This window comes from Vanacampus margaritifer, chromosome 9 (genome assembly GCF_051991255.1).
Source record: "Vanacampus margaritifer isolate UIUO_Vmar chromosome 9, RoL_Vmar_1.0, whole genome shotgun sequence".
NCBI lineage: Eukaryota > Metazoa > Chordata > Actinopteri > Syngnathiformes > Syngnathidae > Vanacampus > Vanacampus margaritifer.
In genome coordinates, this window is record NC_135440.1 from 4553393 (window position 1) to 4841750 (window position 288358).

At 39.4% G+C, this 288358-nt stretch overlaps 6 protein-coding genes across 22 annotated transcripts; 2 read left to right on the top strand and 4 right to left on the bottom strand.

The window, feature by feature from the left end:
- Nucleotides 1–13731: 13731 nt before the first annotated feature.
- LOC144057691 (serine/threonine-protein kinase ULK4-like) lies at nucleotides 13732–132741 on the bottom strand. Of its 13 annotated transcripts, none has more exons than XM_077575528.1 (33): nucleotides 132063–132741; nucleotides 131840–131939; nucleotides 129838–129977; nucleotides 129598–129751; nucleotides 129429–129530; nucleotides 128414–128497; nucleotides 128241–128316; nucleotides 126085–126237; nucleotides 125675–125967; nucleotides 124055–124121; nucleotides 123866–123956; nucleotides 122810–122902; nucleotides 122632–122692; nucleotides 119442–119623; nucleotides 119079–119125; nucleotides 118626–118704; nucleotides 114675–114782; nucleotides 107176–107256; nucleotides 80689–80850; nucleotides 80092–80277; nucleotides 72810–72937; nucleotides 63531–63664; nucleotides 63262–63383; nucleotides 62973–63029; nucleotides 62696–62747; nucleotides 60916–61010; nucleotides 59600–59651; nucleotides 58915–59113; nucleotides 52302–52394; nucleotides 45659–45707; nucleotides 43065–43279; nucleotides 41704–41806; nucleotides 13736–13883 (listed from the first exon to the last, which is right to left on the bottom strand). In XM_077575528.1, the coding sequence occupies exons 1-31, from the start codon at nucleotides 132198–132200 to the stop codon at nucleotides 43142–43144; spliced, it is 3516 nt and encodes a 1171-aa protein (XP_077431654.1). In that variant the 5' UTR covers nucleotides 132201–132741; the 3' UTR covers nucleotides 13736–13883; nucleotides 41704–41806; nucleotides 43065–43141. The 13 variants fall into 13 exon arrangements, with proteins under 13 accessions (XP_077431653.1, XP_077431662.1, XP_077431654.1 ...); XM_077575530.1 differs by having other exon boundaries at nucleotides 43050–43279; XM_077575527.1 differs by lacking the exons at nucleotides 41704–41806; nucleotides 43065–43279; nucleotides 45659–45707 and adding exons at nucleotides 23104–23205; nucleotides 24858–25021 and having other exon boundaries at nucleotides 13732–13883.
- A 1070-nt stretch (nucleotides 132742–133811) lies between these two features.
- On the bottom strand, nucleotides 133812–139237 carry LOC144057692 (serine/threonine-protein kinase ULK4-like). 3 transcript variants are annotated; one of them, XM_077575542.1, is made up of 9 exons: nucleotides 139133–139237; nucleotides 137065–137205; nucleotides 135509–135608; nucleotides 135140–135279; nucleotides 134859–135021; nucleotides 134445–134546; nucleotides 134258–134341; nucleotides 134068–134143; nucleotides 133812–133979 (listed from the first exon to the last, which is right to left on the bottom strand). In XM_077575542.1, the coding sequence occupies exons 2-9, from the start codon at nucleotides 137200–137202 to the stop codon at nucleotides 133922–133924; spliced, it is 861 nt and encodes a 286-aa protein (XP_077431668.1). In that variant the 5' UTR covers nucleotides 137203–137205; nucleotides 139133–139237; the 3' UTR covers nucleotides 133812–133921. The 3 variants fall into 3 exon arrangements, 2 of the variants coding, with proteins under 2 accessions (XP_077431668.1, XP_077431669.1); XM_077575543.1 differs by having other exon boundaries at nucleotides 137065–137202; nucleotides 139133–139205; XR_013295307.1 differs by lacking the exons at nucleotides 137065–137205; nucleotides 139133–139237 and adding an exon at nucleotides 136483–136766.
- Nucleotides 139238–140898: 1661 nt separating this feature from the next.
- Nucleotides 140899–185287, top strand: LOC144058412 (trafficking kinesin-binding protein 1-like). Its single transcript, XM_077576855.1, is given in 19 exon segments — nucleotides 140899–141172; nucleotides 151407–151780; nucleotides 158961–159155; nucleotides 168452–168528; nucleotides 168959–169075; nucleotides 169301–169401; nucleotides 170286–170394; nucleotides 170697–170775; nucleotides 170888–171018; nucleotides 171090–171164; nucleotides 172583–172720; nucleotides 172876–172952; nucleotides 173041–173280; nucleotides 175299–175618; nucleotides 177250–177678; nucleotides 179262–179355; nucleotides 181513–182328; nucleotides 182330–182391; nucleotides 182394–185287. Coding segments are annotated over 18 exon segments (3153 nt in total). The 5' UTR covers nucleotides 140899–141172; nucleotides 151407–151746; the 3' UTR covers nucleotides 182453–185287.
- Nucleotides 185288–217986: 32699 nt separating this feature from the next.
- LOC144058413 (cholecystokinin-like) lies at nucleotides 217987–225761 on the top strand. Its single transcript, XM_077576856.1, has 4 exons — nucleotides 217987–218776; nucleotides 220173–220252; nucleotides 221269–221455; nucleotides 224967–225761. Exons 1-4 carry the CDS (start codon nucleotides 218701–218703, stop codon nucleotides 225101–225103), a joined length of 480 nt encoding a protein of 159 aa, XP_077432982.1. The 5' UTR covers nucleotides 217987–218700; the 3' UTR covers nucleotides 225104–225761.
- A 2235-nt stretch (nucleotides 225762–227996) lies between these two features.
- mroh1 (maestro heat-like repeat family member 1) lies at nucleotides 227997–262491 on the bottom strand. Of its 3 annotated transcripts, XM_077576852.1 has the most exons (45): nucleotides 262327–262491; nucleotides 261886–261956; nucleotides 261508–261653; nucleotides 259671–259802; nucleotides 259428–259590; nucleotides 258424–258522; nucleotides 257561–257712; nucleotides 257241–257381; nucleotides 256937–257029; nucleotides 254957–255035; nucleotides 254533–254646; nucleotides 254241–254314; nucleotides 254048–254170; nucleotides 252004–252111; nucleotides 251769–251913; nucleotides 251420–251460; nucleotides 251087–251228; nucleotides 250875–250927; nucleotides 250340–250447; nucleotides 250141–250260; nucleotides 249553–249675; nucleotides 249324–249470; nucleotides 248950–248976; nucleotides 247657–247779; nucleotides 247066–247145; nucleotides 246675–246819; nucleotides 246469–246564; nucleotides 244868–244972; nucleotides 244510–244645; nucleotides 243986–244098; nucleotides 243703–243855; nucleotides 243533–243589; nucleotides 241342–241439; nucleotides 241039–241204; nucleotides 240786–240955; nucleotides 240577–240714; nucleotides 233670–233784; nucleotides 233430–233576; nucleotides 233287–233353; nucleotides 230181–230302; nucleotides 229963–230112; nucleotides 229740–229874; nucleotides 228771–228873; nucleotides 228613–228678; nucleotides 227997–228502 (listed from the first exon to the last, which is right to left on the bottom strand). In XM_077576852.1, exons 2-45 carry the CDS (start codon nucleotides 261905–261907, stop codon nucleotides 228426–228428), a joined length of 4914 nt encoding a protein of 1637 aa, XP_077432978.1. In that variant the 5' UTR covers nucleotides 261908–261956; nucleotides 262327–262491; the 3' UTR covers nucleotides 227997–228425. The 3 variants fall into 3 exon arrangements, with proteins under 3 accessions (XP_077432978.1, XP_077432979.1, XP_077432980.1); XM_077576853.1 differs by lacking the exon at nucleotides 248950–248976; XM_077576854.1 differs by lacking the exons at nucleotides 259428–259590; nucleotides 259671–259802; nucleotides 261886–261956; nucleotides 262327–262491.
- A 1835-nt stretch (nucleotides 262492–264326) lies between these two features.
- ncam3 (neural cell adhesion molecule 3) lies at nucleotides 264327–273462 on the bottom strand. The gene is made up of 16 exons (XM_077576896.1): nucleotides 273316–273462; nucleotides 272946–273017; nucleotides 272672–272866; nucleotides 271691–271825; nucleotides 271447–271587; nucleotides 271174–271291; nucleotides 270856–271010; nucleotides 270612–270745; nucleotides 268945–269080; nucleotides 268466–268633; nucleotides 268278–268397; nucleotides 267466–267593; nucleotides 266404–266572; nucleotides 266145–266337; nucleotides 265892–266023; nucleotides 264327–265435 (listed from the first exon to the last, which is right to left on the bottom strand). The coding sequence occupies exons 1-16, from the start codon at nucleotides 273383–273385 to the stop codon at nucleotides 265393–265395; spliced, it is 2109 nt and encodes a 702-aa protein (XP_077433022.1). The 5' UTR covers nucleotides 273386–273462; the 3' UTR covers nucleotides 264327–265392.
- Nucleotides 273463–288358: the final 14896 nt, after the last annotated feature.

The following is a 288358-nucleotide window of genomic DNA, read 5'->3' on the forward strand; positions in this document are numbered from 1 at the left end:
TTTTTATCTGGTAAAGATGTTTATGCTTTACCCCCCCAGACGAGAAGAGAGACGACATTTTCATCCGTCGTCTCGATTGTTCAAAACAAACGTGCAAAGATGCCGCATCGTACAATCAGCTGAAAGTATTGTACAGAATGTCCTAAACGGATCTGCGAGTGAAGTCCCATTATTAACTAACTCGAGGGAGTTTTTCACATTATCAATCTGGGACTTCACTCGGCAGTCTGTTTTAATTCATAAACATTTATTGAACAGAGATAAATAACACAAAGATCAGACAATCCAATTGACATGTTTTACAAAGAATATGCAACAAAGAAGTAATAGTAAATTATATAAAGAATTAAAATAAGTGGGGAAAAAACTATTGCATTCCAAATTTGTCCATGGGTTATTTTGGCTGATGATACCTCAGAAGATGAATTGTAAGCTCAATGTGACCTTCAAAATTGAGGCTGATTTCATCTGTTGAGAGGTCAAACTTCCTAATCATGTAGAGGATTCAAATCTATCATACCTTTGATTGGAATTGACTTTCCAGTGATCTTTGAACAATTCTTAAAAATTCTAAGTCAATACTTTTTCCTAAGGTATACTGGTTGCTCTGGACATTTGAAAGATGCAAGTACCAAACTTTAAACCCATCCATCCATTTTTCTGAACTGCTTATTCCATTGTTCTCAAAACTAAGGATTTCAACCTGCCAACATTACAATTGCTGTAACTTTTTACACCGCCTTTTTAAACTGTCCATTTTTGAGGTACGTCCATGTATTATACAGTATATAATTTTAAAGGGAATTAAGTATAGAACTAGAATGTATAAATATCTCAATTTTGATTTCATTTTGACATGAGGACTCTTTTTGCCCTGAGCTGGTCACATTTATGAATATGATTTTTTTCTAACAAGACATACAGGTTAACAATAGTCCACAATTTTATGTTCTTAGACCCAAAAAAGTTGTTTTTTAAATTATTATTATTATTACCATCTTACACAATCTTGTGTTATCAATCCAATTTCGTGAATGTAGTGATTTATTATTTTTAAGAATGCATTAATTGTTTCAAAAAGTTTTGGAGATAGAGATAGATGTGGAGAAAAATTATGAGTGTCACATTTTCCATGCCAACAAAGATTGATAAAATGTTGACAACAGGTAGCTTTGAGATACTATACTTGCACAGTGTCAAAAATTGAAGACCTCCTAAATTACTGAATATATTATAAGGCCGAATTTCACATTTTCCTGTATTTAGTTTTTAACACACAAGCAGATGAAAAGTCATCGACTAATGAGATTGCATCCTCAATTTGCTATTTTTCTCTAAGGAACAATGCTGTATCATCAGCCAATTGCGTCAGCCTTAGGTCCTTATTAAAAATTGATAAACCTTTATTAACCGGACGGACTATTCAGGATATATAATGAAAGCAGTTCCACCACAATTAAAAATTTAAAAAATTGGACAACCTTGATTGACAGGACCGGAAATCTACTGGTAGACTTTATAACACATGACACATCTATTGAGACCTTTATAAATGATTAATACAAAATTTGGATCAAAACCAAATGTGTTTAAAGCTTCTCTTTCTCTCTCTCAAGCATTGAGGATCGAACTCATGAACTTCAGGTTGGGAGACAACCACTGTACCACCTGAGCTATGCCAACCTTGTTTGTTTCTGTACTGCATTGCTGGACTGTCCAAAATGAGGCCAACATACTTTGAGGTACGAGGATTCCACCTGACAATAGCAATATACTAACACACACAGCAGGAACGGCATAGTCTCAGGTGGTACACTGGATGTCCACCAACCTGAAGGTTGTGGATTTGTACCTCACTCTTAAAGTAGCCTCTTTTTTTTTTTTTAAATCAACTGGTAAAATGTACTCCAAACTCTCCTTGTAAAATTTACTTCGAATTTCTGAGTGAATACTGAATCATGGCTAAAGTCTTTTTATTTATTTATTTTTATCAGTGCACTATGGGACTGAGTTAAGAGGCATTTGTCTGCAGAAGAACTTTTGTGTGTGAAAATTTAGAATACAGTACAAATATAAATGTAGCAGCACAATATACTCTCTGTATATTAATTTTGTTCCTGCCGTTGTAACCCACCCTGGTGGGAGGACCTCACGTCCCATTGATTCACTTTTGGAAATTGGGGAGTTGACCTATTTCTTTTTGTGGCTCAGGAGGTAGAGCTGGAGGTAAAGCTGTATATCCAGTAACCAGAAGGTCTGCTATTCAATTCCCACTCTCTCCAAGTTGAGTCATTGGTCAAGACATTTTACTGGTACACACATTGCCTCCAGTGCCACTTACACTCGTGTACCGATGGTGTGAATGTTTGCTGGTGGTTGTATTGCCCAGGGGAAAAGCTGGATTTTAGTGTGTGCAGGACCTGGGAGCTGGCTGCCAGGTTGGTTGCCCTGTGAGAGTTGAATGATGGCTTTGCTACCGAATATACACTCAGCCCTCTTCAAAACAGGTGTGACATATCAGTGGTGATTACTACTATTCACATGTGAATTTGTATTACAAGATGGATTGAAGTGAAACCTCAAGCTATCAGAAAACTCAAATTATTAAGGTAAGTAAAATCTACTATTTTATTTCAGCAAGTGTGACTCAGGGACCCTTATGAAAAATCGAAGAATCTGGGGACTCTGAGGTGTGCTCTCCGATCTCTGGGTTCAACGTCACTGAGGTGGTGGAAAGCTACTTGGTGACAAGGCCCCGGGGGTGGATGAGAATCGCCCGGAATTTCTAAAAACTCTGAATGTTGTAGGGTTGTCGTGGTTGACACGCCTCGACAACAACGCGTGGACATCAGGGACACTGCCTCTGGATTGGCAGACCAGGATGGTTGTCCCCCTTTTTAAGAAGGGGGACTGGAGGTTGTGATCCAACTATAGATGGATCACACTCCTCAGCCTCCCTGGTAAGGTCTATTCAAGGGTACTGGAGAGGACGGTCCATCGGGAAGTCGAATCTGATTCAGGAGGAGCAGTGTGGCTTTCTGAGGTGTGCTCTCCGATCTCTGGGTTCAACGTCACTGAGGTGGTTGGAAAGCTACTTGGTGACAAGGCCCCGGGGGTGGATGAGATTCGCCCGGAATTCCCAAAAACTCTGGATGTTGTAGGGTTGTCGTGGTTGACACGCCTCGACAACATCGCGTGGACATCGGGGACAGTGCCTCTGGATTGGCAGACCAGGATGGTGGTCCCCCTACTGAAGGTTGTGTTCCAACTATAGAGGGATCACACTCCTCAGCCTCCCTGGTAAGGTCTATTCAAGGGTACTGGAGAGGAGGTCCATCGGGAAGTCGAATCTCTGATTCAGGAGGAGCAGTGTGGCTTTCGTCCCAGCCATGGAACAGTGAACTATACCCTCGGCTGGGTCCTCGAGGGTGCATGGGAGCCCAACCAGTACATATCTACTTTGTGGACTTGGAGAAGGCAATCAACCGTGTCAATTGAGGAGTCCTGTCGGGGGGTGCTTCGGGAGTACGGGGTACCAAGCCCCCTGATACGGGCTGTTAGGTCACTGTACGACCGGTGTCAGAGTTTGGTCCACATTGCCTGCAGTAAGTCAGATTCATTTCCAGTGTCATCAATTCTGTTCATAACTTGTATAAACAAAATTTCTAGGTGCAGCCGAGGTGTTGAGGGGGTCCGGTTTGGTAGCCTCAACATTTGCCCTGTCCAAATAAGAGGTGAATAAGAGGTGTATAAGTATCTTGGGGTCTTATTCACGAGTGAGGTCAGGATGGAGCGGGAGATTGACAGGCGGATCGGTGCACTGTCTGCAGTGATGCGGAATCTGTATCGGTCCTTTGTGGTGAAGGAGGAGTTGAATCCAAAGGCAACACTCTCAATTTACTGGTTGATACACATTTTAAAACGCTTATCACATTTTTTACTCAAGCTTGAACTCTGCTGAGCGATGTGTTGCAAACATGCAGTCTTTTTGATAGTAGTTAGCAAGCTAAGAAAGGCTTCGACGTACCACAGCAAGACGAGTTTATCCAGACACAAACGATTTAATGTGTCAACCAAAAGCAACATACCTTTGCTTCCACAACACCAAGATCGTTGTGTTGAATACAGCCAAGATTCTTCACCCTCGAGACACAAAGTAATTATAAGACGAGGCTCTTGACAGCATCAGTGTATGTGCACTCTTCTTCACAATCAAGTAATTTACACTGTTGTGATAGCTCACTTCGGAAACTAAGCATTCTGGGTAAAGTAACGTCAGTGGAAAGGGTCTATAAGGTATATCTCCAAGTGCTACTCAAAAATTTGTGTGCAAAATGTCAGAACCATGAACAATGAAATGAAAGCAAAGCCCATTAGGACAAAAAATTACTGTAAAATTTGAATCTATGTACATCACGACACATGATATTGAGATATCATAATTTTCATAATAATTATTTGAGAGGCTCTCATTACTCCATAAAGGGATCCTGATGGAAAACACACACTGATAGCAGTGTTTTCAGTGAAAAAACAAGTTGTTATTAACAGTGGCAACGTAAGATGGCTGCCCTCTGGCTTCAGCCGCGAAGGGTCAATTGTTAGCACATCATATATAAGTCCGTGTTTCGGAGCGCCCATTAACCTCCGAAAGCTTGTGTTATAAACTGTTTGATGCACTGGTGCATCGTGTTCCCAGTTGGAGTGCCACGGGAACTGTATTTCTTCCACTCTGAATAACGAAAATGCACATTTGAACAAAGGTTGTATAATTGAACCAGTGCAAAACAATTCACGCTGTTACGATACCATTACATCAAAGCATTTTAATACAATCAAACTTACTAAAACATTTCTTTTAATACATTTTGTATTCAAGACATATTAAAATAATCACTACTACTGAAAAATAAGCTACCTATTAAACATCCATTTACAGGAAAAAGAAAATGGCCTCTTGACCTCTGTCCCGGTAAATGTGTCAGCTTTCATTCTTTTGTGGCGATATCTTGGAGGATTTCAACTGCTAGTGGACCCAAATCAACATCACACCTGCAATATAGAGGAAAGAAATTGCTGTGTATATTGTTTAAGTTGACTGATACTTATGTGCTAAACAAAACAAAACAAACATTGCAAATCCACAGTACAAATAGATGCCATTGCTGCATGTTGTAATAACGTCATTTGTGTGCTGTGGTCTGGACCAGTCTGCATTTCTAATAGTTTTTGGAACTCATGGTCTGTGTCCGAATGTCCACCCTTGTCCTCTAACCCCTCATTCACTACATAGCCCTCCACTATATAGTGGCTTAATATGTAGTGCCCTCATTCTGTTTGGCGATTTGCGTTAAGTGTTTCCGTGTTTAAAACTGTTGATAGCAATAGTGCTAACATTAGCTAAAGCATTCTGGGACGTATCTCCTGCACAAAAGAGGGGTTCATGGAATTTAATCTTGAGTTGATGGTTTAATTTTTGATTCAACACAAGCATAGGCTGATCAGGTTTTGAGCTTCAAAGATTTTCTTCAGGATGGAGAACAATGCTGTCCCCCTTCACAATTGGCCAGGCTTGAGGTTTTAAGGGGAAAAGGCATTCCTCAGGTTGCCATGGTAGTCTGAATGACATCATTTGCTTGCTTCTTCTAGCTCCACTCAAGCCTGAATAAAAAGCTCTCTTGCCACTATTCCCTCCCCTTACAGCTCTCATTTGCCGCCTTTTTTGTTTTTTTGTAAGACCTGTGACCCACTCCTCCTTATGGCTGAAGCAGTCGGAGTGTGCCAGGGTCGGTCCCTTCAAACGCTACAGCTGAATTCGGCTTTCATCTGGCACAGAGGCAACAAGGGGAGAGGAACGGTGAATGGAAAAATACATAAGAAATAGGAATAAGGAAAACCGACAGCCAGAAAAGGAATGGGGGGTTGTATGAACCCCGATTCCAATGAAAATGTAAATGAAAATGGAATACAATGATTTGCAAATCCTTTTCAGTCTACATTCAATATCAAGCGTCTCCAAAGCAATGTGGAATAAATAAATGTGTCACCGTAACACTATAGTGGCGTGCTCCCAGGTTTAGGGTCCCTGCTTATTTCAGCAAGACAATGTGAAGCCAAAGAGTCGAGTCGCTGCGAGGTGTTCTGGGCATGTCCCACCAGCAGGAGGACCCAAGGATGACCTAGAACACGCCGGAGAGACTAGCCTGGGAACACCTTGGGGTCCGCCTGGAGGAGCTGGACGAGGTACCTGGGGAGAAGGAAGTCTGGGTTTCCCTGCTAAAGCTGCTGCCCCTGTGACCCAACCTCGGATAAGCGGCAGATAATGGATGGCACTGCAGTGCATTCAACTGAATATAGGTTGAAAATGGTTTGCAAATCTTAACTAGTTGTTTTTATTTACATTTTACAAAACATCTCAACTTCATTGGAACTGGGGTTTATAAATGTGGTGTGGGTAAGTGGGTGTTGAGATTTAGTAAACAATTTGAAAAAGTTACAAAGAAGAGGCAGTAAGGGGAGGAGGGGGAGGGAGAGACCTATAGCACAACAATACAACTTTTATTATAGAGTTGAGATAATATATATATATATATATATATATATATATATATATATATATATATATATATATATATCAGTGATGTGCGGTCAGGATAGGCAAGGTAGGCACTTGGAAATGAAATGAAAGTTGAAACAGTTTGGCTTTTTATTGTAATTATTTCTTTAATTTCAGAAACCTACACTACCTATAGGTTTAAAAGTGACAACATTTGGTGATTTTCATACCTCAATCAAAAATGACTCATGACTTTGTCTGGCCAGCAGGCAAAAATGCTGCAAAAATGATCCTCCTGAAGGCACACCGCTACTGTGCTTTTCCCAGCCCTGTCCGTGTAGCAATGTGTGTTCTTGCATGCGTAATCAGTTTCCCAGTAGAAAAGTCCTTTATGCAAATAGGCAGATCGCTACGCAGCCTTTTTACGGCGCTGTATTATTCCTGTGCAAACGTAAGTAAGTTCGCACAGTGCATTTGTGAATTCAAAACACACTTAGTGCACAGCAAAGCGGTAAGATGATGCTCTGGAGAATATAAAACTATTTTCACGCCTTTCTTTTGAGGGAAAACGCCATATTTTGAAGGATGGGAGACCAACGCCCTTAGCTACCGGATCTTTAGATAAGTAAGGGACAAAGAATTATTCGTACTTTTCACAAAGAATGGTACAAAAGGAAAGATTGGCTTTGTGGATGTGCTTCGATTAACTGGCTGTTTCACTTTACATGGTGTTTGGCATTGCTAATGCTAGCTTGATTTTGTGAAGAATTAGGCTGTTTTAAAGGGAGATCACTTTATTACATTCTTTCCGGGCGTCCAGGCGGGTTTTTTACATTGTCCATTTTTAGTTGTGCGGCAAATGGGAGGCAGAGTGCACTGCAACGTTTACTGTGGCTGGCAGACCGCGCACTGGCTGACGGTGGCCCAGAACATTAGCTGAGTGGCAAGTGTTAAGCTGCTGCACTGGAGGCAATGGATACGAACCCCGCTCGAAGTAAAATAAATAAATAAATAAAATAAATAAAAAAAAAAACAAGATTGCGGAGCAAAAAATGTAAGGCTTCAAAAGAGAGTAAAGTTTTTTTGTTTCATTTTCTAACCATACAGAGGAGGCATATGTTAACATCGTTTGAATGTATGGCATCTTGTATCTGAGTATCAAGTATCTCAAGGTCAGACTGAGTGTTCTCTTTTTTTTGGAAATAACAATATGGTCACCCTAGGATACGTTGTACACTCGCCTGCCGACACAAATTTCCGACTGCCTGCCTACCCAAACCTAGAGCTCACTGCACATCACTGTGTGTGTGTGTGTATGTATATATATATATATATATATATATATATATATATATATATATATATATATATATATACATATATATATATATCTTTATATATATAAATCAACAGATCTAAGGCAACATGGTAACTGCGGCAACAGGGTTGCCACACTTGAAATACATACAAAAGCCACACGATACTGATACAGAATTCTGACTTTATAGTGAGAATTCTGACTTAAATCTCAGAATTTTGATTTTAAGTCACAATTCTCTACTTTATTGTATATTCAGACTTTTACTTTAAAGTGAGAATGCTGACTTAAAAGTGAAAATTCTGAGTATAAAGGGAGAATCCTGCCAACTTTTTTCTCTCCTCTTCACTGGCCCTAATCCTTTTCCGTACATAAATCATCAGACAAATATTCCAAATTTTGCAGCAAGTTTATTGTCACTGTCGGATAAAGAGTATGCAACTGAAAACATGAGGTAAGTTTTTATCCAAAAAACAAGAAGAATGTTTTTCAGACTATTAGAAAAAAAAGGATAAATGCTTTGCAATGAAGAGGTGAGGTACATCCTTGTCTGGTTAATCGCAAGTCATTCGCAGGACATTTACACCCACATTCACACATATGAACAATTTAGACTCTTCAATTAACCTAAGAAGCATATTTTAAAGAATGTTTAACAAAGAAAAATATTCACTTTTACTCAAACATCTGATTAGAAAATTCTCAGAATAACACATGCAATGTCAAATGACTACTTCTGCATGACTATTTGGACTCTTTGTTACCTTCGTCAACTGTGTTGCCTTTTGTCAGGATTACACTAAGACGGCAGGGCCCATTATTGACTATGGAGGAAATGGAGCTGGAGCTTATTAAATCTCACAGGGAATTGTTTAACATGAGCAACAACTGCTTTTTTACATGGAGCGTCAGATTGTGAACTTCTGGGGCATGTCCAATTAGTCTTTGTGTGTATTTGTAAACTCAAAGCTTTGCACATTAAAGTGGCAGCTTCAAACTCCCCACTGCCAGCTGTCTATTTGGATTTTGTTGGACTAATGTTGATTCCAAGTCACTTGCTGTTTTTTTTTTAAGTAGTATCATAAAAACTCAACAGAAGAAGATGATTCCAGTGCAGCAGCAGCAACAACAGAAAATTCATCCATATCCACACGTTTTCAGGATTTAAGAGGATAAAATAAAATCCTTCACTAAAAGAATAAATTGTAACCGATCTGACGAGATTCGACAGACATGCAAGCATCTCACAAAATTGGTTAAACATTACTTCATTGCTCCTGCCCTAAATTATATGTGGCCTTAAAGTAATTATGACTTCAACTACTGTTTTCGTGATCTAGTTGAGGGTGTGTTCTGACTCACATAAACACATCAATTTTGAACTCTTGGAGCAAAACTATTCTTAAGTCAAAGATCCCCTGTATTTTTGTTTTGTTTGCCTTCTTATACAAACAGGGTTCAAAAATAATTACTGTATATTTTTATAGAATGACATAATTAACTTGTGAATTCTCACCAGAATTTATTTGCTTGAGTACAATGCTGCACCATCCTAAAGAAGTAAAAAAGTAAAAACCATGATAACCAACCTGTGGGATGAGTTAATATCCTGCAGCTGATTCACTAGCTCCTCCCCTTCACAACACTGTAACCAATCAGATGCTTCTGTATTCTGCACCTGAAGAAAGATTGAAAAATAACCATTGGATTAGTTTTCAGGTGAGAGAAAGATCTCTCAAGCAAAGGTTCAATAGTCAGACAAAATACTCGAGGATTTTTTTCCATGTAGTCATATAAATATATGGAGTGCCCAGAGAACCAAAATTAAAGAAATAATTAAACATATATATATATATATATATACTGTATATATAAATGCCATAACATGAGATGAGATGCAAACCACTCATCATCAATCAAAAGAATCAGAAAGCCAGATTATCGGATTTTGCAGAAGTTAAGAGATGAGACACAAATTATTTGGAACGTTTTATGGACTGATGAGACCAAGATTAACCTCTACCAAAGTGATGGAAAGGCCAAAGTATGGAGAAGTGAGTATATTGGCAATATAAGTGGTATATTGAAGGATGCTGGGTTTCCAAATGCCAGGCATGAGGTCTACAAGAAGACCAAACAGGAGGTTTATGGATGTTGTTAAAAAGGACATGAGGGTAGTTGTTGTGAGAGCAGAGGATGAAGAGGACAGGGTTAGATGGAGGCAACTGATACGCTGTGGCCGAAAGGAAAAAGAAGAAAAACGAGAACATCATTATGACATATTTCATAGAACATGAACAAGTAATACTTGTTATACACAGTACAGTATTTGATGTCATTCATACAAATGCATATCTCTGGCGTCAGGCCGAAACCTCCTAAATCAGAATTATGCAAATTTCATATTTTTTCACAAAGCTATGCTATTGGTCAGTGCACAAGTGTGGGTGTTATTTTATTTTTTACAAATAATTGACCAATCTAAAGTGTTGAAAATGGCTTGCTCTCTTTGATGATGCAAACTTGTCATTTTTGGGGTACAAGTGACAATTTTGGAGGTGCAAGTTTTCGGCCTGACGCCAGGGATATACAGGTAAGAAGTGTCATATAGTCTCAGTGTAGAGACAGCTCATATATTGTCACCTAAATGACAAGACACCAGTAACAGAACAAATTTAAGTTAAGATGGAGAGAATGAAATGTGAACTAAACTATTTTTTAGTCCAATTAAATGCTTGTTTTTATCCATCAACCTTTTCCTTTATTAATTGGTATTCTTTTCACTCCTTTTAAAGTTGTGACCAAAAAAAGGCTGAGATGGAAATTGCAGTAATTCAACATGATTCACCCCCTCCAACTAACTACCCCCACACTCCCCCACCCTTTTTTTGCAACCATTAGCGGGATCTTTGATTTAGATTAACAGAAGCCTGAAATCAATGAAAGATAATTAAAAAGCCTTTGTTGAAGGGCAAGCATTTCTCTGAGTGTGCAGGTGTGTGTTGGACAGAGGATGTCAATGTGTGTGTCATTGGGACTAATTCAATGCACATGCATATGCTGTGGATAATGAATGTCTATTGTGCACCAATTGATTGATAATCAGATTAGAGAAAACACAGCCTTTGGTCAAAACGGAATACAACAATTACTCTTTTTTGTCCAAAACGTGTAATTGATAATTAAAAATGCTTTGTAAAACTTTTGCCTCTGATTCATTTTGGAGAGAACTGTGCTGATGTGATGTGCACGATGCATGTCTGGCACACACAAGCTACAACATTATGACCACCTGCATAATGTACTGAGATCCAAGACAACACATACAGACAAACATTCACACTCACATTCCATTCACATCATAGGCAACTTAGAGCAGGGGTGTTCAAACTATGACCCGCAGGCCATTTGTGGCCCATTGTCCATTTCTTTCAGCCCGTGGCATGAACTAACAACAACATTTAACATGGCCTGCAACCCTAATTCTCCGCCTTGATTTACTACCATGTCCAACACATACATGCTTCATTTCCTCTTCTCTTGCCACCAGACTGGATGACAATGTACATGGGTCTAACCACTTGGGTGCGGGTGCATTTATCTAAAGTTGAATGAGCGGAGTGAATCCACTTGTCTGTTTCAGTTTACTCTGTCTCTGACCAACAAACAAACTGGACGGTTGAGCATTACCCCGCTCATAGGGAACTTTTATTTAACCGCTGCCTCAACACGGCAAACACATTCACCACACTCTACTTCACCTATAACTGTCCAGGTAGGGGACAAAACAAAAGCAATCCCTATTGCTACATTGACTACGTTCACATGCATTCAATATTCGGGTTAAGGTCAGAATTCCGGTTTCTGCAACATTCGAGACAACCCATTTACATGCGTGGAGGACAAAGTTACTCCCGTATGCTCGAAGGCAAATTTGTCTTAGTTGGTCTTAGACTAGTGGTACGGAACCCTGGTCTTCAAGAGCCGCTGTCCTGCCTGTTTTCCATGTCTTCCTCCATCAACGCACCTGATTGATGAACAAGATCGTTATCAGGATTCTACAGAGCTTGCTGATTAGCTGATCAGTTGAGTCAGCTGTGTTTGAGGAGAGAGACATGGAAAACAGGCAGGACAGTGGCTCTCGAGGACCAGGGGTTCCCTATCCCTGTCCTAGACTGTGGAATCCTGTAGTAAGCTTAAATGAGAATGATGCTCATGAAAACCTGAAATGTAATTCAGGACAGCTTTGATGGAGGAAATTCTGGCCCTGAAACATGGCTGGAAAAAAAAGAAACACGTTCAACAAACCATAAAGAGTATACAAAAAAACCATCTACAGAAACAAGTTGTGGGAAACCATGCTGTAATTGAAAGTAAACGTCGTACTGTTGCTATTGAAGATAAGAGGAGTGCTTGGGCTGATATTTGCAATGAATTCAATGCAAATAACTGCAGGTCAGACATGTCTGTTATGATCTCACAAACGCCATAAAATGTCGTGACATTGTTTACTTACATTGAATGATATACCCTGTAGAAGAAACAAGATAATGAACATTTGGACAGTGGACAAGAAAAACTGAACCCAAATTACTTGCCGCTTGTAAATACAGATTATTCCACTGTCTGTGTCTGCCATTATTTTTATTTCATTCTAAGAATGTTTTTCTAACACTGATGTTTTCCCAGAGGAAATGACTCTAAACCTTGTGAAGGAGCCATTGCACAAAAACTGTGAATCCTCCACATCTGGAAGAAGATGCTGCCTTCCAGCAGAGACCAAGAAGGATGTCCATGCATGAAAAGATAGCCTTGGAATTCCGTGTGCAGAAAATAAAATATATGAAAGACATGAAAATGAGAATTATACATGTTGAATAAGGATATGAAATTAGAAGAGATGTTCAAAGGAAGATGTATGAGAAAACTGTGTAATGAAATACACTGTTAAAATATTTTTTTCCCCACTTGAGAGTATTTTGGCCACCACAAAAGCCTTGATTTTGTTTTGTCATTTAATTTTTCAGCATGTTATTTATAAGTGCTGCAACTTGAAAGGAGCTCTGAGTGTAAGTCCTGTTTTTTTTTCTGCCACCATGATGGGAACACCTGGATCATTCTTTTCTTCCGTCAGGACAGTTTTGCTGCTTCAGGAAGCTGTGCAGCACAGATGCAGCAATGATCACGTCACCTTTGGATATACGAAAGCAATCTCATCTCTTATTTCATCTTATTGATGCAAATGATTTCTCCAATCCACAAGTATTTGCCTGGCTGGCCTTTGGCCTTCTCCTCTTAATGTTGTTGTTCCTTTAGATATTCTAAGTAATCCATGCTCCTAAACTATCTGTGCTCCCTTTCACTAACAGTACTAAACTGAAGTTAAACCTGACTCCTTGCAGGACTAATTTAATCTTCAATTTAGTCCAAGTGTAGCTCTAATCCGCACTGTTGCAATTGGCTTTGCTTAAACCAGAATAGGCAAATTCTATGACTATTTTAAGATACATCTGTGCAATTGACTTAAAATTAAGACAGCTCAAACAGCATATTAAGTGAGACTAGTCCTAAAACTTTCCTGTGAAACCGGGTCAAAAAGCAATTTGATTAGACTGGATTAAGTTAAACCAGATTCGGAACTGTGCCCAAATGTTTAACAAACATAAATCCTACATGCAAAATAATTGTGACTAATGAGAGAAAATGTGTTGTTGTTATCCATGTAACACAAACAAATACAGTAGGAGGTATTTTGGTAATTTGCTTTTGTTGCTCATGCTTCAATTTTATGTGTGCGTGCGTGTCCATCATGCTCACCAGTCGTTTGATTATCTTTAGTATTGTGCGTTGACTTTGGGGAGTCCTGCTAAACAAGTTGATGCATAGAACATGGGTGAATGACCGCAAACAGGAAGGTGACAGGCAGTCAGGACTTCCTCCATACAGCTGAACCAGCAAAGACAGGCACTGAATAGACTCCTCCCACACGTCCTGGCTCTCAATGGACAGCTAAACAGAGCAAAACATATAGTATGTATCAGTTCAACATTTGACATGTCTGAATAGAAGACGTGTCTGTCAGTGAAGATTATCTTCCCCTTATTTATTCTAACCTTTGTCAAGAAATTGCACCTTCAACTGTTCATTTGCTCTTGGGGTGTGAAAAAAACTTCAATAAGTCAACCACAAAAATAGGTCAACACCAAGCTTTGCCGGCACCATATTACGGCATCCAGACAGACATCTGAACGAGAGTTACGGTTCTATGAATTCCGATTAACCGCTAGAATGTAGCTCAGCATCCTCATGTTCACTTAATATGCATTTGACAATTGATGTGAACAGTATGTGATTCTGCGCTTCCAAATGTGCTTGAATCATCAGACAGACAAAAACATAACATTATGTGCTAATGCTGGCATCTTCAAATCATAAAATAAAATAAAAATATAACTTTTTGAGCTCGAACAACAGTGCAAGTAGACACGTTAGAAAATTGTGGTGGTAGTATGCAGACTTATTCGTCAATGATGTACGTGAACAGTGGTTAACAATGCGTGAATGACAACATTGAGTGATCAAAACATTACATTATTTGCATTACAATATTAGAGTACATGATTACACAAAAGGCATTTCAAAACTCATTTTTACTCTAAATCCCGACTTGCTACCTCCGTTGGTGGGACGTGCTCTCTCATGTAAACAAGCGTCCTCGTGACAAAACTTCCTTTAAGTGCATAATTAAATTCGTTAAATTAAAAGTAGAAATAGGCTTGTTAAACAAAGAGATGCTGGAACTGACGATTAACTATATTTGTATTATTTGGAGCACATGATAATCTGCTATAAAGTCAGAAAGTGCACGTACAGTCGTACATCTTGTTATTCAACACGGCTGTACGTGCGTCTGTCTTCTGTTTGATTTTGTGCTGAGGGACACATTATGGTATTTGCCACTTTTATTGGTTGTTATGTCCATTGATATAGTCAGTTGTGAATGACGTTAGAAGCGATCACCAGTTTGTTTTGGAACAGTTGCCCGAAACGCAGCGCTTGCTAGAAGCTCGACTCAAAACACGCCCTGATTACGACATATATTGTCTACAAATTCACTTATTTTTTATTAAGTTTTATTAACTTGTACCAAAATTTCAACTTTTGTCCTTCTGGCAAATGAAAATAGAGGCCTTAAGGGGATTATTTTTGGAGAAATGTCAAAATTGACATTTTTGTCCAAACAATGTATTTTTGCTATTTATTCAAAACTAATCTCACCTGATTTTGTGAAAACATATCACATACATTACTTTTGAATGAGCATAGTGTTACTTTACATAAACTTTAGCAAAAGTTAAGTGTTATTTACAATGGTGTGCAAACTGCAAAGGTGTGTTGCTGTCCGTCCAGATTGATAGACTCTGTGGAAAACATTCATCGACACAAATCCATATGATTTGGATATTCCATTATTTATTAGAATAATCAATAGGATAACCGTTTCTAACACAATTTTATCGTGACAGCCCTAATTTGCTCACTGGTTCATTTCTAAAAAAAAAAAAAGTCTAGTAATATGCCATAATATATGAACATTGGTGTATAAAACTTGAGGTTGGTATTACTCAAGGGGTGCCAATCTGAATGAAATTAATATACACCACCTTCCAATAATTATAAGAATAAAACAGCACTGCTTAAATAATTAAAAAGGTAAAATTTGTTTGAAACCAATTAAATGTTGGAATTTTATGAGCGCAAATATATTCAACCCTTTTCACCTCTCCAAACATCAGTTCAATTAGCCACAGATTATATAGTACATTTTTTTCTCCCAAAACAACCTCATTAGTCAAATTGGTTTAACGAAGTGCACAGAAATGTAGTCATTCTGGGTGAATCAATACAAGATACTATACACCTCTTATAAGATGAAGCCTGAGGCACATTTAGAAGGCAATCACAAGGGGGGAGAAAAGTGAGGGCCCCTGACAGACAGGGACCTAAACAGTATTTTCAATCTGCATCACTTAAGTGATGGTGAACCCCCCACCACCTTTGTGTTTTTTTACAAGGCCACAAATTTCTGGGCAATAAATTGTGCTTTCACTATTGACTTTGCTAACCATGTGAGTGCTAAGTCTATTACTGACAAGTATCTAAGGACAATATTCTTTTGTGTGCTTAAGTAAGAAAGAAAAGGTAATCGCTTAACAAAAAAGGCTTTTTAGCAACATTTTCCCCCCGCCAAATTTGAAGAGCACCAGGTTATGTGTTGATTCTTTTGACATTTAATGTTATAAGGACGTCTTCAACATTTTTTGATCCACTGCACACGCTCATCCTCCTCTTTTTCTAATCTGTTAATTAATTGCATAATTTAAAATGGAAATAAAATGACCCCAGTATTTTGACATGAACAAATATTCTAAATGTGATACGCAAACATTAATTAAATGCTTTATTTTAATGCATGTAATTATGTTTATTGCTCAAACACAACCTGTGCTACTTTAGCCATCTGCTGTCACGCTAAAGGATAATCTATGGTCAAAATTAATAGTGTGATTAATCTGCGTTAATTCATGATTAATGAAATAATTCTTGTGATTAATTAATCAGTTAACGCTTTAACTTTGACAGCACTACAGTTACAGGGAAAAAAATGTAATCAGATTCTAGGTACATTTATTAAAAATGGGGATTACTTCGAAGGATTACAATTTCAACGATGAGAGTGCGAAAGAGGGCGAGAAAGAGAGACACAGCGAGAGAAAGAGAGAGAGAGAGAGAGAGAGAGAAGGACAGAGCGGGAGAGAGTGAGAGAGAGAGCGTGCGTGCGTGCACGCCCGCGCGAGTGGGACCGTTGCTACATGTTGGGAAGGTGGGGACGAACGAACTGACTAGTCATGTTCTCCACACGTGGGCTGTTTGAAAAAGCTTCACGGACGGGAGGAGGTAATGGCGACCGGTATTCACTGGAACTTACTTGGTGCAAAAGTTTGAGCTGAGAATCCAGCGGCCTACGCACTGTAGCTTCTTGCTAGCTAGCCCGCTAGCCTACAACCATAATTTGTTACACCTTCCAAACAAACCTTCCTCCCACCAATTCACTATTTAAACATCATACACAACATATATATGGCTAAACTTGTGACTGGGATAAAAGTAAATTTTGTCACACATCGTCATCCTCATTGGATGACTATCTATCTATCTAACTATGAGGTGTGGTTGCTTTCAGTGACAGTTCGAAAACAGCATATGGCCTTCAATCAATCAATCAATAGCCTACATGCTTTTTTATTACACAAGGATTTTTGCTATTTGTAGGCTGCCCGGGTCCCTATCACAAGCAAATAGCAGGGGCACATTGTATAGAATATATATTGTGGTGATATTTATTTTTATTTTGTCTTCATGATCATACTCAATATTGGAGTAATCCAAAAGTAATCCAGTTAGATTACTTTAATAGTATGGTACTTGGATTACATTACTAACTACATTTTTTATCAGGTAACTTGTAACCGTAATGGATTACATTTTAAAAGTAACCCCCCCAACCCTGTATATATACATATACATATACACACACACACACACACGCACGCACACAAAACACGACCTTGGGGATACAAAAGGCACACAAGTGCCAAAGTGATTTTGTGATTATGTCTGTGGAATTGTAAATAGAGGTGAATCAATCCATACTATAAAGGCCAAATCTAGCATGACAAAGCAGAACAACACAGTGTTACTCCATTCATAAATATTAGCCACTAAAATACTGGCCACTGTCATTAACTCGTTAAAACCCTAAAACGTGTAAATAGGTTTCTCAATACTTTGTCCCTCACTCCCAAAAACGTATTTACAAATTTTTAAAGTTTTTTAATGCAAGAGCATACAGAAGGCTTTGATGCAGCTTTTGTCATGTAAAAGTGGCTTGAAGCAATGGTAGTTATTACAAAAACAGCCAGAAGTTGGCAGCAGAGTATAAGAGATCAGCCAGGGCCATGTTGCAACAAGCTCTTTTTCACAGTGTTTTAAACAAGTTTGTGATTAATGATGAAACTTAGCTATATTTAAATTAGGGCTGGGACAAAATATCATTTGGCAATATATCGCGATACTTGTTCACACGATCTGCAGTATCGATCCATTAAGTGGTATTGCGGAACTTAATTGATACCATACATTGCCATACAGCGCATCCGCTGTTACAAGGAGCCAGCCATATGTATTTGCTAATCCCAGAGGGGGAGCAACATTGCGCCACCAAAGTTTAGAGGCAATTCAAAAAAAGAGATGAACAAGAGTGTAGCCTACTAGCTATTAGCTAATATGTTTGCCTTAGACTGGGAACAACCAAAGACGAACAGCGCCTTCGCTCTTCACTCGCTGCTACCGGCGCGACTGGTTAGTTTATTTTCCTTTCCTCTTAGTAATGTGCTTAAATTCATCATTCATTTGGTCGGCAGTGTGAGGGATCTGCCGCCGCCCCGTCCAGGTTTCATTTTATTTCATTTTTTTTCTTTTTTTCTGGAGAGCTCAGTATTGTTCATTCGGTAACTTTACCGATTTGACATGTCATCATCATTGCTCTCCTTTTTTTTAAATTTTCATATATATATATATATATATATATATATTTTTTGTATTTTATAATTTTTTTGTAAGTGGGTGAATATGTGTATGTGCGTGTGTGCATGCGTGCATTCATTAGTTCACCTAAAACCTATAAAAAAAAAAATCCCATACCGTTTCACTAAACCGAACATTTCCAGCCGTGAGGCCGTCAGGAAACCCGAGAAAGGACCAAAGAAAAGAAAGGAAAGTGAAATCCAGCACCGACCAGACACCACCCACCAGGCCACCAACCTTTACCAGTCCTTCACCAACCCCAGAGACATCTAAATTTCAACAAATCAGGGAGACCTCAAGAGATCAAAGGAGAGACTGAGGAAAGGAAGGAAGGACAGACGAAGTGGAGTGAGATCCACAGACACCAGCCTCCAGCGATTCAATGACCTGAGGAAGATTGTGTCTGAGTTTCGATAGATGCTGGTGCGGTGGATCTGGCGAGCATGAAAATCTCCACCAAAGAGGGGAGCCGTCGACCCCCGCCAGGACAGAGCAAGCGCAACACCTCAGGGCCTCCCAGGCCGCGGCAGCGCCAAAGGACGACCCCCAGGCCCCGCAGGGGCCACTGGCCGGAGAGCAAACCCCGGAGCAGGAGCGCCCACCCCAACGCGGCCCGCGCCCCCAACCCAACGCAGCAGGACGGGGCACTGCAGGCCCGCCAGGAACCCCACCGGCCCACAGCCCCCGCTCCCCCCAGAGTGCAGTGAGTTAAGAGGAGCGACCAGCGCCACCCCCCACCACAACCGGGCGGGGGCTGGAGGCGCAACCACCAACCAAACCCCCATCCACCCCACCGGGACCCCGGCGGGCATATGGGACCAGCCCGGCAGGGCGATAGGGCTCGCCCCCGCATACTGGGCCCGCCCTAGGTGCCAGGAGGTCCACCGGAGCGGGGCGGGCACAACACCAACCCACCCGCCCTCCCGGCCCCCGGAGCGCCGAGACCCGTCCAGGTTTCAAAGTGGCCCCCTCGGCCAAGCCCGGGGGCCGCATGGTGCCCCGCTTTGGAGTTTGGAGAGGTTGTTGGCGCGCTGGAGAGGCTTCGAGGTGGCCATAGCCGCAACACTGGCTGCACGTGGGAGAACAGGTCCTTCTCCACCGGCAACTGCGAGCTTCCCCTGCGGGCGTGCTGGCCAGGCCAGCACTCGTTCTGTGCTTGGAGGAACAGAAGTCGAAGCTTTGACTGCCAGACGTTTTCAGAAACGGGTTGTCGCCAGTGCCAGCCGATTTAAGCATTTTGACTGATCTTTCAAGGTCCACAGAAAATGTTGTGTTGGGGACTATGGAAACACACATACTACCAAATGAAAGATTGAACTCTCATCTTTCATCAGAAAAAAAAAGTTTGTTTCTACCTTATTCCGTTCTTCAGTAATCAACAATAGAACAACAATAGAAAATGGTTACTTTCACCGAAAATTTTTTTGAAACAAAAAGCGGAGAAAAAGAGCTTTTTGTGAAACAATGTTATTTCATGCACTCTAGTGAATTGTACACTTCTTTTTGTCCATGAATGATGCTACAAACACCTAAATAGTGCTTTACTTCTGTAAAACGCTTTCACGAACAATGAAAAAGTGTTTTTAGTTTGCAAAATACGTTTATTTCCATTCAACAGTGTAACAATTTGACAAAACAATTCCGCAAACTATTTACAAATGTGTGCAACTGTGGTACTACTTACAATTATGTGGATGTTTCAAATACAGTTTCTCTTTTTGTAACGCTCTCCTGCGTGCAAGGAGACGCCGCTGGACTCGCACAACAGTTTACTTTCACTTTCGCATTTGTCCGTTTCGCGTGCAAACGTTACACTTTCTTGACGGCCTTTTTTTCCGGGGAATAAATAGCAAGTAGCAGACTGTACACACTCCTCCGATGAATATGCATTGGACTCGGGGCACTCTTTTTTGTCCGATTGAACATCCGCCTGAGCGTTGTGCTCCGTGTTTTCCGGTGTCAGCATCGCTCGCCCGTGAACCTTTATAACGTCGTCATAGCCGCCGCGTCAGCGCTTCCAACTTCGGCGTCAACCTCGGAGTCACCATCATCATCATCGATGATGATCATCGTCGTCATCAATGTGCTCTTTATCGTTGGTCGATGTCTTTGAAAAAAACAGCTCGACCGTGAGCTGCTTGCAAGCGGCCGCCATTATGGCTCCTTCAGCCAATGTCCCCTCAACACTCTAGCCCCGCCTCACGTCTTCTACTGACGCCCACCCAATCTTGTCAAAAGAGAGTCATCGCTGCCCTCTAGGGGCCAAAAATAGTCATTAGGAACAACAGACTTGATGGAAACTTTCACCACAGATGCGGAAGGGTTCCCTCTACCCGTTTCAAAAAACAAACAAAAAAAAAAACGGGTGGACGTCTTTTAACGTCTTTGGCGCTCCTCCGTAGGTTTTTGCAGAACGTCATTTAACGTCTTTGGCAGTAAAAGAGTTGATGTATAAGTACTAAAAAAAAAAAAACTTTTAAAAAAAGTATCGCAATACATATCGGATTGCCACAATGGTATCGGGATCCAGATTTGAACATTAGACAGCTCGTCGCCTTAGTGGGTGCATTCGGAAATATGCTTCTAGCACACTACCTGTACTTCCCCCAGGCTGTTTGAAAACTCAGACTGTTGTTCAAATGTGCCGTTCAGTTATTCAGAGTGCCCCAAAAAACGGAGTACCGGAGCCCACTGTCAGGCAGTACGAGGAAAGTAAACAGTTGAGGCACGAGCTGTTGATTATAGACTGTGTTCAGAAATTATTGTGAAAGGAACGCAATCTGCCTCCCGCAGCACACGAGGACGATGAAAATGTGTCGCATTGTAGGTAAAGGTCCAATCCTGGTGGGTCAATGCGCTTTTGGTGCAGAAATCCCTTGTGGAAACCGAAAAATAGTTCCCATAACTACTGTTCTTCTTCTTCTAAATGGAAGATAAAGAAAAAGAACTTCCACTGGAAGTACAAGGATTTTTTTTCTTCATTTTGCATTTGTAAAAAAATAAATAAATGCAATCTCTATTTTGTGGAAATTCACCTTTCGCAAAGGATCATGCAACGTATCACTCACAAAAAGTGAGGGAACACTGTATTGAGCAAAATCGCCAGTGTGAGAGTGTTAAACCTAACACTAGAAACGTGTTTATATGTGTCCACACCAGTGAGTGTAATCTGACACTTTTGAAAGTGTTACTTTTTTCACACTTAACCAGTGTTACTCAACACTGCATATTGTCAAAAATCTACACTGGTAAAAACTGAGTAGTGTTGAAAGTACTCTACACTAGTGTCAGTGTTAAACATTTATTTCTGCCCAACTACAGTCAACTCAAAACAAAGTCTTAAGAGTGTACTGTATTGCCACGCTACTCCAACAACAATGGATGGCTGGATGTATTGCTTTTTTTTCTTTTTTTCTGGATATATTGCTATTGAAATGTTGACAGCATGCGGAAAATTGGAAAGTTTGTCCTTAGTTTATCTTTATCTTGGATTTCAAAGTGTGTTTACAGTTCTTTTATCCTTGTGGGAAGCAAGATAAACCTTGCCGAAGTCCATTACATGTGGCGGCACCCTGTTAGCCCGTGAGCTAGCAGCTAGCGCCTCCCGTCGTGGCATGGAAAAGCTTTGTAAGGACTTGGTGTGGTATATTCCATTCATCCAAGGCTTTATGCAAACACATTTTTGCGGCTCGAACACTTAAAGCTGCTCTATGGAAAAATTTGCCCAAACATACCTTTACAATACCTTTTTTATTTGAGCATTTATAACTGAAACATCTTTTAATTAGTAGATTATCACCTTAGCAGTTCACAATGGGTACTCCTGCAAGCCTCTGACCAATAGTTGTCAGACTGGATTCAGGTTTGAATTTCCCGCCCTCTGTCTGTGGCTGTTGTGACGTCATGTGCACATTGTGTATGTGAAGAAGGGTCTGTGGCAGAGTGCAGTAAAAAAAATTTGGCCACAGGTTGCAGTAGTCATTCGAAACTGGACTTCATGCAGTAGCTTTAAGGAAGCGTAGGCATATGCTAGACATACAAATGTATTTCATTGACAAGTAGAGGTTTAGTGAAGCACACATTCCACAGTGTTAAGCGCTAAGAGAATGTTTAGATTTTTCACCATTTCAAAGCTTGATTTCATATTCTTGGTGATTCTTTTATTGATTCAAATTTGGCAGACTTGTTAACAACGCCCTTCTCTGCGATGTGTCAAATTTAGACAACAGTTTTATTTTCACTTCATAGGGACTTGCAAGATGTTTTTGAGCAGAGATGTAAACCTTCAACCTCTCGACTGGACATGCTCAGCACTCATCCACCATGCTGCAGCTTTCAAAAAGATTGTTGTTACGTAACCATACTCAGTTTAAGAAAATAAATCTGGTTAGCATTCATGCTCTTATCATAGTAGAAAGTAGAAACAAGACTGAATGATCATGTCTTCGTGAAGTAATTTAAGCATGCTGTAGTGTGCCAAAAACTTTCATATTTACAGTACACAAGCGGCCAAAACATTAATGTATGCATGCAAAGCCTTTCCATGCACACACACAAACTTGGTGAGTGTTGGCCTTCTCACCATGTGAATGAGGTGTGTGCCGAGTTGGCTCAGGGGTCTGAAGGCAAAGAGCAGCTTCTCTGCCGCATCCGTCTCTGCCGTTGGACAAGATAGCCTCTGGCTCTACACAAGCACACACACACACACACACACACACACACACACGCACACACACGCGTTAAATGATTTATAGAGATTTGACAGTCAATAATGATGGATCCAGAGACCTGCCAAGCCACATTCTGACAAACTGACACAAATTCACACCGACTGATTGACTAACAGAACAACTTGAACAAATTGCATGTTTTTCCCCCCTTGCATGCACTTGTTTCAGTTTTAGATTTAAGACTCCTGACTTTTGAAGTTGTCATGTTCCCTTATCTTTAGTTGAATGAGTGTGGCCTGCTTCTGCATGCCTCCAGTGGCAGTTGGGGTAGATTAGCTGTAGAGCCAGGTGATGAAGTTTTCTCTATGTTGTTCAATAGTGCAGAAGTAGATGAAGGAGTATCTCTCCTTATCAGATCTTGTTACTGTGCAAATTTGTTCTGGACAAAAGTTTTCTTCTTAATGAGCCATGCATTTTTACAGCAAACATTCTATTTTTCGCTTGTGTCCCTTCTTCATTTGCTCAATCCTTCCCTCTCCCTCTTTCCTCTTCTGTCATTCTCCCCTCCACCCAAGCTTCTACCTCCCCTTTAGCCCCAACGCCTCCCTGTCCAGGCATTAATATGTATGCTTTGGGCTGGAGTGCACACTATGGGGAGATGGGGCTTGGTGTGTGTGTGTGTGTGAGCAAAAGCGAATGTGTGCAGGGAGGCAAGCTGAGGACAAAGCCAGCGGTGATAATGAGGCCGCAGGGACAGAACCAGGCAGGCCCCTCTGTGTCTGCCTGTGAGTCTGTTTGTGTGTTTCTGTATGTATGTGTGCATGTGTGTGTGTGTGTATGTGTAAGAGAGCGAGAGAGAGAGAGCGAAAGTGGAGAAAGGGGCTCATCGCCTCATCCGCTTTCCCCCGTGTCCACAACTTCGATACTGCGGTTGGTTAAACCTCCAAGCTTCCATTCCAGTGCACACCTCAATTGCCACACACACACACACACACGCACACACGCACACACACACACACACACGCACACACACACACACACACACACACACGCACACACACACACACACACACACACACACACACACACACACACACACACACACACACACACACACACAAAACACGACCTTGGGATACAAGGGCACACAACTGGCGAAGTGATTTTGTGATTATGTCTGTGGAATTGTAAATAGAGGTGAATCAATCCATACTATAAAGGCCAAATCTAGCATGACAAAGCAGAACAACACAGTGTTACTCCATTCATAAATATTAGCCACTAAAATACTCTTTCAAACCCTAAAACGTGTAAATAGGTTTTTTAATACTTTGTCCTTCACTCCCAAAAACGTATTTACATTTACATTTACATGTATTTACATACGTATTTTTTTATGCAAGAGCATACAGAAGGCTTTGATGCAGCTTCTGACATGAAAAAGTGGCTTAAAGCAACTTTTAAGCAATAGAACTCAACATTCTGTGGGATTTGCAAAATCAGTAAAAATCCAGTAAAACAGCCGGGAGCGAAGAGGGTTGCTTCAGTGAAAATGGCTGCGAGTGAATGAGTCAAACAGCTTTACAACAACATATCAACAAGTCACTGTTGCTGAGGCTTCAATTTATTAACAAGCGTATGTGATGTAGCGTGTGCGGGGTCATACCTGCAGTGCTGAGCGTACAACATTTGCTGTTTGTGTCAAGATGTTGTGGAGTACTTCCAGAAGGGCTTGCAAAACAAGATGGCTGACCTTCCTTCTGGCAGCTTCTCCATCCAGGTGGACCACTGCAGTCTCTGAGAGGGCATTCACAACAACCTCCACCAGCCCTGTATGTGTGTACGAGTGTGTGCAGGGAAAAGCTTCCATAAGAGAGGAGAAGTTGAAATACAACCAACAGAACATCTGCCAAGTCAAATCCCTACTTAAATGTTTGCGGTAAATAGAAAATGTTCCAGTATACCTCAGCCTGAATGCATGTAATTCTAATGACCACTACTTGTTGGGTTTGATTATCTATGCGGTATTCTCAGCAATCAGGCTTCTATTTATATTTAATCAGTCAGTACATGATGTTAAAATCCATTCATCATCCTTGACTTTCTTCTTCGGCTGTCTCAATGAAGTTCGTCATTACGTGGGTGGCACCCAGTGTGCAAAATGTGACACCAAAGGTTGTGTTGAACTCCAAATAAATGTGAGATACTGTACTCCTAAATATACTTGAAGCACTCACTGTTGTATCGAATGTATTTTAAAATTCCTTGCACTTGCCTTGAAAAGCTTATACAACCACATAGTTTCAACGGGACTTTTGGGGCACAATATATTTTCCTTTTATTTTATTAATGTATTTAGTTTTTAAAATACATTTTATTGTGTGCTCTACAGGCTGTCCATATAGTCTGGACACAGAGTGGAAAATAAAAATAGCTTCACACATTTCATAAATAATTTTTGACCTAGGGTTAACCCTAACCCTCTTTTATTATCACTATAGGAATCATTATTTTCTTTTATTAGTTATCATAGCCTTGTAAGGACAAGCGGTTAAGAAAATGGATGGATGGATGGATAGCTATCTTATTGGTGAATAATTTGTCAAAAATAACACACATGTGACCCCGACTAATAATATGGATTTTTAAAAAATATTAAACTGACCAAATTATGATATGTGAGGTATTGGACCAAGCCAGCGATACACAGGGACAGTGCTGGTTCTGGCAGGGCCACCACCCGAAAAAGTTTAACGTAGAACCCTGCATTATTTTCAGTTTTGTGACGATACGACTTGAAAAAATGACCATATTTTTATCATAGTCCTCATCATTTCTTATCAGGCTACCTGGAAAATTGTCGGGCTACCTCAATTTGCCATGTTAGGAGCCCGGCTGGCTTCTTAGCCTAGCTGGCTAAATCTCAGGCCTGTTTAAAACATGAATTTCATACAAATATTATTTTAAGCATTTACAATAATTATAGTAAATAGGAAAGTGTAGTAATTTATTATCATTATTATTATTTTAATTAACATTAAAAGCCTACACAGCAAATTCAGTAGAGTAAATTTGACTATTTAGAGTGGGACCAAATAGACTCAGTTTTAGAGTAAGCTATTTACAATTGGAAGAGAGTAAAATAAAGAATTTGAATTAAAATAAATAAAATAAAGTCACCCAAGGGTTCAGGAACAAACTCACAACTCTCAGTTTGGGAGACTGCTACACTACCACCTGAGCTATGCCCCTCCTACTTTTTGCTGATCAAAAAATATGTTTTTGGTCTCTTGGAGTTAGGAAGATTCCAGCTGACCTGAGCAATACACTAACACACAGCAGAAATAGACTCAGGGAGTAGATCGGCTGTCTCCCAAGCTGAAGGTTGTGAGTTTGTTCCTCAACCCTTAAGTGACTTTTATTTCTATTTTTTTCAATTGTAAATATTACTCTAAAACTGAGTCTATTTGGTCCCACTCTACAGAATTTACTGTGTACTCAGATAAAACTTTGCAATTGTTTGATATGATGGTTGAACAGAACGATCCTGCCTCATTGACAAAACACTTATATATTAATCACTGGATGTCGTCCGTCTATGTCGTGTTAAGTCTCATTACCTCCTAGTGGAAGAAAATGTATGTTAAGTCCCATTCCCAATAATATGTGATGAGAATGATGAATTCAATTCCACTTCCTGTCATTCAAATTCAATTCAACATCCTGTGGAGTGGAGTCAATTCAAATTCATCCACTGAATTGAATTCTGAAATTTGTAATTTTGCCTAGCCTCGAAAGTGAACGTGACTGTACGTTGTTGCTGAACTACCCTGCTACATTAGCAGGAAACTAAAATGAAAGTTACGACTGTAAATGCGGTACGATGAGTCACAGATGACTGCCAGATGGAGGTGCTTCAAGCACTGAATGTTTTCTTCACGCATGCGCAGTTCAAGTAATGCATACCAAATTAGTCACCTATGACCCCTGGGTGACCCTAGAATGGTATAAGTTCCAGTGTCACCCGAGGTTCGTTTCCTACAGAATCTTCTCACGTAAACACGAGGATTTCGAGTGACAGGACGCTCTGGCGGTCGTCAGGGACACAACTGCAGTTACAGTCTTAACTTTCAATCAACCCAAGAGGTGTCAACGCTCTTGGTGGAGTGACAGCCCACCCCGGCAACAGGGTGTGGCCCGACACCAGGTAGGAATGACGAATGGCATCCACGACCCAGTGAAACAAGCGCTGCTTGGAGAGAGCGAAGCCCCTAGCCGGACCACCATAACAGACAAAAAGCTGAGCAGACGTCCAAATGCCCGCCGTAACGTCGTAACGCGAGTACCGCAAGGCTCTCACAGGACACAAGAGCTCCGGCCTGTCCCTACCCTCACCTAAAGGAGGCATATACCGAGCAAACCGTAGACGCTGGTTAGAATGAAAGCCAGACAACATCTTGGGAATGAAACCAGTATTCGGCCACAGAGTGACCATTCAGGTGCCATCGCAGGCATGCAGCGCTAATCAACAATGCGTGCAGCTTGCAGACATGCTTCACTGAGGCAATGGCGAGCAAGACCGCAGTCTTGTGTGACACCCACAGGAGGTCTGCCTCCGCCAGGGGCTCAAAGGGAGGCCTGCAAAGGCCGTGCAACACCAAATGCAGATCCCACGTCGGAACCCGAGGTGTAGTGCGGGGATGAAGACGCAGAGCCCCTTTAAGGAAAAACGACACCAGCTCATGGCTACCCACCGTGCAGCCGTCGACTCTACTGTGATGAGCAGAAATCACTGCCACATACACCTTCAGTATAGATGGAGACCGGCCCTTATCCAGGAGAGACTGCAGGAAATCCAGGATGGTGGGAACCAAACACGAAACGGGGTCCGCCCCGCGGTCTCCACACCACGCCACCAACAACTTCCACCTGTTGGCATATTGCAGCCGAGTGGATGGTGCCCTTTGAGAATGGTTCGCCTGACTGGTTCTGCACAGCAGGTCAGCAGCGGTTCGGGCTTTGCAGAGGCCAAACGCACAAGCGTAGGCATTGAGGGTTGGGATGCGAAATCCGACCTCATGTTGGGACAAGAGATCCTCCCTGTTGGGGAGACGCCACGGAAGGGGGCCATGAGCAACAGCTTGTGCCCCTCCTGTAGAACCTTCTGAAGCGTCTGCCATATCAGAGGGAGCAGTGGAAAGGCATAGAGGAGGCACTCCGGCCATGGTTGGGCCAACACATCCTGACCCAAATGGCTGGTGGTTCTCCACAGGGAAAGCCAAAGGGTGCAGTGGGTCGAGTCCTCGGAGGCAAAGAGATCGACTCCCGCCTTGCCGAAGCGACTCCAAATCATGTGCACCACCACCAGGTGAAGGCGCCACTTTCCTGGAGGAGGACCCCGATGGGAGAGAGAGTCCGCGAGCTGGTTCCAATCCCCCGGCAGTTAGACGGCCCACAGACTGGCCAGGCAGGGGGTAAACCACCTGAGAAGGTCCTGGGAGACCTGCAACAGCCGGGCGGACTGGCTGCCGCCCTGGTGGTATATGTGAAACACGGTCGTGGTATTGTCCTTTTTTTTTTTTTTTCCTGGGAGATCTCAGTATTGATCATTGTTCTCCCTTTTTTTTTTTTTTTTTTTTTTGTATGTGTGTTTGTGTGTGCGTGAGAAAGAAAAAAAAAAAAAAAGAATTCCCATACCGTTCACCTAAACCGAACACTTCAAAATCCAGCCAGAGTCGTGGGGCCGCCAGGAGACCCGAAGGGGGATCAAAGAAAAGAAAGAAAAGCGAAGCCCAGCACCGACCAGACACCACCCACCGGGCCACTAACCTTCACCAACCCCAGAGACATCTAAACTCCAACAAATCAGGGAAACCTCAAGGGCCCAAAGGAGAAACTGAGGAAAGGTAGAAAGGACAGACGAAGCAGAGTGAGATCCACAGACACCAGCCTCCACTGAATCAATGACCTGAGGGAGAAACAAATTGTGTCTGAGTCTCGATAGATGCTGGTGTGGTGGATCTAGCATGCATGAAAATCTCCACCAAAGAGGGGAGCCGTCGACCCCCGCCAGGACAGAGCAAGCGCAACACCTCAGGGCCCCCCAGGCCGCGGCCGCGCCAAAGGACGACCCCCGGGCCCCGCAGGGGCCACCGGCCGGAGAGCAAACCCCGGAGCAGGAGCGCCCCCCACCCCAACGCGGCCCGCGCCCCCAACCCAACGCAGCAGGACGGGGCACTGCAGGCCCACCAGGCACCCCACCGGCCCACAACCCCCGCTCCCCCCACGACCCCCCCGCCCCCGCCACCCACCCCAACCCAGCCCCAACCGCCCCCAGGTCCCCAAATCCCCAGACACCCTCCCCACCCCAGCACCCCCCACCCCGGCACCCCCACCACCACCCCCCCACCAACCAAGCCGCCCCCGCCCCCATGGTCGTGGTATTGTCCGATCGTATGAGCACATGCCTTCCCCTCAGGTATGGCAAGAAGTGCACAAGAGCCAGGTGCACCGCACGCAGCTCCAGTACATTGAAATGGTCGATCCTGTTGCGCACAGACCAACGACCCCGAGCCATCCTGTGCTGCCAGACAGCATCCTAGCCCGCAAGGCTGGCATCCGTGGTGACCGCCTCGCGGCAGCCCGGGGCCACAGCCAGTGGGACGCCGCTTAGCAGGAATGCTCGGTCTCTCCAAGGTGCCAGGGCAAGGAGGCATCGACGTGACACCCTTAGCTTCTGGTGACGGTGCCATTTGGCGTGCAAGTGGAAGCCATTCAGCCAAATCTGTAGGGGACGCAATGACAGCAGACCCAGCAGGACCCGGCTGTCATAAACGTCAGCGTGCCCAAAAGCCGTAAGTAGGTGAAGTAAGGCAGGAGCTTGTTCTCCCAAAAGAGCGCGAATAAGCAAAGAGCATCGTCGACCCGGCGAGAAGATGGGTGGGCCCTAATAATTGTGGTATCCAAGGTCACCCCAATAAAGTCAGGCCTCTGAGAGGGCATCAGAGAGGACTTTGGCAGATTGACCCTGATGACTATTATAACCCCGAGTGAGAAGGTCATCGGTCACCCGACATTGGGGTCGAGGGCACCGCACTGACGGCCAAAGGGTCTCTTCCGGGAACACGATAAGGGACGCGACAGCTGGCTCCATGTCAGGCATCCAGTCCAAGCCGACACTGGCAGCGTCATGCATAGCTGCTAAAGCACGGCCATCAGCAGAAAGGCGGGAGAGAGCCCCAAGATCCCTCCAGCAAGCATGCAGTTACCGCAGAAAAGGCAGAGGAAGGGCGCCTGTGCCGGAATAAGGCACTCTCAGATGCCGACTGGGCCTGCGGAGGCACATCCAAGCACGGGGGCTCCAAGGCATTGTGCAGGACAGCCTGCATTGAAGCATCCCCTGCCTCGCTGGACGAGCTCCAAGCGTATGACGGAGAGCTCAGTCCCAAAATCACAGACATTGGTTCACTGTCAGCATCGTGAAAAAAAGCCGCCGAAGCCGTCGGTATGGGCATGGTAGCTGGACTTGGCACCAGGTTGACTGGAGGTTGACGGTCCTACAAAAGTGACCTCACCTCCGTTAACTCGGTCTGCAGGCGTCCCACCTCTGAAGCGAGTCGTCGCTGCGTCACCTTCTTCTTGGGGGGACCGGACACAACAGAAGACACACCAAGACGTTTTGGGGTTCTAGGTTGGGAGGATGACAGGCGACCCAGGGGACTGGGGTCCTCCACAAGAGGATTGCCGGACTGAGTCTCTCCAACGCGATTGGAAACGAGGCATCTTGGGCAGCAATCATCCAGGACATTGGAGGCCTCAAAGAGGGTGCCACAGTCCACACAGCAATGGGGGCCCTACATCGCGAATGCAAAGGAGTCCTGGTAGTGAACAGTAGCAAGCTGAGAGAAGGGGGCGCGGACGCCACTTGCACAGCAAACGTAAACCGAGCAGCCGACGCGCGGGTCGGGGCAGGCAACAAGTCGGTAAAGTAGCGATAAGCTGAGAGAAGGCACGCGGACTCCATGGGACTTTTCGGGGCCGAGCTGTTACAACGGAACCGCTTTCAGTCTGGCGCAGAGCGGGGCCGTGTTATCACTGTCATCTGATTGGCCGACAGCAACGCAGCAAGCAACGCCGTGGTGCACGCCCATTTCCTTATTTTTTGCAAGCGAGGCAAGAGGCGCCTGCTGGTCTTCGCCTAAGTCATAAAAATACAGTTTATACAATAAATATAATAATGTTTTACAACAACGCTGACCCTAACCAAAACCCTAACTCTAACCTTGGGGCAGATTGCGGACAGCGTTCTCCTGCTCTGCTTGGTGTAAAGAGTGGCCGGCAAGCTGCACGAAGGCTACTTTCGAGGGGGTAAAGCGGCCACAGACAGCAACTAGGATGGTACACCGTGTATCCGCACGCCCAGTGACTGTTCAATGACTCTTATGCGTTGTTTTGGGTTGAACATAATGTCCATCAACCTTTTGAGCAAACATCTCGGACTCTTATCACTACTGCCTTGATGAACTTTTCCTGGGATCTCCAGTGACAACAGCCCAGTGCCTGCTTTGAACATTGACCTGTGCAGCTGCTGACATCTGCTGGACAGGAATGGATATTGACTCCAGTTGTTGACTCAAAGCTCTCTGGTCATCTGAGATTTATCGCCTCAGGTCGTATTTTGGTCTGATTGTATACATTGCAATCTGTATTGTGTCAGATCGGGAGATGTGATCTATAGCAACGCAGTTTAGGAAATTGAAAATAACATATGTGAATTTGTGATAGGATATTTGGTAAAAAAAAATTCAATCTTAATTACTCTATTTTCCGTTATTTGATGCTTGTTGGATTTGGTCTACTAAATTATGCCCATTTTCTTTTTAAATCCCAGCTTCTGGATTGAAATCATGGAAGTGAAACCGACAACAGTGAGTTTGCAGGTTAATTTTTGATTTTTCTCACAGCACTGTGATTTATGAATCCCACGATGTTACTCTTTGTAATGTCTCTTTTGCTGTGTTTTACAAGCCCCACTACTCTGTAGAGGAGGTGGGGTTGATTAGCTGTCCATATGTGTTTGTAATTTTCGATGCTCTATAATGTGTTAAAAAAATAACTTTACGTCATAAGACGGCACATCATTAAAGCTGCAAATTTTTCTGGAAAAAAAATGTTTAAACCATTTTGAAAAATCTGTGTGGGTGGAGTCAAACATTTAAGTCCACCCGACATTGCGGCATGCCGCAAACTGCACTCTGCATCCAAGGCTACTTACAATACCCAGCCAATGTCAGTCCCATGCCTGGTAAAAAAACAAACAAAAAAAAAACCTAGTCTGGTCTAAGCTTATAAACATAGCTATGAACCAGTTATATTAGGTTGCATAAAAATGCTAGCTGCTCAAGTAAAGTTGCACATGGGCTGCTAAATCTTATTTAAATGCTAAGTTTAAATTTATATTTGTTAGAAATTGCCCTGTTAGAAAATGTTTCTAGACAAGAAAAGTTTGCTGCTATGTGAATTTAAAAAATATAAACTGTTAATTATATAAAAAAGTAAACTAATTGGTTGGTTATTATATAGCAAAAAAATCCATCAATCCAAATACAACGTTATTAGAATATTGAAATATTTGACAGCTTCAGCCCTACATTCAATCTCGCCATTATATTTAATATTTTTATTGTTCAATAAAAATATTATATTTAATATTTTTATTGTTCAATAAAACCCTTGCTCCAGGTCCCTGGTATTAACCTGCAAAAAATTGCTCCTCAAATGAAGTCTGAAAGAAAAAAAGTTGTTTTGAGCACTGCCTGTGATAATGTTACTACAAAGACAGTCACTCTGCTCGGCAAATAAAGGTTAGTTGTTTTTGCCTTGGAAGCTTCTCCTAAACTGTCACTCTTCCATTATTGCTCCTCACTTTAACCTCCAAATCCCCTCACCCCTTTCTTCTCACTTAAATGCATCCTTACTCCATATTTAAAAAATTTCCTCCCTGTCACCTCTGTGCAACCCTTTCTACCTCCCATTTCGTTTTCCTGGCTCAGCCGAGCTTCCCTCTCAATTCTCACAATTTTTTCAGCTCTACTCTTCTTCCACATCTTCATCCCTCTCTCTTTAGTCCCTCTGTCTTCCTTCCCCAGGGGGTATTATCTCAGTCAGAGGCAAATCTGCCCAATTATAAGCCTCATCTCTCCTCCCTACAAACACACACACACGTGCGCGCACGCGCACACACAGAAGGCTTGTCCTCGGTGCTCCTGCATCCACTGCCACACTGTTCACACATCCCCTCTTTGGCTAACACAACACAAGCACATAAACACATACCTCCCTATTTCAACCTTAAACACTGTCTATTTCATTGCTTCCCAACACACAAACACACACACACTTGCCCCCATCTCCTTCCCTCACTCTGTCACACCTTAAAAAAACCAATTATACACACTTCCTCCCTTCTCCTCGTCCCTCCTCCTAGTTCCTCTCTCCCTTCTTCTTTGCCGTCACCACATTTTGAGTAAACCCCAGCTGAAAGGAGGGAGAGGAGAGTGCAAAATTGAGAATGAGTTGAGGGTAGATGGGGCAGTGGGAAGAGGGAAATAAATTTAAAAAAAGAGTGCACAATGTAAGATGGGAGTTGAGAAGAGCAGATTTCAGAAGTGGAGTTTAGGTCAAGAGGAGAAAAAATAACAAGGATGTCAATAAGCAAATAAAGCAACGGCTATAAGCAAGGAAGACAGCAGAAAATGAGAGGACGGAAAGGGAAGGAAAGGGATATGTGAATGTAAATTACCAAGCTATGATGATGCTGGCTGCTGCTAATTATCTCACAAGGGATACCAAAGAACTCGAGGAGTTGGTGGTGATTTGGCTGGCGGTAGTGTTTTATGGTCGAATTGTGTGGTCAGAGTGTCTAATTGTGGAAAGGAAGTGTAGTATTCGTTGGTCTATATTGTTGTGTCAGGGTAGTTTAAAGGGTTAGAAAGGTTGTGTTATTATTAGTGTTGTGTCGATATAGATACCAGTATCGGGAGAGGCCCCGGTAAGACATTAAAACAGCGGTATCGGTAAATGAGAGTACTAACACGGCAATGCAATTTTCTGATGCCAATACAGTGTTCCCTTGCTATAATGTGGTTCACTTTATGCGGCCTCACTGTTTCGCGGATTTTTGTGTGCAATTTTGCATGTATTTTTTATTTTTTTTTACAGTAATGTATCTATTTTATAAAAAAAATTATGAAGGTCTGAACATTAAGTACATTTAAACAAGAGAGAAATGTGAGAAAATGTAAATGCCTCGATGAGAAAAGTGTATAAACTGTGTGGTGAGTGGTTAATTTTTTTTTATAATAAATGCAAAACATAAAGTTAACTACTTGGTGGATTTCATTTATTGCGGGTATTTTGTAGAACCTAACCACAGTGGAAAACGAGGGAACACTGTATAGAACTTTGAACGCACCATCTTGTGCCTTGCTCTCGCACGACACACAGCAAAAAGCTCAGTGATGAATTGACTCACAGAGTTGATTTCAACACTTGTTCAGAGTTTATATACCTCCACACTTTCCACAGTCAAATCAACACTTTTAACTCTTTGACTGCCAAAAACGTTTAATAACGTTTAGTAAAATCCTAAAGAGGGCTGCCAAAGACGTTAAAAGAGTTTCACTATGTTTTTTTTTTTTTTGGGGGGGGGGGGGGGACGGGTGAAGGAAAGCCTTGGCCAGCTGTGCTGAAAGTATCAAGCAGATCTAGTTAGTATAATGACTATTTTTGGGCACTAGATGGCAGCGATGACTCTCTTTGGACAAGATCGGGTAGGCGTCAGTAGAAGACGTGAGGCGGAGCTAGAGTGTTGAGGGGAGAATGGCTGAGGAAGCGAAAATGGCGACCGGTTGCAAGCAGCTCACGCTTGAGCATTTTTTTCAAAGACGAAAAGCATCGACCAATGCTAAAGCACATTGATGACGACGATGATGATGATGGTGACTCCGAGGTTGACGCCGAAGTTGGAAGCGTTGACGCGGCGGCTATGATCACGTCGTAAAGCACAACCGAGCACTTCTGCACAGGCGGACGTTCAGTCGGACGATGAAGAGTACCCCGAGTGCAATGCATATTCATCGGAGGAGTGGGTACAGTCTGATCACGGAGAAGACACTGGTTCTGGACTACGATGCCACCATGAATGGAGTGGATAAGATGGATCAGAACATCTACCACCCGGTATAGGAACTGAAGGACATGAGGAAGCCAGACGTAACACCAGGTCACCGTATCATGATCCTCAGAGTAGACTTGATGGCAACATGGCCAAACACACACTGCAATATATACCTGCTATTCCCGCATAAGCTATAAGGCCGGCAAGAAAGTGTAGCGTCTGCACGCGAAAGGACAATCGCAGTGAAACTAATCTGTTTTGCAAATCCTGCTGCGTCCCCTTGCACGCAGGGGAGTGTTACAAAAAGAAAAACTGTAGTTGAAACATCCACACAATTGTAAATAGTACCACAGTTGCACACATTTGTAAATTGTTTGTCAAATTGTTTTTTCAAATTGTTTTGTCAAATTGTTGAATGTATATAAATGTATTTTGCTATCAAAAAACACTTTTTCATTGTTGGTGGTAGTGTTTTACAGAAGTAAAGCACTGTCTAGGTGTTTGTGGCATCATTCATGGAAAAAAAAGGTCAAATTCACTAGAGTGCATGAAATAATATCGTTTCACAAAAAGCTTGATTTCTCCGTATTTTGGTCCAAAACAGAGCATTTGGGTGAAACAAATCATTTTCTATTGTTGACTACTGAAAAACGGAATAAGGTAGAAACAAACTTTTTTTTTCTGATGAAAGATGAGAGTTAAAGAGAGAATCTTTCATTTGGTAGTATGTGTGTTTCCATAGTCCAAACACAAAATTTTCTGTGGACCTTGAAAGATCAGTCAAAATGCTTAAATCAGCTGGCACCCACAGAATCCCTTTTCTGAAAATGGTTGGCAGTCAAAGAGTTAAAATAGTGAAAATACACAGCTGATATATGATCAGCTGATTAGCAAGCTCTGCATAACTCTGATAACGATCCTGTTGATTGGAATCAGCTTGTGTTGGAAAAGGGAAACATCCAAAACCTCAAGGATCGAGTTTGCCCGCGCCTGTTCTAAAGTCCCCCCTAAGTTTTAGGCCTTGTTCAGATTGCCAGCCCAAATCCGATTTTTAGCCCATTCATTTTCAAAGTAGATGGCTCTTTTGCAATCTGAACAGTCCCAAAGCACATGATATCGATTTGACTGTCCGTGACATCACTCTACGCGTGCAAAAACAAAATGCGCCCGCGCTGTCAATATCCAATGGGTTCGCTGCCTGGCTGGTTCCTCGAATGCTTGGCAGTCAAACGCCTTGACGGCTGCACTACCCTGTTGACTCCACTCATACACAGCCGGAAATACAATGACTTGCGCTGACTTTCTCGCTACCCCATCAGTTCTTCACATGTGCAACCGGAAATAGCGAATTAATGCCCGGCCGTAGCTATAGACATATGGTTGCTTTAAAAAATACAATTAAAAAATAATAAAATAAAACCGTTTAACGCGTTTGCGAGGAATGGGAAGCGGTAAACAGCGTCACAATGACATCAAACACTCCACGCGCTGGGCTCCGCCTCCGTTCGATGTCGTTGATACAGCAACCTGTCAGATGTCAATAATGTGGCTCAGTCTGAACAGAGCCAGATCGGATTTGGACACTTGCTAAAAACAACCTGGACAGTCAGCCCTAAGAATCTGTATTGAGGAGGAATCCGATTGGAGTCAGATATGGCTACAGTCTGAACGCAGCCTTAGAGGCAGGTTTTGCCAAGCGCTTCAGGCCTTAATGGGTTAAGAGGAGTGACCAGTGGGAATAGAAAAGTGAAGCACAGGCCACGTCGCGGCTGGAAAGCATCCTCGGAATGTTAGTCAACAAGACGTGCCGACCCACTAAAAAAGCATGATCAATATGACAGCAAGCGGTCACTGTGTCACCATGCCACTTTAACAAAAGCAACTAGACAGAAGAAAAAGCCCAAGGTAGGCTTAAAATCATTAAATGAAAATCGTGACTTTAATGTGTTTCGTTTTCGTGAAAATTAGTGACCAACACAATATTAGCAGTCATCTCGACTGCACCGGAATGGCAGCAACGATCATACAATAAATCTTACCTTTCTACAAAAGCTGCTTTTTTTCCGCCCAACCATCCGCTGAACCATGTTGAAATTTCACACCTGGGACGTCGTTCTCTTCCAAAATGACTTATGCATAATTAGGAAAACGTGACATCATTTGAGATCAACCCTATTGACCCACTTTGAATTTACAACGCTTCTAATGAGCTTCAAACAAGCAGTCATGAGTTCTTATGTTGAGAGAGGACAAGTCACATCTTGTGTTGATTTTATGGCGCTTTTCCACTGGACCGGTTCCACACCGAAGCGGCATTTTTTCGTTCGCGTCTCCATCTGACTTTTTCGGGGCTGAGCGGTTAAAATGGAACCTCATTTTAGAACCATCTCGCAGGTGGTTCTGCAGCGCCGGTCGTCTGGCGCCAAGCGGGGCCGTGTCGTCACTGTCATCTGATTGGTCGACAGAAACGCAGCAAGCAATGCCATGGAGCTTGCCCATTTCCTTATTTTATGCAAGTGAGGCAAGAGGCTCCTGCAGGTCTTTGCCAAAGTCATAAAAATACAGTATAAACAATAAATATAATAATGTTTTACAACAACGCTAAACTATATTTACAATTTAAAAGGTACTTGTGGATGGATTTGTAATGATTGTGGTTTTTAAAAAATCGCGAGTGCACACCGCTTGCTTGGTCGTTCGTGTGTTCCCATTCACTTGAATGAGAGCTCCAGCGGCAGTTAAATGAATGAGACTGAGCTCTCCATTCAGAAATAGCTTTGCGAGCCGGTCGTGAAATCAAGATCGCAATACTGTATTTCATGTATTGTGATTGATATGAAATTGTAAATAGAGTTAAATGTTGGCGCGACTTGCCACTCCTGAAATGTTATGGCAGAGCTTGGCTTGGACAGTTCAAATGATCCAGCCCCATTCCTGCCGCATGCCTGCTGTAATGGAAATGCAATGGAGGCCGTGTAGTGTCGATCTGTGCAGTGTGGTGTGGTGTGGTAGCTTGCCATGCGGGGTTAATGGAAAAGCGGCATTATATTATTGTTAATCAGTGTTGGGGGTAACATGTTACAAAAGGAACGCATTGCAGTAATATATTACATTTAGGCAGTAACGAGGTACATCTTGGGAAAAAGCCATAAGTTAAAACCCAATCTACTACAATAGTTACAACATGAGCAACTAATTAAAGCAGTCATCGGGTATCACACGGAACCTCACTTATGACAGCATTCCTTTCTTTTCACACGATAGTCAGCTCCGTGCATGGCTGAGAAGTCATCGTTTGTGAGACCATTTGTTGTCATGGTTTCATGAAATAAGACGCCAGACATTCAAATTACAAGCAGAAACAAAGTAAAACAAAAACTGAGTTTAGAACTGTGAAGAAGTAAGCATCATTTTGTTTTTAGATGAGATTTGAATGAATGTGCCATCACTTGTCAAGAATGATGATCATGATCATTCTGATTGGCTGTTAGTGAGCAAAATACAAATCTGTCTGTCTCTGAGCCAAGAGAAGAGCTCCAGTGGCCGATGACGTCATGCTAAAAAACTCCATTGGACAAACTACCACACACCAAAAAACAAAACAAAAAAACTACCGCACGCCACATTAAATAATTATGCTATGTTCATATTACAGGGCGTGCTGCACAATTCGGATTTAATTTTTTTTATTTATCTTATGTACTCGTTCAAATTTATTTTTACTCACACAAGCACACAAACATGGCCTCCCGGGTGGGGAAACGAAACAATGCCGCCTGCACTGAAGGCAAGTGACGGTTTACAGAAGTACATATGGTCCCCACGTGGTGTCGGGGATCACCTTATCACATGGATTCATATGTAATTCCGTGCTTTATCAATCTCGTATCGCCAGAGTAGGGAGGCAGGAGGAGATAGAATTTTTTTTTTTGGGGGGGGGGGGGTTAATGAGGCGACGTATGGAGAGTTGGAGACGTCTACATATGTTGACCTCACGTCATAATAAATGAATAATAAATGAAGCGCATGCGGGGTTTAATTTCTATTATTGCTACAAATGTCAATTTAATACTTCATGTTTCAATTTAGTTATCAATTATACTTCATCTATCACAATTATTTGTTAGACCAATGATTACGTTTACTTAAATACATCAAAAAAGTACATTGTGTTACTGTTACTGTTAAAACGAACATGGCATTTGGCAATATAAACTCATCTTTCCCTTGTGTGTAAATTAATGTTGCTCATATGTTGTGTCATGTTTAGATTCTGTTTTCCTTGTGTGTCTTCCTTGGTCTTGTTAAGTAAGATCCTGCCCTTCCTCGTGTGATCCAATCAGTGCCCTCAGCCACTTGTGTCTTGCCCAGGTGTGTCTTGTTGTGTCGTTAAGTGTCTGTGTGTTTAGACTGATTCGTCCTTCCTCATCACCAGCGGGAGCAGGTTTCTTTTTTGTGGGGAAAAAGGATGGTTCCTTACGGCCTTGGTCGGTTCATTCTGTCAGGGAGGGGGAGCTTGAGGACCCAAATGCGGGAAGACAGGGCGAGGGGGCCTAAGTGTACTGACACAACGTGGCAGTTTTAGACCATGGGCAGAAATATTCCTGGATTTTGTCACAGGACTCCCCATCTCCCGAGGTAAAACCACAGTTCTCACTGTAGTCGACAGATTTTCTAAAATGGTCAGATTCATAGCCCTGCCTAAGCTTCCCTCAGCCAAGGAAACGGCTGAGGTCATGATTAGCCACGTCTTTCGAGTTCATGGGTTCCCTAGAGACATTGTGTCGGCCCGGGGGCCCCAGTTTGTGTCTCGTTTATGGAGGGAGTTTTGCCGCTTAATCGGCGCTAAAGCCAGCCTAACCTCAGGGTACCACCCTGAGGCTAACGGCCAGTCTGAACGCCTCAACCAACAGTTAGAAACCGGTCGACGGTGCCTTGTCTCCCAGAATCCTGCAACGTGGAGCAATCACCTGGTCTGGGTTGAGCTTGCCCATAACTCCCTGCCTACCTCTGCCACAGGACTCACCCCATTCCTTTCCAGGCCAGGTGGGCGCTGTTCTTTAACTGTTTTTCCCCATGTCATGCTGCCCGTTTTTTGCCTTGTCTTTTCCCCATGTCATGCTGCTTGTTTTTCCCCCCATGTTTTGGTTCATGTTTTGGTTCTAGTTTTGGTTTATCTTTTAATTTGGAAGATCGTCTTTTGTTTGAATAGAAATTAAATCCCTCTTTTTGATTGAACCTCTGCCTCCTCACCCTGTCTTCCCGCATTTGGGTCCTCAAGCTCCCCCTCCCTGACATGTTGATCATTTCATTAATGATGTACAGCCTGGGATTATTTATTTACTGGACCAAATATCAGTTTGTCATGTTTATTTTCAGTCTTGTTTACTCCCTGTCATGTTTAGCTTGTGTTTTCCCCTTGTCTTGTCATTTCCTGTTTTAGTTTGAAAATTGACTCCTCTCGTTTCTGGTCACTTGCCCTTCCTCGTGTGGTGTGTGTGTCAACCCTGATCCCTGATTGTTTCCTCATTACCCTCATGTGTCATCCAATCAGTGCCCTCAGCCACTTGTGTCTGGTCCAGGTGTGTCTTGTTGTGTCATTAGTGTTGGTGTATTTAGTCTGCTGTCTCCCCTCTGTCTGTGTCGGTTCATTGTGATTTGTACGTTTTTCCTCATGTCATGCTGCCTGTTATTTGTTCCCTCCCAAGTCATAGTTCAAGTTCATGTTTTGTTGTTGTTGCTGTTGCCACTGTCTTAAGTCATTCGCCACGTCACGCTGACCTTTTTGCCTTATCAGGATCCATGTCATGCTGTTAGTTTTGCCTAAGTTGTTTTGCCATGTTTAGCTTCATGTTTTGTTAGTTCCGTTTATTTTGCACTTGGAAGTTAGCTTTTGATTAGAAATTAAAACCTTTTTTTTTGGACTGCACCTCTGCCTTCCCGCATCTGGGTCCTAAAGCCCCCACCTTACTGACACAGTTCAAATATCTGAAAAACACATCTTGATTACCAATATGAATCAAAGGCACTGATCTCCCACAGTATAGTAAAAAGAATTCACACTATAACCCACGCTATATAGTTAAAGGTCCTCATTTCAAGTTAACTTTTTCAGCTATGGTTGCAAAATTTGTATTTACTTCAATCATGCTTAAATAAATTAATCCCCTATTTTCAAAAAAAAGTAACTTTAAACTTGAGTAATTCATTACTTTACACAGTAATATTGTAAAGAAACATATTACTTTCAAATGCAAGTAACTAGTAATATGAAATATATTACATTTTGGAAGTAACTTGCCCAACACTGTTGTTAACAGATACAGTATATTACCTTCTTGGTGTTCGGGCTTCATGTTCAAAAACGAATCTTCACTAAGATTACACAGCAAGGCAACGGCATTCCGAACCATCCCACTGGCTATATTTCTGTCATCCTAGAAAAGGAAAGTGAGGGTTATTATGATACGAGTGTTACGTTACATCATCTTGGACATTACAGCTTTACCCATATAAATGTTTTCACATTTAGATACAGTTTTCACTGCACACTAAGACACAGACACACATGCAAAAACATTAGCTGGTTTGATAAAGTTGATGACCAGAAGTGGACGCGTCAATGAATTTTGAGTGCCCGTCAATCGGCAATCGTCAACAGTCAGGACACCCTTCTGTCATTGTCAATCCGTCAAACATTTCAAGCTGAACTGCATTGTATTTGTCATTCCTCAGAATAATGGGGGTCCGTCATTCAAAGTGGTCATCAGTCATTGATTTAGAAACAGCATGTGGCGGCATGGTCAATGGCAAGGACCCAGATGCAGAATCGTGAACAAAAGTTTATTAAACACAAACAAAAAATCACCTTCTCAGGGAAAAACTCTTCTATACATTTTGATGATTGTTTGTTCTATTAGGGGCAGCATTTGATACCGGAATGAGTTAATTACCTCCCTCATAGTTATTAACTACAGTTTGATAGCGTGTGGGAGTGGTAAAAATATTACTATTGTTAATATTGTTTTATATGACTGTTCTACAGAATATGACAGATTTTCACCAGGGTCTGAATGTATTCCTCGTGATAGAGTTCACTGTAATCAACAATCAAAGCCATCATGTAACACCTTATATTTGGTCTGAGCAATATAGCCTTAGAAAATAATCCCCAAATTATTTTCCAAAGATCTGATTTCTGATTTAACATGATTTTTCCCCCTTCAATAAAACGAAAACAGGAAATGACAATGATATGCAGGTAATTCCTAACTTGGAAGAAGTGGTCCTTCAAACACGACCACAAATACATTTCAAATGTTTGGCAATTTAACATAAATAAATTAGAAATATTACTTTGCGATTAATACGTAACAACAAAACTATCACCGAAAATGACGGGCCATATTCTCCCATGTGCATAGGAGGGAAAAGGTGCGCAGCTGTGCAGTCACCCACTCGCATTCGCCTGCCATTTACACACCTTCATGCCAGGTAAGCAGCCTGGATGGAGCAACCCACACATGTGGTCCTTCCCTGTCAAATTGATATTTTGGAGTTTTTGTAAAAAGTCAAAATGGCCCCCAAAAAACCTGATACATCAAACTGATTCCCACCCTACATTATAGTACAAGATACAAGGATTTTTGGTTCACATTATAATGTTAAGAGAAAAATTACCTCGGATTCTCCTACCTCCTTTCTTCTCAAACACTCAGTCCTGCCCTTCTCTTTCTGCTCATGCTCTCGTCTAAGATTTTCTTGTGTCCCTCCTAATTCACATCTTCTGCCCTCATTTCAGGATTTGATCCTTTGAGAGATACACCAGTCCTGCCTGCGGGGTCTGTGGGCATCAGTATGATTTGTGTATGGCCCGATAAGCCTGGCTGGTCCTTATCATGTGCAGTAGCCTGAGGCGGAAGACAATTGCATCAAGTCACACCTAAAACCGCTTGCCTGTCAGAACAACAAATGACAAAGCACATTTGTTTTGATCTTTATCGGCTAATTAGCCATGGAGGATAATCTTGAACAACATTGAAAGCAATGACTGCGAGCTTTACAGCTGAGGAACATGCGTTTGAACTTTGAAGAAACAAAAATGGACAACAAACAATAGTTTGTGTCTTCTTGAATTAATGTCTTGTCAAAAACTGTAAACCTCAACACAAAACCAAGAAGCCAGGCTTGGGGGCCACCTAACCTTGTGGGTCTCCAATACAATTACACACTAGACATAACTTTGCCGGCGTCACAATTAATCCTACTTTTACACCAAAGCAGAGGGAGCTCAGTTTGGCTGTACACCAAGGCTCTAGGCTTGAGGTCAATAACATGTCTTATGGGGTGTGAATTACCGTAGAATGTATGTATCATAAGAAATTAACACACTCAAAAAGTGTGAGCTGCAAACTGAACATCGGAGTCACAGTGGATATCAATCACATTAGCCCACTCCAAACACACTTCTGTGTCCTCGGGCACTACAAGCAACCAATTGTGAAGTTTGCTCAGCATCCTGAAGTCCTTTCATGTCTGCAGCAGAACTACTTCATCATCTGGGCAAACACAATTAGGCGACGTTCTCCATGGCTGGTGTGATCACCAGTGACAGGTACAATCAATCCAGATCAGAGTGATTCTGACAATAAAAATCAATCCAAGCAGGAGCCATAGAGCCGACACTAACAGATCTCGACATGACCAGTTCAGACAGGTAAACAATCAAGCAAGGAGTTAATCAGGCTGTTGTATAAGACTGTTTAACATTCCGAATCAGCTAGTTGGAACCAGGGCAGGCGGCCAAGCAGAACACTGATTATTTGGTGAGGATGTGGACGTGCATTTGTGTGTGAAAATATTGGCTATTGCTTCCTGGAACTGTGTATGGGTTTGGTGCAAACAGATTATTGTGTGTTTGTCGACAGGTGAAATAGACCCTACGCACGAAAGCATGAAAGGTCAGATAAAATAAACAGCTTACTTGGAAACCTCGCTGTGCTTGGCTGATGACACACAAGCTATGGGCATTGTGTGTGTAAACTCTAATAGCGGGGTACGTATTTCCACTCTATTAACCCTTCCGACTCAATATGGCTCGCTATGCCTGCCAATTACAGCAATCCTCAAAAGGGCTGATACCACTTAGACTACTTTACATAAATATAAGTATGAAGGTAATAAGGCGCAAGTAGGAGAGAAAGGAGAAGTAGGATATCTAGTGTACACTCAAATGAAGCATAACATCGAGAGCACACTGGCTTGCCACAGAAAGGTAATGAGATTCACTGCATTTTACACTGAGATGTATTCATTTACAGTAAAAATGTTTATTATTATTGGTATAGTTTGCAATTGTGTCTGCTCTTAATTCTGTTCTCGCAGAATTACTCACCGTTTCCTTGTTGAATGTTCAACAGCGAGAGGCGCTTCGTGCATTTTTATCTGGTAAAGATGTTCGTGCTTTCTTTTTTTTCCTAAGATGAGACCGAAGACGACATTTTCATCTGTTGATTGGTCAAAATAAACGTGCACAAGATGCCGCATCGTCCAATTAGCTCGAAGTATTGTACAGCATGTCCCTCCTTTCCCAAACTTATCTGCCGAGTGAAGTTCCAGATTGATAATGTGAAGAACTCCCTTGAGTGAATCACAATTATCATTCTGGCTCTTGCCAGGTTACCAGTAACCGGAAGGTTGACTGTTTGATTCCCGCTCTCTCCAAGTCAAGTCATATGTCGTTGTGTCCTTGTGCAAGACACTTCACACACATTGCCTCCAGGGCCACTTACATTGGTGTATGAATGGTGTGAATGTTTGGTGATGGTTGGAAGGGTCGTAGGTGCACACCGGCAGCCACGCTTCCTTCAGTCTACCCCAGTATTTTACCGCCACCAGAGTGTGAATGTGAGTGCATGAATAATGTATCCATTGTAAAGTGTCTTTGAGTGTCAAGAAAAGTGCTATATAAATCTGATGCATTATTATTATTATCATTATTATTATTATTAATTATTAGTTGCTGTACATTAAATATCTTGTCTTTGTAGTGTATCAAATATCAAATTAGATATTCGCTTAACATGATTTGCAAATCATTGTATTGTGTTTATGTTTAACAACATCCCAACTTCATTGGAATTGGGTTTGTATATGATATGCAATTTCATTTAGTGTTTACAAAAATGGTTGGATGAACAAAAGTGATTGACATTACAAATAAATAAAAACTGCTATTACTACTACTACTACTACTACTACTACTACTACGAAAGCTACTAATTTCTTACCATAATGAGGTGAAAGACTGTTGGAAGGACTCTACTGTTATTGATCAACCTGAGAAAGAGAAATGATATGATACATATTGAAATAAATGCTAATCATGCATGAACACACATTTCCAGTAAGGTTCAGGACTTGATTATGTTTTCTTTCTTTTGATGTTGCTCTTTTTTTAGCTAGGAGTCCATCACTCCCTAAGTTGTAGTTGTTGGCCTCATCATCAATTAGTCATATATCGTCCAATCAGCTTCTTGACTGCTTTTGGGTTTCCCATGTGTCTTTTTTTTTGTATAAGTTCCTCAGTGTCTGTTAAATGTTGTCACATCTCCTTACACAAATCAGCTTCTCTTTCCCCAAACTCAAGTTTGTTTTACTTAGAATGTAGAGTGTAACCATGTATATTAGGCTGTGAACTGTTACTTAAATTAATGAGAGCCCTCCTGCATGTCTCCAGTCAACCAGACCTACCAGTGCGCTGACAAATGATGTAGACAATGAAAGGAAGAATAACATGCTAATAAATGAGCAAAAACGTACAAAAGTTAAAACTCAAAAGACAGCGAAAAATATGGTTGGTTTTATTAAAAATGACATTGCTCTTACTGATTTACTTTGTCATTAAAAAACAATTACCCTGTGTTGTGTGTTGGATGTGTGCACCCTCATACACACACACTCATGCACAAGAAAGTGTATGACAATGAATGTTTGTGTGTTCCGTTATGATAATGAATTAAGAATTTTAACGTGTTAGGAAGGAATAATGGAAGCAATTCAGTACACCAGGCCTCTTGCCCAAAATAAGCTGGGATCAGAGATGGGACGTAACGAAGTACAAATACCTTGTTACTGTACTTGAGTAGTTTTTTCAGTACTTTCCTGAGTACTTATTTTTTACTTTTATCTGTTACATTTTAACATGATTATATGTACTTTTTACTTGATACATTTTCAAAACCATGTCATTTTGTTTTTAAATGCATGAAAACGATTAAAATACTTGGCATGGAAGAAAAAGCTGCCGTCAATGTCTCCTATCTCCACCAATCATATGAAGCATTACACACGGTCCACTAAATCCCATTTTGTGATTGGCTTTACAACACGCTCACATGACGTGCAATAGAGATTGAAGTCACGCATCCCAAAATGGGCGCAGCCATTATGGCAGCATAGAAAACACTGAAAAAAACGGCAAACGGCACACTTTAACAATGTTTGACAGCTATTGTGGACTAGGTGCCACAACGAGAAGAGGCAAAAAAAGGATCAATGCAGAGCCAATGGATCACAGAAGTCATGAAAAGGGTGAACAACAAGGATTTGGGCTCCTCCTCATTGCTTGTGTAGAGATCACTCATAACAGGTGAGTAAGTTACTGAATCAGTTAAGTCGTGCAGATGTAGCTCGATTGTATCGTTATTAAATGAAAGCAAAATACGTGATAGGGCACTTTGTACATGGTGGCTGAATCAGCAGATGCTAACATTTACCACACGCAAAATGTGGGGTAAATAATCGGTTTCGTTCGTTTGTGCTGCTATGGTTTATAACTGACCAACGCCACAAATAAGACTTTTTATGGCACAAATGACGGCGTCTGTGGCCCTATTAGTAGCTGCTAAGTTGCTAACGTACCTAAATAACACTGCAAGACTTGCGTGAAATTGCTAACTTCAATGGCATTTTGACCACACATAAAGGTGAAATAAATCAGTTTTTTGTACAAACTTGTAAAGCCTTTGTATGATCATATTTGAAAGCACTCACCGGTGTAAGAGAGGGGGTAATTCCACGTAGCAGCGTCGCCGAGTTGAAAAAAAAAAGCACTCCTTACACTTCATCGGCAATCCAGCCTGTTCACCTCGCGCATGTATATCATATCCTTTTCATCAAAGTAACTGTCAATGCTCTTGGGCAGATAAACGCTAGTTTTAGCCCTCCTTGCCATTGTAGTCCATTAACACCCCAACGCTACTTTCCTGCCACGGGAGCGTATTCAGATAAATAGTCACGTCCTGATCTCTATTGGCTACTTTAGGAGATTAACAATCCATAAATATAAGAGCAATGCATGCCACCACTACAGAGGATCATTTGAATTTGATAAGAAGATTGCTACAGACTGCTAGTCAACAATATGAAAGAAGGTTCAATCATGTCAGTGAAGAGGAGACCAGCATAACATAAGCGAGTGATACTCAACACTGTGGACTTGACGCAGGACAAGTCAGAGAGTCAACTGGCTGATGTATGCCCATTTTTTGCCCCATTAGCTAATATCTTTCAAATTGACATTAGAGGAAATGTCCGGTAAAAATACTTTTTACTTCGACTCCTCAAGTACATTTCAGAGCCTTTACTTTTTTACTTTGTACTTTTTACTTGAGTAATTATTTGAGTGAGTACTTTTACGTTTCCCAAAGTTGTTTTTTGTTTTTTACACAAGCAAACAATGACAGTACTTTTCCCATCTCTGGCTGGGAGAGGCTCCAGGTTATCTATGATTGATGGATTGAAGCAGTATGGGGGGACATACAAAATTACCAGGATAATGTATAAAACTTGAAATACCTTCAAATTTAACAGGATAGGTATTAAATTCAAGCTAATACCTTTGTCTTTTTGCTCTTTTGGACCTGGAATAATGATAGCAATTTTTTATGAACTGAATCACACTGAAAAGTTGTGTCTAGCATTTTGCTCTTCTGATGTGACTAAATTAACTATAAACAATAACCAAAACACCTCTCAGTATGATGCAGTGTCCCTTCTGCAGCGCAAAGACAGTTCTTATAGGACATTGATTGCCTTGTTGGCACTTAAAATGGAATACTTAATCATATTTGGAAATCATATTTGAAAACTGTAAAAATCCAGTTAAGCTACTGAAAACCTAGTTTAGCATTCATGCTTCTCTGTGTGGCAAGATGCTCTCACACGTGGCAGATAAGGGCATTAAATGTACACACACATACACAAGCACACACACACAGCACGTGGTTCTTTGGCTAAAGGTCATAGTAAATGTAATTGTTTGAAGGTGTGTCTGGGCTGTGATAATGCGGAGAGAGACAGCAGGCAGCCTTCCTAACGTTAATGTCCCCAATTTACCATCTAATTACCACTCGGCTGGCTTCATAGCCACACTTATCTAGCCAAGGTCCAGGCAATTTAATTTCTGATTGTATAACCATAGAGATGGAGGGAGAGTTGCAGAGAGAGGGCACGGAGAAGGAGTGATGTGTGGGCTTGTGTTAATAAATTAGAGCTGACGAGAGACAGAGAACAAGTGAGAAGGTGGAAAATGTTAAATATTGTTAATAATTTCCGACAAAAACGAGCAAGAGGAAAACAGACGCAGATGGGAGAGCGCTGACACCAATTTGCCAAGTTCACGTCACTCTACTCGTGTCAAGGAAAGAGTTGATGAGGAGAGTCGGATGAAGAGTTGGATGGAGACAAAAGTGAGTACTATTACTGATAAGAAAAGTATTTGGCATATTGAGCATGGTGGGAAAGAGGGATGGATAAGGAATGAGAGTGGGCTACTCGTGATAAGAGGTGGAACTTAAAATAAATATGTTGATACTAGTAAGCTGAGGACAAACTATAATGTTGACAATCATCGATGCCATCAATAGAGATAAAACCGACAATGAGCTGTAACATTTCCTCTATGTGAGCCCTTTTATTAGAAAGGACTTTTGATGAGAGCCATCATGAACACTTTGGATAATCATTGCGAATCCACCAGGTACAGCACAACAGCACATTTCAGAAGTGACTCTATATTCTGCTAAAAATACAAGCCCAATCTATTTTTGAGGCAGAGGCGGCAACAAGCTGCACACAACAAATTGAGACAGGCGGTAAGTCACACACAGAAACAGCAAAGCGCATCCATCCGTACCAGTGTACATCAATTCTTCAGAAAGAGTTTGTTTGTGCACTTGTTCATACAAACTTTGTCAGTTTATTCCTCAGTCTGCACATTTGTCTACATCTACAGTATTTCCGTGTGTGTTTTATATTTTTTGCAGGTGTCACTGAATCCTGATCCTTTTCCTGCATCTCTCTATTCTCTCTTATATGGCTTGGAAGAGAACAAAGTCAAATGGATCAAGACTCAGTTGCACAAAAAAATAGCCACAGCCCTCAGTAAATCAATCTTCTGGAATGTCCTGACAGACAAAAACCACTCACGTTCTAATTTGAATAGGTAGATGAAGGAAAACAGCTGCAGCTTCCAGCAAAACACATGAAAACTGTCAAGAAAGCTCCAAAACAATCTCTAGGTTGAAGCTGTTAACAACAGGAGTAAAAGCGACAGATTTAAAAGGGAGTTTTGCACTTTAGGTACTCTGATGGTTTTCACTCGGAATGGCCATACCAGGTATTGGTATCAGGCTAATACCAGGTCTTCTTTCAAGCTGCCCTCATGGGGTATTTTACAATCAGGGACTAGGAATTAGAAATCTGAAGAATAGAAAATTATTCAATAATTCATTTGTTCCCAAAAACATAAATATGTTCCATTTTAAATATTACCATGCACCCAAATACATATTTATAAATTTAAAAAAATAATGTTTTTTATGCTAGAGCATACAGAAGGCTTTGTTGCAGCCTCTGAACTGAAGAGAATGCTTGAAGCAATTGTAGTTATTACAAAAACGGCCAGCAGTTGACAGCAGACTGTAAGAGATCAACCAGAGCCATGTTGCAAAAAGCTGTTTTCCCCACTGTTTTAAACGGATTTGAGAATAATGATGAAACATAGCAATATTCTAATGCTAATTGCTACAAAACGGAAACAGATATAAAGATAGAGAATGGAATCTTTATTTTGGTAGTTTCCATCTTTTTATAGCTATAGAACATAATGGAATATACAGGCTGTCCTCTAGTTACGAACATCCGAGTTACGAACATTCGCAGATACGAACAAAGGCTGACTGCTGTACATAAAAGCTGTATTTTGCGTGCAAGTTAATATTTAAGTGTGCAACACATCATACATTATGGTACAGTTTTGTACTGTAGTGCCCCCCTTTGCCATAACCCCGCCGAGCAGCCATTTGCGCATTTCAACTACCTCACTGTTTGGCGATGAACGGCACAGCCTGGAACCACGGCCAGTGGCCACGGCGCACGCATTCTTCATGCACTCAATATTGGCTCCACACAGTGAATACATTTCAGAGGCTCCCCTGGAGGATATTCATGAAAAGCAGCCCTCAGTCGTCGTCTTTATCGTCGTAGTAGCAAAATATACAATATCTCTTCAACTTCGAAATCAATTAAATCTGACTCGGCGGTCGCTATCTTGACTCCTCATATAAACCCAATCACAATCATGTGTACTTCAGGGACAGTTGGAAAACGTAGTTTCCTGAGACCGTTACACCCAATACGTAATGCATTCCACTTCAGCTTCAAATGAACTCAACTCAATAACTCCTCCACCATGAATGTACAGTTAGCATTTTTTTTTTTTTTTATTGCATTGTACTATGTAAAAATGTAATGTACTATGAGGGAAAGTGGTTTAGATCATGGATAATGGATGGATGGAATTTAATGTATGTTTTTATTTATTTAATTTGTGTACTTTATAGAAAATATATATAAAGTATATAGTTTAATTTGTTTAATTATTATTTTTTTAAATTATTTTTATTTTATCATTTTATTAAAAAAAATATTTGGTAAAATTTAATTTGGGAACCAAATTTTATGTGATTCGATTTATAAACAAATTCGACTTACAAACAACCTCTCGGAACCCATTGTGTTTGTAAATTGAGGACTGTCTGCCTTTCTTTAAAATGACCTGTCATTGTTTTTTTGGGGGAAATGTTATGTATCACAGGCATGTATTAGTGGTATCTGTATTGGTGACTACTCAATAGTTACTCATACTGGTATCGATATAAAAAAAAGTGGTATCGATCACCCCTAGTTTTCACCATGGAACATTTTGGAGAGCAACACAAGCGCAAAATTAAGTTTGAAGTGATGGAATTTGAAGTGTTAGCGGAAGAGGCAATCAAACATATTACTGAATTACAGAAATAAAAATTGTTAAATCATTGCACATGTTAAACTAGTCAATTTGGATGTACTCCTACCTAACTATAGTCATTATGTGTGTTTGGCAGATGCAATCCTGGGTGCACCTGGTTACCATATTTTGTCATACAAGTTTTTAGGGGGACACAATGAACAGTCAAATATAAATGAGGGATCAGTACAAGCAAATGTGTATTTAATTTTCTGGGCAGTAAAAAAAAGGATAAAGTTGGTAGTCCTCTTCCATGTCCTGCCTTTCCAACATTTCCAGGAAGTCCATCTCAACAATGGCACCAAAGCTTTTATGCTCCAATACCCATTAAAAGTGCAGATATTATTTTCTACTATATTTAATTAGCTAACAGCATGCTCTTGATAACTCACAGTAACTGCCTTCAGGCATTACTTTTATTGTTATTATCATCACATGGTTGCCAAGTGGCCCCAAGCTACCTGTGAGCTCTTTGTCTTGACAAACCATTAATGTATACAAAAGTACTTGTTAAACTCTTACAATAAACACATTAACATGGTATTCCTGGTACGTGGCAAACTACACTGGTTTTACTGTACCTGCACATCAGAGAGCTGTGTTCAGTCATGGATACCAGCAGTTTGACAGCATAGAGTGAGATGGGCTCAGCTGCTCGTAGAAGAGATTCATACCTGGACAGAAAAATGCAGAATCATTTCAACTTTTAGCTTTATGTCATTCCTAACATCAATTTGTGCTTGAAAACATGCAGGACACTTGGTATATACTGTACATACAGCACAATCCCTACAACTAGAGTTTGTTACGGTTTGGTTCTCTGCCGTTAAGTGTTGTGGACACAACTGGTGATTAGACTAGTAGCATTTTTTGTTAGTCATTATCACTCCTCTCTGTTTTATCCGCCCTCCGGCGTGATTTTGTGTTTCCTTGTTTATGCCCATGACGTACATCTTTTTGTCGTCGTCGCCTGTTTTTTTTTTTACAGCAACTCCTTGTCCACGTGTTGTGCGCTTTTTGTTGCTTCCATTAAAACTGAGTAACTTCCGCCCTGACTGGGTCTGCCCCTTTTCTTTTGGGGTCCAACAAACACAACCCACACGTTGAGAGATGCACCAAAGTGAAAGTTCTTGGCCCAAACCAAAAACGAGGAAGCCAAAACCAAAAACCGAAACACCGAAAGAAATTATCATATTTATATTTATATAATAACACAACCTTAATAACCTAAAAAAATTAAAATAAAGGCACATTGCCAATTTTGTCTAATGCTATGTTACTGCATGTCAATTCAGATGTATTAATTTTTTTAGCCCAACGCCGATTGCGTTTTCAAATCCGATTCATGCCTGTTTTGTGAGTTGATATATAAATTGGATATCCGATGCGACTGCAGGGACAAATGGGTGTGTACCAGCTGGACCGTAACTGACACCGGACTTCAAATTAAATAGTCAATTGTTAATGATAATATTGTGCAGCGCTTGTACCACATTTGCCATACACTTGATTAAAATGATCAGACATTGTTTATCTTAAGACATTGGGGCCCTATTTTTGGGTGGAATTGTCTCTTTTGGTGTTCTCGTAGACAGGCACAGGTAGAAAGAGACATTGTTGAGCGTTTGTGCCATTGTGGGATGGAATGCAACGAACACCTGGCCAATCGAAGCGGCTTCCCTCATGCCCTTTAAAATCAGTGTAGTCGAGGCACACTCAGTCCTTGACACTGTGGAAGCAGAAATTGACCATGCAGAGATTGGCGCGCACAAAGTATGTTTATAAACTACAAGCTCTCCCCTTGCAGATGATGTAGTCGACCGTGCATGTGAAGTGGGCAACTGAAGACCGACTTGCACCGCCGATTGTGCGTCTTTGTGTGGACTCAACACATTATTTGAGTGGGTCTGGGGGGTTCTTTTAGAAACGATATTAAAGATGCTAACAACAACAACAAGAACAACAACAATAATAATAATAATAATAATAATAATGCATTAAATTAATTTATTTCTGAAGGATTCAGAGAGTTCACAGGGCAATCTGTTGTCACATTATGAATGAAAATTAGTTGACACACAATCTGTGCCTGTGCCTTGATCAAATCCACTAAAATTGCGTTACACCACCTGTGCCACAACTTAGACCACCATCGAGCTGATTCAAAGTCTAGTCTGATTTTTGTCACCAAATTGCCAGACAATACACCCAGCCCAAAATTGGCAGGTCCGCCGGAATGCCTGGTGAGGCGCAGCGCGGTGTATGAAATTCACAAACATGTTAAATTTGACTTAAAAAATGAAAATGTGCGCGCTTTTATGCAGAGTGCGTGTGTGCCTGTCTGCCAAAACAGGGTCCCCCTTTCACTATGTCACTAATTGTCAGGTGTGCAGACTGTGTGCAATAACAAATGCCCTCAGTCCACCGGAACATCCAGCAAGGCGCAACATGATCTGCCAAATTCAACACAAAAAACAAAAATGACGATGCGGCAGCTTTTACACCGAGCAGATGGGCGCCTGTCTGAGAAAATAGGGCCTGTGCTGTTATAGACACTCACTTTTTTTGTGTGTCTCGGAGTGCTACACGTGCCTGCCAATTTTCGTAGCTCTAGGTCAAACGTGCCGGGATTGGTTGAGATTTTTGTCCTTAAGGGGGCGCTATGGAGCCATGTCTTTATGACAACTTTATAATATAAAATGTTTCGCTAGGCCGGAAGAGTTTGCAAAGTTTGGAGAGTTTTCATAAATGTTTAGGTCCCCAAAAATGTGATCGTTTACGCAGAATAAAGAAGAAGATTTTTGATTTTGATTTTGAAAAAATACATTTATTTGCCGCTCTTATTTACATTATTTTCCTAAACACACAGGTCGGCAAAGAACAATTCAATAAATAGACAAAAAAACAAAATGCTTTCACAGCAGAACATCACTAAAACACAGCACCTCTTCATTCACATCGCACAGTGCCCCGTTAACAGTCCACATGTCACAAAAACTCTCCAGATCTCCTGCTCTCTTGTAAAAACTAAAATCAATAAAAAGTCTGGACTTTATCAACTTTTTACACAGAACCGTGGGATCAACTTCTGCCCCATCGTCAACTTTCCTTTTTCGGGACAACCACACACCCATCTTGGCCTGGCTCAAAACAAAGTTTAAAACACGGCTTTCCCTCTTGATCTGGCCCTTGTGGTTAAAACCATAAATAAAACAGTGCTTGTGAAAAGCTACTTTACATAGAGTAAAAACCCTATAGATAAAATCAAAAACATATCGTAAACGCTCGCATTGATAGAAACAGTGAAATACTGTTTCCCTGTGCCCACAGAAGGGGCAGGTATCCGCAACGGCTGGATTTATCGCGGATATATAGGAGTTCACGGCCACGATGCCGTGGAGGACCCGCCACTGAAAATCACCGTGTTTCTTGACCACTGGGGCCTTGTATAAGGTGCCCCAAGCTGGCTTCAGTTTAGCGTCTATGACTCTCCTCCATGGAGTGTCCAAGCGTCCGGTAAGTTTGTTTCTGTGTAGGGTCTTGACCATTGTTTGGTAAAATTGTTTTCCGGGCGCGGCTCCCAAAGAAACTGCTGGAATGTTCTCCAGCAGGGGGCCGCCGCAGTCACCCAAGTCTGGGAGCAGGCCGATGTGGGGGAAGCCGTCCTCTGGGTTCGGCGTTAGGGAACCACTGCCATACAGACTGAGGAGGGAGCGCTCATGTCCAGCCAGTCTTCTTTTCCAGTGGTTCAGCAGCTGTGCAACGACCCTCACTGAATGTAGCCCCAGAACGGAGGCCAGCGGAGCGGGGTCCTCGAGACTGGGACCGGTCAGCTCCACCACTCTGCCAAGCGTTGTGACCCCTGCAGCTTGAAGGGTCTTGGACAGAGTCGCTCCCCCCCAGCTAGGGTAGTCCAGCAGGGTTCCCTGGAGGACAGGTTCCTGCATGAGCCAGTACAGTGAGTCGGCCTGCTCCGCCCGCTGTTTTTTCAGGAAGTTCCAGACTTTAAAAACACTCCGATAAAAACAAGGCAGAGAAACTGTGCTCATGCGAGACAAGTCCATTAAAAACAAACTAAAATCCAGCCCACATAAACCCAACCGCTGCAGAGTGCATCGGGCTAATGGTCTCCACAGAACATCCTTGGGGCCAGTCAGGAGCCTTTGTATAAACTGGAGTCTAAAAGCAGCGCCCCTGCTGGCCAAATGCACCAAGCCCTGCCCCCCCTCTTCTATAGGGAGGAAAAGGATGCTCTGTGGAACCCAGTGCCTCCTTCCCCCCCAAAAGAAATCAATTAAAATGCGCTGTAACTCTTCTAGGAGAGAGGCTGGTGGGTCTAGGACCACTAGTTTGTGCCACAAGGAAGATGAAACCAAATTGTTGACGATGAGGGTTCTGCCCCTGTAAGACATTTTTGGCAGTAACCATTTCCACCGTTTTAGCCTCACCCTCACCGTCTCCAACACATTATCCCAGTTTTTCTTTTTGTAGGTCTCATCTCCCAAAAAGATGCCTAAATATTTAAAACCCCCAATTTTCCATTCCAGTTCGCCCGGCAATTTCAGCTTGTCCTTCAGCCCCTCTCCCACCATGAGAGCCTCGCTCTTCCCCCAGTTCACCCGCGAAGATGAAATAAAACCAAACTCTGTCACAACTTTTTTTAAAATGTCAATGTCCTCTTGTGACTTAGTTAAAACCACTACATCATCAGCATAGGCAGATAATTTGAAAGACATGCAACACTGGGGGATGTGTACACCGTTTAAAGTTTCCCTTAACTTGTGGAGCAGAGGCTCTATGGACAGAGAATAAAGCATCCCAGAGAGAGAGCAGCCCTGCCTCACTCCCCTCCGGACGTCGAACGGGGCACTCAGACCACCATTTATTTTAAGAACGCTCTCAATGTCACAATAAAACACCCGGATCATGGCTATAAAAACAGGGCTGAAACCAAAGGCTCCCATGGTTTGCCACAGGTACTGATGTTCAACCCTATCAAAAGCCTTTTCCTGGTCTATAGAAATGAGGCCAGTCCCAATATCCGAGGAATTGCAGAGTTCCAAATAATCCTGAATTAGATTTATATTATCGCTGATGAGCCTGCCCGGCACACAATAGGTCTGATCAGGGTGGATGATGGACGACATCACCCCTCGCAGCCTAAGGGCCAGCGCTTTGGACAAGATCTTGTAATCCGAGCACAGCAAGGACACAGGCCTCCAGTTCTTAATGTCCTGCAGGTCTCCCTTCTTTGGTAGCAGGGTGATGATGGCCCTCCTGCAGCTCAACGGGAGCTTCCCATTTTTGATGCTGTCGTTCATCACGGCAAGCAAGTCTGGTCCGACAATCGGCCAGAAGGACTTGTAAAAGTCCACCGAAAGGCCATCAATGCCAGGAGCCCTGCCACACTGCAGGCTCCCCAGGGCAGCTTCCAGCTGCTCGAGCTTCACCGGTGCCGCCAACTGAGGGGTTTGCTCCTGGCTCACCTGAGGGAGACCGCTTAAAAAATTGCTGTGTGCCTCTGGATTACTTGACCACTCATTCCTATAAAGGTCTCTGTAGAAACCGGCAGCATATTTCCTGATCCCAGAAGAATCTGAGACTTCGGAACGGCTACCCGTGCGTAAGCAATGAATGATCTTCCTTTGTCCATTTTTCTTCTCAAGCCCAAAGAAAAACTGAGAGGGGGCATCCATCTGCGAGATGTTCATAAAACGCGACCTGACCAGCGCCTTTAGCGTTCGCTATGCTCTTTCTGAGCCGATAAATTTCTTGGTCGGTGAGCACTTCCCCAAGCCTTCGAGAAAGACGCTTTGCGGACTTAATAAAAAGCCTGAGATCGGAAAAATGCTCGGATATGGCGGTTTGCCGTACCCCTTTTGTATCTTCAAGAAACCTCTTTATCATTTCAACAGAGTAGGGTACATCGTTGTCATCCTGTGTAAAATCACATTCACTTTCAGTCGTTTTTCTATTTTTAACCATACCTTTCACCAGAACATTAAGTTTTCTCTTTTGTGACACTTTCAGTAATGTGTCATCATCAGACATTCCCTCATCACCCACATCAGCCATGTTTTCATTCACAACAACATTCTCACACGGTCGTAAAATGATGACGTTTGCTCCCTTTTTTTCTTTTATCAATCCCTCTATTACGTTATCGGTTTGCTCCTGTCAACTCCACCGCGGCCCCACCCACCACCAGCACCGCATCAACCGAACACGGCAACCCCGCCGTCGCCGTCACCGGGGCGACCGGAGCCGACGGACCGGCCAACACCGGAGCCTCCGGCGCCGCCGAATCCGCGGGTGGGGGGGCGCTCCTGTCCGGAGCGGACGCCTTCCGCTGCGGACAGGAGCGAACTAAGTGCCCCTCCGCACCGCACCCAAAACACTTCATGTGTTCGGTTGAAACAAACACCATATACGGAAAATTTTCAACTTTAAACGTGCATGTCAAGTTCAGCTCGCCCGTCGTGTCTTTAAGCACCATGTGCACCTGTCTCCGGTGACACACAACATGCTTCAGCTGCGGTGACTTGCAGCCCAAAGACACCATTTTTATTGGTGAAACGAGTTGTCCAAATCTCGACAGCTCTTTAGCGAGCACCTCGTTTTTAATGAACGGTGGAGCATTCGAGATCGTTACCTTCCTTGCAGGGCTCACGAGTGGGAGAACAGGTGTAAAGGTGTCGCCAATCACTACACCGCTCTCAACCACCTGGCCCACCTTGTTAGTGTCATCAAGGAAGATAACGATCGCTCCATTCATTCGGGACGCAGATTTAATACTGCTATATCCCACCACCTTCCCCACGGCCATTCCTGCCTCCTCCACCGAGCAGCCCACTGCCGGCAACAGCTTAACTGCGTGCCGGCGAGTGAGACGCTCGAACTCGGCAGCGGGCGTTTCCGCCACCGGCATGTTGCCTACCACCGAAAAACAAAACACCGACACTAACCACTAAGTTTTGCACAAAAAAAACACTGCAAGATAAGGAAGAAAACTATTATACATAAATATCAAAAAGAGGTGAAAAAAACACCAAAAAACGCTCAAAAAGTTTTCGCACTTCTCCCTCTCTCTAACCCTCCCACTCCTCACAGAAGAAGAAGAAGAAGTAGAAGAAGAACAAGAAGACGAGGGACCTCACAGCGGTCGCTGCTTGGGCCCTAATAAGCCACACTAACCTTGGAAAAAGATTTTCAGTGAAAAGAGCTGAAATTTGATTGGAAGGACTTTCTTCATCTTTTGTCTCTGCTGCCTTCTCCCCATTTCTTCTTTTGGTCTCTTCTATCTTCTTTGCATTTACGTCGTAATCACCCTCGTGGACGAACAAAATCAGACTCAGTTCTGACAGGATCCTCAACACAAACGCAGACCACTCAACTAAAAACCAATAAACAAACAAACAGAATGTAAAAGAAGACATTTAAAACACTGACATGACAAACTGTATGTCCTTTCTCCACATAAACAGTTTTGATTGTACAGTGACAATAATATATGATTTTAATTAATGTAATATTTGAAAGCAAAATACAATAATGATACCAAAATGCAAAACTCCTCAGGACATCAAAGAGTTAATTAAGACCACTGAATATTAAACCACATTATGCATGCTACACCATGCATATATTTGCACACCATAACACCAAGTAGGTTATAATTAGACAATAATTGCAAATTGGGGGAAATCTGACCAACAGACGATAACACAGTGGAATTCATGAGCAAAAGACTTGTATGTTATTTTTTTTGGTCTGATATTTTGCTGTTTGGAGGGGCTTAACTCCCTGCAAGATGTTGCACTTGACTTGTTATAAGAGAGCGAGCTGTTCAGAAAAGAAAAAAACAAAACAAATCATTTACCGTTTCTGCTGAAAACCAGTGTTGTCAGAGGACGCATGATAGAACTGGCAACCTTTGGGAGGCACAAAATCACATCTGAGTGTGGGGGATGTCCTTGACTATGACATTCAGTTTACAACAAAAAATTCAAGTTCTGCTATCAAGGATCCATATTAAAAAGGTTACACACTGTCAACAAGGGACATACCATCATGACATCTACCAAAGCTTAAACATTGGTCATGGTTATAACCTACAATCTTAATAGTTAAATGCACATAAAGTTATTCTGGATACAAAGGAATAAAATGGGAGAAGAGTCGGACTGTGCTTATTGGGATTTTTCCCTGTCAGCTTGACAATGCACTGGCAAATGTGTTCAATAAATGTTCAATGTGGATCAGATACCAATCCAACATAGTTTGTTATGACAGCTCCTGACCCAGTATAAACATGCAGAAACAATAACCTGTTGTATTAGCAATTATCATTTGTAAGGAACGGACATTTTCCAAATTTTTGATTATGATTTTTTTAATTCATCGGTGAATGTAATTAAAAATACAACTTGAAGTCATGAATAAATAAAGACATCTTAACCCTCTTTTTGTTTATTTGTCATGTGGGTAAATGACTGTCACTTTGAGGTTTATCTCCTGCAGGTTTGTTGTAACATCCTCTGCTATTGGTAATTTACTTTAAATGTGTACTTACAATAATAAGATTTGTCTAAAATGAGGCTTCCAAGACCAAAATAGTGTTGCAATAGAGCTCAAGAAAAATGAAAAAAAAAGGAATAAAAAGAAAAGTGGCACAATCTGTAGACATGAAAAGCAGTAAATGTCCTTGGAGTCTAATAAAACTTTATGTGAGTTGGCTGGTAGTAATTAAAACGTCTTCCTGCGCTATTGACCATCACCATCTTTGCCTCTCTATTATTCTTCATCTCATTTCTCTCCCTCAATCCTGTCTGCTTCCTGCAGCTCTTCACTTCCATTTGTCAATAGTCATTAAACGCAATCTGATTATCCCATCACATGCACATGTACACGCAAACACACACAGAAAAGCACACACATTTCTAATGAATGCCAGTGGGTTCGATAGATGGTGTCTTGTCTAATTGCAGCTCTGTCTTCTGAGCATCAACAGACAAGTTTATCGGACAGAAAGACAAACAGTGAAACTAATACCCGGATAAGTTTGCCTGCTAAGTCCCATCAGGGGCTATGCTTATTTATAGACAATACTATGTCATAAATAAAATGTCACTCATACAAATAACTGAGTCCCTACTATAAAAGTTACAAGGCTGTATTAGTGTCATGAATACTCACAACGGTCCGATATAGACTAATGAGAACATGGTGTTGGCTCAGGACCTCCACAATGGATAGGATGGTCCTAATCCACTCATCACACATTGTTGGACCTAGCAGAACAAATAAAATATCAGTCATCTCAAGCCGTTGCCGTTTTCTATTTGTTAAGTTCCAGTGACAGGAGATACACACACCTGTACTGTAACTACTGTACACACCTGAGTTTAGTTAAAATACCGGTACCTATTATATCTTTCACGGGTTTCATCACATTAGATGCTCCAATCAGTAGTCCGAAATTAATATCTTATTTTTTGTACATTTACAGATTGATGTTTGTGTCGTAAACCAATTAATAAAAAAAAGAAGAAGGTACACAGTCACACTTTATTCTGACTTTGTAGGTTTTATTTCAAGCAGTAAACTTTCTATGTGTGTAGCAATGTCCTTACTGAAAATATTTTGATGTCTAAGTTCATTTGAAGGGAATATGCAATAAAATTAATCATTTCATACTTGAGTTAAAGACAAATCGGAACCACTGGCTTCAACTAAATGCACTTTTGATGATTGAGGGAATGCTGGAAGCACACACCCGCATATATTTTTGTGATTTTTGTGATTTTAAATCTCCACAATTTTTTTGCCGTGAAACAGCTCCTACATAATACAATTTACTTGCTTCAAAAATGCACGCCTTTCGGGGTATTTATCGTCTGATTCCACATTACTTACAGTATTTGCACAATTTAAGGTTTTAAATATCAACTTTTCCCTATTCATTTTCAATGGGACTGACATTGATTTTTTCCCCCACTTTCCACGCTCACTTCCATACATACAACCTCTCATCATTACCAGCTGTCTGATATTGCTCGATGGCGCAGTTGGTAAATTGTCTTGTCCAGTAACCAGGAGTTGGCAGGTTCAAATGCCACCTCCGACTGTACATTGCAAATATATCTATGCTAAGGGACATGTATACCAACTGACTATCATTGATCCACTTTTACATCTAAATGAATGAAGGGCACCCCATGCCTCGGTGAGTGATTTATTCATTTATTTTTTGCATTTTTCCATTTGATATTATTAGTTCCCCTTTTCCATATAAATGAATGGAGGGTACTTACAGATATAACACTTTTCCATATAAATTTCAACTTGCTTCAAAAATTCATGCCTCCCGAGTTCAAGTGTTCTTTTTATTCATTTATCTTTCAAATACAATACTTTGTAATTTTCACATAATTTGTCTTTCAATTTACTTCATAAGCATTCAGCTCATCTATTAGCATGCAACTTTCAGCATTGCCACGCAATTTCTGCAGAAATTGCACTTAGTCTAGTTCAAAGATAGAACTTTGTGTGTACTCTTTAATACAGTTCAAAAAATGCCCAAGCCATCAAAAACTTCGTTCCATCCATCCATCACTTTAAATTTTGCATGTCCCTCATTAGGGTCAAGAAACTCTTGACTGCGAGGCATACATGCTAACCTCTATCCCACCATGCTGCCCCAATAACTTTGAATTCATATATTTGCATTGTCTTCCTTTAACATTTTCAGTATGTAGAGTTTATTATTTTAATTTCAGTGCCCATTGTTTCGAGGGAACAATATTTCATTCTTGAATGTACAGGAGGACAAGAGATAATACACATTGAAAAAGGTTGAAAAGTAAAAGAGGGTAATGGAAAGTGAATGCAAAGTAAACTCTGCACTAACATACTATTATGTAAAATACGATATGACTTTGAAAGTAAATAGATTACATGTGATTTATTAACTTACCCATCTTACTGACCAAAATGGTTTGATATGACTCAATGTGGGTGATACTGTTCTGTGAAGCAAAGAGATGAAGGAATATATTATATATACAATACACTATATTATATTTACAGTTATAAAAAAAATAACATTTAGAGAATTAAGTTCATTATCATAATAGTGAATAGTATATTCATTAATATAACTCAGTTTCTACCTTTTAGGCTGTATTTTTAAATAAAAATTGCATCTGCCTTGCAGACATGAAAACAATTATCAAAACATGATACACACGTACCAGCAATGAGCCAATCTGCGTCAGAAACTTCTCTGTTACGATTTGTGATCTGAAGGTCTGTGATGGGGCAGATGGCAAAAAAAGTTGAGAAAAATTTGGTCAAAGGTGAATACATAGCAAAAGGTGACAAACAGAAAGATACATGCACCATGCTAAAACGTAGATAACTGTTTTTGCATTTTCGGAATATCGAAAATATTGAATTGGACAACTGGAATAAATACTTAGGAGAAGTAAGCACTGACTAATCAAGTATAGAATGAATTACACTGCCTTTGGTCCTTGTTACCTGTGATGAAAGAAGTGCTAGCAGTACAGATGTAGCAGGCAGAGTGTGTTTAAGTTGTTTGCTCTGAAATAGGGATGGGTGTCTCCTTCCAATGATGCCTTTCAAAGCACTCAAAATGTCCTCTGGCAGAGGAAACAAATTAAAGTGTTTAATGTTTGTTAGGATCCTAGAAATATATTGGATTTGAATATTTTACCACAGCAAGGAAAACGCATGACATGATTAATAAAATATTTCAGTTTGTGTGTGTGTGTAGGGTGTGCTTGTACCCAGAAGAAGTGGTGCAGTACTCCTCAGATAAACAGATAATAAGTCCAGACACTGAGACAGGTATTCTGATTGGCTAAGGTGCTCTCTAAGGGGTGTGGCTTTACGTAGGTCTCTCTCCAGGTACATCACAAGTCTGTCAAACACACAGTGATTATAAGCAAAAAGTAGGGTGATGATATTGAAAATTAACTAATGTACATGAATGTAAATATTTTAATTGCTGCACTATTTTAACAGTTCAGATCAAATTGGGAGTACATGGTGAATATAACAATAGAATTAACTAGCATTGCTACACGGGCTGCGGGAAAAAAAATGCATATCTCAAGAAGAGTGGCAATGAAAAAACAGACAGGCCTTTAGGTAGAACAGACCTTATTAATCTGCATTGACAGCAATCAATAATATTCTATTCACAAATTCAGGGCAGAGCAACAAGGTTAATACAAACAGACACGCATGCAGTCGCACACATGTACACACACACGAACACACACAAACACACGTGAACACATACAGTGCAGAAACATGCAAATATATTTTGAAAAGCCATATTCATATCTAAACATTGATTTTGGACAGAGATAGTCAGTGGTGCAGGGTGAGGGGATGCTTACTAGAGCGGTATCGTGTCAAACATTTGTAGGAAATAGACCAGCCATTCGGGTACTCAACTCAACTCCACTACTCAAAGCACAAAGTGCTATAATACACCCCCCAGTTTCATTAAGACCACGATCCGTCCCTTCCACTTTTGCCACATAAGGCATGGGCATGTTTTGTTGTACATTTATAAGGCGCAGAAGCGCAGGGAGCACTCAACTCTTGCGTGACAGTGATTTAAGCTCTAAATTTCAACCTTCAACATCCAGTGATTTTTATTAGCTGTTCCCCAACCCTCCCCCTCAAACCCCACCATCAACGAATCACTTCATGTCATCCATAACCCGCCTGCCACCCGCTGACAAATATTTTCCGGGCCGAATGTTGTTCCCAGCACTTGTTGTAGAATAAATTGTAATTGCATATGCATTACAGTAGGTGGCAATGGCGTTATCGCTGTCATCGAGTGTGCAAAGAGTATTAGCTACTTTGCAGAGGCGTGCTTAGAGCGATTTAATGGACAATTGATTGATGATTATTTATTTAAAACTAAATGAGAAGCTAAATAATGCTTTATGGCTTAAAGTTGTTGAGTCTAATGGTCAACTGTTCCTCAAATGTTTTGTTATTGAGGCAAGATTGCTCTGTTCTGCCATCATTTCAAACAATTTTACTTAAAAATATATATATTTTAATGATCTGTTTTAACTGACTAGGCTTTAAGTTTTAATAAAAACAATTACTACACTTAACTATATACTATAATTAAGTATTGTGTTAGTGCATATAAAGTCCTTAAAATAATATTTGTATGAAATTCATGTTGCAAATAGGCTTATAGTGTAAAGCTTCATTGTTAAATACACTTTAATTTTGCATCATGAATCATTTCGAACTTCATGGCATTTCAATTCTACTTGGGGAAATTCACATTTAAATTGCAATACTCCCTGTTTTCCGACTTTAATTGGAATTTAGGGGTTATTCTCAATTCAAGTCAGAATTTTGCCTAGCCCTGGTGGAAATAGCTACATCTTTGTTTGTATTTTAACCAATAGCTCTTTTTTTTCTTTTTTTTTTTTTTACAGCGTGTGGTTTGGGGCTTGGGTGAGGCCTAAGAAGAAACAGGTAGGAGGGCAGTGCTTGTTTTAGGTGTGAATGAAAAAACAAAACAGAAATAAGGGTGTGAATGAAAAAAAAAATCAGTTTTATTTAAAACAACCAATGTAAGTAGACTATCACATCCTATGCCAGTTGTCAAGATGCGGCAGTTCTGTTATGTTGAGTATAGTCGCAAATTCACAATAATAAAAGATCGAGAATCCATACAAATACAAAATCCCATATGCGCTCTTGCCAGGAGTTTGCAGTTTTACAGTATAGTAAATGTTATGGATCATCTGTATTTTGTTGCAGAAATCACAGAAAATTAACAAGTTATGCTTGTAACACTGATTGCTCCAAATTGTAAAAGAAAAACGAAAAAAAAGAAGTCATAGGTCAAATTACTCAAACGGCATGAAAACAAGCAAATATAGTTGCTGGGTAATTGTGATTTGTTGTGATTAGCGTTCCCTCACAGTTCAATTTTGTTTATATATGGTCGCTATACTGCCGAGGGGTTTAGTTTTCCCTCTGCTTTACAAAATGTTTCAATTTGGCACCAAGTGGAGACTCGGGAGGAGGGCTTTCCCAACTCCGGGCACACATTAGATCGGCTCGGGGAAAGCAAGACCCAAAGTGGGGTAGTCTTGCTTGGTGCCATATTATAGCATATTTCTGCAACATATGTATTAACTGTTGATTGACAATTTGTCCAGTATTTCACATTATTTCTTGCAGCTACTAGCTACCTTCTTCATCACTGCACGAGCTGCTAATCACAGTTTCTGTCAGGCCGGCTGTCGACGTCACTGGCTCAACCCAGGGCCGTAGCTAGTTATTTGGGGGCCCAATTAAAGACAACCAGCCCACCCTCCAGTTCAATTTTGACAAAAGGTGAGTTACAGTATGTAATCTAAGCCCTTTAGTCCTTACCCAAAAATATTTAAAAAGAATTTTTATCATCAACTAAAAAGTGTAAATTTGGAAGGGAAAAAATTTATAAATTTCTGTTTTAACTAAACTCCATCTTGAGGATTATAATTTAATAAGTGAACCATCTCAACACTTTGATAAACATTTAATATAGTTCACCATTTCACGTTATTTTATACTTTCTATACTTGTATTTCACACCTTGGTGTTGAAAAGCATCTCTAGCTGCGTTTCCATTACAGTTTTTCAAAAAAATACAGGCGATATTGTACTATTTCAATAAAGTACAATTTTTACTTGTCGGTGTTTCCATTGAAGAGCGTTTCCCTTCTGAGGCGAAATTCTCGTAATGTCCTGTCTCGCGGGATCTAGCAGTTCTGTAGGAGGTGCTCATGATGTTTACAGAAGACGCTCATTCCCCTCATCTGGCGGGTTCGGGCATTTGGTGTTGTGTGTGTGTGCATTTCTCATGCAACGATATGGAACATATCATGGCATATTGGCTCTATAGCTGAATCGCTTTGTGCTTAAAAAGACTTGTTATCCCCTCGGGAGGCAGCTCCGACACGAAAGCGAGTGGCTCCGTACTTCCTACTTCCTTTCCTCCGTGACAGGGCGTGGGTCTCATGACTACAGGGAATGCACAAGTGCTTCCATTACACTTTTGCAAAATACCTCTATTTCCACACGTCTCAAAAACCACCTCATGAGAGCGTAAAAACCTTTTTGCGATATTTGAGTTTTTTCAAAAATCACGTTTCCATTACCAGCTTGCTTTTGCGCAACTTGCTTTTTGCGCAAAGCTGAGGGTAAATGGAAACTCACCTACTCATGTCTTTTTCCACTTCATACTTTTCATTTTATAAAGTAACAGATATTGAAGCCATTATTTATTAATGATTTTGATTATAGCACAATGATTATGTTACAGTATGCAGGGTTCTGCATTTACATAATACGGCAAAGCCTGCCCCCATATGTTCTTGTCCTAAATTTCACAATATGGACATTCAGACATTAGCTGCTTTTCCACATACACAATATCACCATTTCGCTCAAATATTGTTCACAAACCAGTCTAAATCTTCTCCTTTGCCGAGATAATCCATACCTGTTCACAGGTGTGCCATATCAAGATACTGAGTAGACATCATGATTAGAGCACAGGTGTGCCTTAGACTGCCCACAATAAAAGGACATGTGGACATTCTGGCTATTTTTGCTCTCTATTTTTGTCTATACAGCAGCACCGTCTGATAGATGCAGTTTTGTTACATTTTCTGCTGCCCTCCACGCAATAAAACAAAACTGCACATTTCAGAGTGGCCTTTTATTGTGGGCAGTCTAAGGCACATCTGTGCACTAATCATGGTGTCTAATCAGCATCTTGATATGTTACACCTTTGAGGTGGGGTGGATTATCTCGGCAAAGGAGAAGTGCTCACAAGGAAGGAAGGAAGGAAATGTTCCTTCCATCTGAATTAAAAAGGGGTGAATTTACCAGATATGCTCCTCATCCATGCTACAGTCATTAGAAAAATAATAGCAGTTGACTCATTCTATGTATCTCTCTGACTTTGTATAAGCTTATTGGACTGTATGCCTTTTCTAACTACTGCGAAAAGCCAAACTTGCCACCTCTCTGACAGTCATTGTGGGAGTGCTCACACCAAACTGACTGGCTCGCAGTGTGTGTGCATGTGTGCTTGACTGCAAGTTTTGAAAGCCATCGCAGTCAACTCCCAGAGGCAATCTTTACACTTCCTCACCGATGCTTGTGCAAGTTTATCTAACATAGACGAAATCACGCAAACGCACACCCAATTTTTCACGCCACTGTGGAGCTAATTAAACACAACGTGCCCGGGTGAAGGCAGGACTGAGGAAACAATGTGTGTGTGTGTGTGTGTGTGTGTGTGTGTGTGTGTGTGTGTGTGTGTGTGTGTGTGTGTGTGTGCAGCTTAGTCTCACTGCGTACTCGGAGGGAGAGAGACAGGCAGGTCAACTCTGACAGCTATAAGACAGAGTAAGAAAGTAAGAAAGACGCGTGAGGAAATAAAGATAAAATGTATGTGTGTGTCTGTGTGTGATTTTAATAACCTAAAATGTCTTAAGTGCCCATTCTGATATAAAATGCAACATCTGATGTGGTAATAGCTAAAAATAGTTATATGTAGATATGTAGTAGTATTTTCCACTATACTGTATTTTTAGGCACTTAGGGCAAATGAAGATTTACTTAATACATTTACGAAGATGCTGTTTGGAAACATGTTATTACATTTCTAACATATGAGGGAATGCTTCAGCGGTCCCGCAATAACGGTTTCATATGTACCAATGGATGAAATAGTGAGCTTGCTGCATTCTGATATTCACTCATACAGGCTGTACAGCATTGGATACACTTGAAGGATTCCAATACAGGAGCTGTATTCAAAATACTGCAATCCCAATATTTAAAAAATAACAATGTCAATAATAATGGTGCTTGGTGGTTGTGGTCAGTATATTAAATAGATGAAATACAATTACAATTTTCATGTAACTCTTAACTTGTCCCATCAGAGGTTGTCACAAAAAGTCATTCATGTTCAGTCATTTTTTGGCATCGTTTTTCTACGTCAGGCATACTTCCGAATGCAAGCAAACCATTTTTGGGAGGTTATTAACTTATTCAATCCCAGCCATTTTCACTGAAGCAACCCCCTTCACTCCCGGCTGTTTTACTGGATTTTGACAGATTTTGCAAGGACCACAGAATAGTTATATTGCTATAAAAACATGGAACCTACCAAAAGAAAAATTTAGTCTCTTCTTTCATCAGGAAAAAAAAGTACATTTGTATCTGTTTCCGTTTTTCAGCAATTAGGAATATAGCTAAGTTTCATCATTATTCACATTCCTGTTGAAAACACTGGCAAAAAGAGCTTGTTGCAACATGGGCAAGGCTGATCTCTTATACTCTTCTGCCACCTGCTGGCCATTTTTTTGTAATAACTACCATTGCTTTAAGCCACCTCTTCATGTCAGAAGCTGCATCAAAGCCTTCTGTATGCTCTAGAACACTGGTTCTCAACCCCAGTCCTCAAGTACCCCTATCCAGACTGTTTACCATGTCTCCCAATGCCAACACAGCTGAGGAGAGTTTGTTGGTTAGCTAATCGTTTGAAACGTTGGCTGTGGGAGACATGGAAAACAGGCTGGATTGGGGTACTCGAGGACCGCGGTTGAGAAGCACTGCTCTTGGATAAAAAAATAAAATAAAATAAAATGTATAAATATGTTTTTGGGACCATGACAATATTTCAAATAGAACGTTTTTATACGTTTTTGGGAGAAAATTAGTTAAGTGACATGGAATTATCTTGGGCTATTTTTGAATTCCAAATTTGTTTCAAAGGCAAAAAAATAAAATAAAAAAGATAAAAATATGTTTTGTTCATATGGAATTGAAGATGTTCAGGTAATGGATGGATGGATGGATGGATGGAAGAGTTGGGTCAAAATAACGCCTTGTGTGTGTAGGTGTGTGCGTGCGAGTCAATAAAGATTTGTAAGCTATGTGATGTACAGCTACACCCAAAAAGTTTTGGCTGGGAGATTACAGGGAGAAACTGAATAGACCTTTGACCTTGCTTACCTCAGTCATGTTGCGTCAAGCAAGAGAAGAGACAGACTCTGTTAAAAAGGATCTATATGTCAATAATGTAGAGCATCTTGTTCCCGCTGAAAGACCAACTGATCCTAAATCACCAGGGGAACTGGCAGCCTATACAGTACGTGAATGCATATGCATGGAATTGTATGGGCGATGCACATTCACAGCTCCAGTGCAACTCAGCAAGGGGTGAAACGCGGGACAAGCAGCTAATGAACCATTTGAAGTGCGAGGAAAGTTACAACATACAGCAGCAAAAAATGAATGTCCAGGGTACATACATTTATATTATCATTCCCATAGCTGCTGTGCCAGTTAGCGCAAAGGTTACACAAAGTACAAGTGCCTTGCCAACAACCCCAGGCAGCATTATTCATGAAGAAAGCCTCCCTTTTAAAATCAGACTGCTTAAGATAACACAAATGTGTTGTATGGGACTAATGGAGTACTTGTGCATCAGAAAGACAATGAATGTTCTATTAAATATAATCCTGCCAAAGTAATCATGTATAGTCTGATAAATTGGCCTGATGAGACTGTAAACCTTTCATCAGTTTGACCAAACTCCTTTTTCACTGTCGGCTTTCCACATTTAGAGAGTTACAAAAAGCATCTGTCTGGGATTTTGTGAACTATTGCATGGTTTGGTTTGGTTTGTTGAAATTCTGACCTCAACTTGGGACGTTGTGAGTGATAATACTGTACACTCTATGCCTTTAAATCAGGACTAAAGATGTGTTTCAGTTTTTGTTGTAAAATTGTGTAATGGACTTGATGATGCGTAGAAGCTGTGTACCTATTTGTTGGGGTTTAATAACAAGTTAAAATGTAAAATAATTCATGCTTATAGTACCATTAATAAAATGTAAAACATTTAGGAAATACAATGTGAGTATAGTAGTTATTTGTTTTGTTTTGATGTAATTTTATGTGACTCAATGAGACGGTATAGGATGGGAAATAATAAGCTTGGAACTTCAGCCTACACAGTAAATTTTGTAGAGTAAATTTTACCCTAAAAAATACTATATTTTGTCCCAGCCTAATACATTGAAAAAATCACTCAAGGGTTGAGGAACAATTGCAGAACCTTCAGGTTGGGAGACGGCCAATCTGCCCACTGAGCCACGCTGCTTAATGTATGTCAGTATATTGCTGGTGTCAGGTGGAATCCTCGTACCTCCAAGACCATTTTTGGTCTCCATTTGGACACACGAGCAATATGTTAACAAACGGTAGGTGTACAGTAGGCCTTTTTTGGTTGATTGATTTGTTCGAAGAGATGTTTTCTTTCCTTTTTTGAGTGTGGTAACTGAAATAAACTTCCATTCATTCACAGAGCTGGGCACTTCCGCTCATCGTCAATTCCTGTCAATGATGATGTCCACCTTTCGAAGTGTGCTTCCGCATATTCTGCGAATGCTTTGACGTGAAGGTTCGCAAAAATACATGTAATGAGATTGACTGTATGTACTCACCCCGATCGACTGATGTAAACGTGCTTCAATCGGTGCTCAGTCCATGTATTTATCCAAGGCTTTGCGCCATTGTGCACTTGCCGCAAAATGGCCATCGTAAAAGACGGCAATTGACGATTACCGAAAGTGCCCAGCTCTGTTCATTCATTCATTTATTCATTCATTCAACCAAATGTCTATTCAGAGGTACGGTAGAGGAGTTGAATCTCAGATTCAGTAGCGTAGTTATTGCTCTACACCATTAGCAGAATTCTGGAGGATGCATGAGAGTTCGTCCAACAATTTTACATGTGTTGTGTGGTCTTGTAGCAGGAATTCATCCATGTCCGTTGGAGAGTCCTGTGGAGGGTATGAAATACCAGACCCCTGATACGGGCTGTTTAGTTGTTGTTCAACCAATATCAGTGTTTGGTCTACATTGTCACAGATTCTGTTTATAAAATGTATGGACATAATTCCTCACCACAGCCAAGGTTTTGAATTTGTCATTTCTCCGTTTTGCATGAACATGTTTTTGAAGACCATAATTTCCTTTTTTGCTTCAACAGTAATCGGTTTAGGCTTCCTGCTTTCTAATAACACCATTGCTGTCAAGTCTCTGCTCTCAGGCTTGTTGGTTTGTTTTCAGCCCAGCTTGATTGGCAGTGGGCGGATCCCCAAGCTACTCACCTGCAGCTCGTCTGTAATCAGGTTGCTTTAAGAGGCGGCTCAACCTGCTTGTCAGTTGTCGGACTATTCGCTTGCTCACCTCCATGTAGCAATGCTTAGTCTTGACTCTGTGGTCCTTATTATATCGCTTCGCCTTGACCTCGTATTGTTACCTTGTCTTGTCCTTGAATTTTTCTAAGTATTTTGTCTCTAGTTCCTTGCACTTTTTCCTGCAAGCATTATTTGTTAGTAATTATTTCCGGACTTTTTAGATGGTTTAAGAGGCCGCATAAAGGTAACTTGAGCAACTTGAGTTGATACACCAAAGGCGTACAAATAATATGCTATTTGAATTTGGCTATGCAAAGTGTGTGAATTACGTTAAGAGTTCTCCAACAAGCATCACACAAGTAAAACTACCTAAATTCCACATTCTTCTTTCCACCAGTGACACCTCAAAGTTTGGCTGCACACTAAGTCAACTGAGGGTTTTTGTTCTTGTTGTTTTTTTAACACTTTAATGAATTTAAATTTAATCTCCAAAATTAATGCCTTAATTTTAACAGCCCTAAAAGCTTTTGTTAGTGTCTGTGTTTGTTGGTATCCGCGCACCTCATCCATAACAACTGCGAACAGCCAGATAATGTAGAGAAAAATAACTAGAGACTTCCAATTTGTGACGCACAGACCCAATGTTTATGCGGCATGAGACAAAGCTCAACTGAGCCTTTTGACCATGCCGCCCTAGACATTTGTGCTTGAACTGAAATTGAATTTGTTTGCCTAATTGTTTATCACCCAAGTTGTGCGTAATCAGAGGGTCCACTTTATGTAATTATAGAATTATTTACCTGTGCTGACAGCAGAGTACTAGAGTATCTGTGTTGTCCTTTATCAGTATCAAAAGCAATAGAAATGTTTTGGCTCTGGTTACTGCCGATGGACTCTTTAGACAGCTCAGCACCTTCAACACACAATCCTACAAAAAAAAAAAGACATGGAGACACATGAGTTCACTTTTCATACATATTGTATGTGAACGAGTTGTATAATCATTAATGAGTTGCATTTTTAAACCTTAGTAACCCAAAATAATCTGAAATATTCCAAATAAGATTCCACTGACAAAGTTGTGTCCAGTTAATAATGCAGTGAAGAGCAGCCAACATTATGAAGTAAACACAAACATATTAAAATATAGTGATAGCTACAGTATCTATACACAGTGTAGTATATAGCACTAGTTTTTGTGTGTGTGCGTGTGTGTATACACACCGGCATATATATATACAGTGAAGTGAAAAAGTATTTGCCCCCTTCCAGATTTCTGTTTTTTTTTTTGCATATTTATCACTCACAAAGGTTTCATTTCATCAAACCAATTTTAATTTCACATAGAGACAACCCGAGGATATATAAAATGCAGTTTCTGAATGACGATTGTATTTACCAAGGGGGTGTGGGAGAGATGAATACAAACCTATGTGGGGGAAGAAAAAAAAATACCGGTATGTCTTGGAGTTAAAAGCGAAAGTGTATATTCTTGAATTTTAAATTGAATTTGAATTGAAATGTTTATTTCGAATATTTCAACATTTTCAATACATGAATAAATGTCAATAATTAACGAAAGAAAAGAAAAATCAAAAGAAAACAGGCAATAGAAAAGAAAATCAATGAATATTCGAAAAGGAGTGAGAAGGAGTAAAACTTATTTACTCCCACCCCTTCTCCTTAAGTAAATAACTTAACTTAATAACTCGAGGAAGGACGCAATGACTATCATAATCAATGTATATGACTAATGCGTATAGTAAGAATCAATGGGCACTGGTTACTAATAAGCCATGGCTTCTACCCGTCAGCCCTTCTTTCGGCTGTGTGTCTGAAAGGAAAAAATGAATAAAACAAAACTTCCGTCCTTCTCTTACATAAACACAATATGTGAATTAATACATGTAAACATACACCCATAGCCTAATACATTTGTCAAACTAACCAAAACAAGGAGAGAAAAAAGAACAAACCAAAAAGTAGTAACCCAAAAAATAAATAATACAATTATCTCAACACACCTCGTAAGTGACCACTCCTCCCTCATCCTCATATTGTTTGAAAATCTTATTTTTATACAGTATTTTTAGTCAGTCTTATATTTGTACACCGTTTCAACTCCCCACTAAATCCCTTCAGTAGCCTCACCCCGCATACTGATATTCAAAAACTCTTTCTTGTTGTACGAAACTTAGGTTCTTTAAAGTCACAATGTCTCCGTAGATCATAACACTCATTATGGTTCTTAAACAACAGTTGAATATACTGTGGTAGTAAATTATATCTTGCTTTCAACATTATTTGTGCTCTTTGATACTGTACAATGTCAGCAAACTTAAGTAATTGTGACTTTAGAAATAATGTGTTTGTGTGATCCTGATAACCAGCTTTGTGAATAATCCGTAATGCTCTTTTCTGTAGAATATTTATTGAATGTAGTTAGGTTTTGTTGTTATTGCCCCAAACTTCAGCACAGTACTGCAAATAAGGAGAGACTAGCGAACAGTATAGAGTGTGGAGTGATTTACTATCTAATACCCTCTTTGCTTTATTAATTATTGCAATGTTTCTTGAAGTTTTACTGTTTAATGTTTGATATGTGGTTTCCAGCTTATTTTATCATCAATAATTACCCCCCAAAATTGATTTTATGAACTCTCTCAATTTCTACCTCTTCTATTTTAATCTTCACCTGTTTATTCATTCTACCATTTCCAAATAACATTATTTTTGTTTTCCCTATAATTAATGATAATTTATCTCATTATTTCCTCCTGTAATTGTTATTCCCTGAGTGAAAAATATTGGTGTCATCAGGGAATAACACAGCTAATTACTATTATTATTATTGTATTATGACTTAAATTCTTATCATTAATAATATTAACAAATATTATTATTAGTAATAATAATCATTTAAATGATAATACATTCTATATGCCTCTGGTGTAAATAGAATACAGTGACAATTTATTACTGTATTCTATTTACGCCAGTGGCTTATGGGCTATATGACACGGACACTTAAGTAACTTCCAGTCGTATTTCCTCCCAATAAAATTGGTGTGTTTTCTTTTCGATACCTGCGCGATTTACCTCCCTTTTCTTTGAAGTTTGTAAGTCGGATCATTGGAGCGAAGTCCTGCACGTCATCTTCCAAGAAGGACATAAAGATTTAAACTGCCCATCTGCGGTTATATTCACAATTATGAAGGCAAGTCAGCACGCTTTTACGTAGTGTTTACAATTCGTTACTTCGGTGGCTAGCCTTATGCTGCATTCGAGGATGGTCAAAAGTCGGATTTATCTCAATTGGCTTTTCCCAATTCCGACCTGAAAAGTAAGGCGAAAGTAAACAACAAAAATAGTGATTGAAAATAGTGATAACAGTGATAAAATATTTTTTTATTTTGGTCCTCAAAAAACCTCCAGAAAGCTTCTCACACTTTTGCTTCATTTGTTGTAAGTATATATTTCATAAGCATTCCATACAGTTCAGTAGTTCACCGTATAATTTAATGCAGGGAGAAAGCGGCATACTGTCACGTACGTTGTGTTACGTGAAGCATATTTATTTTTGAATATTTATAAATGAAGACAGCTATCTAGTTTTACACTCAAGTAAATTGTGTTTTACCATTCACGGTCTTTGTTTCCAAAGGTGTCGCCATTGTATAGTGACGTCACATTGTAGTGGGTCGGTGAAGTAGGGGTCCTTTTTTCCCCCGACTTCGCAAGTGGGATTTCTGAGTACAAGGGGGCGTGTCCGTACACACTTCCAGGTTTGAAGTCGGAAAAGTCAGATTTCCTACTTTCCTCGAATGCACCATAAATGCGACCCTCTTGTCACGACTTTTTAGAGCTGCCTTGTTTGTGTTGCTTTGTCTCCCTCTGCAGGCCTTTTGCATTATTGTTTTTCTGTTGATTCTAGTCTGTGTTCCGGTGTCGATACCAGATGTGATCGGGCTGCCAGATTGTATCGGGTTCGCCTAACGATGACGTCACGCTACAGAATTGGCTGGTTGACGTCAAAATACTGGAAAGAAAATATTAAAAATGTCATTTAAATAACAAAATGTATTTACTGAAATTGTAAAAACGTAAATAAGCCTAAGAATATAAATGCAGGATAGTTTAAGATTAAAGAAAAAATCAAATAGATGACGTCAGTACAGCAGCGCTAATGAAATGAGTCACTTTTGTTTGCTTTCTTTTTTAGCTGTTCACAAATCACAACACATCACAAAAACAGTCTTAATGATAATAGGAACACATTAGCAATCTAAACTGACATTATTTGTTACATGAATTTGTGTATTTATCATTATCCAATCAATTTTATTATTTATTCAATATATCTTGTTTTTATATTCTTAGGTTTCTTTACAGTTTTACAATTTCAGTCCATACATTTTGTTATTTGAATTACATCTTGAATATTATTTTTCCCAATGTTTGACATCAACTGGATAATTTCCATCCAATCCTGTAGCGTGATGTGTTCGTTAGCCGACCCCGATACAATCTGGCAGCCCGATCACATCTGGTACCGACGGCGGTAGGCTGATTTGATCACGATACCTCCAGTTCATAGTGTGCAGTGCGCAGTGTCAGCTAAACAACACGCTATCTTATACAATTACAGCCAGTCTACAGCTACAGTAATTCTCATACTCACTTCAATTGCTGTTTGTGCCAGAGAAAGCATCGCTTGTGACTTGTATTGTGTTTTTCTTTCATGTGAGACATGCAGTTGTGTATAGCACCCAGTAGTGAAACCAGCTCAGTGGCCTAATGGTAGAGAGTCCACCCTGAGACTGGGAGGTTGTGGATTCAATCCCCGGCCAAGTCATACCAAAGACTATAAAATTGAGACCCATTTGCCTCCCTGCTTGACACTCTTTAGATCACCAAATGATCCCCAAACCCCTAGTGCTGCTAACCGCTCCCTCAGTGGATGGGTCAAATGCGGAGAGTGAATTTCACCCCACTTACATGGGCATGACAATCTTAACCTTTAACCTTTAAATTCATACATAATCCTCCGTGTTCAGTTTAGTCACACTGCTGTCAGCATGTTGTGGATCGGGGTACGCGGAGCACAACTACACGCAATTCGATGACGCTCACCCAAAGTTAGAAACAGCGTAGCGGAACCTCCATTGAATGAGCTGCTATTCACAGGTGGGCGCGTCAATAAATTTTGAGCGTGTGTCATTTGGTCGTCGTCAACAGTCAGGACACCCTTCCGTCATCGTCAATCCGTCAATATTTCAAGCCGAACAGCATTGTAATGTCAATCCGTCATTCGTCCTTCCCTCGGCAAAATGGGCGTTTTCCATGGCATCCGTCATTGACGGACAGATGGACCTTGCATCAATGTTGACGGAATGACCACTTCTTCTTTTTTTAAGTACCTAACCTTAACGTCAGGCTTAGGGTAGCGTCAGGCATTACCCACAGCAAGTTGTAGAAACAGCACATTGCATAACATGCTTCCAAAGTCATTCTTTGTGAGACAAATTACCGTCATGGTTTCATGAAATAAAATTCCAAACCAAAAATACAAGCAGGAACAGTAAAAAAAAAAAAAGAAGTAAAATGCATCAATTCATCCATCATCTACCGCTTATCCAGGGTTGGGGTCGCGGGGGCAGCAGTTTTAGTAGGGAAGTCCAGACTTCCCTCTCCCCAGCCACTTCAACCAGCTGCTCCGACGGTATCCCAAGATCCCAGGCCAGCCGAGAGACATACAGCAGTCTCTCCAGCGTGTCCTGAAGTCCCCGTGGCCTCCCGCCGGCGGGACATGCCTGGAACACCTTTCCAGGGAGGCGTCCAGAAGACATCGAAAACCAGATGCCCAAGCCACATCAACTTGTTCCTCTCAATACAGAAGAGCAGCGGCTCGACTGTGAGTCCCTTCTGGATGACTGAGCTTCTCACCCTATCTCTAAGGGAGAGCCCAGACACCCTGAGGAGGAAACTCAAGTTGGCTGCTTGTATCCGGTATATTGTTCTTTCGGTCACGACCCAGAGCTTGTCATCATAGGTGAGGGTAGGAACGTAGATCGACTGGCAAATAAACAGCTTCGCATTTAGACTCCGCTGCTCCTTCACCAAAGCGGACCGATACAGAGTCTACATCACTGCAGATGCTGCATCGATCTGCCTGTCGATCTCCCGCTCCATCCTACCCTCACGTGAACAAGACCCCAAGATACTTGAACTCCTCCACTTGGGGCAGGATCTCATCCCCGACCCGGAGAGGGCACTTCACCCTTTTCCGACTGAGGACCATGGTCTCGGGTTTTGAAGGTGTTGATTTTGATCCCAACCGCTTCACACTCGGCTGCAAATCGCTCCAGCAAGAGTTAGAGATCGCGGCTTGAAGAAGCCAACAGCACCACATCATCAGAGATGCAATGTGGAGGCCACCAAACCTGACCCCCTCAACGCCTCAGCTGCGCCTAGAAATTCTGTTTTTAAAAGGCATGAATAGAATCAGAGGCACTGTACCCGGTGTCTACGCGATGTTGTCGAGGCGTGTCAACCATGACAGCCCCACAACATCTAAAGCCTTTAGGAACTCCAGGTGGATCTTATCCACCTTTACCACTGAGGAGCTTTCCAACCACCTCAGTGATTTTGACCCAATAGATAGAAGAGCCCCCAGACTCTGGTTCTTAAAGAAAGACGTGTCGGTGGAATTGAGGAGGTCTTCAAAGTATTGTATTGTGTGTGTGTCGGCACACACATATAACACATACACGGCACACATACATTGATTTACAATTTTTGAAACATGTCAACTACAGTCCTAAAGCTTATATTATCAAAACTTGTATGCCTAGTCACTGAAGAAATCCACTCCCTCAGCATGAATCGAGGCAATAACTGCTTGGAAATAATTTTGCTGGCCAACATTATTATCACTATCGCCAACACCATGCAAGATTCGTGCGTGCGTGTGTGTGTGTGTACGTGCGCGTGTGTGTGTGTGTGCATGCAATTGTGTTTATGGTGCAAGAACCCCGAGTTAATTAATTAGAAAGCCTCGTAATGTGTGCCTTGCTGATAAGTCCCTCCCCACTACCCATAATGCTTTGCTGAGGTAGAACACTGCAGCACATCCACTCAGCCAATTAGTCCGGATAGTGACACACACTGCATATTAGTGTAGATGTGTATATACAACATGCACACACTTTCTTGCACACCACACACGCACATGCACGCACACACACATATATATATTTAAACATACATACACACACACAGACTCCATTCTGTGTAAATAAACTCATGGACTGTCTGTCTTTGTGCCAAGGGAGCGTAGAGGGGAGAGGGAAGAGTGGTGAATGCATATCAGTGTGTAATTACAGCAGAGTTGAAGTACTAAGTTTGTATTCTGGTGTTAAATTGGAAATGCTCAATGCAAATAAATTCAGTTCCGTGTCAATTACCAATGCGAGTTTCAGAGTTAAAAACCTTAAAATCAATGTCAGCCTTAGACAGTTTAATGCTTCATATACACACAGGATGGGCTGTCTCATAAAAAATTAAGTAAGTAAGTGCTGACAGACATTTAGTTTTTGCACAGTTCAGGATTGGTGCAGTTCAGCATTAGTTCATTATATGTACTGAAGACAGAATGACAATGAGGCAGGAAGAAAGAAAAGCACAATGTGAAGATGGTGTGAATTTTTTGTTTTGTTCTTTGTGTTATGTTGCTATTTAGGAATTTGATACTTGCAGACCAATAGTTCACACTGAATATACATTCAAACTAAAACATTAATGTTAATAATCAAAAGTGATTAATATGTGAGTTGAACATTGCTGGCGTCAGGCAGACCTTGCATCTCCAAAACTTTCATGCGAAGAAGAATGGTATGATTGTTTAGGTATTAACATTGAATCGTGATGGAGAGCAGGCCATTTTCAACATTTAAGTTGGGTTAATACTTTGTAAAAATAACAGCCTGTCATAGGGACTGACCAATAGTTTTGACCAAATTTGGATATGATGTTTCCGCCCAAGAGTGATGTTTGTGTGCTTGCTATTTTGAAATGACTTACACTGATCTGTGTGACATGTTGCGTTTGGATACGTGAATTGACCAATGCAGTGGCAATAGCAGTGAGCAGATGTTGCTGGACCATTGGCCCTGCTCCACTCACTGCCTCCAAAATGCCTGCAGGTCCAAAGGTTTCCATCACTGCCAAAAAGACTGCGGGGTCTCCCCGAGTAAGCCTTGAGAGTGCCTGGCCACAACAGAAAAGACGGAAAAACACAAACATAATATAATAGATGACTAATATCATTGCATTATTTGGATATCAAATAAGATAATTCAGAACTTCACTGAGAATTAGACTCACCACTCCACACAGGTACAATGTTTATTCTAAAATGTAGTTTAGCTAAATTTTCATGTATTTATGTAAAATTAACGGCAAATTGATTTGTTAGAAAAACTACAATTTGCGTGTGCACAAAGATTGATCTTGTGAGACTATTTTTTTAGTAGGATACAACTAAAATATTCATTTCCTAACTGTACTCATTGGAGTAATGTATAAATACATTAAATAAGATGAAAAGCAACATTAGGATTGAAAATTCGGTACAAATCCGTTATAATCTATTGTCTGAATGTGACTGTGTCCACTTACAGAGACAGTGGTGACTCGGATTGCCTCCACAGAGGAGTGAGTGAAAAGGTACCACAGAGCAGATCCGATCTCTGTTGTCATCAGGCAGCGTGACGGCCCAGAGACTGTTGAGCAGATGTTCTCAATGGCTTTTGCAGACATGTGATGAACAATGGAGTCATCCTGTTAGACAGACAGACATGCTAATTAAGTAAAATGATTTAAAATACAATGTAAAAAATATTGTCAACAACCCGATGTAATTTGCTTGATACTGACATATAAAGCACCACGGTCAAAAAAAGGAAAACACACTGAAGTCATTTGTATCATATTTTATGGACCATTATGGACACTGTATTGTTAGGCACAATATCAATGAACGGCTCTATTTCTAAATAATTTTCATACATAAGGTACATTATATTTGTGATGCATTGCATCAGAGATGGGAAGTAATGAAGTACAATACTTCGTTACAATTGTATACTCAAGGTGCGTGCGTGCGTGCGTACGTGTGTGTGTGTGTGAGAAAGAGAGAGAGTTATTTTGGTCAGACAATGGGGTCAGACTAATAAAATCCCAGTGGCAGAAGAAATTAGTTTTTCCAGGAGCGTCACTGCAGAGAAAGATGGGAAACAGAGGAGCAATGATTATCTGTCAGGCTATTAATGTGTTTCACTGTGTTACATCACTTAACACAACTCAGCCTATTCATGAAACACACTGTTAATTGCATTCTGTTGCAAAACTTCATTGTAAAGGTTCAAAAATATTTTTGCCAAGGAAATGTATCACTGAATTCCTGACACTTAGTGGGAAATGACAGACTGCCATTGTTATAACAATTAATTGCAAGTTTCTTGTTCCTTCTCTCCATATGACTATGGCGGGTTTTAATTTATGCATTCAAACCCCAATGGTGCTATCCATCTGTGTGTTTTAAGTCACTGTTTTGATCAACACTAACTTGACATTCTGTTCTCTTTCTAGTTATTCCCACACTCAGAAACATCTACACTGGCTGGAGCATATGGCAAAACAACATAGTGGATTATGTGGACCACAATGAAATGTTGTCATAGACAAGTAGATACACATCTAACAAAAACATGAAACACACTTGACTGTATTATGCTAAGAATTAAAGTTAACTTGCAAAAAGCTCACAATTCTAATCAATGTGTAAAAACTCATTAGGTTTATAATTTACATTTAAAAAAACATTAGGCTACTCCCAATTAATGTGCTTACACAAATCATAGCCTATATGGAGACGAGGCCTTTTTATACATGCAGCATGACTGTGTCACATTGCACAAATCAAGTCCTATAAAGGCATGCTTGGACACGTTTGGTTTGAAAAAACTTGAGAGCCCTGACCTCAAACCTCACAAAACACCTTTGGGATGACCTCAAACAAATTGAAGTTGGACCTCTCTAAAGCAATAACAATGTCAAGAAAGCATGTGTAAGCACATCTGACATTTAACAGCGCCTCTGTGGTCAGACTGTGATCCATCTTTATTTAGACACGGCACAACTGATTCAACAACCAACCTATTAAGCCAATAAAGTCCATCACATTGTATAACCAACGCCAAAGGATTACACAGCACCACAACATAATGATTCCACTGACACCCCTTTGGGAGTCAGCACAATGGTCTTTTCCAGCATTTCCTAGACCTTGCGGTCCAGTTTACTAATGAGCCCACGGGGGAGAACCCACTATATGTATGTGTTTAATAAGACTGTTTCCCTGCCTGGAACTATAAAAGAAAAAGGGAATGACACAAAGAAAACAAGTCAAAGAGAAAGAATGAAAAAAGAAAGAGAACAAAAGACGGAAATGTAGAGTACATTAGAGAGAGAACATTAGAGAGATATTACTTGAGAAAAGTAAGATGCGGCTTATGCAAGAAACTTTTATGTTGAGAAACAAGGGAATCATTCTCGTTATATCTCTCAGTATGATTTCATCAGCCATGAAACTTGGCTCATCATTTCATACTTAGAACTAACATCTCTAGAAAATTAACTTATTTAGGATGGATGGATGGATATTCACTTATTAGGCAGTGTAGTGAAGGAGCACTGTAAGCATTTCTGCCCCACAGTTCTGAGGTCGGGGGGTTGAAACTACCACGTTTCTTGTCAGACTTTACACAACCTCCACGCTTTCAAACCTTTGGGGCTTTTCTTGTCAACCACTGATCCTTGTGCTGTGTCTCCCATTATGTTTACCAAGGGAACATTCCTTTTTAGTGATGCACTGAATATTCGGCCACAGAAAATTTTCGGCGGAAAATTGATTTTGATTTTTTTATAAGAGCCCCTCAAACGCTTCCACTTTTTTACCGGCATCCCGGCGGCTATGTGCTAAATACTTTAGCTAATGCTAGCACTATTGCTATCAACAGTTTTAAACACGGAAACACTTACCGCTATCTCCGGGTAGCTACAGACCTGTACAGGACGCTGTGTGTGACTTTGCAGTCCGTTCTTGAAGCCTATTAGCTGGTGCGAACAAATGTATTTATTTATTGTTAAACATTGGGGAATATGTGAATGTGCCGATTTGAAGTGTGCCGCACCTTGTCCCACCGCACGAATCTGTCCCCGCCTGTGCGAACTACATTGACTATAAGGTGCAATCGCACCACCATAAAATGCTCAACCCTCGTTTGGTGTTTAATGTACCATTACCCAACATGTCTGCGATGTGGGCACATTTCAATTTATATTGTGCTTGGTTAAAATGCCAGTGCTAAATAAATATTTTATAATAATATAATAATTTTAATTAATTATAATGAATGCAATGATCGTAAAAATTGGCATAATTTTTTTTCTGCGTTTCGGTTTTCGGCCAAGCATTTTTCATTTTAGTTTTTTGGGTTCGGCCAACCATTTTCATTTCGGTGCATACCTACTCCTTTTCTTTAGTTTTTTCACAACTCTCCCACTGCTGAAGCGCACGGCTGCAGCAATAGGTAGCAGCTGTTGCATCTTGATGCTAATGTGCTGTGGGCTTCAACCTACCCTGACATGGTCAAAAACATCCCATACGAGTAGTTGAGCGCGGAACAACTGACATTATTATTGGTTCTCTTTCCGATTATTTGTCAAACCAGGGGAATAATGCATTTTATCAGCAAACATTCTATCAAACGTAGTTTCTATTGATATTGATACATACTGATATTGATTTATCGCCCAGTCCTACCCAACATGCATGCTTTTGAAATGTGGGAGTAGCCAGAGAAAACCTATACAGGCATGGGGAGAACATACAAACTCCATACTGGAGCAGAGGCCAGATTTGAACCCACAACCTCTGAATTGTAATGCAAATGTGCTAACCAGGTTTAAACTGTAATAGCATTAAAGTGTACCTCCGTAGTAACATTTTTAGGTATTGATGGGGTACCGGAGCATATGTTGTAAAATTTGCTAAATATCTGGTGTTCCCATTTTTGTGTCTAGTCTTGTATTTGCCAAAATAATTTGGCTTGTTAATTTTAATACTACGTGTTTGCACCAATATGTTTGTGGCGGATGTGACGTGACCTTATTGACAGGCTGTCACTATTGAGTGAGACGCCAGATTGCTTATTTATTTTATTTTATTTATTTATTTAAACAGAAAGAATATAACCTGACCCGGCTTCCACGCGACAGCACCTCCTCCTGTCTTATCTTGTTTTGTCAACAAATGGCCGTCGCCAGTCATGAGAATGACTCGTATTTGTCAAAAAATGTTGCGTTTAATCGGCGAAGTCAGTTGAGCTGAAATGGCATTCAATGAGGTGATGTTACGGCTTCGGTCCTCGCCGGTGACAGCAGCAGCTGTCATGGCATTTCGACAAATATGCTGCGGAAGCTATTACAAGCTTGCTTTAAAGGTGGGGTCTTTAGTTTTGTCCGTTTGTGTTTGTAAACACAACCGTTTGTGTTTGTAAACAACCAATTAAAAACTGACTCCTTCCATGGCTCAACCCCCACTCTTCTCGTCAACATTGCGCCTGCCTTCAGCGACACTTGAACTGCATATATTAAGTGCTGAGTCACAAGGTCAAGAGAAAGGCACTTTCAGCTTTGCTGAAGAAGAGCTAAAGCTGCCAGGAGCGTAAAAAAAAGAAGAAGACGTAAGCGCAAACGGGAGAATATAACCCTAAAGGCACACAAATAAAAACTACACATTAAGGAACTATTTACAACCTGAGCTGTGAGCAGGGCTCTTGACAAAATTTTTGCACTGGTTGGACTGCTGCACTCAATTTTTGCTGCATCACATTCAACAGATTCATTCTTACTTGAAAGACAAGCAAACTGTATTTTAGACTACAGTATGCTGTTATATGCTTAACATTGATTAAACATCTGATTCTGGTCAACAAAGTTCTTTATTTTAAGTACAATTCCACAAAACAGGTAACTTACTTTAAAGACTTTGGGCTCTAGGCGTAAAAACGGGCACATCTCAATTTTCGCGCTGGGGCAAGTCTAGTCTACCATGTTTTGAGCCGTATTGCATCACCCCAGAATGCCGACACAGCTGCCGGCCCCCTCAATTTATTAACAGGAAGTAGACTGCGCTCGGCCTAAAAACGGGTGCATTTAATTTTCGTGCTGGGACAAGTCTAGTTTAGCGTGGTTGTAAATTTGGTAGACATTGTTAACATTGTTAACATTTTTAATTCTTTATTCTATATTTTAACCATGTTAAATTTAGTTATAGATGTGTAGAGCAGGTGAAATAATGTTAAACTCAATATAACTCGACCTTAACCTATCTGTTATCTTGTTTCGTCTAAATTCCCTTTCACTTGTCCTGCTTGAGAAAGTGCTAGCTGGCATACTGAGAACCTGTTTTGTCTAAATGTGAAAGATCAACATAGCATACTGTGAGAATGTAATCAGTTTTTCGTATTTGATGGGTGGAGAAGAGGCGTTTTTCTGTACAAACTCGGATTGTAATGAAGGGCTGTGTCTCCTGGGGGGGGACACACATTCTTGGATGACACTTCATTTGGTGGTATTCAATTGTGTGACCAGAGATCTCTGTAATAAATTCTCCTTGCAAGGACCCTCTTCACAGGAATCTCATCTTTGATTTATTTGGACACGCAAAAGATTACAAAACTTAAATATAATCCTTCAACATCCTATGCCTTCCTGGACGTTCCGGAACACTGAGCTCCGCCGTCTCCAAGCGCATGTGGCAATTTAGTAACAGAAAGCCCAATTCTAGACTCGGTAAAAGCAGGTCTGAATGGTGTAGGTGGTGTAATGCGATTTTGGTGCATTTGATCAAGTTGCAAGCAGACAAATTCGGCACGCCAACGACGTGTGTGGTAGATGCCAGCGTATTTCATTCATAAATATGACAACAGTGTGGGACGGTCCCTTTAAATCATTGTAGAAATCAATTCATTAAACTAATTATCAACATTATCAACTTTAAAATATTTTAACAGCAACCCGACCATACGTTACAACTGGTGGGGGAGGAGGTTCCCACGGTTCCTTTACTTTAAAGGCAACTAGTGATTTATTTTAACCAAGTTAAGCCATTTACTATCTCTCTTTTTTTTGAGAGCTCAGTATTGTTCATTCGGTAATCCTACCGATTTGACATGTCATCATCATTGCTCTCTCTCTTTTTTTTCTCTTTTTCTTTTTTTTGTATGTGCGTGCGTGTGTGTGTGTGTGTGTGTGTGTGTGTGTGTGTGTGTGTGTGTGTGTGTGTGTGTGTGTGTGTGTGTGTGTGTGTGTGTGCGTGCGCTCATTAATTCACCTAAAACCTATTAAAAATCCCGTACCATTCACCTAAACCGAATACTTCAGAATCCAGCTAGAGTTGTGAAATTGTCAGGAGACCCGAGGAAGGATCAAAGAAAAGAAAGAGAACCAGAATCTTTCACCAACTCCAGAAACATCTAAATTTCAACAAATTAGGGAGACCTCAAAAGACCAAAGGAAAGACTGGGGAAAGGAAGGAAGGATAGATGAAGCAGAGATGCACAGACATCACCCTCCACTGATTCAAAGAGGAGGAAGAAGCAGATTGTGTTTGAATTTTGGTAGTTGCTGGTGTGGTGCATCTGGCATGCATGAAAACCTCCACCAAAGAGGGTAGCCGTCGACCCCGGCCGGGACAGAGCAAGCACAACCCCCCAGGGCCCCCCAGGCTGCGGCAGCGCCAAGGCACAACCCCCGGGCGCCGCAGGGACCACCGGCCGGAGAGCAAACCCAGGAGCAAGGAGCGCCCCACACCCAAAACACGGCCCGCGCCCCAAGCCCAACGCAGCAGATCGGGGCACGGCGGGCCCACCTGCACTTTGTTTTCATCTCTCACTTCTTTGTTTTCAAGCAACACAAATCATTTGGTAGGGCCCCACCAAAATCATGAAAAATCATTGAACTTTATGATGAATTTCACAGTTATTTTCAACAAGTTTAAAAACCTAAATACATTTGCACAGTGTAAATGAGTATTGACAAATTGTAGCCTGTAAACCAGAGGTGGGCAATCTCGGTCCTTGAGGGCCGGAGTCCTGCAGGTTTTGGAGGTTTCTCACTTCCAACACAAGTTGATTCCAATAAACAGGACCATTATCAGGCTTATGCAGAGCTTGCTGATGAGCTGATCATATATCAATTGTGTTGGAGAAGGGAGACATCCAGCCTTCGAGGACCGAGTTTGCCCATCCCTGGTTATGTCATCTTCGGTCGATAGCAAGTGGGAACCATTTTTTTTAAAGGTCTTGATTGTTAACTCTTTCACTGCCATGGACGTTAAAAGACGTCATGTAAAAACCTACGGAGGGCCGCCAATGACTTTAAAAGACGTCATCCAATTTTTTTTTTTAAACGGGTGGAGGAAAGCCTTGGCCAGCTGTGGTGACAGTTTCAAGCAGATCTAGTTAGCCTAATGACTATTTTTGGCCCCTAGATGGCAGCAATGACTCTCTTTTAACAAGATTGGGTAGGCGTCAGTAGAAGACGTGAGGCGGAGCTAGAGGGGACAATGGCTGGGGAAGGGAAGAGAACATGGCGACCGGTTGCAAGCAGCTTCACGCTCGAGCAGTTTTTTTCAAAGACGAAAAGCATCGACCAACGCTAAAGAGCACATTGATGACGACGATGATCATCATCGATGATGATGATGGTGACTCCGAGGTTGGAAGCATTGACGCGGCAGTAGAAGACGTGAGGCGGAGCTAGATGGCTGAAGAAGCGAACAATGGCGACCGGTTGCAAGCAGCTCACACTTGGGAATTTTTTTCAAAGACGAAAGGCATCGACCAACGCTAAAGAGAACATTGATGACGACGATGATCATCATCGATGATGATGATGGTGACTCCGAGGTTGACGCCGAAGTTGGAAGCGCTGACGCGGCGGCTATGATGACGTCATAAAGGTTCACGGGCTAGCGATGCTAACACCGGAAAACGCGGAGCACAACCGAGCACGCTCAGGCGGACGTTCAATCGGACGACGAAGAGTGCCCCGAGTCCAATGCATATTCATCGGAGTAGTGGGTACAGTCTGCTACTTGCTATTCCCAGGAAAAAAGGCCGTCTGCGTGTAAAGTGTAACGTCTGCACGCGAAACGGACAATCGAAGTGAAACTACTCTGTTGTGCAAATCCTGCTCCGTCTCCTTGCACACAGGGCAGTGTTACAAAAAGAAAAACTGTATTTGAAACATCCACATAATTGTAAATAGTACCACAGTTGCACACATTTGTAAATAGTTTGCAAAATTGTTTTGTCAAATTGTTACACTGTTGAATGGAAATAAACGTATTTTGCAATCTAAAAACACTTTTTCATTTTTGGTGGTGGTGTATTACAGAAGTAAAGCACTATTTAGGTGTTTGTGGCATCATTCATGGACAAAAAGAAGTGTGCAATTCACTAGAGTGCATGAAATAACATCGTTTCACAAAAAGCTCTTCTCCGTTTTTTGTTTCAAAACAGAGCATTTCGGTGAAACTAACCATTTTCTATTGTTGATTACTGAAGAACGGAAAAAGGTAGAAACAAACTTTTTTTTCTGATGAAAGATGAGAGTTCAATCTTTCATTTGGTAGTATGTGTGTTTCCATAGTCCAAACACAACATTTTCTGTGGACCTTGAAAGATCAGTCAAAATGCTTAAATCGGCTGGCACTGGCGACATCCCGTTTCTGAAAACGTCTGGCCCCGTTTCTGAAAACGTCTGGCAGTGAAAGAGTTAAGTTAACACATTAATTATAGACAAAATATTATCTTCTCACTGTTGAAAATGTCTCAATGGGTCAAGTGTTCCTTTACATCCCTTCTTTGGCTGACAATACTGTACGATACCAGCCCCCATACATCACCTCAAAGTTAACCACAACTATACCCAACGCCACGGGACAGTTTAACAACTGTAACTTCAGAACTGTTCTTCCAAAGTACTGCACTTATATACTGTAAACAGTAATTTACCAATAAAATAAATATAATGTTCTGACTTATAATCATGTCATAGAAAATCAAAAGTGTGCAAGGAACATGAAAAAAATCTGGGCATGGGTAAATTTGCGAGTGCCAAACTTTGAATGTGAGGGGGTCAACCGTTAATCAATAGCTAATAGTCAAGGTATCAGTTCAATCACACTGTAAAGAGTTAAGAAAAAAAAACTTAGAAATACTCAAACTCACACAAACATTGAAGACAGTCTGGACTTTATCTAGTGGCTGCTCAGTGGTCTAGTGGTAGAGTGTCCACCCTGACACTTGGAGGCCGTGGGTTCACTCCCTGGCCAGATCATGCCAAAGACTTTAAAAACAGGACCCATTTGCCTCCCTATTTAACACTAAGCATTAAAGTTTTGAATTGGGGGGTTAAATCATCAAATGATTCCCGGGCGCAGCCCTTGCTGCTCACCGCTCACTCAGGGGATGGGGCAAATGTGGAGTATGAATTTCACCCCACTTAGGTGGGTGTGACAATCATTGGTACTTCAATCATATATTCTTGCCACAGAACTACAATTTTTGCGAAAATTAAGTGAATAGAATTTAGATAAAATTGGTTGATAAAGTTACACTGCTTTTTAAAGTAATGTTGTCTACCAATTACAGTGCTTCCTTAATGATTCCTTGTGAAAACAAGCTTAAAAGTTTGTGACTGTCTCCTCCAGCGAGTGATGCTAAAAGATCTGTTGTAAAACCTCAGCTCAGTGTGTACAAATGTGTTAATAATTGTGCTTCTCTGAATTTGCATATCATTCATGTAAATTGGTGGAGATGATAAGAGAGGAACATGCAGGTAAGCCTTAGAACAAAAAGTGGCGTATTTTGGAGGTGTTGTGGACACTTTTAATTACCTCTCATTAATTTCAAACCTTCAGTCCAGAGTTTGAAAAATGTACACCCTAATTAATTTCCCTAACAGAACTTTACATTTGAATGTGCACAAACAAGAATACAACAAAAGTTTGTATCAGTTTCATCTACTTTCTATTTTTCTTGTTTCTTTGTTGTTGTTTTTTTAAACATATCTCACATTTTAAACACATCTATATTTAGAATGTTGTCAGCTTTCACAAGGGCAAAACAGCTTAATGGCAAATAAGTTGAACAAAAATGGTCTATATTGTCAGGGGTGACACAATTCGAACGTCTAACTAATAAAGTTGGTTTAATCAGAATGGGGACAATAAAGTGCTGTTGAAAAGACCATATTGTAGATTTACATGTTGCACCTGGCCTTGGAGTCTCAAGCGGAAGGAGACGCAGATCACAGCAAAGCCACATCACATGACTTAATGCTAGGTTTGTGTGTATGCCTGTGCATGCACAAACGTGTGTGTCTGATGTGGTTTCCCTCTGTAATTAAAGTCCTTTGGAAGTTAGTGCATCTGGTTTTGAATGGGCCTTCATGGCAGCAACACAGACACCATCTATCATCCTTAGACATCACATCTAACACACGTAATGTCCTCAAAGAAAGAGACGGGGGAAGGAAAACTCAGAGAGCAACAGGTAATGGAGCACACAGACCGATGGAGAAAATGCCACACAAAGGTACAAGACAAAGAAGTCTATGAAAGGAGAATTGAACAATATGACCCTAAAGAACAAGAACAGATCTTAACTCTTTGACTGCCAGACGTTTTCAGAAAAGGGATGCCGTGGGTGCCAGCCGATTTAAGCATTTTGACTGGTCTTTCAAGGTCCACAGAAAATTTTGTGTTTGGACTATGGAAACGCACATACTACCAAATGAAAGATTGGACTCTCATCTTTCAGAAAAAAAAGTTTGTTTCTACCTTATTCTGTTTTTCAGTAATCAACAATAGAAAATGGTTAGTTTCACCCAAATGCTCTGTTTTGAAACAAAATACGGAGAAATCAAGCTTTTTGTGAAACAATGTTATTTCATGCACTCTAGTGAATTTGACACCTTTTTTTTTCCATGAATGATGCCACAAACACCTAAACAGTGCTTTACTTCTGTAAAACACTACCACCAACAATGAAAAAGTGTTTTTTGATAGCAAAATACGTTTATTTACATTCAACAGTGTAACAATTTGACAAAACAATTTGCCAAACTATTTACAAATGTGTGCAACCGTGGTACTATTTACAATTGTGTGGATGTTTCAAATACAGTTTTTCTTTTTGTAACACTCCCCTGCGTGCAAGTGGACGCAGCAGGATTTGCACAACAGATTAGTTTCACTGCGATGGCTCCTTCGCGTGCAGACGATACACTTTCTTGCCGGCCTTTTTTTCCGGGAAATAGCAAGTATATACTGCAGTGTGTGTTTGGCCATGTTGCCATCAAGTCTACTCTCAGGATCATGATACAGTGACATTACGGTGGTGTTACGTCTGGCTTCCTCATGTCCTTCTGTTCCTATACCGGCTGGTAAGAGATGTTCTGATCCATCTTATCCGCTCCATTCATGGTGGCATCGTAGTCCATAACCAGTGTCTTCTCCGTGATCAGACTGTACCCACTCCTCCGATGAATATGCATTGGACTCGGGGCACTCTTCGTCGTCCGATTGAACGTCCGCCTGAGCTGAAGTGCTCGGTTGTGCTCCGCGTTTTCCAGCGTTAGCATCGCTAGCCGGTGAGGCTTTATGACGTGATCATAGCCGCCGCGTCAACGCTTCCAACTTCGGCGTCAACCTCGGAGTCACCATCATCATCATCGTCGTCATCAATGTGCTCTTTAGCATTGGTTGATGCTTTTCGTCTTTGAAAAAAATGCTCAAGCGTGAGCTGCTAGCAACCGGTCGCCATAATGGCTTCCTCAGCCATTGTCCCCTCAACACTTTAGCTCCGCCTCACGTCTTCTACTGACGCCTACCCAATCTTGTCCAAAGAGATTCATCGCTGCCATCTAGGGGCCCAAAATAGGCATTATACTAACTAGATCTGCTTGATACTTTCAGCACAGCTGGCCAAGGCTTTCCTCCACCCGTTTCCCCCAAAAAAAAAAAAAACAACTTGGTGAACGTCTTTTAACGTCTTTGGCGCTCCTCCGTAGGATTTTACTAAACTTTATTTAACGTTTTTGGCAGTCAGAGTTAATTAATTTGTGCCCAAAAACGTATAAATATGTTTATTTATATTAATATTTATTTCTAATATATTTTAAATGTGTTAAGTTTCCCAAAGACATATTTATACTTTCTTTTAATGTTTTTTTTTTATGCTAGAGCATACAGGAGGTTTTGATGCAGCCTCTGAACTGCAGAGAACGGGTGAAGCAATGGTAGTAATTACAAAAACAGCAGGTGGCAGCAGAGCATAAGAGCTCAACCAGGGCTGTGTTGCAAACAACCTCATTTACCCACAGTTCTAAATAGATTTGTGAATAATGATGAAACTAATTAACTAAACTAACTAAACTATATTCTAATGCAAAATGGAAACAGATTAAAAATTTACTTTTTTCCTGATGAAAGAAGAGATTTTAATCTTTCTTTTGGTAGGTTCCATGTTTTTATAGCAATAGAACACAATATTCTATGGGCCTTGCAAAATCAGTCAAAATCCAGTAAAACAGCCGGGAGTGAAGGGGCTTGCTTCGGTGAAAATGGCTGGGAGTCAATGAGTTAAGCACGATACATCATGACTTTGAAAATCTTTAAAAAAAAAAATACATTTAATTTCAGAGGCACAATAAATGTTGAAAAAAAAATCGGCATTTGTGCTTACTCAAGCCGGTGCAAAGCAAGTGAGTGTTGTGCTTGCCCACTCCTGTGCTGTGTGTGATCACATACATGTCACAAAACTGAGTCCACCGCTCATAGTTCTGCAGATACAATGAGGAAAATAAGTATTTCACCCCCTGGTGATTTTGTGAGTTTGACCCTTTACAAAGAAAGGAACGGTCTATAATTTTCATGGTAGGTTCATCTTAACAGTGAGAGACAGAATATTAAAAAAAATCCCAGGAAATCACATTATATTAATTTTAAACATTTATTTGTCTTTTATTGAGGAAAATAAGTATTTCACCCCCTAGCAAAACATGACTCAGTACTTGGTGGAGAAACCCTTGTTGGCAAGCACAGCGGTCAGACGTTTCTTGTAGTTGGTCACCAAGTTTGCGCAGATCCCAGGAGGGATTGTGGCCCACTCCTCTTTGCAGATCCTCTCCAAATCCTGAAGATTTCGAGGCTGTTGCTTGGCAACTCGAAGCTTCAGCTCCCTCCACAAGTTCTCTATAGGATTAAGGTCTGGAGACTGACTAGGCCACTCCATAACCTTAATGTGCTTCTTCTTGAGCCACTCCTTTGTTGCCTTTGCTGTATGTTTTGGGTCATTGTCATGCTGAAACACCCATCCACGACCCATTTTCAATATCCTGGCTGAGGGAAGGAGGTTCTCACCCAAGATTTCCCGGTACATGGCCCCATTCATCCTCCCCTCGATCCGGTGAAGTCGTCCTGTACCCTTAGCAGAGAAACAGCCCCAAAACATAATGTTTCCACCACCATGCTTGACGGTGGGGATGGTGTTCTTGGGGTCAAAGTCAGCTTTTTTCGCCCTCCAAACACGGCGAGTCGAGTTGATGCCAAAGAGCTCGATTTTAGTCTCATCTGACCACAGCACTTTCTCCCAAGCCTCCTCTGAATCATCCAGGTGCTCATTGGCAAACTTCAGACGGGCCTGTACATGTGCCTTCTTGAGCAGGGGGACCTTGCGGGCACTACAGGATTTCAATCCATTACGGCGTAGTGTGTTACCAATGGTCATCTTGGTGACTGTGGTCCCAGCTGCCTTGATATCATCAACAAGCTCCTGCCGTGTAGTTCTGGGTTGTTTCCTCACCTTTCTCATGATCCGGTTCACTCCACGAGGTGAGATCTTGCGTGGAGCACCAGACCGAGGGAGATTGATGGTCAATTGGTGTGTCTTCCATTTTCTAACTATCGCACCAACAGTTGACTCCTTTTCACCCAGCTGCTTGCTAATGGTCTTGTAGCCCATTCCAGCCTTGTGCAGGTCTACAATCTTGTCCCTGACGTCCTTAGACAGCTCTTTGGTCTTGCCCATTGTGGAGAGGTTGGAATCTGATGCATTGATTGATTCTGTGAACAGGTGTGTTTTTATACAGGTAACGGGAACTTAATTAGGAATACCAATTAAGTAAGAGGACTAATGTGTGTGCCTCCTGGTCACATGACCGGTCTGTGGGAGCCAGAATTCTTGCTGGTTGGTAGGGGTTGAAATACTTATTTTCCTCAATAAAAGACAAATAAATGTTAAATTAAAAAAAATTAATATAATGTGATTTCCTGGGATTTTTTTTAATATTCTGTCTCTCACTGTTAAGATGAACCTACCATGAAAATTATAGGGTCAAAACTCACAAAATCACCAGGGGGTGAAATACTTATTTTCCTCACTGTATTTAAATATCTTTCAATGAGACAATTCTGAAGAAAAGACACTTTGACACAATGAAAACTTGGCAGTGTACAGCTTATATAGCAGTGTAAAAGAAAAGCTTCCTCAAAATCACTCAAAATACAGCCAATAGCTATAAACAAAAGTGAGTACGTCCCTAAGTGAAAATGCCCAAATTGTTAATATTTTGCGTTCACCATTATTTTCCAGCACTGCCTAAACGCTCTTGGGCATGGAGTTCACCAGAGTTTCACAGGTTACCACTGGAATCCTCATTAACTGCTCCATGATGATATGATGGCATTGGCCTTATGCTCCTCCTCCTTCCGTTCGAGGATGCCCCATGGATGATCAATTGACCTTAACGTAAACCACGCCCGCATGACCTAGTAAACCAGGACGGAAGACATCATGTCTGCGTCGGCACACGTATTTTGCTGTGGACAAACAAAGCAAACCGGTGGTGCACGAAACGCTGTGGTCACGGCTTGTGTAAGAGAGATAACCGTTATCCTAATAGACTGGAAACAGGTGTCCACCAGACACTGTCCGGTTCATTCCCTTTCCTAAAACCTCAAACAACTGCGAAGAATATCTGTGCTAGATCAAACCTTGTGGAAGACCACACGACCAGTTAAAATTACCAGGAAACTACCATTGTTGTTTTTAGCCAGAGGCTAACGATAGGTCCGGGTAGCTAACCTTCCACGCGTTTGTTGACTTACTATTTACTATTAATGAAAACAAAACATTGAAACTATGAGGTAATATAAATTCATTCTTACCCTGCTTGACAGGCATAATGTCCAAAAACTACGTTTTTGCTGACAATCGGTCAAAGTGAGTAAGGCGACTCTTGTCTTTTTCCAACTTCTGCAGTAGCAGACAGCGATGTGTTTTTCCTTTGATTTTGGGCAAAATTGCATGGTGAGGGAGTGAAGATACCCTTCACTAAAAAATGTAAAGCCTTCTGCTTACTTCGAAGAGAAATATCGGTGTCCTGAAAACATCTGACCTAGAAATTACAAGGAAGATCTGACTACTTTGCCATTACTGTGAATGCACTTCTTGACTTGAATGCTCATCTTGACTGGTAAATGTCGGAGGGCGCTGTTCTTTGCATTTAGTGGGCGGAAAGGGGGGTGCCACGGTAAGGACAATTGGGTTTAGGTCTGGAGACATGCTTTGCCAGTCATTTACCCTTAGCCTCTTTAGCAAAACAGTGGTCCTAATCTTGGAAGTGTTTGGCATCATCGTCATTCTTCCCTGAGACGTAGTTTCCGGAGAGAGGGGATCGTACTCTGCTTCAGTATGTCACAGTACATGTTGCCACTCATTGTTTCCTCAAAGAACTGTAGCTCTCAGTGCAGCCCCACTACCATACTTGACTGTAGGCAAGATATGCTTGTCTTTTTATTCCTCACCTGGTTGCCGCATATGCTTGACATCATCCAAACCAAATACGTTTATCCCCTTCTCTTCAGACCGCAGGACATGGTCCCAGTAATCCATGTCCTTAGTCTGTTTTTCTTCAGCAAACTGTTTGTGGGCTTTCTTGTGCATAATCTTTAGAGGAGGCTTTCTTTAGGGACGATAGCCATGCAGACCAATTTGATGCAGTGTGCGGCATATGGTTTGAGCACTGGCAGGCTTACTCCCCGCCCCTTAACCTCTGCAGCAGAACAGAAAGTAAAAAGTGGACTTCTTCTTAAATTAAAGTGATCATCTTCCGGTCTTTGCAAACTTTCCAAGATTATTTTGAAAAAATAAAATAAAAACTTACACATCAGAAACAAGACTAAGAACACAACGCTCAATGGCTGCCTTTGAGTTGGATTTAGAAAAACATATTTGGTCTGAGGTCTATTCAAATGATTATCCCAATATCGCATTCAGTGCATTTTAGTCGACCATTATTTCTCTATACAAAATAAACATTGTCCATTAATAAAAGGCACAAGAAAATATAAAGGTATAAATAAGGCATGGATGACGAAGGGGATAGAGAATGCATGTAAAAAGAAAAGCATTTTATACAAAAGATTTATTAAATTGAAAACTATGCCTAAAATGAGACAAAATATCCCAAAAAACAAACTACCACACAATGTGGGGCTGGATTCCACGACCCTGAGATTAAGATTCTAATGCACTACCGACTGAGCTAACCAGACTTCTACTGGTTCATTACTGTTTTTAAATATGTGAACAAAGCTCTAAGAAGCAGTAAAATTGAACATTTGACTACCACCATGGACAACACAATGGCATGTTTAACCATTGAAGGACATATTAAAATGCAAGAAAATATAAAGGTCTAAATAAGGCATGGATGACGAAGGGGATAGAGAATGCATTTAAAAAGAAAAAAAATTTGTACAAAAGATTCATTAAATTGAGAACTATTACAAAGACTAGACAAAATATTCCACAAATTGAACTATTGCGCAATGTAAGGCGCGAACCGACGACCCTGAGATTAAGAGTCTAACGTTCTACCCACTGAGATAACCAGGCTTCAAATGATTCAGTACTGTTTTTAAATATGTAGACAAAGCTCTAAGAAGCAGTACAATTGAACATTTGACTTCCACCATCCATCCATCCATTTTCTTGACCGCTTTTCCTCACAAGGGTCGCGGGGGGGCTGGAGCCTATCCCAGCTGGCTTCGGGCAGTAGGCAGGGTACACCCTGAACTGGTTGCCAGCCAATCACAGGGCACACAGAGACAAACAACCATACTCACAATCACACCTATGGACAATTTGGAGTGTTCAATTAACCTGCCATGCATGTCTTTGGAATGTGGGAAGAAACCGGAGTACCCGGTGAAAACCCACGCAAGCACGGGGAGAACATGCAAACGCCACCCAGGAAGGCCGAAGCCCGGACTCGATCTCACGTCCTCAGCACTGGGAGGCGGACGTGCTAACCAGTCACCCACCGTGCTGCCTTGACTTCCACCATTGACAACATAATGGAAAGTTGAACCATTGAAGTACATATTAAAAATGCAAGAAAATATAAAGGTCTAAATAAGGCATGGATGACGAAGGGGATAGAGAATACATTTAAAAAGAAAAACATTTCATACAAAAGATTTATTAAATTGAGAACTTTTACAAAGACAAGACAAAATATCCCACAAAAAAAAACTGCCCAATGTGGGGTTTGAACCGACAACCCGGAAATTAAGAGCCTAATGCTGTGCCGACTGAGCTAATTGGGCTTCTACGGCTTCAGTGCTGTTTTTAAATATGTAGACAAAGCTATGATGAAGACTAGACAAAACATCCCACAAAAAACTATTACCCAATGTGGGGCTTGAACATACGACTCTAAGAATAAGAGTCTAATGCTCTATTGACTGAGCTAAACAGGCTTTTGCTGATTGAGTACTGTTTTTAAATATGTAGACAAAGCTCTAAGAAGCAGTAAAATTGTACATTTGACTACCACCATTGACAACATAATGGAACGTTTAACACTTGAAGTACATATTAAAAATGCAACAAAATATAAAAGTCTAATAAATAAGGCATGGATGACGAAGGTGATAGAGAATGCATGTAAAAAGAAAAACATTTTATACAAAATATTTATTAAATTGAGAACTATGACAAAGACTAGACAAAATATCCCACATAACAAACTGCCACCCAATGTGGGTCTCAAACCTACAAGTCAGAGATTAGGAGTCTCATGCTCTACCAACTGAGCTAACCAGACTCCTACCGTTTCAGTACTGTTTTTAAATATGTAGACAGAGCTCTAAGAAGCAGTAAAATTTAACATTTGACTACCACCACTGACAACATAATGGAATGCTTAACCATTGAAATACATATTAAAAATGCACCAAATGTCATTATAAATTATATGTATAGGACACCAGGATCATGTATTTACATATTTAATGAAAAACTAATGGACATTCTCAGATACACAAATGATTTAAAAAAAAAACTGACTATGATGGTCGTTGATAAGCTATATATCGATGCCAACTATTCCGGAACCCCATGATTATTAGATATATACATATACTGTATATGTGGTTATAAAACCTAAAATATGAATACTTATTATGTATAGGCTATATTACGAATATAATATTATTATATTATAATATAATACATAACTATATCTAAAATATATTTAAACAAAAAATCTCGCTTAGGTTACTATTTACTGGTGTTACGTTATATGTTTAATCCCCTGCCAATTTCCTTCTCATCCACCTCCCTCCCCGTTTTTTCAATGTTATATTCACTTACACGTCACCTCTTATTTCACACAAATCACATAAACCACCTAACCACTTTGATTCTATCCTATAACATGCCAATATTAACAAGTAGCCTATACAGATATATACACAGGACTGAGTTTATATTGTTTGTATGCATAAATTAGTTCTGGTCTCCTGGAATGTTTGTGGCGCTCGCTCGCAGGCAAAAAGAATACAAATTTTAGACCATCTCTTAAAATTAAAAGCAGATATTTGTCTCCTACAAGAAACCCACCTACAAAAATATGAAGAAAAATTACTTATTGACAAGAATTTTAGTCTTATAACAGTAGACAAAGAGGAGTCTGTATACTGTACTCATACATAAGAATTTATTCTTTACTCTAAATAATACAGTAACAGACCCAGAGGGCCGATACACATATGTTTATATCATATGCATTCTTGCTCCAAAAATACAAAATAAAAACGGACATTTTTTACATTATCTGCAAGTTAAAAGTATGATAAAGAAACAAATTCCAACACTTCGGGGTACGCTCCAACCGCCTGTTTTAGCTAAAGATATTACAAAGCTTTCTCCGACAACAAAAAAACTCTCAAAAATATATAAGTTACTTTTTTATACTGATAAAATGTATTTACCCATCTTGAAATGGGAGACAGACTTGTCTATAGCTCCGGAATTTGACTTTTGGATTCAAGTTTGTGAAAATGTATTTAAACTGACAAAACACACGCATTTACAACTTATCCAATATAAAATTATTCATAGAACATATATTACACAATATATGAAGAAAATGGGACTCTCAGACTCTGATATTTGTCTCCAGTGTTTACAAAACACTGAAGACACTTATTTTCATGCTTTATGGTTATGCACTCCGGTTATGTATTTCTGGATTAAAGTATTAGAAAAACTTTCCGCTATATTGGACTGTAGGATACCTTTACCTCCAAACTTGTGTTTGCTAGGTGACCTAACAATAACTAACTTACCATGTAAACAATTTCAATCTACACTTGTAGGCCTTACTATCGCTAAAAAAACAATTCTTAATAACTGGAAAAATAAACAAACTCTGAATATTGACCAATGATCTAACCTCCACATAAATCACATTTTAATAGAAAAAGTATGTGCCTCGAATAAAAACCCAATATCCAAATTCATACAAACATGGTCTACGTATATAGAACCTTATAATCTAAATCTGGTTACCTAATTCTGCCTGTTAGCGAGAGCCACCACATCACGATAATTTATATTGCTGTTTCTATATTTGGCAATTTGTAACTAATGGTTGTGTTTTTATAGCCAGGAACCCAGTTGCTGCCAGCATGATCGAGCAGACCACATCAAATTACACCTCAAGATTCACTTCCAATGGTCACTAAAATTAATATTTGGAATTACTGCATGCCAGTGGGCTAACTTTATAGTTGCTGTCCTCCCTGGCTGAGCGTGGGCGGCTCTGCCCCTCTGTTGGCTGCTGGGTGGCAGCTGCGTCTTGGCCGTTCCCTGGGTTTCTTGGGGGGTGCTGCATTGCGGTGCTCTCCCTGGTGTCCGGGGCGGAGTCGCCCCGGCACGATCTGTCGCTCCATGCCCGGGGATGTGGTTCGGGCCAGGTGGGCCTCCGGGGTACCCCGTACCGTGGTTCCCTCTTCCCTCCCCCTTACCGCATCTCACTCCTCGCCACTTCCCTCCCGTCCTCCGCCTCCCTGCCCCTTCTCCCTCGTCACCCTTTCTCATCCTCGCCCCTCTCTCCGCCGCCCCTTGCCCTTCTTGTTGTCCCCTCGCCCCGTCCCGTCCCCCTTCCTTTCCGCCTCCCCCTTCCCTGGGCCGGGGGCTCCATCCATGGCCCGGATCTCGGGGGCCCGGGTCTCGGGGCTCCGGGCGGGCGGGTGTAATGTGTTGTGCCTGCCCCGCTCCAGTGAGCCTCCTGGCACCTCGGGCGGGCCCCAGTATCCGTCTCGGGCCTGTGTGAACAGTGGGACGGATGGCAGGCGGCACGCTAAGCCGTTTGATGGAGGCGACGGACAGCGTATACATATACTGGGGGGGGAAGAAAAAAGGCACACTGTAAAAAAAAAAAGCATGCTGTAAAAAATTTGTGAAACAGCGAGGTGCGAAAGATGAACCCGCGAGAAATGTGGGAACACTGTACTTGCTATAAAATTACCCCACCGGCATGCAGTAATTCCAAATATTAACCCTTAGTGGCGGCTGCGTCTTGGCCGTTCCCTGGGTCTCTTGGGGGGTGCTGCGTGCGGTGCTCTCCCTGGTGTCCGGGGCGGCGCCTGTGGGCCTCCGGGGTGCCCCGTCGTTCCCTCTCCCCTCCCCCTTCCTCCCCCTTGCTGCCTCTCCCTCCTCGCCTCTCCCCGCCTGTCCTCCGCCTCCCTGTCCCTTCTCCCTCGCCACCCTTCCTCCTCCTCCTCCCCCTTCTCTCTGCTGCTCTCTGCTGCCCTGCCGCCGCCCCTCGCCCTTCTTGTCGTCTCCTTCCCCCGTCCCGTCCCGTCCCCCTCCCTTGTCTGCCTTCCTCTCCCTCCCCTGGGCCGGGAACTCCATCCATGGCCCGGGTCTCGGGGCTCCGGGAGCCGGGTGGGCGAGTGGGGGTGTTGTGCCTGCCCCGCTCCGGTGAGCCTCCTGGCACCTCGGGCGTGCCCCGATGGGTAGTAGGTGATGTCTGGCCGGTGCTGGATTTCACTTTCCTTTCTTTTCTTTGATCCTTCCTCGGGTCTCCTGACAACCTCACGACTCTAGCTGGATTCTGAAGTATTCGGTTTAGGTGGACGGTGTGGGATTTTTAATAGGTTTTCGGTGAATTAATGAGTAGACACTCACACGCATGCACACATGCACACACACTCACGCACATACTCACGCACATACAAAATCCCCCCAAAAATTTTAACAAAAAGAGAGAGCAATGATGATGACATGTCGAATCGGTAAAATTATCGAATGAACAATACTGAGATCTCTCCAAAAAATAAAATAAATCAATATTCGGCAGCCCCGGTATATACTTACGTTAATACCATGCTGGTGTGGCAAAATTTTCTTGTAGCGAACGCTTACTAAAACTGCATGTCAAAGTATTGAGTAGGCTTACACCTGTAATTGTAGCATAAACTGCATAAAAAATGTCTTTCATTTTAATAAATGCTTGATTTGACTTTATCTTAATATCCTATAATGTATAATAGATCTGATGTTTATCGTTATATAAAGATGAATTCATTCTTAGGTTTGTTGAAAATACGTTAGAAAAGGACCTTGAAAAAAAATTGTTACATATTAAATTGCAATGACAATATTGAGGAAACAAATTACATTTACATTTTCCAAAACTGTTCAAACCTAGTGGAATGTAGTAGTAAATCATAAATCCACTCGAAACTTTTATGTGAGCGTGTACAGCACACACACAAACGCACGCACACAACCTTTTCATCATAGAAAGCAGAAGCAGTATTTGAGACTCATAAACAATTTCCTGCAGCTTGAGTGTGGCCTGGAAACCTGCCTTTCACTCCCTACAACCCCCTCTCCTACCCAAGTAGAACTCTCTGTGACTCCCTGCCATCTCCTCCCCCTCTCCCAGAACACTGATCCCTCTTCCTCTACCCCTGTCACACCCTGCCATCCCCCTTTTCGCTGGTAAAACCACCATGTTCTCTTTGGACGGGTGCCCTTCGAGCATAGCAATACCTCACCCTCTCTCCAGTGCTTTATTTATAAATGAGGAAAACTCTAAACAGCAGTGGAGTGAGGCTAGGGGTGATATGGTGGGTCAAAGAATCCATCAAAACCACACTGCCTGGAGCACATTAGACAAGGCCTTGGCACTGTATCTCATTGCTGTCATGTACTAAATACTGTGTGGCACTGGCTTTGTATTCAACACATTCAATCTTTTTTCTGCATAGACATATCAACATGAGCCACTCTAAATAAGTATCCATGAAATGCACACAATGACTTCATGACTTAATTAAAAAATATATATCTTAATGAGGTTAGCATTCATACAGTACACATTAATGGGCTCCAATATTAGGCACACCATCTCTATCTAATGAGCTTCTATACAATGAGCTACAATACCGCCTTTACCAAAATATTCATGCTCAGTTTAGATTGACAGAATAAGGCAAGTACTAATTAATATTGCAATTGTAGCTTACAGTGGTGCAGAACATCATTGCACAATTATGATTGGTCTGGAATGACATCATTCAGGTACATGGGAAGCGGACATATTTGAAACAAACCATTAAAAGTTGCAGTCTAACTGTGTGCATGGGTGGTTTAACTGGTGTTTACTGTCTTTTGGTACTTACGCAGATGAGCGCGGGCAGAAAGGGGTGTTGTGGGAGCTCTACCCATTCATTTTAAATTCTGCACAGTAGAGGAGCACACACAGTATTTGACATTGTGGAAGCAGAAGTAGACTTGCTGGAGTCTATGCAGAAGATTGAAGCGTGCAAAAAACGTTTATAAGGACCTGCCAGAAGACCTCCACACGATAATTTGTGACCCACCCCCCGACACACACACACCCTGTGTGTTTTTAAAAATATAATAATGATGATGATAATAACAATGAATTGATTTCCACAAGGAATCCGATGGTTCAATGCATGCTGTTGTCATATTTGTGAATGAAATAAGATGACTTCCACCACACATATCAGCGGAGCGCAGACTCTGCCTGCATCTGCTGCGACCCACTAAATTTGTGGTACACCATCTGCACCACAACTTATTCGTGTTAATTTTTCACCGGACTAAACTAGACTAGAACCCTCATTAATAAACAATAACTGAGACTAAATCAATATCTATTTTCGTCGACTAATGAAGACGAGGGGAAACTGTACTACACTTGATAAAACTGGACTAAAATCTATGGACATTTTAGTTCATGAACAAAAACAAGACGAATATTATGATATTGTCTATCATGTCTGTAACACTGTCATGTGACACACGGTGGCACACCCCCTTTTAAATCTGCAGCTAGAAAGTGCACCATGCACAAACACATGGAACAGACAGGAGGTAGCTACACGGTGAAGGTAAAAAAAAAGAAAGAAATTACAATTATAATTTAACATTAATCCAATAATATTAATGCGACCACTAACTAATGCTGGCTAACCTACTAGCTCATAGCATGGAACCATAGTAGCACTGTAATTGTGTGAAGTTGGTTTTCACCAAAAAGATGAGAGAAAATTTTGTGCAGACAAAAATAAATAAATTATATATATATATATATATATATATATATATATATATATATATATATATATATATATATATATATATAAATAATATACTGTATATAATATATATATATATATATATAAATGGGTAAAATGATTGTCCTGACTAAAATGCTAGATTTATAGTCAACTAAAAATTTACAAAATAAAAGCGGGATGAGGTTGACTAACTGTGATAAAACCTAACAAGCGCGACTGAAATTGGACTAAAACTGAGACTAAATAAAAAAATGATTTGAGTTACGGATGGAATTATTTTTCGGCTCAGCAAAAAAAAAAAGATAAATAGTACTTTGTCTTCATTTATTTTATAAAACACTTTTGCCCATTAAAAGAGAAAAACATTTAACTCAAAATGTCAAATTTAGCTGTTTAGATCATAGGAACACAACTTTAAGCCATTAATATCTTGTTATTTTACACATGAACCATGTAAAAATAAGAATGATTCAGCCTCATATTGCACTTAAAGTTCTGTTCCTAAATCCTAAACGGCTGTATTAACATTTTTAATATATTTTTTTAATGGGAAAAAGCATTTTACAAAATAAATGAAGACACTAAATCCTAAACGGCTATATTAGACGTTTTGATTTTTTTTTTTTATTTAATGGAAAAAGCATTTTACAAAATAAATGAAGACAAAGTACTATTTATCTTCTTTTTTTTTTGCTGATCCGAAAAATAATTTGATCCGTAACTCAAATCTGTGATCCGAGCCGAACCGTAACTGTTGTGATTTGTTGCACTATTACTGCCCGGCAAACTTTGTTGGAGTCACTAGCAGAAGTGTCCTATCTTCCTGATTACTGCTGCCGGTTCCTAAGACGCTCCAAGGCGCCAACTCATCCCCACATTATCTAACGCTCTCCGTCGAGTTTGCTTATCCAGTCACTTAGCCTATACAGAACTAATGAAATACTTTTGAGTATTTTCTTAACCTGTCATCACTCCTTGTCTCAAGCTCATTCATTGCCTTCGCATCCTGCAACCTGCTTGTCTCCTGCTGTCAAACTTGACTCACACCCTGTGAATCTGTTCCTCTCCAGCTACCCAAAAACCCAGACTCAGCTCATGGGTCCCTTTTGCTCACCAGCAATCATCTACCTCAGATCAAGCAATTGTACAATAAACCTGCATCTGGGACCTGCCAACTTCCGCAGCCCTGATAATAGGTGCGAATGCTTGTTTGTCATGCAGTATGTGCCCTGCGATTGGCTGGTAAACCAGTCCAGTCTGCTGGGATAGGTTTCAACTTACTGCAAAACTGAACAGGATAAGCAGTAGGAAAAAAAACTGACTGAATGAATGAATGAATGAATGAATGAATGAATGAATGTACATTCATGGGAAAACTAGCACACCGTTGAGGGAGAAAGAAATGTGATGGAAGGAGAGGTGAACATGCTCAGAGGGAAAGAAAGAGAAGGACAAGTTGGGTCTGAGGATGAGGGTCGGACCCCTTCAATTGTGTGTGCCAGTGTGTGTGTGTGTGTCCTCGGCATACTCTCACAGCTCAATAATGATAAATAAGTCAACCTTCCTTGTGCTTTCTTCAACCTGTCTCTCTGCTCCTGCCACCCCTCCTCATCTACCTCACCCCGTCCCAGTGGTAATGAAGCAACAGTAGAAACAAGCTGACAACGGTGCCGACCAGAGTTTCATCTATATTCATTCTGCTGTGGTGGACCACCCCAGTAAGACGCCTTTTACCTTTGAGACACAGAACAATATCAGTGCCTCTTCCTCACTCCTCACAGTCGACAAGTATGCATCGAAAAAAAATAATAGTCATTTGAATGCATCGTCAACCATCTTTATTGATGTCTATCTGTCCATTTGTCCATCCATTATCCATCCATCTACTGCAGTGGTGTCCAAACTATGGTCCGGGGGCAATTTGTGGCTTGTTATCCCCAAAAAAATCAGCTACTAATAATTTGTTATAGATAGATAGATAGATAGATAGATAGATAGATAGATAGATAGATAGATAGATAGATAGATAGATAGATAGTAAAGTTTTTCCAAATATGAAAATATGCAAATGAACTTAAAAATGGTCATCTTATGACAGATTGCTCCTCTTTAAACTTAATAGTGTTTATAGTGTTAATAGTGTCCCTGATACAAATAAATCAAATCAAATATTTTGGTTCTGAGTGTAAAAATGGGATTTGGCTGCTCGGGATGATATTTTCTGGTGGGTTACAGGGTCTCGAATACACCAAAACCTTAAAAAAAAAAAAATAATAATGATAATTAAAAATAAATAATGTATTCGCCTTATAGAAAGCTGTTCAGGTAGCAGTTTTCCGAAAAAAATGATTTTGATGTGCTTGATAAATTAAAGTTTAAAAAAAAGAAAATAAATCTAAAGTTGCTCTTGCATCCTTTGATTTTTCTGTATGTAGCCCTTGGAGGAAAAAGTTTGGACACCTTTGATCTACTGTATCTCAAATGCAGTCACCGATGCCACCCAAACAGTACTGTTTTCGATGTATATAGCATACTACAATATTTTTGTGGTCTAGGTCATTTTTGTTTTGTTGCATCAACAAGACTCAATTTAGCTGGATTAATTTTAATGTCAAAGATAGTGTACAATCAAATAATATAATAAAGTGAGCTAGAGAGCAAAAAAGGAAAGTAAACGGAGGCCAAAAATGAAATAAATCTAAATAATTTTTGTCGATGCCATCTATTGTGTATGTGTCTAAGAGCCTTATTGCTCCTGAGGTCAGGCCACTAAGCAATACAGTCTGAGTTTGATGCAGGTAAGTGCGTGTGTGTTTGCGTGCCTGCGTGCATGCATGCGTGCGTGTGTACGTGTGTGCGTGTGACTGCTCTGTATGCCCTTGACTTGCAGCTGGCAAACAACGCTCTAGGCCCCTACAGCTGCCTCATCATTACTGTTCATAGGGATCCCCTGCCCCCATGCACGCATACACAGACACACACACAGACACTGAGACTTAGTCACAGCTACACAGAGACAAAAACAGACACACTGAGACGTACACAGAGACACTCACCCCTTCCCGCAGGCTCCTCATTAAGCCAGTGTAGGCGGCAGCGGGAACGAACCACAGGCCCTCTGGGGAGCCTCTCTTCTCCTGGTAAAGAGTCATAGGAAGACATGGAGCATTGGTGAAAAGAGTGTGGGGAGGGGGTGATTGGTGGTGAAGTTGCCGGGGCATTTAAGGAGCAGAGTGGAAGTGAGAGGAAGGCAACACGATGATGGGGTGGAAATGTAAGTGCAGACAAGTAAAAAAAATAAAAAATATGGCAAGACAGGGTCAAGTCAGGAAAGGGAAAAAGATGACATCTTGATTACTTGTGCCTGAGTACATAAAACTGCTCCAATAATACCCATAGGAATAACTGGGAAAAAAAAACTATAATGCTCTGTTATATTAAGGATCTGATACATAAAAGTTTAATCATGTTTTATTCAATGTGCCTCGTTTGACACTATGAGATAAACAATCACTTAATTGATTATTGAAACGTGTTGAATTCAGACATTTATGTCATCTTGAAGAAATATGGACACAAATGGAGCGCAGTACTAGGCTGCAACTAGCAGTTGTAAATGCATACACTGCAGTGGCATTTTTGGAGGGCACAGGTAAACTGTGAATTTTCATTGCCCCTCACTTTCTCTGTTCTTGCCTAAAAGACATTTCTATGCTGTGTGTGATTGCTCTTTATCAATTCATAATCATATGACATAGATTCACTATGAAAATTACCCTCAATGTGTTTTGTAATTGTTTGATGAAGTTGAATCCCACATCATACAGAACATAATTGCATACAAGATAGACCGTACACTCGGGCTGGACGATAATGGGGAAAAAAATCATCACAGTTATTTTGACTAAGATTGAAATCACGATTAATAAAACAATTATTCATTTTTTTAACATAACCTTGTAAATATCATATGGAATTCAAGTCTCTCATTCTTCATTTTCAAACTTAAGCATTACATTACCCTCTTATCATATTCATTTTATCTTATGTTATTTTCACAAGTCTGGGGGCTTAGAGAGCTAACCTGACCTCAGGGATTGTATTTTGTCACGTGGAAATGTGTGTTGGTATGACCACAACAAAAAAGTCCTTGGATATTTGTATCCTTGAATTTTGAGGAACAGAAATTTCTGTGAATTCAGCTTTAAATATGATTGAAAATGACAGTGAGAAATTGAATTAGTAAAGAGTAAAACAAAAATACTCCAATTGCACAGCAAATACTGTACTGAGTGTTCCTGCACGTTTTGGCCTCTTAGTGGAAGTGTTTCGCCATACATCTATGGTGTATACACTTTCAATAAGAACAGAGAAGTTGTGATAGAATTTTATTGAAATAACTTGTTTTTCTCAAATCGGGAAGAATTTGTGCCTTTGAGTAGGCAATGTGTGTGAATGTGTTTCCACAACGTCTGTGTGTGAATATTTTGTTTTTTTTTCCTCTTTTTTTTCCATCCAGACACACATCCACAAACAAACGTGGTTTCCAGGGAGGAAGCAAACCCGCACCGCCTGCACCGAGGGTAAGCGATAGCACCACCTGACCATCCAGAGCCCTGAACATTTGTTATTTGAAGGACTATTACTCCCGAAGTCAATGCTTAGGGACGGCAGAATCACATCGAATCGCAAATCACGAAAATGATAAATGTGGCTATAAGAAAATAAAAAGAGCAGCTTAACTTACCTTGAGCAGATCAGCATGATCACTTTTTCTGAGATTGCACATATGGGAGAGCCTAGAGAGGTGCAGCCTATGTATACCACACGCAGGATAGACTAGATTTCCACATATGCGTCGAAACGTAAACTTTCCAGTCCAAAAAATAACAATAAATTACAAATTCGTATATATATTTTTCATTAACTAAAAAAATAAAAACACACAAAAATGCATAGTTTTATTTAAGGTTTAAAAATTATGTTATAGCGTATATAATTTTTTTTGTGCTCATGTACAAAGTACAAACAAGGTGCGTATGGGACGTCATATCAACGTCCATATTAAAGCCATGGTTAGACGTCATATGTCAACCTATTTTGGTGGTCATATGGACATAGAAATACGGTCTACGACCGGCTGACACGATACGGGCATGATCTGGATGGAGGTCCAATGGACGTTGGGTGTTTAGTGGGTAGGGAACTTGTGAACATACCGCGGTGTTCTGCACATTTATCATTTTTCTTCTATTATCACGTTTTAAAGAATGAGAGAAGCCAAAAGTTTCGATTAATCGTCCAGCCCTACTGTACACTCCCAGTCCAATGGTTATTCTAAAGGGATGTAACAGTTTATGTTAGGCGGCAGTAATGCACCTAAATCAGTTTGTCAACTGTCAGTAAACAAAAACCACGAAGATAAAATTTCATGGCGTTCAATGAAAACAAATGGACACTGTAGGTTTTTTTTCACACATGATAAATGGTCTTCGGCATGCATGTTTGTTTACATGTCATAAACATTCACTCTCACTGCTTCTTGCCTCTTCTGTCTGTAAAATAGTTGGCAATAGTTGGTTGTAGTCGGCACTCACAAGTGTGCGCACGCACACACACACACACACACACACGCTAGGAGTGGAGCGGCTTTTGACAAACGGTTTGGTTCCACTGTTCCAGTTTGGATCAGATGTCTTACTCAACTCATTTTTTAGTGAGGCGCAACAGTGTTCAGTAGCCATAAACATAGTTTTTTTTCTTTGGGTTGAATGGATGGTTATCCGCTATCGGTATCACCAGGAACTTAGGCAGGCACCAGACACCTGTTTTCAGCCAGACCAGCGTTTTGAGTCACTCAAGATCCCTTGTGCAGCCACATTGACGGAGTTTACAGCTCGTGCGTCATATAAGGTTTACTCAATAACCAGCTTTTATTTAGTAGAATATTGATTAGGTCACTAGTACTGTAAAAATAAAAAAAAGACTGTTCAACATACAAGTATTTGTCAAAAAGTCACCATGATGCACTAAGTTCTTTGCATACACCAATGTATGTTTAATCAAGTGAAGCAACAAAGTTAAAATTGCACATTACTTATAAATATACTGTAACTTGTTCCAACAAAAGAGTATGAGTTCTGGCCACTCAGGTAGCTGTTCCACCGGCAATTAGCGGCAGATAGCAGATTGATATGTTCTTCTGCCAAATCGCCACCACCTTTGTCCGGATTAAGGTTCCTCAGTAGCCTTTTTTAATTTATAGGATGGTAGATGGTTAATAACAAATATTGATTTACTCCACCACTCCATCTGTATATCGTCACACTCTTAAAATAATTGCCTGTGTCATTTTTAATTTTTTTTTGCAAAAATAATTGTTATGCCTAAATCATCTGAAGATGCAAATGATTAAATTTTTTGGTGTTTCCTGAAAAATCTGAAAAAATGACTTGTTTGATTATTTTAAGAAGGCGTTGATATAACAAGCGTAACTTTCAGGCATAATATGTGTGGCCTATTAATAAAGCTTTGCGGCTACAAGATTTAAATGTATGCTTCTTTTAAATTTAGCACATTAAGTCAAATTCACAGATTAAAATTCTACCTATTGTTAGTTATTCACCTTTGAACATATGTACATACGTTAACAATTGAAAACATGTATTGATGTGTTGAAAGGTATTATGCACTTAAATTACAATAACATAATGGCTGAAAGATTGTTTTACAGTGTGGAAAACAACCTTTGTTGAGCGCAGGTACCTGTTTTACATTAGAGAATCTCAAACAAAAATACATAAAAAAAATAAAAGTAGGAAAAAATATAAAAGTAGGAATATTGAAACAGTGATCTTGTCCAATGCAGTCCCAATATGTATTTAGTGTGAAATCTGAGCATGTTTATGAAGAAGATACTTCTGATGACTAAAATATATTTAAAGGGATTACATCACGGTATCTTAAGCCTTTCCACAGTTAACTACAGGCATATAATGATTAAATCTGACCTTTGACACCATGGTGATGTAATATTTTATGAAATATTACGTGTTTTGCTGGTTGTTTTCTAATGCAGAAGTAAAACGCCCGGTTCTCTGCGTTTGAGCACGCAAGCCATCAAATCTTTAATAAACAAAACGGCTCCTTGTTGCAAGAAATCGTGGTGGAGGAGGGGAGGAGAAGGGAGGAGAAGGGAGGAGAGAGGAAAGAAGAAGGGCAAGCTAACCACTACACCACTCAGTTAGGTTAAGCAGTGCAAAAGTTCTACTTGTAGTTTACACAAGTGTGAGCCAGAACCTTTAATGGGATTTTAAGATGGCCAATTGTCATTGCACTTTGGCATTACAAATGTGAAGGATAATTAATTGCTTTGAATTAATTTGGACAGAATGTTTATTGATAAAGGCTACTTTTGTCACTATCCCATGGAGGTCTCGGAGAAAGTGGGCATGCATATAGCATATGATTACTTGCTGACGCTGCCAAGGTTATACACCTGCATTGATAACATGTATTGCTGTTCCTGTAAGAATGTAAACATTGCCTGGCTGTATTTCTGTTTGGACATTTGTTGCAACATGCAACGCTGTCGTGATAAGGTTGTATTGTGGCTGCAATGTATCTGCTGTAAATAGTTACAATGGGGTTGGTGAACATGGTTCCGGGATGCGCTCAGGAGTGTGCGAACGCGGCGCTCCAGAGTTTTGTGGGCTCAGGCTAGGACGAGAGGGGCGCGGGGAGAGGCGGGGTTTTACTAAACCGGGAGTCTTACTTCCGGGTTAGAAAAATAGCCACCAAAATAACTCATATTTCATAAGAAATTACATCGCCATAGTGTCAAAAATAAGATTTAATCATTAAATGCCTATAGTTAACTGCGGAAGGGTGAAAAAACGTGATACAGATGCTTTAATAAATTGCACGCAAACTATAATGATGATGATGATTATAATGAGATAGACAAACATTTCATGCCACTGAAAGATATATCTGACAATGATGACAAGCTTTTTTTTAATGGAAAAACTTGAAAATAAAGCTTGAGTACTTTAAGTGTTAATCTGCATCTTGTATCTTCCGTAGTTCTAAATGACACTGTGTTGGTTTATTTAATATTTTCAAGTTCAAAATAAATACTAATAATTTTCAATTTCTTTGAGTATATGTGGAATTTGTTAGAACATAAATCCTAATACACAAATACAAATGTCAACACTTGAATAAACTGAACTGAATAAAAGTGGACCCTCAAAGCAAATGGAGTGTACCTAACATTACAAATGGTGTGTCTATCACTGCAAATTGCAGCCATTTCACAAAACAATGATTCAAGCCTGCTGATTCATGACTGCTGTCGGAGGTTCGAGGCAAAATGTAACCTTGAGGAAAAATAGATGGCAAATGAACCTGGTTGGACATCTTTGCTTGTCACATATTTAACATTAGATACATTGGCTCAGAGTTAACACATTGATTATAAATGAAGATTAATTAGTATGATCAAGGAAACGTTGGGAGAAGTCAAAATTCTGTGGTCTTAGATCTAATAAAAAGTTCATTTTCATCTGCGCGGATTGTTTATATCTCAGTTTACAGAGACGGAATCCAGCAGGGCACCCGATCATTAACTCTGCAGTCAACTCTGCCAGCCTTCTATCTAGGGGACTCAGCATACTGAGTGTTAGCGCTATCAATATCATACTGACCCTGCTCGAGAAACTTGCATTCTACATGTGAAAACTCAAATCGTTGGAAAAAGAAGCCTACACAGCACTAAAGGCTCAGCAAATCATTGTCATTGACAGAAAAGCAAGAACTGTACACACACACACACACACACACAAATACAGATTCCACATTTGAAAGCCACACGCATCAAGCCTCATAACAGCAATTCTCAGTGGTACCGCTAACCTCGAACCAATCACTAGCATCACTTATCATGCAAACCCGACACATAGGACCTTGAGAATTCTACCAAACAAACACTGTCACAGAACTTATTTGTGTGTATTTATGTAAATGATCAATTAAGAAGAAGGAATGTTACATGGCAACGCAGTAAAAAATAAATAAACAAACAGAACAAACTGGCATTAAAACATAAAATAAAATTAGCTAAATTGCAACACAATACAACTAAAGTTAAGTCAATGTTTGTTAAGTCTGTTAAGTTAAGTCTCATGTTTTAAGCATAAAAAATGTTGAATATTATCTCACTGAACAGCAAAACTGCTAATAATACTGTTCTACTAAAAACTTGATCTAAGGGAGAACACTGCAATGAACTCCATATGAACTTGTTCTGAATTCTATCTTTAGTAACAATCAATTGTTGCCTTTTTTTAGAGCATGCTGTTTTGTCAAAGTAAGTTTGTGCTGCTGTATTCAGAATAAGCAGAATGATTAAATAATATGAATACAAACGAGAAATAGAGGATTATTCGGGCGGGCGGTGGAGGGGGTGTGGTGGTGTTGCCCACTCACCAAGACGCATGTGCCCCCACAACTCGAAGTACAGATCTCTAAAAAGAAACTTTAGTTTTATTTAAATTTTGTATATGTTGTCATAGTAGCTATTTTTGTATTATTAATGTTGAGTTGTTTATCACTAAGACAAAGAAATAATGGTAAGGTAAGGTAAATTCCACTGATGTTCTTTTGTTTATGGTAAGCCTTAACAACAACAGCCTATTACAGCCTTAATGAAAATAATAATGTTAGGTGCATAGGCCTATACACGACGAATACACCATTGCTGGTGTGCAAGAGTCTCACACATTTTTAAAGTCAATCTGCAAGTTTTTTTTTGTGTGTGGCAATGTGAATTATGGCATAACTTGTCTGTAAAATTTGCATGTATTTGTAAATAACAATAGCCGAGGACAGTCCTGTTGACTGGCACATGGGACATTCTTAAACTCTACATAAACCAGTGCTTCTCAATTATATATTGTTACGACCCCTTTGGAACAAGAACATATTTTGCACGCTCCCCATCTCTCTGCTATGACTATAGTATAATTTATCTGTAGCATTGTACATACAAGTACATTTCTGCAGAGGAGCAATTACTCATTGTGCACTCACTGCCACCTACTGTAGTGGCTGTGCAATTACACTTTATTCTAGTATGGCAAACAAAAAAACATGTTCCCTGAGATCACATGCGCCCCTCCATAATACAATCAAAAGCAATGGTTCGGTATTGTAGTGATGGTGAAGCCACGCACTTCCCAGCATACATGTAAATAGTTGTAATGTGTTAAAAGTTGCTCTGTTTTGTCATAAATATGTCTGTGGTGTCTTTGCAGATGACAAGACCATTTCCTATGAAAGAGTAAGAGTGCTAGAGTATTTTATACTGTAACACGACTTTTCATGTGCCTCCCTTAAGTCTGACATCTGGGGACGGGTCTGTTTTTATCTTACTGGAATGCATGGGAACGATGAACGACAGAATGCCCTGTGGTTGTCTTCATTTGCACATTTCTCATCATCAACATCGAGCTATCTATTTCTGAATGGGTCCTGCATCATTCTGACTCCTTACCTGAGAGGCAATGAGGTACAGAAACGCTCCAAGTGGTGGCAGCAGAAACCTCTTTACTTGACTGTTCTTCAAATTGTCCCTCAGCAGTTCTGATAGTGTGAATATTACCTGCAAGTATAAAGAATGTTTAAAAGTCGTAGAGAAACTATTTTTGCAGTTAGCAAGTGTTCATCTTTTTGAGTGGTTGGTTATAACCTGAGCAGACGAATAATGTAATTCTCAATAAACAGTTGCCATCATACTCGTAGTTTGATCCAATTTTCCTATTTGTAAAATGAAGCTTGATAGAACGGTGTTGTCTGTGCATATTGATGATGTGCGATTCAAGTGCATCGTTGGGACATGTGATGAAAGTGATGTTCTGCAAAGGCTCTCTGTCTTGAAATGACCCCACTAATAATGTAAATTGATTATTTGGGGGGTGTTTTATACCAGTAAGGCTCTTGGGCGGAGGATGAAATGAGGCAGAAAAATCTAACCAGTCATCCGCTGAACACACCGTCATTAGTTCAGCATCAACAACTCCTTGCATTAAATGGAACACATGAATGTACTGTACACATAGAAAATTAACTTGCCTATTTTATATGCAGAGGCAACACTCTTACAGTTACAAATTCAAATGTCATACTGTAATTTAAAAGTGTGCAGCAGAGAGAATAAATTGTTGGCAGAGCATTGAACTGTAAGACTGATCTGCACATTAACTTTCTTTACAGCTACAATCCTAACAAGCGATGCATGAAGCAGAATAAAAAAGTACAGCCAGAAGATTACATTCTTACCTTCAATTAATATTATTCCACCCATTCTTTAGCTACTTATATCTGCATTTTGTTTTTAGCGACAACCTGAGATTATACCACGTATCTTGACCAGTCGCCACTTAATCACAAGATGCATATAGACAACCTTTCACACTTAGTACATTCACACAGTATCTGAGTGCTACTGCAGTATAATATTGCCTCTCACAATCCATTACATATATAATTAATCGAAGGAGATCAAATAAAAGAACTGTATCCAAATTTCAGATTAATTTTCTTTAATTCAAATCCCATTAATTTTTTTTTTACTCAATTTAGAACCTTATTTAAATCGACTTACTCCCATGTTAAATCTGTCTAGTCAATATGGATTCATTATGTATTCAAATAAACTCGGATTGACATTTTGGGACACTGCATACACATTACAAGTTATAGGATAGGATGACAGCTAGTCTATCTGCATGGAATATAAAATAGGAAATGGTAAATGGGTATTTTGAGGTAAATATTAATCTAGAACATTTCTTAATGTTGTGACCAGTGCATATATTTTGCAATCTATGAATAAACCAAACACGTCTATTTAAAAAAAAAAAAAAAAAAGATCAACTGCTCAATTATGTTTTTCTGTCTGCTGTTTTCTTTGTGTCATTTATTAACTCAAGTTGCTCAAACTCATCATTTCCCTACAAAAGGAATGCTTGGGAATATTCTGTCACATCAGTGTATGCTTAGAGCATTTTCCGTCTGAATGGGCACCATCAGAATAATTTATCCGCTTTAAGATTACAGCACTGTGAACTTTCAGAATGCCTTAAAACTGCACATTCCCTTTAAACACCCAGCACAGTGCACAGTGGAAGCCTCTCAGGCTAAAACCCTGTAGGAGCCACATAAAACTTTAGAAGCAGTGATAAGTAAACAAGAAAATTATATCTTGTTTGCTGCAAAAGCCCGGCTTCCCTAAATTGCATATGATTAACCCAAAAAATTGCACTCCCATTTAATTCCACGGGAGATACTGGCAGTGTGTGTGTGTGTGTGTGTGTGTGTGTGTGTGTGTGTGTGTGCGTGTGTGTGTGTGTGCGCGTGCGTGCGTGCGTGCGTGCGTGCGTGCGTGCGTGCGTGCGTGCGCGCGTGCAGGCGTGCGTGATGGGTGGTTCGTCTAGGGATGGAGAGAATCAAAACAAATAGACGAGTGTGTGTGCACGTGCATGTGTGCTGGGTGGGGAGATCGAAGCATACTGTATAACAGTTACCATAGTAACTAAACCCAGTCCTGACACTCCAATCATCAGGACTGCAGCAGGAGAACCCCTGCTGAGACAGACACACACACACGCACACACACACAGATGAATCAAGTATGTGCTGTTTTATTGCTCATCTGTTTACATCACGATAGCAAAACACATACACACACATACACAAATAGAGAGAACCCCTGCTGAGTCTGCAGATGAACCCTGACAATCACGGATGGACAGACAGACAGAAGCACAACCAACCATAGGCCGGAATTTGCTGCTTTGTCCTTCTCTCAATAATTTGTCCTCCTGAGGTAAAGCTGGTAGTGGAAAAAGTGTTCCGCCATTTTTCATTAAAAACACTGCGGTTCCACAGTCGGCCATTTTGTAATTTACAATAAAAACGTTATAGCTTTGAGTGCCACTGAGTCTGTGTCTGCACATGCGTGTGCGTGTCCATGCGAAAGAAAGAGTTGTTGCATTTACAAACTCATTAAATTGTAATATCAAACGTGTCTGGACAAACAAGAATGAACACAAACGCTGTCTACATCTATGACAATCAGCATTGTATCCACACAACTAGCTGCTTTACAATTCTGCATTATGAGCTTAACCCCACAGCCATGTCACCCATTTGGCAAAATGCAGTATAGGCAAACGCCAAGGGTGCCGTCGCCACAAATTTGAGGGAGGGAAAAATGGTAAACTTCAATGTAATTTTAGCAAAAATAGTTCAGATAATGGATGGATGAATAGTTATCAATCAATCAACTTTTTAGTTTGATAACACTTATTAAAATGTAGTGCAATGGGCAATTAATACTGTTGCAAATAATAATACCAAATAAGATAAATAATAACACGCCCCCAGCTCATTGGTGACCCCAGTGCACTTGTAAAATATGTCAAAATGACAGAAACTGTCCAGAGCACAGAGAAGAAAAAAAATGAAGAGGTGGAGGAATATGGGGAAATGGGAGAGAGAGAGAAAGAGAGAGAGAAATATTATTAAAATAAGAAAAACTTCCATTTTTGAAATGTTGGAGGAAACAAAGAGTAGCCAAAGAAGACCCAAGCATGGAGAGAGCATGAAAAACCCACACCGAAGGCCAGAGCTTGGATTGAAAGAAAATACCTCTGAACTGTGAAGCTAACCAGTCAACCACAATGGATTTTATAATAATTAATTGATTTAAAACGTAATTTTGTATTTAAAATGGAGTGATGTCATAAAATAAGGACAACAATAAAAAACAATGCTATACATAATCTGTATCTAATACAAAATGAGTGATTGTCATTGAGTGAGAGACAGACAGACAAACAGCATATGGCTGAATTTCAAAGGGTTAATGATGCCACCTGCTGGACAATAATGTAAACTTCTACCTCTATTAAAAATAAATCCCATTGCCCCTTTCAGTAAGGGCAAGAAAATTGATGACAAGGACCCTATAAAACAGTATTTTCAATTTCAGCATTCATTTAGTTGGGTACAAAGTGATATTTTGTTCACAAATTAAGTTGAGTTTTGGCGCTTCTATCTTTAGCGGTGATCCATTAACTCACAGAACAAAATAAGATTCATTTTGTGTTTTTGATATCCCTGGTGCCCAAGGGCACTGCGAGTTTTTTTGAGTATTGGGAAAAAAATGTGTCCTACCACTTCAACATGAAAATACGGTACATGTTTCTAGCACCGCTGACTGCTATGGGCCCTTACAATCGTGATCACTTTTCTTCCCGTTATGTCATCGTCCTTACTGGAATTACAGCTTTAATACAGTATGGGATGATCACAGTGTGTGTGTGTCTGTGTGTCTGTGTGTCTGTGTGTCTGTGTGTGTGTGTGTGTGTGTGCGTGCGTGCGTGCGGTCACGCACGCATATATATGTTGGGCATGCATACTTGATTAAGTGTTTGCCTACCTCAGAAACTGGGCTGTTTATTTCAAGTTCAGTACAATGGTGAGCCAGCAGAGCCAGAACTCTGAGAACAATACTCCTCCTGAAAAACATTTTATTTAATTTACGTATATTAAAATTATGTTATTGTTTTAATTTAATTTGATTATAAAAATGACAAGTTACATTTTTGTTTGCAACAATTGGTTATAATCAAATAAGAAAATAAAGGAGAATCTTTTTGTTGTCGCTGCCACTATGGTGCATTTTCTAAACCACCATCAAAGCCACTTTTTTTATATTATTACTATTATTAATATTATAATTATCATCAGAGTCAAGTGGAGGGGAGGGGGGATTAAATCAATGTATTCATTTCCTATTAAATATTATTATTGTCAATACCAGACAACTTGAATTACTACAAACTTTCTGCAACTGGTTACATAGAGATACAAAAAAAAGTTATTTACTTACACATCCCAGTCATGGGCTTGTCGTAACTGCAGATTTAGTGCCTGAAGCTAAATAAAGAAATGAGATTCCCATCATGAAAACGATCAGAGATGCAATGCAGCATGTTAGTATTGAGCAATTATGAAAGCAAATGAAATCACTATCAAGTATGTTTATTTGTAGTGTGAGTCGAGTCATATGAGGTCACATATTTATCTGGGGTATTTTCAATAGTAATTATCCAACTGTATGACTGGGGAAATAATTTGTTTTTAAATGGTTACATTTTAAATTGCTTTTGATTTGATAGAATTAATAGAAAGATTAATTTAATACTAAATTGTTTTTATTGTACGATTTAATTAAAAATAGAATTGATCTTACCATTTTTGAGTTAATCAATCTGTTGGCAACCTCTTTATGTTTAACCAGAAAGCAGAGGTAGCACAGCAAGTCTACTGAAGAGCAAGTAGCTGTGAAAGATGGTTTCTCTCCTTCGAGGGATGAACAGAGCTGTTGAATGAAGATGCTCCACTCTTCCTTATTAAGTGACAGCAGCTGCTCCACTGTTGAGCAGAGAAAGATTATTCAATTTGCACTGTACATGTAATGTTGACATGCAAAGGGATTGGGATTTATAAAATAAAATAAAAAATGGAACATTGTTGTGGTTTTACTATAAGTGTAATGTTCATGATGAACATTCTGTTGAAGGAAAATCTGGTTTAATGGTGGCAAATAAAGGAAAAGACTGACTGTCTCAAAGGACAGTTCGCATAAAACAATCACAGTCCAAAAAAATAATTGAAAAGCTGTTGCAGGGTGAAGTTATAATAATAATAAAACATTATATTTGTAAAGTATTTGACATCAAACCTCAAAGTTGCTCGACTCCTGCCAGCATCAAATTATTACAAAAGTCCAAACTACTCTGCTCCTCCAGTCTAGATGTGTAAAACAATTCAGGTCTGTTGTACTTGATATTATGGCAAGATTATAGCGATGCACCTTGTTTTTAGCTATTTTGCTAGCAAGTCACTCTAAGTGAATAAGAAGAATAATGGTTTGGTCCAGGATTGTATACAAAGAGACATTCTAGCTTTATGATGTCAGAGAGAACTATGGATGTTGATACAGTCTTCTTCACAATCATTTTAGGATCACATCGAACCAGTAAGGTGCCAGTTAAAAATTATTAGATTAGATCATTATGAGCATAACTTTAAATATTTCACTCTGAAAATGCTCCTGCAGCATTATGTGCATGCCTTAAGATTACCGGCATTTTCTTTGTAGCCCTATGCATGTGTTGTTTATGCGGTTTCAGAGTCCCCATTAAACATCTTGAAACCTCAATAGCTAAAGCCCCATTATAGCTCCGCCCCGTACAACCGTTTTTTTAAATCATGTTTTTTGCACTAGTAAGTCAATGGGAACATTACAGAATGGATCCTAAAATACCCCTAAACAACTTAAGTATGACCTCACACGAGACATCAGTAAATCTTGCAAGGTCTCAGTTAAGCAAGCATCAAACAATTAACTCTGGGCACAAAGTTTGCTTTTTATTTGGCTATTTGGCTTTTTTGCGACCTCGTTGCAGTACTTTTGACCAGCAATTATAAACATTGTGCTTCATTGACAAAATTAAGATCGAGTGTTAAGTGTTGTATCTTCTTTTCACAAGTATATATCTGCTTTTCAAAAATATGAAACAATGATCTTAAGATGTAAGTAGGGCTGGGTTTAAAAAATTTAAATAATCGATATTTAATCAATTTTCCTTTTCGAGCGTGATATTGATTCATAAAAACATGAATCGATTATTTTCCCATAAATCAACATAAAATTTGAATTTTAAAGCCTGAATTTTTTATATCTTTCTGTTTTATTGAAATTTACTGTTCACATGAATTTAAAAGTATTTTCTTACATTTATGGAAGACCTGACTTATTGCACTTTGACAATTCAAAATCTTTTTAATTAACATTTAGAATTATTGAATTTGAATTATGAAAACATTTTCAACTAATCCATATTGATGTCAATGTTTGTGTTAGCACTTACTTATGGCGTGTTATTTTCATTTTAAAAAATCATTTAACCAGTTACTGCCTCTGCAAAATTTTATTTGGAATATAATGTTTGTGGATTTTTTTAATCATGTCTTTGATATTTAAGAAGAATTGCTGTTCAATAAATAATCAATATTGGATTGAACTGAAGGGAATCAAATCGAACTGAACTTGTGAATCGAAATTGAAATTTGAATCGATACCCAGCCCTAAATGTAAGATGTGTTGTGATGCTGTCTAGCATGACGTCAAACAGATTTGAGAATTTTAAGCTTAATGTAGTGGCTAATACTCATGTAGGAAGCCTATGTGTTTGAATGTTTTTAGGTTTTCATATTAACAGCAGTTAACTCATTTTTAAATTTATGTAATGGCTGAGAATGTGGAACTCTTATTGATTGCCTTGTACAGTTAATAAAGGTTCTATGATGGCATTGACCCTGGAATGGATTACTATCTTGTCCCATCAGAGTAATTTGGCAATCCTAACAAATCACAGGTCAACCAGTGTCCAAGAATTAACAGTGTTTACAGTGTAGTGCAATGATTCCCAACCAGGGTCCCGTGGCACACTGATGTGAAGTGAGCAACCTTCAGGAAAATGTGTCCAATTTGACTAAATTTGTCTGAAAATTATTATTTATGAATGACAAATACATATTTGTCCATGCAATCAACATATTGTGGTCAGCAGAAGAATGGCATATTTGACAAATACATATTTGTCCATGCAATCAACATATTGTGGTCAGCAGAAGAATGGCATATTAATCCATTAGATGGCAGTGTGCAGAATAAAGCTGTGTATCCACCTGCCGCTATTCATGTAGCATGGCTTTTGCAGTACATCAAAGTTGTGTTCAATTTACCGGGCCCCGATTTCAAACTGATTCAGTCATCTTGTGAGTAAATTGATACGAGATGTGATATTTATGCGAAATGGATGCCTTGGCTCAGTAGAGGTTGGGAAAAACAGTACAGCAGGGATTCCCAACCAGGGTGAAGCCGCACACAGGGGACATGTTGAGATAATGTAGGGGTGCCAAAGGAAATTATCAAATGTTGTCAAAATTGTCATTAATTATAAATACGTCTTTGTTCATCTATCTATGCCGGTAACATATATTGAAAAGGCAAAAAATTTAATCCTTGTCCATTAGCTGGCGGAAGGTATAAAAAAAACCTGTGTATCCACCTGTTGCAATTCATATAACAGTCATGGCTTCCTGTAAGTATAATCAGCTTTGTGTTCAATTAAACAGACCCAGAGATAACACTGACTGAGTACAAGTCCATTTGTGAACATATTGAAATAAAATCATCATTATTACACTATTCATAGTTTTTGTGGCATTCTTGTTTGGTGTGGTGTGGTGTGGTGACATTTTTCTAATGTGTCTTGAGGCAATTGTTTGCTTTGACAGGACAGCTGTGCCATTTACTGGTGTAATTCAAAACAATAATATGATTGTAAAATCTTATTCTGACTTCACAATACCTGTATATAGTGATACACCCAGGTTTGTAGAATCAAATCGGGTGGCAGGACTCTTAAGAATCTGGAAATGACACCAAAAAAAGCAGTACATTGTAAAAATCTGTTGAGCTTTCAATTTCATAAAAGAACACATGGATGTTTATCCTTTAAATTTAACATTAGGCAAACACAACTGTACCTTGGCATTGTCTATCAGCGGGGAAACCGTTAGGTCTGATTCAGTATGCAGAAGCCCTTTCACACAAGAGGTGATGTCAATGCCTGTTGTGGACTTGTAGAAGGGTGAAGGGAAAACAGATTTGTTGTACACAACATGAGCTAGCGCCTCACAAGAAACACATTTATAAGTTTCACCACCAGATGGAGACAGAAAACTTGTGCATAATTAGCAAAATCTGATGTATTGTACTGTATGATCACTGGCAACTAGGAATGAGCCGAGATTAGATTCTGATTCTGATTCGGTATGATAATCGTGAGCCAAAATATTGCGTTATCACGGTCTTAAAAGTACAGCACTAAAATATAATTTTTATAAACTCTTTGGGTAAACAAGAATATAATAATAATAATAAAATAATAATAATAATAAAATTAAAATAATTCCCACTGACCACTATTTTATTTTTAAACAAAATATTATATATTTTGGTACATTTAGAACCGTCCACCGCATTAATTTTAAACGAATAAGTGGACAAATAAATAAATAAATAAATACAATAATAATGGGGAAAAAACATTGCACACACATACACATAGATAATATATATATATATATATATATATATATATATATATATATATATATATATATATATATATATATATAGATATAAAACACATCAGTGTAATGATCATGAAAATTCTGAACATTATCATTGTGCTCACAGACAAATAAAATGTCTGCTCTCAAAGTGGTACTCATTTATGTTGTGCACTAGAGTATACAAGTATGCCCCCTCACCCGAGGTTCTGCAGCAGAGCAATAGGATTGGATGCTTGATAAATGTATTGAGACGATGCAATGGCTTCATTTTAACACAAGTGAGTAAATCCAGCTTGTTGAACAAACCACTGCGTTTATGCTTAAAGTAAATAAATAAATAGCATGTCTGGATTTGCTACTAAGACGTGTGAAAGGATGAAAAGACAAATTATTGCACTGTTGGGCCAGTTTCTGTCAGACGTACAGTATATATTGATATGGTAAAAGTTGCCAGTTTGTCAGTACCTTAACAACATGGATGTCACTTCCCTGTGAAGGACTATAATTTAAAGAGTCTAAGATACTGCAGCTTCCTCTTGAGATTTCACAGGAGTTACTGTAAAACAACAGAACATTTACTGTACTTTCTGTGTCGTGGTTAAAGATCTAAAATCAAAAAGACAAACACGATAAATCCCTACTAAGTCTTAATACCTGAACAGAGAAATTGTCTCAGTGTTATCATCCATGTCATTCTTTGGCCTCAACTTTGATCGATTATCTAGCGAGAAGGAAAGAAAGAACACATGAAGCTGTTTTAACGATTAAGCACTGATTCATCGAGCAGTGATTCTCAACCCTCGAGTACCCGTATCCAGCTTGTTTTCCATGTCTCCCTCAGCCAACACAGGTGTGGCATGTGTCATGGCTTCATGCAGAGCTGGCTGATTAGCTGGTTGTTTGAAACACCTGTGTTGGTTGAAGGAGACATGGAAAACAGGCTGGATAGGGGTACTCGAGGACCGCGATTGAGAACCAGTGTCCTAGAGGGAGACTCAAGTCATCAACCAAGTTATATTTCAATAGAAAATTGCTAGTTATATCTTTACAAAGTTTGACATTGCTATTAAAGAAGTTGTGGAGTTCTAATCACTAAAAACTACACTGCTGATGAAAAAGACAAAAGTCGCAACAGCTGCATTAAAAAAAAAAAGAGGGCTTGGCCGATTATAATCGACCGACTATAATCGGCCAATTATTGCCCTTCAAACATCTGCCAAAATAATCGGCCAATTAGGCCAAATAGACGATTATTTTCCCCTTGAAACGTTATTGAAGAACATTTCCGACGCTGTAAAAATACCCTGAATGCACCATTTTGCTTGCTTAGCATTAGCAACTAGCAAGTGTGTAGCGTATGTTATTCTGGTTATTCCGTTGTCCCCCAAGCGTCCTTTTTAAGCTGTTTAATGGCATCCCAGTTGGCGTTAACTATAAAACTCAACACACGACAATAAGAATAACATCCACTGTGTATGTAAATACAAAACATGCTTTCTTTTTAAAACATCGCTAGCCTGGCGCTAATGCTAAATGCGAAGGGAGGATCCCATTCAAATGCTAACCGGATGTTAGCATTGACTTTGGGAGTGTTTTTCCTTCAAATAACAAATATTCACCTACATATGCTGTGGGAACTCATACCTACAGATAAGATAACACTATGCAAGGGCACAAATTTGTCCCAATGTGTGAAAAACGAGTTATCTTAATAGAATTTAATCGGAACTTTCTTCTGCTACTTTAAGTATGTACACCATGGCTCTGTCACGTTAGGGTTAGGGTTAGGCCAAAACACACAGGAACAGTCAGTATTTGTTCTTGCTGTTTTTTCATTTACTATTGAGTAAATTCTATTCTTATTTCACGTTTACAACATAATTTGTGCTTGACAAAAACAAAGTGCAGGGCTGAATGGACATGACGCTACGATGACACTTTTAAGTAGCAGCTTTAGTAGTTGACTATATAGTTTTGAAATCACAAATTGTTTTAATCACGATTTCAATCTCAATCAAATAATCCTGATTGCTATTTTTCCAGCCCAATTATTTCCAGCCCAGCGTATTATTTTTGTGAAGACATAATTTTGAATATAGCTGAGCTCTTGCATCAATCTCACTGATTCGATTATACAGGTGGAACTGGAATGACATGTGGCTGGTCAGTATTGTATGTACACAGAGTACAGTATAGCCAAATCACCAGAATTACTCCAATCCAATGTAATAAACACACACACATAAAATGACATAACAAAGCATACTGTATTACCTAGTGTGAATGACTCCTCGGGTTTCAGTATTTGATCCATTTGTTGAGCCACGGTTTTATCTTCTGTCTTTTCCTCATCATCTTTCCTGGGCTCTGCCAATATCCTGGCTGATCCCTGACTCTTTCTCACAGTTCCATGGACAGTGTGTTTCCTGCTGTCTGGTCTGATTGCTGTTGTGTTTTTTGTCTGTGATAAGGTCGACTTCTCCAAAGACATGGTGACTGAGGTAGTTGCCATTTTATTGAAAAGACGTTTATCTGCTTGTCCCCCTAATGGAAAGGGATCAGGGATCCTGTTGTGTGCGTGGAGTTTTTAAAACAAAACAGGAAAACATTGTTGTCATTCTATATGCATGTTAATTAATAAATACATTATCAATAATTGAAAATCATGAAGTCACATTACACACCCCCATACATCTGAAACACCACTGTTTCTGTCTTTTTTTCCAAACTCTTCATCATCACCATGATCATCCTCCTCCTCTACTTCCTCCAAGTCATCTTCCTTATTTTGTCCTGGTGTCCAGAAATGGTGACTGAGTAATTCTGGCCACTTGATCCTGAAGAACAATCAACACATGTTTAACTACAGAATCACAAATGTGCAATAAATGTTTTAAAATTTAAACTAAACAATTTGATTAGTCTTCCTATGGGCTCACCACCTTTAGGTGGGGCCAAAGGGGTCGGGTGCGTAGCGATCGACAAAATCGCGTGGACATCGGGGGACAGTGCCTATGGATTGGCAGACCGGGGTGGTGGTCCCCCTTTTTAAGAAGGGGGACCGGAGGGTGTGCTCCAACTTTAGAGAGATCACACTCCTCAGCCTCCCTGGTAAGGTCTATTCAGGGATGCTGGAGAGGAGGTTCCATTGGGAAATCAAATCTCAGATTCAGGAGGAGCAGTGTGGTTTTTGTCCCGGTCTTGGAACAGTGGACCAGCTCTACACCCTCGGCAGGATCTTCGAAGGTGCGGTGGCTGGGTAGGGAGGGAGGAGGGGGTCTGGGGACCTGGGGGCGGCTGGGTTGTGGCGGGTGGGAAGGGGGGGCTGTGGGCCGGTGGGGTGCCTGGCGGATCTGCCGTGCCCCGTTCTGCTGCGTTGGGCTGGGGGCGCGGGCCGTGTTGGGGTGGGGGGCGCTCCTGGCTCCTGGATTTGCTCTCCGGCCAGTGGCCCCTGCAGGGCCCGCGGGTTGTGCCTTGGGGCTGCTGTGGTCTGGGGGAACCTGGGGGGTTGCGCTTGCTCTGTCCTGGACGGGGTCGACGGCTCCCCTCTTTGGTGGAGGTTTTCATACATACCAGATCCACCACACCAGCATCTATCGAAATTCAAACACAATCTGCTTCTTCCTCTGGTCGTTGAATCGGTGGAAGCTGATGTCTGTGGATCTCACTCTGCTTTATCTATCCTTCCTTCCTTTCCTCAGTCTCTCCTTTGGTCTCTTGAGGTCTCCCTAATTTGCTGGAATTAAGATGTTTCTGGGGTTGGTGAAAGACTCTGGTTGGTAACACAGTGGGTAGTAGGTGATGTCTGGTTGATGCTGGATTTCACTTTCCTTTCTTTTCTTTGATCCTTCCTCGGGTCTCCTGACAACCTCACGACTCTAGCTGGATTCTGAAGTATTTGGTTTAGGTGAACGGTATGGGATTTTTAATAGGTGAATTAATGAGTACACACTCACACGCACGTACACATGCACACTCACACCCACACATGCACATTCTCACGCACATACAAAAAAAAAGAGAGGGAGAGAGAGCAATGATGATGACACGTCGAATCGGTAAAATTACCGAATGAACAATACTGAGCTCTCTCAAAAAAATAATAAAATAAAATAAAAAGGAAAAGGTTGGTGTGCCCTCTCCGGGGATGAGATCCTGCCCCAAGAGGAGGAGTTCAAGTATTTTGGGGTCTTGTTCACGAGTGAGGGCAGGATGGAGCGGGAGATTGACAGGCGGATCGGTGCTGCGTCTACAGTGATGTGGACTCTGGATCGGTCCGTTGTGGTGAAGAAGGAGCTGAATCTAAAGACAAAGCTCTCGATTTACTGGTCAATCTACGTTCCTACCCTCACCTATGGTCACAAGCTATGGGTCGTGACCGAAATAACAAGATACTGGATACAAGCGGCCGAAATTAGTTTCCTCTGCAGGGTGTCCGGGCTCTCCCTTAGAGATAGGGTAAGAAGCTCGGTCATCCGGGAGGGACTCAGGGTCGAGCCACTACTCCTCCACAGTGAGATGAGCCAGCTGCGGTGGCTCGGGCATCTGGTTCGGATGCCTCCTGGGCGCCTTTCTGGAGAGGTGTTCCGGGCATGGAGACGACCCAGGACTTGCTGGAGAGACTATGTCTCTCGGCTGTCCTTGGAGCGCCTTAGAATCACACCGGAGAAGCTGGCTAACCCTAAGTGGCTGGGGAGAGAGAAGTCTGGGTTTCCCTCCTACAGCTATTGCCCCCGCGACCCGACCCCGGATAAGCAGCAGTAAATGGATAGATGGATGGATGGAATTTGATTAGTTTAGGCTTCCGTCATGTACAGCATGTGTTTGTATGTGGTCTGACCTCTCATCGGGATTTTTGGTGTGTAAAGCTCGAAGAAGATTTTGGAAACCTTGACTGGGAAGACTGGTTGAAGACACTGTATAAATAGTAGTAATATGTCAATATATTATTGTTGAGTCAATGAGTCAACGTGTTCTCTCAAATTTCGACGCATTAGTTTATGTGTGAAATACCTATTTGCATGGGAGATGGCGGTTCCTGGTTTAAAATCATTCCAGTGAGTTCAGTCTGGTTAGCAGAGAAAAATGGTGGTTTACCTACAACAATAAAAAAATTTTGATTACTCTTAAATGACTGTGTTTTTTGCATGATTTTTAGCCAATGCAGTGATTGGGTAAATACAACAGATTACACGATACAAAGTGCAATTTCAGGAGAAATTGCGTGGTATTGCTGAAAAGCTGAATGCTATTAGCTGAATGCTATTAGCTGAATGCATGTGCTTATGAAGTAAATTTAAAGATACATTTTGTGAAAAGTGGGATTTAATCATTTCAGAGAAATTATAATCCATTTCATGATATGATAGTCAGTTAGTATCGAATCATCAAATGTACAAAAATGCAGCCCAAGTCGGGTTTGAACCCAGGTTCTCCGTGGTGGGAGGCAATTGCTCTAGGCACTGACCTAACTTGACTTGTTTAAATTCTTTTTAAAAAGTGTCATCTGATGCTGAAAGCCAACATGCATTTCATCATTTCAGTGAAATTATAATCCATTTCCTAACATGATACTCAGTTGGCATACATTTATATCACTTAGCATAACAGCCATGGACATATTTGCAATGTACAGTTGGAGGAGCAATTTCAACCTGCAACCTCCTGGTTACTAGTCAAAGCACTTTACCAACTGCGCCACCAAGAAGTATCAGACACCTGGCAATGATGACCAGTTGTATGCATGGAAGTGGGCGTGGAAAGTGGGACTTCGAAAAAGTTCAATGTCAGTCCCGTTGAAAATGAATGGGTAAAAGTTGATATTAAACGTTAAATTGTGCGAATACTGTAAGTATGGCGATGATATATACCCTGGGAGGCGTGAATTTTTGAAGCAAGTGTAAATCGGAAGTACTATGTGGGAGTTGTTTCACGGCAAAAAAAGTGTGGAGTATAAAAATCACAATAACATATGCTTCAGCATTCCCACAATAAAGAAAATAACATTTTGTGTTTGGAGGTATCATACCAGTGTACATGTAGTAGAGAATACAACCAAGAGCCCAGAGATCTGAAATAAATGTTTTTTCTGATCCCTGTATGACCTCTGGAGCCGTGTAACTCGGAGTGCCTGAAAATGTAAATACTCACATTAATGTGAATCGGACAGTAAGACCAATGAATTATACAACACTGACCTTGAAACCTTTTTTCCATATCATCATATTGATAGTTTCCCTCTGCATCATCACATGAAGAACACAATGACAAGAAATCTTCAAGAGTTTCGCTGTCTGTCTTCGAGTGACAGAAGTTACTTAACTTTAAAGTACCACTACTATCCAGCAGAATCTAGTAAAGGAAAAAACACTATCGTAAATATTCATAATAATTACATAATCATGCATTATGGCATTATGGGGTTGACATATCCAAACCTTTGTTGGTGTCAAGTCGGAGAAAATGATTCCTAACTTATGTATGTGTTCCAGTCCTTTGACCAAGTCCCATCCAAACTTTCTAACGACATCTTCAGGTAGACATCCATCACGAATAATCACAGATTCCAAGGAACCACCTAACACACAAAAAGAGGGAGTTAAAGTGTGTGGGACACTCTGTGACACATTTTAATATGTTGTTGTTTAAACAATATAATAAACACGCCAAAATGAACGCTTCCTTGAATCAATAGATATTAATTGTGTATTTCATGATTAAGAGAGAAAAAAAAAAAGAGGTCGTGCCAGTGAGCTGTCACAGCTTGCAAAGTTCACAAAAACATCTCCTTTTTACAAAGCCGTTTCATTATGTTTTTGCCAAAGCAATCGTTGAACTATATTATTTGTACTTGTACTCTTTCTTAAATATGCTTTACGGATTATTTAGTTAAAGGCACAATTGGAACTTGTCTTAAGTGCAAAAAACAGAACAAAGACTGTGCAAATGTTGTTTCAGACAATACCGAAAGCACAAATGTGATTTTTCGTGTACATATACTATGACTGCCACAGAAAATAGGTGACACCTAGTGTGACACCATAAAAGCTAGGGATAGACCGATTATTGGCCGGGCCGATTAACAGCACCGATATTTAGCATTTTGACGAATATCGGCATCGACCATTTTGAAAAATCAGAGAGCCGATAATAGATTCTTAACTTCAGGGAACTAATTTAAATTTACATTGGTTTAAATTTTTTAATGTTCGGAGATGCTGCTGACCCTGGAAACTCCTTGTACCATGTGTTTTTGTTTGAAACTAAAACTAAGATAAGTACAAATTTAATTATTCAGATATTTTGAAATTTTGGAATACTATATTTACTGTAGAAAACAATTGTTTAAGTTTTTATTTAACTTTTGAAAACATGCTACTTCCCCTGACAAATCACAGAACTTTTTGTTAGATTTATAAAATAAAGATTTCCATTGACTAAGATTTTTTTTAAAACACTCCGATATTTTACTAACCATAAAAGTTGTTTAATAAACATATGCTTTCAAATTTCCCCGAAAAAATTTAAGAGCTGGAGTTTGTATTTTTTCAAAATTTTAAATAAATATCGGCTCCAAATATCGATTATCGGCGTCCTTGACTACTAATAATCGGTATCGGTATCAGCCCTGAAAAAAACAGCAGTCTACCTCTAATAAAAGCCATGTTAAAAGAAACAAGTACAGTAATTAAAGCTGCAAATGTACAAATTTATCGAAATATATCTTTGCAACAGCCTTTTTATTTGACCAATTACGACTCAAACATCTTCTAATTAGCAGATTACCAGCTGTTAACAAAGAGTACTGCTGCAAGCCTCTGGCCAATAGTTTTCAGACTGGATTTGGGTTCGGATTTCCCGCCCTCTGTCATGTGACATCATGTGCACATTGAGCTTCACAGGGAGTCAATTTTTCACAAAAAATGACTGCTAAGTAATATTTCTCTCTTTCTTCGGATGCATTGTGGAAATAAACAAACAATTGTGAGCGTTAAGTAGGGAGTGTGCAGTTTCATTTTTCGGCCACACGTGACAGTAGCAATTCAAAATTCAATTTACTGCAGCTTAAAAGCTGCATTGTGTAATTGGTCATTTTTTACTCGCGACTGCCACCTCCGGCCTAATGCGTAACTGCAACCTCTGTGTCAAACTCGTGATGGTGTGTGTGCGAGTACGTGCACTCAAACAAACTCTTTGGGGTTGTTTTTGTTGGTTTTATTTTTTTTTCCTTTTTCCTTTTTCTTGGAGTCTGAGATGGAGCCGGACTCTTTTTTTTTTTTTTCATTTTCCAGCCCAAATGTGTTGTACGCTCGCAAACACAAGCACGACTATGAACACGAAGACGAACAAGACATCACCCTCCACCACTCCACCACATAGAAAATTATTTAACTTTAACATTTTAAACTCCACAATACAACTTTAATATTAGCTACTGACCTGTGCAGAGCTCTACCACTACCCACAAGTGCTTTTTGGTCTCATACCACTCATAAAAGCGTACAATGTTTGGATGATCCAGATCTTGACTTAGACGGACCTGCGAAGGAAACAAGACAATGTCAATCTTATTTTACTCACTGATTAGTCAAATTTGAGGGTTACTTCATCTTAACTATACTGTTCATTTTATACCCTGCAATAAAAGTGAGTGAAATCCTACATGGTTGGTGATCTCAGGTCTCTTGACTTTGTCACTGCATTTGAGGGCTACATAGTTTATATTTCCCTTCAGTCTTCCTTTATAGACAATCGATGTTGAGCCTCCTCCCAACTCATCATACAGGATGAAGTTCTCCATCTGATGTGAGAAGAAATGATTTATTGTATTTTAATTTATGGATTTGATGACATGTAGCCTATATTCTGTTAAAAACAGGCCGTTAAACCAGTTATTTAAAACAAAAGTCACCAAACGTATTTAGATTTGCTGTAGGTCAATAAGGCCATCTTAATAAATATATTTTTATCAAACGCATTGCTTACCTACCTAAACTTCTTCGCTCTCCTAACCGGAAGTCGGATGATGCGCCTTACTCCAACCCACCCGAGGGGCGTAAGGGAAACATGCAAGTCGCAACAAATGACAGCGGTCGAATTGTGTGTGTTTTAAAATATATATTTATTTTAATTTCTTTCACATGAGCGTGGTTGCATTATCTCAGGCACTGTTTTAGGTGTTAAACGTTTCATTTCGTATTGCAGCATATACCTTACAATGGTTTATTCCGGCGTTGCTAGGAAACATAACAAACTAAACAAAAAGTTTAGGACGGATCGCTCGACAAGCAAATCCTATCTAATAATAATAATAATAATAAGCGGCGAATAAAATGGATAGATGGATAATTATTATTATTATTATTATTATTATTATTATTATTATTATTATTATTATTATTATTATTATTATTATTATTGTTATTATTGTTATTATTATTGTTATGATTGTTATGATTGTTATTGTTATTATTTGTATCATTATAAAAATAAAACCATTTAATTTGGAAAAACTAAAGCTAGAAAAAAGTGATGAGACCAGAAGAACAAAAATACAGTACAATGGGCTTCTGTCATGGAAGATACAAAACACAGAGATCAGGTCCATATTACAGTTTTCAAGGTAGCCTAACACTCCATGCATTCCATGTGGGGAATTCTAATTAGAACACACACAAGCTTAACTATGATAGCCTATACACTGCAGTAACAATGTCGTTTGACTGAATAGAGCACGGTATAGGTGCATTCGCTGACTGTGGCCAGCATATAGCACCTGTGATATCATATTACAATTATGTTCCAAAAGCCATTATGCCAAAGTTAATAGCTAGCTTGTGAGCTGACTAATGAATTACCTTGTCAACTAATAGATTCAGACAGCAGCATGTACAGTATGTTACCATCATCTTTTTGCACAGCAGGATGAATATTAGCATGACACCCCTGAGGGATCAAAGAACTACTGACTCACATTACTAGCAACCTCACACACTCAGATGCACATACTTGTACAGTTGGCATGTTGGGTCAATCTGCGAAGAACTTTGCTGACCTGACTGTAATTATTAAGTTAGTTTAAAAAATAAAATAAAAAGTTTAACCTGTAGTCGGTTTCTGTGACTGTAACTGTGAAAACAACACATTGGATCATGTCCTGGTTTAGCAGACAGTCCATCTGAAGTTTTCTCATAGGAGTCATGAGAGACAACACCTTAAACCTCATTTTTGGAGCAGTTTCTTGACCATACTCAAAAGAATGAATGTGGGGAAACAACAATTGTAACGCTGTCAAGATTTGTGCACCTACAGTCCTAAACTAAACCCATTGTTCCATCAAATGCCGTTCAATTACATAATTTTAAAATTATGTTCATTGGAAGAAAGAAGCAGCACACATTGACAGCATTAATCAAGTTTATAACTTTATTTCTTGATTATGAAATATATACACCTTGATGGTTGTCATAACAAAACAAAAAAATCAAGACATGGATCTTCTTGTTTATCATCTTCTGTCTCTTAATTCTTGTCTTTCAGTGTCCAGAAGCTGTGCTTCAGTAACTCTGGCAAATTCATTCTTAAGAACAACAACAAAAAGCATGTAAATATTTCATGTTGAAATCAAAAGATTTAATTGCATTCAAATCACATTTGTTTGTTTCAACCTCTTATCAGGGTTTTTGTTGAGTAAACGCTTCAGAAGATTTTGGAAATCTTGACTTGGAGGAGTTGTTGGAGACACTGTATCAAAGAGGGGATAGCAATGAGTAAAAAACACCAATGACTCAATTAAATTAAATAAAAAAATGTATTAGCTCTTGACGTGAAAAAAAATCTCTGTGTTAGTGTATGAACCTTTTTGAGTCGAAGGTGATGGTTCCTGACACAAAATCATTTCCTTTAGTTCACTGTTGTAACTAGAATAGAATGGTGGTTTACCTAGAAAACCAAATATATTTAATTAAAAAAAAAATCTTGTCCACAATATACAGTACTGTGGAAAAGTAACTGTAGGTAGGCTCTTCATCAATAGCTACCATACCAGTGTACATGTAGTAGAGAACACAGCCAAGAGCCCAGAGATCAGAGATTGCAGTAGTTTCTGACCCCTGGAGAGTCTCTGGAGCCATGTAAGTCGATGAGCCTGGTAACGATAGTGGTAATCATGGCCTCACAATGAGCTAACAGAATTGCAATATTGAGTGCACACTTTCATCAAAAAGAGAAGAAAGGAATTGTATATGGAGTATCCTAATATCCAAATTATTTATTAGAATTAGGAATAAAGCCCTGGCAAGTTATATGTGTCAGTCGTTCATCCATCTTCAATAACAGACAGTGGGAAGTGAACACGCTCTGCCTGAATGGAAGGCAAATGTGTGAGCCACTACACTATCAGCGAAAATTTTCAGCCAATAATCTGCAGTTCATACAGAATCAACGGGTGATTGACAACCTTGAAACCTTTTCTTGATGACTTGATGTCTTGCGTCATATTTTCGTTTTCCTGTTTCTTCACATGTAGAACACAATGAAAGGAAATCTTCAAGAGTGTCTGTCTTTGTCTTGGAATAACAGAAATTACCCAATTTTAACATGCCACTGCTATCCAGCAGGATCTATTGGAGGAGAGATGATTATGATACAGCAAACATAAAAACATATGATAAATGAAAAATATGAATATTATGAATATGATGTAGTTGTGGCCTGATACATATGGTGACATGTACAAACCTTAGCAGGTGTCAAGTCAGAGAAAATGATTCCCAATTTGTAGATGTGTTCCAGTCCTTTGACTATATCCCATCCAAACTTCCTCACAACATCTTCAGGCAGACACCCGTCCCGAATAATAACAGACTCCAAGGTACCACCTCGTACATTCAAGACAAACATTAGATGTAAAAGCCAGAAATTAAAGGACTACCAATAATGGTAAATAAATACAAGAAAATTGCAGTAAACTGTTCAAGATTGATGACTCGTGCATAAAAACCTAAACAATTTTTGGCCAACATAAGCTCTAAGTTCCAGTGAACAGATCCATGCAAAATTTGAAAAACAGTAATTGAGAATGTCTTAACTGTGAGAACCACAACTGACCTGTGCAGAGCTCCACTACAAGCCACAAGTGTTTTCTGGTCTCGTACCACTCATAAAAGCGTACAATGTTTGGATGATCTAGATCTTGGCATAGACGAACCTAAAAGGCAATGCAAGATTCTTACAGGCCATACATTTTATATCTTTGTGCTCATAAGACAATTTCAGGGAACATAGCCATTGAAATTGTACAGTGGATATATAAAGTGTACACACCCCTGTTCAAATCCTGTACCAGGTTTTTGTCACGCAAAATAAGACCTAGATCAGGGTTCACCAATTCAGGTCTAGAGTCCTGCAGGTTTGAGATGCTTCCGCCCACTAGCACACCGGATTCATATAATCAACTCATCAGCATGCCTGATAACGATCCTGATCTTTAGTATCAGGTGTGTTGATAGGCGAAAACATCTAAAACCTGCAGGACTCCGGACCTCGAGGACCGGAATTGGTGAACCCTGACCCAGATAAATAGTTTCAAAACTTTTTACCCCAATAATGTAACCAATAACCTGTGCAATGCACCCGTCCATAAATCCGTTATTTTTTCTATGCAGCTCATCCTCAATTGAAAAATGATTTTTTCAAGAGGGGAACAAAAATGTGGTTGCACACCTCTACCTTCTCTTAAAATTGGGGTTGGGGCTTTATCAAGAATTAATCAATCACATTCAAACTCATATTTACTGGGAGTTAGCACATGTCACCATATAGGCTACCACCATTTAAAGTAAACGCCAAATAAAGTTCAAAAGTTCTTTTTTTTGCTTTATAGTGGAAGCCTGCAAGTTTTGTGCTAACACTGCCCGACATTTGGAACTGTTCCCTCCACCTTGACTAAGCAAAAGTTCCAGCTGAAGAAAAACAGAAAGCGATGCTGCCGCCACCATGCATCACTCTGTCAGTAATGTGTACAGTAGGCTATGAGGAACATGGGAGATTTTTGTCTCATGGACGAAGGAGCCACTACTTGCCAGAAATTTCTGAAACTTCTTCACTGTTGCTGTTGTTTTCTTCGCAGCCTCCCCTCTCCCTCTAACAAGTGGGTGGTCTTCCCTTTGTTTTCAAGATATTTTTAATGCTTTGGAAATTCTTCTGTAACCTTCTCCTGCCTGATACAGTACTTTTGAACTACTGAAATCCCTCTGATGCCGTGGACGTTCTCTATGGACCTTGAACTTGGGGGCAATCTTTAAATGGTGGCAGGTGTGTGCAGAAGACCATTGAGCATGAGTTTGAATGTGATTGGTTAATTCTGAACAAAGCCACATCCCCAGTTAGAAGAGGGTGTGTGCACATGAGCAACCACGTTATCTTGCAATATTTTTAGTTCCCCATTCAAATCCATATTATTTTCTTTTCATTTCAGTTGAGTTGCACAATTTATAGGTCACAATAGTGGAAGAAGTTTCAAAATTATGTTTTAAACAGGGGATGTGTCGACTTTTTATCACTATACGTAACAAACATAATACTTGGGACCTATTTCAAATCATATGGCAAATTGTCTTAAGCATAAATCTAACATATAATTACATGAAAAGCAATTATCCTACATGGTTGGTGATTTCGGGTCCTTTGGCTTTGTCACTGCATTTGAGGGCCACATAGTTCAGAGTGCCCATCCTCCTTCCTTTATACACAACAGACATAGAATCTCTTCCCAGCTCCTCATACAGGTTAATGTTCTCCATCTGCTATGAAAACAAGAAGGGTAGTTCTAATGCCAAGCCCTTTTGTTCAAAATACATCAAGAAATGGTGTCAATGAGACAGACACAGACTCAACCTTGGAAATACATACATAATTGTGCAGTAGTAGAACATCTCAAAATTACATTTAGATTACATCTGTTATTACGTTTAGATCAAGTCAACTGTAAATAGTTATTTGACCTTCTCAAATGCCCCCAGCAGAGGTACCAAAATAGGCCTTTAAGGATAAATTCCACAAGCATGCTTTAATTTTTACTTGGCTTTTTTTGTGTGTGATAAGGAAGTGTGATCATGCTTGGCGTACGAACTGGGGCATCTTCATTTTCATGCTGGGGCAAGTTTAGTTTACAAATGGGAATTTTGCAGACCACTCTACACCATGCTGGTTGTTATGGCAGACCTAGGACATTACTCAACACTGTCCAGACATGTCATAGTAACACATTTTTCAGGACTATATATTTTCCCCCTAGATTGGCTGGCAACCAGTTCAGGGTGTACCCTGCCTACTGCCCGAAAGCCAGCTGGGATAGGCTCCAGCACCCCCGCGACCCTTGTGAGAAATAAGTGGTTCCGAAAATGAATGGAAGGATGGATGAATATTTATTTTCCCAGGAACTATCATGATAAAGAAGTTCGCGACAGACTGCTGATGACGTATGTAAACAAGCACACATGGAAATGACCATTTTTCAAGTCCAGAAAAAATATATGCGTGTCCATTTAATTCATCGAGCGATAAGTCGATGTTGTAACTATCATGACACAATTACAAACACACACATACACAATGTGCCCACTTTACTACAGCCAACTTTACATAATCAGCAAGTGGACATCTTCTTGCAGTTCCTTATATAAATGCATTTTGCACACTCCAAACTCCTACATGGACTTCAGCGAGTCTGTTTCTGCTTCCGCATTGTATGAGAAGGGCTGCTTTCATTTGGAATCAAGTCAGCTGTGTTCACTCCCACAAAGGCGCAAATGCTCGTTTCTAATTGTGCACGTCGACAAAAACACCAAAAGAAAGAAAACCAACCATGCGCAGTTAGACTGCACTTTGTGGTACACTTGTGCTGGCCATGAAAATAGGGCCCTGTACGTGAAATGTACAAGATTATATAAAGGAGTAAAGCGACATTCCTAGAGAATGTTTTTATTTTATTTTATTTTTTTACGTATGTTGAAGAGATCTGTATTCTGCCACCAACCTACACTAACACATTAACGGAGTCAGAACACTGGTCAACTAATTTTTAGTATTTTTTATTTATTTATTTTTAAATCAGAGATGCAAGTAGACTTGTCTAGATGCATTTTTTTGTGCTGATTCTGAATCTGCCCTCGTATTTCCCCTAGCACATCAGGTTTTCATAATGCCATTAATACTAATATAATAACAATAATATAGTATGTAATATAGTAGGCTAATCTATTTGGTAATGTTCAAGAATTAAGGGTTAGATTCAGCAACAGGTGGATTTTTTTTTCTGAAATGGCATAAATTATAACTCATCGTAAAAATCCGTATTGCGCAAGCTTTTATAGGTCAAACTTTAAAAACAAATAAAATAAAAATAATAAAATACATGATATGCTAGAAAAGAAGTATTGACTTTTTAGCGTCAAAAATATGTTTAGGGACATATAAAGCTATCTTTGATTAAAATTTGCTGTTGACCAGTGAAATTAAAGTTTTGTTTTTGTTCTTTTGTTGTTGTATGAAAGCACTTCTAGGCCATAAATCTAAAACAATCAAACGAAAACCAGTAAGTACACCACTGCCTGACTTCTTGTACTGCATCTGTGTTATTCAAAACCTTGAAATGTTGTCTCTATGTCTGTCCATAAGTGACATTTTTGTCCACACAACTTCAACATTACAGAGAGAAAGAGAAAGTTCTACCTTTGAGCCACGGATGCACTTCTCATATCAAGCGTTACATTTGTATGATAGTAGTAAAATGGATAAATGTCAAGGAGACACCTATGACTTTGATATGACATCACAATGAGTACTGTATAGATATAATCAAACTAAAGACATAAGTTATGCATGCTCTCAACTGTGCGCATTTATTCCAGTAAAAAGTAATTCATTCTATTTTGTAACAGCACTGCAGTCGTGGCACGTTGTCACTGGCAAGTACTCCTATACATCCTTAAAATTGTATTTTTAGCAGTTTATTAAGGTGTCTGTAATTTACTTGAGTATTTATTTTTCTGATTACTTTTTACTTTTACTCTCTACATTTGACTCAGAAATCTGTACTCTCTATTACTCCACTGATGTTAACACAACAACAACAACAAAACAACAAAAACATACAGTAAATAGAGAGAGGTAAAGTCAAATTTGGATAAGCAAGATGTTTTTGATATAATTGTTTGATGTTTCCTTCTCCAAGAATGATTTGTTGTGGAAAACACAAAGTGCATACCACTTGGGAATACTGAGTTGTTCTGTCAATTATGGCATCTTGGGAAGATGCATTTTTCATCGTCACAAAATCAGTCCTACAGAGTTCTTAGTCTTTGCACGTTTCGGAAATTATCTTGAAACATGCCTAATATATTATACAGAAACCATTTCAAAACCTCTGACACTTTACGGGGCCTTTAACAGTATTATTAAAAAATAGCAAATCTTTGGAAACACATTTTGTTTGGTAGCGTCAGGTAGATGGAGCCTACACAAGCAAGATGCGAGAGTTGTGGGCTGACGGCGGATTTGAATGGATTTGACAGCAAATGTTAATAAATTCAAAGAAAGGAAGCCCGACCTGCCCTTCAGAACACACACACTTTCAGAATAGAGTTAGGGTGTAAGATTGAAATTTTCAATGTGTCCTAATAAATAAAGAAAAAAGGGCATTTGTCGCTTCCACAATTATTATAATAACTTACTACATGCTGCTCTTCCTGAAAACTAACATTACATTGTAAAAGTAAACGGCATGGTATCGGTATGGTTTGGCATCGGCCGATACGGCACAGCCGGTATCGGAAGCCAAAAAGTGGTATCGGAACTATACGAGTAAAAATGGTCAGTTATTATGATGTGATTTGTTGGGTTACAAAAAAATGGAATCGCCCAAAGGATTAAATATCCCAATCGGTACCACATCAAATCCAAATTGTCTGGAATCGCCCAATATTAGCCTGAACCAATATAGGCTGTTGTCCGAGATTATTCAGAACACCCTGAAAACAATTTTGACCATAGTTTTTGGTACTCTTGGCAGTGAGAGTAAATTTTGCCACCTCTGCAGTTTGCTGATGTATGTATGTTTACAAAAAAGAAGAGAAACGTTCGTTTAAACCACGTCTACAAACAAATGTTTCACACGCATCACTAACATTGTATGAAACGCCACTCAAACAAAACAAAAACAAAACTTATCTGCTCACCACCATCCCGGAAGTAGCAATTGCCTTTTGTTGTAGCACATCATATTTTTGAGCTACCATATTTTAATACGGAATGCTTTATAAACATCTTTACATCTGAAACTGTTAGGAGTATGCTGTACATACATAATACATAAAAAAATGCATAAAGTAACATACATTTTAATAATTGTTTTTCCGTGTATTTTATTTTGAAAACATTAAAAAGAAGTCAGCGTTATCACTTGGTACTGCAACTTGACACAAATTTGCTGCTTTGCTTTGTTGTCATTTAACAATTACGATGACGGCAGACAGACTGGGAGCAGACTAAAGTTTACTCAAATTTTACTCAGGCAAAAAGGAATTTAGTTATTCGTGTTGAACTGCACATCTGTAGTTAGAGAGGTTACTCTCGCTGTGTCTCGAAAGTCACTGCGTTATCTTTATTTCTCCGTGCTGCTTCCTCAAAAGAATTTCACGCTGCCAAACTTCGGTGACCAAAAAGAGGAAAGGGATTAAATAGCGTCGTTATCTGTGCCGTCTTCCCAAAACGGTAAGAAATCGCGTGTGTGTCAATGAATGATTTCCTGTGAAGTTTGTGCATAGTTTGCTGAAAGTTGAGCAGGTGCAAAATTCAAAATGCCACATTTAGTCTCTTTCGGTTACAGAGAGATAACGGCGATGTACAGGCCATTCACTGAATGAGTAACTTTACTGTAGCCTATATTGCATTTTTTTTAAGTTAGTTTTTTTTTGTAATCTGATATGTTGTGGCAGTTTGATGTTTTACTTTTTATATGACAAACATCCTCAGCTGGCCCTAGTGAAAAGTTTTGAAACGTGTGCCGTGCAGTTTTCTATTGCTGAAGGTTACACTTTGAATTTCAGCTGAGGTTGTCAGACACACGACAACATATTAGATCGATAAATTACTTTAACTATCTTATTTTTTATTTTTATTTTTTAAAATAAACATTATGTGGGAAATGTATATTTTACTTCATGTAGTTTTATCCAATTTAAATGTCAACACTAGTGCAAAGGACTGATTTAGATGTGAAATATCTAAATGGTTTGTACTTTGAAAGGTTTTAAGGATGGAATGACCTTAGCAATTCTGAAGTACTAGAATGTGAGAGCGTCGTAATTGGACCGCCCAGAAGCTAAATGAGGGTTCACTTTGTTTGCTGTCAATATCACATGATCCATGGAGCATCTGCTCACTATCATCTCAGTTTTGAGTAGCAATAAGAGTACAAGAAAGCAAATATGCTGCTAGTCAAGGGTTAACTGCATTTAGGTCATGGCAGCCAATATGCAAGGAGAATTATCTTGTGAGTATGTTAAATACTGCATGTGACCACTGATAAGAAAGCTAACGGATTTGTAGATAATTGTGTTGCAACACAATAGTCTAACTGACAAACCACATGAGGAACGGCAAGACTAAGCATGTAATGGTTTGTGTTAACAAGACTGCAACACAAAATGGATTATGGCTGGTCCTGTTTTACACTGCAACTGGAACCAAATTACCAAATGTAGGTAATCTACACACTAAGAAAAATTGTGTCAGTTGTCTCATAACATTTTTACTGGCTGTAATCATATTTATTATCTCACAACATGGAATTGAGGCTCCATGTGCATGAGGCAATTTGAGTTATTTTGGAAGCTTCCTCTGACTCATCATGGGATTTTCTGATCGTTTGCATACAAGTCAGTGTACCGGTATCTGCTCTGTGTCGTATTTGATCAACTTCTCGTGGAGATAATTAAACAAGACCATGTGTGTCTGATTAGGTTTATCAATTCAATGCATTTTTTTAATCAATTGTGTAGTCAAAATTTAATTAAAAAGAGTTTTTGGTCAATTCACATTGGTGCAAAAATAAGTGAACCCTGAACTCATTGCTTAAAACAAGCAGTCAAGTAGGACAAATTCAGGTCAGGTAGGACAAATTGATAGCTAAACTAACTACTGAACTGGACCAATGAAATGAGAGGTTTAGCAAAGAAATTGTGCATCACTGACTAAAACTGAGACATAACCACGTCATTTTAGTCTTACTCAGGTGAACCCATACAGGTTAGTCATGCTGAGAGGAAGAGAAATCTCAGGGGCCCTCAGAAAGTGGGTAGTGACATCACATCTGTCTGGGGAAAGCTATAAGGTCATCTTTTAAAAAATGAGCTTCATCGTTCCACTGTGAACCAGATCATTTGCAACTAGAAAACACTGAAAATTACTACAATCCAGCCTAGAAGTGGACGACCTTCTAAAATGTCAGCAAGAACCACAAAAAAATGATAATTCAGGTAAAACGCCAACTCGAACATCACATCAAGGGATTTGCAGACCTCTTTTGCTGCACCTGGGACACGTGCATGCTTCAGCAATCCGAAGAAAAGTCAATCGACAAGGCTTTCATGGAAGGCTTGCTAGGTAGAAGCCTCTGCTCACAAAAAAGTTCAAAGCTGCCCATCTCATCTTTGCCAGCGAGTACCTGGACAACACTGTAGGTTTTTAGAAGTCCCTTCTGTGGACAGATGAGTCCAAAATTGAACTGTTTGGTCACAACTAAAACAGTAATATTTGGGGAAAAGTCAACACTGCATACTAGCAAAATAACCTTCACCCTAGAGTGAAGCATGGTGGTGAGAATGTTAAATTATGGGCTGGCTTTTCATCCTCAGGACCTGGACAACTAACTCCACATAATCCAGGGAATCATGAATTCAGAGGAATATTGTGAAATCCTGGATCATAACCTGAAGCCGTTCGTTGTGAAGTTACAGCCTGGTAGACGATGGATCATGCAACATGACAATAATCCAAAGCATTCCAGCAATACAACCAAGGAATGGCTGAAGAACAACAAGATTCATGTTCTAGATGTGCCCAGTTAAAATCCTGACTTAAATTCTGTTAAAATACTGTGGCGATTACCTGAAGCGGGCAGTTTATGCTAGACGCCCATCCAACTTCTCAACTGCCTGCATTTTGCAAGGAGGAGTGGCAAAAAATCCCCAAAAGTAGATGTACAAGACTGATAATTCAATGAAGAAAGTGTTTGGATGAAGTTCTCATTGCAAAAGGAGGTGCAATGTCCGATTAAGTGAGAGGTTCACATACTTTTGCACCCATGAAATCTGAGTTTTCTTAAATCAGCAACTTTTGTTCAAGAATGAATGTCAATATTATCATTATTATTTGATCAAGTCCAATGACACAATAAAATCAATGACACATACAACATGCATGGTGTCCCATTCAGTCGTAAATGGCTAAACGCAAGGCTGTTGCTGAGGATAATTAGCTGGATAAAGCTTCATCAGCTTTTACACTTGTAACTAGCAGAGGCACATTACTCCCGTAGTTGAAATTCTTATCTCTTGTATAAACCATTTCGACTATTTAAAATAACATCCTATTGGATTAAAGATAGTGGACGAGTAATTTGTACCAAATTATGTGTGTGGGGATGCTTTTGATAACATTGTGAGCTAAATGCAGAACCTGTCTTAAAAAAAAAAAAACATTGAACTAGCAAGTAAGAAGCTATCCTTAACAATAGTATTAGTCAATGTGGAAAAGTCACCAAATGTTCAATTTCAAATAAATATGTAATGCGCAGAAAGTAAAGTGATGAATAATAGTATTTTTTTTTCTAAACCGGTGCCCCTCCTTGAGTAAAATTAAAAGGGGAGGAGCACTGCCCGTCTAACCTGGCAATAACAAGATTGAGTACGTTTACATGCAGACAATATTCAGGTTAAGGTCAGAATTCCAGTTTCTAAAACAATCGAAGTAACACATTTACATGTGTGGCGGAAAGAGTTACTCCCGTTGACATGCTCATTTGTGCTCGATTGGAATAACCCGTTCGGACCACGACATGCAAATTACGTAAATAACGTCATTTCCGCTTTTAACTTGCTATATGTTCAATAAAATACATTATATTTATGTCACTCCCCTTGCTAAATAAAGTAGTCGGTTTCCTTCTCGCTCCAGAAGTGTGGTTCTTTGCTGTGAGTGTCATGTTTGTTGACATCGGCCTGAGTATTTCCGGTAGGTTACACATCAGAAGCACAGACATATATACTTGTATTTACTGTATGTGTATATAGGCACAAACTGTGGTGTTTTCGCTGTAGAGACACAAAATATCGTGAAAACGCAGCGGAGAAAGCAATGTATTCAAGGGAGCCTCCTCTAACAAGCAAGACAGAGCTGCGCATACAAGTCGTGACTACATAGACCAAGATTCCTTGCAAATTAAATAAGCGAAGAAGAAGATGAATAAGAAAATAGCGAGCATGCGCACAGCGAAAAACATTGTCCCGATCGATCGAGGTATTCCGAATGCGTTTATATGAGCAATAATTCCAGTCATGAAAGGAGTAACCCAGGAATCTTATTGGGGTTTTTAAAAAACCCAATAAGAGCATATTCAGGTTATTGCACGTGTTTATATGACCTTACAAAACCCGAATATTGCCAATATTCGTGTTTTAAAAAAGGGTTATTGCCTGCATGTAAACTTAGTCATTGATAATTGTAATTCACTCAAAAGGGAGTTCTCCACAATATCAATCTGGCACCGCTCCAATGTGATTTTGTCCGGAAAGGCGGGGCATTCAGTTCATTACTTAAAGCTGATTGAGAAATGCGCAACTTGAGCACGGAAGCCAAACTTTTATTTTGACCAATCACGGCAACAAATGAAAATGTCGTTGTCATTGTTGTCGTAGGTTAAAAAAAAAAGGATGAACATCTATACTAGTTAAAAATGAACAAACGCCTCTCGCTGTTCTTCATTCAACAAGGAAATTGGAGTAATTCTGTGAAAACATTAATTAATTGCAGCGTCCATTAGGGGGTGGGAATCTTTGACTGTCTCACAATGCGATTCGATTTTTGATCCAGAATGATTTTTGATTCAACATGATTTGATTGACAATTATTTGATTGACATTTGACATTGATTTGATGATTGACAAAGAATCATCATGATCTACTCCAGTCTAGTTTGCAAGACAGAATGACAAATGGAGACATTAAAATGTCTTCAAAACAAAACAAAAGAAGAAGAAAAAAAAACACTTTGTGGATTTTGTTGTTTGTGGGGGTATTCTGGAAAGTAACCTCAATAATAAATGGGAATTACTGTACATACAAATCCAAACATCACTACCCATGTCCCATTTTCCAGAGTAGCAGTTGTGGTTGTAAATGATTGATCACCACTCAGACAGAGAGCATTGGACCATTGATTGCATTCATTGATCATTAAAGTGGCTGATCTTTCTGCAATCCTAACTAGTTCTGCATTTAAAACTTTGCGCAAAAAACGTATAAAACATGGACTTGTGAGGGGAACTGAACATTTAAAAAAACAACAACAAAAGATTAGACTTTTAGCAACTTAATATCATCAGTTATTTTATTACCGTTATTTCTGGAGTATGAAATGTATGTATTTATTTATTTATTTATATTTGAGCAAAAAACAAACAAAAAAACATATACAATCGAGGGGGGGTGGTGGGAGGTGGTTACTATTTCGAGGGGAAAACTCAAATTAATCACATAGTATAGATCATTCAGATTTCAGCTCCATAATACCATAATGGACTCTGGTAAAGTCTGTTTTCTGCTAAAGCTGGATCTCTCCCCAATGAATGGAAGGGTAATTGATTGTATGTTGATGTTGCTCACCATGGGTATGTTATAAAGTAGCTGTTCTTTGTTCTTGAGGATGAACAGAAGCTGTGTTTCTACACCGTTTCTTGGAGAGAATTTGATTATTCAATCCTCTGTCAGTAATTTACTTCTTACAGTCTATATTGCAAACATTCAAAGGAAAGTGTTTATGGTGTACTCCACATTTGGTTTGCCACAGATTCAAGGTAGTTAATGGAGTGGCGACATATTTTCCGAAAGGCAGCAGAATTCTGGGCCTCTGATATTCAAAGTGGGGTAGTTGGTATGTATGTGTTTATGGGGGGCGTTTGGTTGGTTTTCCCAAAAGCAATGCGAGGTCCTGCTAAAATGCTTGATAGTGACATGTGCTGTGAATTGACATATTGACTGTCATAGTTCTCTAACATGGCTGATGTGTTACAACTATGGGCACTGACAGAGTTGGGCGCGTCAATACATTTTTAGCATCCATCATTCTACAATCGTCAGGAGTCAGGACACCCTTCCGTCATCATCAATCCGTCAATATTTCAAGCTGAACGGCATTGTAATGTTAATTCGTCATTCATCATTCCCTCAGCGAAATGGGTGTCCGCCATGACATCCGTCACTGACGGACTGATTGATCAATATTAACGGAAGGCCCACTTTTTTTTCAAACCTAAACTTAATGTCAGGCTCACATGAAACTCTACGTGTTGCATATTACTGACACCTAGTTGTAGAGAAAGTGCACTGCATAACATGCTTCCAAAGTCATTGTTTATGAGACCAATTACTTCATGGTTTCATGAAATAAGATTCCAAACATGAAAAATACAAGCAGGAACATATCTAAGTAAAATGTAGGTTTTATAATTGTGAAGAAGTAAGAGTCATTAAGCTAGTTTGTAGACATGGTTTCAATTGATGTGCCATCAATTGCAGTGTGTAAAATGGAGATGACTAATCGGCTTGCAAATGCTAGTCTTTCCTCTTCTGGGCGAAGATCTCCACTGGCCGATGACATTACGCTACGGCAACTCTAATTGGACCAACTGCATTACACATTAAATAAGAGTGATGTGCTCGTATATTAGGTCAATTTATTAATTTAATTCAAGACCACTAAGACCAAGACTAGTCTGAAACCAGATATCACAAAGACCAAGACTTTTGAGAGTCCCGACCAAGTCAAGACCAAGACGCCATCCACGCCTTGTGTGCGCGTCGGCGTCGAGTATCAAACATGTTTGATCATCTGGTGCCTTTGGCTCTACGTGTGTGCGGCACAGGAGCCAACGGCACACTGCTACTATACCACGGCGCATGCTCTCTTTCTACACCAAATATAGCAACGTCCTAGTGAGGACATTTTGGAGGCTCTAATGTGGGGCTTACACCATATTTCATGAAAAGCAGCCTTCATTTGTCGTGCTTTTCGGCATAGTAGCAAAACATACCGCAATATCTCTTCAGGCTCAGAGGTCGCCTTGGTCACATGATCCCAAACACGTGTTCAACGCAACTTTAAGTAGTTATGCCAACTGATGGGGCAGCGCCGATGGTGCATCGTGTGCGCCAGGCTTTAACAAGCATTGTCTAATTCTTTCAAGGCAAAACGTGCAAAAATCTCAAATCTTAATTTTTTTTTTTCAACTTAAGTCTTGCAACAACAACAACAAAAAAAATCACTGTTTGTATTTAACTCTTTCACTGCCAGACGTTTTCAGAAACGGGTTGTCCCCACTGCCAGCCGATTTAAGCTTTTTGAGTGATCTTTCAAGGTCCACAGAAAATGTTGTGTTTGGACTATGGAAACACACATACTACCAAATGAAAGATTGGACTCTCAGCTTTCATCAGAAAAAAGTTTGTTTCTACCTTATTCCGTTCTTCAGTAATCAACAATAGAAAATGGTTACTTTCACCGAAATTCTCTGTTTTGAAACAAAAAACGGAGAAAAATAGCTTTTTGTGAAACGATGTTATTTCATGCACTCTAGTGAATTGTACACTTCTTTTTGTCCATGAATGATGCCACAAACACCTAAATAGTGCTTTACTTCTGTAAAACGCTTTCACCAACAATGAAAAAGTGTTTTTTGATTGCAAAATACGTTTATTTCCATTCAACAGTGTAACAATTTGACAAAACAATTTCGCAAACTATTTACCAATGTGTGCAACTGTGGTACTACTTACAATTATGTGGATGTTTCAAATACAGTTTTTCCTTTTGTAACGCTCTCCTGCGTGCAAGGAGACGCCAGGACTCGCACAACAGTTTACTTTCACTTACAAACGTTACTAACTTGCAAACGTTACACTTTCTTGACGGTCTTTTTTTCCGGGGAATAAAAAGCAAGTAGCAGACTGTACACACTTCCTCCGATGAATATGCATTGGACTCGGGGCACTCTCCGTCGTCCGATCGAACGTCCGCCTGTGCGTGCTCGGTTGCGCTCCGCGTTACGACACCGTCATAGCCGCCGCGTCAGCGGTTCCAATTTCGCCGTCAAGCTCGGATTCACCTTCATCATCATCGATGATGATCATCGTCGTCATCAATGTACTATTTTAGCGTTGGTCGATGCCTTTCGTCTTGTAAGTGTAGAGCTGCTTGCAAACGCTCGCCATTGCCCGTTCCCTCCTCCATCTAGCTCCATCTAACGTCTTCTACTGCCGTGTCAATGCTTCCCAACCACGGAGTCACCACCCTCATCTTCATCATCGATGATGATCATCGTCGTCAACAATGTGCTCTTTCAGCGATGCTTTTGGTCTTTGAAAAAAACGGCTCGGGTGTGAGCTCCTCGCGACCGGCCGCCATTTTTCCTTTGTCTTCCATTCTCATCTCCTGCTCGACGCTCTAGCTCCGCCTCTACTGACGCCCACCCGATCTTGTCAAAAGAGAGTCATCGCTGCCCTCTAGGGGCCCAAAATAGTCATTAGGCACAACAGACCGGCTGGAAACTTACACCACAGCTCCGGAAGCCTTGCCCGCACCCGTTTCAAAAAATATATATTTTAAAAAAATTAGATGACGTCTTTAGACGTCATTGGCAGTGCTCCGTAGGTTTTTACTTGACGTCTATAAACGTCAATGGCAGTGAAAGAGTTAAAAATTAAGATGGAAGAAAAAATTTGGTTACATTTCAGAAACCTAATAAACTGCAGCATTTTGTGACCTAAACGTGCACGGTGGGGTCTCATAATGCTTCCTGTACTAAAAACCGTCAGTTGTATCACCGCAAAGGTTACAGTCCATACGGGGGTGGTGGAGGCCAGTTAGTAACACATGAACTGAAGGTGTTTGTTGTTATACCAAGTATTTCTCTTTGGTATCACATTGTTGAAGTTGAAGAAGAGCAGATCTGTGCTGGTCTTGACCGGTCTCAACAGAAAATTATGTGTCTGGCCAAACCGCGACAAGACCAAGACTTTGGGGAGTCAAGTCCTAGACAAAGACCTTCAAAAGACTTGTCTTGAGTGTTGCAACACTATTTTTAGGAGTGCAGTTGAGTGAAAGGTTATTACCTCTTTGAATATTCTGAACTCTTGCTTTTAGCCAGTGAAATGTGGAAAGCAATAGTGTTGAATGCAGAATTAGTACCATGAAGCTCTGCGTGAACGTAACTTCCCAGCTGACCAGTTGGTTTAGTTTGTTGTTGTTGTTGTTGTTGTTTTTTTAAAATTAGATTTATCGTTCTCTACTGCATAGTATTGCTTGTTGTTAGATGTTTGTGAATACATCTGTTCTGTTTTTGTGTTTGTTGTCCATGGGGTAGCTCAGTACTTCATGTCAGTATAACTGTCAGGCTACAGAGTTGTGTGAAAGTCTCTCTCTAGTTGACCTTAGCTATAGAAGACTAATGTAATATTCATCTGAAGTAAATGATTAACCAACAACATTCAGAAAGTCCTTTGAGTAAGCAATGGAGTTTAGCAGTCCTTCTCTTACTTTACACAACAGAAACTTGATATCCCTTATACGTACAGCAGTTGGTTATGATTCCTCCCCAACTGTGGTGTTAACTTTTTGTTCATTTTAAAAACAAAAGCCATTTACCACTACAGTTGTTTGTTGTTTTTACTTGATCAGTGGAATTTCTGTTTTTGGCCCAGATGCGGGTTGTCATCATAACTTAGGAACATTGCATGACCATATGTCCTAAATTCCTTGTCAGTGTTTTTATCCAACAAAAGTTAAGGTGATATTCACACACAGAACCATGTCCCGAAGGATACATTATGGCAATCTATGGGCATGCCATTTTCGATCCGACCATTTTCACTTTACCTGTTTTAGGGTCACAAGGAGCTGAAGCTTATTCCAGTTGATGCTGGGAAAATGGCAGACTATAACCTGGACTGATTGACTGTCAATCACTGGCACATACCATACTGTATATAGAGGCAGACAACCTTTTACATCACATTCACACCACCACTGTGTAGGAACTGAACCAACACTTGCATAGAAGTCACACGGGCAACCACATCATCAGTGACTGTGAGCTTGAATTTATAGTTATTGAGGTATTTACCCAAGTGAAGATAGTTTGCCATTTTCACATTATAATCTAAAATGGAAGTTAAAAACCCCCTTCTCTCTCTCTCTCTCTCTCTCTCTCTCTCTCTGTCCTTTGTCATTTCTTCTCTTTCAGATTTACAGGCAACAATCGTTGGACTTTCATGTCTGTAGTCATGGCTGCACTAGTTTTAATGTCAAGTCAGTCTAAATCAAAGTTAGCTTAGCATTTGCGCTGCTTGAGCTTGCCCATGGCTGGTGAGAGTTTTCAGCCTTTCAGAACGAAGGGTCTAATTAACACACATTCACCTCCCCCCATCTCATCTGTCCTGTAGGAGACTTACCCTTTAAACATTTGAATTGTCACATCAAAACTATACTGAGTAGATCAAAGCAATTTTGTCCAATTCTAAATAGTTATAACAAATCAAAACAGTTATAATTAAATTGAAAGAAATACTCTGTTTCACTGGTGAAAATAGTTTGCCATATTCACATTATAATCTAAAATGGAAGTTAACAACCCCCCTCTCTCTCTCTCCTTTGTTCTTTCTTCTCTTTCAGGTGTACAGGCAACGATCGTTGGACTTTCATGTCTGTAGTTGTGGCTGCACTAGTTTTAATGTCAAGTCAGTCTAAATCAAAGATAGCTTAACCTTTGTGCTGCTTGAGCTTGCCCATGGCTGGTCCTTCCTCATTGTGGTAGCTGCTCAGTGCCAAGCTGGACCTGAAGACTCTTCCTCCCCTCACCTGGTCCTATACCTGCACCCCATCCCCAGAAAAACTGTCTCAGCATATAGCTCACCTTCCCAACCCAGGAATTAATTTGGCCAACGAGGAAGAGGAGAAAGAAGAAGAAGAATATGTCAGTGACTCACGGCTGCAGGCTTCACTCAATGGGTTCATGGTCACCTACAGAGATGCAGAGACCATTACTGGTAATATTGCATGCTTGTTTTATTGCACTTCTATGGCGGACCCAACATACTGCAGTCCATTTAGCATCACTAAATCATCAAGTGATGCATTAATATATGTTTTAATAGTCAAAAGTGTTTCCTTTCCAAAGGTCCATTTAGCTGCATCAGTTTATTATTGAAGCTGAACATCCAAGTTATTTTAAGTGTTAACCAGCCTGCCGCCTGTGATTGTGGATTTTTGAAAGCTGAGAAGCATATGCTGTGAGAAAGTGTCCCACAGTGGGACCCTATCATAATGTCACATCCTGTTAGCAGAGGCACTCCAGGGGACCTTAGCCTGCCAAATTCTAGATTTAGCACTCTTTGTTTCAACAGTCTAAATAGGCACATCACACAGTATTTGTTGTTAGGACATGGTAATGGATATTGATTCGAAGCCCTCAGCTAAACACCTAAAAAAAAAATAGAGGGCTGTGAAGTGTGAACCAGTTCTGTGATTGCAGTCCAGATCCCAACAGATCAGCATGGAGCAGACAATACAAGCACATAGACAGAATCTAAGAATAAGTTTATTAGGAATTTGGACTGTGAAGGTTTGCTAATGCACACAGCCTACAGGAAAAGGCCCTCCCAAGAGCTCCATCCTTGACCATGAGGTCAGTTCCCCTTATTATTTGAAATAACAAAGTCTCTTATCATCCACCCAGTAAACACAATGTTTTGGCCCATTGCTTTCCACATTGTAGTGAGGGAAAAAAAGTTAAACAATTTGCTGATTGTTTTTGATTGGGGTTTGGAGTGACTCTCATCATTTGCGCCATACCAAGGCCAACTCCTTCCCCTTCAGTTAGGGTTTCCAAGACCGAGTCTCTCACTAATCATTATCACAGTCCGCTAGGGGTGTTACAAAAAATCGATTCGGCAATATATCGCGATATTGCAGCGCGCTATTCTCGAATCGATTCGATATATGGCCGAATATAATTTTTTTATGGGAATATTCAACAAAACGTCTTACTTGGGGTTAGGATTCAGAAATTAAGCATGGAAGAATGTTATATTAATGGAACATTAAGCCTTAACATTTTATTTCAGTGCTGTTCAAACATGAAACAGACTGCAACCTGTTTGTTAAATACAGTGCCTGTTATAAGCCTAAATTTTAAGATAAATTACTACATTTTCATACAAATCTTACAGTGTACATGTACAAGTTTACAGATTAGTATTTTCTAAATTTGAGTAAAAAACATTTTTTTTCCCGCAATAAGCAATTTATAGATTTGTATCGGGATTAATCTAATCAAATCGTGACCTATGAATCGTGATACGAATCGAATCGCCATGTACTAGGCAATTCACACCCCCTACAGTCCGCAGACTGCTGGTGTCTGAATGGGTGAATGTGAGGCTTTGTAAAGTGCTTTGGGCATCAAGCGTGACCTTACACCTTTTCGGTCTGTATGTGTTTTTTTTTTTTTTTTAATGACGGACTTGTGTGTGTTTTTTAATGTTTTAAATTGTTATACTTTCATTTATATGGTATAGATGAAGCGCTATATACAAAGCAGACCATTTACAGTGTATTCCTAGCAAATACATTCAAATGTAGTGCATAAAAAAAAAATGCAGTGAAGACAATGGTTGCTTTGGTTAGCATTCTAGCAGTCTCGAGAAACCATGTAAATATGCACACTCAGAGGTGTGACTGGAGTAAATTGCTGGCGGTACTAATATATTTTCTTCAGGAGATGTTATTTGAGTTTTCATTTGTTGAGTGATGTAAAATGCTATGTTATGTATGGATTAAATGAGATACTATTACTGCTACTAGTAATACTTTTATAATCACAGTATTAGGAAAATGAGTCATATAATTTTTACTGTAAATTTCTGTGCAAGTCAAAGGAATTCAGCAAAGGGCAGTGCTGCCATCTACTGGTATCTTGCCGAGCTTAACTTGTCAGAAAAAATAAACATCATTTTTGTATTTTTCATATTGTATTTAGTATATTTTCCCCCTCTTGTGTTTTTTTTTTGTGCTGTATTTAGTGTTCTTCTTTTTCCTTTAGTGTTTTTTGTTTGGGTGCTCATAAGTGGGAAGATGTTTGTGTTGTGTGAATAATTCCTCTCAGTCTTGTGAAAAACATTGAATAGGATTTCATATTACCTTGGTGTGGGTCATGCTTGGTTGTGGGCTTGTTTCTCCATAGTAACCAGCCAACAAAAATGCAGATACTTGAGTAGCTTACACATGATCCGTAACCAGCAATTCAAAGTGTCTCAAATTAACTGACTACATGTGTAGATGTTCTGATGTTTTTGCATTCTTTCTACTTTAAATGACTGCTGACGATACTGCCAAATGGTTGACTCTCTGTCTTATTGTTTGATGTCTTGTTTTGTTTCAGTAACAAGTCATAGTTGCTACCCTTTTCATTTCTCACAGTCCCTATGAAAAAATCAATACAGTATTGTTATTCCTACTACTACTTTATTTACAAGTACATAATGTTATTAATTTTAATAATGTTATTAATTAATCTTATTAATTAACACATTCACTCCCAGCCATTTTCACCGAAGCAATCCCCTTCACTCAGCTGTTTTACTGGATTTTGACAGATTTTGCAAGGCCCACAGAATATTGTGTTCTATTGCTATAAAAACATGGAACCTACCAAAAGAAAGAATAAGGTCTCTTCGTTCATCGGGGGGGAAAGTATATTTGTATCTGTTTCTGTTTTGCTGCAATTAGCATTAGAATGTAGCTAAGTTTCATCGTTATACACAAATCTATTTAGAATTGTGAGTAATTCAGTTTTTTTTTTTTCAACATGGCCCTGATTTACCAGTTGCTCTGCTGCCACCTGCTGGCCGTTTGTGTAATAACTACAATTTCTTCCAACCGTTCTTTGCAGGATGGGCTGCATTATGGTCTAGCATAAAAAAAACATAAAATGTATAAATACGTCTTTAGGACACTTAAAACATTTAAAATATAACGCATTTATATGTTTTTGGGGGCAAATGGTTTAATAATGTTAATTAATTTTATTACTCTATAATGTTATTAATTCCCCACTTCTAGACTAAAAACGTTAGCATAGATGTCTGCATATGGAAGCAGGGTTACTTTTAAAATGTAGTGCCTGCCTCTGGCTCTGCCGGTGCCTTCCTAGCATGTCAAATTTACATTGCCTCAGTTTCAATTATGCATTTTCAAGATTTAAGTGTCTCTTGGATTTTGGGTAAGGTGCGTTTAAGATTAAGATTACTCTGATGATTTCATTTTTTTCCTCTCCATTTTTGTGAAAAATAATTGTTTGTAGCATAATACTTTTGACTTCTATTCAGAAGTTTTTTTTTCTTTTAATATATGTGTAGCTGAAATTAAGCAAATTAGTGTTAGAAAAGCATAGAAATAAATACAAATGCTTGGTAGGCACTCGACTGGACTAAGTAGCACAAACCTGGTAAACTTTATACTCCATCTTTGTTACTATTGTACTTCCATTTGTGGTGCATTGGAGAGAGAAGTGTGTGTAGCTTGTGCGAGGAGCAGAAAGAATCTATCCAGTTGGGGGCGAGAGAGAGGGAGAGACAGAAAGGCAGCGTTAGTGCGGGGCGGTCTATGTGGCTATCGTCATTGGCATGTGAGGCATCGTGAACCAGTTTGGCTCAGCTCTTCACTCCTCCCTCTCTCTTTAACTTCCTTTGCCTCTTCCAACCAGTGCCGTTCTCTGACTTTTTTTGCACCCTCTGCCTTGCACTTCCTGTCTCACCCTCCCAATGTTCTTTCTCTCTCTTCTCCTGCTGTGGAGTCTTTTGCGTCCTTGCCCTGTCCAGGACTTGTGGAAAATGTGATAGGTCGAGGGCTCAAGGTTTTTGTTCAGGCTTAAGGCAACATGAGTGAGTACATTGTTGTCTTTGTGCTGTTTGAATTGCTGTCTGGTGAGCTACGTGTTTGACATATGGACAGTTACCCACATTCACTGTATTGTTGTCACTGTTTTTCTCTGTCTCCTGATTATCTGTCGCTGTGACATTAATTTTGTTTACTCTCTTTTTAGTCCTAAAAACCTTTGTATAAAGATTACTATATGTATCATAACATGGTAGTTAGACTGCTAGTTATTATACCAGAAGTTCAAATATATTTAACATCTTAAACAGTAATGAATGTACTAAACATGGGGGAAGTTGTCGCTTAGTTTTCTGGAGTTTTATGGAGGGCAGCCAGCCATGTTGACAGGAGCTGTACTGTTCAAGGCGTTTAAACTTGGCTCAGACTGTATTATACAATATATTCTACAGACAAGACATACAGTGGGGGTTGAATCCAGCCCTTTTTTCTTTTTAACTCTCCGCCTCTCTTCCCAGTGATTCTGCAATAAAATTCACTCTTATGTAGCATAGTTGCCTATTTCTCGTTTTGATGAATAGACAGTGAGTTTGGCACACTCTCTAATATCTGCATAAAACATTGTTTTCATCTGAACAAAATAACTGCTTAAGTCCATCATTATTTGTATAGTTATCAGACAGACAAAGTCATTTTTGCCATGTCTAATACTCACATGTTACATTGTTGGTTCATTGCTGTGAATGGCAGTGGACTATTCTTATATTTGAACTTGAACTTTTCTTTTCTTGCTGCAGCTGCAAACTGCTACTAATGTGGTATCACCCTACAGCAGGGGTGCCCAAACTTTTTTGCCCCAAGATCTACTTTTCAATTAACCAACCTCTTGTGATCTACCTTTATTCATTTATTTTTGGGGGAATGGGGGTCCATGACCGTAAATTAAATTAAAATTAGCATCGTACAACACAGCCTCCATTGCAACAGGCAGAATGGAGGCAGGATCATTTGAACTGTCCAAACTTGCACACCTGCAGTGTGTGTGGCTCTGGCATAACATTTCACGGGTGGCAAGTCGCGCCAATACTGAACCATATTTACAATTTCATATGGACCACCATCGATGGAATATTGCGATCTTGACTTCACGACCGGCTCGCGAAGCTATTTTTGAATGGAGATCTCAGCCTCATTCATTTAAACAAAACAAAACAAGTACTTTAAACTGAAAGACCGTTACAAGTTGACCTTCTTTGGCTCATGAATACATTTGTATTTGTCCATTTTTTTGTTTGAAGCCATCTTTGCACAAAACCAATGTGGAAATGGAAATATACACGCTAGGGGATTCAAATGCATGGAATATGAAATAATTCTAAAGACAACAGCCTGCTACTGTAACCCAAACCATAGCATACCATAATTTAAAAGCTATATAACAGTGGCCACTTTGACATTACAGCTGTGGCAAGAATTATCAACATTGATATTACAGTACATGTAAAATCATTTACATAGCGCTTTTCCACTTAAAACGCTCTCAAAGCGCTTTACATCCGACTGCTCATTCTGCATCAGCATCAGGAGCAACTGGGGTTTCAGTATTTTGCTCAAGGATACTTTGACGTGGTCACAATGGCCCCGGGATCGAACCCACAACCTCTGGGTTGCAAGATGACCACTCTACCACACGCTGCCCCCATTTATAGTCTTAGAAGAGCTCTATTGAGACCAGTTTCTAATATATTGGTTTTAGCTACTTCGGTAGTTTTTGACACCCAACATCTCCCCTATCAGTTACTATGATTGGCAAATGCAGAATTAAAACAGAAATAAATTAAAAAATATATCATGATAAACCTCTCACACCTGCAGTGCAGCATTAAGAGTAAAGTATAATGCAGTGCAGTTCCTACACCACCACAAACTATGCTCACAATAAAACCATGCAAACGTACTGAAATTAATAACTTGTACCAATGCAAACAGGGCATTGTTTTTATTGTTAACGGCATAGACATTGTGATACTGGTCTTGTTTTGGTTCTTAAATTGTTGTGTAGATTAGATTTTGCCATCAAACCACATTTTGGGATCATCATTCATGATTTCGGATTTCCGAATCCTAAAATAGTTTGTTTGGGTAGCCAGCGCTTTGTAATTGAATACACTGTGATAAAATCTTATTGGTTGTATTTGCTGAAGGATTGAGCTGCTGTGTGCATGTTTGTATGTTTCTTGAACACAGTCAGGCTTTCAGCCTGAATGAGCAAATTGTATGACTGCATTGTTAAAGAGTATGTAATGTACACAGACAGAAATGAGGACACTATAACAGCAGGAAAAAAACTGTCAAAAGCAGTAGGACAACAAAAGCTTATTTATTAGAATCTGTACTCTCCATTTATACTGGATCATTATAGTTTTTTATCAGGGCCCCACAAAAAGAAACTCTGGCATAGCAGTGACGATCCGCTAAACAGGTCCCATGTAGTGATATTTTTAATAACACGGTGAACTGATTTGTGAACAGATCTACATAACTGAGAGCTCAGTATGGCTTTTTTTCCCACTGCATCAGATCAGACCATTGTATGATTTTAAATGGAGGGTGCAGAAGCCCAAAATAAATCCACAGGCTTTGTGGATGATTGCTGTCAGTTTGTTTGCCTTTCCAAAAAATAGATATTTTCATGCTAATTATATACTGTGATTTAATACTTATTAAAATAGGTATTATGTGTTAAAATAGTTCAGGTAAGTACAAGAATTAAACTGTAAGGGTGCTCTGTTTCTAAAAAACCTGGAGTAAATCAAAAGTAAGCATTGACTGAGAATGAAAATGATTGCATGAAGAGAATGAAAACATTCAGAGAATGCATTCACTTCATGCAATCATTTTCCCATTTTACCACTAGATGGTGTACTATGCTGTCTTTTGTAACTGCACAGAATTGTTACTGTAATTCAGAGGTGGGCAATCTCGGTCCTCGAGGGCCGGAGTCCTGCAGGTTTTTTAGGTTTCTCACTTCCAACACAAGCTGATTCCAATCAACAGGATCGTTATCAGGCTTATGCAGAGCTTGCTGATGAGCTGATCATATATCAGCTGTGTTGGAGAAGGGCAACACGCAAAACCTGCAGGACTGCGGCCCTCGATGCCCACCTCTGCTGTAATTGCATTGGAATACTATAATAAGTGCCATGTGACGTCACAGTGCCATGACCATGCTTTTAATATACTGCATATAAATTTACAATGCATTTTCCCCCCACCAAAACAAACAACAAACAAACAAAAGAAAAAACAATGACTTTGTGTGTGTCTTTCCAGATGTGTGTAACAATACTGATTTGCCGGAACTTGAGATTATTAGCCTTTTGGAGGAGCAGCTGCCAGTCTACAAGCTGAGGGCCGACACAATCTTCGGCTACGAGCAAGATGACTGGCTGCACACGCCTCTGGTGGACCCGAACTCCTCCTTCGACCTGACTACAGAACAGATAGAGGAGACACTCAAGTACTTTTGTAAGTGCTTCTCTTTCCACGTGTATTATGTACTGTGTATGCATTTTCTATACTCCATGATTATCATGGTGATCACTGTAAAATGTGCTAAGACTTTCCATAAAGGCGCAGATCTTAAAGTTTAAGTCCATAAATGAGGAAGTTGTGGTTCACTTTGACCTTCACTTACTAGCTGCTTGGAACTTGAACTATCAACTGCTCGTTCACTGTTGCCACAACAATCTCTCTCCTGCTCACTCCCTCGCCCTCTGTATGCCTAACTCTCTGTCTTTGTCTCTCTCTCTCTCTCTAGATATTGGCAATATATTTTCCTCTATATAAATCACAATGCACACACAAAATACCATTCACATCAGGAAATATAAAAATTGTTTTCATCATTTATAATTTATTTTAGGCCACGTCTACTTGAACAGTGACTCTGGTGTAAATTTGCTTCTATAATTAGCTCAGCAATTGTATAAATAGCATCTACTCAGAGGAGTAACTCAATCTTTCCGAGACATATTAGCATGGGCATATTGACCTTACGTTTCTTGTTTTTGTCTGACTGACTGAGAGAACAGTTGACATTTTTTTGGGTTATATTTAACAAATTAATTTATATTTTGTACTGTTGTATGTCTAGTCATAGTGGTTGTTTTTCACCCCTGTTGGAGTCATGCTCCTCATACCTTCAAACAAATGGTCAGATGTCAACACACTAGTGTCACTTTGCGTGAGCACTGATGGTCAGTATCTTTCATCCTTTTACTCAGCCACCTGAACTTCCATTTATTTGATCATTTTTTCCAGTGATTGTAGCTAGCAATATAGCATATCCAGAATTGTATGCCTTACAAAATTATGCAAATTGTAATATGCAACCTGCTGTCTGATAAGGATTGGATGTCACATGTTGTCAGTGCCACTAGGTCATGACTCATAAGTTTCCAGTAAATATCTTGATAAATACCGAACATCCACAAACCACGTTTATCCAGTAAAAAATTAAGATTTCAAATAAATATGTCAATACTTTATACCAGTGGTTTCAAACTCATATTAGTTTAGGGACCACATGGAGGAAAATTACCAAGTGGGCTGGACCGGTAAAGTCATGTACTATATACGGTAACTTAAAAACAATTGCTGTCAGTTATAGACAGCTATTTGTGGGCTAACTCTAAATAGCAGGGCTCAACTGTAAATATGTTGTTCCAAAGAAATTACACAAATGTAACGTGGCAACACTTTCTCCGTATGAGTTCCAGGCGTGTTATATCTACCCGTTTTACATATATACAGTACAGGCCAAAAGTTTGGACGCACTTTCTTATTCAATGCATTTGCTTTATTCTCATGACTGGTTACTTTGTAGGTTCTCACTGAAGGCATCGAAACTCTGAATTAACTGATGTGGAGTTATTTACTTAACAGGACATGTTTTATATGATAGATTCTTCAAAATAGACATATTTTGCTCTGGTTACTTTTTTAGCATTCTCTTGGCATTCTTACCTCTCGGAACTTCTTAAAGACTACCTTTTGAAGCTCATCGAGAAAATACCAAGAACGTGCAAAAAAAAAATGATTGGAGAAAAGGGTGGCTATTTATTTATGTACTTATTTTAATTTTGCTGTCCTTTTTTTGTTAAGTACATAACTCCACGTGTTCGTTAGTTGTCATAGTTTTGATGCCTTCAGTGAGAATCTACAATGTACATAGTCGTGAAAATAAAGCAAATGTATTGAATAAAATGGTGTGTGCAAACCTTTGGCCTGTACTGTATATTGTTCCCAGAATGCATTGTGTGGTGCAGTTAATGAAGTTATAGGACGTTAATCCATGTCATATGTGTTTGTGTTACCTGTAGCTGAATGTGTATTTGGATTTTTGATTTATGTTGGTCTTTGCTTTTTTTTTCTTCTTCAACAAACAGTGTGTAAAATAATGCGATCCAGGTCAATTCCGTGTACAAGTTGCATTGCTCATCTGAAGATTGCTTGTGAAATTACGAATTTATATGTTGGGATTTTTGCCATCTGATAAATTGGTCCGACACTACAATTTATTTATTTTTTACAAGATCATCTCGCAGGCTAGATTAAATCTCTTTGTGGGCCTGATCCGGCCGTATGTTTGACATCCCTGCTTCATATGTACTCTCCTTGGCCGCAATATTAAGTCACTGTGTAGTAAATACAACAGTTCCAGTACTAGAGCTGAAATGATTGTGGAGGAATAATTTAATGTGGGTATATACTTTGTGTATATAAATTCAAACAGTAGAGTAGACAAATATTAATGTAACGTTATGATAGAGTATGTAGTGGTTCAATATTAGAAAGTTAGCTGATAAGAGCAGAGATAGCCATGTACCGTCATGTTGTAAAATATGACATTAATACTCATTTAAATCTTATTATGTAATGATATATTTAGGTTGTTGAGTATGTGCAGTCCACGTCATCTATTCCAGCTCCACGTTGCTTCTACATGATGCTCAGCCATGGGCCTTAGAGTCTCAGCCTGCTGCTATAGCAACCACTCACAAGGGCAAGTTAGGGGAGAGAGGGAGTAGGTGGTAGAGCTATGCTGACGTAGCATCGGTGGGAGGCATGAAGATGGCAATGCCCCCTCTCATTGGCTGTTAGAATTGGCCCACCCCGCCCACTCCACCGTGTCATCGTTTCTGCTGCAAAACCCGTGACTGCTGCTGCTGCTTGCTCTGTCACAGTCTGCATCTTTGGATTTATTGAGTCACTGTAAAAGATGCAGTGGTCCACGTGCAGAGCAAGTGCTGGGACTGAGCAGGGAATGCTGCAAAAGAGAAGGTGGTAATGCTGTATTAACTAATTTCAAGACAAGATGCTGATATGAGGCAGACTGGACGATATATCAACAGGAAACCATTGATGGATGGGGATGAGAAAATATACAGACACATCTCCAGTGACTGGAAAAACTGTATAACGATCAAAAAGATGGACTCACTAGATAGAAAGGCAAAGACAGATGAAAGGATGTGAACACTGATTTCTGAAACACATTAATGTGTCACCAGCAACAATATGGAGCACACTACCCTGACAGCAAGCTGCTAATGAGTGTGGGAGCAAAAGGACCTGCGAAAAATTGGAGCGAGTCCAGCTAGTTACCACAAACTATTCTGGGATAGAAGAACTAGACCTTTTATTGACAGACGGATTCCATATTAAAGTATATAAGACCCCAGTGACAGCTGATCATCTCGGAGCATGCTGGGGTGTTGGAGAGATCGGAGCTATTGGAGACAACACAATACAACTGTGCCTCTGAGCAGTGAGGATGAAGAGACGGGGCCAGAGATTTGTGAGGGCTGACTACTATGAATTGGACTGGTACTATGAAGAGTGTACTGATGGTAAGACAGTCTTGTGTGTTGTATGTGGCATCTTGGCAAACTGTAAGCAGGACGGATGTTATTGTAAATTCACACGTGACAATTTATCACATACTTTGTGTCAGATAATGCACTAGAGTTGAGTAGTAAACTATAGAGTAATTGCCAACGGTCTCTTTCCTTTGTTTTGAATTCTAATATTAAGACAGAGGGGATTAATTCAGAACGGATGACCTCAGTGTAACCCCTTCTGCATGTGTGTTATAAGGCTGTTTGATAACCACACGTCCTCTAGAGGTTTATATGCATGATAAAGGGAGGAGAGGCAAAGAGCAGGATTAATGTTTATCTATTAAACTTTCCGGGTGGGGGGGGGGCGGGTTGAAGTAGTATTATGATTATTACATAAGACTGGATATTGCGTTAACATTTACCACGGGCAGCAGAATTTGATTTGAGACTGTTGGTTTTCTTAATAGAGGCAGCTGAGTCATTGTGAGCAACTATTGACTCTCTGTGGGCATACTGTTGTGTTTAGCATCAAACATGTACATATCCCTTAGTGCCAACATTTACATCGTGACATAGTGTAGAAGTGCAGTCGTGTGGCTGTAAAACTATACTTAACCTTGCTCTAATCATTCGACAAATTTATGCATAGAAGAACCACGTGCTTGATTGACTGTACCTGGTCATGTGACCTGTGTGACTGACCAAATGTGGGTTGGTGATCGTAGTGGTTATCTCTGGTCCTCCCTTTGTCATATTCTTACATTGTTCAATTTGTGTATCTTCTGCACTCACTAGATTGTTTCATTTCCTTCCGTTATGTAATAAACTACTTCTAATCAACTTTATTACCTTTTTTTCCTCAACAGTATTGTATTTTTATCAATTTATTGATCAATGCAATGATTTTGATTTTGATTTTTTTAAAGAAGGCAGGCTGACGGAGAATCACAACGTTGCATGCACAGTATGTCTGTGTAAAAAGATACATAACAACTGGAAGTATTGTAGCCTCCTCTACCCCACCCCATCCCTAAATGTGTTCTGCTTAATAATATTCAGTTGAGGCTACTAGTAATTGTGAATGCACCAAACATTTCAACTAAGGAGCAATATTTATCTCGGTTATTATATGGCAGTGTTACTTGACACTAAAATGATGTGCAGTTTTTATGCTTATTTGTTTCGCAAAATACAGCCACAGGACTAAAGCTGCCAATTTTTGTGCTAGTCTGAGATATAAAAAGGAGAGGCATGTAAGCAGGTTGGCTTTTATTTAGTCTTTTGATTTGCATACTATCAATAGCAACCTGGCAACTGACACCTGATCAACTCAACTCAAATGTGAATGGCATTGATTGCATTCAACTAGAATTGAAAGATTAGAGTTTGGCTGGCAAAGAGTGAGGAAATGGAGATTGCCCTGGAGTTAAGAAATGTGTTTTATTCACCAGGCCCGAAAGCCGAACCATTTCTTTGGAAGGGGAAAAACCAGATCAAACCGATCATAACTTTAAAAATTAACTATTGTATTAGAATTAAAGAATACTTTTTTCACAACCTCTAAGTTCAGGTGTAGATCTACACAAAGATTAGACTATTCTGAAGTGGCCTTCTACGAGCACTGTTGCAAGTCCTTTTGAACAACTGTGGGAGGAGACACAACATGCCCTCTAGAGAAGGCACAACTTCAAACCTGAGACAACTGAAGCAGTTTGATTACAAGGAATGGGCTAATATATCTGTTAACAAGTGTCAAATTCTCATTGACGGTTACAGTAATCGTTTGATTGCAGTGATAGGCTCAAAAGGTTGTGCAGCAAAACATTAAGATAAGGGTACACATCAAGTTGCCAAACAGCACAGTGACTACTTTACTCTTTAGACTCACTGATTATAAGTGTGAAAACACCTGTGAGTCTAATTAGAGGAAATACCTTAGTTTAACATGTCTTTATGGTCAAAACTAAGGCTGCACGATATTGGAAAAGCATGCAATATTTGATATTGTTGTTGAATATTGTGATATCGATATTATTGTGATATTTAACATGTATCTAAAGAAATGACATTATTAAATTATCTAATGAACAAATTAAATTTTTTGATGCAGTAAAATAAGCAAGTGCAATGTATTCTTAGTTAATTGTAATTGCCCTACATAATGTTCAACTATTGGATGACGATATAAATTTGCGTCTGACTGGTCAAATTATACAGTATACAAGTATACAACTCCATAAGAAACTGTCTTTGCAACATGCATATTAGGGGTGCCATTATTTTTGTCCAGGCTTGAGTTTTTTTCCTTAAAGTACTTAAACCACAATTCAAAAGCAATATCTTATACTCACTGTTTAATTGTCATTCATGTTTTATTTATTATTATTACTTTTGTCAGATTGAATTTATTTGTGTGACCAATGTGTGTTTATTTTTTTATCATTAACAGAGGAGTACCAACAATTATGTCTGTGTGTCTAACTAACCATGACAAGTGGTTTTAAGTAGGTTTTAATAATAAAATAATCTGTATAAGCATAAGAAAAGAAAAAGGCTTTTGGAATACAAGCAAAAGTATTAGTGACTAGAAAGACAAATGTCAAGGTGAATCACTATACAAATTGTGCGGCACTCTTTTGTTGCCTGCACCATTACATCTAGTGTACTGCTATTGAGTTGAGTTACTCAAGCGAGAGGGAACTCGCTAAGCTGGCGTCAGTTTATAGAGCAATTTCAGTAATTAACAGGCGCTAACGAGCAGAAAGTTGCGACCCACATTCATTTATTGAATACAGTTTGTGCTTTGACATGTACGGAGCATAACCTCAACCACTAAAGTCTGCGTGGCCACACCCTGGAAACAGGTGCATGACTGTTATTGTTTGCTGGCACTATTGTCACCAGAGAGACTGAACACGACTGTACCAAGTTACTTTCACTTTAGGGGGGTTAAGGGCTGGTACTTCTCATATTTCATACACCTATGAAACATTTTAGTCTCTAGGGGAGTTAGCTGGAAAGTCAACAGCCTGAAATTTTGTTTAGTTTTTTCCCCTTCTTTTGAACACCTAAATGTGCATAAAGATGTTATTGATATGAAATTCTTTTCATCTTTAATATTTGATGGCAGGATGAAAAATAGTCTTTCTGTGTGCCAGTTTACACCCCATCTGAGCATGAGCCATTGGCTGACCAATCACAGAGAAGGCGGGGAGTCAGGTTGTCTGATTGTCACCGACATAAACACACACACACACAACACACCATTAGCGGGCACAAATGATATGAGACAGGCTTAAGAGCTCACATAGCTGACGTTTTTTTTGTGCTTGACGGAACAACATTTTCAACCATGTGCCATGGAGAGTCGACACTTTTGACCATACTCCCAGAAATTAGAAATAAATGTTGCTTCTTTATACTAACCCTGGAGTTTGGTATGGACATTGCACATTTTGTATATAAAGAAGTAGAATGTCTGCAACACAGGTATGCGCAATGGAATTGCACCTGCAACCATTGTGGTTCAGCAGTTAGCACTTGAGTGTAGGATGGCGCTTCTTCCGTTTAATGGTTCTGACGATGGAGCGGACTGTTGGAAACATGATACAGAATTTGTTCATCTGCCTGGACAAGGAAGCACAGGACAAGAGGAGGAAATGGATTCTGAGCAACTTGCAAGTCAGGGAGAGCTCGAACGGGTGCAGGTCGATGACATGGATGGAGAGCAACAAGTTCTTTCTGAAGGTAGTCTGTTGTTATGTTTGTACTTAGAATTAGTTCCTCGTGGTTCATGCTATTGTTTAGAAGTGCTCTTTGCTTTTTCTGACCTGGGATATTTGTTGCAGAGAAGGGATTCTGGTTGTACTTTGTTTTAAAGATTATTTTCAATGTCTTTTGTGACTGCTATGCATAAAGTGCAATGTATCATATTTGTTGGTGCAGTTTTCTGCGAGTCTTGACTGTGGCTCTGTTATTTGGCATTTGAAGATCCTTTTTCTTCAATGGCAAATTAACAATATTTGATCTGCATTTTTTCACACTTTGTGGCACATCTAGCTGCTAAATGTTCAAACATGTTGGAATTTCAACCCAACTGTCACAATGCTACAACTTAGCAAGAATCTTTCATGAAGTGCAGTACAGTGCTAAGCATGTCAACATATTATGGTATTTCTTCTTTTTTGATAACTCAGTATGACCTGAAAGTGGTATTGTGTTTTATAATCAGTGTCTGTGTTTTGTAGACATACTGTAATGAATGTTATCATTCACGGCCAATCAGTAAATTGGCATGGGCGACGATATTTTGCATTCTTTCATGACTGCTTTCTTGGTTTATTACCATTGTGTTTGTTGTCTTAGTGTTTGTTTTCCTTGAACTTACCTATGTGCTACTGTCTGTTGTCCAGTGGCCATATTTCTAGACTGTCTCAGCTCTTGTAAAGCAGTCAGCCAAACCAAATAGTTTACGTTAGGATTTAATTATATAGTAACACAAAACAAAGTTTTCATTACCGTTTTTGTTCGACTCAAATACATTATCCCATCTCTTTTTCATTTTGTTTGAAAAAGGAGAAAGTACTGACTTACAGAACTCCATTACTGTATATGTTGTGTGTAAAACACCAAGAAAACATCCATCGACTTACATATTAAATTACAAGTCACTAAACAATTGAGGTCACAGGTGCCTTCAATGATTAGCATAACACCTGTAAAACCACCTATGCCGCTAAGTATGTTCTTTTATTGGGTAGTTTTTCCTTCCTCATTTGTTAATTTTGTTATCAAGCCAATTCTCTTCAGTGTTATCCTGGTGATTTAAAAAAAAAAAAAAAAAAAAAAAAAAAAAAAAAAAAAGAAAAGCACCTGGTCCAACTGTGACACACAAGCAAAGGAAAATATTTTATTTGCATTTTCCACCTCTGTTTTGCATTTTCGAAGGTCCCGAACTTAACATGTCCCTGTAACCATTCACCCATCCATCCAGCCATCCATTTTCTTCTGCTGATCTTGGATCGGGTCTGTAACTTAAGTGTACAATGTACAGTGTACTGTACTGGAAATCTCTTTTAAGTAAATGAAATAGTGCGCACCTCTAGGTCTCATGTGGTAATATATATTTAACATCCAGACAGCAAGATACCACATACCTTGAATATATTGGAGAGACAACATTTTACTCTACACATGCTAAGTACCATGATAGGTACATTAATGGTTTGCAGGTCTGACATATACTGATAGAATTCAACTTTTATTTTTGGGATAACTTAATTGAACACTAATATTAATCAGTCAGTGACTGTGCTAGTGACCTTAAGCCCTTATCCCATTGATGGGCAAACATTTGCAACGCTAACGAATATTGATTTCACATCAGGGTTCGCTCAAGGACAGATGTTTAAAATGTCCTTGCGACAATAAAACCATTGTTTAGAGAGCCACTAAGAATGTTTAGAGAATGTTTAGGAAAACGCTGCAACCTTGAACGAACCCTGACGTGAAATCAACATTCGCTAGCGTTGCAAATGTGCATCCCTCAGTGTGATACAGGCTTTAGTATTACAGTACACTCATTAAGACAGTAGTATGAACATATGAAATATTGTCTAGATGAATTTAAATACACACTGTATGCTGTATTTGCTCGAATGGTGTTGTGAAGATTGCAAATACTTCAAACGAGTATTAGTAAATTAAATTAATACAGTAAAACATATTACTGTTATTTTATTATATTTATTCCTCTGAATGCCACTAACGGTGAGGGAGCAAAGGTTAGTCATAATTATTGTTGTAAATATAAAGTATACTTGGCCTTTTTTAAATTAATTTGTTATTTGCAGTGATATTGTTGAAGGTTGGGGATGGTTAACATTTAAAGTGCAAGTAAACCTTTCCTTGTTTGCGCAGTGCTTTGTGCTGATAGAGTTGGACAGATGACAAAGACCTACAGTGACATTGACGCTGTCACTCGACTGCTGGAAGAGGTGAGAGACTTTTAATCGCTTGATATTCACATCAAATGAATCAGTTTCAGCAACTCTGTGACCAACAGGTGGAAAAGTATGACAACTCATTTGGCTTGATGTGTAAAAAAAAAAGAAAAGAAGATAATGTCCTTAAAATGTCATGAACAAAAAAATTGACTTTCTCTGAAGGGTTGGTTTAAGAACCTTTTAATCGATGTTTTTCGTTTGTGTCTGATAGTTTTATAATCCATTTTATTAATTATTAAGCCAATGAGTTTCATAACTACATAATCAGGGAGTGTCGACAATATATGGTCTTATCAGCGGTTCTTATAATTGTCATTTAGAATATTTGAAGATAAATTATTGTATTGCCCTAGCATTATATCTTTGGTGGCTTTAACTTGGGTTTTGAAGTGTTTGTTGCTTTATGTTGGATCCTGTGCAGAAAGAGCGTGACTTGGAATTAGCAGCTCGCATCGGTCAGTCACTACTAAAGAAAAACAAGGCCCTGAGTGAGAGAAATGAACTGCTGGAGGAGCAAGTTGAGCACATACGAGAAGAGGTAGGAGTGTTATCTTACAATGTGTCAAGCCTCTTTATCATGATCAGCATACTTGTCATTCTTGAAGTCATTAGTCCATTCCATACACTGCCCTCTACTACGAAGGCCATTTTTGAAATAGTCTCTGACTCAAGGATGTTCTTCAGCATCTGATAGCATTGGTGGGATGTTAAAAAACACAAGGATTGTTTCTGTGTTTTTTTCCCCCTACTTTTACACAACTAGGCTTCCCAGTTGCGCCATGACGTGTCCATGAAAGATGAGTTGTTGCAGTTCTATACCAACGCTGCTGAGGAAAGCGAGGGGGAGTCGATCACTTCCACACCGTGAGTTTCTTTTATTTTATTGCCTTTACTCAGCTCATCTTCCAATTTCATCATGTCTTCTTCCTAGCATAATATTTTGCCATGAAGTTATAAAACAAAATGAATAAAATACAAATGTGATGAAAATTGATTTGGGATTGGACAGTTTAAAGTGGTAACAAACTGAAAAGGGTCTCTTTTGCCTTTTTCTTTCTTTTCTTTTTTACCAAGCAAAATGTTGGCAACTACTATCAGTGTGATGCAGTGCAATCCCACACCCATGCAAAATACAGCCACATTTCAGTCCAGTTCAGTTTTATTTACAGTATCTCATATAACCTATGAATCTCTGGTGAACTCCATACCAACGAGACTTAAGGCACTGCTGGAAAATAATGGTGTACACAAAAAATAGTGACATTTTAAGTGCTTTCACTTCTAGGTGTACTCTCTTTTGTTACCAGGGGTTTAGCTATTAATGGCTGTATTCTGAGTTATTTTGATGGAACAATACATTTAAATTATTATATAAGATGTACGCAGGCTACTTGACATTGTGTCAAAGTGTCATTTCTTCAGTGTTGTCCCATGAAAAGATATAACTAAATATCTGCAAAAATGTGAGAACTTTACTTAATTTCATGAGATACTGTTTATATGTATACCTCTAAAACCAATTCACCAACAAATTTACGTCAAGACATTTTCCATTTGGAAAGACAAAGCCAAATAATAAATACATTTTAGTATACTGTCTAAAATTTATATTTTATGTACAAAATGTCTGGTGAAATTATCGATACATCTAATTTTGTTTCACCCAATTACATTATGTATTTGTGTATAACTCAACTTTGTGTATAATATCCACTGCTACTAATTATGTGCACGCATGTGTTTAATAGTGTGCGACCCATTGAAAGCAACGTGTCAACACCAACTTGTTTCCCCCTGGACTCCTTGCAGAAGAAACTAAAAGATCTAGAAGAAGAAAATAAATCTCTGCGCTCTGAGGTTCATACACACGCACACAAAGACCACACACACAAGACCACCACCACACACACACACACACACACACACACACACACACACACTGATGTTATGCACATCAGTATTTGTGTAACCTCCATCATAATTTTTTACACTTTAAGGTAATGTATAATTACACTTGTGTGATTTAAATGAATGTATGTGGACCACTCAATATATATAGCATACTATACTCTGCATGTTTTCCTTAAGACAGCTGTCCTCTGGTTTTAGATATGTTATTTATCAGTTTGATTGTGTGCTCTTATTGCTTTCTGCTCTAGGCAAGCCACTTGGAGACAGAAACCCTCTGCTATGAAGAAAAAGAGCAACAGTTGGTCAATGACTGTGTCAAAGAACTTCGTGAGTATTTAAGCACCTTATTATGTTCACAGTTTTGTGAAAGTGGTGTTAACCACTTTGCTAGTTTGACTGCAGTGAAGTCTTTCTGATAAACAGCTTTTGATGTTCCCAGGTGTTACCAACCAGCAAATATCCTCTCTGGCGGAAGAGCTGGCGAGGAAGTCCGAGGATGCTTCCAGACAGCAGGAAGAGATCACTCATCTTCTCTCCCAGATAGTAGACCTCCAGAAAAAGGCCAAGATGGTGTGTATTCCCGCACTGTATTTTTGTATTTATATTATTTATACTGTGCATTTTATATACTTTTTTTGCAGTACGCTGTGGAGAATGAAGAACTCGCACAGCACCTAGGAGCTGCCAAAGATGCTCAGCGACAACTCACTGCTGAGGTAAGTCATATTTTCTGCAGTAGCAACCTTGAGCACACCTATAATGTTTGTAAATACGGTACATAATGCAATTATCTTCTTGCTATATTGAAGAAGTCTAGAAACTAGCACTTGACAGGACAAGGGGGGGGGGGGGTCATATACTGTAGTTACTGTAATAAATGTAAAGCTAAAAATCTATTTACCGGGGTACAACATTAGGCACAACTAGGCTATCTAATGTGATACTAGGCAGAAGATAGGCACTAGATAATAAAGGTACCCAAATGGGGGGAATTTATTATTTTGCATTTTGTAAATGCGATGCAATTTGCAATTGCAAATACAATTTCCATAAATGTATATTATGCATTGAGTAATTAGTTTAACTGGCATTGTGAAGAGTGGTTGCCATTTTTTTGTAGAAATGAGGGGACAGTGTGTGGAATTTTTTTTTTCTATGTTCATTCATTTTAACAACCCACTATTAAGTTCAATAATCTGCACACAAAAACAACTTCTATCATATAAACATACTTTTTAAAAATATATATAAAGTATAAATATATATGTAAATATATAGAGGTTCAAGTCATTGCTAATTATATCACATGGGTCGCGCCTCACCTTACGCAAGGCTGACATGTTTTGCCGCCATCTTTCTGCTACATATACCCAAAGGACACAATTTTAACGAATGTAGTAATCGGTGGTTGGCTTGCCAAGTGAAGTCCCTCTGAGGCACCGTTGTTCAAACTTGCGGTTACATTTTTAAAGAAGAGAAAACCCACCTCGAAATGGTGACAAGTCCAAGGTAATAACACAGAGGATTGTCAAATTCATTGCTTTAGATGGTCAAACAGTGGAAAAAAATTTACTTTTTGGACTCAACACTACATTACAGAGATGGCACTCCCAGAGCTATACAACAATCCTTGCTAAGGGTTGAAGTAAAAAAAAAAAAGGAAGCCAAAAAATCTTGATCACAAACATTTCTACTTTGAAGGTGTTTTTGTGTTTACAGATTTTCCATAGGCGACATCACACAAAAATGTTTCCCACAAGTCCAGTTCTTCGAACATAAAAATCATTGTCTGATTTTCAAAATTCTTAGTGCATAGTATACAGGTTGAAGTGCCAATTGCAACCACACTGGAAAATGTTGTCACATTGCTAGTTTCACACCACTATATATATTCAATCTCAAAAATAAACATGTTAGATGCATCATCATCTGCTTAAAGTTTTGTTACAAATGTTATAAGATTGTGAAGGCTTACCGAACTAATTGTACACTGATCCATTTTGCAGTGAAGTTGCCCCTTGCTTGCCCTTAGAATATAGTACTGATAGTAAACACACCTTGTGTCTTGTGTTGATATGGTTTTGACTTTCATAGTTTTACTTTTCACTTTGACTTTTCTTTGGCTATCTTCTAGTTGCGTGAGTTGCAAGACAAGTATGCGGAGTGCATGGAGATGCTACATGAGGCTCAAGAAGAGCTGAAAAACCTGAGAAATAAAGCTGTTCCATCAAACACACAGAGGCGTTTCCATTCTCTGGGCTTGTTCCCAATGGTGAGCAGGATAATGTGAAGAAAATGTATCTAAGTTGGTCTATCTTAATTATTAATTTCAGGTATTATGTTAATGTGAGATTTGAATTCATAACACAATATAAGCTTTACATGCCAGTTGTATTAGCGCATTAACAAACCTTTTTTTTTTTCTAGGACTCTCTGGCAGCAGAAATAGAGGGCACCATGAGAAAAGAACTTCAGATGGATGACCCAGATGTTGAGGAGCTAAGGTGCAATTAGAAACCTGGTTTGCCTCAAATGCGAGCTGTAGTTTCATATTTCATTCATTTCTTTTCTCACGTGTGATTTTCACATTAGACTGCAGCCAAAACGTGTGTTCCAGACTGTGAAAAACCTCAACCTCATGCGTCAGCAGCGTTCGTCGCTTGCCCCCTCCCCCCTCAATATCCCGGGTTCCAATCAGTCATCATGCATCACTTCAGGTCGCTCCAGCAAGGTGGGCACACCTCGCTCCAACTCCATGTATGGCAGTGAAACAGGAAGTGGAATCATGCTGGACAACAGAAGTAGCTGCATCCTGGAGAGCCCAGATTATGGGTACTAATTGTCTATTTCAAAAAAAATGTCAGTTACTCATAAAGGGAAAGTCAACCCAAAATGTTTCTTTAAAATTATATGTTGTATGCAGCTCTACTGGTCTAAACATTGCATTCTGATTAAAATTGCATTTATGGAATTGGAGTTGAGCAGCGAAATCCATCCGTTTTGTGGCAAAATGGCCACCCCCTGAGATGGATTAAAATGGGAGGCTTTTGCTCTTTACTCATATTCCACAATTGCATTATCAATCAGAATGATGTGTTTATAGACCCTATAGGGTCACATACAACATATTGTTGTAAAGAAAAATGTTGGGTTGCCTAACCCTTTAAATTACATTTACCATCTATAAAATTATAGGTAATATGTCTGTTGATGTTACATCCAAACTACCATATTGTGAGTAGTGATAGACCAATATGTCTTTTCCTGGGCCAATATCAATTATTAGTAGTCAAAGAGGCCAATAACTACGACGGCGTATTAGGGCTACGTATAAATATTACTTTATAAAATAGCAGATTTGCAAGAAAAAAAATCGAAATTTACGAGAAATACATGCAGCGTACTACTCGGATGTTTGTGCCAATACTTTTCGGTCGGAGGAGATGATAATGGCTTTAACCATATCATGTACAGCATTCACTCTTTGAAGTGTTGAGTACTGCCAGCGACAAAGACACCTCGCTTTGCGAAGGTCCACACCCTGAGGATCAAGCATTTGAGTTAATTTGTTAAAATAAATATTTACTTGTACATTTATTTTTCCAGAATTATTATTCACGCATTCATACTTTTTTTTTTTCAAGTAGCTAAGTTGATGTGTAGAATTTGCTGCTCTCCATCATTCACTTGCATTTACCTAAAGTTTGCTAGCTTCAGATTGGTTAGTGTTTAGTCAGCTGATAGGGGATCAGGAAGTGTTGTCGCTCTAGCTGCCATGTATGACAAGTAAAGTTTAAATTTTTGAGAATGAATCTGTTTCCATCCTGCCTTTTAATTTTATAAACAGTGTCCCATTAACCACCAACGAATCCTCACATTAGAATATAGCTACGCTACGTGTATTTCTCGTAAGTTTCTGAGTTTATTTTCTCACAAATCTGCCACTTTATAAAGTAAAAATTTGCGACTTTATAAATTGGCAAATTTTTTAGTTTTTTTTTCTTGGAATATTGCCCCCACCCTCTAAAAAAAAAAAATGGCCGTCGTAGATAACCGATATTTGGAGTCAATATTTAATTGCAGTAAAACAGAAAATATTAGCGTCAAAAGTAAAAAAACGTAACTTTGTCAAAATGCTGTTGAGCAAAAGATTTTTTTTCCTTTTAATTTAACCATATAGAGAATAGACAGTTATGGTTTAAAATGTTAACAAAACCATAGCCGAAATGTTAAACTTGCACTTATTTTTGTTTACATTTTGAGTAGAGGAAGTTCCCAGTTTCAGCAGCATCTCTTAAAAAGTGATATTTTCAATAAATACAGTTTTAAATTTATCTCTTAAGATCACTGAGCTACAAACAATTGTGAACTTTTTCGTCAGGGTTTTGAACGCAGACAGTGAAAAATTGTCTGTTCAAAAGTTCTGAATTTCTTTGCAACAAGGAAAACTTTGCGACAAGTAAAAACTGCTATCATATTTGCAACATTTTGCGAACCCTGACGAGAACCCAAAATTCACTAAGTTCGCAAGTATTCGCCGCTCAGTGATAATATAGCAGCTTTACCGGCCTTCTGACTTATATAAAAAAAAAAAGGCAGATGCCGATATTCGTCAAAATGCTTAATATCGGCACCGATAATTGGCCTATCCCTAATCGTAAAACTAAAGAAATATTTAAATTCAGTATAGTGAATTATGACAGAAACTAGTAAAAAAAAAAAAAAGAAGCAAATCCTCTGAAAAATATAGATTTGATTATGTACTGCAAGTTTGTGATAAATTATGTACCTTTCTATGTCATTATGATGACAAGCTTGATTGATTGTAACAACGTTGCCTGTGGGTCCAGGTCAGAGGACTCAAATAAGCGGCCCCCTGGGACCCCAGGCACCCCTGGCAGTCGGGACCTGGAGGCAGCCCTGCGGCGTCTGTCTCTACGCCGCGACAACTACCTCTCGGAAAAACGTTTCTTTGAAGAAGAGAGGGAGAGAAAGTTGGCTTACCTGGCCAAGGAGGAGGAAAAAGGAGGCAGCGAATGTAGCGGAGGCCCAGGGACACCAACAGAGAGTTTGTTCTCACTCACGTCATTGGGGAGCACGTGGTCGGGATACTCGTTCACCGCCAGATCCTACCTCCCGGAGAAGCTGCAGATTGTAAAGCCACTAGAAGGTGATTATTCTTCTCAGAGTCACAATCTTTTTAATCCCCCGCACGATGACATAAACAATCCAATTCCCTTACAGAATGAGAATGCTCATAAATCCCCACAAGATCCCATTAAATCAAGTAACAATCAGACTCAGTCACAAAATCAAAGCCAACATCAGAATCAGCTAGACGGTCAGTATTTGATTTTACATACCCATCGTGGTCCCCAAATTTTTCTAAGTAGCCCAAATTTGCTACAGGGCTCGGATGTAATGGCGCTCAGCCTCCAGCCGGGCCTACAGTCTCACCCTCAACCTCTTCTGGCTGCAGTCACAGGTCTGCTCGATGTGTTAGAAGCACAGGAAGGCAGTTTGAATCTGCAGCATTCCTTTTACTTTAGGCACACACAACCACACTGTTGATTTGAAATATGAATATGCTATCACACAGTTTTGCCATTTAGCGGACTTTAAGAATATTTTCAAGACACCAAACTTCACATAATTAATTGATTCTAAAACACCAACCTCAGACAAAACTTATTTTTGTACTGAATATGTCGAGGCTACGTCTTTAGTTTTTAAATATCAAACTAAATACAAATCGTCTGATAGGCTAAGATGCCTTTAACTATACTATATTAACACAATTTTATATAAAATGGATGGACAATAAAGGTGTTCGCCCATTTGAAACATTTACTTTTAAGCTCAGAACGAATTTTCTGGTAATGTGGCGCCATCTATTGTGTCATTGATTCACAACATGCATTATACAAGCAAAACGAGCAATTGTATCAGCTGCACTGACATAGAAATACAAATGCAAAAAAAATTTTTAGCGCACACTTTCTTGTCAGTACAAGCTTTATTGATATTATATGCACTGCATTTAGTGAGATTAACACTCCAAAGTGTTGTATGCTTTGGCTTTAACTGCACCATTCCACAAGGGTTTGAAAATATGTTGCATACATTAGTGACCTTCTTTGTACTTTTTGTCCAATTTACTTCACCCTTGTTTAATTCTTTCCTTTGTGTAAGTTTTGTCTTTGCACTCTTTTTTTGTTCTGACTATCTATTTTCTTGGTGTACGACTTGAATAAAATTGTCCTAATTTACTTATCTTACTTTCCTCTCTTTCTTTTTTTGCGACATGATTTTGTATACTAACATCTATTAAAAAATATATGTGTGCCACATTTACAAATGTATGCATACGCTAAAAACATACCAGTCTGCTGGCATGGAGTTAGTCCTTCATGTGTTGTATGTTTGTCTGGATATGTATTTAAAAGTACTTTCACACATGTAAATATAGCATGACATTTAATGCAGCCGTATTGTGTATGTCTTCATATATATGTGTATTAAATGTCCACTCCTACTTGGTATATACAATGAAATTTGAAGTATATACTGTAGCCTGTATTGATGCAAACAAATAGCAGTGGCTGATTGTTTAATTGTCATTACTGGAAAAACGTTTTGTTAGATTTGATGATTTGATTTTAAAAAATGGGTGTACGTTTTCAAAATTGTTATGCTGAGCACAAAAAAGTGAGATTGGGTGGGGGAAATCCTTGCTGAATAGTAGAATGTTTGCAAAGAATTGTGCAAATCAAACTTTTTCTTGTCTTTTGGAACCCCCAGGTTCTGCTACACTCTATGCATGGCAGCAGTTGGCTCAACCTCACATGGGCGCTCTGCTGGATGTTCGGCCCGGTGTGGTCACAAAGGGCTTCCGCACTTTATCACATGAGAAGGGCGAGGCGGATGGCTGGCAACTGGACCAGCCAGAGGAGGACGATGTCTCAAGTGACTCATGCGCAGGCTTGTCCAGAGACGGCCTTTTCGACCCTTTGTACTCCACTTCTTCACTTTCCATCTGCTGCAGCAAAAATGCCAACACAAATGCCAGTAGCCACTCAAAAACACTGCATTGTGAAAGGGAAGGCACAATAGAGAGAAAAGCAAAAGATGCTATTCCAAGCCCAACCCCGTCTTCCTCAACGCCATCTTCCTCTGAGATGAATGGGCATGTGGACTTCAAGGAACTGGGCACATTGGAACACATGCCTGGTGAGGTTGCCTCTTAGCTGGTGTCACATCATCTCACCCCATCCCCACCCTGGAGCATGGGGTTGTCAGGAGGTAGGGGTGTAGTCTAAAGGGTGGGAGGGGAGCATTCGGGGAACAGCGGACACCACAACATCCCGGTGTGACACCCCGTCTTGCATGGTAACTCATCTGCACACATCAGCACATCCGTCCGTTCCACCTGCAGTCCCAGTTTGTGCTGTCGTCCAACACCATCAAAACAGAGTATTTAATTTTTTTTAATTCTATATTTATTCCCTTTGAAAAACTAATTCTTCTCAAATTTTCCTTCCCACTGCAATGCTTTATTTTTATTTCAAGCAGAAGCTTTTATGTTCACTGATTACAGTATTGTGTATATGGTTACAATCTAGTAAAGCCCTTTACAAGAACTGTATAGCAAATGTACCTTTTTAAAAGATAATTCCCATGATTGACATATAGTGTATATTTTGGTTATTTTGGTTATTGTAGTAGCGGTGCACTTCATCACAATTTAAAGTATTTTAATTAAGATAGACAGACGAAATTCAATATCGCTGCACACTGCAAACACAATAATTCCCATATTCTTAATCAATTCAAACATTCTCTTTGCAATAATATATTCTATGCAGCCTCACTAAACACAGCGTTCTGATTAATATTGTGTTTGTGGAATAAGTAGTGGAGGGGGAGCGGCCATTTAGCAACTTGACTGAAAATGACATCACAGTTGCTCAGGTAACGAGCAATCAGGGCTCACCTGTTTTCTGAGTTTGGTCATGCGATGTTCGCAAGCTTAGCCATGATTGGCCGCTCGACAGCAAGTGCAAAATGGCCGCCCCCTGAGATGGATAAAAACAAGTGGTTTTTGCTGCTTTGTTCATATTCAATAAACACAATAGCAATCAGAATACCATGTTTAAACTAGTGGGGAACATACTATTGTAAAGAAAATTGTTGGGTTGAGTCTCCCTTTAAATTGCTACATTTTTTAATAATTATCTTTAAAAAGCATACTGCGTTAGTTCTTGATCTCATTAGTTTGTGTAGGCATGCAGAATGAAGTGACCAGTAAATGTACGTTTCAGTACTTGAAAACAAATCTCTAATCTGAGACTCCAAGTCCTTTGTCCTTTGTGTCTACTAATGTCAAAGTGGCTTTTGAACTGCATAGTTTAACAGCCCCATGCAGCACACAGACTCTGCTAAGGGTCATGTGAGCTCATATATCAGGTGTTATTATAGAGCAGCTGTCCAAGTCACATGAAGGCATGACACTCTTCACTGGTTAATATTGGAGTTGACCTTATGACTTTGCTCTGTGGGTTACCTCCCAGCACAAGCACAGTCTTTAAATTTAGCTCATTTTCATTTAGAACAAGAAACGTGACTTGAACATGGACTTAACACAATTCCTTGGTTACACAAATGCTGCAGCTTTAGATTTGGGTTTCTGCTGTAAATGTTGGACCTTTTCTGCAAGTTTGTTGGTGATTGCATTATTTCTGTAGAGGAATTTGGATGCTAACAACTTGCCCATGTATTCAACCCCAACCTCTCCTTTCCTCTTTTCCATGTAGTTAACTTCCCAGGGAAGTGTATGTCCCACACGAGCTCCACCTACACGTTCACCACCTGCAGGATTCTACACCCCTTTGATCAGGTGACCTCAAGGTAAAACAAAAGCTCAATTACTTGAAAGTGTGTTGTAATTAATCTACGAATGGCACATCTCTCTCAAATTGCCAAAGCCGTGCCATCTAGCTTACCTGGTCCCTGTGATTTTATTGGCCTTGGCAGATCATGTGTTGAGGAAGAGGAAGTGGAGTTGTATCATATGGTTGTCATGGCCGGCGTAGAGCAGACCCAATGAGTGCACCCACTGGGTTGCATGTGGGTGAGGGAAGGCATGGGAGTGTGTTGCTGTGGGATTGGACGCTTTGAGGCAAATCTAGATGGAAGGCTGACAACAACTCAAAATGTCTTGGGATCTCAATCAGCTTCAAACTTTAAATGTTAGTCTTACATCTGAATTTGCCTCAAGAGCTGTCAGTTGGTTAACTAACAAACATTTTACAATTCGATGTCTTGCACCCAGTCACTGATCACATCCAATTGTGTTACATTTTGAACCAGAAAGGTTTTTCATTCATGGTGCATAAATAATACCTCACATTGTTCAAGTGATAGATCGCAGTGATTTGCACTCATTCTACAGCATTGCGCTAAATCCTCTGGCCACTCTTAGATATTTTGAAGCGGCTTATTATTATTATTATTATTATTTTGTCCATTCGTCTTTTAGTTGGCATGCTACTTCCTGGTAAAGGGACAGATAACAATTACATTGGGAAAACACAGTTTTTGTTAAGTTGCTTTAAATCATTTTTGAGTCAGTTTTCACGTCAAGTTTTTGAGCTAGAAGATCCCCGTTTTCTTTAAAAAAAATTTTTTTATTACTTTGAAGTAAATGTTTATTTTATGTAAATAAAACACTAAGAATAGTTAGAATGTTTGAAAGCAAAAAAAAAAAAAAAGCAAGCATAAAATTAAATACAACTTAGAACTGTATTTCCATAGTTACAAGGTTAAGAAAAAATCCTCATTGTGATCCTTATTATTCATATGATGCTAGCTTTCTGTAATTTGTAGGTATTGATAGTACTGACCTATTGGGACCGGCACACAACTTTCACCACTGTTTCAATTGTGACTGCACAAACAAGTTTCCACATAGGTGTAGATGAGTCCAATCGTAATTGGCTCTGACTAGTCTTAAACAAAATTCCATTGGTTAGCTGTATTATCTGGAAGGTAAATGGTGGAGAAAAAAACTTGATGTGCTAGAAAAAAAAAATGACTGCAATTTTTAAATCAACATGCCAATTTTTGTTTTAAGCATCATAAAACTCTAACCCAACAACAACAAAAAATAAAATTGTTCCCCACTCTATTATGATTTGCGCTGATGCCATTGAGAATTTGACATTTAATGTTTGCCCCCACAAATTTATCTGGTCCTTCACCTGTTGTAAATGTAAATTTTGCCCTTGACACATTTGAATGTTTGTTAGTTTTTTGTACTACTTCATCTGTTGTACTGTTTACTTTTTTTGTCAGTAATGCACAATGCAGATAAACAGGAAAGTATAAGCTACTTTGTACTCGGAATTTACAGTGTTCTATTTAGAAATATCTGATAAAGGGCAACAATCAGATGGTTAGAAATTAAGGACTATAAAATAAATTGGGGGAATTTTCCTGAAAGCTGTTGAGATTGTCTCAGAAATTGTCATGTGCTGACACCTGCCGTGTTAGTCTGAAGCAGAGGTGGCAAATCCAGGTCCAGAAAATTAAAAACCCTGCCACAGTTAGACTTTGGCCCCTGATACTAGTTCCTTAGCAGATAAGCAAGCACCATGGGAGCTAGCTAGGGAATTAGCTAGCTAGCAAGCACCTGCCACCTCTGGTCTGAAGTGTTTGTGTGTGATTACTAACTCCACATTGAGTTATATTTCCTTGATTACAACCCCAAACATGGATGTAGCTAGCTAGCTCCCTAGCAGGTAAACAAGCACCATGGGAGCTAGCTAGGGAGCTATCTAGCTAGCACCTGGGGCTACAGCCAAAGTGTGGCAGGGGTTTTACTTTCTGTACCTGGATTTGCCACCTCTGAGTGTTTGCGTGTGATTACTAACTCCACATTATTTTTGTTATAATTCCTGGATTTTAACCTCAAACATGGATCTAATGACTGTTTCTGTCCCTGCAACTACTACACCCAACCATCTGTCCCCCTTCCACCATCATTCTTCATCCGTCCATTTACAGTTCAGCTCTATCCTCTTGTCAGAGCAGTACATCATCTACTCCGGGAGTCTTCTCTGCTCCTCATACACCCTCCTACACCCCTTGCTGCACTCCACGAAGGAGAAGCTCCTTGTCCCTCTCCCTTGCTGAATCCTCCACCAACCTCCGAGACTCCACCAAGACCACCAGCACCTCGCTAGGGCTCGGACGCCTCATTCTGGAGCACGGGATCTCCGCTTCGGCGTACGACCCGAGCAGCCGAGGGTCTATGAGAAGAGAGCAGCCAATGTCCAGCGCCACTGCGGATGGGAATGACGACAGAGTGATAACAAAACGCCCCGACAGCCTCTTCCTCCTCCAGCCTTCGACTCCGCCAAATTCCCCCCGTTCTTGTGCCAAATCTGTCGCCTGCCCCAATTTTCAATTCAGCCCCTCTGATGACGACCCGCCATATTTTGACACTTTCCTGGCCTCTAAGCCGGCACGCATCATTCTGAGGGAAGTTCTAGGTGAGGCCGATAGAGAGCAAGGCGGCCAGACTGATGACGAAGGTCAAACAGAGATGTTGAACCTGAGACTGGTAGAAAAACTTAAAAGCTTCCGCACCTTGCCACCTCACACAGCTTCCATCGCACCTGCAAGTAGTCTGTTAGCTCCGTTCTGCTCTACCGGGCTTGGGAGCACTGCGCTGGTTCTGAATACAGGACTGAGGAGGAATAGAAGCTATCCTGCCATGGTAGGAGCCAGTATGGCTATGAAAGATCCATGTGGTCCCCATACTACTGACATCCTCATGCCACAGTCAATGCAAGGCCCACAAACTCAGCCAGCAGGGCACACACGATGTAAGTCAAACACAAATGAATCACACTGTCTTTACAAAGGCACTGGACACTGTCACACAAAACCGAGACAAGCCACCTGCAGTAAAACGCTGCAAGACTCATTTAGCAATGTTTAAGACAGAGTCTGAAAGCTTCCACTGTCCAACTAACAATAATCGTAAGAGTCAATATCAAGTAAATGAAATTTTGGTGGCTGAACTAGTGTGGGCCGTTACTTGTGTCTTTTGTTGTCGATAATAAGGATGTTTCCTTCCCGTGTGCGGTGCTATACACTATACTATTAACTCATTTGCTCCCAAAACGTATAAAAATGTTCTATTTTAAATATTGCCATGGTCCCAAAAATATATTTACAGACGCTCCCCTACTTACGAACATTCGAGTTACGAACAACGGTACATACGAATATTTCTGCGCGTACAGTATGTCAAAAAATGTTCGGAAAGAAATGCTGTAAGTTAGATTTTGTATTGCGCGTAGTGTTTCTTTCCGCCGCTAATACCGACGATTGGCGCTGTGAGAGCTCATTGGAGGCTGAGCAACGTGGCGAGGAGGAGGAGGAAGAAACGCCGGTCCCCATGAAGCAGGAAATAACTTTTGAAGCCGATTCCAGCGACGACGAAGAATCTCTCATGATATAAAATCCTCCTCTTCCTCCTCCTCCATCATCTCCTTAAGCATCGAGTACATCTTCCAAAAGTAAGTTAAACTTCATTTTATTTATCTTAATACGTACATGTACATACTGTGTGTGTGTGTCTCGCTCTCTCTCTCTAACATACGTAGTGCAGTACAGTACTGTACGTATTCTCTCCATTTTATTAATTTTTTTTCAGTACAAACCAATGCAGGTTACTTGTACAAGCCTTAAACATACTTATATAAACCTTCAATATACTTATATAGGCTTTAAACATAAATTATAATACAAAATATAGCACTGAAGCAACTTACGAACAAATTCACCTTACGAGCGATCGTCCGGAACGTAACTCGTTCGTAAGGTGGGGAGCGTCTGTACACGTTTTTTTTTATGTATTAAAGCAATGGTAGTTATTACAAAAAATGGCCAGCGGGTGGCAGCAGTGTATAAGAGATCAATCTAGGCATGTTGCAAGCTCTTTTCCCCAGTGTTTTCAACAGGTTTGTGAATAATGATGAAACTTAGCTATATTCTAATGCTAATTGCTGCAAACTGGAAATGGATACAAATATACTTTTTTTCCTGATGAAAGACGAGACTCTAATCATTATTTTGGTAGGTTCCATGTTTTCATAGCAATAGAACACAATGTTCTGTGGGCCTTGCAAAAAAAGTCAAAATCCAGTAAGGGTTGTTTCAGTGAAAATGGCTGGGAGTGAATCAGTTAAAATAGAAATGAATGTTTGAAGACCTATAATCTGATGAAACACAATGAAAGCTTTATTTAAATGTTTCATTTCTCCCATTTACCTGCTCAACTTGAACAATTGCACTAGTTATAAAAGGAAAGATTCAAACGCCCACACTGGCCTGAATATGAATGACTTGGAACACAGGTTAAATAAAAGTGTCAAGTTAGGAATTGTTTCTTGTCTTGTTCAAGTCTGCTAACCCTCCAGCAGATCGAATATCAAAGCAAAGTACTGGTATTCAGCTGCAACACTTGCGAATCAAAAGATGTGCCTAAATGTTAATAGTTTGATTTTGTTCCACAGCTTCATTCTTCATTCACTGTAAATGTGACACTAAGGCGTTGAGATGTGTTAGTTTATGAAGCATCTATCCCTTATTTATGTGTACATTTGCATCTATCTCTGCGAAAATTCAAATCATGTCATTTTTATATTCAAGCCATTATGGCATATAATTGACTGCTGCCCAAATATAAATACACAGAAATAAAAATGCCATTGCAGAGAAACACTCCAATTGTAATTGTGACTTGTATTGAAAACATCCAGGTTGGCGCTTTTAATGTGGGTCCTTTGCTATGATTGAATGTTCATACAGTGGGTCCTTTGCTATGATTGAATGTTCATACAGTATGTGCCTAAAAATTATTTAACTCTCCCCCCACCCCTACGTTTTAAAAAGCTTTCAGAATAATTAAAAGCTTGGAAAACAATTTCCCAGATTCATGGAAGTTGCTCTATAAAGGCTGAATTTTCCCCAATCGCAATCTCTGCTTGTTCATCTAAAACATGATTAACAATTTGGTGGAAAAAGGAAGACCTGAGGAACAAGATTTGGTGTGACACACCTGTAGCCATTATGTTTTTGGTTGTGCTATGAATATGTGGAGTGTTTATTTTCTAGCTGTGCCTCTGTGTTTAAGAATGTATTCATGGGAATCGTGCAGTATGCCTGAAATGGGCAAAGAACAACTCGTCCATGGCATTGGCATCCCACGTTTCCTTGCAAAACATTACAATGCTATGACAGAAAATGAGGATGCAGGTAGAAAAGTATCAAATCTACTCATGTCCAAATGGTTTGGGCAACATGTTGTGTCCCCTTAGAAAGGTGAAAAATGTTGTGTTGCACAGAGGCACACTTTCAACTCTAATTTCAAGTACTGCTACTGACAATTGGGTACATACAGTAAATGCTCAGAGCTCAATATTGCATTGACTAATTCTAAAATGTATGTTTGCTTGTCTGTTTTCAAAATTTCACATTGGCAGTGTTTTTATGTTGAAGTCTGCAATATGCTATTATGGCTAATTCTGTCACGTTCCCATTTTTGAAGTTGTGACATTATACTGAACAATGTTAAAAAGGTGCATATGTCTGTGTGCTTTTCTGAATGTATTCATCTATTCATGTTAACTTAAAAAACATATGGATAAGTATGAAGGAGTTCTTAACATATATATTTGTTTCAAGTGAGGAGAGCAAACTATTTTCAGGGACAGGGTGTTCTATTTTACAGAACTCTGGATTGAAAAAATAAAGACTGAAATACAAATGATGTTGTCTACTTTTTGGGGGGAAAGGAATGGAGCCTGCTTTCATTGTGCTGCCTATACATGAAGATCACACAATTGTAAATATTATAGAACTGGCCTATTTTATGGGGTAGGTACAGTGTATTGCTGGATAATCGTTTAGTTTACACTTGTAGTAACACGTGTAGTCCTGGCGGAATAATGTCAAAAAAAATTATGCTCAAAATGTTTTATTCATCTAACCTTGCTCTGCAAGATGAATTGTTGCGGCATTTGTGAGTTCACAAACTCCCGAGAATACACCTTGTACCGAACCCGTTGATTTCCACCGATCCGAGCCACTGGTTTGGACCAATCACAGAGCGACATTTTGTTTGGGGGCAGGATATACAGCTGTGACGAAACCAGGAATCCAGCGGCAAACCAACCAAACATGGATGTGCTTTGTGCATTTTTAGCTGGTAAAGAAGATGTTAGCTGGTAAAGATGTTCGTGCCCCCCGACTAGAACGAAGACGACATTTTCATCCTTGGCCGTGATTGGTCAAAACAAACGTTCACAATGCCTCATTGTCCAATCAGCTTGAAGTATTATACAGAATGTCCCGCCTTTCCCGAGCAAATCACCCTAGAGCAGTCCCTTGAGTGAATCACAATATCAATCTGGCTATTGCCAGGTTACTATTCACCCCCAGTAGTGTGAACACGGTTTTCTGATTAACTCTTTTACTGCCAAGGACGTTAAATAACGTTTAGTAAAAACCTACGGAGGGCCGCCAAGGACGTTAAAAGACGTTCTCCTTTTTTTTTTTGGGGGGGGGGGGGGTGGAGGAAAGCGTTGGCCAGCTGTGGTGAAAGTTTCAAGCAGATCGAGTTAGCCTAATGATTATTTTTGGCCCCTAGATGGCAGCGATGACTCTTTTGACAAGATTGGGAAGGCGTCAGTAGAAGACGTGAGGCGGAGCTAGAGGGGACAATGGCTGGGGATGGGAAGCGAAAATGGCGACCGTCATAAAGGTTCACGGGCTAGCGATGCTAACACCGGAAAACGCGGAGCACAACCGAGCACGCTCAGGCGGATGTTCAATCGGACGACAAAGAGTACCCCGAGTCCAATGCATATTCATCGGAGGAGTGGGTACAGTCTGCTACTTGCTATTCCCCGGAAAAAAAGGCCGTCAAGAAAGTGTAACGTGTGCACGCGAAAGGGGCAATCGCAGTGAAAAGAATCTGTTGTGCAAATCCTGCTCCGTCTCCTTGCACGCAGGGGAGTGTTACAAAAAGAAAAACTGTATTTGAAACATCCACATAATTGTAAATAGTACCACAGTTGCACACATTTGTAAATAGTTTGCGAAATTGTTTTGTCAAATTGTTACACTGTTGAATGGAAATAAACGTATTTTGCAATCTAAAAACACTTTTTCATTGTTGGTGGTAGTGTTTTACAGAAGTAAAGCACTATTTAGGTGTTTGTGGCATCATTCATGGACAAAAAGAAGTGTACAATTCACTAGAGTGCATGAAATAACATTGTTTCACAAAAAGCTTGTTTTCTCCGTTTTTTGTTTCAAAACAGAGCATTTCGGTGAAACTAACCATTTTCTATTGTTGATTACTGAAAACGGAATAAGGTAGAAACAAACTTTTTTTCTGATGAAAGATGAGAGTTCAATCTTTCATTTGGTAGTATGTATGTTTCCATAGTCCAAACACAACATTTTCTGTGGACCTTTAAAGATCAGTCAAAATGCTTAAATCGGCTGGCACTGGCGGCATCCCTTTTCTGAAAACGTCTGGCAGTCAAAGAGTTAATATAGCGTTTGTGGAATATGAATTTAGCAGCAAAATTCACCCGTTATCTATCTCAGTGGACGGTTATTTTGCCGCCTGCTGTCAACTGAAAAAGACATCACAATTGCTCAGCTAACAACCAATCATTGCTCAGCTTGTGAACATGACCAAACTCAGAAAACAGGTGAGCGGTGATATATAAGACATGTGACACTATTTATAGGTTGATTAGTAAAGTTGTGTACAATTTTATTTAAAGCTACTGAATGTAGAATATTCAATTTCCAGAGCCGTATATTGAGAGAGTTTGGCCAACTCTGTTTCAGCAGGGTAAAAAGAAGGCGTCCATATGTTATGTGACTAGCAGTTCACTGCTGAAACCGAGTTGGCCATACGGCTCTGTCAATTTCGAATTGCTGCTGACGAAAAAGGAAACTGCACGTACCTTCTTTTCTTTTTAACTGCACAGACCCTTTTTTCTTTTCTTTTTTGTGCACTCACACACATATATGGTCCCCAAGGCGGGGAAGCGAGCTCAAGCCAACTTGCACCGAAGGCAAGTGACAACTGCACGTACTTTTTTTTTTGTGCTACTGCCACCTGCTGACGAGAAATGAAACTGCAATACCCTTTTTGTGTGTGCGAGCACTCACACACATATATGGTCTCACAGGAGTGGAAGTGAACTCACGCCAACCTGCACCAAAAGCAAGTGACTGTAACCACTCCACCATCCGGAGCCCAACTGCTCATACCCTTCGTCACATATACAACGCAGCCAACAACCACGACGTCACATCCGCAGACAGCGTGGGACATTTAAACCCGAATCCAGTCCGAAAACTATTGGCCAGAGGCTTGCAGGCGTAACCATTGTGAACAGCTAAGGTGTTAATCTACTAATTAGAAAACATTACAGTCATAATTAGTCAAATAAAAAGGTGACTGTAAAGATATTTTTGGAAAAGAGTTTCATATTGCATATTTAAATGTAATTGTTTTACTTTGGGCGAGTGGCAGGTTACACCCTGGACTGGTTGCCGACTCGCTGCACCTATGCACAATTTAGTCTTTTATTGACCTAGGAAGCTTTTTTGAGGAACCTCCATACATACTGACGTTAAATTTTAACCCAGAAATCTGATTACTAAATGAATTTCTAGCATGAGCAGATTTGGCTTGTATCTTGCGTCTTTTTAATCTCATTATTTTTGTGCCTATAACAAATATGTTTCTGCTATTCCCAAAGGTCAGAAAACCATCCTTCCATAAATGTCCACCATCATGTATACTGTAGTAAACACAACTTTCAGATCACACTGTACTTTTGCAGTGATTGTAATCATCCACATAGAGGCAGTGTGGCAGCCAAAGTGAGCACAGCTGGTCCAAAAGCTGAGTGTGTGTGTAACTAAGCAAGCCAGTGAGATGAGCTTGTGATGCTTCAAGCTTGGCCTCTGAAAGAAGGCAGGCAGAGCTCCTCTTATCCCTCAGTCTGGCTGTTCAAATGTTCCAAGATGCATTTCTGTCTTTTTATATTTCATCAAGGAACATTAATGCATTTCCTTTCAAACATTTAGACAGAATAATGTTGTTTTTTACATTACACAGTACATTAATTTCACTTATGCAATAAATAAAGTATCTGTCGCTTTTATAAATATTCCAAGAATTGACCATTGAGAGTTAATAACTCGACTACTCGATGCCGAGCTCAGAAGAGACAGATGGATCCACAAAAAATGCAAGAAAGTTCCGGAGACTTGGATTAGTCAGGATGGAAAAGTCAATACATTTAAGAAGATATTAGATGAAAGGAAACTTTTTCAGGCAGAGAACATCTCAGCTAGCCAATAAACTTTTATAGCCTCCAATGCCATTGGACTTTAAATTTGCACCAACTGTCAATAGTCTTTTTTCAAAATGAAGAAAAAAATATTTAATAGTAATAATTCAAGTCATAGGTAAACACAGCCAGGGAAAACAAATAGAGAGGGTCAACATCTAAATTTTAGCATACACTTTTCTACCATCAATGCGATATAAGTTGATCTTTGTTGTCTGTCAATTTTTTTTTTTGCTTTCCAGTGCATGATTGTTACATCTTTTGCACCATAATTTTTTTCTGCAAACAATGCATTACCACGGCAACAGCCTGTGACATAATAAAAAGCTATCAATAACTTTTTATCTTTAACATGTTTTTAAATGCCCTAAAAGAGAACATAGAAAAGTAGAGAACACTACATTTATCCATGATTGGTAGAATACAATTGAGATGGTCTCACTACAAAGAGTTCTTTATTTATTTCAGAATATTCCCATATATACAGATGCTCGTCAAAAAATTTGAATATCCTCAAAAAGTTGAATAATTTCCGTAATTCCATTCAAAAAGTCAAACGTTCATAGGTTACAGATTCAGGGCCCACAACTTATGTGATTTCAAGTATTTATTTGTTTATTTTTACATTATTTAGGCTTCCAGCTCATAACCATCACCATGCATACTTCCCAGTGTTTTGCATGGAAAAAAGGATGGATGGATGGTTATTTCAAAACAATATGTCAATCTTCAATCTTGGTTGGATTCCCTTTACTTTAACCACTGCCTCTATGTGCCGTGGCATTGCCTGGCGGTCCTGGAAGCTCAGGCGTTCTTGATGCTTCCTGTCAGCTCTTTGTATTTGGGTCTGGTGGCCCTCATTTTCTTCTTGATAGTACTGTATTATGGCCCTCATTTTTCTCTTGTAATACAGTCTAATGGTCTAAGTTCATAGAATCAACACTGTCAAAGTATGAAGGAGAAAAACTGTAGCCTTTGACTCATTTGAGAGGTGAGAAATCATGTAAATACTGGTGGGCAAAGTTGCCGTGTTTAGTGTTTACCGTTTTGGTTATTCTGTACACGTACATGTAGGCCTATGGATTGTATGTGTGCCTCAGAGAAAGGAGAGCTTTGTTTTCTAGAGTTCTGCCAGGACCGACTTTTGACCGATTAAAAAGGGTTATCCACCTCCAAGGAAGAAGAATCTGATGGCCCGCCAGGTGATAATTGGCAGAGAGTAGGTGATCAAAATTCAAGACCTATTGACGCGCACGTGAGACCCATGCCCTTGGTTTAGGCTTATCTTGATGGAGGGCTGATGAAGACTCGCAAGGTAAATCTACTACACTACGTAAAGGATAAAACCCCATTATCTGTTGCTACCACAATACCAACCAATTCAGTTTGGATACTTGATGCCATGGCCATCCTTCAGGACATCAGCTCCCGAGAGATTCCAAAAACGATTGGGGAAGTAGCCACCCTGTACCTAAAGAAAGGTGAGAAAAATTGCCAGAGAAAGTTCAGTGAGGACCATTCATCTTATGACTGACCAGTACGAGGGACCGTAGGGCAACGATTCAGACTACAGATAAGGGCCACTGAGATAAAAGTCAAAAAGTACAGTGGAAGAAGTACTTGTCCTGTGGGAGTAATATGGAGCTCCTAATACAGTTCTTCCTAAAACCATGGGTACAAGATGGGCGTGGACGCAATTTCACTCTTTCTTTTCTTTTTGCCGGGGGGGCATTCGGACATCTGCCACAAAATCTGTTTTGCTGGCACTTCATCTTCATCTTCAGTTGAAGAAGCTGAAGAGCGGAAATGCTCTCATGAAGTTTGCCAGGGAGTCTGCAAACTCTGTTGTCATCCAGTCCCCTGACACAGATCTTCTGGTTCTGTCCATTGCCAAATTCAGTCATTTGGATTGCAGTCTATGGTTTGAGACCGGCACTGGCAACAGCAGGTGGATATTGGATGTTGGTACCATACACACTTATCTGAGTGCATCCTTTGGCCCCATTGGCCCTGACAGGGTTGTGTTGCTTCACAGGTTGTGACTGTTGAAATGACATTTGAGTTGGGGGATGGCATGCTCAGCAAAGCTGAAGAATTTGTATGCTCTTTGTATGAAAAAGAGTTCAAGCAAGGTAATGATTCCAGGATAGCTTATGACATACAAGTATATGGACAATACACTGTCACCAAATAAGGATTCCCCGGAAAAGCATCTCCAAAGAGCTAATTATCAGGCTGCTATTCATCACCACTGCCTTGAGCGCAATCCTAGCATCCTACCCACTAACAGCCATGGATGGACATTTGATGATGGTGAAATGGATGGATCTCCTCCCAGCCCCTGATCCCATTCTTAAGCTTGCAAACTGTAAGAACAAGCGCCAGACTAAATCATGCACTTAAGAATAATCGGAGTTGCTCTTGCACTGATTGTGAAAACAAAGATGCACCAGTGGAGAAAGATCATTTCATCATCAGATGACTAGACATTCCTGGCATATGATAAATGGCTAATAGTAATTTTGTATAATGAAACATACTTTCAAATTGATTTAAAATGCATTTTTATGGTTTGCAATTTTTCACAGGAGATCACAATGAAAATCCATGTTCCTGTAACCAGTCTAACCTGCTGCTGCAAATTTCGATGTACAGAATTCTACCTACTGTATGTAGAGTAATCTAAATGGGAAAAAATGTTTTTCCTTCATGGAGTAGGTCTTGCTATTCTGGTTCTGGTCAGAATGATTTTATTATTTGTCATGGAACAGGAGGAAAGGAATTCATTTGGCTTTTTTTTGTGTAAATCATGCTAATATTTCTCAGTTCTCAGCATTGAAAGAATCAAATTGATGTATACACACTGTATTCACTGTCAAATAAGTAGTTGCTATGCAGTCACGCCCCAAAGCAACATTCTCATATAAAATCTCAATAAAGCCTTTTTCTTTCCTTTTTTACAAAAAAAAAAACATGCAAGCATTCAGCTTTCAGCATTCCCATGCAATTTCTAAAGAAATTGCACTTACTCTACTTGAAATTAATATAGGATTTTTTTTAATGAATTAATTATTTCAACACTAGACAGTGCTAAATAATAAACACTTTAAGCTAGCAAGCGTGATTTGATAAAGAACACCGAAATGACTCCAAATGTATCTTCATTGCAAGACGCAGGTGGAAGCGGGACCTGATTAGTGTGACACAATGTGGCGATAGCGCAAATTTATAAACAAGAGGGAATCAATTTTTATGAACTAAATGCAAACCGAAAATCACACGTGTGGATGGGAGCATATGCAGACTGTTAACTTGGTTGTAACTCTGAGCTATTCGACGTCTTGCACGGTTATTACTTCTCACTTTCTATGACTTTTTACCTTCAACTTATTCAAGTACAGTATGATGTGCTTGATAAAACATTCAGCCTTAATAATCCAACGTGATACAAAGTGCTGTCGTTTTGTGATTATTGTTGACATTATGGACAACAAGGCGACCGCCTGCAATTTATCCGACGTTGTTTATTGCAGCAGAAACATTCATTAGTGGCACCTCCTGGAGGAGCAACAAAATGAGATTGTGCGTCTTCTGCCGAGAATGTGTTACAGCAGCCCTCGTCTCATTTCACTTCCACTTTCAACTATTAACAATATTTCTATTAGATTATTGGGATTTTCCAGACAGCTAATTGAATGAAGTACAATAAAGTCGAATTGTATTTTGCTTGGGGTGTTTATGAAATAAACATGGACCAACTCAAAAGTGTCATTGTTGCACAAGCTTAAAGATGAAATGTGATTAGAGTGGTTAGCACATCCAGCTCACAGTTCTGAGGTTGGCGGTGCAAATCCGGGTTGTGGCCTTCCTGTTCTCCTCATGTTTGTGTGGATTTTCTCCAGATACTCGGACTTCATGCCACACTCTATTCGTTTCATTGAAACTCTAATTATTCATAGGTGTGACTGTGAGTGGAAATGTCTTTCTATCTTTATGTGCCCTACAATTGTCTGGTGACCAGTCCAGGCTCAGGGTGTACCCTGCCTCTCGCCTGTCTGTTGCTATTACCTGGCTCCAGTTCACATGCTACCCTGGAGAGGGTAAGCGCTATAGAAAATAGACAAAATTATGTTTGGTGATGATAACAGTGATGAAATTGTTTCTCAACATGACACAACTGGTATATTTTTTGATGCAATTGTAGACAGCTGTCAACACATCATTTTTAGGCAAGGAACCATATTTGGTGACTTGGTAGCTCGAGTGTCAGATTTGAAAGGATACTGCATGCCTCCAGTGTTGCAGTACAATTGCAATACAATAAGTCAAACAAAAATAAAAACAATGACAATTGTATAAACAAAGTTGCTAAAGTAAAATCATGACAACAAAAATAATCATGTAAATAATTGTCATAAATTGAGAAAAATCACACAAAAATGTGTCAGGGGATCACAGGCTTGGGTTTATTTCAGTACTTTTCAGTATTTCCAATCAGCGTTACCGATAAAGAGTTAAGCCCAAAGAGTTCCATTGGAAGCACAATCTTAAAACAAAAATTAATAAAATGTTACTTGATTTAAAAAAAGAAAAAAATCCACATAAAAGTCAACTTTGCTGAAAATGCACGTCTACTATTTATTACCAAAGAGTAGAATCAAGTCACACTGAACGGGAGATTAGCTTCTCAGTGAATTACTCGACCATCTTCACCATCAAGCCACACTGCATTTCGACTCCCGTAAAGTCGTTTATGTAGCCTTTCATTGCAACCCTAAACCTTAAAACACACATCTTTTAAAATCATAATGTATTTTATAGTTTGGTGATTGTTTAGCTGCTCACATAAAAAAAATTTTTTAGGATCAATAACCAAATTAGAAATGTGGCTCCTCAAACATATAAAAATGTATTTCCAAAAAATAGCATATGTTGGGCATATAAACTGAAATGATGAACTTTCCTGAGCTGTTTTGCGGTTCAACCCTGATTTTGTGAAAAGTTGCATGTCAGTAATATGTTTGACAGACACAAATGTGGGCTGTGTTGTAGCTGGTGAAGTATTGCTGAGGGAATTGCATTCTTTGAAAAGCTATAAAAACGCATGGAGCTGAATATAATTTCTGAAATGGAGAAATAATTACTTGAGAGAAGTTTTTTTTTATTATTATTTGTCTCCTCACCAGCATGAGACCCTGTTGAAGTTCACAGATGAATTTTACACAGTTTTACACTCAAGGTCAATTGTGTATTATATTAAAGGCAATCTAAGAAAGAAAAAAATCCCAATTTCTCTTTTCAGCAAATACTCCCGCTGCCCCAAGTTCATCTGGGGGGTATGATGAACGCACGTAGCATTGATGACATTTCCAGAGCATGGTTATATTTAGCGTTCTGTGCTTGGATCTGCAGTCTGCGTCACCAGTGGGACGTAGAACAGGATGACATGAAGGAGTCACACTTATTTAGTCGTGTGTTTGTCTGTGATTGTCTGCATTTGGGGTTGTGGGGTCAGGTGTGTCCTTTCCATGATATTGAATGAGCAGCACAAAGTTGTAGTCATTACTAACTAGGGATGGGCGAGTATCGGGCCGATACAAGGCCACATTTCATGGTATCGTTACTCGCGATGGATATCAATACTGGTATCGGCCCGCACTCATGTGGCCATTTTTCGGTCAGGAACTGTCAGAAAGACTGGTGGGGACGGAAGTTTTGTTCAGTCTCGTTTGTTTCCTGTGTGTCTCCTTATCAGGTAACTCTTCATTTCTTTACTTCTTGTAGCGTCATTTCAGTGTGCGTTACTGAGAATAAGTAAGTACTCTTGTTGTGAGTAATATCATCGATATCTGTGGTTCATACATGTTTGTAGCTCACGTAACTTTGCCGTGTTTAATTGCCTTTTTGTCGTCAAGCTGTGGTGCTAAAAATAGAACGGTGCTGTTTACGGCCTTTGCAGAAGCTAATTATAGCTCTTATACATACTAAATTATGTTTGTAATGAATGGCGAACGTGAAACAGGAAACTGAAATACAGAGCAGCCTTCCAAATTAAAAGCATGGATTTCAAAACAAGATATAATTAAACATCACACACTAAACATCTTTAGGAATTCTTAGCATGGTAGATATTACTAAATTACTTGAAGCCCTATTGTATTGAATTGAATTATTTGCACTTCACTGTATTCCTTTAAAAAAAAGTTGTATAACTACGTATTTTGATTGGGACTTTTTTTTCTGGCCAATGGATTCTTTGTTTCATCTTAATTATTAAGTTTTTTTTTTTATTCATTTTGTGCTCTTTGCAAAATTACTATTATGAGCAAATTGGAAAAATATAATTGCCATTGATTTCATTAAATTATAAGGAAATTTGCTGTAGTTGGCATGAATATATATATATATATATATATATATATATATATATATATATATATATATATATATATATATATATATAGTGCTGCTCAAAAGTTTGTGAACCTCTTGAGCAATTAGGATTTTCCAATTGTTATATGTGTGTCATTTAAATTTTTTTATTTGTCATTATTTTTGGGGGAAATTTTACAGTATGTATCTTAAGTCCTAATGGTATTGCCACTTAGTAGCAATATCAGTGAGTACTGAAGATTTGAGTATCAAATCGGAATCAGCATATAAAAAAGTAGTATCGAACATCCCTATTATTAACCCTTAAATAATTCAAGCTGCCACTACTGATGAAGCTTTGTTTATTCTCGCATTCATTCTTATTGAAAGTGTCATTTGTGTGTTTTAAAATTTTCATGGAAACCATTTTGAGCGAATGATGAATGAGCCTGTCTACAGCATTTTTAGCAAGTATGTAAAAAGACCGGGGACAACGTACAGAAACATTCTAGTGAACGAGTCTATTTAGCCACAACACATTTGTAGCGAATACACTCAGTAAGTTGAATTATTTATGTTGTGCTCCATTTTTTCACGTGCACTGCAGGTATCATTGTGTCTAGTTGATAGATTTGTCCAAAAGCTACAGATGTCATAACGGCGACGTCATGTCGCCGACAGCTGCCAGGTCACTTATCATTGTGATGGCAGGCGAAGTGCGAACCCATGAAGACAAATACACTCACCGTCCATAACATTAGGTACACTTGCTCAAACTAATGACATCAATTGCAAGTGAAATCCCACAAACGTTTCCTTTGCAAAAGCATTGATAATGTCAAGAAGGTATTAATTGAACAATATGTTGATGTATTTGTGATATCGTCTTACACACGCTACATTGCTTTTCCTATCCACCCTCCATTTTGAACATTTGTATGTCAACATCATATGCTGTAAAATGAGTGTGTATGTGTGTTTTATGATTCAATCTCCTGTGGTTTTACTTTGATGGTGCCACATAAGTGGTGTGCAGTGCAATAGCGTTATCAAATTTCAAGTCATCTGTCCACATTTGCTCAAGCTTTGTAAATAACATTTCCTGGCAACGTCATGGCGATTGTGTGTTCAAGAACCAAAATGAGGCCATGCAGAATATGCCAGAAAAGCAAGAATATTTGAATGAAAGCACAAATAAAAATAAATAAACAGACATTTGTTTTCTATAGCACTTGTCCTCATTAGGATTGAAGATAAAATGGAGCCAATCCCAGCTGACCTGAACTTGGAGCTGTCGTCAGCCAATAGAGATCCCGACGTCACGTGACTTTCTCTGAACACGCCCTCCCTGCGGCAGGCAAGTATTGGTGCAGTGTTAATGGGCTACAACTAGCATTTATTGTCTGCTTCATCTGCAATCCGGATTTATTTCCCCTTTATGTGTGCTCAAAATGCCGTTGAAGTTGTCAGTTTCACGCAAGTCTTGCAGTGTTATTTATGTACGTTAGCAACTTAGCAGCTGCTAAATCGGGCGCGGCAGGCGTCATTTATACCATAAAAAGTCTTCTTTATGGTGTTGGTCAGTCATTAAATTCAACTGTGTAATATCTATTAAACTGTAGCAGCACAAATGAACGAAACTGTTTATTTTCCCACATTTTGCGTGTGGTAACAGATAGCATCTGCTGATTTAGCCACCATGTACAAAGTGCAACATTGGTTCCTCTTTTGGTAGCCTGGAGCATGCTCAATCATTTTTTTGGCTCTTCTCGTTGGGGCAGCTGGTCCACAACAGCTGTCAATCATTGTTAAAGTGTGGCGTTTGCCGTACACTCAAAGTGGCAGATGCGTTTTCTATGCTGCCAAAATCGTTGCGCTAACACCCATTTTGGGATGTCAACATCAGGACACCCATTTTGGGATGTCAACATCAGGATCTCTATACATACATACATACATACATACATACATACATAAAGAGAAACAGCCATTCCTCTGGGCTCTCGTGTTCTCATCATCCCATGTGGCTCAGACCCTCAAACCACACAACATATTTATCAATGCCCAATCTAACGACCTCGAGATGGATATGTGGAATACCGCACCTGGATTAAATATTGTTACCTGGCTGCCTCAAATGCAAGATGAAACTATTATTATCTTGCTCAAAAACATACGAGAATGTTAATTTTATGAAGATTGTTTTCAGTAGTCCGACTCCCTTTTGACATAGTGAGCAATTCCATCTTCTTATTGCGCATATGCACTTGATTCAAGCAATAGGCACAACAAACTTGTTGGCACGTTGTCAGGAAAATGAAGCACAGTTATCCCAAGAGCAGGCTAGTCTGGAGCACGGGAGAAATCCCAGTGGGCCAGGCTGGTCAATGGGCTGCTAACGGCCGCTATTCCAGCCCACGCAGTGATTTCCTCCAGACCAGAGAGGTCACAATCTTAGAAGTGTTCAGGCCTGTAACCCTGAATCTCTGTGAGGATCACCTTAGTGATCTGGCAGATCATTACAATATTTGTCTAAAATCAGAGGGAGGGTTAGTAGCCAAATAGTCTAGCCTCGGAAAAACAAAGCTTTGCAATCAAGGATATGTACTGTGTTTTCAACTTGCTGGATAACATCATGTTCTCAATGCTAACTCAAGGTCTTCCCATAGCCCTAACAATCCCAGTCAACAGCTGCAATTGTGAAAGATCATTCATTGTGTTGACGGCTCCACACTGGGCTGAGGTGCACAATGGCGCAAGACAGGCTTCACCACCTTGCTGTCTTAGCTGTTGAAAAAGAAGAACTTGAGTTAACAGTCAAGTGACTGACCGATTTACAAAAATAAAAAATAAGCAGCACACTTTACTGAAATAATACACTAATAGAGACTTGCTATTGTTGATGGTCCTCATTGCAGCCTCAAGTCATGTTTCATGTACTTTATGTTTAAAAGTCATTGTTCTATTTCATTCTTTTATTTTAAATGTTTTAAGTGTTCCAAAGACGTATTCATACGCTTTTTATGTTTGTTTGTTTTCATGCCACAGCCTACAGAAGACTTTGATGCAGCCTCTGAACTGCAGAGAACGGGTAGAAAAATGGTAGTAATTACAAAAATGGCCAGCAGGTAGCAGCAGAGTATAAGAGATCAGACAGGGCCATGTTGCAACAAGCTGTTTTCCCCACAGTTTTAAATAGATTTGTGAATAATAATGAAGCTTAGCTTTATTCGAATGCTAATTGCTGCAAAACGGAAACTACAAAATACAATGCAAAAATACTTTGTTTCCTGATGAAAGAAGAGACTCTAATATTTATTTTGGTAGGTTCCATGTTTTTATAGCAATAGAACACATTATTCTGTGGGCCTTGCAAAATCAGTCAAAATACAGTAAAACAGCCTGGAGAAAATGGATGGGAGTGAATCAGTTAATCATATTGTCTTTTTCTGTGTGGAGTTTGCACATAATTTGTGTTCCATGTCAACGTGAGAGTGAATGGTTATGTGTGAATGACAATGACTGGTGCATCACTCTCATTTTACCTCAGTCTCCTGGAGCAGTATAGAAATCGAATGGACGGAACTATTGTAATGAGCTTCCTTATATATTTCTTTGGCAGCATGATAATATAAGACCCATGTCGCAGAGATGTGAACCAAATACATTTAAGATCATGACATTTATGAACCCCCAGTTTTTGAGATGACAACACATTATTGGAAGAGGGTCCTGATAACTATAAAATCTAAGATGTGCACAAATTCTGGGTGGCATGCAGGAAGTCTTATTGGCAGGGCAACTTTCTTTATTACCTTTGCCTCTCATTTTCATATTGGGACATTTACTTCCAACCTCGAGCCACATCTAATATTCCACAACTGAACAAGGCAATACCCAACTGTTAATTGCATCTACCTTCGGAAAACATCCATCCATCATCTGAACCACTTATCCTCACGAGGGTCAGCAAAAATATCATAATGGAATTTTTAGAGCAGCAATCTCTAGTTAAAACAAATGTCTATGTGTTTGTGTGCATTTCAGGCCGTGGGTGTGAGTGTGTTGGCGTCAGCATGATGCTGCTAAATGTACGTAACAGATGACGTCAACATTTCACAGGCGCGCACAAGGACTGCTGGTTGCATTGTTTTGCGCGGCCACTTGACTTCCTGACAGTTGTTGGTATGCACAGGCACGCTGCACACCAAGAGCAGACTCTGTCACACACACTCTTTGATGAAGCTTTTGGCACATTGTTGTTGTTGGGCAGCTGCTGGGTCCTTCATTGAAGCTCTTCTTGACACATCTGCTGCATGCTTTAGTTGCCGCGCAAACATTGTGCTTCATCACATGTGATGATTCACTCAAGAGTGAGTCAAAGCATACTTAAAAAGATAAATCTAGCTATAATTAAGCTGTATGCAACTAAACATCATCCATCCCTTTTCTTTTCTACTTGTCCCCATGAGGGTCGCAAGAAAGCTTTAGCCTGTCCCAGCTGTTATTGTGTAAAAGGTGGGGTCGACCCAGCACCCAAAATTTTACTTCTGCATTTGACCCATCACAGTGAGCACACACACTGTTAGTGGAGGAGGGGACTTCTTAAGTATCCAGGGAACAGTTTGAGGTATTGGTGTTTTGCTCATGGCAAGGGACAATCTTAACCACTTGCACTACCTGTTTGTATTCACGATTCAGGTTCTAAATCATCAAGACAAAATAGATTTTTTTTTAAACAAATGACAGTTCATCAAAATCTAAAGTGCTTTTCCGTAAAAAACAAACAAAAAAAACCCCTGCTATAACCCCATATTCATTTTTTGCTAGGGATGTTCTATACCACTTTTTTTTTTAGACTGATACCAATACTCAAATCTTTAGTACTCACCGATACCAAGTACTGATACCATTATTACTTAGTAAAATGTTCACACAAAAAAACTATGACAGATATATTTTTTAAAAGACATACATATCCCAACTATAGCAAATTTCCTTAAAATTGAATGAAATTAATTGTATTTTTTAAATCCATAAATAAGAAGAAACAAATAATCCAGTACACAGAAAAGAAAAAAAAGGTTCCTATCAAAATATGTGGTTGTACAACTTTTTAAGGAATACAGTGAAGTGCAACCAATTCAATTTATTCTAATCGGGCTTCAAGTGATTTTGTAATATCTACCATGTTAAGAATTCCTAAGACTGTTTAGTGTGTGATGTTTAATTATATCTTGTTTTGAATTCCATGCTTTTAATTTGGAAGCAGCTCTGTATAGAAATTAGTAAACATAAAACCCAAAGGGAAACAAAAAAGTCACATTACAAATCTAATGTAGTATGTATAAGAGCTATAATTAGCGTCTGCGTGGGCCGTAACGGCCCATACCTAGTATTGGTACTCGCCCATCCCTAATTTTTGCCTTTTTTTGTTGCCTTTTTCCTGATCAAATGGCCATGACGTGGGATCCCTCAAAGGTCCATCTTTGGACCCCTTTTGTTCAGTCTATAGACAGTATATTAACTTTAGATCAAATGCTTCAGAACGTCAATGTTGGTTATCATGGTTATGCAGATGACACGCCGCTATATTCATCAGTTTCCCCAAATGACAGTGGTTGGATGTCTTGAGCATATGATCAACTGGATGAGCCAACATTTCCTTCATCTAAACCAAAACAATACAGAGTTAAACTGGAGAGTTGATTTGAAAATCCTATAAATCACTGAATTGTTTGGGTCATGAATCCATAAAAAAAAAATGCTGATTGAATATTACCCCAGTAGGGCTCTGAGATATGCAGACTCTGGTCAATTAGTGGAGCACAGAGTCCAAAGCAAGCATGGTGAAGCTGCATTCAGCTGTTATGCAGCACGCAAATCGAATAGGCTGCCAATAGAAGTAGTCAGCCCCAAGTACAATATAAATGTTTTTAAATCCAGATTAAAAACTTTACTTTACTTTATACTCTTGATTAAGGTCTTTTAAACATTTTTAAATCAATCTTTTTTTCTATTAGTAATTTGGAAACCTACTTTTATTTCTTTACTTATTTCATTTATTTATTTAATTTAATCTTCTGTTATTGTTTAAATGTTATTCAACGTGCGTTATTAGGTGTTGTCTGTAAATGCTTTTAGGTAATGTGTCTTCCTTATGAGAAACACATTGAGTTGCCCTGTGTATGAAATGTGTTACATACAGTAAATCTTTCGATTCCAGATATCCAAGTGTAGATCGTTTCACAGTTCCTTTTAAATGTACTTTGTGTGTATCTACATGCCATGTAGATCACAGGGCTCTCTGACAGCATTAACTTGCCAGATATATTTGGACAAATTCGCGTAGCACTGCCGTCATCCATTGAATGGCGCCCGCTGACAAGTATTGTGATAGACAGCATTTGCAGTACATACACATACAGTAGACGGCAACGTCGTCGTGAGTACGTTGACGCCGCAGCCATATTGGATGAGGCAAAGTGAAACTATTTGTAAAGATGCCTCGTTTACTTTCTCCTTGGAGATGTATCATCAAGCCACAACTCATTGGATTAATAAGGAACCATTACCTTTGGTTGTATTCTCCCATTCTAACTCAATCTTACTAATTATTTGCTGAATGGCAAATACAATTGCCACATCCAATATGGCGGATGCGCTGACATATTGCTCCGAACAGGCCCCCTGTTTGAACGGTTTCTTCATATTGTTTAATGTCTTAGTGATAAACAACTCAACATTAGTAAATTAAAACATAAAATAAGCTACTCTGAAAAATGTAATATTAAAAAAGTTTATTTTTAGAGATCCATGCCTCAAATGGGGGTGGGGGCAATCATCTTGGCGGGAGGGTACGGACCCTTATATCCTGCTCATGGTGACGGGTGTGCAAACACCCACTATACCTGTGCCAGTGTAGGAAAATACCAAACAAAAGAAAACTCTACCCATGGGCACAGTTAGACTGCACTTTGCACTAGGCTTAGACTGGGCATGAAAATAGGGCTCCATATCTGACAAGTGAGAGTAAACATCAGTGCAACATATTCCGGGGCGGCACTCAACAAATCATTTCCAGTCCATTTGTGGTTGAATACATGTGCGCATCATCTCATTTGAAATCATCAGTCAACAACGAAAGACGTCGAGTCCATACAAAATAATACAATGTTTCCTCTGCTTCGTTTATTTTCAGGTGATATCGTCTCTGTTGGACAAACAGAAACATGCCCTGCATTGTAGACTATTTAGTGTGTATGGTAGTTATCATGAATGAAAAGCTCAGTAGTGTTAAACGTGATTTATGAGCCCGGGCTTATTACTAATGAGCTTTACCATCCTCACAGGAAACCATTATGGTAATAGTCTGTGGAAATTGCAGGTAACTTGTGTGTGTGCAGGTGTGGAGGTAGATGAGGCTCATTAATGATATGTTTGTTGAGAGGGAAAAGTGTGTCACTGTGCGTATTTCCTCTTCTCTTATTTAAAAGACATCATCTTGTAGTTACAATCCAGTTACAATAGATTTGATATTTTCTGTATGGTCTGTCCATTTGATTCCCACAAGGTCAACTAAAACATACTCCTTACTGTCCTGCTGCAATCACATCTTATTTATTTGCTTGCATTTCCTTCAAAAGTCAAAAATTCACTTTAAATTGAGGCTCTGTATGACTAAATGCTTTCAACTGTAGAGTCGCAAACATGACAAACCCATCGATTGGTTTTCACTCCGCAAACTTTAAATGTTACCAGAAGTGATCATATACTTAAATTACAGCACATAATTCTATTTGCTATCAAATATTATAATAGAAATGCAGTCAAATAAGTGTTGAATCCCAAAGGACAGCTTTCATTTCTTTAGCAGAGCTGGACTATATTTCACATCACTCCTTTTGTTGATGTGAAAAAGTTGCAAATCCCACTTGGAATGTCTTCCTGTCAGGCCACAATGGTATTGTGACAAATCACTGCTTAGTTGGCAACGCGCCTAACGATTTCTCAGAGGAGATTACATAGTCAGCTGCTAATGGGGAATCATAATACATCATGGAAGCTGTCAGGTGGTAAAAAACAAATGGAAATGAAACAATCACATGGAACAACTTGTGGATTTCTTGGAGCCCAAGTGAAGAGACTTTCAGTAATTGTGTATTGCAAATGTACAAAGTAGTAGTAGATAGAAAAAAAATATTTAGGCTAAAAATTGGTCTAGAGCATATATTATCCCTTTGTATAATGTGTTAATATAATTTGTAATTAGAAAAATCCAGAGTGATGCATAGTTGTAGTATATTAGCCAGGTTTTAGAACAACCATTTCAAATAAAAACAGTTTATACTGTTTCAAATAAAAACAGTTTCTACTGTTTCAAATAAAAACAGTTTCTACTGTTTCAAATAAAAACAGTTTCTACTATCAATATCATATAAGCAAACTAACAAGATACAAGGTGAACAACATGCCAAACAATTAATACTGCACTTGATTATGCGCAAGTGTGTGCGCGTGCACGTTTTTTATTTTTATTTTTTGTAGGTCATTACAGGCAAGTGACTCTTGACAAGTGTCAGAGCGGATTTAATTAAACCCCTTTCGGTCTCAACACTGCCTTTCTTCCTCCCTCATTGTCCATCTCAGCAGTCAGTGCAGACATACAGAGCTTCATGTCTTATATCAGCTAAGTAGCCAAGCAAGATATTACAGTGGGTGCAATTTAATCAGAACCACACATTTCTTGAAATAAACAAAAGTCAAAAGGATTCTTCTTCTTCTCCTTCTTGTCCTCCCCTCTCTCTTCTTCCCCAAACTACTTTTTGCGACTGTCATAAGTATTCATACTAAAACATTTTGGAGGTGTGGGGAAACCAAAATACAATGTATCTATTTTGTCAATTTAGAAGAAAATACATTTTTACCCACACATGCAAATTTAAAATAATAATTTTACAATGTTAAAACAATTTATTGGCTCAGTGTGGTTGTACAGACGCCGCTGGTTAAATTCCCAGCCAGTGTCCCAAAACCCAGTACCCCACAAGCCTGGATTTAAAAAATAAAAAATGGGTGGGTTGTGTCAGGAAGTGCATCTCAAGCAAATCATGCAAGTGGCTTAAGTGACCTCAGATGGAACAAGTCCAAAGTTGCAACAACAATTCATCGGCTTGGTCCAAAGTCTTGTTTCTGAAAGATGTGTTACCTGCACTTGTTTTGTTCTTTTGCACAGGTTCAACAAAATGTTTTTGAGAATTGTGTATGCATTGCAGAGATTTGATCAACAGATTATCGTGTGAAACAGCTGGCTTTTGTGGCACTAGGTTAGAAGTGGAAATGTAACTTCCTCTTAATATAAGCTATAATATATAATATATATAATATAAAGTTTCCAGAAAAGAACAACACATTTTCTTATACATTTTGTCTATTGATTGACAAGAGCAACGTCATTTAACGGAGTCCGTCACCCATAAAGGGACAAAGAATGCATCACCTTACGGATGTAAAAAAAAAAAAAAAGGCAAAAACAATGTTCATGTTCTTCCAATCCCAATCTTTCACCTTCCGGCTAGTCTCTAACGTGCCATCTTTCCCTTCCCTAGTTCCATTTTTGGACCAGTGTCTGTTTGCCACCTTTGTATTGGTGCCAGGCGGCCTAGAGCAACTCACACAGATGTTAGTTGAGCTTCAGCAGCACTCACACACCCTGAAACTCACCCCTTTTCACTTCTCTGCCGTCTATCTGGTAAGTGTTATCACTCACACACACATAATGATTTAACACTTATAGAATGTATAAGGTGGGACTGTTTTTCCACACCTGTCTAGTCAACACCGTGTTGTTACACACAGGGTGATAATTCCATCATGGCAATCAGATTTATAGTTATAGAAAGTTGTTGACAGTTTACAGCTGATAGTAATTTGTATTAAAGGTGCTTAAATGCAGAGATGATAGGCGTTTGCTTCTTTTGTTGTCAACTCGTATGATTTCCTTCCTGTCAGCTGCCAAATTTGGTCAAGTCAAATCAGGCACAATGGGCCCTTTTTCCGTAGACAGGTGCACGTGCGCTTGGAGTAAAAACTGCTGGATCTTCCTTTTCATCCCGGGGCAAGTCCAGTTTTACCTTTTGGACCTCGCTGGCCATTCTGGCTGACAGAAAGAAAACTTTAGACCAGGTAAAACCAGGTCTTAGTTGTGGCGCGGGTGGTGAAACACTCATTCATAACATTTATGTCATCTATTGTTTATCATCATTGTGGTGGAAGGCTTCGCAGTGGGCAGCTATACGTCATTCGCAAGTCCTTCATCATCCTCCATCCTCTTTTTAAATGCACTTTGCGTAATTGTTTTTAAATGCACCCGTCTATGAAAATGCCAGAAGAAACAAAACTCCTCTCATGCGCATAGTTAGCTGCATTTTGCGCTAGACCGGCGCTGGGCATGAAAATAATAAGGTCCATTGAGTGTATTCAAAGAACAAGTGTCATGACGCACCCACATGACACCTGCTACATGTCCCGGAGAAGAAATAATGAAACCAAGGTTACATTTTTGGGCCATAATTCCATAAGGCATATTTGGTGCAAGCAAAACACTGCACATCACCCAAAAAAAAACATACCGACAGCGAAGCACAGTCGTGGCATCATGTGCATGCTTTGGAGCTGTTATTTATTTATTTATGTATTTGTCTATTTATTTCCATCTGTGTTTTTATCAAAGGACACACTTTTATATTCACTATGTGTGTGAGAGAGAGTGTGAATGTGAGACCGTGGTGTTTTCCCTGTGGTGACTTTCTTTCATTCATCCAGTAAATCTCTATTTCCAGCCGGTGACAGACAGCCTCAGGCTCATAATAAGACTGTTAAAACTAACTGTCAAAACATGAGCGAGTTGGAGGAAAGAAAAGGGTTAGGGAAGGATTGTAGGAGAGAGGGAAAGCAGAATGTAAATCTTCATTCACTGACAACATTGTGTTCTTTCTGTAGTGTAAAGTAAATGAAATATTGTGATCTGTGGTTTGTGGACCTTCGCAGTTTTTGGGACAGATTTTGTTTAGTTTCATGTTATGTCTTGTTTTCTTGCGTCCATGATCGTGTCTTGTCTGTTCATTTGGTTTTCATCTACAGCCGTTCTCGTCAGGCCTGTTACTTTTTTCAACCAATCAAATACATCCAGCCACTCTTCTCTTGTTCAGTTGTGCGTTGTTGTCTCATCAATTGCCCATATATTCCAAATAAAATATGGTGTGTCCCCCACATAGCTGTCGGGTTTATTGGTGGACAAAATGAATGGGGAGAGTAGCCTTTTCATGGAATTTGGCTCTCTTTAGCTGGAATTCAGAAAGTGTTTTTTCTTGCATTCCCATCTCCATGCAACTTAAAAGAAGTGTTCCTTTAGTTTTGCTAAATAGCTAGTTGTGATGGACTAGAATTGCTCAGCTTGGCATTCCAAATCATGCAGTCAGGGTGTGAGTGTTGGGAGTTTTCTTAAGATCGGACCCAGGGGCAGCAGATACAATGAAAACAGCAGAGGCCCCAGAATTGAACCCTGTGGAACACCAAACGTTCCATTATACATGAGAATTCGTATTGCACATATCCGTCTGACCACTTTCTTTTTTCGCTCGCCATACTGTAAGGTGGTTTGTAGGGGTTACAATTAGGGCTCTAAATCAACACCCACCAACCCGCCAAATGCGGGTTAATATTAATTTTGGCGGGTGGTCATAAATATTTACTAGCCAATTTAGCTGGTAATGCGAGAGGCATAGACCTTTTTCACAAAACCCGGAAGTTAAGTGATCAGTGTGCGCATCAAATTCCGGTGTTGTTCACGACTGAACAATCCACAGGCGAAAAATAAAATCCACTGTATCGTACTGGGATGCTCTTCCTGCTTTTTAAACTTTATTAAAAGCAGCCTTACCTTTCATCTCATTTGTTTCCCTGCGACATGGAACTAAAACATAAGTGGATTCAACGGGATTAAAGACCACATTTTATTATCAGGAAAGGGCAGTATGCAAGTCTACAGTAGCATTTCACCTCCGAGGATTTTGTGTTGGGGCTAAAGTGTCAAATGCCCGAAACCTGAGGCTGTTTCAAGCCTTTTCCCTTAGATTAATTTTACGCCGCCTCCTACGAGAAAATCTGTGTTTTTGATCGATGCTACTGCAAGCAAACGAGCCCTCACCGGAAACTTGGTCAGTACATACTGGGATTATGACACACGTACAAAAACACAAATACACATCACATGTTGCCATCATCATCATTGAAAACAGACTATAATACTTAAATTAGGTCCTCTATATCCTTACTATGAATTAGGCCAACTAAGTTAGCGGTTACCTTAATACCTTATAAGAGACTGTGGGGGAGGGTGGGGCGAGCTCGTACGCGGCTTAATTTCAGAAAACTACAACCAATCGTAAATAAAAACAAACTGATCATTTTGCTATTTAAAGATTTTGATGCAGGCCTAAATTAGAGTCGTATGCCCAGTTCAACCTCTGAAAATCTAAAAACAATCCCCATAGTATTTTGGATTGGCATCCTACCCATAGACGCTCACTATAAAAATCTTAACATGTTAACTACAACCAATCGCCAGCAAAATTGACATGCACATCTCTAACTTAGGCCTACATAAATCTCTTAAAATAGCAATGCTGCCATAGACATGCTGTTGTTACTTTATGTTTAGGGGGTTTGAAAAGAAAACAAATCTGGGAAAATTTTCACAAAAAAATTGGCTGGTGGAAATTGTGTTTGGCTAGTAACTTGAGAGACACCAGCCACGTTGGCTGGTCATCAAAAAAGTTAATTTAGAGCTCTGGTTACAATAATAAAGAAATTACACTATGTACTATAACAACAGTCAAAAGTCGACTACTGATCACACCAAATTCCCTGCAGCATACAGTAGATAGACCAAGCAATGTAGCATATGTTACTCTGTGTTGAACCTTTTAGAGCAGACCAAATACAATACGGCCAAAAGTATAAAATGCCTGATTTTCTATCCTTATGTTTGTGGGCAGTCACAAAAAAAAAAAAATCCTTATGTGTGTACCAAGCCTTAGAGAATGAGGTCAGAGACTAGTTGCCCATACAGAGGCAGGGAAAACCACACAGCAACAAATGTTACGATGGACCAAAGAGCGGTGGTAAGAATCTAATTAGCACAATCAGTCCAATGTCTAGTCATGTTATTTCCCCGGAGTAACTACGTTTTTAAGACAAATTGCCATTAAAAAAACAGTCACCGTAGGCTCCAAATCACACAAGCCATTCACTGTTAATTCCAAATGATGAGCAGAATGTGTTCTGTAAAATAAAATAGCCTATAAACAAAAAGCCCTGAATCATTATTTATTACACATATTAGATTTTGCATGGCCAACACATGAAACAGTGGTCAGGGGAACAATCTGCAACAGCACAAATGAAAAACAAATGGTCGCTTGAAATGTCTCCTCTTTTTCTTGCTATTAACATGAAATTAAATGAGGTTATGCCTCACATCCCCCTACTTGATTCAAATAGATATTTGGTTTTTGCATCATCTTATTGAATTGTGCTGTTGAATTCAATTGTGAATAGACTAAAGATAATCAAAATATACTGTACCAATCCAATGACTGTAATATTAGTTTAATATGTTCTTCTTGTCACCCTGCAATGAAATAGCAGTTACACCTCTGTACTCATCTTTGGCTGAGTGAGCAACTCTGATTTCCAAATGAATGTCCTTTATTTTGATTCAGATCATGGTTGGATTTAGTCAGTGGCAGGCAAAGCACAGATGATGTCCGGCATTGCCCATTTGTCCAACACGGATGCCCCTTAAAAAATAATCATCGACGGGGGCAGGGGGTCTGTGGATGGATTTTTTTTCTGTTGTTATACAACTGCCATTTATTGGATGTCCCCTATCAAGGAGATGCCCGGGCTTCCACTACTTTTGTCCGAACTAAAACTCATTGACGTTATCATCAACGTCACCTTTAATTATAGATTTTGACAAAAGTCTACTTGTTCAGCTAGTTGTTCAGAATCGCAACAGGTCTGTCAACTGAAGAGGTTCCTGACCCGCAGAATAGAATGTGGCAATTAATTGAAGTAGGATGAGTCATTATTGAGAGGGGAGAGCTTCAGAGTGGAAACAAACACACATTCCTTGAAAAATGGTATGATGCATGTTTCATTTGCTATGATGTCAACGTGAGCCATAGACCTTCTTTGGTCCAATTAAGTGGACTGAAGGCTCAATCCAGCGGATGTTAACTTCCTGTTGAAACTCATTACCAGTAAGATGCGGCAAATGTAGCATGAAAAAAGATTTTAAACACAAGCACAACAACACTTGAATGAATTTTCATCATCAGGCTCTTAATCTGCCAAGGACAATGTACTCACACTGTAGTAAAGTGGAATCTTGATTTAACGTGTTTAATTGTGTTTGTTAAAGGGTATGTAAACTGTTACGCACAACTGTATCTCTATGTGGATGCGGGTTAGATCCAATAGAGATCCGGACGTTGATGTCACACATCACAAAATAGGCATTTGCGCAGCCATTTTGGCAGCATAGAAAATGTGCCACTTTAACAGTAAATGGCAAACTGCAAAAAGCTGCCACAACAAGAAGAGGCAAAAAAAAAAAAAAAAGGATCAAGCATTCTCCAGGCTACCAAAAGAAGAACCAATGTATAGCCAATGGATCACAGCAGCCATAAAAAAGGTCAACAACAAGACGGAGGATTTGGGATCCTCCTCATTGGTTGTGTAACAATCACTTCAATTACTCAATCAGCTAGTCGTGTAGATGTAGCTCGGTTGTATAGTTATTAAATGAAGGCAAAAGACGTGATTGGACACTTTGTAGATGGTGGCTGAATCAGCAGACGCTAACATTTACCACACGCAAAATGAGGGGGAAATAATCGGTTTCATCGTTTGTGATGCTAGTTTTTTTGATATTACACAGTTGAATTTAATAACTTACCATAAAGACTTTTTACAGCCTAAATGACAGCTCCATCGGCCAAATTAGCAGATGCTGAGTTGCTAACGTACATAAATAACACTGCCAAGACTTGCGTGAAACTGCTAACTTCGATGGCATTTTGACCACACATAAAGGGGAAATAAATCCGGATTGTACAAACTTGTAAAATCTTTGGTAAGGCAATTCCACGTAGCAGCATCACCGAGTTGGGAAAAAAAAAGCACACCTGACACTTCATCGTCAATCCAACAACCACCTCTTGCATGTTATATGTCCTTTTCATCAAAATGACTGTCAATGCTCTTGGGCGGCAGGTTGACAGATAAACGATAGTTTGATCCCTTCTCGTCATTATAGTCCATTAACGCGTGACGTCCTGGTCTCTATGTTGGTAATTTTGCATATGAGCGCAGGCTGACGGATCTCCAAGAGGGAGGGCTACGCCGCTGTGGAGTGCTTACAGCACTTCAATTATGGCCACCCAAAACATTCCCTGTTGCCCGCTTTAAATGCAGCATGCTAATGGTGCACATCTGCCCCGTGAACAGGGCACTTTAAGACGTCCCCCCACCACTGACCGTTCCTGTGCTCTTACCACTCCCCCCAAAAGCTGTACAGGCCAGTGCAATAAAATAGTGATGGTAATAAGAATAAGAATAATCTGCAATGATTCAGACGGTTTGCTGCCTGCTGCTCAAATATTTATGAATTTGACATCCACCACACATGCCCAAGGAGCTCAGAATCTGTCTAAATCTGAATCAATTCAAAATCATGTTCGACCAGCTGCGCCAGTAATTAGATGTGGCGCTGGGAGATGGGCACCCATTTTGGTGCAGACCGGTCTGGCAAATTGGCGTTAATTTGTATGTTTTTCCACAGTGTTTGTTGACAGCAAACAGTGTTGATGGTACCAAGTGGCAAATAAAGTCAAGCATCCATGCAAAAACATCTCATCTATTCGTTTTGCCGTGGGACAGCTAGAAAAATCACTTTTCTGTCAACGTCAATAGGCTTGTGCAATATCATGACATTCCCTGGCAGAGTTGCACTCATTTTTTTACATTTTGTACTGATGAAGAGTCAAACCAGGTAGGAAGGGTAGATCAATTCTGAAAATGTGGCCGCCCACCCACCAATCAATGCATTGATTAAAATTAATTAAAAAAATTAAAAAGTGGATCAAGTGGAAATGAGGTCAAAGAGACAAAAAATTTACCAAAAAGCTTCACTACACCTGAGGCACGAGTTGAGCAAACAAAATGAAAGTGAGTTTGTTGTAAACACAATTAATTTAGCAGACGCCTCGGTAATGAAACTCTGTGAGGTGAATTTTCTTAATTTGTTCTCTTGTCAGCAGCATGGTGAGAAATTGGTTAGCACGTCTGAGGATCAGACTTGGAATATTGCGTCCTATTTTCATGTCCAGCGCAAGTCTAGCACAAAGTGCAATCAACTGTGAGTGGAGTTTTCTTTATTTTGGCATTTAGAAATGAGCGTTTGCGCCGTTATGGGACTAAACATAGCCGACTTGATTCCCGGCCAATTGAAGCGTCGCCCCTTATTCCTTTAAATTCCACATGGCGGAAGTGTAATAAACTCGCTTAAAGGGGAAGTCAACCATAAACATTTCTTGATAATAATATGTTATATGCAGGGTTGGGAGGGTTACTTTTAAAATGTATTAAGCAAGTTACCTGCTAAAAAAATGTAGTTAGTAACGTAATCCAAGTAACATAATATTAAAGTAATGTAACTTGATTACTTTGGATTAATTTGGATCATTAATCATGAAGACAAAATAAAAATAAATATCACTACAATATATATTCTATACAATGTGCTCTTGCTATTTGCGGGGGTGATAGGGACCCGGGCAGCCTAAAAATAGCAAAAATCCTTGTGTAATTAAAAAGCATGTAGGCTGGAGATTGATTGATTGATTGATTGATGCCCATATGCTGTTTTCCGAACTGTCACTGAAAGCAAAGATAGATAGATAGATAGATAGATAGATAGATAGATAGATAGATAGAGTCATCCAATGAGGATGGAGATGTGTGACATCAACTGCAAAATGAACTTTTATCCCAGTCACAAGTTTAGCCGTGTATATGTTGTGTATGATGTTTAAATAGTGAATTGGTGGGAGGAAGATTTGTTTGGAAGGTGTAACTCACATTATGGTTGTAGGTTAGCGGGCTAGCTAGCAAGAAGCTACAGCGCGTAGCATGCCGCTGGGCTCTCAGCTCAAACTTTCGCTTCAAGTAAGTTCCAGTGAATACTGGTTGGCATTTCCTCCTCCCGTCCGTGAAGCTTTTTCAAACTTTCCGCGTGTGGAGGACACGACTAGTCAGTTCGTTTGGCCCCACCGCCCCAACATGTAGCAACGGTCCCACTTGCGCGGGCGTGCACGCTCTCTCTCTCTCTCTCATCGTATAAATTGTAATCCCTCAAAGTAATCTCCATTTTTAATAAATGTACCTGTAATCTGATTGCATGTTTTTTCCTGTAACACTTACATTTTTTTTGTAATCTGATTACATAACGGCGGTACATGTATTTATTCCGTTACTCCCCATGCCTGGTTGCATTATGTTACATCATTAGTCTAAACATGAGATTCTTATTAATATTACATTTGTGAAATATGAGTTATGAAGCAAAATCCAGACGTTTTTATCCATCTCAGGGGGCGGCCATTTTGCCATTTGCTGTCGACTGAAGATGACATCACAGTTCACAGTGCTCAGGCACCGACCAATCACAGCTCACCTGTTTTCTGAAGCTGAGCTGCGATTGGTTGCTACCTGAGACCTGAGCAACTGTGAGGGCATTTTCAATCGACAGTAAGTGGCAAAATGGCCGCCTTCTGATATTGGTAAATACTGCTGGATTTTTCTGCTTAACTCATATTCCACTAACGCAATATTAACCAGAGTACCGTGTTTAGAATAGTGGGGCTGCATAGAACATATTATTGCCAATAATTTTTTGGGGGGTTGACTTCTCCTTTAAGTCCATGCATGAGAACGGTGTACACAAAAGACGTTTATAAGGAACTGCAAGAAGACTAGTCCAGGTCGTAACCTGCCTCTTGTCTAAAGTCAACTGAAATACACTCCAATTTGTCCACGACCGAATGAGGACATAGAAAATATACTGATGGATGTCCTCTTAATTGTGAGAACTGAGCTAAATGCTCATGATTGAGTCTTAGAGAAGCCTAGAACAGATAACCAGATGGAATGAAAAAAGTGGTGGAACAAAGTTGGTGCCATTAAGACAGGTGCCATTGACAGCATAGTTGAATGAGAGCAGTTGCACATGACAGGAAGATCCAACTAATCTTAGCATCATTAGCATACCTGAGTAGTAGGATCATACACACACAGTCACATTTACTACACGTTTGAAAAGGATTTAGTTCTGATCACACAACTAGAAAAGTGGCTGGTCCTTGGTGCCTCGCAACAGTATTACACACATTCAAGCACACACATACTGCGAGAATACAATAAAAAATATGAAAATAAAGTTATAATTTTCAGAAGGAAAAGATATAGAAGGCATAAAGTCATAATTTTGTGACAATACCATTAAGGGCAACAGCCATGATATATTCAGTTTAAAAAAAGGGGGACATTTTATGAAGTGAGCAATGAAATAGTCATTTTTTTCTGGTGAACAACAGCATATTAACATTCACTTCCAGCCATTTTCACTGAAGCAACCCCCTTTGCTCCTGGCTGTTTTACTGTATTTTGACTGATTTTGCAAGGCCCACAGAATATTGTGTTCTATTGCTATCAAAACATGGAACATACCAAAGGAATGATTAGAGTCTCTTCTTTTACCAGGAAAAATAGTTGTATCTGTTTTCATTTTGCAGCAATTAGCAAGTTTTATCATTATTCACAAACCTGTTGAAAACACTGGGGGAAACAGCTTGTTGCAACATGGCCCTAATTGATCTCTTATACCATAGGTGTCAAACGCCGGTCCTCGAGGGCCATAATCCTGCAGGTTTTGGATGTTTCCCTTCTGCAACACAGCTGATATATGATCAGCTCATTAGCAAGCTCTGCATAAGCCTGATAAGGATCCTGCTGATTGGAATCAGCTTGTGTTGGAAGAGGGAAACCTCCAAAACCAGCAGGACTGTGGCCCTCGAGGACCGTGGCCCTCGAGGACCGGAGTTTGACACCTATGTCATATACTCTGCTGCCACCTCCTGGCCATTTATTGTTATAACTACCATTGCTTTAAGCGACCTCTTCAGGTCGGAGGCTGCATCAAAGCCTTCTGTATGCTCGAGCATTACCCCCCCACACACACACACCCCCGCCCCCCCAACCCCATAAAAAAAACTTATAAATATGTTTTTGGGACCATGGCATATTTAAAGTACAATGTTTTTATACTTTTTTGGGAGCAAATGAGTTGTTTCATAATATTTTCCTGGTATCCTTCAAAGTCCTTTATACTTGTGTTGTTATAGTACCGGTACATTATTTTGTATACAGCTTTATTATTTGGCAACACTTGTATTGTTAATGAATGTCTGGTCATTTTGTTTCATAGTCCAATCCAAAGTATTGTGCCCCGCAAAAGTTAGTGATCTCACCTTTTGAAATTAATGGTTGCGTGTTGAGTTTTTTTTTATTAAGTGGACAGTAAATTTACGGAAAAATATAATACTTGTTTTTGTGAGGTGCTGTAAATGTGCTTAAATCAGTTAAGCCAGAGGGCCAGCAAATATTGCCAGTGAGCTTCAAATTTGACAGTTCATAAACTTAAAAAGAAACAACAAACAAAGGAAAGAAAAGATGTGCACGGCTCCAGCATCGACTAACAAGCGAGGAATACAAAGCCAAGGACTGACGTGAGTTCTCAAGTCTACAATGACTTGTTTTTAATTGCTCTGCAACTGAAATGAAATGTTGCAATCAGTAAGCAATTATATATTAGAGGTTGAGTTTTTGTTCTCTTGTACATGCTCTAAACGAGAAGGTCAACCGTTGACTGGGATTAAAAATTTACCAATCATATATGCATAAAAAAATATTTGTATACATTTGGATGGCAATAGTATAAGGCAACTCTGAATGCTGTGAAAAAAGATGTCAGGCATTGATTGATACTCCAGCTCGACCAGTCAGTTGAAAGCTTTTAAAAACCACACATTATAATATTACTAAAACACCACCGTAACCTACAGTGTGCGGCTTTCACCATTAAAGTATGAAGGACAAGCATAATTTTTCCAGTAAACACATTTATGATGTCGTGTTTGCTTTCTGCCACCACATGTACAGTATCTTCACATTCTCTCTCAACAAGAACAACGAATGTCGAAGGACTCTTTGACGCTGAAGGTTGCAGTGCATTCAAGTTCTTTGCTTCATGAAAAAAAATTTCAGCTGTTACATTACATTTGTCAAATCAATGGTTTTGTTCTTATGACCCTGGCACAATTTTTATGTACACAATTGAATTTCTTCACTATTCACAACTCATTTTGAATGAGTCCAGTCAGTAGCGATTCGATCATCAGAGGTTTAGGGGTGCTGAGCTCCAGGCCAGGCAAGATAAATTTAAACGTTTTGTATAGTTGAACACAATTTCATTCTCTTAGTTATGAAAGAGAAGCATTACACTTTTTGTTCATGGGCATCCAATCAATAAACTTGTCAGTAGCACCTTGGGGTTATTATGCTGCATTTGAGGATGGTCGGAAGTTGGACTTTTCCGATTTCAAACCGGGAAGTGTGTACGTGAACACCCCTTGAACTTGGAAATTCCACTTGCAAAGTCGAGAAAAAAAAAGACGGACTACAAGTGACATCACTCTACAATGGCCTTTTGGAAACACACCATCAATGGTAAAACACAATTTAATCAAGTATAAAACTAGATATCTTTCTTCATTCATAAATATTTGACATAACTTCACGTAACACAACGTACATGACAGTATGCCGCTATCTCCCTGCCTGAAATTATACGGTAAACTACTGAACTATAGAATGATTATGAAATAAGATAAAAACAATAAATCAAGCAGAATTGTAAGTTTGCTGGAGGTCAAAATTAGTTTTGAGGACCAAAAATTAAAAAAACAATTTACCACTAGCCGCCATTTTGGTTGTTTCGAACAGTTCCACGTCCGAACTGGGGGAAAACAACTCGGATATATTCGACTTCCGACCATCCTCGAATGCAGCATCAATAAGACACGCACAGGTCAGGACATAACAGCTCGCTTCTCACATTCCAATTCAAACGGAGGACAGTGTTGTCTCGGACCACCTGAAACCTTTCCTACCTTAAAAAAAATAAACAAAGGTTAGCTTGTTCCTACCTAACAACATAAAACAGTGAGCTACAATTCAATTCAGCATCCATGAGGACTGGAAATGATAATTGAGTGTCAGACTTGGTACGGTACTGAAGTGGTCGAAGTTAAGAAGGGTGGGGTGGTGGGGTTCTGTTAAAATACAGTATTGGGGTCCGATGATGCCCATTTTAGGAATTTTCATGTGGTGCGACCAAAGACAAATAACTTTGAAATTAATTTCAAATACATTTATAGAAAGTCAAGAACACGTGGGAGCAGCATTCAGGTTTGTACTGTCTCCCTCGCAACTACTGTATGTAAAAAATAAAAAATAAAGTTACATTGAGTTTTATATAGTCGCATTTGGACATCATGTGGTTGTGACCTGAAAAAAATAGATTAATCCTGTCCAACAAATATATTTTTTCATTATGATTTAACTTGTGTGGCTAGCTAGTTGTTTTGTTTAGATGGCTAATTGTTAGCTTCTTAAGTTGATTTAAGTTGAAAATATCAGAGGTGGGTGCATCAATGAATTTTGAGTGTCCGTCATTCGGCAATTGTCAACTGTCGGGACTCGGGACACCCTTCGTCATCGTCAATCTGTCAATATTTCAAGCCAAACTGTCAATCCGTCATTTGTCAAAGCAAAATGAGCGTCAAGCGCCAATGTTTCCGCCATTCGAAGTGGGCATCCGTCAATCGTCATTTGTCGATCCGTTGGCAAAATGGGACGTCCGTCATTGACGGGTTGCTGAATTTATTGATGGGTTGACAAAAAAAAACCTTCCATCAATGCTTAATTCATAAATTTTTCGAAGTTTGCCATCAATCGTCAACAAAATGGGTGTCCATCATTGACAGATTGATGGTCAATAGTGACGGAATGCCCACTTCTGGAAAATATTATGTGGTGCGACCATCATCTGGTGCGACATTGTAAAAAGCTTTCCATGATAGATGTAGTCTGTATGCTAGAGCATACAGAAGGCTTTGATGCAGCCTCTGACCTGAAGAGGTCTCTTAAAGCAATGCTAGTTATTACAAAAAAGGGCCAGCAGGTGGCAACAGAGTATGAGAGATCAACAAGGGTCACGTTGCAAAAAGCTCTTTCCCCCACTGTTTTAAACAGATTTGTGAATAATGATGAAACTATATTCTAATGCTAACTGCTGCAAAACGGAAACCGATACAAATATACTTTTTTTCCTGATGAAAGAAGAGCATCTAATCTTTCTTTTGGTAGGTTCCATGTTTTTATAGCAATAGAACACAATATTCTGTGGGCCTTGAAAAATCTGTCAAAATTCAGTAAAACAGTCGGGAGCGAAGGGGGTCGCTTAAGTGAAAATGGCTGGGAGTGAATACATTAGAAAATAAAACAAATAGTTTCTTAAATTTTAGGGGTGCTGGGATTTAATATAGGGGTGCTTAAGAACCGTACGTACTGTAGACAACTGATGAATGATTGGTTGGTTGCCTCTCACCCATAATCAGTTATAAGCTTCAGCTCACCCTAATGAAGACAAACGCTATAGAATCAGCAAAACTCTACCAACCATAATTTTTAGAGCGTTATTAAACATTTGACACAGTGCTCATTTGAGACAATCTCTGTGAGCATCCGACACGAGAAAAAGTGAGGATGATATTAGGATTCTCTTTGGTCTCATTTGGTGTGAACTTTAATCACTAGTAGACACGAGTTCACCAGAGAAATATAAAAATATGTTTGGTTTATGACACAGAGGTGACCTGGCACGTCAACAATTCCTGTGGGTTTCATTGGCCGTAGCCTCGTTGGCCTCACTGAAATTGAAATGGCACCAAAGTGCACTACGACAAAGATTTGGAGGAAAACAGATTGAAGCGTGACGCGAAGATGTGATATATGCTGTTTATGTTTGTGTACTCATGCTCATGTGTTCTGAGTCTGTAAGTGCACGTCAAAGCCATTTTGCGTGTTCACATGCATCACCGGCTTCAGTTTCAGTGCCAGAAAGGCCCCTCCTACCGCCCAGGCCCCACCCCTTCCTCTGAGTATAAAACATTGCATGCATCGTCTCCCTCATGCACTCACAACTGAAGCAAACCTCTTGGCAACGTCCTCGTCAGCACACATGGCTGCAGGTAAGTATCATAAAAATTCTTAATTTGTCTTAGTTTCAGGCTTTCAATGATTTATGTCAGCTATTCTTAAATGAGTTAGTATGCATTGGTCTGTATTTTTTGTATTTGATCTTAAGTGTCACTCTATTTGACAGTGTATATAAAGAGGTATGCTGGATCCTTGAATGTGACAATGAGTTAAAAAATAAGATTCACAAAGTGTCACTGTAGCATTCCAACTAGAGCAAATATTTAACATCATCATTTCAAATAATCCATTAACTATTAATCTCATCTAATGAATTGTTAATGATTGTCCAATGTTGTACATCACATTAACTTCCCTGGAGTTGTTGTTAGAACACATAATTCTGGTAAAAAGCTTTGAAAGGAGAGAAGAAGAGAAAAGCGAAGACAACTTGAACACATTGCACCTCATCCTTAACAACCGTTTGAATAATAAATGTGTGACAAAGGAATAATATTAGCATGAAAAGAATGACTATTTAAATCAGCTATATTGTGCCGAAAAGGAAAGACATGGCTCAATTAATGATTTTAAGAAAGATTTATGTCATATTTGATTTGATTTATATTAGATGTATACAATGTTTGGAGTGCACAAAATCTGATATTATGATTTTAAGGGTCATTTATTTCAAAGATCTGGACCCAATAAATCTGTAGCTTACAGCTATTGTTACTTAATCATATGTTAAAGATTATTTTTCGATTGATTAAGTACTTTACAAACCTATCCCTGTGTGGGGTGACATGACAAATATAGACTAATGCAAACAACATACAAACAAAATAAGAAATTTTAAGATTATTTGTTGTGCTACCTTGAGATTCTGCTCACACTGCAGTTTACATTCAGTGTGTGTGTGTGTGTGCGCGCGTGCAGCTTTATATCACATCATGCGGACCATTTTCTGTGTTTTTACTAGCATTGTGGGGACCATGTGTTCTTGTGGAGACATTTTGGTGGTCCCCATGCGTCCAAACCTCTTTATGAGGGTCAAAACTTTTAGAGTTTAGGTTTGAATTGGGTTATGTTTGAGGTTAGGGTAATGAATGGGGGTAGGCAATAATTTTTGATGGTCGGGTTAGGGTAAGGGTCTAGGAAAAATGCATTATGTCAATAAGATGTCCCCACTAGACATGTAAACCCAACATGCGTCCGTGTGTGTGTGTGCGTGTGTATGTGTGTGTAGATGTGTGTGTGTGCAATATGATGGCCTCATTGTTCTTGCACGGCATTAAGATCTTTTTCCTTTCACATCAAATTAAGTTGTGATTGTTGGCCTTATGCTCTCACCTATAGGGAGCATACATTTGTTTAAGGAGCAGACAGCTAGAAAAGTACTCGAGTATTGGAACTGTTCATCATTTTACCCTCATTTATTGACTGCAGGCATGAATGTAGTTATCTACGTGGTTGTTTTCTTGGCTGCCCTGTCCAAGGTCTCCCAGAGTCTCCCCACACAATCCCTTGTAAGTAGCACACATACACACACACACACACACACACACACACAGAAGAGCAGCGGTATTATTATGACGTATTTTGCTTTGCTTTATGTGGCAATATTATGTCTACAAGGGAAAAATCCATCCTCCAAAAATGGTTGCTTGTTAAGAGTTGCTCCATGCAGGAATAGAATGACAATGAACACACACTCTTACACACACACACCAGCAGGTGTGTTGCTTACATGATGTCTACAAGGGAAATTATTTCCGTTTATATGTGAAGAGTTAAGGTCTATGAACAAACACACCATTGTAAAAAAAAAAGAAAAAAAAGTAATATTTACTTGATTTTTTTTCACCCAGAAATTCTAAGTAAATTTTACAAGGAGAGTTTTGAAAACATCTTACCAATTTTTTTTTTAAAGAAAAAAGTTACTCAAGCGTTGAGGAACGAACTCATGACCTTCTGCTTGGTAGACAGCCACTCTACCATCTAAATCATGCCACTCTTACTGTTTGCCACAATACTGCATTACTAGTGTGTCCAAAATGAGACCAAAAACGGGAATCTTCAAGGTACAAGGATTCCGCCTGACACCATCAATATACTAACACACAGCAGGAATGCCATGGCTCAGGTAGTAGAGTAGCTGCCTCCGAATCTGGAGGTTGTGGGTTTGTTCCTCAATGCTTGAGTTTAGCTAGGATTAGCTTATTTTCTTTCTTTTTTTTAATTAACTGTTACATGTCCTCAAATCTCTCTTTGTAAAATGTAATTAGAATTTCTGAATGAAAAAAAACCCTAGATTTTTCAATATAATTTTTATTTTTTTATATATATATTTTTTTTTACAGTGTATTATGGCTTCGGATTTTTTTGTCTGCTTTTTGCACCACATTAGTCAATGTAATTTGTGTGGCCCTCGAGCAGACCAGCACAGAACAAAGGCTTGGACACACCTTGGTCAACTGCATTAAAAATGAGACAGCACACAAATCAAATATTCCCACGAATAATTTATCTATCTTATCTTCAGATGACCCTCGACAGATCTGATGGCAAGGCCGTGGTGTCGGGTGGCCCGCCGTACAACCACACGCGCCAGGCCCGCTCTGCTGGAGCGCTCCCCTCGGCGCAATTGGCCACCGACAACCAACTCCCGGAAGACGCGGCGGCTTTCAACACCTTGAGCCAGCTCCTGGTCAGACTCATCTCCAGGAAAGGTGCGTGACGATGCGCTTGGCGAGAGGATTTACGAGCGTCCCTGACATCCAATCATGCTGTGCTGCAGTCCCGCCATCTGGCATTTGCCGCCTCACTCTAGTTTGCTCTGCCTTCAACCTATTATCAGCATTGATCTTTCCGTCTGTTTTAGCTTTTTCTTTTTATCCCTTCCTTATTTTCTTCCCATTATCCCCTGTAATTTATCTTAGTTATCATGATGCTTGATTTGTTAGCCTGCTTTATAGACATTATCTAGGGCCCGATCGATTAATCGGCCGCCGTTTATAATTGGATGATTATTGGCCTTCAAGCATAGGCCAAAACAATCAGCCAATTGGGCCAAATGGCCGATTATTTTCCCCTCAAAACGTTAGAATCGATGAAAACCAAAGTTTCCGACGCTGTGAAAGTACCCTGAATGCACCATTTTACATGCGTGGCATTAGCATCAAATAACGAATATCCACACTCAAATCTTGAGAAAACTACGCAAAGGCACAAATTCTTCCCAATGTGTGAAAAACGAGTTATCTTAATAGAATTCAATCGCAAATTTCTTCTGTACTCACATTAAGTGTGTACGCCATGGATGCATGGCATCACACTGCCCCCAAGAGGCCAAAAAGCACAGGAACAGTCAGTATTTGTTTTACTGTTTTTTCAGTTGCTATTATTTTAGTTGATTCTATTCTTATTTCACTTTCTTATTGTTTTATTTTGTCATGGTCTTTTCAAGTTATATTTAATTATTTACCATTGAAATGTGCATGTAGTTTCTCCCAATCTTATCAGTGGCATTTTCGCCATAGACAGAAAATAACATGAAAACTCCACAGAAACATTAATGTATTCAAGTTTGGCGGCCTTACCGAGTGGCAACGTAAAATGGCCGCCGTTGCTTACCAAGATACGTCACAGCAAATAAACTAATTTGATTGCATGGTTGGTTCTGAACTGAGCCAAACAGTGGTCAATGGCAACCTTTCCACATTGTCAAGAAAATGGGTGTGGCTTGCCAGACTAATGACAGGGGCCCAAGAAGTTAGTGTTAAAGCAGACAATTTTATTTTGAATCGCTACTGTCACATGTGGCCAAAAAATTAAACTGAACACTCCCTTCTCACATCTGCAGACAGAGGGCGGGAAAATCAAACCTGAATCCAGTCTGTAAACTATTGGCCAAAGGTTTGCAAGAGTATCCATTGTGAAGACCTAGGGTGTGGATCTGTTAATGAGAAAATGTTTGAGTCATAAATGGTCAAGTAAAAAGGCTACTGTTAGTGTTAAGATATTTTTGGGCAAATTCTTCCATAGGGCAACTTTAAGTAGATGGTCTGACTTAATGAGGCTTCTCTCATTTATTCAGCGTAATTTATTAGCAACAAAATGGCAAAACATGGAACCAAAGCACTACTTTAATTTTGGACAGGGCTTTTGCATAAAAACAGTAAATAGGTGAGTAAGGGAGTATATATTTGGCCTTGTTTTCCCCCTCCAACCTTCCTCATGTCCCCCCCCCCCCCCCTATTTTAAGACATTTGAGCCACTAAATAGTGAACCACCAGGCAGACACTTATTTATCCCTTTTTGGGGGGTGCTTCAGCAGTGTGTGAACAATAGCAATTTAAAGTATATAGGTATATTTTTACTGTGTATTCTTTTCAACAAGCTAAAAAAAATATATACAGTATGTATATAAACCATATAGTTTAAAAATTAATATTTAAACAACAAAAATACAGTACACCCCTATTTGATTAAAAAATGGTTTGATCCACGTAAGCCCTCCGCTCCCTCCCACCCCCAGCTGTTGCGACGTTGTGTACAAGCAGAGCACGCTGATCGTCCTCCAGCGGTTCCTCCCTAGTCGAGTGAAATTATAAGTTCCTTACTTCCACCAGCATATGTGAAAGGTTTATTACTCTACCAACATATTTTTTTCATTACTCGTCTGCTTTGTGTGTGTGCTGTTGTAGTCATGCTACTTGGTAGGTAGGTAGGTAGGCCCGCTGAAGTTTGCTAAAGCTGAAGTTTCCCCCAAAGCTAGGAAACGTTGCAGGTGGTCAGAATGAAGGCTTATGCCCATCACTGTCATTTTAAAATGAAATGAGGGAAACAAGTATTAATATTAATGTCTCTATTGTGCTGCTATTGGTTATATTAACTAATGTGTGTGGCGTGCTTGCATGTGTGTATCTGCAAAGAAAGAAAGTCGCCTCATGGAGAAAGTCATGGACACAAGATTGTTTTTCAGCAAACAAAACCTCAATTTTGTAGTGTATTTTTTATTTATATATTTGTATTAAAGACAAAATGTAAAAAGGCAGAGACAAACAGAGCTAAAGTCAATTTGTTTTGTTAAAATGTTTTATATTGTGTCTGCACTTCACCAATACACAGACTTGTACATGCAATATTATTTTGCAGATTCAAGCGCATTTCTTTTCTTTCTTTTTTTATGTGAATGTTAATGTATATATTGTTTTTTCTAACATAGTACAGTACAAACAAGCAATATATAGTTAAAAAACAAACAAGTCCAAGGCCCATTTGTGTTCTCACTGTAAACTGTGGGGAGCTGGTTTACTCCAGAAACATACATACTGTCAATGCGTATCGAGAGGAGCTGTTGTATCAAAAAGAGTACCCTTCCCCATAAATTAGAGTTAGGATATATTTATATTTTACTATTATAGTCCTTTTCTCCTTTGCATAACGTTTATTAGATTTGGTTTACTCATTGACTTCCCATGCATTTTTTTGGAGCAGGAAGTACCCCAAAACCACAGCAAAGTAGCCCCCCCGCACGCTCCATGTAGCAACCAAGCACCGCTAAAACGTCTTTATAGCACCCCTAAACGTCTGATCCTAGAATCGCCTCTGCCACCAGGCTTCTCATTCTCCTTCTGTTGGTCATTGTTATTTTTCCTGTTTGACGGGCTGTGACTGTGAAGATAAATTCTTTGTGTGTTTTTACATACTTGGTCAATAAATCTGATTTCAGAATGATGTCAGAGGTGAATTTGTGAGTAAGGAATCAAGAATATGAACAATGTATTTTCAATTTCTGGCAGAGAAATGGTGGAACCCAAAGTGATCCTTTAATAGACAATCAACCGATCACACCCACATTCACACCTGTGGATACTTTAGAGTAGTGATTCACATACACTACCGTGGCACATCATTGTGACTTAATTAGTCCAAAAATTATTTATTCACTAGAAGTGATGTTCATCTATCTATGCGGGCGACATACAGTGGTAGGCAGAACTAATTAAATGGTCTTCCCTAGGTGGCAAAAGTTATGATTAACCTGGGTTCAATTAATACAACTAATCAGATTTAGATCAATTTGAAAGAATATCCTTTTTTTGACATGTTTGATTTATGCCATGAGATTTTTCAAATAAAAGTAAAAGATGTGCCTCAGCTCAATAAAGGTTATAAGAAGTAGACACGAGTCACTAGGATGTGATGTTGACGCACGTTTGTCCCGGGTTTTTCTAGGCATGCCCTACCAAAGCAGATCACCGATCGCAAGCAGAGCCAGCGGTCTCGCAGCCGAGCACAGGATAAAGGACCGAGATTACGAGGGCTGGATGGACTTTGGGAGGCGCAGCGCAGAGGCGTTATACTATTCCTAAAGGCACAGCTTACTTTCTTTCTTTGCGGAGTGCTAGTCGTCAACATTGCCAAAAAATAAAAATCACCCCCCACCATATTTGTCCTACTCACAGTGCTCAAGTAACCAAATGTGATACAATCGTACAGTTAAAACCAATTATTTACACTCTTGCATGATATGTGAATTTTTATTTGGTAATTGGATGGAAATGACACAAGATAGTGGCGAAAGATGCTAAAAAATTGGGTTACAATTAGGCCTAGTAATGAAAACGAAAACTATTTTTGGAAAAGTATTCATATGCCTGACTTTTTTTTATCTCCAATTTCCAAATCCAAATCCAAACATTTAAAACATTGGGTAGGCTATGTCTGTATTAATCATTTGGGGGAAAATATAATTATATGTGGCAGTCTTTTGCCACTAAACCATTCATCAAATAAAAGTTCATTACAAATGTTGCCAGGGTGTGAATAATTTTGTCTTAACTGTATATTCATCGGCCATTTAATTACTAAATACTGCTGCAAATCTTAAAGCTAAGATTATAAGCACTTTCTAAACTACATAAATGAAACATGAAAAACCCACAGTTTATTTGTAAAAAAAAATTCAATAGGCAGATATGATGTATATTAATATGATATTCCTATTAAAACAACTTGTCATAGTGGTCATCACTGTCTCTTAGTCCCAAATTGGTTCTTACTGTATTCATTCTCAATGTCACGTGTGACTATTTTCAGCAGTAGCTTATTCTCATTTGATTTATCTTTTTCACATCTTGAAACAGTGTAGCAGGTGTTTTATTAAATACACTGCACATAAACATGAAGAAATTTATCACATTTTAAAATCTAGATAATACTCACAAATGAAATTACAATGATCCCATGTCTAACGCTATTCAATGAGCGGAGAGCATGTTTCATTGGGGAAATTCCTGCATTTGGGGAAGTTGAGACATATTTGTTGTTTACATTTGCCTCAAATGCTTTAAGGGCGTAACTGAGACACTCCAAATAAATCCAACTTTAAACTCTCCTCGAATGCACCATAAGTCCGCCATTTTGACTTGTGACGTAATTTCGGAATTGCCAGCATTTTGGTCCTCACCCAATCACATACAAATTTCAATGAATGAAATTATTTGAATAGTTGACTTGCTCTTTTCCATTTCTCTTTATCTATCATTAGTCAATGGACAGAAGTTTGAAAAGCATAAGGCCAACATTAAACTGGTAAAATCTAAACAGAGACATGGAAGTCTAATTGCTTAACTTATTAATCAGGATTGCATTAAATCACCTGTAAGGAGTTGGGCTTCGAAGTCTGAGGGGGCCAGGTTCGAGAGTCTGTTTGCTGGCTACTGATGTTGTGGTACCCTTTAGCAAGGCACTGTCCTCATAAGTTACGCAGCACTGTTTGCTCGCCTCTTTCTCTCTGAATCCCTACTCATATGCCTGCATGTATTTGAATCAAAACCTTTATTTTACCAAGATCTTAAAAAAAAACAAAAAACATTAAGATCAAGGTCTTGTTTTAAATCGTGATAACGCATTCATAATGAACAAAAGTGTAGAGAACATAAAGTGAGCAAAACAAAAATATACTGTATAGCTGTTTGGGACACCCATGTGGATATCGATCAAACTGCAGGTATATCACATGAATTAGGCTATATCTCATCTGCTTTGATTATAATAAACAGAGCACTTTTTAAGGTGACGGTTCACTTATTATATTCTAGAGTTAATGTATGCGTTTCCTGCAGATAATAATTTTGCTTTTGAAATATTAAAACAAATCAAGCTTATTTTTATACATGTCTTTATTTCCTCATTTATAGTGTCTTCCCACCTTGGGCTGTTGATACATGACCAGTGACGTAAACCTTTATTTTCCCCCACATTCATATATTGAGCCATTTGCAACAAGAAATCATGTGACACGCACAGACAAAAAGTCAACCAACACAATGCTGAATGTTCTAAATTCACATAATATAGCAACCATGAAAAGCCATATCAGCATAATTTGTAAATTAAAATAACAACAAAGACTCATTAGAATTACATTAACACAGAAAGTGGCTGAAGATTTCACATCTTCATTTAGCATCACATTACACTAAACAGGTCCAGGGACAGCTGTTTGCCTTAACTTTGTATTACTGATAATTACGCTATACTGTGGAGGGCTAAACTAAGCTGAGTAAGTGGCTGGCCATGGTTTTAGGATAGGAATGTAAAAACGCAGCTCCTTCATCAAGTTATTTTTTTTAAAGGTAAAAACTGCAAATCTTAAAGTGCTACAGAAATATGAAAACGGAGGAAATAGACATTCATCCAGTTTCCTAACCGCTTATCCTCACAAGGGTAATTCCTCAATTGATCAAATATTCGTAAGCCTGAGAGACTTGCCTGAAAAGCCTGAAATAAAAACTAAAACACATTCATTGTGACATAGACAATGAAATAAAACTGTTCTCAAAAAGACATTTTGGCACAAATGACTCAGGCTTGTTCCAACATTAAACGGCCCTTCCTCTATGAATTGTGACATTTTATTGCACTTCAAATGTCTATTGGCTGTTATGTTAGTGATGGCATGTACCAAAACAACACTTTAATAAAAGATTTAAAAAATAAAAGAAAAATACAGCTCAGCACGCTGCATTCAGGACATGATGGCTTAGACTACGATAAAGGATAATATCCTCTATCATAGTCTAATCATACTCAGGATATTGCTTGTGTCTTATAAGAGCAAAGACACGGCTCAAACACGGGTCCCAATTAGCAATGTTGACACATTTAATTTAAAAGTGCACCCGCACAGACTTGACCAACACCCAGTCTCATGTAAAAAGTCGACTTTTCAATTTGTAAATATGAGTCATCTAGACAATATTTAAAGAAATTACATTTTTTTATTCTTATGAACATAATTCTCTACATGTGCGGTACAAAAAAAAATGCATGCGTGTGACAGGTATACAGTACTTCACTGCCATGCCTGTGCTACAAACTACAATCTTTGGTTGCTAAAATAGAACAAGAAATGAAGACTTTCTCTGTACCAGAAGTGAAGTGTCAAAACACGGTCAATAAAGCTACGCGTGTTTAAGTGCAGGTGTTTGTCAATGCGAACGTGGTCTCACCTGTATGAGGTCATTAAAACAGTAAGCCTTCTTTAATGGCTTGAAGATAGCGGGGTTTTGTGTCCTATATACACACATACATACAGCTTTGACTAATTGCATGACCAATTAAAAAACTATGGACTTATTCATGTTGACGACCATTTGCCAGCAATTTAATGGCATGCGGATGTTTGCATCAGTGGAAATGTCCCATGGCCTCCGCAGCCTTCACTCTTACCACAGGGTCTGGATCTTGGAGCAGCATCACAAGGCCTGATGATTAACATACATACAGATACATACGCACATTCAAGATAAATATTTCGGTACAGTGAAGCAACAACATATTGTATTCTATTTCAAATATGCCAAAGTTGGTTGACCTTTAGTAATGGTGCCCATGTTGAGGTGAGAGTAATGCTCCTCTGGAAGATTCCCCAGCAGAAACCCTGATAAACGCACACATTTGAGCAGCTCCCTCAAAAACGTTAAAACAAGAGAATGTTGACGATTGATCAGCGACTGGACGACTCATCCATACCTATGAACATTGCAGCTCCTGCTCGGACTTCAGACCAGTTGCTCTTGAAGAACTGGAGTACGGAGATATGGTAGAAGTTCAGCATGCCTGGAAAGTCTTGGATCTACAAAAATACCAAACATATTTTCATGATCGATTCTCATTATTTAAAACTTGATTGTAAACAATGCTCCCAAACTAAATCTGGAAAGCCCTTCCGAATCATAATCACAATAACATATGTGGAAATGCGTCAGTGTAAGAACTCCCACATAATACTTCCGATTTACACCGTTCAAATTTCAACTTGCTTCAAAATTCACGCCTCCCGGGGTATATATATTGTCTGATTTTACATTACTTACTGTATTCACACAATTTAACGTTAAATATCAACTTTTCTCCTTTCATTTTCAATGGGACTGACATTGACATTTTGATAAGTCCCACTTTCCACGCCCACATTATACAACTTATAATCATTACCAGGTCTGATACTGCTGAGTGGCGCAGTTGGTAAAGTGCATTGTCCAGTAACAAGGAGGTCACGGGTTCAAATCCCAAGTTCGACTGTACATTGCAAATATGTCCATGACCATTATGCTAAGTGATACACAGTGTGATATTCGCTGAAATTATTAAATGCATGCAAGCTTTCAGCATTAGATGACACTTTCAAAATAAATACACCATTAGCAATGATTTCAAACAAGTCACGTTAGATCAGTGGTTAGAGCAAGTGCCTGCCACCACAGAGTACATGGGTTCTTCAAATCCCGCTTGGACCACATTTGAGTACTTTAGTAATTTATCTTTCAATTTACTCCATAACCCACATGCATTCAAATCTTCGCTTTCAGCTTTTCAGCATTCACACACAATTTCTGCAGAAATTGCACACTGTCTTGTTCTCTATTGTGTTTGTCCTTATGTGAATCTCGTGAATGTTCACGTCTTTAGTGCCAGTGAAATCTTGTCTGTCTGTCTCACCAGATACTTGGTGAGATCATTGGTGAACTCCCCATAGTGCAAGCTCTTGTCCTCATAGAGGTGGTTCTGAAACATGGCTGTGATCTGCTCCGAGCCCACCATTGGAGCGCACACGCGCATCGCATACTTACATGCCTGCAAACAGATAAGAGCACATCTGAAGAAACAATCGTACCGACATCTCGATTGCAGGTTTGTGTTAGTGTACCTGCGTATTTCCTACCTTGACCACATGTGGGTTTGGATCAACCAGGTGTAAAAGCAGGCTGACCAGAACGTTGTGTATCTGGTCCTTGAACACTGGCTCACCAGAGCCGAACTTGGAAAGTTTCCCCATGAGGTGAATGGAAGCACAGCGAATCTCATCATTTTCCTGGATGGGAACATACACTTTTCTCAGAATACCATTTGATATACAAATAAAACTGTTTTGCAACTTACACTTTCTAAAAAAGGTTTGATCTTCATGAAAATATAAACCACTAGTAGGTGGACATTCTTCTTTTCCAGGTAGAGCAGAACCTTTGAAAGCCCTGACATTGCCTCAAGAGTAATCAGCTTGCCTGCACACAAGATCACACAGCAACCAAAACAAAAATGAAAAGCTGTCCAGCTACAGTTGGTGAGTTCACTGGTTCAATTGTGGTGGAAAGGGAACCAGCCCACCATCTAAATCAACCGGCAAACAAATTACGTATGGATTATTTTTTACTGCAGTATGATGGACGAGTGGCTTTCATGTCTGCCTCACAGTTCTCCAACAACATGCATATCACACGATATGCTGGCATCTTGTGGCACGCCACGTATGGTACACATTTGAGAACCAATGCTCGAGAAGTTCAAATCTATACATAGATTTTTCACAATATATTTTTTTAATTCAATTAGTTTTAAGAAGTTTTTATAGTGAATTTGTTTGTTTAAAAAAAAAATGCTTTGTTTTAGTTTAGTTTGACTTTTTGTTTTCCATAAATAAATTTGTTGAGTGCATGATAAAAAAATAAAAGCCACAAAGTACTGTCTAATAAAGTAAACTAAAAATACCAAATACTGCTTGACCTTCCTTCTAGAGTACGGCCGAAAGGTAATATTTAATTTGACATAAAGACATTTAAAATAAAGCGGTCCTTCCATAATGTCAACTTTTTATGTGAAAATGAGCAAAATGAACATGATGCAACTTATCCCCGTTTCCATTTGTTATTATTTTGGGATATGAGAGCATCTCTCTGCCACAAGATACCGGCTGACTCTCAGCTTGATTATTAGTATTTTTTAAGCATCTTTAATTAGCAACTGAAGATGATTTGGGGATGTCATGTTGATAATGGTGGCAACAGTTTGTGACAATGACAAACTGCCCTAAACTACAAGTCAAGACAGCCGCCACGCCACCACACGCGCTGCTGGGAACAACTTCAAAATAAAAGCAGTCCAAGGCACTGATGGCCATGTATTATTTGGTTTACTTTGAAGCTCGCCTTCTCACCGCGTGTTACCGTCATGCAGTCACGGTCTTTATTGTTTTCTATCAAAAATGGCATTAATGTTTGCTTCTTCCAGAAACATTTCAATTTCTTCAACTCCACAAACATACCTTACTTTACCAGCCACTGACAATTTTTGTCAGTACAATATGTACCTGTGGCGTAATATCTGGTCAAAACATGCAACATGGTATCCGGTCCTGTCATCGTTTATTCGCAAAACTTGTTTCCACAGCTAAAATTCACATTTTCCTTTTTTTGGTAAGCTGAAAAATCCCTCCAAGCGTAAACACGTTTGTGTGCCTTTTTTTCCCCTTCTATTTGTAGCGTTACCATTGTGGTTTATTATCACAATTCTTAAAAATTCCAATGTAATGGTCTTTCACTTGTATAGTGCTTTTCCACATGTTGAGGCCCTCAAAGCGCTTCACACCGACATCGCATTCACCTACTGATGACGCAGCATCATTACATATTTGGGGGGGAGGAAATCACAGTCAATTATTTTGTAAAATCATTCAGAAATACACAGTTCTGTGATTTTTAACTCTTTTACTGCCAAAGACGTTAAATGACGTTCTGCAAAAACCTACGGAGGAGCGCCAAAGACGTTAAAAGACGTCCACCCATTTTTTAATTTTTATTTTTTTTGAAACGGGTAGAGGGAACCCTTCCGCATCTGTGGTGAAAGTTTCCATCAAGTCTGTTGTGCCTAATGACTATTTTTGGCCCCTAGAGGGCAGCGATGACTCTCTTTTGACAAGATTGGGTGGGCGTCAGTAAAAGACGTGAGGCGGGGCTAGAGTGTTGAGGGGACATTGGCTGAAGAAGCCATAATGGCGGCCGCTTGCAAGCTTTTTTCAAAGACATCGACCAACGATAAAGAGCACATTGATGACGACGATGATCATCATCGATGATGATGATGATGATGGTGACTCCGAGGTTGACGCCGAAGTTGGAAGCGCTGACGCGGCGGCTATGACGACGTTATAAAGGTTCACGGGCGAGCGATGCTGACACCGGAAAACACGGAGCACAACGCACAGGCGGACGTTCAATCGGATGACCAATCGGAGTCCAATGCATATTCATCGGAGGAGTGTGTACAGTCTGCTACTTGCTATTTATTCCCTGGAAAAAAAGGCCGTCAAGAAAGTGTAACGTTTGCACGCGAAACGGACAAATGCGAAAGTGAAAGTAAACTGTTGTGCGAGTCCAGTGGCGTCTCCTTGCACGCAGGAGAGTGTTACAAAAAGAAAAACTGTATTTGAAACATCCACATAATTGTAAGTAGTACCACAGTTGCACACATTTGTAAATAGTTTGCGAAATTGTTTTGTCAAATTGTTACACTGTTGAATGGAAATAAACGTATTTTGCAAACTAAAAACACTTTTTCATTGTTGGTGAAAGCGTTTTACAGAAGTAAAGCACTATTTAGGTGTTCGTGGCATCATTCATGGACAAAAAGAAGTGTACAATTCACTAGAGTGCATGAAATAACATCGTTTCACAAAAAGCTCTTTTTCTCCGCTTTTTGTTTCAAAACAGAGAATTTCGGTGAAAGTAACCATTTTCTATTGTTGATTACTGAAGAACGGAATAAGGTAGAAACAAACTTTTTTTTCTGATGAAAGACGAGAGTCCAATCTTTCATTTGGTAGTATGTGTGTTTCCATAGTCCAAACAACATTTTCTGTGGACCTTGAAAGATCAGTCAAAATGCTTAAATCGGCTGGCACTGGCGACATCCCGTTTCTGAAAACGTCTGGCAGTCAAAGAGTTAATTTAATTTTATTTAGTTAAAGAGATTTTTTCAATTTTAGTCAATTCATCTTTATTTGTTATTTTGTCACTTTTCATTCGCTAAAACAACTTTGATGCGCACCACTTACAGGTACAGCACCCTAGCTACAAAAATGGATGGATGGATGGATTTTATTTTTATATCAAGAAAAGTAACCAAGACCAAGTTTAGAGAATTGTATCAGACCAGATAACAAGAAATCCCCATAAGATTCTCAAACTATGATGTTGTCCGACATGACAATTACCTGGGTCATCTTTCTCCTCCATGCCTGAACTCATGGCCGCCAGCAGTTCTTTGGCATATTTGTTCACCTGTAGAGAAGGAGAGATGAATAGTGATCTTAATCTAGTTATGCCAATGTTCGCACGTGTTTGCAAGCGCGTGTACCTTTTCAGGTGATCCGACTGCTATGTTGCCGAGACCCCGCACGGCCAACATGCGGACAGTACAGCACGGATCAGATATCCTTTCCATCATGTTATTCATTAGCACGTCAATAAACATCAACTCTGTAGCCACATGATGGTTCAAGAGCTAGAAAGAAAGAGTCGTTTGATTCAGAATATTGTTAAGAAAAAAAAAACTTTGTGAATATTCACATTAGTGGTATCATTCTCAAGTTGTCACCTCAGAGAAGAAAGCAGTGACGGTGATTCGCTGACATTCATAAATACTGTTCAAGGAAGGGCATAAACACTCGACAATGGCAGGCAACCTGGGACCGGCATGTTTCGCCATAGCCCTGTTGACAAGAGAAATATACCGATACCTTTATTAAGACCGCTTGGGCAGAGCGAGGTATAGAGGAAAGAGAGACTGGTAAAAAGAACTTAATTCTTGAGACAACAGCCATGACCACAAAGGGTGTTCCAATCAGGGTTTTATGTTACCGATTCCAAAATCGATCATCCATCAGTGAGATTGATCAATAACGATCACATGGATTTCTTGCATGTTTCAATTTTAGAGCTGCTCACTAATTTTAAAAAAGACTTAAAAAAAAAATCATTCTATCCAAATTTTCGTCCCTTTCTTATACAAAAAAGAACTACCTGTATTTCAAGTTGCCAGTGCAGAAAAGGTTCTAACGTATTATGATTCAGTTACTGGTTTGGTCTGAACAAGAAACCGGGGAAAACACACTACACTGCACACGGATTGGTCTCGAATTGGCTGCAGACTGCAAAGTACAAGCTGTGAGTGATTGGTTTTGTGATTGACAATGAAAGACATTGACATATGCCGATCACGTACTTTTCCATGTAAACAGGCAGATCATGATCGATGGCTGATCGATCGAAGCTCTACTAACTACCACCGATGATTGGAGGAGTGTATACTTACTATCCCGTTATTGTTCCGTAAGCAGTAGTATAGAACTTACATTATTACAATTACTGGCAGCAGTCATAATTAAAGTTGGTAGGAGTAGCAGTATTACAAACCCCATTTCTAATGAAGGGGTCGTACCATGCCAAATCACCCAGTGGCTTTAACCAAGCAGATCTTGATTTTAATGAAACTTGGTGTACTTGTTGATAATGATGGCACAAATTTTATGTCAATCGAAGCAGGGGTTTGGGAGCTACGCCCTGCCGAATTTTGACATTTTCTGCAAAAAGGGGCGTGGCCACTTTTCTTTCAAGCTGTGTATTTTAGGAACTACTGAGTCAATCTTCACAAAACATCTAAAGGGAATTCAACAATGGTTTGAAATCTGCAATCATTTACAAGACTGGTTCATATTTTAGAAACCTTTTGTTTTAGTTGGCCTTGAAATTGACCCTGTGGATCAAATAAGTATCCATAACCTCAGATACTCATTGAACTCATTCAATGTATTGAAAGTTGAAATAAGTAGGCCGGGAGCCAGGTCCACTCCTCGGGATGTTTTTTGTTACCTTTGTTTGACTATTATTTCCTGTTATCTCATACCTTGGGCCATCACAAGTTGATAGGGACCACCCCCAACTCTGAGCCATTTGGTCATAGGGGCCAAAAAAACACCCTTTTTGGGAAAAGCTTCTGGCGAAATTGTGTAATTGCAAATGAGAAGGTACAGCAACTGCATAAATGGTCAGAAAAGGCTTAAAGAAAAACAATTACAAAAAATACTTGGTGTATCCTAAAACAAGGAGGAACTAGCAAGAAAATAATCATGGGCTTCCTGTATTTCAATTATCACCCTCAACATACCCTAAAAAAACAAAAAAATGTCCCTCCACCTGACAAATTACTATCAAAAGTGATCCATTTCAAACATTTTATTGGACATCATACTGCCTCAAATGTATATTAAAAGCTTCCCACAATTATAACCTTAAATTTAAGTCCAAGATGAGCTTTCGTTCTTAAGTATTAGAGGAGCTATGACCAAAATACTTCACTGTACCCTAAATTGGAAAAAAAATGAAAATTTTAGAATTACCATTTCAAATGGGATTAAGCTATTTTTCTGCATTTAAATAAAATCGTAAACATTGTCTGAAACATGGGTTATGTTGTACTATACTATCTGAAGTGAATTACATAAAAAGTGAATAATGTTATGCCCCCAGGCGGACCAGGGTATCAAGGCACAACATTAAATCACACAAAACTCGGGAACCAATTAGGAGATTTAAAAAAGTTGCCAGTCTCTGTGTTTATGTGAAAATCCATGGTCAAGAGGGGATGGGATCTTTGGGTAGTGCTCATAAGCCCTCTTCCAGACATATACAGTGCCTTGCAAAAGTATTCACCCGCTTGAGTTTTTCAACATTTTTAGCACGGTACAACCACAAACAAATATATTTCACTGGAATTTGATGTGAAAGTTAAACGCAAAGTAGCATACAATCGTGAAGAACTGGAAGGAACTGCATATCTCATTTCAAACTTGTAGGGTGTGGCATAAGTATTTGTACCCCCTGAATTAATAGTTTGTCGAACCCCCTTTTGCTGCAATTACAGCGCCGAGTCTTTTGGAGTACTTATTGATCAGTTTTGCACATCAGGGCCCGGTTGTTCAAATTTCAGTTATTCTAACCACTGTTTGATAACCCCTAACCGCCGGTTAAATTCTTAAACCGCCGTTAACTAACCGTCCGTTAAATGTGCATTGTTCATGGTTAGTCACGCTGTTTGTTTACGGCACCGTCAAAGTTAACCATGCCGTTGACGTCACTGGTTAGCACCGATATATCCCACAATCCCTTTTTTTGTTTACTTACGGGTGAGCAAAAGAAATGGACACTATCCAAACGACTCCTGGCACTTGCAGAATAAAAAGAAACAGTTTTTTTGTTGATGAAGAAAATGTCATTCAATGGTTCAATGGTTGAAGCAACTTAGGAGTTTTTGTGAAATAATGTTTTTTTATTATTATTCATTAAATTTATTTTTTCTACTGTGTGTATTTTCAGTGAATATTTTGTGTAATATTTTTGCAGCATATAATATTGGATATTTTTGTTTCTCATATTTTTGTCAGTTTTTTTCTACCATGTTTGTATTTTTTTTCTTATATTTTGATAGAATAGTTTTGAATTATTTGTCTTGTTTTTGTATTTACATACTTCTAACGTGTGTATTTTTCATCTATTTATAATTATTACTAAGATTTGTAATTACTGTTTTACATTAAAATTTATAGAAAATATTTTATTATTATTATTATTATATTTAATTTCAATTCAAAATAATTTAACTGAAATAATTAGTCGCTGTTCACAGTGTTGTTGTCTAATTATTGACGTGAAAACAAACAAGAAACATCGCAGGTAACTCCTCTTTGGAATCACCTCCCACTAAATGTTGGGCAAGCCCCCTTTTAGAACTCATCTTAAAAAATACATTTTTATTCTTTTTCTTTTGACTCGGCATGAGACTTGGCATTGTATTACTGCTAAATGGTAGCATGCGTGTAACTCATCATCAGAATAATCACCAATGTCAAAGTCAAGCCCTCGATACTCCCCAGCACCCCCCCCCCCCGCCCCTCTCCCCAACCCGCTCAACAGGCATAATGAAGGCAGCATTAGCTAGGAAGGCAGAACTGCACATCACACTGTTAAAAAGTTAGCTGCGGTCCTTAGGTGTGTTACCTTTAACAGAAACTTAACAGCCGATTCAAGATAACAGAGTTTTGAACAACAAGATAACAGTGCTCTTAAAGTTAACGGTCGGTTAAATCTACTTAACCAGTGGTTAGAGATATAACCGAGTTTTGAACAACCGGGCCCAAATGGCTGAAATGTTTGCCTATTTCTCCTTGCAAAACATCTCCAACTCAGGTAGGTTGGATGAAGAGTGTTTGTGAACCTCAATCTTGAAATCTATCCACAGATTTTCTATTGGATTTAGATCAGGACTTTGACTTGCTGCAAGGTGAGACTTCGTCCCAGTCTCAGGTCTATTGCAGACCGCAACGGGGTTCTCTTACAAGATTGCCCTGTATTTGGCACTAACCGTCTTCCCTTCTACTCACACCAACTTTCCTGTCCCTGCAGAAGGGAAACACCGCCAGAGCATGATGCTCCCACCACCATGTTTGACAGTAGGGATGGTGTATTGAGACTGATGAGCAGTGTTGTTCTTACAAACATAGCGTTTGAAATGTATGCCAAAAAGTTCAATTTTGGTCTCATCTGACCAGAGCACCTTGTTCCACTCAACAGTGTCTCCTACATGGCTCTTGGCAAACTGCAGATGTGACTTCTTGTGGCTCGGTTTTAGAAAAGGTTTCCTTCTTGCCACCATTCCATACAAGCCAGATTTGTGCAGTACTCGGCTGATGCAAGCTGGTTGTGACGTTAACAGACGCGACAAAAGCTAGCATTTACTAAAACACAGAATTGTGCCAATTTCTGCCAAAGTATAGAACATTCAATAAAACCACTATCCTTACTATGACTATAACTACTAGTATACTTACATTTATGTGTCTCCTGCGTTATTTACTGGTGTCGCCATTACAGTACTTCCGCCATTGGTTCACGCGGTGTTGCCGAGGGGGCGTGACTGTAGTAAGGGAGAACCGACGGAGGTCTATCTTCGTGAAAAGGGACCTTGCAGCCCTTGTCTCTAACCCTCCCCCTACATTTTACGGGGAAATGGGAAATTCCTTTGTCCACAAGAACGCGCATTCATAAGGGGGAGGGACAAGAGGAGGGGTAAGGAGCGGTATTGGGATTGGGCCTTTGTTTCACTTCACTTCAAAATTGTGTGCTACTTTGTGTTTAACTTTCACATAAAATTTCCATAAAATATATTTATGTTTGTGGTCGTACCGTGCCAGAATGTTGAAAAACTCAAGGGGAAGGTGGAGAGTTCAACAGAGAGACCCTTACAATACCTTCCAGCACATAAGAAGAGTCAACTTCCAGGTATGTGTCTGTAAGAAGGCTCATGAACACTACAGAGATCCCATCCCATCTCGACCATGGATTTCACGTGAACACAGAAACTGGCAAGTTAGAACCACTCTGGTTTGAGGGTGATGTCATCCCCAAACCCACAGGTATCAGAGTCCGGTACTCGAGGGCCTGAGTCCTGCATGTTTTTGGAGTTTCTCCACTCCAACACACCTGATTCAATGATCAGGATCATTATCAAGCTCCTGCAGAGCTTGCTGATGAGCTTAAATATGAATCAGCTGTGTTGAACGTGGGAAACCTCTAAAACGTGCAGGAACCAACTGATGAAATACATAGAAACATGGATGATGATGATCAGGAAGAGGAAGAAGAGGATGATTGAAATCCAGTTATATTTTAATCATACTTCAATTTTATGGTTAAACCGCACTTTACTATTTCTCAATTTGGCGACACAAAATGTTAATCTATTGTTAAGAAATGTTTACAAGTCATTTTTATTCCTTGTCAGGATCTTGTTCTTTTCTAAATCTCCTATATACTTTAAATAATATAGTACTACATAACCCATGCTTCAAATATTGTTTAAGATTTTATTTAGATGCAGAAAAATAGCTTGATCCCATTTGAAAAGGTAATTCTGGAATCACCCCCCCCCCCCCAATTTAGGGTACATGGGAGTATTTTGGCCATAGCTCCTAATATTTCAGATAAAAAGCTCATCTTGGACTTACATTGAAGGTTACAAATGTGGGAAGTCTTTAATATACATTTGAGGCAGTGAGATGTATAATACAATGATTGAAATGAATCACTTATGATGTAATTGGTCAGGCGGAGTGGCATGAAAAAATATATATATTTTAGGGTATGTTGAGGGTGATATTTGAGAATTGAAATACAGGAAGCCCATGATTATTTTCCTGCTAGTTCCCCCATGTGTCAGGATACATTATGCAATTTTTTTTTAGAGTTTTCTGACCATTTATACAGTTGCAGTACCTTGAAATTTGCAATTACACAATTTCGCCAGAAGCTTTTCCCAAAAAAGGTGTTTTTTGGCCCCTGTGACCAAAGGGCCCCGAGTTGAGGGTGATCTCTATTAACTTGTGATGGCCCAAGGTATGAGATAACAGGAAATCATAGTAAAAAAAAATTAACAAAAAACATTGTTAGGAGTGGACCTGGCTCACGGCCTAAAGGAGAGGATAGCCTCGCTCCGACAGGTCATGTTGTTTGTACTTATGCAGCAAACAACAGTTCAGAGTGCCTAACGTTTTGGAAGACCTCCGAGGGGTCGCTGGAGAGCACTCCAGCCGGGGACTCAATACCCCCCATGACAGTGAGAACTGGAAGGGCATGGCTGGGAGAAATGGCCCGACTGATCAGAACCCAAGCAGGGAGTGACGCATCGGAGAAGAAGCGGCAAATTGGGAGGATGTAACTCCAAATGTGCTATTAACTTGCGAAAGCCCGGGTCGTCGCGTGCTATGAATTCCATAACTTTGGCGTAAATGGCTTTAACCTTTTCACCGTCTTTGGAAACGTTTTTATACAGTAGTTCTCAAACGCACGCTGAATGGAGACAGTCACACATGTATTTAGCCTTAGCGCCATTAGCTGCTGCAGCTGCTCCTTTACTTCCTTTCAAAATGGCTTCGCCGCAATGACGAATTTTCGGGTGAGCAGTAGCCTTCTTTCTCTTTCTCGGAATCTTTGCTGAACAGGTTCTGATCTTCTGCCATGGAAAAAAACTGACCACAGTGGGGAGGACATGTTGATTGCTATGTGCTAGTTTGCTACTTGTGTGGGCCAGGTTTGGGTTATGCCAAGTGAGGCCGGTCTGGAGCGAGAGGCGTAATAGATGGCAGAAGCAGCGCGACGTGGTCTATCGAGGGCTGCTCGCCTTGCAAACACTTTACAGACTTTAATAAATTTATATCTATCGGGACGATCAAAATGACAATCTTTTCCCAAATCGGCAGATATTTTATACGTGCGATTATTATTATATATTATTATTATTATTATTATTATTATTATATGCAGTGCCCTCTTGTCAAGTCATACCAACTAGTGGATATAGATTGGCGCACCACAATGCATCTTAGCTGTGTTTAAGAATATTTGTAATAATACATGTCAGAAAATAGAGATACAACGTGTAATGCATTTACCTTGCTAGTAGTGTTACTCCAGTGATGTGCGCATTCTGTTCCCTCATTGCCTCCCAAGCTTTATCCTCATCTAGTCTTTTCAGCACTTCATCTAACTGAGCTCTCGCTAGCAAGATTCTCAGTGCATCGACCGCCACTCTGGACACACATAGAAGACAAAAATATTAGTCACTATAATCTTGTGGATACAAGACGACAAATATGCCAACCCTGCAACGTGGACGCAGGCAGTGCGTTTGGTGGCGTTATCCTTTGGTGCAAATACACCAACACTCACTGCCAGTCTGACAATGAGACAGGAGAAGAGCTGAGAAAACTTGCTTAGGGCCGGCTCCTGACTCTGGCCATTTAATAACAATTCCTTGAGACCACATGTCATCTAGAAAGAAAAAAACACACACATTTGTGACAGTGATGTACTACAATACCAAGGTGGCAGCATGCAGTGTGTTTATCACTTACAGCAAGTGGCTTATTAGTAGCCACCTTGGTTGTTCCACCTCTGATCATTGACTCTTTCTTGTCCACATAGGGAGCCATGACGGCAAGTTTCTCCATCACTATCTCTATGATTTGACTGGCCACTATGGGGTCTGCTCCTAAAGCCATCCACATCTCACCGGTCCAGCTGAAAAGATAGCAGCTAGAACTTTAAATAAAAAAAATGCATTGAAAGACTATTTGAGGGGCAAAAGTATTTGCATTAACTCTTTCATGGCACTAAAGTGTGTGATGACCAAATGTAAAAATGTTATGTACTTTCACCTGTCATATGGTAGTGGTTGTTCAACAAGTGTATTAACAACAATCTGGAGATGCTGAGAGGCCATGATTAGCACCGTCTGCCCAACTGCCACTCTCACCTGAATTCAAGCGCAAGTTTTTTTAAGTGACCATAATGCATGACACAATCTTATAACACGATTGCCATTGCAAACGTGAAAAAAATACAAACCCAATTCCAATTAAGTTGGGATGTTTTGTTAAACATAAATTAAATATACGAATACAATGATTTGCAAATCATGTTCAAATTGTATTTGATTGAATAAACTACAAAGACAAGATATTTAATGGTCAAACTGAAAATATTTATTGTGTTTAGCAAATAATCATTACTAGTAACTTTATGGCTTGGAATTTTATGACTGCAACACATTCCAAAAAAGCTGGGACAGGGTCATCATGGTTACCACTGCTACATAACTTTTCTTTTAAATGTTTGGGAACTGAGGACACTAATTGTTAAAGCTATGTAGGTGGAATTCTTTCCCATTCTTGCTTGATGTACAGCATGAGCTGTTCAACAGTCTGGGTTTTACGTCGTATTTTACGCTTCATAACGGGGCACACATTTTCAATGGGAGACGGACGGGTCTGGACTGCAGGCAGGTCAGTCTAGTGACCGCACTCTTTTACTGCGAAGTCAAGATGTTGAAACACGTTCGGAATATGGTTTGTAGGGCCCGACCGTTATGCATTTTTTTAAGCCAATGCCGATATCGATTTTTGGCACACACAAAAAATGCGGATTACCGATGAATCGGGCGATTATTTTAATATTTAATGCATAAAACTATCCCCCCCTTTCCTAACTTTCGCTATTAAGATTTACTCTGCTTTGAATGACAAGTCCATAGTATGGCCTTATCAACAAATTTCATGTGTCACTAATAAAACCATGATCCCGCCCCGCCCCCTTTCCCGCCACGCGCCTGCTGTAAAGGAAAGGCAATGGAGGCCGTGTAGTGTCGTTCCGTACAGTATGGTGTGGTAGCGTGTTGTGCGGGGCTAATGGAAAAGAAGCCTTAGATGAGCTCAGACCCAGAGAAGCCGGCGGCATTTCTGGGTGTTAGTGATAAACGGCTTTTGCTTCGCAGAGTTGCATTTTAAGTTGCACTTCAGGCTGTAGTGCCAAGCTGTATTTACTGACATTGTTTTTCTGAAGGGTTCCTGAGCCCATGTGGTGAAATCTTTTACACATTGATGCCGGTTTTTGGAGCAGTGCTGCCTGAGGGATGGTTTCGGTAGGGATGCATGATAATGCTATTTTCAACGGATAAGATAAACCAATAATTTAAAAAGTGTCAATGTCAATAACCGATGAGTTAGCCGATAATTGATTGCAAAATTAACTTTAATACAAATATACTTTTGAGTCCTACTATTAAGTCTAACATGTACAAATACATTGAAACATTGTGTAAAGCACCATGAAGCTGAATTTTATTGATATCTCTGCTTCATAGACAACCAGACCTTCATTTAATAACTATACAAACGAGCTACTCGATTAGTGATTCAGTAATTGACTCACCTGATATGAAGTGATCTCTACACAAGCAATGAGGAGGATCCCAAATCCTTGTTGTTGACCCTTTTTATGGCTGCTGTGATCTATTGGCTACGCATTGGTTCCTCTTTTGGTAGCCTGAAGAATGGTGGATTCTTTTTTTGCCTTTTCTCGTTGTGGTAGCTGATCCACAACAGCCGTCAATCATTTTTAAAGTGTGGCGTTTGCCATTTATATAAAGTGGCAGACGCGTTTTCTATTCCGCTAAAATGGCTGCGCTAACGCCCATTTTGGGACGCGTGACATCAACGTCCGGATCTTTATTAACCTGTTCACCTGTGGGATGTTCCAAAAAGGTGTTTCCTCAACTTTCTCAGCCTTTTTTGGCACCTGTCCCAGCTTTTTAGGACATGTTGCAGTCATAAAATTCTAAATTAATGATAATTTGCTAAAAACAAAGTTTATCAGTTTTAAAAATGTAATATCTTGTCTTTGTAGTGTTTTCAATTAAATACAGGTTGAACATGATTTGCAAATCATTGCATTCTGTTTTTTATTTACGTTTAACACAACATCCCAACTTCATTGGAATTGGTTTTGTATTAAAAAAAACGTGCAATAAAAGCTAATAAATATTAATGTGTAGTATTGCCATAGCCTAACCTGCTCCTCAGTGATGCTCTGCAGTCGCACATGAAGCACCTCCAGCATCTCTGGTACCTGGCACAAATAAATTCAGACTCTGTGAGACCAAAACTACTGTTATTTCAAATGACGCAACAAGCACAGTGTCCAGCAATCAAGGGTGTGCCGCCTGTAAGCAATAGTGCTACCATCTCTTGTAGTCCGCCTCCTCTGTTCTTCAACAACGTGTTCAGGATGACGGATGAAGCTCTGCAACAGTTCGTCTGACTGTCAACCAGCCCCTCGAACAACATGAACACCAATGTGGTCATTTGCTGCTGAGGTAGACGCTTACTCATCACCTGAAGTGCATGAGAAAATACACAATTGACAGCACATTTGTTACATTCATACACAACCACTAAATGATAGATTAAAGCTACATTCATCCCAAAAGAGCCTGTTATTGACTGAGTATGTGCTGAAATGTACCTTGGTGAGCTCAGAGCAGGTCTTGTAGAGGATTGAATGGTCAGGGTTTTCTAGTTGTGTTTTAAGGTGCAAGAGACCTTCCACTGCTTCATCTTTATAGTCAAGGGCGAAACCTGAATTTCATATTCAACAGGACAAATTTAATTAAAAGGCATGCATTTGAAAAAAAATAAAAATGAGACTACTGTATACTATACATCATCATTACAGCTGAGTCTTATTGCACAATTTATGATTTAGCCAGTTTGATTGGCAATTTTTTTTCCTGTTCTAACATGCCTGGCCCACAGTGCAGAAAAGCATTCTCCATAGTTGGGTGTGGAAGAACCTGACATCCTAATTCCTTTTAGCTGTAATTGCCAGTGACTCAGTTTTGTCAGTGTATGTCAACCTGAAACTAAAAACTATTTTAAAAATTAATAAATAAAAACTAAAAAACTGAGAGCCCACACATTATATTACATAATAACACACATGAGAAGGCTCATCAATGTTTTTTTGTTAAAAAAAACAACTGTTTTCACCTTCATAGTGGAGTTGGATAGAAAGCAGTATGTATACACAGTCGATAGCGGTGGTCCGGACAGCAAGATGAGGGTCGGAACAGCGTGGAGACAGTCGACCGAGCAGAGCTCCAAGGTTGTGGAAGGACATCATGTTCTAGACAAGGTTGCACGCAAGAAAAAGTCTAAATTAGATGTCATGTAGTAAATCAACACTTGAATCTGTGCCTGTGTCCAAATTCACAAAGATGGGTCCTCCGAAGGCCGAATTTGTCGGCTGCATGATGTAAGTCCGCGCGTGCTGTCGAGTCATGCAGCCGACAAATTTGGCCTTTGGAGGACCCAGCCTTGTGAATTTGGAAACAAACTACGTGTTCACCTTTACTGTCATGTTGTCCAGGTAGTGAGTCAGCATGTGAACAGTGGCCGAGATAGCTCTCTCTCTCTCGTGGTCTAATGTTGAGGTCAGCCAGCATTCAACGTGCTGTGTAAGACATAACAACATGATGATGTTAGTCGATAAAGCGCAACGGAGAGAAACATCAGACAGATTTAATAATTATTAGGTTACAAAGAACACAATATATTTGATATGTTTATCATTTAATTCCCTATAGTATGACAGACTGTCAATGCAATGATCTTAAAATCAGTGTAAAAATGTGACAGTACATAACTATGACAATGGTTGGCTTTGTGTATTAAACTTGTACTCATTTATTTATTTATCTATCTATCTATTAGCATTCAATGAATATATACTTTTATCCACTTCAGGAGTATTAAACATCTCAATTAGAGGAAGATGCATTATAAACATTAAAAATACTTGGAATTAATCACAACAAATTTGAGACATTATTGCGCTTATTCTGCGTCAAACCAAGCATTTATAGATAGTCATAATCTTATTGTTATATGAAACTAAAACTGACTAACAAAAGCTGTGACAATTTTTCATGCAATGGTAATGTGAGCACCTCAATCGATTTGTCCTATATCTCCTTTTAGAATAAAGAAAGAAAGACATCAGGCTTCCCTAATCCTGGTGCTTGAGGACCAGAGCCCTGCAGGTTTGAGATGATTATATGCATCAGGTGTGTTGGAAGACGGACATCTAAAAACTGCAGGGCTCTGGCCCTTGAGAACCAGAATTGGGGAAGCCGGCTATACAATATCCATGCAACTCAGGTTTGCTGCTTTTAAATTTGTGCCATTCGTGTCACACACAAAAAAAAACAGCAAAAATACTGCCGATTTCTCAGTCATTCTTTCCCTGATGGTGTTGTAGTCCATACAACAGTAACTGACATTGTATTCATCAATTCCTTTTTTATTCTATACCAATGCCACTTCCTATGGCTTTTACTTGGAGAAATTTAAAATTCAAGATTAAGTGCTTCAGTGTCATTTTTAAAGAAAGAGTGGTTATGTTTAAAAAAAAATATATATATATATATATATATTTTATAAAAAAGTCAGTTTTACCATCAGGCTTTTGCACTGTGCATTTAGCCATATCTCGAGGCACTGTATAAAACACAATTTTCTCTAAACGGTCTGTTTTATGTGCAATGGCACCGTCACAAATTAAAGTCTTCTATATCAGTTAATGTTAACTTAAAATAAACTCGGTATGCTGGTTTTTACACATTGCTTGAACATGAAAGTAAAGACTAGTATTGAGATTGGCTCATGAGATTTTTGTTTAAGATAACATTATTTGAAATGATGACGCACAAATGAAGACACTCCTAATAATTATCAGTTGTATATATTACGCAGTCTTATGATGTGAAATGACTTCAATGTTTTGGAAGTGAAAATTAATTTTCAACAAAATTTCTGTAATCATACAACATATCTTATTCAGAGAACTGGATGTATGTCATTTATTCTGCGCACAGTAAATCAATAATTCATGATAATGAATACTGGCAATGTTACAAATTAGAAGAGCTACATGGGAAAGAGTCCTACCTTGAATACACACTGTAATCTATCAGGCGTGGGATCCTTGCCGAGCACACTGCTCAGTAACCCATGCAGTGAAGACAATGTGTCTTTATACAAGGCCTGCACACATGACATGTTGGTCTGATTAACAATGTGTTGTCATAAAAATGTAGTACATGTGCAAGCGTGTTTGTATCTTAAGGTAGGCGGTAAAAATGTACTCAATTCACCTTTCTTTGTTTGGGGTCAAGTATTTCTTCTTCTTTTGTTGTTTTCTCAGGAGAGTGTGTCTCGGGTGGAAGAGAGAACACGCTGTTCACACACACCTTCAACAAGTCAAAACTCTCATTCTCACTCAATGCCGGGTCAAGGGGCCTGAAGCACTAAAAGGTCAAAGGATAAAACACTGGAAAATGAAATGAGTGTCACACCAGAAAGAATGACAACTCTCTGTTTGCAATAAGCTGTACAAACTCAACCTCGTAGAACAGTTTCTTTCATTTAGCTGTCAGTAGTTCTTTGTTAGGCGGGAAAAAAACACATTCATTGCAGAGAATAAATGTCAATAGCTAGTCTACTTCAAATGTGAAACTCTTGAGGAACATAACTGTAGGAGGATACATTAGGTTGGCACAAGTGCTCATCACCAGGTGGCGCACTGGAGTCCGAAGTGCATCAGCAGGTTCTGCCTTTATAAAATCCTGTCCATGAAAACAAATCAGCAAGAAATTAATCAATCAAGGTTTTGTTCTACTTGTCGTTTGTTGGTTAGCAGAATTAGCCCAAAATTATGCTACCAAACATTTGTGAAAAGGTCAATATGCAGCAGTGTAGTATATAATTGAAAATGTACTTTTTAATTGCTTGCATAAATATATCGTATCAATTATGAAATTACACAACAAATTCAAATTTGATCTGATCTGCCCCTGCCCGTCTGTTACCAAGCCATTCTGATGTTGGCCCTATTGTTACTTAACAATCAGGCAAATAATAATTTCCAATCAATTAAATATTTAATTAACCTAACATGTATTTGGTATGTAGTCGGAATTATTCAGAGTATCTAAAGGAAAACCACACAAACTAGGTGAGAGCATACAGCCTCTTCAGAGGTAGGGCTAAGCAAACTAGACGGTCAAGCAGATGCCACATTAACTACATGCTCCACCATTTATTTTATGAAGCAACTTAAAAGTGCTGATCACTCACCTGGATCACAGCAATGAGTTCTTTTTTGCGAGAGAAGACATAGCCTTGCTTCTTTACACACTCACTGATGGCTTTGGCAACAAGGCCAACACTCTGGATCAAACTTAGTTTCATTGTCAAATCCTAACATTGGCCATACAGACACACAATTGCAGGTACACAAAAAAGGTAGGGACACAAAAGAGAGCAAGGTGAGAGGACACAAACATCGCAACATTATGTTGACAGATTTAAATGCCAATTCTGAAGAATGAGATATGTATTCCACCACCAGTAGCAGATTTTATTAACAGCAAAGCAAAAGTAAACTTGAGAATTAAGAGCAATATGCAATGTAAACCTTTTAGACCTGAAGATTGAGCTGCCGTTCTTCAGGGGTGTCCAAATCCAGTCCTCAAGGGCCACTACTATCCTGCATGCTTTAGATCAGAGGTGCCCAAAATCCGATCATCAAGAGCCCCAATCCAGCCTGTTTTCCATGTCTCCCTAATCCAATACATCGGACTCAAATGATCAGATCATCAACAAGCTTTGCAGAAGCCTCATAACGATCCTGATTATGAATCAGGTGTTTTGGAGGAGTGAAACATTGAAAACAGGCTGGATTGGGGCTCTCGAGGACCAGACATGAGCACCCCTGCTTCAGATCAGCTCATCATCAAGCTCTGCAGAAGCCCGAAGACGATCCTGGTCATTTTAATTAGGTGTGTTGGAGGAGGGAGACATCTAAAACATGCAGGGTAGAGGCCCTCGAAGACCAGATTTGGAAACACCTGTTGTAGATTAAGAGAATGAATCAGTGTTGATTAGAGGAGGTCAGTTCAACAGCCACCCACAGGCTCCGGCATAGGAAGTGACAGACCCGTTTGAAGCTGAGATGCATGAACAAAATGCTAGGAGTCAAAAAGAAAATAACAAGTAGCCTGCTCAGCATTCACATGTTGTTCATTATTGTTCTGTTTACCTTTCGTAAGCAACTGAGAAAGACTAACGCAGACTTAAAGCATTTTGGCAACCAAGAAATGCTCCCATCATAGTGCCAATCCCATTGACAAGATGATACCCTTTAGTGGAAAAGTTGGAAAATTGTAAGGTTGTTAAAAAAGTTGGATACAAATGAAAATGCTTGATGCAATAAAGATATTTTTGACTTTTAGGAGTTAAGGTAAGATTTCAAAGACAGCATCACTGCAAACGTGTGCACCAGAAAAAGGAAAAAGACCAGGAAGTAAGAAAGTTAACTTGCAAGTTGAAATTGAATTGAAAGAGCCCTTCTTATCCCTATGACGATACCTTTGTCTCTACTTTAATCCCCAGAACCTGTATGAAATAGAGGTAATATAGTCACAAACCCAAATATGAATATTGGGGTTGAAACCCCAAAAAATTGCTACAACCTATAAGCTACATTTATTAGCTTTTGCCTGTTAGAAAAAAAAATCTACGAGAATTAATGATAGAGGACAAATCACAAAAGTTTCACAGACATACAGTATGTTCATTTAAATGTACCGGTATGCATTATTCATGACTGCGTGTGCTTGTGCGGATATAATTGATTCAACACAAAAATACTATCTGAAAATATTGATAAATTGTTAAAGTTTCCATTTTGTGATCACAACGGTAAACATCTTTACAGCGTATAACCACAATATTTGTATTACCTTAGTGTTGAAGTGTTTACTGATGCAGCGAAGAATGTCTTGATCTATGCGATTCAGGATCTTTTCTGGAGGAGCATTCACAGCCACTTGACCATAACACAAGATTAATGTGCTTTTTACCTTCTCCAGTTCGACGTCGTTACGATCCTGAGGACAGGAGCCGCAAAGAGAAATTGAGGATCAACTGATAACTTTATGATTTGGAATTTATTAGAAATGTTCCATTTACTTTGAGCAGGTTGAAGATACTTGGGGATTTCTTGAATGCATCAGACTTTCCAAACTCATCAAGCTTGGCCAGAGTTCCTTCTAAATGGCTGTTGGCACACAATCCAATGCCCAGAGCCACACCCTGACCAAATGAGTAAACCAAATGAGTTATGTTCACCTTATCCAGATCTAAGTGAAGTCCAGTACTATTTAATCAAATTTATGGGAACATTTTCATCCAAATGTTCTTCTTTCCTATATTTATCCAACTGCATTGATTTAGCAAGAATATTTAGTTTGTCAGTGGTGGTCCTTTTCAACATAAATACAAAAAAAGAAAAATATATTTTTTGTTTTTTTAATGTGCTGTTTAGTCATATCTTGCAATAAATATTTATTGAACATGAATTTCTACATTGTAAAATAGATCATCTTTAAATGCAAAGTATCAATATTGAATAGTATCAAGGGCCCATCGAGCTGCCATTTTGGCTTAGTGCTACCACTAAACCTGCATCACTTGAGAAATTCACTAAGAGTTTAATTCAAGTCAATTACTCTAGGCAAAAATCAGCTCAAGAGAATGTAGTAATTTAGTTGACAATACCTCTCTTTCAACAGCATCATTGTGTCGTGATGTGAGGAGGATTTCCTGCAACTGTTTTTTAACAAAGTCCTTATTAAAAGTATGCTGTAGGGTGACTCCAATACACTGATAAAGGAAACTCTGTCAAAGAAATAACATTTTAAAAGATTATTTCAACTTGCAATGGTTTCTGCTTATAAAGTAGTTAGTGGGTGTGTACCTTCTCATCCAAAGCATTGTTATAGGTGGAAAGATAACTTGTTGATTCTGCTGCAAACTGGCATACCCACTTGTCATCCTCAACAGCTCCCAATGTTTTAGACAGGAGCTGGAGACAATTCAATTATAGAGGCACGTCAGTCAAACATAAAGTTTGTTAAAATAATATTTACAAAGGATATTCATGGCTCTGATTGAGGAAACCATACAGCTAGCGTGTTTGTCGAGCCATTGACATTGCATCGTTAAAAAAAAAAAACATTCTTGACACTTTATATTGGTCAATTATATTGGTCAATAAGTCTTAAAAATCACAGACCCATTGAGATTAAGCAATAATACAGATTTGTGATAGAATATGAAATAAGTCTAGAATACACAATAACTACAGACAGTTACCTAGTTCAAATGAAATCAATGGTTACACCACAGACTGGATATTAGTAAACGCTGTGATATGGATAATGGATGAATGTTCAATTTACTCTAGTGTACATAATCTTTTTCTTTCTTTTTTTAACAAAAAAAAAATCAACCTTCAACAGATTTTCATCCCAACTTTTCTTATCAAGGCTCTCTGCCGTTGACTCTGAAAACAAAATGGCCAAGAAAGTCAGAAAAAGACATTTGCTTTTGATAGAAATTCAAATAATGACCATTTTAAAAAAAACACTTATTTGAACTGACTTGGTTTAAAGATTATTTCCATCAAGTAGGATCTATTTTTGCTCTCAGCGAAACATCTTACCTTCCAGTACAGTCAGGAGAGGAGGGATCTCTTGGTCCCAAACAGCCTCTGTGTTGCGGTGAATGTTGACAGAGAGGATTTGTAGGAGGGAGAGTGATGGAGCGCCATGACCTCTGTTATTGAATGGAAATGCTGCATTGACCTGGAATGAACAAAACATCATCAGGCATAAGTTTGGTGAATAGAAGCGCCAAGCAAGAATAGAAGCTGCTACTTTGTTAAACCGTACTCTTAAGATCGATTGGATATTAAAGGATTTAAAATAAAATAATTGAAAACAATTACTTTGTATTTTTGATTTTCCATGTGTGTTTAAACGTGGCTTGTACTTACTAGCAGTTTGATCATCAGAGTTTGAGGAGAAGGAAGATTGACTACAAGAGACAGAAAAAAAAAGTTAACTTGTCAATTTTGTACGTAAAATGACCACATCCAGATATGTAAAACTAGCAGACATTCCAATAACTTCTCCCCTCTTGCTGTCAAATCCCTTAACAGTTGACTCAAAACTTCATAATGGCAATTTGCAAATGTTTGTACAGCACTAATAGTACCCTTGCATTATGTCTGTACTTTTGTGTCATGTTTTTGTTTGCCACAGTTGCTAATTACCACAGTACTATATGTAGCTCATACTAGCGCAGACAGATTCCTTGTGTTTTTAATCTGATGTTGCACCTACCTTCCTGTGAAAAGTCTATATTGAAGGTAGGTTCCTTGTTGTCTTTCTTTTTATTGCCAAGTACAATCAGACTCTTACACAGTGGCGTGGTGGCATTGCTGTACTGTGGCGGGGTTAGGTAGTAGAGCAACTTTGGCCAAAGCACCTAGATCAAATGAATATATCAGCTCCAGGGACATAACATCAAAGGATACAACAGACAGAAGTAAAACTGAGTGACTGCTGCTTTACATACATCAGCCAGACGTCCAACAGTTGTTGTCAGTAGATGAAGAGTGTTATCACACATCGACCGCAACGACTCATTTGTTACCTCTTCTGGGTCTGCAGGTTTCTGTCCACGCTATAGGAAGACAAGCAAATGTTTAATTTTCATTACATGATGATTTTCTTTGCAAACCGAACCAATTGGGCTACTGTACATTCAAAATACATCTATAACCACTTGCAGGATTCTACATTCAGCCTTTTCGGTTGGTGGCCCGACGTGGCCTTGCCAGAATCAGCACTGGCCCTGTATATTGCTGGCATTGGGCCGATACCTCACGTCAAAATTCGGTCAATTTAATTTTTTTCCAAAAAATCTATGCTATTAGTCGGTCCCCACATGTTTTTTTTCCCCACCACAAATTATTCACGAATTTTCGAAAATAGTTTGCTTTCCTTAATGCATTGTCAATGATTGAACAATAAAAAAATTTTTAAGGCATCTTAAAAAGGGATGATGTCGACAACACAGCACATCAATAAAACTCGCCACTTCAACACCACGAGCACAACGCCACAAAGCACTTGGCAAAACAAAAGAAAAGATAACTATAATAATTAGTAATAAAAGATCATTGATAATGATTCGTAGTAAAAGATATGGTTATTCATAATTAAAAATAACTTTTGTATAGTATACATAAGCAAGTGCACATTATGTTTGCGCATGCGTGAAAATCAAGTAAAACATGCCTGGAGGACCTTTGGGTTGCGAATGGGGGAGAGGGTTGGGCGTGGTTTGACTGTGATTGACAGCAGCAACTCACTTAGAAGGCTTTTGAGGAGGCGTATGAGAATGAGCCAGTGGGTGGCGGGGTCGACTACATCATGCGGAACAAGTGATGGAGTACGCATAGTCTTGTGTAATGAGAGGACAAACAGCCAAATTGTGTTTATCTCCGTGATTAACCTTAAGATGGCACTCCAAAGACGGTTTTTGCCCCAAATTCAAGCTTTCAACAAACATGCACTAAAATGTCAAAATGACCAGGACATGTAGACAGCATTTGTAAACACCAGTTTATACAGTTCATCAGCAAAAAAAAACTAAAAAGTTGATTTAGTGTTGAGTTACTCTTTAAGTGACAAACCGACAGGTATACTTTGCGCCATTTATAAGACTTGTACAGACTTAAAAGAAAGATCCAGACAGACGTAAGAGAGGCCACAATTTTTACATTTCTTGAACACATTTATTTTGTCAATATCCTGAAACCGAGTGTACAGTTGGAAGCATCACGATAAACCTGAAATAGTTTTCCAGTCACTGTCACTTTTTAAATAGATAAACGTTTCCACATTGTGTTGGGTTTAGTTTATATTTATTATTGCGACATATGTCATTGCGATATGTCACATTGGCGATTGATTCGCTGAGTGTTATGTGGCCAGAACAACACTATTTGTGTTTTGATTAAAATTTGTGGTTTATCAAGTTCTTTTCAAGGCAAGTCCAAATAATTAAATTAAGCATGACAGTGCTGTCATGAAATGTGTAAATGTAGAATAAATGTTAAGTGTAGGGGTGGGTGATATATAGGCAAAAAATATATATCAATATAGTTGCAAATGTACTGTTGTTATGATGCAGAGTACAAAGTGTGTAAAAACTGAATATTAAGTAAATATCCAACATCCGGTAAACTTAAATTAAAATTACTCGCTAAAATGAAGGACTCTATTAACTCACTTTAAAACACAGCTGTCTTCCGCTCGCCTGGCACTACCAAGCCACGCGACAGAATGAAGACATATCACTTCCTCCTCCTTTGCAGTCCATGCAAGCTGATTCGCCAAATGAAGACTTGAAATAATGCACCCCCACCCCCAAGGCTCCCATAAGGCACACGCAAATTGGGTGTTCACTGTTACTCTCTGGTAACCTAACCAAATGTCCTGACTATACACAAATATAGAAAAATACTTAAAAATAAAATATAGAGAAATACTTAAAAATAAAATACTGAGATTCATTAAAAAAACAAAAAGCAAAAAAAATAAAAATGCTTTACCTGATATGTGTCCGGTAATGCACAGTGTTGAACTATGAATCGCACCAGTAACTCTCCTCCATCCAACTCCAGGTAACCATGATGGGCCATAGCACTGATAACCTGGACCACGCGCTTCTTAACCTAAGTCGAGAGGACAGAGTTCATGCTTGTCTAAATGAGAATCAGTTGCATGAATGCATACAGGTGTTACCTTGTTACTGTGGTCAGCCATTGGTTGCCTAATGCTGGCTAGTATCAGAAGCTTCTTAGTCTCCATCATGGAAGCTGCAACACATATGCACAATTATCATATTATTATTATGAGGGGGCTCGAGTCGAGATTGGAGCTCAGACTCTCTCAACTGTGAGACGCATGCTCCCACCAGCACCACCCCACTGTGTTGTTACATAAAACTTTTAAATACATACTTCAGAATGCCCCTGTCAAATAAACATGTGAATGGGAAAAGTTGGGGATAAATATGGTGAGTGTATTTGCTCACTGCTTGAGTTGATGAGGTGACGCAGGACAGCCAGGGAGCCAAACCGACTCCGCTCATTGCTGTTCTCTAGTCTCTGAAGAACAAACATGACCAGTCGGTCTGGGAAGGCGTTTGCTGGATTAGGAGGTAAGTGGAAAGATATATTCAAACATCAAAACCCATAAATTGTAACCAAAATAGCATACATAGTAAGATTTTAACAAGTGTGGACAAATTGGCCAAGAGTAAACAAGTGATTACATCACATGTTTAGCATCATAGTTAATACTGTACAATCCTCAAAAGGGACATCATGTCTGACACAAATAATGTATAATCTCATTACTGATCTTGTGAATCCATAGTAATACACCCACCATAAGGGCTGATATGCATAATAGTCTATATCACATTAATCAGAAAATACAAGGAAAGAGTCTGCTACCTAACAGACTGAAGCAACGAAGAACCTCATTGTGGTTTTTGACTGTAGGAGGGTTGCTGTAATCAACAGAGGTGGACACCTGAGGGGGGGAAACATTGTAGTCTTTCATAGGGGAATAGGGCTGAAAAGTTATCACAATTATCACAAGATAAATGTTTCATATCAGTCGGTATGGTTAAATATTGTTTTTCTTTTTAAACTCTTGCAACTATGAAAAAGTCAAATAAGCTGGATAATATAAAGATTAAATAAGCGCCTTTTTATACATTACATTACTTAGTTAGTAAAAATAAAAATAAAAATAAGAAAAACAATTACCGTGCATTGATTAAAGCTAGGGAAAAAAACATTATCAAGAGGAAAAATATAATTAAAAAATATTTGGTTAAACTAATTTTCACAGAATGTACACTTTCTGTGTACAATGAAATGTCGTTTAATATACAGTATTGTTTATATCCATGCTCCACCAGCAATGCTCTGTAAATGCTTATTTGCGGAAGACAGTACACCAAAGCAGTATTGTTGGTACAGTCAAGGGCCAGGGCTCTAAATTAACTTTTTTGATGACCAGCAAACGTGGCTGGTGACTCTCTGAAGTTACTAGAAACAATTTCAACCAGCGGGCAGCACGGTGGCTGACTGGTTAGCACGTCCGCCTCCCAGTGCTGAGGACGTGAGATCGAGTCCGGGCTTCGGCCTTCCTGGGTGGAGTTTGCATGTTCTCCCCGTGCTTGCGTGGGTTTTCACCGGGTACTCCGGTTTCCTCCCACATTCCAAAGACATGCATGGCAGGTTAATTGAACACTCCAAATTGTCCATAGGTGTGATTGTGAGTATGGTTGTTTGTCTCTGTGTGCCCTGTGATTGGCTGGCAACCAGTTCAGGGTGTACCCTGCCTACTGCCCGAAGCCAGCTGGGATAGGCTCCAGCACCCCCGCGACCCTTGTGAGGAAAAGCGGTCAAGAAAATGGATGGATGGATGGATGGAATTTCAACCAGCCAATTTTTTTCCCCCCGGTGAAAATTTTCCCAGATGTTTTTTCTTTTCAAAGCCCCTAAATATAAAGTAATAACAGTATGTATATGGCAGCATTATTATTTTAAGAGATTGATGTAGGCCTAAATTAAAGATGTGCATGACAATGTTGGTGACGACTGGTCGTAGTTAACACATTAAGATTTTTATAGTGAGCACCTATGGGTAGGAAGGCTGAATCCCAATATAATCCAAAATACTGTGACCCTAGTTTTTATATTTTCAGAGATTGAACTGGTCATACGACTCTAATTTAGGCCTACATCAATCTCTTAAAATAGCAATATGATCAGTTTGTTTACGATTGGTCGTAGTTTTCTGAAATCAAGCCACGTACGAGCACTCGCCACCGTCCCCCAGAGTCTCTCATAAGGTACGAAGGTTACCGCTAACTCGTAATTCATAGTAAAGACCTTATAAAAGTAATATTAGTCTGTTTTCAATGATGATGATGGCAACGTGTGATGTGTGTTATGTGTTTTTGTACGTGTCATAATCCCAGTATGTACTGACCAAATTTCCGGTGCGGGCTCGTTTGGCATTTGGCAGGTTGGCGGGTTAATTTAAAGCCCTGGGTACAGTTACATTAAGCCTTCATTCAATGTTATTACATATGTAGCATATCAAAAAACCTGACCAACTAAAAATGGCTCAATTTAGCAGTTGTGGCTTTTAATCATGAGCACTTTGTAGTCCGGAAATGACGGTAATAATTTTAGTAATAATGAATGATTGAAGTTATTTTTTCATTCTATCGTTGGCTATGCTTCCTAACAATGACTGTGATAATTTGTTAAAATAAAGCACTACATGGCTATATTTAGCTTGCTAATGTTGAGACTTTTTGCTTTAAGTGTAACAAATCACACTGAATAATAAAGGCAGAGCATTTGTTAATTGTCAGCCCATTTAAAGTTAAAAGGCTTTTCTGAAGCCTGTACCTGCTGATGTAGTGCAATGAGCAAGCCATCCAGTTGCGTCTCAAGCACCCTGCTTCCCATGTTAATAGACGCGTCAAGAACATGGCAAAGACTCTATAAAAAGGAAGATGAAAGACACAAACGTTCTTTGAATTAGGTCAATTGTCAACGTTATTATACTTTTACAATTATGTTTTATGCAATGTGAAATATTTAATCAAATAGTTAAAAAAGTTAAAGATGGTGTGTTTTGTTTTTTAGCATTTATGAGCCTTGATTTAAAAGCCAAAGAGTCAACTTTACTGCCGTTGCAACTCAGGGGCACCTTGCTAATGATGTAGTGCTCGTTGTTTTTCTTATACAAGGACAGAATGGCGGGGATGAGCTTGGGAATCTGTTCCTCAAGTTTATCGCTAGCCATCAGATGGCACATTGAGCCCACTGCCTCAGCTACCGTTAGCCTCAACTGAAGGACAGAGAAAAAAGGAGAACAGGACATCACTTTATACACGTCTTTGTCTTCAAACAGAGGGGAAATAAAAGTGTGATAAGCATAGCGTTGGAGTGGCAAATAGATATCTCGCTGATGGTGCTAATCACGACTGTGCAGAAAGGCAACTATTTGAAAAACTTGTAAGCTCTTACCTTCGATTCTCTGCTCTGTAACCAATTATTGAAAAGGATGTCAAATGAAGCACAGATCTCACTTGAGAATGTGTCCTGCCTGACTGTGGGATCTGGAGCCTTGTCGAGATTGGCAAGGTACTCCAAGATGCTGTCACTGAAATGGCACAGAGCTGAACGAAAGCCACAAAAAAAGGAAAAAAATTAGAGAAGCATTCATTTTAACTCATTTTTTTCCAAAAATGTATAAATACGTTCTATTTTAAATGCAGTATGACCATGCTCCCAAAGACGCATTTATTCATTTTTTAAATGTCTTTTTTTTTAATGCTAGAGCATGCAGAAGGCTTTGATGCAGCCTCTGAACTGAAGAGAATACTTGAAGCAATAGTAGTTATTATAAAAACGGCAAGCAAGTGGCAGCAGAGTATAAGAGATCAACCAGGGCCATGTTGCAAAAAAGCCAATTTACCCACAGTTTTAAACAGATTAATGAATAATGATGAAATTTAGCGATATTCTAATGCTAATTGCTGCAAAACGGAAACAGATACAAATATACTTTTCTTCCCTGATGAAAGAAGAGACTCTAATCTTCCTTTTGGTAGGGTCCATCATTCATGTTTTTAAAGCAATAGACCACAATATTCTGTGAGCCTTGCAAAATCAGTCAAAATCCAGTAAAACAGTCGGGAACGAAGGAGGTTGCTTCAGTGAAAATGGCTGTGCGTGAATGAGTTAAAGATGCAACTTTTTTGTCGAAAATAAAACTGGAAATGGCTCCTGTCTTACTGATGGGGTGAATATTTACTGCAGAATTTCAATATACCTTTCGGAGGGTGTTAAATACTATCAACAACTTGGAAACCAAAGTAGGTTCGTACCAGAGGAGAAGACCCACTTCATGTTGTCTTGTTTGGTCAGGCTCAACATAGGCAACATGGTACCAAGAATAGCGTTTAAGAACGGCACCATGCCAAAAACTGGAGAAAAGGGAAGAGTATAGTGTTAAAAAGAAACAGTGGTCCTTTTAAAAATATGGCATTACCTATAGCAAATAAACAAAAATAATTTAGCCTGGCCTAAGACGACAGCTACTCAGTAACTGGTATGTACATGTGCATGTAAATACTAAAGTGTACCTGTGGTAGTCAGAAGCAGAAATATATATGGTTTATCAAGAAAAATAACATTGAAACGAGTTTTTTGTTACGCACGTTTTAATACGAGCTTGTAATAGCTCCCGCAACATATTTGTCGAGATGCTGTGGCATATTTGCAGGCAACGAGAGAAGCCCCATGACGTCACCTCAACCGAACTCCCCAGATTAAACACGGTATTTTTTATAACAAATCCGAGTCATTCTTGCAACTCTCCAAAGTCAATACTCACAGACGGGCCATAAATATGTGACTGGCGACGCCCGTTTGCTAACGAAGAGATGAGACAGGAGGAGGTACTGTTGTATTCCTCCCCACGGTATGAAAGCGGGAAGCCGGATCAGGTTATAAACTTTCCATTTAAATGAATAATAATAAATAAATAATCGAGTCTGCATGACAGACTTACATCCATAGACAAGCGATCTGGCATCTCACTCAATAGTAATTAATGGGTGTGAGTGACAGCCTGTCAATGTGTTGGCATCACACCCGCCACAAAAATGGCAATGAGTACTAAAATTAACAAGTCGAATTATTTTGGCAAATACTAGACTAGATACAAAAGTGGGATCAATCGGTATTTATCAAACTTTACGACAAATACCACCCCCCCCAAATCAATGCTTTGAGATGTTTGAGACATGTTTTTCTTTTTTGGGGGGGAAAACACAACTAATATGTAGCTCTTGAGTGCTTGAGCCTGAATGTGCAATAGTTTTCATACCATTGGAATCGGAGAGGTTGGCTAACGTTTGGACCACAAAAAAGTGAGGCAAGACTCCAGGTTGAAACTTGCTCAGTATCTCCTCCATTATGTCATTGATGTGTTTGTTGCCCACAGCTACCAGAACGTTACTGGCTGCCTGCTGCCAGTCAGGAACAACATCCTTTGTGAAAAAGAAAAAGCCTAAATAGATGATCAACTTCCCCACAAAAAACTGAACAAAACTTATGTGACATTGTTCACCTTTGATCGCGTCATCTCATCTGAGGCCAAGGAGATGATGCTCTTGATCTTGGGGTAAGAGATTGCATCTATCCTGCTGCCAACAATCAGCTCAATGGTTTGAAGAATCACAACTCTGTGACTCACTACCAACTGGAGAAGGTTAGGTGAGGCAGAAAACACAGCAAGAAAAAGACATTAACAACTATTTATCAAAAAATGCAATAACATTTCAGCACAAACTGGGTTACATAACTATGGTAGATCATCTGCATTTAACCTGTAGCAAAGGCCAAGTGCCATGGAACACATTTCTTTACTGAAAGAAAAGTGTCTAATGACGAGGTCAGACTACCGGTACACAAATATAGCCAAATATTGACCCTACAGACGCGTCGCCGGCTAGCATTCACTGTCATGGCCAATTGACCTTTCGCAAAAGCCCCGCGCTCAGTTGATGCGTCCAGGTCAGACATCCTTCTGGACACTTCCAATGTAAATTAACGTACCAGAGCATGTCAGAGTGTGTTTTTGGAGCAATATCCTCCAGATCTAGGTAAAAGGGTCTACAAAGAATGCAGTGGAAAGGTATATACATAATATTCAAATATGCAGAAAAGCAGACTTCACAACTATCAAGGTGAAAGAATAAAGGTCTCTAGCTAAGTCTGAGGTAAACAACAATGGCGCCTCTCTCAGGCAACACAAAATGCTGCGAGAAAAATTAAAACTAAATAAGTTCAAAGGGCTTGTTACAATGTTATGTTCCATTGTGTGTAAACCTTAGAAAAAACATCACAGAGCTGAACTCCCAGTAAGAGACTCATCGTAAACTACCTTGGATGTCAAGTTACCCAGCGAACATTAATAACAATGATAACAAACTTGGCGAATTATTTATGATGCAAAAGTTAGTTTGAAAACAGAGCTGCTCGTTCGGTTGCTAGTTATTGATGTGGCTTTAGCCAAGCCCATTACAGTGATTTTGTAGGCCCTTCCCATCGAGCAAATGTAAGAATGCTTGTTCAAAGACACTGGTCCAGCTGTGTTTTTGGCTTTGGAGAAGGGAAGAATCGGACTCCACCTGACAAACTCTTGAGATACCTAGTGTCCGATTTACATAAACCATGGGCACATCGCTTAACCATTTTGCATGTTGGAGATCCACAGGTTGTTAGAAGTTTTTTTTTTTTTGGTAAGGTTTTATGACTTATTATTTGACTTTTTTAGGTCGACATTAAACTGGAAATCAACAGGCTGAATACGAGTTTGGCGTACCTTAACTATTTGGGTGTGTGGTTTGCTAAAGGTCAATTTTTGTAGCCCGTGTAGTGTGTCATAACTCAACAATCGGTCATCTGGCGTCTGGGACACTTCATGAGTGTGTGTTATACACAATGTCGCAGTGTGTAAAATCATTAACAGTGCAAATATCAATGACGTCTGATTTCCTGAAAAATAGTTTAAACCGATTAAGTATCACAAATACAATAATGACGTACCCTTTTGACCAGTTTCAATCAAAATTATTGCCACTTTTATTTTAATATTTTCAGAGTATGATTTGGCTATGGGTAGAGATGTACACACAAATTTTGGTGACAATCGATCATGGTTTTTGAACCCCTTTTTAGAGGATCGCAGGCTCACAGTGCCTAATCAAATGAAGGACAATGAATTTTCAGTGGTGTGCTGCTTTTAAGTGGAATGAGTCCAATTCAGTTTGATTCAATGCATTCACATTTTGTAAATCAAAGCTGATTTTCCGATTCAAAACAGTTTTTGTTAAATCACTATTATGCAGTGTTTTTGACATAATTTTCTAATAATGAAGATATACTGTCCAGTGTGGTGTTACCTTTGGGTGTTTTAGCAGGTAGTCCTGACACATAGCAAGCACTCTGTCAGGCTGCTCATTTCCCAGAGTCAGCATTGACTTCCTGACCTGAGCCTGGACATCAAAGTCTTTGTCATTAGCCGCATCGAGCAGAGCCAGGGTCACCTCTGGAGTAAAATGCAACAAGCCAGTAACAAAACGCAACGGTTATCGTTATAGTTGTTGCAGAGTAACACGTGCAACACAAATGGTTAGAAAAACATGAGGCAGAACTGCAGATACTTACTGTTGTCTTAAATATATATATTAGTCACCACATAACCATGTTGGAAGTGTATAATGAGTAAAGCTAATAAATCTAAGTCAGGTACATTCTGAGAGAGAGAAAAAAAAACTCACGTTCCACATCTGTCTCGCCCATGGTGGACAGTGGACTGGTTTCCTGGGCCCAATGACCCTTAGATCAGCAACTGCAAGCATAGTAGACGTTACTTCTTTCGCATGGTCATTATTAACTCCCTACCAGCAATACGTATGACGAATGAAGACGTTTGTAATAGCTTTTATTAAATTCTGCAGGGCCACAAGCAGTGATGGAGAATCTTACTGAAAAAAACGGGCATTAAAAAATATTTTCAATAGTAGCACCTCACGAAGCAACTTCGCAATAACGTCGGAAACAAACATAATGTATAAAATCCTAAAGCATTCGTTTTCTCAAACCTCCCACTGCTACGTAGTCCCCTAATTCACTGTTAGCTTTAGCTGCTGCTACGGAAGCGCCACAAATGTCATCAACAGAGTAGTGAAAAGCGGAGCCCGATTAATAGCTTTACTTACCAAGTTTACTGCTGAACAAATAACTATGCTTTGGCACGGTTCGTCCTTCGCAAAGTGTGACAGCGAGCGTTGTGCGTTGTGTGTGCAGATGTAAACACGTCTGGTCATGTGCTTCTGGTCAGCAGGAACAAATCAGCGATGTGACGTCATGTCACGCCCACTAGTGCCACATCTTCTTTGAGATTGTGGATGCAATCAACCAGTGTTGCATACCGCCGCCTACCGTAGGAGTACTGTATGGAGGTAAATATGGTGCAAAACTAACTAACTAAATTTGTATCTGTAAAAGTCGTGATTTGTACCTGTAAAAAAAAATGTGTACCTGTAAAAAAACAAATTTGTATCTGTAAAAAAAAAAAATTGTATGTGTAAAAAATATTTTTATCTGTAAAAACAAATTAGTACCTGTAAGTCATGATTTGTACCTGTACAAAACATTTTTTGTATCTGTACAAAAAAGTGTAAATTTGTATCTGTAAAAGTTGTGATTTGTACCTGTAGAAATGACAACTTGTCAGAAAGCAGAAGGCAATTAACAACATGAGATGAGCTAGCTAGCACCAGATTACGATCTTTGATTGTGCAATAAATCTTACCTTCATACTAAAACTTCTTTCTTTCTGCCCACTTTGAGTGCTCTGCATGTCAACCAACGTTTAAGCTGTTCCACACGGTGTTTGTATATTGAACCATGTTGAAATTTTCACGCCTGGGACGTCCTCTTCTTCCAAAATGACGCGTAAACTGGTGTAGCTACTCTGTTTGGAATTTCGGATTTGTGCATATTAATGATAAAAGCGTGCCGTCATTTGAGTTCAACCCACTGTCGTTCGCTCAACCAATGAGGTTGAGCTTTAGCCCGCCCTCTTCTTCTACGAGTACAAATCACGGTGCTCTACAAGTTCGAATCAGTTTTGCACCATTTGTAGCGAGATATTTGGTGCAAAACTCACGTGACTGGACAGCAGCAGAAAAAACACTTCTTTGACTACAAGTTGTAATTTCTACAGGTATAAATCACAAATTTTACAGATAAAAATTTTCACTTTTTTGTACAGGTACAAACAATTTTTTTGTACATGTACAAACCATGACTTTTACAGGTACAAATTGTTTTTTTACAGATGCAAATTTGTTTTTTACAGGTACACATTTTTTTTACAGGTACAAATCACGACTTTTACAGATACAAATTTAGAATTTTTTCTACAGGTACAAAAAAAAATTACAAGTTAGTTTTGCACCATATTTACCTCCATAGTGTACTGTAACTGCCTGTTTTGAGAATTTTACGATTGTCTACTTATATTATGAGCATAATACACAACGTATATAGTTATTTAACACAATTTATCAGTGTTTTTAATATTCATTGGCGGGTTTCTGTATCATTATTACTATAGAAGTGTAGGACCTTATCCACCTCTTTATATCACAATTAAATAAACCATCAGTACTAAAATAAAAATAAAACATGAAGAAAGAAATATTTAAAAAATATTTTCATGTGACAACACTGAAGAAATTTTACTGCTACAATCTTTAGTCAACTACAGCTAGTTTAAACGTATATATTTACCTTCCACTTAAAATAACCAGCCATTAATGTCCAAACCACTCACGCTGGCAACAAAAGTGAGTACACACTTAAGATGTCCAAATTGAGCCTAAGTGCCATGTGCCTCATTCGTCTTTCAAGGTCTCAGGTTTGAATGGGGAGCAGGTGTGTTACATTTAGCACTCTGCTCACTATATGGCACTTCATGGCAAAGAACTCTCTGAAGATCTGAAAAATGAACTGGTGCTTTCAAGACGGCCTATAGGCAGATTGCACAATAATAATGCTCTATAGAATATAAAGATTGACTTCAAAACATAGTGTTAAAGCTTTTACTTGATATAACTATGAGACAGATTTAAAAAAACAAAAAACATACATATTTAACCAAGCATTGCTTATATGACTTGCAAGCATGAACAACTTTTTGTCAAAGTAAAAATGCTGTATCAGAGTTTATTTGTTATAGGCAAACTGAAAGTAGACTATATAAACTATGTACAAAGTTAAAATAATATTAATTCATGTTTTTTTTATTGACTTAGGTTCTGTAAATACAGTCATAACAGTAATACATGGCCTGTGTTAGTTGGTTATAGCTAAACATGAAAGTCAGTATAGCAGCCTCAGCACAATATTTATAAAAAGTTAATAACAATGTAAAATTTAAATAATATTAACAGAGACAAGCATCAATCCATCAATTTTCTACAGCACTTGTCCTATAAGCTGGAGCCTTTCCCAGTTGACTTTGAGCGAGCGGCCCAGTATGGACAGGTCTATCCAGTCCTGATCACCTGCGAATCGCAGGCCACATATATACACAAGCAACCATTCACACCAATGGATAATTTACAGACTGCAATGAAGCAAGCATGCATTTTATGGAATGCGGGAGTAAACGCAAGTACCCGGAGACACTCACATAAGCATAGGGTGCACACTTGGACACAGGATGGCCTAAAATGAGATTCTAACCAGGAACTTCTCGATTGTGAGTCAGCATACCGTGACATACCCACAGACAGGCACTTTTAACAGCTGCACTTGATCCTGTTCCGAACAAACAAACCCTTGTCTGTTTTTAACATTCAAAACAAATGTATTGGAGAACAGTGTCATTTCAAGAATAAATTACAAACACCTTTACCCTGTAAAAGACCGATGTCAAGATTACCCGAGCATGAATGCATTACAGTTTAGGTTAATTCAATTGAGCCAGGAAATTACCAACATGACATAATAACATAAAATATCACTTCACCTTAGACTGTCCACACCAATTTGGAGGTTTACATTATGAGAAGAAGATATGTCAAGAAATGCTCATCATGTTTGTTTTCCTCTTAATGTTTAAACATCAGCAGCACATACAAGAAATAATCATGAATTTGTTTACAGTATATTGTATTACTGACTGTTCAAATGAACGCTTTGAATTGTTATTTTCTCTTTGAAAAGTATATATATTTATTTGGTTGTCTCCTTTTCCTTTATACAAGTTGGCCTCATGGGTCTGTAGCAGGTAGATTTCTTTCTGGTTGAGTTTTCCTGTGGGGGGAAAATATGATGAATTTAAAAAAATCATTCTGTCATTATATATAATTTTTGAAAGATTTGTTTTATTTTAAATGAACCCATTCAGTCATCTATTCTTTCTGCTTCATTATGCAAAAACAGTTTGATTTGGAGAAAGATATACATTCCATTGGCGTATATACAGTATTTATCTGATTATATTTAGGACTACCCGGTGTACTTAGCAAATTGATTTAATTATTATCAGAAGCTCAGATTCAGTATTTTTTACTAGAATAAAAAGTTTCCTCAGAAATAGCAGGTAAAAGCTTGGGGATGTTGTCACAGCTAAAATGATAAATAAAATAATTGAGGACATCTAATAAACAGACACATTCTGAGCTACTATCAACATTATAGTTTTTTTATTTTGTAACAAAGAAAAAAAATCCCGGTAGATTTACTGTTACTGAGTGTGACTGTACATACTCATGTTTAGTGAGAGAGGCTTTGTCACAGGTGACCTCTGTGAGTGTGCCGCCTTCCTTTGGAGGAAGCGTCTGAACTTCTGTATGGTGCCTGTTGACTCTTGGAGTGGACATCCCATTCATCTTAACTTCCCTGGAGCAACATGCGCACAACATATAGGGTTAGGGTTAGGGTTAGAATCATGTTAACCTCCTTCCAAATTCAAGATTAGTGCAACAAAAAAAATACAAACCTACACAGCTACTGTACTTACCCATTCGTACCCCCCTCTCCTTCTTCAAACACTTTGAGGCCTGGAACTTTCTGTCCAAAAAATTTCACAGCGATGGACATAAGCAGGCCACAACGGTTTCTGTAGCAGCAGGTGGCATCCACCACCAAGAAAATCCCCAGGAAGATCACCATGACGATGCCTGCCACGCTGCCTTTCGTCATGCTGCTACGCACTGTCAGAGATCCATCATGATTGGCGATATTGTCATTTATATTTGAGATGATTATGTGAGTATTACCAGGTTTCTCTGCAATGGTGAAGTTGAATGTTACAGGGAGAGAGGATCCGTTAGCATTGACTGCTGTGACTTCCAGTTGATAGTGAGAGCCAAAGTTCAGATCTATGAGGTTAACAGAGTCAGTGTTGGATGACAACTGCTTCTTTTTCCACTCAGCCCCATCTTTATCCTGGACAAAATTGAGAGACATAACTTTGAGGCATTAGGTATGGAACACAAAATGAATACCGATAATATACATTTATGTACAATTAAAGGGACATTCAGTGATCCCTAGCGACATCTAGCGGTGAACTAATAATTCATTCATTTTAAAAAACGACTTTATGTCAATAGCATGCAAAAAAAAAGTATGTTGTGTCCTATAAACGTATTTTTATAATTGTATGTCTTGTAATCACTAATTATATTACATGGCTGTAGTCTCACCTTACTAGAACTGCCATCTTTCTGCTACGAATGCCCAAAGGACAAGTTCGCTATTGTAGTGAGCACAGGTGGTGCTTGAGTGTCGGACCCAATTGGTCGACCGCAGCTCACCTTCCACAGCTGGGGCCTGCAGGTGGTTGTCACTAACTCACGTGATTCAGGTTCGTCGCTTGTCATTTCTGCTTTGCTCTCGCAAGTTTTTACAAGCTTTTTTTTGTTTTTCTATCTCCTCCCGCTAGTTGCTCTTCTTAGTTGCTCCAGCTAATTCCGGCTCGCTTGGTCTTTCGGCATCGCTCGCCGGGCTTCACAACGGCTGCCAAGTCGCCGTCGCCGTCGCTCGCCAACATGTTCGTTTACTCACGCAAAATAAGAATTGGCTTGTGAATAGGCTTGTGAAATGTGGTCTCTCAGAGCCACGGTAGTTGCGTGCTCCTGCGTGTTTCTAATGCTATTCTTTAACCACTAGATAACGCTAAGGACTACACACTGGGTCTTTAAATTACTGTGTTTTTACTTTTACATTTTATGTAACAGTCCTTTGCAAAGTCCTTTGCCTACATGAACATTGATATTATCATACGGTATATTAAATGATTCAAATAATTTAAAAGCATGCAGATACATAAACCTGACCTCTTGATAACGGAGATTGTAGTGCAGAAGCGGAGTCCCGCCATTATCAGCATGTTTGAGGGGGATGAAGAAGGAGTTGCCCCCTATTTTCATCTCATCACACAACAAAACCGGGCTATCTGGTTCACCTAGATGGTAATGTAGGAAAAAAAAGAAGAGAACATTACGCCTCCTAGAAATTGTGTAGCATTATTTACATTTAACAGCCATGAATCACAACTTCAGCATGTTCAGATAACCATGGTGTCTGTCTTACCTTCTATAGATAGATCATGGGAGATCGGATGGTGTCAGGGACAGCATTGGGCAGCACATATGATGATGGTAATGATGGAAGCATATAAAACAGAATAAGAGATTAATCAGAAAGTGACAACAGATTAGATAAATAAAGCAATATAACGATATTAGCAACCATGAATAGGGATATTTTTGCAATAACATTAAACATATCTATTTACCGAGGTGGCAAATTCAGGTCCAGAAAGTAAAAACCCTGCTAGCTAGCACAAGGGGCTAAGGGGCTGTTAGCTAGCTAGCTAGCTACCTAGCAGGTAAATGAGCATCCGGGAGCTAGCTACAGAGCTCGATAGCTAGCACCTGGGGCTAAAGCCAAACTTTGGCAGAGTTTTTAAATTCTGGGCCTCGATTTGCCACCTCTGTCTAGACTATTTATAAATACAATTTGAGATGACATATTGTATAATAGCATGGCTATAAGTTCAGTGACCATACTTTTGCATGGCATTGGAATGTGCGTTTGTGTGCTGACCTTATGTGTTACTAACACGGTGTATGTGTGTGATACTTACGTATCCCTTTGGTTCGGACAGTGTTTGCGTCTGAGAATTGGCCCTGTCCCGCTGCATTCAAGGCAGCCAATCGCACAGTGTATAATGTGTAGGGCATGAGGGAGGTCACAGCCAGGGTATCTACAAGCACAAACATGAAAATGCACTTCTAATAGCAGTTAACTTTAATATGTACAAGTTACAATTACCTGAAGCTGGGACTGTGACCTCTTGCCATTGCTCGGCAGCATTTTGTCTCCATTGCAGGACAAAGTGTGTAATTGGTGTTCCCCCATTGATGGGTGGCGTTTTGAGGGAGAAGAAGGCTGATGCAGGTCCAGATGTGACTGACAGGTAGGGGGGTGGACCAGGCTGAGCTGTGGGTCGAGAGAACATAGTGGAAAAATGAAATATGTATATGCACATGTGGCATGTAACGTCACTTGGCCTACACTTGCATGATTGACAGAGATCCAATATCAATGCTAAAAACTATGCCTGATCTAGTATAATACATGTCCATTTTGGATTAATTATGTCCTGGAAGTGTATACATAAATTCATGTATGTTTCTTAATGTAGATAACATTTATAAGTTTTACAAAATGGAGCATTATTAAGCAAATGTTTGGTTTAATTGATTGTCCACAAATGTGAGTGCAGTGCAAAGAAAAAGCTCAGAACTCACTGTAAATTGCAACATCTCTTGACGCGTTCCCAATGATGCCAACAGCCATGCAAGAATACAGGCCACCATCAGATGGCGCTATTTCATCAATCACTAAAACACCGCCCTCAACACGGATGCGACCAGAAGGTGAGTCCTAACCAAACGTAAGAGATATACAGTACTGTGATACACATGTTGGACTAAACATAAGTTGATTAAACCAATGTGGTGGGAGTCCGTATAGTGTTTATAAACAAAATTTTGAAGTTATGAAAATAAGCTGAGCCAGCAAGGCCTTCACTTTGGGCCTAAACACCATGAGAAACACTGACATACATTTACAACCAAAACCGTATAGATCTACTCCAGTCTATTCTTTTTTCGTAACATTTCTCTTGGTTGTACTGTTTCCAGTAAAATAAATGTATGTGGATGTTATTTGTTTTGTGCAATGAGATTAGATTTCAGCCTCAGCGTACTGCCATTTTCATGTAGCCTCACTTCACCCCTCACGTCTCTGGCAAAATAAAAAAAATGAATGCCCATCCACGGCGGGACAGAAAAACTGCTTCATTGCTAGCATGATTTATTTGTGATGGAGTATTGCCAAAAATGAAATAGTACCGGTTTGATGTTGCATTTTTGGGGGGGATTTTACCATCAATTAACAGTTACATTTGTATGTAGCTGCCCATATGCAGACGTATACGCCTCAAACACCAACGTTGTTGTGTATCCCTTGACATGAGCGCTTTCCAATTCCTTCTTTTTAACTTTTGTTGTTAACCACAGTTAAATAACTGACCAAGAAACTAGTTCAGAAATAAAAACAAAAAATTTAATTAGAGGCATAAAAAGGCGTCAGAGAGTGGTGATTTTCCCTTAAAAGAAAAACATTTTAATAATATTCTACTGTTAGGTCAACAGTTTTAACATATGACATAAAGTGTTTGTTTTTTTATCACGACAAACTCTAACAATATTCTAATGTGCCAAAGGCTTTCAGAATCATTTGTCAACACGTGGCACAAGATGGAAAGCATATTTAGCTTTACTCTTATATTTATAAAATAAAGATGTCAAGGTTCTGTTTCTCCCTCTCTGCAGTTCCGGAGCGTGGCAGGAGGTGTCGCCAACATCGCAGGCCTGCTTACACACCTGAGTCTACTTAACCAAGCCTTTGCTCTGCACTGGAAGACTCCCTTGCTATGCTGACTGTGTTCTTGACACGTTGCTGCTTGCCTCCTCCAGCCACACGCCTCAGTCAGGAAGTTCCTGTTATCCGATTGTTGTTATTTCTTTTTGTGAGTCTCTCCCTGGTCTAAGCAAGGTGATTTTCTGTTGCTACTTTTGTTTCTAGTATCTCCCTGAATAAGGTGATTTTCAGTTGCTACTTTGTGTTCTCGTATTTTTATCTGAGCAAGGTGACTTTCTCTAGATACTTTGAGAACAAATAAACTGATTGCTCCTGTCTCTCTGCATCTTGGGTCCTGGCTTTGTGTTTTTGCCTCACGCCACTTAACAGAAGTGTTTTTCATAAGAATATTTACTGTAATTGTTCCTTTACCACTGTGTTAGCAAACGTTTGTGATATGTTATTCAACTTTACGTATAAATTACGTCGCCGCCAGATAGTTGATGTGGGTGTGCATGCACACAAGCACATATGTGTGTATCACTTGTACCAGTGTCTGTCCATTTCGCTTGTTGATCCAGTGCAGGTCAGGCTGAGGAAGGCCGGAGACATTACAGACCACTGCCACACTCTCACCCACGCTGACATTCTGCTGCTCTACAGCCAAAGACACCTCAGGGGCCTCTGAAATGGAACAACTCCATCATCACCACAGCAGCTGTGTTTTTTATTGAAATGCAATTTTGATACTGTACTTTACATTCCATATGGAGAGTGAATAGAATTAAACCAACCAAAGACATGAAGCATAACGGTAGCGCGGCTTTCTCCAATCTTGTTGGTCGCGGTGCAGAAGTACTCCCCGTAGTCGTCCCTGACAACGGACCTGATGGTCAACTGGCTGCGGTCAGAGTTGAACTTGTGATGCTTGGGGTCATATAATGCTGGCCTGTGAGAGAGAATGCAGTAAGCGCCCGCTGTAACGTTCATCTGTCGTAGTCCCGCAATGTCATGAATATAGGCAAATTCTGTGTGATTTCTTTTTTTAATAAATCATGGTATGTGTATTGCAATAAAATGGATGCATCCAAACTATTAAAATCATGTCTTACATGTTCCAGGTGATATTGGGTTTTGGTTGGCCATCGACCAAACACTGCAAGGAAACGTTGGTTTCTGGTCCAGCTATGACTTTTTGGGACTCTTCTTTCATATGCACAGTAGGAGGAGCTGTATTCAGAATGTTCTTGTTATTGTACAAGTTTCAGATCATCAATTGCAAAATGCAAATCGTGCAAATTTAATATACAATTCAAAATGTTTTTTAGGAAACTCAAATTCAGCATGCCATGATTGATTTCATAAATGATGCAACGATGACACACCATTGACAACAATAGATATGGAAAGCTGCTTATAGACGGGCCTTCCTCTGATCTGTGCCTGGCACACATATGTCCCAGCATCCTGCCGCTTAATTTTCCCAATGATGAGTGTGTTATCAGACAACTGTTGCACATTTTTATCTAAAAACAAAGACAAAAAGTTCAGAAAATCCCCCCAAAATTCCATTCCAAATCTCAAGTAAGGTTTGTCATATGGAAATGAGCTCCTGGACGATACACTCACCATGAGATGACATCTCCTTGCTGTAAATCCAGCGGACTTCCACCGCTGGCTGACCAGACACCTGACATGGCACCGCTCCATCTGTACCCTCCAAAAACTCATGGTAGGTGGGGGTGGATTCAAATGACGGACCCTCTGGCAACAAATTCAAGATTTCTTATACAGACCAGTATGGTTTTAGTAGGGCTTTTACAAATCCACCAGCAAGAACCGGCACAACCTAATGAGTTTCTCAGTTTTTAAGTTTATCCGTCCTCCGCCATTTTAAAGTTATTTAAAGTTGTGTTGTTGTTACCTCAAGCAAAGGACGTCCATCAGGAATGTCAAATTTCCGTGTTTAAGTTTGAATTAGCTCCGCTCTGCCATTCGTCGGCAATGAATGTCCGTGCGGAAACACGAAATATTGTTTCCGGGGTCTTCCGGGTCACGCAAATGTTTTTTCTTTAAAACAATTTTTTTTAAAAAAATACTGTCCAACATATGTTGTTGTAAATGTCGACTTTAACAGGGAAATCCCACTTAAGCCGAAATTCAGGTTTCATCGCCAGCGTAGCAAAGGAACTCCGCCGTAACTTGAGGACTACCTATACAATACTGAGTTAGATTGATGCTGCCTGTCAGAGAGGTAACTTCTGCCAGGAATGCTATATTAACAGCAACTACACACTGCCAAGCGGCAATTAAGTGAAGTCAATTTTACTGTATTGGAACCACAGAGCATCACTTATATGCTGGTTGACTTATTTGTTCCCATGAGGGGTGGGGTGTGTTGGGGGGTATTACTGCTCTCAGTATTATGCAATACAGTTCTATAACAAAGTAAACTACACTCATTTCTAGTGAACACATTGTTTATGTGAATACTTCTTAGACTTAAAACAACAGAATTGTTGCTAAAGCTCATTAGGTGTTGCAGATGTAGCAGCCAGTGCAAATTTTCTGCACATGCACCAAAGTGTATGGTACTCTTACTGTACATACCATAAACATAAATCTGTGACTGAACATCATCCATGTGGCCGTTGTCAAAGTCACACAGGCAGGTATACCTTCCTGCATCCGCCACTGTGGCGCTCTTGATGACCAGTTTAGAAGAGGACTCATCCACTGGTGATATTAACTCTTCATCAATGCCCTCACCATCCTTTTTCCACGTTATATGTCCTTCACCCCCGGCTATGAAAGGAAAACATGTCATCCGCCATGCGCTCAATGTAAAAGTCAGCCATATCTTAATTTGAGGTGGAAAACTGACCTTTACACAACATTAAAAGCTCATCTCCAACTTGAATATCTTGCTTGCTGGTGATGATGTCCATTTTGGCATCTGACAACGAGATGAAAATGAAAGTTTAACTTCAAACATCAAATGCTTGTCACATTCTTTTACTATTTACAGCATATTAAATAACCACTTCAAGTTTATCAGCTAAAACTACAAGTTGAGAGTTAGTCATCTCTCATTCGATTTTCATCTACTCTATTTGTACTACAGATTTTTTTTAAACGTTGCCCACTTTCAATAATAGATCAAAACAATACATCAATTAATGTCTTTTAATGACATTTGCTGTTTGCAATTGATTACTACAAACAACAATAAATCAATAAATAGCAGCCCTTACCTGTGCTACACACAACCAGAAACAAGAAAAACAAGGCAGTTGTCATATCGGAAATGGTCACTTTTGCCATGGTCACCGCAAAATTCCTGTCAGGTTAGCTGGTTAAGATACTTTTTACAGCCTCAAATATGACACTTACATTCAGGGTTATTGCCACAGGCAGGCAGGGTCTGTATCGAAGGTTATATAGGGACTCAAGAAGGGATGAAAGGAAACAAGAAGTGGGCGGAGAGAGAGCATGTGTGTCTCATCTCTTCTGTGTTCAACGTTCATGCAACACTGCCACTTAACATGTCATTTTGTCATTTGAGGGGAAATGGCTGTGAGAAAAAAAAATTCTACCCATTGCATTACAGTCTTTTGTTATTTTGTCAAAAATAATAAAGAAATGCAAGTCTCTTATAAGGATATTTTAGCTTTTGATCTGGCCTCTGTCTCATTACAGGACAATTATTTTAGATTTATAGTATGTGAAATTATTTTGTATTAATATTTTATATTTTGTTATAATTGTTTTTGTTATAAGTTTTCTATTCTCCCTTTATGACGTGATTTTTCTCACATTGTCAGATCTGTACATGATGCAGTGATAATTTTGCGCCGAAAAATTTTCATCGTATTTTTCGTCAAGATTTTTTTTTCAGATGAAAATGAAACAAAAACTAAAATAGAGGCCATTCATTGAGACGATGACGATAAATTGACTGACAATTTCATCAATGACGAAAACGAAAACAACACAGTGACGAAAAAGGAATGAAACGCGGGTGGGAAAAAATAACTACTCAGGGACAGTTCACTGCACTTTATTTAATGTTTAAACATGTTTCCATTCATTGTGCAGCTGTAAGATTAATCTCAGGCAATTATGCACTTTTTATTTTAGGTGAGAACTTAAAACTAAGAACTAAAACTTACATTAATTTTAATCAAAAGACTATAACTAAAACTAAATAAAAATGTCTTGCCTAATTTAACACAGACATGATATGCTTTATCATGAAATAGTTCAGCATCAGTTTGACAGTGTTATGTGAAGTGCCATTGCATACATGGACAACTGTTGCTTGTAGTGCTCGCAATAAAAAGGTCTTAGGCACCCCCCCCCCCCCCCAAAAAAAAGTAATTCGGTCACACCCAAATATCACACTAGGAATTACTGGGCTTTTTGACACTGCAGCTCTTTCATCTTACTACAGTCTAAGTACCTGTTCCTGTGGGTCCTATCACTTCCATTTGCTGCCCCCAGCCTGCCCCTCCCACCTCACATTGATAGCCTGTCAGTATCTCCACGCTAGAGACCAAGCAGCTAATCAAAACATAAATAGTCCTTTGGGGGTACCTATCAGGTTGACTATCAGGAGGTGCTATTATGGCTCATTAAATTGGAGTGTGTTCAAAATGAGGGCCATTAACATGGGTGGGCATCCACTGACCGCCACTCTTCAGTAGTGACTTTCCCTCAACACGATTTGTGCCAATGATGCCATAGACATCATTCCTACCATGTATATAAGTATCTATTTGCATAGTAAGTGCAAGCAGTGACTGGGAGGATTTTACCACAATAAAGACAGCTGGTAAAGCAGTCTGTCCTGAGACTTGAGAATAATTAAGTAAAACATATTTTCTTTAACCTTTTTAAGGGGGGAAATAAATCATCTGTTAGAAACTTCAGTGAGATAAGAGGCGGTTTGAGGCCAGCAAAAAACAGCTGTTTTTATAGTTGGGAGAAGCTTGATCATGCAACAGGGCAATGACTTAAAACAAACTGCCAACACAACAAAGGACTTCATCAGGAGAAAAAAAGTGAAAGGTCTAGGACTGGCCATGTCACCCAAACAAGAACTGAAAAATAGGATGCAGCAAAGGCCTGGAAAAGCAGAAACAAGAATGGGTCGCAGACTTGATGCATTACTGCCACCAAATGTTATTCACTTTAAGTTAATCTTATATGGTATGTTCCAATATTTTTACTCCCTTGAAAAGTAGGCGGCTTCAAACAAAAGGTGTTCTCTCCTGAGATGTTTAACAAATGTAGATGTAAATGCCATGAAATAAAAGCTGGACTTTAAAAAGCAGGGACTGTATTCATCTTTTGATCCGAATCGCAAATGTCTTATGTCAAATGGCTTATTTATTAATATCATCATTATTATTATATGCATATTAACATGTAACAAGACAAAGTGCAATTTCAGCAGAAATTGCGTGGGAATGCTGAAAAGCTGAATGCTATTAGCTGAATGCTAAGATTTGAATTCATGTGCTTATGAAGTAAATTGAAAGATAAATTATGTGAAAATTACAATTTTTTTTATTATATTTAAATGAGAAATGAATAAAAAGAAAACTTTAACTGCAATCTGTCTAAAGTGGGATTTAATCATTTCAGAGAAATTATAATCTATTTCCTAACTTGATAGTCAGTTGGTATTGAACCATCGGATGTACTAAAATGTGGTCCAAGCGAGGTTTGAACCCAGGTTGTCCGTGGAGGTAGGCAATTGCTTTTAAGCACTGATCTAACTCGACTTGTTGAAATTCATGGCTAATGGCGTATTTATTTTGAAAAGTGTCATCTGATGATATTTCAATGTCTGTCCCATTGAAAACGAATGGGGAAAAGATGATATTTAACGTTAAATTGTGCAATTACTGTATGTAGAATCAGACAATATATACCCCAGGAGGCGTGAATTTTTGAAGCAAGTTGAAATTTAAACGGTGTAAATAAAGTATTATGTGGGAGTTGTTTCACCGGGAAAAAGTGTGGAAAATAAAAATCCCAATAACATACAGTATGCGGAAGCATTCACGCAATCACTATGATATTATATCACTTTATATGATTTGATCCTTGCCACCCGTCCCTGTTCCAAAATCCCATATGCACTTCAAATACGTTATATATAATACATTGTACTATTTTTGTAGTTTATTGCTGTTTTCCAGCTATAACAGACAATACAATACATGCAATCTACTGTGTATACACTGTGGTAAATAATTGTATATTGTATCGATAATTTTTTGTCCAGCACATGCTAGACTGAATAAACAGCACAATGTTAGGTAGAGACACGTCAAAACAATGAGAAGACAGGAAAGATATGCGACGTTACAGTAGGAAGTGGTGAGGCATACACAGATTTGCGACTGGACAAGACACACCTCCCATGAACCGCTCAATGAACTCTACTGTATGTGTGTGTCTTTGTCTTTGCTACATTATGGATGCCATACACGCGTGTTTTTACTGGTTTAGCTACCATTGTGGGGATCGACTTGATCTTGTGGGGACATTTTGGTGGTCCCCACAAGTTCAGACCTCTTTTTGAGAGTCAAGACTTGGTTTTAGAGTTTAGGTTTGACTTGGGGTTTGGTTGAGGTTAGGTTAATGGTTAGGGTTAGGAAATCAGTTGTGATGGTTAAGGTTAGGGTAGGGATAGGCAAGTTCGGTCCTAGAGAGGCGCAGTCCTGCATGTCTTCGGTGTCTCCTGCCTCCAACCCAGGTGTTTCAAATCATCAGTTCATAATTACGTTCTGCAGGAGCCTCTCTGCTGTGTTCAAGGAGGTAGACATCAAAAACATGCAGGACTGCGCCTCTCTAGGACCGAACTTGCCTATCCCTGGGTTAGGGTAAGGGGCAAGGAAATACATTACATCAATGAGATGTCCCCACTACAATACAAAGACAAACATGTGTTATTGGTTTAAGGTATGGTGTGTAGGCCATAGAAGACTCCCTGGCAATAAATCCAAATGAAATACCATCTGAATAGTGGTTGGTACTCAATACATACAAAAATATCTTAGCCTCCATGTTTAAGTAATTAAAATAATCATTGTCTTGTCCCCCTATACCTGGAACTGTGATAAAGGTACAGGTTGAAATATCAGGTCTTACTGGAAAATCAATTCTGTAGTCTGAACTGTAAGCAAAAGGGATGCATTCGTTCACCTCATTGTCTCTGTTGTTATCCTTCTAGAAGTGACAGCAACGCTGCTCGCTATATTTATCCGCATTATGTTTATACACAGTGAACTCATTGGGAGGTCATTTGAGCATTTGTTTACAACAACCATTGTGTCACTAATAAACAGAAGCTTTAGTGTACCGTGCTTTCTCCTTCACGTGCAAATACAGTATGCATGTTTTCGTTGTCAACTCAGGAGCTGTCCAAGGTTTCGACAGATCATCAGGAAATACGCTACAAATTGTTATTAATCAAGATTCTTCCTGTTCTGTGGTTCTGACTCGATGACATGAAAAGTACAAATTTAGGAATGACATCAGCATGGTATGGTAGTACACAAAGAAAGGATTTTCCAGTAAAAGACACATCACTCATCATCCAACTTGGTAGTTAAAACAACCCAGATTGCTGCCTTTTATTCTCTCATCAGAGTCTTAATGTGAACAGCCACAACATCTAAACCCACGCTGCAAGAGCCAGCTCCAGATGTGCGATGTTGCCATATCCGTCCTTTGTCGACAAACTGTTGAGCTCATTGGTTGGAACTGCAATTTTCTCATATACTGTAACGACATTTGAAATGTTCTATTCTATTCTGCACAGTAAATTCTGTAGAGTAAATTTGACACTATTTATGTCACGGTGTGGTCACGGAGCGGCGTGATGTCTGTCGACGTGTGGAGTGGAGGACCCAAAATGCAGGGAAGCAGGAGAAACACAGCAGGAGTGTAGGCGAGACTGGCGTGCTTTATTTTACAAAATCAAAATCAAAATCAAAATCAAAATCAAAATCAAAATCAAAATCAAAATCAAAATCAAAATCAAAATCAAAATCAAAATCAAAATCAAAATCAAAATCAAAATCAAAATGACAGAACGAACTCCGGGGGTGACCGTGACCAACGGCAATGATCCCACGCCGAATGTTCACCACCCGGGAACTAAATACACCCACACTAATGGGGTAATTAGCCACACCTGGGGCCAGGCACAAGTGGCTGAGGGCCCGGATTGGTCAACCCGCGGAAGGGCGGGAACCCACTCAGGGCCCTCAACCAAAGCCAGATTTTCCCAGACATGACAATTTAGAGTGGGACCAAATAGACTCAGTTTTAGAGTAGACTAATATTTGTACTTGGAAGAGAATAAAATAAAGAATTGAAACAAATAAAATAAATCTTGGGAGACTGCCACACTACCACCTGAGCTATGCCCCTCCTACTGTTTGCTTATCACCAAGAGGAGACCAAAAACACGCACTCTAAAAACGGGTAAAAAATAACCCAATGGCTCAAAAATGGACCGATCCTCTAATTGGGTCAATTTGACTCAACTTTGAATCAAGAAATGGGTCTTTTAGTGTAAAACAACTAATAAATATTGGACAGATCCTTTACTTGGGTCAGAAAATGTGGTCATTTTGTATAAACCCAAAAAATTGGGTCAAATTGACCCATAAAGTGGATCGGTCCATTTTTTTTATCCATAATTGGGTTACTTTTGACCCAACTGTTTTTTGTGGTTTTTGCTCGTGGAGTTAGGAAGATTACAGTTGACACGAGCATAATACACAGGGGGAGCTGCGTGGCTCAGGGATTAGATTGGCTGTCTACCAACCTGAACCCTTCATTCATCAACCCTTGAGTCACTTTTATTTTTTTCTATTCTTCATTTTACTCTCTTCCAAGTGTAAACATTACTCTAAAACTGAGTCTATTTGGTCCCACTCTCAAAAGAGTCAAATTTACTCTATACAATTTACTGTGTAGTCTAGTATATTCCAAGGTGTCTTTTGAACACTGAATGGAAAGTTATCGCTATAAAACAGGAATTTACACACAAACAAATAACATTTCACTCAAGTGGGGAGGTGTTTGTTTGCCACGACGTTTATTTTGCATGCCTTCATAAGTGAATGAGTCCATGTCCAAACATTGCAGTGGAGGATGCCATCCTCCAAACAAAAAACACGAAACAAAATAAAGAGATACACAAAACAAAAAAACAGCTTTTTTATAATAAAGATACTGTTTGATTTTTGTAAACGTTAATGTTTTCAATTTTCCTTCTTTTTGAGCAGTTGGTGACTGCAAAAATATTATTTTATAATTTGAGAATCCATGCAGGAATTAACTCATACCCATTTCAAGGTGTTTGGTCAATTTAGTTGCCAGTAGCTACATTTGGACCATATTTACTCTATCTTTGGTGACACATGACTTACTGTATCAACAACCCTACCAGATGTTGATACAAATAGAGCATAAATACAATCAAAGTCGATGCAAGGAGTGAGTGCAGCATCCTCCGCGCGCCCGCCTGTCTGCCTGCTGAGCGAATGCTACGTGACTGTTGTGTCTGAGCTCCATTCAGGGATTTCTCTTGTTTGTTTTGTTGGATCTCTTTTGGGCCTCCCTGACTACATCCTCAAATTCTTTCAAGCACATACTCATAACATGATGCCCGTGCCATTTCCCCCAAAACCAAGGCACTCCGTCACCTGCTTCAAGACAGGCACCGTGCGTACTTACAGTAAATGCACACAGGAATGCAGGAAGGGAGCTCCTAAAACAATGGAGACATTACTGTCGCAGACAGGAGCCGTCGTGCAAATCAAACAAAAGCATATTGTTACCCGTTTCAATAAAAGCAAATGTAGTCAAAGTTTTAATCTGAGAAACAATTGCTACATCTTGTAAATGTCGACACCACCAAACAACTAACCAGCCGACCAACTTCTAGAAACCCAAAGGAATATATTTTTTAAGATTGTTCTCTTGGAGCTGCGTGGACCCTACATTGGATGTTCTCATACGGTATCCGGGGCCGCTCGCCTATCATCTCGCAACCGGGCACGGCTCCCCCTCCCTTGCTGTCTGTCTGACTGTAACCCTACGTGACCGAACCAGGTCCATCAGTGCCAATGGAGGCCGCCATGACGCAGATAACGCTAACTAGCTTCCTGCTATTACTGCTAATTGCCCCAAAGCCCAGAACTCAGTAGACACCCTGGGTGGGTCGTGACTGAGTGTGTGTGTGTGAGTGTGCGTGTGTGTATGTCAGAAATGTTATTCACAAGCCTGCCAATAAAATCTGTTGTCGTTTTTTTATTGGAAATCTTCAGCCATGTTTTATACTTTTTATCCTTATTAGAGTCACAGGTGAGAGGCGGGGTGCACTGTGGACTAAAAACAAAACAAAAAACACATTATAAGAACATCAAAAATTAAAAACTATTCTTTAGGAAAGTATTACACTGCAAAAAAAATGATTTTTAAGAAAGTTGAAGCACACACACAACACTTTTTTCCTAATTTTTTGCCCAACAACAAAATCAATCTTGAAAAAATATTTTTGGCATTCGAAATTTTTCTCAAATTAAGGAAAAAATGACTTTTTATAAATAAGACATTATAACTGATTGTAAGAAAAAAATTACTCATAACAAGCTCAAATAAGGGTTTGCACAATGATGACCAGCAGAAGAGAAATACTTTTTTTTCTTATTTTATGAGGAAAGCTAATTACCTTAACTTCTCAGTCGAGAAATTAGGGAATAAAATGCCAAATGAAAGTTTGAACACAGCTGTTTTTGTTTTCAAGCACATTTCACATTATTGACAGGCGTGCGTGGCAGCTGAATCAGAACTGCGCTATTCATAATTTCGTATCATAAAAAGCATTACCAGCTCTGCAAGTGGCCTAGTGGTAGCGTGTCTAACCTGGAACTGGGAGGTTGTGGGTTCGATCCCTGGCTGGATCATACTAAAGACTATAATGATGTTACCTTGCTGCTTGACACTCTGCATTAAGGGTTGGAATCAGAATCAATTGTTTCCAGAAATTATATCCTAATGCATTTGTGTCAAACCTATGCGGGCCAGATCAGTCCCACAAAGGGTTTTAATCTGGCCCGTGGGACGATTATGTAAAGTAAGAAAAAAATTGTAATGTCGGACCAATTGCCCCAAAGCCCAGAACTCAGTAGACACCCTGGGTGGGTCGTGACTGAGTGTGTGTGTGTGAGTGTGCGTGTGTGTATGTCAGAAATGTTATTCACAAGCCTGCCAATAAAATCTGTTGTCGTTTTTTTATTGGAAATCTTCAGCCATGTTTTATACTTTTTATCCTTATTAGAGTCACAGGTGAGAGGCGGGGTGCACTGTGGACTAAAAACAAAACAAAAAACACATTATAAGAACATCAAAAATTAAAAACTATTCTTTAGGAAAGTATTACACTGCAAAAAAAATGATTTTTAAGAAAGTTGAAGCACACACACAACACTTTTTTCCTAATTTTTTGCCCAACAACAAAATCAATCTTGAAAAAATATTTTTGGCATTCGAAATTTTTCTCAAATTAAGGAAAAAATGACTTTTTATAAATAAGACATTATAACTGATTGTAAGAAAAAAATTACTCATAACAAGCTCAAATAAGGGTTTGCACAATGATGACCAGCAGAAGAGAAATACTTTTTTTTCTTATTTTATGAGGAAAGCTAATTACCTTAACTTCTCAGTCGAGAAATTAGGGAATAAAATGCCAAATGAAAGTTTGAACACAGCTGTTTTTGTTTTCAAGCACATTTCACATTATTGACAGGCGTGCGTGGCAGCTGAATCAGAACTGCGCTATTCATAATTTCGTATCATAAAAAGCATTACCAGCTCTGCAAGTGGCCTAGTGGTAGCGTGTCTAACCTGGAACTGGGAGGTTGTGGGTTCGATCCCTGGCTGGATCATACTAAAGACTATAATGATGTTACCTTGCTGCTTGACACTCTGCATTAAGGGTTGGAATCAGAATCAATTGTTTCCAGAAATTATATCCTAATGCATTTGTGTCAAACCTATGCGGGCCAGATCAGTCCCACAAAGGGTTTTAATCTGGCCCGTGGGACGATTATGTAAAGTAAGAAAAAAATTGTAATGTCGGACCAATTGCCCCAAAGCCCAGAACTCAGTAGACACCCTGGGTGGGTCGTGACTGAGTGTGTGTGTGTGAGTGTGCGTGTGTGTATGTCAGAAATGTTATTCACAAGCCTGCCAATAAAATCTGTTGTCGTTTTTTTATTGGAAATCTTCAGCCATGTTTTATACTTTTTATCCTTATTAGAGTCACAGGTGAGAGGCGGGGTGCACTGTGGACTAAAAACAAAACAAAAAACACATTATAAGAACATCAAAAATTAAAAACTATTCTTTAGGAAAGTATTACACTGCAAAAAAAATGATTTTTAAGAAAGTTGAAGCACACACACAACACTTTTTTCCTAATTTTTTGCCCAACAACAAAATCAATCTTGAAAAAATATTTTTGGCATTCGAAATTTTTCTCAAATTAAGGAAAAAATGACTTTTTATAAATAAGACATTATAACTGATTGTAAGAAAAAAATTACTCATAACAAGCTCAAATAAGGGTTTGCACAATGATGACCAGCAGAAGAGAAATACTTTTTTTTCTTATTTTATGAGGAAAGCTAATTACCTTAACTTCTCAGTCGAGAAATTAGGGAATAAAATGCCAAATGAAAGTTTGAACACAGCTGTTTTTGTTTTCAAGCACATTTCACATTATTGACAGGCGTGCGTGGCAGCTGAATCAGAACTGCGCTATTCATAATTTCGTATCATAAAAAGCATTACCAGCTCTGCAAGTGGCCTAGTGGTAGCGTGTCTAACCTGGAACTGGGAGGTTGTGGGTTCGATCCCTGGCTGGATCATACTAAAGACTATAATGATGTTACCTTGCTGCTTGACACTCTGCATTAAGGGTTGGAATCAGAATCAATTGTTTCCAGAAATTATATCCTAATGCATTTGTGTCAAACCTATGCGGGCCAGATCAGTCCCACAAAGGGTTTTAATCTGGCCCGTGGGACGATTATGTAAAGTAAGAAAAAAATTGTAATGTCGGACCAATTAATCAGCCGGCCACAACCAAAACATATAAATTTGTAATTTTACAAGCACTCCTCAGATGAGCAATGCAACTTGTTTATGCAATCGTCCTGGATGTCATTATTTTACACACAACCTAAAATTACAGTTTGTTCAAAAATAATAATAATAAAAACAAATCATAGACCGACATAAATGTGTTAAATACGACACAAATTCAATTACTGGTAACATGAACACATGTGACAAGGATTAACGTCCTTATAACTTCATTAAATGCACCACACAATGCATATATATGCAAAACTAGTAGATTCAACGCATCCGGAACTAATATAGGCAAAATGTTGCCGCGTTCCATTTGCATTTGTGTTGTTTTTTGGAACAATATGATTACAGTTGAGCTCCGTAATTTAGGGCTGGCCCACAAATAACGAAAATCTGCATATAATTGACGGCCATTGTTTTTAAGTTATATGCCATTATTTTACCGATTCGGCCCACTTGGCAACATATTTTTCTCCATGCGGCCCCTCAGCTAATATGAGTTTGACACCCCTATCCTAATGTAAGATTTACAGTATTTACTTCCCAAGTAAATTGTCAATTCTCAAATTAAGAAGCAAACCTTTACTAATGGAAAGATACTACTTTTTTAAAGTAAACTTTTCTTACATGAAAAGAATTTCTTGATTGTATTACGAAAATTTTACTAAATCTTTTGGCAAGTTTTTCAAATTTTTAGGGCTATATTTATATACTAATTTTAAAAATTATTGCCAAGCAAATTTTGCTTAACCCATTGGCAGATATATTTATTTATTTATCTATTAGTAGGGGAGAGCGGGGTAGGCAGCGGCAATTTTTACTTAAAGTGTCTTTTACGCAAGTGGATTACAAGAATGCTTCCAACTAAAATATGTTCTTATGGTTTAGGATGTTGTACATCCCTGGGAACAATCACTTTGGATCTTTAATAAACTGTTTGAGAAATATAGCTTTTGAAAAAAAAGTGATTTTGTGGCACAACTTGCTCCCAGTGTGGGGTAGGTAGGTTGTGCCATTGATAAATGAAGTTAAAAAAAAAAAGGTCATTTTAATCTCACAAACGATAATACTGTACAAAACGAAGACAAATGCAATACAAAACTTTGATTTGCAGGTTTCAGAGGTTTTTCCTTCTTTCGTTATTTTTTTCCTTTCGTGTTCAGCCTTTTTATCTTCTCTTTCTTTGTGAGCCTTCTCCAACTCATTCTTCTCATCCTTCTCCCAAACAGTTCTTGTTTTCACTTTTTTTACATTTCTGTTCTTTCGTTCTGTGGATTTTGGTAAGGGAAAATTAACTTCTGGAGACACACAACCCAAGTGAGCAGAACAATCAGATTTGTCACTTGTTGAGTGCTCGGGAGGGTAAGCCTAAGCCTATGTTTTTCTTATCCCTATATATTATTTTTTGCCATCCTGCAGATTTGTATCTCCTTCCCTGCCTCACGTATGGTCTTCCCATCTGCCACTTCTCTTTCTAACTCCTCAAGAGGAGTTGAAACCCTGTATGTCTTCCTTTTGTATCTGGTGGCATGATGAATTTTGATCAATGTAAGAATACAGTTTACAACAACAATGAAATACAATAAAGTAATATAGAATAAATAATCACAATTTTGGGGGGGTTGCGCAATTGGCACGACTTAACTCAGGTCTTTTGGCACAAATTACCCTAAACCCACCATTTAGAAAAAAAAAAAAAAAAAGCATCCCACAGCTGTTTTGAACCAGCATCATGCTAACCATATAGGCTCATAATGTAGCTTACTAAAACACTAAATCATGTGTGAACTGTTTTCAACATTATCTATAATGGGCTCTTTTCACAAATCCACTACTTCCTGAACTCAATACCACTCCTTCATTTCCTATATTTCATGATTGGGCAAACTGATTGATCCAGGTGTGTCTGGCCATCACATAACTTCTCACTTAGTAATTTTGCTACTTTAATTTCCAGCTGGAAAATGCAGCTAGCGTTTCTTTAAACTCATAATATGGTCCGGATATGGATAACTTTGGGTGTAACTGAAATGAAATCGAAATTCCTCGATGGCAAAAGTGTGTGTGTGCGTGCGTGTGTGTGAGTGTGCGTGAGTGTGTGTATGTGTGTGTGTGTGTTGTGTGCCATATACATTTCATGTTATCAGTGCATGAGCATTTGTGGTCCACAGTATTCTATATGACCCTGGGGAGGGCAGCCTGCACATATCTAACAAAGACATCGAATATACACGGACAATTTAGGAAATGACCATGACAATGAGGCTAAAACCTTTATGTTTGACAGAATGTCAGTGAATGACGCCATTTCCCATGCCATCCACCACCAGACAGGATGTCTTTAATTGTGGAATGAATCCAACTTTGACCATCCAGACATCCATTTTCGTTACTGTTTATCCTGTTTAGGGTGAGCTGGAGCTTATCCCGGCTGAGACACACGTTACACCCAAGATTGATCACCTGTCAATGATAGGAGGTAGGAGAGATCACTAGTCATACTTACTACATTAGAATCTTCAGTGAAACTACCAGGCAAGATTTTGGACTGTGGATAAAAATACCTTGAAGGGGTTAACAAGCAACATTGATTTATAAACAGTGGTAAAATCCTGTAAAAGCAAATGGAACGATTTTAAAATAATCCCAGAGAAACTTGTTGTAAACAACATAACTGATCAAAACATTTCGCTGGCCTTAAGTAAACTTCTGAACATCAGATAAATGTGAGCATGGCTCCGGGCAGGCTCAAGAGGACTCGGCTGGCTGAATGATCTTTAGAGCAGTGTGTGTGTGTGTGTGTGTGTGTGTGTGTGTGTGTGCGTGTGTGTGTGTGTGTGTGTGTGTGTCTTGATGAGAGAAAGCATCAAAGAAGGCGAGCATCCTGTGGGCAACCCAGGGCAGGACCAGTGGGTGCAAGGCAGTGGCAAAGTGGGTGTCCTTGTGGAGGCACCACAACGTCTACTACATACACATACTGTACACTCACACTTGTGCACACACTGACAAAATGGGCCTCCATGTAATTGAATGTAATGATGTAGTGTCAGGACTCAGGGGACAGATAAGACACTCACACGCACATGCACATACACTCTCACGCACACACAAACGCACAATTGTAATTTAACTATCTGAAACTAAGATTCGGCAACCAGCGTAAAGAAGTGTGATTTCCAACTTGTGACAGCAAAGCTTTGTAACTTTGGAAAGAGGATTCCTTTCTTACTAATAAATCTTTTGGATGTAATGGACCCTATTTTTGTGCCCGATGCAAGTCTGGTGCAAAATGCAGTATTACTGTTGAATGGAAGTTTCACTGTTTTGCTATTTTCATAGACCGGTACTTTTTGCACCGTTGTGGGTATGAACACAGCCGACTTGATTCCCACCTCATTCCCTTTAAATTCAGCACAGGTGATTCGTGTGGTTCACATGACTGAACCATAAAGGATTTGCGGTCTGTTAATGAGATCGGCACGTACATTTATGAGGAACTGCAACAAGATTTCCACTTGGAAGTGCGCCCCAACCTTACACTTGATTATTCGATTTCTACAATAATACAGAGGGTCCGATGCACTCATATATGCATGAATGAAATATGATGACATCCACCACACATAGACATGGCACTGAATAAAATAAATAAATTAATAAGATGTGCCCGTTTTTGTCATGGTTTGGGTTAGGTCTTGGTTATTTTTTTCTCTCTTTTTTTTGTCATGGTTCAGGTTTAGTTTGGATTCTGTTTAATTTTGTCATGTTTCTTTAAGTTTCTGTCATGATCTGTTGTGTTGTTTTTCCTTGTGTGTCCACCTTGGTCTCGTTAAGTGTAACCCTGCCCTTCCTCGTGTCAACCAATCAGTGCCCTCAGACACTTGTGCCCCAAATGTGTCTTGTTTTGTCATTAGTGTTAGTGTGTATTTAGGCCCCGTCCACACAAAAGCCAGTTTCAATGTATCCTCACAAGTTTCTTACCGTTTAGGCCACACAATGGCGCGGTTTCGGAGTTTGAAACTGATCACTTTTGAAACCGGGCTCCAGGGTGGAAAGATTTTAAAACGCGCCCCGTACGTGTCCGTCTGGACACCATATGCAGGATACTCCTCCAGTGATGACGTAATGGTCGAAGCTGGATGACAACGCATTATCACAGATTGATGACGTATGTGCCAATTCTAGCGTGACCGGGACCATCAGTCTGTCAAGAATAATGGCGGATAGTAGTCGTTTTGCTTCTTTATTGCCACGTTCAACAAGCGGTGTTGTACTTAAATCACCCGCCATTGTCACTTCTCCTGTGTTCGTCTTTTTCATGTTGTCTGGTCGGGGCCTTAGACTCCTGTCTCCCCTCTGTCTGCATCCATCCATTGTTGTTTTCCCCTGTCATGCTGATGGATTTTTGCCCTGTTGTTTCCCACACGTTTTGCATTGTTTGCCTTCTTGGAGTTTGTTTTTGTTTCTGTACAGTACCTCGTTCACCTCCTTGTTTTTGGTTTAATTAAATCCCTCTTTAGACTCCACCTTTGCCTCCTCGCCCTGCTTCCCTGCACTTGGGTCCGCAACCACCACTATTCCCTGACAGTTTTTACGCAAGTTTACGTGCGGCTGTCTATGAAAATAGGATCCGGTAAGATGTAAAGGTGTACTTGGATCAGTTTGGTGTGGAATATTGTGAGCCACTTAATTTAAAAAAAAGACAAAATGGCATGTTTTCACATTTCTCTCAGAGCCATGCTGAAGTGTCAAGGTGGCATGATTATCAATAACAATTTGAGAACTATATTAATTAATTACATTGCTTTGTTTTCAACCACAACCAGATCAGGGTGTAGCCTGCCTACTGCCGAAGCCAGCTAGGATAGGCTCCAGCACCCCCCGCGACTCTTGTGAGGACAAGCGGTTAAGAAAATGGATGGATGCTTTCAACCACTTTGAGCTGCCTATTGGGAGTGTTTTAATGAGAGCTTCAACAGTCTGTGAGCGCTGCCTGAGTTTACAGGCTCATTCAAAAATAAGTCACTTTTGATCACTCCACATATGCTGCAAATTAAAAAGATTAGGCTATATTCTAAGTGGGAGTCTGGTGAGACATTGTCAGAA

Excerpts from the sequence above, each read along its gene's own strand:
- LOC144057691 (XM_077575527.1), bottom strand. The coding sequence starts at position 132,200 with ATGGAGAACTTCATCCTGTATGATGAGTTGGGAGGAGGCTCAACATCG. Across the intron at positions 72,938-80,091 it reads AACATGTCACACAGATCAGT|GATTGTGTGTTGAAGGTGCT; the intron begins GTAAGTCATTTC and ends TTTTTTTTGTAG. Across the intron at positions 61,011-62,695 it reads CATTTTGGTCAGTAAGATGG|GTCCAACAATGTGTGATGAG; the intron begins GTAAGTTAATAA and ends TTGTTCTGCTAG.
- LOC144057692 (XM_077575542.1), bottom strand. The coding sequence starts at position 137,202 with ATGGAGAACATTAACCTGTATGAGGAGCTGGGAAGAGATTCTATGTCT. Across the intron at positions 134,144-134,257 it reads ATCACCTTCGACTCAAAAAG|TGTCTCCAACAACTCCTCCA; the intron begins GTTCATACACTA and ends TCTTTGATACAG. Across the intron at positions 133,980-134,067 it reads AACAAAAACCCTGATAAGAG|AATGAATTTGCCAGAGTTAC; the intron begins GTTGAAACAAAC and ends GTTGTTCTTAAG.
- LOC144058413 (XM_077576856.1), top strand. The coding sequence starts at position 218,701 with ATGCATCGTCTCCCTCATGCACTCACAACTGAAGCAAACCTCTTGGCA. Across the intron at positions 218,777-220,172 it reads GTCAGCACACATGGCTGCAG|GCATGAATGTAGTTATCTAC; the intron begins GTAAGTATCATA and ends TATTGACTGCAG. Across the intron at positions 220,253-221,268 it reads GTCTCCCCACACAATCCCTT|ATGACCCTCGACAGATCTGA; the intron begins GTAAGTAGCACA and ends TCTTATCTTCAG.
- mroh1 (XM_077576852.1), bottom strand. The coding sequence starts at position 261,907 with ATGGGCGAGACAGATGTGGAAC. Across the intron at positions 230,303-233,286 it reads GGAGGAGAAAGATGACCCAG|GCAAGCTGATTACTCTTGAG; the intron begins GTAATTGTCATG and ends TCTTGTGTGCAG. Across the intron at positions 228,679-228,770 it reads AGGAGCTGCAATGTTCATAG|GGTTTCTGCTGGGGAATCTT; the intron begins GTATGGATGAGT and ends TGCGTTTATCAG.
- ncam3 (XM_077576896.1), bottom strand. The coding sequence starts at position 273,385 with ATGGCAAAAGTGACCATTTCCGATATGACAACTGCCTTGTTTTTCTTG. Across the intron at positions 268,634-268,944 it reads AAGAGATGTTGCAATTTACA|CTCAGCCTGGTCCACCCCCC; the intron begins GTGAGTTCTGAG and ends CTCGACCCACAG. Across the intron at positions 265,436-265,891 it reads GCCTCTCTCACTAAACATGA|GAAAACTCAACCAGAAAGAA; the intron begins GTATGTACAGTC and ends TTCCCCCCACAG.